Raw genomic sequence first — 275,389 nt, forward strand, 5'->3', positions numbered from 1 at the left:
ATTCAAATACTGTCAACTACAAATCCATGTAGTGGTGATAAAGAAAACATTCTTGTTTTAAAAATTCTGCACCGAAAAATTTGTGATATGATTTAGCCAGAGGTTCGTACTAAGCTTCATGTTGGACTGGTTAGTTGTGCTTTCCACTTCCCCAAGTATACCTTCACATTTGATACTACCAACACAGTACACTGTGTGACAGACAGAAGCCCAACCTCCAACATGCAGAATATGTGTTTATTGCAACATGTTTAAAGTACTCTCTTTTCCAGGACTCTGCAGTATCTTTTCCCCCTTCACTCTTTGAACAAACTCCTCCCTGATGTTACCTATTCTCTATAGTCTTCTTCCAGCCTGGCCTGGATTCTGTACACATTTATGCTCAAAAGCTCATAGCTTTTGAGTCCTGTTTATCTCACTCAGATGACTACATCCTGCTTTGTCCAGAAACCCTTCATGGATCTCCTTGCCATTCAGTCAACACAAAGGATTTCCACAAAGCATTGACTTAGCAAATTCTAACCCATCCAGGGTTAAGTTACACAAAGATCAAGAAGAGTAAATTCAGAGAAGGGGAAGAAGGAGACAGAGGGAAGAAGAGAGAAGGAGGGAGAGAGAATTATAGCTACTGCCTTAGATCCAGCACAGATCCAGCTACCACAAGTCCAAGAACTGTAGGGCTGAAAACCACGTGGAGCCCGCTCCTCCCAGGCAGGGCTTTGGGTCTGCCAACCATTCTGGGGCTGGGTTAGGGGCTGCAGGGAATGTGCTGTGGAGCAGTGCTCTCGGGGTGTCAGTGACAGACAGCTGCACTAAAGGCTGTCAAGGAGGCGGGATATGGGGGGAGGGAGAGCACAATTCCACATTGGCAGGATCTGATCTGCCCCCTCCACCCACATACAGAGTTGTTTCAAGCCAGTAATAACTTTAACAACTTTTTTTTTTTTCAATCCCTCACATCACATCACAGCTTTAGAATGTCTCCTTTTTAAACAATCTTTCTGCTGCACCACGATCACTCTCAGCTAAAGCTATTCCTTCTGGCAAAAAGTCCCTCAGTCTACAGCTGGACTGATACAATCCCTCAAGCTGGACCTACAGAGTCTGTAATGCTACTGTGTACCGCACATCAGAAAGAATTTATGCACCTGAGAGACAAAAAGCTTTCAGAATAATTGTTTTTGGATCTATGGTCTTTTTTATGAAGTATTATATAGGAAAAGCAAAGGTAATAAACAGAAGGCACTGAACAGAAATATTTTGAGGATAAGTTCTGCTTCACTTGTACGCAGCCTCCTTCTTCCTCAGTTTCCTACTGGCCTAACCTGTCAACTTCCCAGAATCTGGATGGAATTCTATTTCAAAGAAGTTGCTAAGACTTTAAAAGTCTGTGTTACTAGGGATTAGAAGGGTGATAGTTAAAATTATTAACTGCACACATTTTTTTGTATCACTACTATCAGATAGAGCCCTTTATTTTGCCCTCTCTACAAGCACAGAATAAAAACCCACAGTGTTTTCACCAATATTCTTGCAATCTAAACATCGCAAGAGACAAGAAATGGGATACTACAAGAAAACAAAGAAAAAAAGATAGTGTGATATGAAGATTTCAACGATAATAGCCTAACTGTTGTCAACGCATGTAGAAACAAAACAAAGGAATTTTAAGGAGGAATGCTTTGGGAATAGTAGAAGTCTCCTGAGCTTCTAAAAAAGCATGAGGAAAAGTTTAAAAAGAAAGGCTGAAAAATTAGCAAGTCAGCAATGAAAACTGGAGTTTAATGAGGATATGAGTAGTTCCTGGGATGAGAGTTGGTACGGAAAATATGTATAGATGAGGAGACAGAAGAAAAAAACCCTTGGAAGCAGCAAGATGCTTTTGTGAGGTATTAAGTATTTGTGCTACGATTTTTTCTGGTCTACTATGGATGCAGATAAGAACTGCAAAGTTTTATGGATTTACATTTTATAGAAGATTGAGTATGTGAACTCATACAGTACATTATGTTATTTCTAGCTTGACTTTGCAAAAAAAGCCCAAACTGGTTTATAGTATGAATATTTATCACTATCATCTACTTTACATAATATATACATAGGTTTATATATAAATTGGAATTCATAATATTGAGTCAATTATATGGAATTTTACTGACTAGAATGCATAGGATCAACTCACAAAATATTTCCTGGAAAGCATTAGTGAATGTAAATTCATTTGAGATTTCGATCAGATATTCTGACTACTGTCATTCCACTGGCATATATCTTTCAATGGGGAAACAGATAAATTTGGAATTAAAAATATTATCAGTAACTCTCTTTCCACTCTCAATATCGGTTTATGTTGGTTAACTTTATTCTTTGTCAACCAACTTAAACAATTACTCAAAAGGGAGGCATCTTGTCATATGTATCTATTATTCCTTCTATAATGTAATTCCCACTGGTTTTCATGCAAATTATGCATATGAAAGGATTGCATTACTAGGCTAGATTAAGAGAATACATTTGAAAATACTTAACATACCACTTCAGAACCTCATATTTATAATGGCACTTGAACCTGGAACAATATAAACAAAAGCACAAAATACAACTCCTAGAAATATACTATGGACGGATTTTTCTAAACTTTTTGTTAGAGATATCACTAACAATTGCACTGAGTTAAAACTATTTTGCTGGCTTTTTCATATATGAACAAATAAAGAAATATGACTGAGAACATTCAAAAAAACTTGCAATGTTCCTATACCGGAGAAGTTACATGCCAGTAAGAGGACAGTGAAAGGGTTACATTTCAAATATATGAACTAGATGTCTCTTTAACCATGCAAAGGTCCTAAAATTTTCCTTGGTAGCCACTATGTCTTTTTTAAAACATTATATTAATCCCGATCCCCTGGAAACATTGCCAGTCATCTTTAACTCTTCAGACACATTTTTTATTTTGACTTCAGAAGTGTTGTTCTCCTCCCATGCCATGACAACTCAAGGATGGTATGAACTGCCTTCCTCTGACACAGGAAAGATATTGGGCCCTTCCTTTCTCAGAACTAAAAACTAATGGACCTCCACTTTAACAGATTAGGTAGACACCAATTGGCTCTTTCCTAGATCCATAGCTCAGAAGCAGAGTCAATCTTCTAGGCTAGTTAGAATGGGCTAATTTTCTAAAATTTATTTTGTAATCTAAAACATACTGCTGCACAGTATGATGGCTCACATTCAGACATTAATCAGGTTAGTCACAGGTACTTACCGTGAGAGATAAGGCTATTGGAAACAATATCCATGAAGACTCCCGCTAGGAGCATAAAGCTTTTAATTAAAAACCTATTTAAACACATGTTGCATCTTTTCAAACTGTACTAGAATGTATCCTGGGTTAACAGACGTCATTGCACTCACAATGTGCACATCATATTGTTAAGGAAACATCATATTTTCTTAAGGAAACAAGATTTTCTAACAAAGTGAGAAACCACCTTTCATAAAGTGAACATACAGAAATTATATGGCAGTTGGAATATCACACCTAAGTCCAGAGCACTGCATTTCAAGAAAGTAGAAAGGCCAGGGGACAGCAAAAAGAATTAATGAAGTACAAGAAATTTTTTTTCTATAAAGCAGAAAATAACAAACAGGGATTGTTTAAGAGAGGAACACGGTGAAAACATGACTAAGAATCTCAAATACATAAGAGTGTGGTGCAAAGAAGAAAATAAAATCCATGTACCACCAACTAACTAGCAAAACCTAATAGGTTCAAGTAATTTGCTTGTAGCAAGCTAAGTTTAAGAGCAGAAAGCACAAAAAACTAATGGGAAGACTAGTGAAATGCTGGAATAGATAACTTAGGTAAGTAATCATAACAAATCTTTAGGCAGATAGTCAAGTGCTCATTTAAAAAGGCAGCTTCGATTCATCCTGGCTCAGAAGGAAGAGTGAGAGAGTGGGTATGACACCTTTTTGGAGTAATTTTTAAGTGTATGATTCTATGCTGAAGTGATCAAAGAAATGTAGCTATGTAGTGATACCACATTACAGTACCATTTGCTGTGGGATCTTGACTTGGAAAGAAAGTCTGGAAAAGACCCAACCAATTTTTTCATGTACAAAACCACTTGGATTCTTATACAATCTATGGATCACTTAGCTACATTGATCCAATCTGCAGCTTCTTTATTCAACAGTTTAATGCTAGTTACTTCCAGGGCTGGACTATACATAACCAATGTCTAATCTAGCCACAGGATATAGCATTTTGCTTCCTGAGAGGAATTACTTAGTAACTTGTCCCATGGCCTTGAGGCCAGACAACACTAGCAACAGCTACTAATAACACCGAATTCCAGATGTAGAGTCTGGTGGAAATTTTTAAAGGAATTAGCTTTACAATACTTTGCTTTAAAAATCTAGATGTACTCCAAATTTTTGATCCCCTGTCTCTAGCTTACTATTAAGTTGGGATCATTAGTTTCTTTGGTTGTTTCTTTTTTTTGGGGGGGGGGTTGCTTGTTTGTTTTTAATTTAAGCCTAAAACTTTTTATTGGCAGATCGACTTTAATTATTAGAATCAAAATCCTGTAAAAATGGCACAAGCCTTTGGAGAGTTAACACAAAGTAAGTAAAGGACCTTCTCTAGTCAACTATTTTGTTTCCAGTAAAAGTATATATGATTGCTATAATGTAAGAACACAGGACAAATGTACAGCTGACAGCCTAATTAGCAACTAAGTATGGGAAAATTAATATTTTCCAACTTCATTTCAATATTCTTGCTTTTTATTCTATATTAAGTAGCATATAGAAGTAGGAAAGTTACATAGCCATGCATATTTCCTACATATAAATCACTTAACACCAGGTAAATGATCCAAGGAAAGTAGAACAAACCTGCATCATGATTCACCTTTTGGATAGTGAGAACTAAACTATTAGGAAAAGAAACGTTTTCAAAATGTATAAAGACCATGACACTTGAAATAGGTACAACAGCAACATAGCGAGTATCAGGTGTTCTCAAAGTTTCTGCAGATAACAAAGTAGTTCCCACTCAAAGCATCGTAATTTGACAAAATTACAAACATCTGTGCTTCAAATAAAATCCTTTGAAATACATCTCACCTATACGTGATTGCTCTCTGATAATGTGTACATATTGCCCTTTTCACAAGCTTTACAAAGAGGCACAAAACGCAACACCACCTCCACCCTCAAATCAGTAAAGGTGCCAAAAAACCACGGTCCCAAAGTGAAATGAGCCTCCGGTTTGCCCCTTGGGGTGTCTGCAGCGTACTCACCATGGCGGGCTAGTTTTGAAGACTTTCTTCCCCTCCCCCTGCACCTATGCACAACGAGGGAAAATGGAGAGCAGTTTCAGCATTAAATTTGAACTTCCCTGCTTTTGTTAGCATGAGTCACCACCTTAACATTATCTCAGCTGTAGACTTTTATCTGTGAATATCTAAACCCTGTCTTGTGGAAAACTAATTACTGAGCCACTGAGAGGCTTCATAATGTCCTGCATTTAAGTCCTGAACATCATACATAATGCATAGGAAGCAGTCTCTGCACTCTGATTACAGAACACTGTCATTAAGAGAGCAAATTAAAGATGTGAATAATTCACTGGCTGAGCTTATTGTCAGTGCTGCATTGTGAAATTAGAATTTCTAATAAGTACTGCAATTTTTTTAACCCAATTAACACAGAGAACATCTTGAGTCTGATTAGTACAATAAAAATTATTACCTTATTCTTTTGCTTCACAACAGCCAAATTAAATACTGTACTTAATTATGCAGCATTCATCGCTTCTGTGCTAGAAATAATAATAATAAAAAAAATTCTCACTATCGCTTTAATAAGACTTCCGATATTTAGAGTGCCACCAAAAAATAGAGCACATGAATCTCCTGCACAATTTCTTATCACAAAGTTACTGGCTTTTTTTTTCCCAAAGACTTTGAAAATCGGTTTTAATATCGGCAGTCAACCATGATGTCACTGCTGAAGTCTTCTCTGAAACAAAAACGTATTCAGAAAAAAACACCACAAAATGACCCTTCCGAGCAGGCTCTGAATATATATTGTGAATTAACTTTCTCTGGGTTGATGTGAAGGTAGGAAAAAAAAAAGCATTACCACTCACTGCCTTGAAACCAAATACACAAATATACAAACATATATACACACACACACACACACACATATAGGCTGTTTCAGAGAAGATGCTTAGGAAATATACTATGAAAAAACAGGAGCTGGATCAGCTCTCTTACCTCAGTTCCCTCTTGGCATGGGATAGATAACATCCTTTCATCCCAGGAAGGAGAAAAGTCCAATTCAACATTCAGCGTGTTGATTTTTTCCCACACGATGCCTGCTGCCATGTTAAATAAAGAAAATGATCACTGAGGATGCAGCTTTTGTCTCCAAATATTTGAATACTGCCTTTTAGTGACAAGGACCCCAGGAACCTTCGCACATCTGGCAGCACACACCACTGGCTGCAGCTGCTGCAATGGGATTTTTCCTCAACCCTGTTTCATTTCCAGCTCCTTTTCTTCCCCATCCTGAGGAAGTTTAATCACCGAGCATGGCTGGGGAAGAAAAAAAAAAAAGAAAAGAAAGAAAAAAAGGAAAGGTGGCATTGCAATCCCAAGCTTTCTTGGTTCTTTCCTAGAGACAGGGACTGCAGCAACCACCTTGCATCTTTGTCTAGTTATTTTAGCATGTGCATGCAAGAGGGGAGGAAAAAAAAAGAGTGAAAATTATTCAGGCATAATGCAATAGACATAAAGAGAGACAAAAAGACAGGGAGAGAAAGAGAGGGGAAGAGAAAGAGGGAGAGAGAGGGAGAGAGAGGAAACAGAAAGACTAAGAGAGGGAGAGGGGGCTGTCAGTGCAGATAAATCTGCATATGGAAATCAGGGTTATCCTGGGTACAGTTTTATTTAACCATGATGTACTGTTTTTTTAATTAGAGAGGAATTTAAAGAAGGAAATGAGAGATTCTTACAGACGCAGGAGCAAACGAAGCATTTTGAATCATACCAGAGTTTTCACAGCAAGATGTAGCAGCAACAACAAAACTTTTTATAGCAACTTTCTTACTAGAAGCAAGTTCCGTGCACTGCTGCTAGCTTGCACCCGAAAGCTAGGCAAAAGTGGAAAAGCATTCATTTTGAAATGAAATCAAACCACAGCAATCCGAAATAATACAATATTTTTTAAAAAGACCAGAAGCCACTGGGTGTATAGTATGCGTTTTAAGCTACGTTATGCTAGGCACAGGTTTTAGGACTTTCACCCTAGACCTATTTGGTCACCCTAATCTGTGGTGACTGACATACCCAATGAAGGTGCTTTAGTAAATAAGAGGAGTGTTACCCAGCCTGAATTTCAAATACACTAAACAGTACTTGATGAGAATTTCTTGTGATTGGAGTTGTTGAGCATTACCTGGCAGACAAGGGAAGGTTGGATCTGGATCTATAGGACATCAGAAAAGACCAGCGGGACCTTTTGCCCATCTCTGTGAGGGAGAATGGAGATGAGTGAACTGAGAAGGCCTAAGAGAAGAAGGAAAATGAAGTTATGAAAAGGCTGGACAAGAAAGAAACCAGAGAAAGGTAGTGAACAATTGGAGTACAAGGGAACTTATATGAAATATGAGGCAAGACTACTTACAAGAGCATGTAGTGCCAGGCCAAGGGGGAATGGGTTCAAATTGAAAGAGAGTAAATTTAAATTAGATATTACGAAAAAAAATTCTTTATTGTAAGGGTGGTGGGACACTGGAACAGGTTGCCTAAGGAACTTGTGGATGCCCCATCCCTGGAGGTGTTCAAGGCCAGGCTGGATGGGGCTCTGAGCAATCTGATCTAGTGGAAGGTGTCCCTGCCCATGGCAGGGGGGTTGGAACTAGATTATATGTAAGGTCTCTTCCAACCCAAACCATCTTGATTCCATGATTCTGCGAGTACAAAGGAAGCTACATCTGATGTGGGCACTAAGTAGCTGTGGTAAGATGGTGGTGTTCAGGTGAGAGGTGGCCAGACACCACTTGTGGTGGTTGGCCGGGCAAGGGACGGCCACGGAAGCAGGGAGACCGAGGCGGCTGGGTGACACTGGGAGGAGCAGCCGGCGCCGCACGCGGCGATTCGCCCTGGGGTGGGCGGAGCAGAGCACGCGACGTGAAACGGGTAGAGGAAGAGATCGCGCGGGAGGGAGTAGGAGTAGGAGGAGCAGGAGCAGGAGCAGGAGCAGGAGGAGGAGGAGGAGAAGCAGGAGAAGGAGCAGGAGGAGGAGCAGCAGGAGCGGCCGCCGCGGGAGGAGGAGCGGCCGGCGGCCAATCGGCGCCGCGGCGCGTGCGCAGTGCCCCCGTGACGGTGGCGCGCGGGACGCACGGACGGGCGGCGGGCGCGGAAGGGGCGCGGAAGGGTCTCGGCGGCCCCGCAGCCCCGCAGCGCAGGTACGGCCGCGGCGCCGCCCGGAGCCCCCCGCGCCGCCCGGGAGCGGCAGCGGCGCTGGGTCGCGGGCGCCACGCGAGCGGGTCGTGTTCGTGGCCGCTGCCCGCGGTCTGTGCTGCCCGCCGGCGGCTCCCTGGGCGGCCGGGATGCTCCTCTTGGCGGCCGGGATGCTCCTCTTGGCGGCTCCCTCGCCGGTTTGCAGCTTCTGCCCGCGCATTGCAGCCCCCTGAGAAGTTTCTCCTGCATGGGTGGCCAAGAAAGTTGCGGTGCTTAAAGTCATTTGGTTCCGCGGGATCAGGGGTGGGATAGACAAGTACAGAGCTGATGGGAGCTGCGGCCGGGAAGAGCTGCCCTTTTTGTACCTTTTCTCCCAGTGTTTTCTGTCGTCTGGGGCGGTTTCGTTACCCCAAATTGAACAGGCTTTCTTTAGAAATTCACGTGGTTGAGGGCATTCCCTTCAGCTGCCTCGCCAGCTGTGCCAACACATAGGGGGCATAGGGGCCTGCTGTACATAGGGGCCTGCTGTAAACTGGAGCACTGAAGTCGTTCTTTCCCTTCTTGCTGCTCTGCAGAAATGTGAATGGATGGGAGAAAGTAGAACAGAAACTGTTTTCTTTTTTTTTTTTTCCCTTGAGCTTATTTTTCAGTCAAGCCTGTACTACCCACTTCTAGCCATGGTGTAAACTAGTTTCTGCAAGAACCGTAACAAAATCTGCCAGCAATGAAATTGAAAACTTAGTTTAGGGTCTTAGTTATATTGTTTGCATATTTTTGTGGAACTCTGTGACACTTGTTGCCTGGTTTGGCTCTTTTGATATGTTGTATATGAATACACTAACTAACTATACAGTGAACTTCTTCTGGACATGATAATCCTTCTTTGGTTTTGTTTCTCTTTTTTCAGATTCCTAGGTAATTAGACTTTTTTTTAATAAGAATTTCTAACTATGTGAGAATCAGCTGTACAGTAATTTTTTGAGCTTTAAAACTTTAGCATTTCAGGGTTCTGTAATTGTCATATGGGGTGTATTTACTGCTTCCTAGAAGGAGCTTAAGCTGTAATGTTGCCTTAAAGTTATGGGCAACTGGGAACCTGTAATGCATGATGTATTTTCATAGCATAGCTACTCTGGTCATAAAATGAAGTGTTGCTGAAAGTAGCTCACCCATGCCTTGTAATGCATTCCTGCATTTTTTGCCCCATATTTTGCCCTACTGCTAGTCTAACCTTGTGGCTAGTTAATTTAGATAGCTAAAGCAGAAGGAAATGAATCTGCTCAGGGTTTTTTTTAGTTACTGATTTGAGTTCTTTAACAGTTTGTGACAGAGGAAGATGAAGTTGCACAAAGCGGCGGAATTTTGAGGCACGGCATGAAACCGTGATTGCCTGCCTTGGTGCTCTCACCTTTTAGTTTTATGTTACAATTAATCGGATCTGTGTCCTCACTTGAGCTGAAGGATTATGTAGAGTTGTAACAATGAGAAATTTATTTGAAGAAACACTATGGGTATTTTAACATCTGTTTATTTTCTGGGTCAGGTGGAAACAATGGAGGACGAATTTGAGGCTTTGTCCACACCCTCATTTCTTACTGAGAGCTTGGATATGGCAATGGAAGTGGAGAATGAGAAGCCACCTTGTTTTTCTTGTGCTTTTGACAACCAAAATGGAGGGAGAAGCTTCTCTGCGGAGTCTTATTTAGCAAATGGGTCTCTTAAGAGGTATGAGACTTTTTTGAATTACAAATATAAGAACCCTTTAAGATGTTCTTTCCACTCATGTTTGGTGCCTCTGAACGCTGACAAGTTTCCAGATCAGTTTGTTCTTCAGCTCTTATGGTCCTGAGATCAACTTGGTGGTATACCAAAGTGGGAAGGGCAGTTGTGTTGATAAACAGCTTTGAACAGTGTTCTAGGTCCAATTCCTAGCTTTGTGAACTTGCTTTTAAGATATTGAAAAAGATATGTTTACAAGCCTGTTAGGACACTTCAAAACTGGCCTGTTGGACAACAGCATCTGAGATCACTTAAATCTCTAAAGGGGCTTCAGCACTGCTTTTCCCAGTCATATGCTCTATTAAATGCTGGCCCTTTCTCTCTTTTCCACACTATAGAAACAAACCTGCTCTGCCCAGCTGCCCCAGATTGCTGGGACTGTCCTTTGTAGCTTTAAGACCATCTTTCTCAAAGCTTTACCATTGCATGCATTCTTGATTTAAGGTTCAGAATTTGCATGCTCGGCAGGTAAGTATTTTCTGTGGTATTTTAAAATGTTACTTTGGTTTAGTTATTATCTGCTTTACTGTCTGTGATCCAGCTTAGTTTTCTGTGCCATTTGCTCATCATACAGGGGTTGTCTTGTTTTTCCCGCAAAAGCCTAATCTTTCTGTCTGCCTTCCTGCCAAGTCTCATATTTTGTGTTATTTTGTTTATAACCTTCACTTCCACAGCCTTTTCTGTAAAGCCTTAGAGGGGGTTCCACTGCACCTCCCCCATTTCCTGCCTTATTTATGATATATTTTAGTTGGATCGTAGTGCATTCATTCAAATCGATGTCAAGTAGAGTGCTGAGGGAGCCTGTGTCTGCATGAACATATCAGTAGTGGATTCCACAGTGACAAAGAAACATTTCACTGAAATAGTTTCTGTCATTAAAATTCGCTCAGGAGCTTGTATGTAGGCAGGTTTCCCAATAACTAGTTGTGATGATATTGTTCTCCTGTTGTGTATTTACATTGTCTACCTGGATTGTAAAGTCTTGGAAAAGCCTATATGTGAGGGACTCTTTTGTCTTCATTACTTAGAACAGGAATAGCTGCATTTAATTGCTAAAGACTTCAAAACAGTCCAGTGTTTAAGAAGTTACCAAGTGAACTAAGGTGTTATGGGAGATTAAGCCAATTATTTAGCAGATACTCTTTCTGCTTCTGAGAGCTAAATTGGTAATAGTACATAGTTCAAGCAGAATATTAATTTGGTGTGTAATGTAATAAAAACTAAGTGCTTGGCTAGTATGTATTTTTTTAGTTTTTAGAATAGAAATATTTCTTGCATATTGGTGAATTGAGCTTCATCTCTATGGTAGTATTTTATGAAGGGCCATGGGAAAATTCTGAAATATTTTACTTTGATATTGTTATTATACAGCTTGCTGTGATTTTTTTTTTTAAAGGACATTAATGAAATATTTTTCTATTTGCGCAATTAGTAATGTTTTAACAATACAGGTGTCTGATTTTCTACACTTTAAATAATATCAGAATTACCATTTTACTCAATTTTTTCTTTTTAAGCCAGAGTGAAGGATATTTATGGCCTAATGGGCCTAATGTTATTTAAGTTATAATGATGAGGTAATATTTTGACCCTCATCTGTTCACTTGCCTAAAGGTGTGTTTTTATTGGTTTTCTGTATAAATATTATTAAATGTGTATAAAGGAACTAACGTATGTTCTGGCATTAGTTATTAGGCAGGTAGTGTGCATTGAGACAGATTGCAAACATACACTTATGGTGGAGTGTGTTATCTTACGTAGCAGCCCTCTCTTGTAAGGACTGACGTGTGCATGTTATGTCTTGGCCCCTCTGTAAGGATGAAGATGCTTCAAGGTGGTAGCTTGTTAATTTTTATTTGTTTCAAAATATGTTGTGACCTGTGACTGTATCCTGTTTTCATGCTCTTGAAGCTAGGTGTTGTCATATGCTATGTATCATATTGCTGTAAAATGTAAACTGTCTTTTGAGACATATATAGGATACATGTTGCTGATATATTCAGGAAGTATTGGTGGTACATAAGCCAGCTGTAGGTTTTGTATTCCATAGGTTTATTATTGAGGAATGTATGAATATTGTTGGCTCTATTTTACAGGGTTTTGCTGAGACTTGATCCTTCTCCAAATGACTATGAAGAAGATGTAGTGGAAATGTTTGGCTTTCAGTGGGTTACTGAAATGGCGTTAGTTGAATCCTGTGGATTTCTCTTTGGATTACTTAGGTATGACAACGTTGTATTTTATAATTAATCCGTTTCTGTAGTTATACCCACCTTAAAGATGTAACAAACTTTTCAGGTTTTTGATAGTAATAACATAAAAGACTGTGGGCTATGCAATGCATCTAAAAAAGATTATGCTGTCTGTTTAATGCTCCAGTAAGTGATGGATACGCAGGTGGTGGCGGTAGATGACCCATGATTCAGATCCATATAAGAGAGTAGACAACACTATGGCTTTGTAAACACTGATCTTGGTGCTTTTCTTCAAGTGTTTATTACGCCATACTCTTTTATGGAGTTTTCCAAAAGCACTATATGCCTTTGCTAATCTGTTGTCTATCTCTCCGTCAATCTTACCGTCTGAGGAGATGAGGCTACCGAGGTAATTAAACTGTTGGACTGATTTGAGCTCTGATTGACCAATGGTGATGTGGGGATGATGGGGGACATCCTGAGGTGCAGGCTGATGGAGGACCTCTGTCTTCTTTAAGCTGACTTCCAGCCCAAAGAGCTCAGCAGCATCTGCAAAGCAGGATGTTAAACGCTGCAGAGCTGCTTCTGTGTGGGCAACAAGGGCGGCATCATCAGCATAAAGCAGCTCCCGGACAAGATGGTTTAAGGTCTTAGTGTGGGCCTTCAGTCGCCTTAGATTGAATAGACTTCCATCAGTATGGTATCGAATGTAGATACCGTCCTGATCATTGAGGTCTGCTGTGGCCCTTTGGAGCATCATGCTAAAGAAGACGGTGAATAGGGTAGGAGCGAGAACGCAGCCTTGTTTCACACCATTCTTAATTAAAAAGGGCTCAGAAAGTGTGTTCATCCACTGGTCAGACTATGTCACCAACACATCTGTTCTAGAGCAAGCAGCTATCACAAGTATTGAGGCCATGCTGATGAGAACACAGCTGCGTTGGGCAGGTCATGTCTCCAGGATGAAGGACCACCGCCTCCCTAAGATCTTGCTTTACGGTGAACTTGCCACTGGCTGCCGCATGAGAGGAGCCCCGAAGAAAAGATACAAGGACTCCCTGAAACAACATCTCAGCCTTGGCCATATTGATCACCATAACTGGTCTACTCTGGCCTCAAATCGGGAGGCCTGGAGACACACCATCTATAACGCAGCTGTCTCCTTTGAGAAAGCACGCAGGATCACCCTCGAGGAAAAAAGGCAACGCAGAAAGAACCGTGTATTGCAGAATACACCATCTAAGGAGTCTTTCTGCTGTGCCTTTTGCAATCGGATATGTCTGTCACGGATTGGCCTCATAAGCCACCAGCGCGCCTGTAGCAAATGTGGATAGAGCCTTCCCAAATCTTCGTTCGCGAAGCCCAGCCATGAAGTGATGGATAAGGCAGAGATGGGATTGCAGGAAGAAGTACATTGTGTCACTGATTTTTAATATTATGTGACTTAATAATAAGTTTCTCAGTAGTGTGATACATATCTTAGCCATCACTAGATAAAGAATTGGTAACTGTAGTTATTACAAGAGAGTGTTGGGGTTAATTTAGAAGGCTCTGGCTTCAGAATATATGAACAAACTATGTAAGATTTCCTTGAATGAGGTTGTGCTACCCATATAATTGAAGTTGTTTTTTGAAGATTTTTAGTCCCTTTTTGTGCATAAAGGAAAGTGGAGGTTAAAAATCAAATACTATAAATGCTGGATGCAGCACTTTCTTCAATTGTTTGGATTAGGATAGCTTCAGCAATCTCTTCAGATACAGTTACTCAGTGTTTGACTAATTCAATGTAGATGCTTAATCTGGTCAATGCAAATACACAGATCACTGATAATCCTCTTTGCTACTGATAATCCTCAGAATGTACAGCACATACAGAGAGCGGATGGGAGAGAAGCTTTTGTATGATTCCACAAATATATGTGATGTATTCCATCATTCCTTTCATTGTAGTGGATTCTTCCATGCCTTTAAGGTTTGACCAAGGGCATGATGTGAAACATGATTAATAGGGTCTGGCTTATTGAAGCATGATGGCATAGATGGCAGGAAGTGTATTAAAACCAGTGTTATTTAGTTTTGCTTGATGCAAGCTTTGACTTTAAGATATTTTAAAAAAACTAAAAACCCACAACCTGAAAACAAACTGATAATGAAGATTAAACTTTAACTTAGTTAAAAATTTCAGCATTTAGTCTAATTTTTTGACTATTCATTAACTTAAAATCACTGGGCAGTGACACAGCAATGCAGTTGGTCTGTTGAATTAAAACAATTTTTTTTTTCTCTAGTGTAAACTGTTCTGTAATTGTACTAGAGATGAACATAAGACATAATGTTTGTCATTTCTAAGTTATTCAAGTCGTACATGTTTTACAACCTACTGAACTGGTAGGAATAATGGATTTCAGCTAACTCTCAGCTATTGAAAGTTTGGTTGCTGAGCTGTCTTTTGGTGTGACAAGTCCTTCTGGAAAGATATTCTCTCAGTTCATTTGTTTAGTCATAAAATGGAACACTTTCATTTATAGACCAGTTGACAACTGAAATTAGGATAACTCCTTTTTTCTCCTGTAGAAATTGTATGTGTTAGCTATAAGTTACGATAGTTCTTGAGGATAAGCTGGCTGTAAATAGTTCCATTTATGAAGTACAGTTAATATCTTTGTTTAAATACATGCTTACAGAAACCTAGTCTTTTTTAATGTCTAAGTATAATATTAAAGATTGTAATTTAATGTTTTTAATATTGTAATAAATAATAATAGTATATTGCAGAACTGCAAGTTAAAGCAGTAATCGCATACTAATAATACATGTGATTACATGATCACATAATTTTCATAGAAGTGTGAGTCAAAGTGAATGAGAGCTATGTAACCATTTAAGTGAGTATATTAAAACAATATATCTTTGATTAATAAACAGATGTACCAGTTTATCTCTCAGAATATTTATTTGCGAATCAAATTATTTAATGATTAACAACTGTGAGAATCAATCTTTCAGGTACAAATGCAAATTGAAATTAAAATTATTTATTTAAATGATGGTACTTACATTATGCTTCTCATGCCCGGTTTGTGCTTTTATTTTATTAGCCCACGGCATTTTGTCTTTTGTTAATTCACTGGGGAGTCTTTTTTTCTTTTATTTGTGCGTGTATGTCTCCTTTTTGTCACTTTCCTTCTCTAACCTTCAGTCTCAACAGCTGTGTTTCATAAAGTCCTCCTATTTCAGACTTCCTCCTTTTTACATGGTTGAAATACTTGAAAATCCAAGCAGAAATTCAACTTTGATTTCAAAACAGACCAAAAAGCTCCACAACCCGTTTAAAGGGCTGAAGATAATCTAATCTTGGCTAGCTGACGTGATTTTATCCAATGAAGAAAGAACTAAGGGAGATAGTTTTAATGTTTGCCCTTTAATATGCAGGTTGCAATTTGGATTTTTGGATCTGTTAGGTGCCTCCTAGTTTTCAGGGTTTTTTCTGTAAGAACATTTGATCTATGTTGGATCCAAGTATCCTGTTTTAGAATCCTTCAGTAGTTGTTGCTTTGACTGTGTAAGAAATGAGGCAGAGAGCCCACTCCTCAATTTATGCAGCATTTTCTTTCAAAAATCTGTCTGACCCAGTTGTGCTTTTCATATAGTCAGTTTAGTGCTGCATTATCTCTGTGGAGACTGTACTTGAAGACCACTTGCAAATAACAGTTGTTGCAGAATATGGCCAAGTATTTACCTATGTTACACCTTTTTTAAAATTTTCATTTGCAGTGGCAGTTAGCTTCTTTAAAAATATTGTCTTTCCTCTCCAAAACTGAACTGAGCTTTAACTTTTCTAGAGACACTTTCTCTATTTACTCTACTGTATTTATTGCTGTTTATCTCTTGTGCTGGAGTTCAGCAGCTTACCACCCTAAGTGGGAAAAGCTGGAGCACATTCACGAGTGAATTAATTTACTGTATACTGAGTGTATGCCATAAGGACTAACTTTCAGGCTTATTCCATAGTCAGATGTAAAGTTGTTATGCTTGTGGAAAGATCACTTGCAGGGAATGGCTTTTGGGGTTTTATGGTGTGTATGGCTGGTTTTTCCCTCCCCCAGTATTTGGCCAGTTATTGGAGTATTTGGTTGTTACTGTGATCGGTGTTTTAAAAACAAGCAAAAATTCTATCAGTGTCATCCCTTCACACTTGGATGTGTCTTTTGCCTACCACTAACAGTCTTTCCCAAGTTACATTTCTGATGCTTTTTCAGAACTACAAAGCAGGAAACACCTCTCACCTTTCTCGGTTCTATTTAGACCTAACTAAAGTGTAGTTAAAGAACTTTTACTTATATAAATGCTATAAACCGTTGTATTCCTTTAATTAGGCAACAGATATACAGACTGGAAAACCTAGTACAAATGAGTTCCTCTGATTTTGGTAAGTTTTACACATTTAATTTGACTAGGATATGTATCTGACAACGTTTTAATTACAGAAGTATATTCTCACAGATCACACTTGTGCTTTGACTCTTGACTGAGGACTTTTGGAGTGTTCTGCAGAACAGCAGATAACCAGCATAAATATGCAGTAAGGGTAGAAATATAGGCAACCAAGTGAGATACAGTAGTATCAAAATAGGTAGTGGAAATGTTGGGAGTCAGTTTGTAACCAGATCTGCCTGTATGGTATATCACAGGGCAATCCTTACTGACCTTTGTGGGAATGTTGCATTAATGTGACTTGAGCTAAGGTGTCACCCCTAAGGTAGAATTTTGCAAAACTGGTAACTCATTTAATTAAGAATGGAAAGTTGCATCAAAAATCCCAATAGCTATTTTAGTTACAAAGGTAGTGGTTTGGGATTTTTTTCAGTGTTCCCTTGGCTTACATTTAAACTAGTTATATTTGTTTAGAGTTATTTACAAACTTAATTTATCTTTGCAGCAAGATCAATAAAATGGGATCACTACAACATTCTTTGTTTCAATTAAATACTGAAGCATGAGAAGCAGTATGTTTCTGAAGGATTATTGCAGCCTTGGGCTTATTGTAAATTTGACGGCTGAATTACTTAGCAAGTTGAGAAGTTCAGTAATTACTCAGAAATAAAATGTTTGTAGTATCTTCTCATTACAGATGAAGTACTAGTGTTCTATGAATGAATATTTTTACACGTTATTTTGTTTTGATATTGCAATTTTCTGCCATTTAAATAATTTTTGTGAAATTATCAAGCTTCTTTCATATGCTGTTGTTGATTGTATCTTAAAAGTCTAATTATGTTGACATTTAATACATGGCCTCATGAGTCACCAACGTGCCTGTAACAAATGTGGATAGAGCCTTCCCAAATCTTCGTTCGTGAAGCCCAGCCATGATGATAATACATATGTGGAAATAGCCTGTTTTAAATTACATTTGAACTTTTATATGATAGCTGGACACCAAAGAACTGTTCTATAGTTCTTTTTTCCCTTGAATTTAAGCATCTTCTCAGTTCACTACTTTGTATCCTATTCCAGTAAAGCTAGTAGTTATTTGGTATTTAAATTACTATATTTGCTTTGTTATGACCTAAATTTCATCTTTCTCTAATAAAAGCCGAAAGCTACAAGGCAAGGTGTGGGAATAAATAAGGAATGATTCTCACACCAGTGCATTGGCTTCTAGTAAATCACAGAATCACAGAATATGCTGAGTTGGAAGGGACCCATAAGGACCGAGTCCAACCCTTAGCCTTGCACAGGACCAGTCCCAAGAGTCACACCATGTGCCTGAGAGTATTGTCCAAACACTTCTTGAACTCTGTCAGTCGTGGTGCTGTGACTGCTTCCCTGGGGATCCTGTTCCAGTGCCCAGCCACTCTCTGGGTGAAGAACCTTTTTCTATCTAACCCAAACCTTCCCTGACTCTGCTGTAATGATGGTGTTTGAGCTTGCAGGTGCAAGGTGAGGATGGTAACGCCATGAGAGCGACAGCTTCAGAGAGCACAGGAAAAGGAGACACATAGCTGCAAAAACTGTGTGAAAAGATGCAGAGCTGCAAGTGAAAGGCAGGATTGTGAATGGATGGCTCTTAGTATTACACACATGAAGGCACTGTGCAACAATATGATGTTTCCTAGGAAGAGAAGCTGCAAAGCATATTTCCAAATAAATCTTCCTATTTAAGTCCCCCAAGAGAAAAAGGTGCTGATAAATTATTTTATATATCTTCACTGAAGGTGTCTTGGAAGCAGTCAGGGAGCAGAGTAGTAGGGCTAAATTATTTTTTTCTAGCATTGAGTGCTTACATCTGTCCTCTTTCCTGAGGGCTACCTTTTCTCTCTGTATCTGGATATGTGCCTGAGATGGTAAGATAAAGAATGAAACTTCTGGTAAGATGACATTTAGAAGTGGGTGTTTGCCACCAGCCACCTCACAAGTTGTCCTCAGAAAAGAGAGTGGCTTTCAAGTGGCCTGGTTTAATTACTATGGAGAATGCAAATGTTAGACAAGCCATGGGTTGGTCACATCTGTTTTAAACTATTGGTCTCTTTTACTTCAGGTCAAGCTGCAAACTTGCACTCTGAAGCAGAGAGCATCAGGCATCAGTGTATTAAGTTTTTGCATTATGTGAAAGTTTTCATCTTCAGGTGAGATTTGCACACAATTTACTAACTTTGTGTAGCTTTGTACCAAGCTTTGTCTAGCTGCTTCTTACCTGTTTTCTGATTGTGTGTATTTTTATGTATATTGAGGTATCTGGAACCCCCTAAAGTGGAAAATGATGGAATGCTGCATCCGTATGAAGAGCTAGAAGCGCAGTTACCGTCAGTATTGGTGGAAGAGCTTCATGCTTTGACTATGCACATTGGTCACCTTTGTGAACTCCCTAGTAGTGTCCTGGCAGCATTTACTATTCAACATCAGGCAAAGGTTGATGTCTTCTATAATTTTAATCTTTTTATGTGACATTATGTATTCAACTTGCTAAGTTTTGGTTTAATTTAAGTATCTTTGTTTTGGGTTTTTTCTCCTCTATTAATTGCCATCCTGCATTTGGCATACTCAACTAATGAATTCTGTTTTTTTTTCTGTCATTGTCTTTATTTATCTATGTATTTTTATGTTCTGTAGCTTCAGAATTCTTCCTACACTATACAAATGATAATACCAATTAGAGGTAGATAAGTAGGCTTGAATTAGTGTAGCATGTTTAAAAAATTCCTTGGTGTTTGTCCCTACTGATGCTTACAGTTTCTGAGCTTCCAAGTAGGAGGGGCATTTCTTTAAAAATACATTCTGAAATCTTGCTCAGAATAAGAAAAGATCTTGTATATAAAGAAAACTCCAGATGTGGAAGGAGGCACTGTAGCATTAAACACTAGTGAAGTATACACCATTAGGATTTGTGCATATATATGATAGCTAATGCTTTCAGATCTTTTAGAAAGAAAAAAAGGAATTTCGATCTTGGGTTGTATAAACTAGTATCTGAAAAGGAATGATCCACTGAGAAGCAGTATTTTGAATCTTTCTGTTTGTTCAGCTTGTCAGTAGAGCCACTGTTGAGCTGATGAAACAGTAATTTCAAGTCAACTTTAAGGAAGAGAATATTGAAATTTTGGAATTGTTTTAAAAGCTCACTGTAGCAGCTTGTGTGCTACCTAATACTTTTCTGTTAACAGAAGAATAACTAAGGGTGTTGTAATTTGTCAAGCTTGAATCAAGACTTCATAAACATCCTCTACAGACAGAATTAATTGTCATGAAAGTTTTTTATTTTTTTTCCCTTTACCTGAATGGCATGTTTGTATGTTGCATTGTATTTGATCACAGATCTCCGTAATGTTCACTGCAGGCCATCTTAGAGTTGTTAAGGATCATGGAATCGTTAAGGTTGGAGAAGTCAAGTCCAAATGTTACTATAGCAGCTCCATGTTCTCCACTAAACCATGAACCCAAATTTTTGAATGCTTCCAGGGATGGTGATTCCACTGCTGACCTGGGCAGTTTGTTCCAAAGCTTGACCACCCTGTCTTAGTATAGTATCCAGAATTCACTAAAAAACTGTTTAAGTAAATGTGTGTAATTTCTAATCACAGGTCTTTCCCCCATCATGGCATTTACTACATCTCCACTTGGATATTAATTGGCTAATACTGGAAGTTCTTCATGTACTAGGTGAAAAAATGATGAGTAAGTACGCAGATTTTTTTCCTTGAACTTACTCTTTACATATGACTTACCTAGTTTTCTCATCTAGTTTGTTCAGAATCATGTGCTAGTTTTGGTGGTTTTTAAGCATAGCTGTATTTAATGAAGTAAACTCAAATATGATAAAGACAGGTTCTTTGTGAATCTTCATGTGGTTCAAATTAAATGAAATTGTATTAGGAATTTGTTCTGTCAAAACTTGACCAAGATGACAGTTGGTTCTCAATTGATAAAAAATACTAAATGTTTAGTGACCATGCACTTCTTGACATCTCAAATAAAAATGCATTTGCAGATATCCAGAATGCATGGCAGTGAATGGTAATTTGATGAAAACAATGGGAAAGTGCCCAGGGATGGACTGGAACAAGAATTCTCAGAGCAGAGAATTTGTATTATTAACCATGTGCAGCACTAAGAAAATATCGGGCAACAGAAGAAGCATCAATCAGAGTCGCTTGTAAAAGTACAGCAAGAAAAAGGCAAGGCAGTATCTTTTTAAATTTTTTTAAAAAGGCTTCAAAAGGGCAAGAAGTAAATTGATAAAAGTAAGCGGCTCATATAAGTTAGATAAAAAAGGTCATAGAATGCAATTGAAAAACCCAGCTTCAAAGTAGTTCAGTTTGCTGAAGAATTGCTAAAATACAGAAGAGAACTTTTGTTGGTTTTTTGAGGTTTATGTCTATTTTCCATGTCCATTCTACCGAAATAAATCACCAAAATGTATTTTGTTTTATAAACTTTGTGTCACTACAACCAAACCTTCCCCTCCCTGACCCCGGTCTTATTATAAATTATCAATATAAGTTCCATATAGGAATTGCAACAGTTGAAGTAATGTTGAGGTCTAGAAAGAATGCACTGTATGTTTAGTCCAGGTAACTGGTACTAAATCTGAACTCTTGGATTAGCTTTTGCCAGCTCTGAGTGCTGTCAAAACGCAGCCTTGCTCGGATTAACACATTGTCTCTGTTCCTGCATGTCTGTGTTACTGGATGGTGTGTGTGGGTTGGCTGTTTGTTTTGTAATTCTAAGTTTCTTTTATGATCTCTCGCAAGATAACCTGTTTTCCTTTTTTAGGGCATTTTAGAGAAAGGATAACAAAAGTGTTGGAGGCAATTTATTGTCCAGAATTCAGTATATATTTCTAGATAATGTTCTGAGTAATAATGCAGTAACCTATCCTTGTAAGAGAAAGCTTGTGCTTTTTAACAATAAAATTTACTAGTAAAGACAGTAATATCTCTGCTTATATCATCTTATCTTGTATTCTTATGTGCCTTTTAGAATTTTTTAGGTTCTTATCTCATCCTGTAAAGTATGCTGGGTTGAAACTTTACACTGCTGAGACCAGTGGCAGGATAGTGGGTTCAGGGCTTCACCTTGCATTTCCAAGAATAAAATACAGACTCATTCTACATATCATCTGCTCCACTGATGTCAAGGGAGTCGTATTGTTGAAAAGCCTGTGGGATAAGATCTTATAGCCTCTTAACTTTACCATTTTATCTGTGTTAATGTCTACAAATGCTCAAGTTGGAACATGATCATGCCAGCTTTTTACATCAACACATCCAAAGGAAAGTGTTAGACCTCTCCAGAATTGTTTGTCATCAACTTGCATATCTGCAAAACATGTCATGATTCCAGAACATGCGCACTGGCATGTGACAAAGAGGAACTTGAAGATAAATAAATCTTTATTCCACCACAAAAACTGTGCCAATAAAAGGCTGTAAAGTGCCAAACTGTTTTACTGTCAACCTGAATAATACCAGATTTCTGTGCAATAATAAAGGGATTAGCTTGAATTTAGAAAGGATCAACTTTCTCATGTGAATTTGTAAATTAAAATTGCATACAGGTCAACAAGCCAATTTTAAAATACGTATATATATGTGTATATATATATATAAGAAAAAAAAATCCTCTCTGTCTTACATTCCTACAGCAAAACCTGGAACTAAATAGGTCTGATTTTCTTTTGTGTTTTAGGACAAGTCGTATATGCTAACCATTTCATAAATCTGACCGGAGAGAATTTAACCAGTGTCAGTTTATTTGAAAAACACTGTGGAAATCTCATATCTGATTTAATAAGTTTGTCCATCAACAAGTATACAAAGGTAACTCCTTTTCTTTATATAACACACAGGCAGTTAGTTGCTTGTATTGGGAACCATATGAATTAGATATTGCACCAAGGCATAGATGACTCCTTATTGCTAAGTTTTAAATGTTAGGTATGGCTTTGTATCTCCATGTTTTAAAGAGTGTTATTTGTTAGAAGCTCAAATTGTGTTATATTTATTCATGACCATCTGGCAGTTGAATGAGAGAGTAATATTGAAATGCACTGTGTACAGAGCAGAAGTGAGTGCCACATTTCCTAAGTTCAGTGTTCCAGGTTTAATGCCAAACATGGCACAGTCTAAAAGGTTTAGACAGATGAAAAAAAAAAAGTCTTTTCAAACTCTCTCAAGAGGAACAAAAAGAGAATAACACTAATCCTGGCAGTAAGCTAACTGGACACTTAGAAAATGTCATATTACAGTTTATTGTTGACCTGTGCCTATTTCCACAACCTCATCTTTCTGTTACTGTGCTTTTACACTTGTCAAGCGAAAACTTGTCCTTCTCTTCTTTTCTTTTTCATTCCTTCTATAGCTGCAGTATTTTTCTCCCTATTTTTGAGCACTCCAAAGCTAGAAAGTCACAATAGCTCCACAGAGCAGCCAGAAAAAGAGCTGTGTAATCTTCTTTGTGTTATTGTGAAACCGGCTTTAGATGGGCATGTGTGATCCATGAATGCAGGACTGAACTCTGAGCAGTGACCACTTTATAATTTATATTTTCGTAGTACAAAAACATGAGAAATGGAATCTCCCTTCTTTCATGTTACTTTTGAGGGTGAGGGGGAATGGCTGTACTAGCATTTGATAACTGTTCTTTTAAACTACCTTCCTGTAGAGCTGTTACCTTTTAAAATCAGTTTCGATCAACGAAATTATCAGATAATACTGCAACCTCCTTTCCTGTCAAAAGGTAAATAGATGAGTAATTTTTTAAAAAGAAGATTCAAATAGTATCTGTTGAACATTGTGCTTGATGATAGGCTTTGAAATGTCAGATGATAAAATGACAGATTTGATCCTTCCACAGAGCCACATTACAAAGAGAGAAGATTGTTTTACCACTGCTTTTTCTTCAGCTCTCCCTAGGCTTGGGGCACAGCTTGAACTAGTTCTATTTGAGACTAATTTCTGGAGTGAAGCTTGCACTTGAGCTGGATAACATCTCTTCAGCTGGTGGCTCCTATAGTATGCAATCATTGCTGTCATACAGTAATGGAAATAACATCCCTCAAAATTGTTGAAAATGCAACTGGTACCCAGAGTAGATGACACCATCAGCTCATCACTAAAACACGTCATTAGAGTTTTGGCTGAGAACATTCAGGACTGCAGCTTTTAACATTTGTGGGTATCCTTGGAAGGAGGGACATAAAATCTAGTCCTCCAGATACATATTTTCAGATCTATTTCTTGGGTAGCTCTGATATTAAGATGCTTGACTTGGTTGATGTGCTGAGCTCAGTGTGCTGTGAGACACATTTGGCAAAGAAATATATATCCTTGGATATCTTCAATTTTCAGCAGCCACATCGCTGACACCAGAGCTCTATTGTCCCAACAGCACCACAATTTGAGGTTTTAAACATGCTTGCCAAGGCACTGAACTCAGTATGTTGTGAGAGGAAATCCAGAATATCTCTGAAGAAAACAATATCTTGGTTATCCTTAGTCTAACCAATATCCACATGCTGTTCTTGCTTTGATACTACTGGCCAAACTCTATTCTGAATGGATACTGCACATCTGCAGAAGAGATCCTGAAATCTTGTAGAGCAGCACAGTAGTAGATGCAAGCAGTAGATGAAGAAACCTAGTTCCTGCAACAACTGATAGTCCATGTAGAAAGCATGAAACTCTCATTTGTAAGATAGTTTGTATACCTAATACTTTCATAAAAACTTGCACTGTTATAGTGCATCTGTAATACGTAGACTGCTCATTTCTGATAGATCTGTTTTGCTCTTAGGTAGTGAGTTATTTTTGAGTCACTTCAGTTTTGGGAAGTTAGTATTTAAATAATGAATATTAAAACAATAGACTTTAGTGGTTACACCGATGTTTATTCTCAAGATTATTTTGGCATAAAATTAATTCAGGACGTTGAGAGATTCCCCTAACAGATCTTTAACTAAAAGCATGAGGAGAGACAAAGGCATGTGAAATACTCTGAACAGTATATGTGGAATGTGTGTAAAGAATTATTTAAAGAATTATTTAAAATATTTCAGTCTTGACCTCATAATGCTCTTAAATTGATTGTCAGGGTCTACCCTGACAATTTCATAGGATAAACAGGATCCTTTAACGAGATAAAAACAAATTATATGTCACATTTATAAATACATATAATTCATATGTGTTCAGTATTTAAACTTCATTTGGAGCTGTATGAAACAGTAGTTATAAACATATTATTCTGTGATAAATAAAAAGTTTTCATTCTAGTAGAATATTACAGAGATTTGGAACTGTGGTGATATACTTGTTCTCATTGTGAAAGTGTGGGTTTTTAGTCATTCACTCCCACTTTTGTAATGTCTCTTTCACACAGCAACTGCTGTCACTAGCATTGCATATTTTGATAAAATTTTTAATTTATACCATTAGGTTTCCAAATTCAGAAATTACTTTAAATGCCAGTGTGAATTGAGAATAGCTGTGCATGAATGGATAAGGAAGGGCATGAGGATATAAAAATTCAGGATCCATCTTATTAGACATAGATGTCTAAGAGTTGGCTAAACTAGTCACCTGAGGCTCTTTTCATTGTCAGGGAAGGATAGCAACAGTTCTTTCTTCTGCAGTGAGTGAGATGAATTAATCTCTCTAGGTGCCTATTCCCCTCTTTGTTTTAGAGGGGTGTAGGTTGGTTATTCAGACTTGAACTACTCATTGTTTAGGGATAAAGTGAGTATGAGCTGCTTTGTCTTCCCTCCTTTCTTTATACATTTCTGCCATTGTGTCCTTGATGAAGGTAAAAGGTGCTGAATTACACTATTTAAGCAAAGGTTTTCTCACAGTTTTTACCACCTCTGAATACGGTTCAGTGGATTCATAGGTCCTAGGATAGAGGAAGTAAAGTTTTGTCTATACTATGATTATTTCAAATACAGTTCTGGTAGATCTTAAAAGCATTAAAGCATACAGAGATTTTTTTTTAATGTATTTAGCACTTCCTTTTGCTGTTTTACTTACTTCATTTCACAATTCAGGGAATATAAAATTGAAAGATGAATCACAAGAAGACTGTTTTGCATCTGAAATGCATCAGTCTGAGTGAATTTTGTTAAATATGGAATAGTAATCCAGTAACGTACATGACTTGAAATATGCTGTTTTCTGCATATTAAAAGAATGCCTTGCAGTAAATTTACCGAAAAGCAGATTTTGTGAAATGTTGTGGGAACATTAACATCCTCATGCCAACAAAAACATATTCTATTAGCATTATGCCTAGTCATTAAGGATTTTTCAGTTAAAAATAACAACAATAGCTTTTAAATCATTTCAAATATTTTTCTTCCTGAGAACATCAAGAAAATCTAATCAATCATTTTTTCTTTTCTATCAGACAATGAATCAGTTTTTATTGTAATTCCTTTTCGTTTAGGACTTAGAATGCTGGTTTTATTTGATTAAATAATGTTTGAAAGTAGATCAGAAGAGACTAAGAAATAGCACAACCTGTAACTTATGTAGAATTGGAAAAGACTCTGTTGCATAATAGAGATATTTTAGATGTTAATGAAATAATGCACGTTTAAATGTGTACTTGTAACTATATTATTTAACTGCAAAAAAACCCCAAAACCTCAAACTAAACAGCCAAGACAAGAAGAAATACTGGTGTATAAAATGCAATTTCAAAAATAACACTTCTCTGAATAATTTTATTCTATATTTTTTCAGGTGCGACCTTCTGAGGCTCTTACTAGTCACCATTATCCCTGTACCTGCATTAAAGAACTCTGGATTCTACTTATTCAGCTGCTAGACCACAGAAGTAAAGGATCTCATACGGAGGTAATGGAAGAATACTGTTATATATGCTTGCATGTTATAGATACAATACAGTCACCAAATGTTCCCATGTTGCCATGAATGTTCACGGACCTGATGGTAGAACTGAACTTCATATTTGCTTTAGGAGGACTGCATGCTAACTGTGATGCTTCAGGGCACTGTCTTGAATGTGCGTGAAGTCCTGACTCTAGTTTTGCAGTGTACTGCTTGTTATGACCTAGGGCACTGATAAGGAGTGCTCCTTGTGCTGAAGAAAGCAAAGTCATATATAAGAACAAAAAAAAAATCCATCTTTACTAATTTTTGAAAAAAAAATTATTTGCAATTTGCGTGATATGTCGTGCAATGATTCATCTCCAGGCATTAGAAACGTGGGTACGGTCAGAACAATGATCCATCTAGCCCATATTTCTGTCTTTGATAACCATCTATACAGGAACGACCTGGATTTTGTTTTTGAATCTTGTAGTTGCTGACTTCTTTAGATGCCCCCTTATACTTCTATTGGAAGAGCAAATCAGCAAATCACTACTCGTTCTCCTTCTTTATACTAATACAATTTTATATACCTCTTCAGTTTGCTTTTTTTCTTTAATCTCCTACCTTCTGCCTTCTACATCTTATTTTGAATGACAGAGTGCCAGAATTGCATGCAGTATTCCAAGTATGGGTTGGGGGGGCATATGATTTTATACATTGCATAATGATGTTTTCTATTTTGTTCTTTTCCTTTGCTAATAATTTCTAGTGTTTTAATTTTTCTTGACTGCTGGTTAGAATTGAGCTGAGGTTTCTCTGAATGAATATTAAGAAGTGTTAAAATCCTTTGAAAGTTTTCTAAAATAATCTTTATAAGAACCAAAGTGACCATCTGCACAATGAGTATGGTTCACTTAGTACAGAATGAAGTACTTCACTGTAGAGTGTTCGTACTGATAGCTATTTACTTGTTATTGACTACAGATGTAAAGGTGGGCAGCACAAGTGAAAACTTTCTTGCTGTTAAGCATTTGCACTGGCAAGCATAAGTTAGGATTAGGACCCAGCTAAGGTGGGTGAAATACAGGTGCAAAGTCCCAGAGAGCTTCTCTAAAACTAGGGAAGATAGGCACAGGCTGTAAAAAGAAGTGATATTGTGATATAGACAGGAGTCTGAGCCAAAAAGAGTTAATCAGTTTGTCATTGCTGGAACAGACTGTAACAAAACAGTTTGCTGTCTTTCAGACTGATTCTCTACCATCTAATATATTCCTGTTGGTTAGGTTAGTCTGGCACTAGAAGGTTTTGGAAAATATGTTCCAAAAAGTCCACATTAAAGAGCTCTAATACCTATCTCTCTTGTGAGTGTTGGTGCACTGTCCTGTCTGCACATCATCGATCCATCAGCTTGTAATTTTGCCTGTGAAGTATTGCACCGCGTTCTTCCTCATGACCCATCCTTGTCCTTTCACATTGCTTTCCAGTGACATTTGAGAGAAGACTTTCTAAAGTACCTCTGGGTTTTCTGTGCTAATACTGACCACTACTTTTTCTTATTTTCTTTAAATGACTTGTTCTCTGTAAAAGCAAATTAATCAGTAGGACAGTATTTTAGAGAAAATTGTTAACACAGGCTTTTATTGAACAGAGTTCAAATTAACTTTTGTATTTTCTACAGTGTTTCTGGAGCTTGGTGAACAAAACTCTAAAGAATATCTTTGAAAGGCCAAGTAGTTCAGAAGGGATGTCCGGTTTTGAAGCAATTCAATGTAAAGACCCATTGAGTTTTAGCTGGTGGATTGTTAGTCATCTGGCATCACTCTATCAGTTTGACCGTAATGGAAATGTAGATGAAAAGGTGGGTATACTTTTTTCGAAATACCAAAGAGTTATTATAATTGATTTTGATCTCTTTGGTTATTTTTATTGATAGAAAACAAATACTGTTGTAATACGGGAATATTCGTACTCCTTAAAAGAAATCCTTTAAGGTTGGTGGTGTTAAGATGTGGTTTGTACAAGTCAGTAAACATTCTAGGAGCCTCTGACATATTTACATTATATACCAGATATTCAGTAGATTACTGTATTAAGGAAACTTGAATATCCCAACTACTTAGTGGCACATACACTTAATGATGTAGCATATGTTTTAAAACTGTCTGCCTGCAGCATAAATGCTTGACTGGGTTTGTTATTTTAGGAACTGAACACATTAGTTTGTGCTGCATGAAGTATAAATCTCAAACATTGACTGTGTAATTATTAATGTCCCTTTTTTTCTTTAGAGCGATAGCCCTGCTCTGGATAAATTTCAGTCTGTCTAATTGCATGCCCTTTTCATCACAGCAATGGCACAATAAGATGCTGTCACGTGAAATGGGGAGATTTCCTTGACCCTGAGTGTTTGATTTGTCTGTTGGTGCTCCCAGGAAAGCCGAGACCCTTGTGCCTGACCTGTGTGTCAGCATCCTGTTATGGGGTGCCTTCACCAAACAGTCCTACTGGATTGGAGAGCAATTCCCCTGACTTATTCAGGGAAATACACCAACAGGTCTTCCCACTTTATGACCCCTCAGCAGATCTTCCACTTTATTCAAGTGTGTTACCCACTGCCAGCAGCTGCCAACACCCATGAGGGACTCACAGTAACAGTTTATGGAAAAACACTCTTATTAATAGAAAATTGTGACAGGTTAAGATTCAAAGATTGCCAATGATAGTATCTGACTGCAAAAAACATATTCAAAGCAATACACAGACAAACTCTAGTCCCAATAAAAGTATTCAGTGTGCACAGAGTGGCTCTTACCCCATAGGCATCCCTGTGGTGGGAGAAGACGGGTTCAACCTGTTGACTGATCCTAGCAGTTATGATGGAGCCTTCCCTAACTTTTTCTCCATTCTCAACTTACTTCTATACTATTTCTTTATGTTTATGTGGAGCTTAAGTGACTTTAGTCATAAATACCTTTGTTACTTCTTTGTGTAAGGTTCCCTGCTTCACTTTAGATACAGTCAAAAAATACAGAGTGCATGCCCAGTAGGGGGTAGTCATACCTTGGAGACAGGTGACTTTGGGATGGAGGTGTGCACTAGTATTACAGTTAGGCTTTAATGAACCAAGTTCATCTGAGGAGAGAGATTTTGCCACAGTTGTTGGCTCAGCAGCAGGACATCTCCTACCTCCCTTGGTTGACAGGTGCTGTGCCGTTTGTCAGTTGCAAAGTACCATGTAGTTCCCCTCCCTGGAAGGATTTCCACAGAGCCTGGTTGTGATGTCTTCACTTCATCCTCCGTTCCACCCCTCTTAGCAGGTGCTTATTGTTGTATGGGGAATCACTGTGGAGCTGCCAACTGCATTTCATCTAAGGACTAGCAGCTGTATTTTACCCTGTAATTTCCGTACCATTATAACTTCTCAGTTTCCTCTAATTTTATCCCCAGTCGTCTTTCCATAGATGCATATATATTTGTGTATACAGCTTAGTTTTTATGTTGGTGTGCTACCAATAGACACTGTCTAATAATTGTTGAATTTAAGCTTCAGTTTAGGAAATTCTGGCAATAAGTTGCAAGAAAGCCTACAGGCTAGAGCAGGCTAATCCCTGATTAATCAGTTCTTGTGTGTGGGCCTCATTGTGAGAGATTTGACATTACCATGCATTCTATAAGGGGCCTAGATGAGACCTGCACATCCTATTCCTACACCTGCAAGATGTATGCATACTTGGTACTGATGCATCAAATTCCTTCATGAACCTCACTGCAGTTTTCTACAGTTCAGAGGTCATGTAAACCCTGACCCCTCTTTCAGCCTCTTACTCTGAGATTCATCCTGCCTAGTTTTAAATTTCTAATAATTAATTGGGAAGGAAATAGGCACTTACTGAGGCAATTAATCCATTTTTAGAGGTATGAAAGTTGCCAATTTTTCTTTATTGACTACAGAGGAAGCTTATTAGAAGGCAGATAGCTGAAGACTCAGAAAATGAGGAGTTTTGGGGTGGTTTTGACATGGTGTGTTTTCTGGTTTTTTGGTTTCTTTCCTCACTGATCATGTATTTTGCTTAGGGAGAATCCAGTCATGCCGTCTTCTGTCATCTGTCCTTCTGTTCTTTTATCTTCTGCCTTATTGTCGTTGTGCTTGTTTCTCTTGGTGGTGGTGGGTTTTTTTTGTTTGTGTGATGGATTTTTTAACATTTCAGCTGCATTGCTTATATTTCCTAATTTGCCAAGCATAAGCTCTGTATGGCTTCTTCCACAAACGGGGCCCAATTGACCTTTCTTGTGAACCGTCTTTTATTATTTGTAATTTATTAGTGTGTATTAAAATGGGAAAGGTCTTATCCTCTTTCTCTTAAAATCTGTACCATGATTTCCATTCCTGACTTAGGATGTGTTTGTGAACAGCAGATGTGTAAAAAGGGAAGAGTGATCACATAGGTTGAGTGATTTGTTTTGATAACTTAAAATCCCCTCCTTTGTCTTTAGGTCTTCAAAAGCATTAGTATATAGAGAAGTAAAGAAAAATGTTGAATTTCTGTTAGTGCTTACAATCCTGAGTAAAATGAGTTTCTACTAAAAGTAAGAGTTACTTGTTACTTTTAATCTGCAAATTTGTAAATAACAAAAAAAATATAGGGGAGGTGTGGTACTTGAGTGCTTGAATACTTAGTTGGAAAAACTCATGACCATTTCTGGTCACTGGAGAACTTGATGCCTCTGGGATCCTTATGCTTCTGCTGCTTCCCAGTTGACAGGTTCTTTAGGATCATATGGCAAAATGTAGCAACTTCTTACAAATTCATACAGTGTAAAGTTGCAGACCAGGTCTGATTCTTACACTGAAGGTTGTCTCAAGCCCTGCTTTTGCCTTGCTACTGTGTGGATGGGAGAGAACCACAGTCCACAGTGTGCTTCAGAGGAGCACTGGAAGATAGCTTTTCTACACTCCCTGCTTATTAAGAAACTTAGATGGAGAGAAAAGGTTATTCCCAGGCTGAATACAGAAATCAGTGTGAAACAGGCGCTTATATTGGGTTTTTTTATATTTAATGCCTTAATCCAAATGCAGTGATACTGTTTACTTTGATCATTGGATTTTTTTTTCCTGTATCTCATACTGATAGATTATATATTTAGCCTTGTGAGAGATTTTTTTTTTTTCTCCAGGCACTGTATTATTTACATAAACCAAAAAAGAATGGAAAAAAGGATTCCTGTTGTTCTTATTTTAAAGTAGGAATCTGAGACACAGTGTCAGGAAGTGACTTGCACAAGATGCAATAATATTTTTTTCCTTAGAGCCCACCTTGGAGAAGAGAATTTCCAAGTTTTGATTTGTAAATCATGACACCATCCTGTGCGCACTCCCTTGATGTTTCTGGCTTTGCATTTCTGAGTGTGACTGCGAGTTTGTCCAAGGATTTCTCTTGTACAAAAAAAAATCTCTCTGTAACATCAGTGCATTTTCACTCAGTAATGTAATCTGTCATAGATAGTTGATGGTAACCATTTACTTAGGTCCTGTCCCCCTCCCTGAATTGCAACGTCAACTATTCTTCGAACATTTTAAGGTAAAATAGTGATATAAATTTGTGAAGTCAATGGAATTACATCAGTGCTCAATGTAGTCCTGTTTTGTTGGTTAAACACCTGATGCAATAGCTTCGTGACACATGCTTTCTTTTAATTAACTGTGATCAGAGGTGGGAGGGTGATGTGTCATAATGATGGTTATTCGTATGCTCTGTAGCAAAAATTGCCTCTAAGGCTATGTCATCTGTGGAAGATTTTCAATTTTTTAATGTGGGCTGCATGGCCTTGAGGTTGTTATAAAAGCTTTTAAAATTCTAAGTAGGTTTCAGACTTGCTTCTTTTTATTTTTTCCCCTTTAGCTCATATAACGCAATTTCAAATATGCAATGATTCATATATATTGAATGTATATTTCACACACATGAAACTACTTCCTTCTACTAGAAAATTTTGGCCAGGTTTCTTAGAGACTCTGTTCTGAGGGATGTACAGTACGTGTCTCTTTCCGTATCTCCCCATTCAGGTCCCACTTCACTCTTCTGAAAAGCATTTAAAACCCAAATGGGACCTGATGAGAAAAATTGCTACTTCTGAACATTGCAGGGGTCAATTTCAATATCCTGTGGGCTAGGGTAATATAGGCAGAGTTACTTGGGGCTAAGAATTCTTGCCTTTGAATAGAATAATCTGAAATGACTAAATGGCAAGATAAGCAAACATGGAACTTCCAGCTGAGAAGCCTAATATGGCTTTTCCAGGTAGTCAGCTTAGTTAATGCTTTCAAAAGTTTCTTCCTGCATACCCTGGGGGTCTCAGCTCAAGTTTTTGGTTTTAGCAGCACTTTCATGGATCCTAAGGTCTCCAGGTTGTGTTGACTTTTAGGACTCTCTGGGGTTGGAGGGAGAAAGTTTTAAACCACCAGGTTTGGAGTAGGAGATGTAGATTCTACTTATTTTTTGACAAGAATGGATTGTAAACAGTTGTCGTGCCATATTGCTAGTGCAGTTGGGAATACTGTTAGGATGTAAATTTTTTGGGATTTGAATGAAACAAGTCTGTTAAAATATAGAGACAATTGTGGGTAAAAAAGATTGCAGCAGGTGGTTGCTGGTGTTCTTTCCTGAGTTTGGGCTGAACCTGGGTGCACTCTTGTAATCGATTCCAGTTGGTGTCAGGAGTTTGCCCAGATTACTCCTGGATCTTGTCAAGTGATCTGCGTACTGCAGATGAGCTGGAACTTTGGCAATAAACACCTGTTGTATAACACATGTGTCCTTGGACTATGATACTGCTAAAAACATTCTGAGCAGGTCAATCTAGACATTCAGCGGTCTCATAGACATTTAGCATAACTAATATCTACTCATTACTGATAAAACTAGTCAACTGCTAAAAGGCCAGATTTACTTGGAGGCTGCAGTAGGACCATGCCAGTGTGTAGGTAGTCACATAACACTGGGCTCTAAAATGCAGCAGTCAAAGGTCTGATGTAAATACTAGCCAGAACTGTCTGGGAATCCTGGATTATATTCACTATTGAAGTGCCGCCTTTACTCCTTGGCTGTTTGTTAATGTAATGGCCTCTCCTGACAGGATGCTAGCTCTGGTGCAAAGCCTTGAAATCAATAACAGCTTAAGTCCTGCTCACTGCCTGTATTGGGTCTCACTGAGCTGGAGTTCATTTCCCCATACTAGCCCTCACAGGGCTGGGCTTGGCATTGATAGCTAGAAGGGTGTTGATAACACACCGGTGTTTTGGCTACTGCTGAGCACAGCATCAGCACTGTAACATTCCTTCCTCAGTTGAGGGCAAGATCATGGGAGGAGACCCAAGTAGGTCAGCTGACCCAAACTGACCAAGGGGATATTCCAGACCATGTGACGTCAGCTCAGACATAAAAGCTAAGTGAAGGAGCAGGAAGGCAGGCATTCATTGTCTCCAATGACTGGCTGCTGAGGAACTGTCACACACGCTGAAGCCCTGCTTCTCGGGAGTGGCCAACCATCGCTGCTCATGGGAAGCAGAGAATAAACCTGGTTATCTTTCGGTTCACTTTTGCACATGCAAGCTTGTGCTTTGCTTCTGCTTTACTAAACTACCTTATCCCAACCTGTGGGTTGTTTTCCACCTTACTCTCTCTCCTGTCTGGCTGGGGAGTGATAGACTGGCTGGATGGACACCTGGCATCCAGCCAAGGTCAACCCACCACACTGCCCTAGGCATGATGTGCCCTCTGCTGTTCTGGCACAATTATTTATGACCTATTACCTAGGTCAGACCCTCCTCCCTTTCAGTCTTTCTTTCTCTTCTAAAGCTCTGAGTCGATTCACTGCTCTGGTTCACACTGCATCCCACAAAGAGAAGTACCAGAAAAACTGAGCCAAGTACATTCTACAGTTGTGAGGGCAGAAAGAGCAACTGGCAGGATGAGGAAGAAGCAGTGGGAGCTTCTTAATTGATATGGCTCAAGTTGCTGAATCGTGAAATCACAGCTTTAGTGTAACTTTCTGTAGATCTGTCTTTTCATTTGTATTTGTTTCATGAACAGTCTACGGACTAAGGCTTTCTACCATTACCTGTTTTTCAGAATCTTCTTTTTCTTTTCAAGCAAAAATGCAAAGCCACCAAGGAGTCAAACTGTGTTACACAAGTATTAGTGCATCTTTTTTAAAAGTTCATCTTTAAAATCATCTTGGTACTCTCTGAAGTTCTGCCTGGAACTGTCACCAAGTCACAGCATTAATTAGTCTAGTCAGACAAGGATGGAGCACGATGGTGTTGATGCTGGAAAGTAGTTATATTTCAATTATCAAAGCATAAAATACTCTTTCTTGTAAGTTCTATACTGGCATTTAAGGGACAGCTATCTGAAGAATAATCTACAAGGCTTAATACTTATGATAGTGCAGGGAACAAGTAAGGCAGGATAATGATGAAAGTACTATGTTCACACATCTACTTATCTACACAGGCTATATACATAGCTGAATCTAAGATATGATTGTTGGACCTCCTGAAGTTATAAGTATGTTGGCCTGGTTGCTTTATTTTTTTTTCCTTTCCTCCCCCTCCTTCCCTCTGAGAAAATGGCCTTAGTTGCAAAGCCTTCTACCCTTTTCTTTCCCACTTCGCATAAATAGATGTGGGGGTTTTTTTTCTCTTTTTAATATACTTTGCCATGCAAATCTTTTTACTTCACTGGCATGGCCTGTTTGATTCAAATGGATAATCATCTGTCTTTGCAAGCTCAAGAATATGAATTATAGACCATATTTGAACTACCCTTACTGAATTGGCCAAATCAATCATTCATGTTTGTCCTGGAAAAAATGAGTTAGAAGTGTTTTTTATATTGGAAAAAAAAACCAAGCAAATGTGAGGTTGTACTTTTTCTTCCTTCTTTTCCCTTGTATCTTCCTTTTTACAGAACGTTAAAGGAAGAAATTGTAAGACCTATTGCTTGGACTAATAAAAAATGCCTGAATGTTTTGCTTCTCTATTAAAGGTGAAGGTTGGGATTGCAGATGAGTCACTTAAAGTGGTTCAAATTGCATACTCTTTATTTTTGGCTCTTTATTTAGTTTTTGAGGGCTAATTTTTAGGACAGATATCAATTACATTCATATAACAAAAAAGCTGTTTTCAGTGATGACTACAATATGCTGCCATGAAACTAAATATTTCTGGAAATATTTTGCCTTCTTATTTTCACATTATTACATAATGTTTCCTTTCAGGGATGCAAATGCTCTTTCAATTGTTTTTCAGAAACAGAAGGAATCCAATTGGAAATTTGTGGAAGAACTCCTGAAAAAATCCACTGATGCTCAAGTAAGTGTGTAAAGGAAGGAATAATGGACAAGGAAAGTGTCAGGGATGGTTTCAGGAAAAGACAGGGCATGAAACAAAGTCCAACTAACAAGTGCATTTTTGGAATTTAGTGTTTTTATCACTGGTAAATGAACATCCTTGACATAGCTGAACTATGACAGTATACAGTCCCCTCCTTGTTAGCAGTTACACTTGCTTTAAAGTGGTTGTGCTTGATGCTAAATTGTCAGATAACAAAAAAAGATAATTAGCCTGGAAGGATAGGTATATGGCTACTCAGACAAGATGTATTCAGAATAAGAACTGGAATCTTAGAAAAGGTAAACCTGATACTGAATGTAAGGATATCAAGTTGAGGAGACATGATGAAGGAGATAGTCAGTTGCATTGAAAATTCAGCTATATCCTCATCACAGCAGGAAGGTGACTTGCCTTGCTGAGCAATTTGTCTTACAGGCTTGAATCAAACTCTTACTGATAAGGTTCTAGTTTCTGAGCACTCATTTCATACCTTATCATTTTTCTTTCTGCACAACTGTTAATGCAATGCTTCATGGCCCAGAGGTCAAAATTGACCTCCTTTTAAAATTCTTTTAAATATGCTGTTCATCATGTTTTAAAATATGTTACGTTATAGTTCTGTAAATTTGTTGTAAAGTTGCATGGTACAAATCGCAAATGTTGTATCGGCAACACCTATAAAATAATTTCTTTATTTGTGTATGTTTAAGACAAGAATAAACATGTTTATTTTTTTTATTTGGTCTCATGAAATTAAGAAAAATCCCACAAAGTTCTGATATTGAAAGCAAAAGAGGAATCAGTTCTTTTGGTTTTTTAAATTATTTTTACTGCCTTTCTTGTGCAGTAGCAGCAACTGTAGTTGAAGCTGGAATACGGAACAATACTTGTTTCAACTACATTTTTTACAAGAAAATATTGGTGGTTGTTGGGATAGTTGAAATGATTGCATGATTTTTCAGCTTTTTAATACTCTATACTTTTACACCTGGTTATGTCTTCTTTTAGCTTAAAAGATTAACTCTTTCTGAATGATTATACAGTACATAACTGAAAATACAAACTGTGCACATACATTAAAACCACAGTAATGACATTACTTATTGGATGCTTACCATTCTATGAGAGAAACTGGAGAGATTTAAATTAGATAAGATGCATAAAAACTGAGTAGCTTATTAGCCACCTTCCTCTGTTGCATCCTCTGCACATCAGCAACCTGAGAAACAGTAAGAGGACATTTGTAGTTAAGGTTTTTTCTTCAAAATATTCCTCTTTGCTTGTGAATGTTTATTATTTTGAATAAAGATTACTTTGAAGTTGAATATACCTGGAATACACAGTTTTTGATGCTTCTGTTAAACAATTATTGAACTGTAGACAGTTTAGAAAGGCAGCTAGGTGACCAAGTTCAAAAGCAAACATCTGTTTTAATTTCCAAAGGCAACTACTGTAGGAATTAAACCTTTATTTGCCAAGGACATGATTGTAACTATTACCAGCCATTGAAGGAGCCATCTAGTTTATTTCCTTTTTTTATTTGTTCATTATCTTTTTCTTGCATTATGGAATTAGCTGCCTGTGGGAAGTGCTCCTTGGGGCACATTAGTTCCTATATGTGCATGCACAAGTGAATGTAACACTTTATGAAGAAATGCATTCTGCTCCCTATCCCTGCACAGCAGCCTTCTTGACAGTGTCAAGGAAGGAGATTTTCTTTTGCCAGCATACATGTCCGTCTCCTCTGTTGACCTGTCAGCTTCAAGTAGCCACTCCTAGAGTTTATCTTATCCTTTTGCACCTCTTGAGTATTTTTGAGTCCAGAAAACGTAGGAATGAGAAGCACAATGAGATATCAAGAAGTCAGTAATGAAATGGAATATGGAGAAGCAGAAAAAAGCAAAAGGGAGAATAGTGCTCTTTGAATGAACAGCAGGACAAAATCGATGATACTGCTTATTAACAGATGGCTTGAGTTTGTTCTTTAATCCTATCTGAGCCATCCTTTTCAGCATATACCCTCTGTTATCTATACTACAGATACACAGCAATAGCTGTGCAATATAAATTAGAAGAAATAATAGTGCTGAATCACTCATTTGCTAGAGAGAGCAGGAATTGGTGGTTAGCAACTTCATATGGGAGCTTAAAAATTAATCATGTTTAGTACTATGTCCATCAACTTCATAATCCACTGTGCTTGTTGCTCCCTATCTTCAAAAGCTTGTAGACTATACATATTCAGAAAAAGAATGGGAATTTACAAAGAAGGAGGGGAAACAAAGATGACATCAACTATGCATAGTTTTGTGTGTTCCAAAGTATCTGAAAAAGGTACTGAACATATATTTTTAATGTAAGTTGATAATCTCCTACCAGTTAACTATTCTCTTCACGTGAGCTTCAAATTCTGTGTTGTGAAAAGATAATTTAATAGGCACTGTTGCAGCCATTGAGGGTAAGGGAGCATCATGAAAGTAGAGAAAAGAATGGTCACCTCTGATGATGAATCAGCAGAAGCTGGAGTTGCCTTTAACATCCTTAGGGCGACTAAGTGTTGGGACACAAAAATGACTAACCAGTGTTAAACCTGCAGCGTTTTGGTAGTTTCAGTAATCCTATTGTGTTTAGTGGTCACATGCAGACAGGAGAGAGCCTGAGCCACCTTCATCCAGAATATGCTGGATTTTGGGTGTGATAAAGACCTCCTGAAGAAGGTGTGCATGTACAGGTGAAGGTGGTAGAGGGGTGCTGCAATGCCCTGTCACCAGATAGAAACTCCTTTATAAGGTTACACTCAGCCTGCTGCTGAGCAAGGAGAAGATGTGAAGGTGCTGTTCAGGTTAGAGGATCAATAGGGATGGGAAATAAAAATACTTTATTTGTGAGAAGATATGAGGAATCATGGGTATGTGGGCAAGTGTAGTGTGCTGCTTCCTTGGATATATCCTTTCATCTTCAAATGGTTGACCAAAAGGTGAATTCTTCAGCCAGAAATTACTCTCTTTTTTAATTCTTAATGGATAAGAGTTGAAAACAATTGCTCTTGTGAAAAATCTCCCATCTGTATCACAAAAAATGGGCATTTTTGGGGAGACTAGTTATATGAAGTGTTTCCTCCTGTTGTAATTTGGAATTCTCTTACTTGACTATAAAAATAGTAAAGCTGGTTTACAATTATATTTGTACTACAAAATGAAAATTGTTGAATGTTTGCGTAGCTGTTTTTGTCTATGAGGCAACATCAAACTGACTAAATTTGTGGAATGTCAGTATAAGATGAATTTGTGTTTATGAAGTTTATTGTGAGAATCAAAAGCTTTTTAGTTCTTAAGCACTAATAGCAGTCTCTATTAGACTTCTCATTTTAGAATATAAGTGCTTCTCGTTGTTTCATTGCTGCCTCAATTTTGTTATATCTCTACTGTATTTTTGTTTAATTCTACTTTAAAAAAGATATAGAAGTATTTGTTGGATTTCTAGAAAACCAATTTTGTTACTACAGTAGGAGGTCATAAGAGAAAAATGTTGTGTTTCAATAGTACTATCATTTTGATAGAATCTGGTGTTTCTCCCTTCTGTGATAAATTAAAAGCTGAGTACCTCAAGAGTTCTGATAGTATTTCCAGCAGTGCAAGAGACCATTTTAAGCAAAAGAGCAATGAGAGAATCCATTAATCCCAGGGATATTTGAAGTCTGGAGAACTTTTTCATATTAAATTTGAGATAAAGCCTTCATTACAATCTTGGTTTTAGAAACTGTTCTAAAACTATCGTTGGACAGATAAATAATGATTCAAATTGAAGCTGCTCACAATGTCATGTTTATTGTTGAATTAATTCAACTGAAACAGTCATTGTTTGTTGAATTAGATTCTAAACATAATCCTAGACACAACATAATAGCTTTAAGACTAAAGGGAGTGTGTTTTGGTGTCTGTGGGGGGGTTACATCTTTTGTAACTGGGTAGATCCCTCTAGAGAAATAGATATGCTCAGCTGCAGTTTTTTGTTTTATATCAAGGCTCCTACTTTTATTAATTAAAAAATACCAGCTGTTCTGTCCCTTCTTTTTTTGGTGCAAGATTGTGATTTTTGGGAAGTCTACTGATTTAATAGTTAGTTATGTCATATCTGAAAAAATACTTGAGTATCTTTTCATTTGTAGGCATTTTTATTGTATTTGAATTATTATTCTGTATATTTTTAATGAGTCTCTACTGGAGAGTCACTTTTCTATTTCAGTGGGTTTTATATGTTATACATAGTGTCTTGAATATATAATTTTCTATGACAACTGAGAATGCCTTTTGAATTTGCAGGTTGTTTTAGAAATGTACCACTTTAGAAGCCATATGTGCCTGAGAAGAGAAGGCAGGCATGGTTAGAAGTTATTGTAGGTGATTGTATAATTGTTTACAGAATTTTGATAAAGTGTAGCAAATGATGTTTTCCACATGAATGTGTAGCCAGGTAGAGACAGTGAGTGAGATTCGTATGTGTGGCATTTATTCCTATGAAAACAGGAATAAAAGCAGCTCTAAAACATAGTAAGCCATAAGAAGTAGTATTGTGGGTAAGACCAGAAGTCACAGAATCATAGGATGGTTTGGTTTGGAAGGGACCTTAAAGATCATCTAGTTCCAGCCCCTTCCATTAGACCAGGTTGCTCAAAGACCCATCCAACCTGGTCTTGAACACTTCCATGGATAGGGCATCCACAGCTTTTCTGAGCAACTGTTTCCAGTGTCTCACCACCCTCACAGTAAAGAATTTTTTCTTACTATCTAATCTAACTCTACCCTCTTCCAGTTTAAAGCCATTCCCCCTTGTCCTATCACAACAAGCCCTTGTAAAAAGTCCCACTCTTCCACTAACAGGTATTTATCGAATGACTTTTTCAAACAAGAACAAAAATAACCAAGCAACCCCCTAAAAAGAACCAACACAGCAAAACCCAATACAACCTAATGTCATCTTTTTCCATCACCTGGCATTAGTGATTTATTTAAGAATTTTCTGAGTTGGATGAGCTTGGGATATAACTGAGGACCTAGCACTGTAATTGAAACTGAAGGAGATAACTCCCCAATATTTATCTGAGGCATAGTTGTTTTCATTCCCCTTCCTAGGGCTATGATTTTGAGTAATAAATTAATCCTGTATATTTTTTTAATATTTCTTACTCCTTTTATTCTTCCTTAGCTTATTTTATGCTGTTACAAATTCCAGGCCTGTATAATATCTAGATTTATTTGAAAGCTAGAAGTAGGTCAGAGTTTCTCTTGTCACAGAACAAGTTGCTACTATGCCAGAGATGTTAGACTTATATGTGTAAAAGTCTACCCTTAACTACACATAAGTTGTCCACTAAACCACTTTTATAGTCAATGGAGACAGTAAAGCCCTTACAGGACTACTAAAGTAGATGTCTAAAATAAACTGGATTAAACACATGATTTCAGTTGGAGTATGAAGCTCCTAGTATCCTACCTCTGATGCAAGTCCAGTTTTGTTGTCGTCAAAAGCTGAATGAGAAGAATACCACTCTCAATATCCCAGAATTACAAGCTGAGTGCTTCACTGTCTTTAAATTGTTTGGTACTTCCTGTTTTCTTTCCTAGAAACCTTCTTCCTTTCAAATGCAAAATTTGGAACACAAAAAATGTTGTGTGGGAAGTCTTTTGTACTTTTTGTTTCCCCAGTGTTCAGAGGCTTATTTTGCCCTTGACTTAGAATTGTCTGGAATATTAGCAACATAGCCATATTGCAGAGATTTGAGAAGGAACATGATTCAGAAACAAAAGATTTTCCTCTTTGGAATATTATAAAGAGAAATATGAGTTCTTAGACGGTTGCACCTTCCCTCTGTGTCCGTGGTGAATGAGCTTTCCTTGGGACATACGTGACAGAAGGGTTTAAGTGTTCAGCTGACTCATGCATTCAGTATGGCTACTGCCCCATTTACTGTTTTGTGAGGTTCTGTACCATGCAGTCATGTTTCAAGTTAGGCTCACAATGTTGAGCTGGCTGTTACCCTAATGTGTCTACAGATCTGGAGAAAAGGAGGCTCAGGGGAGACCTCATCACTCTTTACAACTGTCTGAAAGGAGGTTGCAGCCAGGTGGGGGTCAGCCTCTTCTCCCAGGCAACTAGTGACAGGACAAGAGGACACAGTCTTAAGCTGCACTAGAGGAGGTTCAGGCTGGACATCAGAAGGAATTTCTTCGTAGAAAGGGTTGTTTGACATTGGAATGGACTGCTCAGGGAGGTGGTGGAATCGCCATCCGTGGAGGTGTTAAAGAAACAACTGGATGTGGCACTTAGTGCTGTGGTTTAGTTGACCTGGTGATGGTCAGTCAAAGGTTGGACTGTATGATCTGAGAGATCTTTTTCAACCTAAATGAGTCTGTGATTCTGTGACACAGTATTACATTGGCTGGATTACAGGATACAATTGTCAGCTTTTATCTTCTAGTTTGTTGCTTGTATTAGCAGATGCATTTACTCAACAGTATATAATTAAAAATAATTTTTGTATTAGGAAATTACTTTGAATAGTCTGTTAGTATTGGGTTTATGTGTAGATAAGGTAATGCTCCCCTCCTAAAATTAATTTCTTACTTCCTTTTCAAGACTGGTGTGTTAGAGGAACACTTAAGAATGCATCTTCAGTGCTGTTTGACTTTGTGTAGTTTCTGGGATTTGAACCTATCTGTTGTCACCATACTCTGGGATTATTACAGCAAGAATCTGGTAAGTAGATGAATATATGAAAATACAGAATTGCATTTGGGCAGTCCTTGAATTTTACTCATTAATTTTGATTTTCCTGTAGCCAAGCTTGATTGCAAATACTTCTGTAAAACTACCTAGTCAATGGCAGTATCCCTAAACTTGCTATTTATTTAATGAAATCATGTTTAAATTTATGCTTTGATCCATTACGTTATGTGTCAATAGAATAAGTTATAATTTTAGTCTTACTTTTCATCAGGACTACTGATTTTAAGATCTTGTAAAAACACTTTGTACATAGTTACAATAAATTTTTATTTTCTAGTTGTGGTAGGAATATATCCTTTTGTTTGTGTGAAGGATTGCATCTTATTGCATTTGGAATATTAGCATTTACTGTTATTTATAATCTTTCTGTTTTCATTTATTCTTTTAGAACAGTGGCTTTACTGTTCCTTGGCTTGGTCTGAAGGATCTGGCAAATGTTAGTAAGACTTCTTTGTCAATGCTTGAGTTGGTGAAATGTTGCTGCTGCGAACAGCAGATCCCTTCTCTGTACAAGTCCCGCAACAGTTACTTCATTTTTCTCTGCATTTTGGCACGGATGATTAAAGAAGAAAACAGTGGCATGCATCCTTGGAAACAAATTAAAGGACGGTATGGCTACTATTTAGTTTCTCTCCTGTTGTAAGAAGTGTAGTGAATCAGTGGCCCTTCCAGCCACATGCAAGACGGGCGGATACTGTGCCCATGAGAAAGTAAGGTGGATGAGGGATCCAAGGTTGCCAACTGTTGCCAGCTGAGGCTGTAACAGGGTCCAGGAGCTGGGTCCAAGAATCACCTTGGCTTGTGATGATTTACTTCATCTTGCTGGCCAGGCATTGGGTACACTGGCAACCTGTGCAGTGGTACAACCCAGTTGCCAGACAGGTAATGTAATAAAAGCACAGAAATTGTGTTTGAATTGCATATAAGCCATGTGTTGTCCAAGAACATGCAGACTAACACTTGGTAGGCCTGCAATTTCATTTATATTTAGTTTCTTTTTAATGACTTCCAAAATTTCTCACAATATTTTTTGTGAGGGTTTTAATTTTTCACTTAATTTTGAAACATACTAATTAAGAAGTACAGTCAGTCATTATATTAAAAAAACCATAAAATATATATGCTTTAAATCAAACTCTTGATATTTTATATGCTTACTGAATGAATCCGTGAGACTTTTATTATAGTAATGAGATTGTAGTAATTATTACAAGGGCTACCTTTTAAATTTTTTTCATTAGATATAGAAGACTTAGAATTAGTTTTGGTTTACAGTTTTGATTTTTTTTAAAAAGATCTTATTAAGTATTAATAAAATTAATTAAAATTTTAGTAAATATTAGTAAGATATTCGTGTACACAAGTCATAAATACATAAGAAACTGCCCATGTGTACAGCACACCTCACCAAGTTATGTGGTGCTTTTTCCAAGAAAGCAGGGTTGTCTTGGCTATCAGAAAAGTATACCTGTCAAAAATATAATGTCTATGTACACTTCACAAGTTGTTATAGTCAGTAAAGTTTGGGTTTTAAAATCACTACAACTTCATAGAAACAAATATGTTGTTGGATTTAGTATCAGTGTCTTGCTTTATTTTGTGATTTTAATTACCCTGCTCTGTTCTTACTGAAAGCAAATTATACTTACCTTTTTGTGCTATTATAGCTTGTTGCTTTCCCTAATTTAAGAGTGGGAATAGTAATACACAACACTCAGTGCATCGGTCTGCTCAACCAGTATTCGTAATTTCTACCTTGAAAAAATCAATTACACAAGTAGCAAAATTTAACAGCCTACAGCCATGATTTTGGGATGAACTCTGTTTTCAGCGGCTAACCAAGCATTAATTGATGCATGAAAAATGTAAATGCCTGTCAGCAGTAATTTACTACTAAACAACATTAATTGGATTTGCTGTAATTTTGGTGGCTAGATTTGATAACTTCAGCACCATTTCCAACTATTTTTCCAGGTGACAGAGTAGGAAACCAGCATTTATGGATGTTTAACTACTGTATGTGGAACTTACTTTAAATTAAAGGCAAAGGATATACCCAAGGTTTTAAACCTACAAATCAAAAAGTTAAGCAAGCCATTTTCATCTTACTCCTCTGTTGTAGGAATGGTGACATTTATTTAAAAGTCCAGATCCAAGCAAAGGTCACAGAAAAGATGTCATTGTAAAAGCTTTCCGGTTTTGTCAACCACTTTAAAGTTGCAAAGTAGCAGTGCTTGTCACCATCAGCTACTTATGACTTGAGCTCTGTCCCATAAGCAGTACAGGTAAAGTTTACCATCTTCCTGCTGGAGAGAAGTTTCTCTTCCAAACGCCTCAGTTTCCCTGTTTTCTTCCAAACTTGGAGTCTACAGTTCCTTTCATAGTTATGCAATACAGGTTGATACAGACTTTGGAGAAACACTGTGGAGAAAAGGATTTTCTTTTAGAAATCTTCCTCTCCCTTTTACTGCAGTGATGGTTTGGTAGGTGAGACTTTGATCACAGCAACTGTAGCAGTATGCCATAACAGAAATCAGTAGCTGATTTCCACATGGAAATAAGGGAGTTTCTAGGGAAGAGGTTGTGATACAGGAATGATTTGCTGTTGCAAAGAGCTGTCATTTGGCAGCTTCCTTTCCTAGCAGCCCTCATGGGCTAGACTTGATTGATATGAAGGCATGGTATGGAGGACACCCATCACAAGTAGAAAAGGTTTAGATGTTTACATTGTGCTTAACTGTGTACTAGAGGTTGGATAGGGAAGAAGGGTTAGGCTGCACCTCGTATTGGAAACACTTAACATGTAGCTTAAAATAGGAGCAGAACATGAAGAAGCGCATTTGTTCCAGTAGCCAAAACAATAGGAGAGAGAAAAAAAGGGTATTTAAGATGTAAATGTTATTGGAAGAGGATAACTGTAAACTAAAAGCATGAAAATACAATTTTAATCTCTCAAGCAGATAGAAAAGTTAAGAAACTTACTCTTTCCTGTTTGTTTATTTGTTTGTTTGCTTTTTTTAATGTAGAATTTATTCCAAGTTCCATCGGAAAAGAATGCAGGAGCTGACAGAAGTGGGGCTGCACAACTTTTTTAGCTTATTCCTCATGCTAGCAATTGTTGTGGAGACAGAAGATATAGTGAGTCGAGTGTTGGATCTTTTGGATTTCCTGGCTCCATCCTCCATCACCGTGTCTCAGAGAACTCTCATCTGGAGAGGTCATTTTGCTTTCCTTTTGATTTATGTTGAGAAGAACATGGACGTTAGCGCCCTAGCTGAGAAAATCTCAAGTGCTTTCCGTGAGAAGGCAAAGGAGTTTTTAGTAAACAAAAATGACTACACGCAGAGACACAATCTCTGGACTCTACTTTCGACCTACGTTGATGGTGTCCAGGAAGTGTTTGAGACTAGCTGCTACTTGAGCCTTTCTGAGGAAAAGTTGCTAAATGATGGCTTTACAATGCTGCTGCCTGCTTGTCGAGGAGCTGAGCTGAGTATGGTCCTGAATTTTCTTCAGGTTGTACTAGCCAGACTTCGGTAAGTTATTTAGTTAAATTGTGCATATAGACTGGCATGTTGTTTTTGTTTTTAGGGTTAAAGTGTAGTTCGTATTAATTTTTTTAATGAAATAGAGCAAAAGGAAAGAGAAATCTCTGGAGGGATGTAAATGATATGTTAAATTTCAAAATCCACCAATACTTCAGTGCATTTTGAAACTCAGAAATGTTTCCTTACTGTTTCAGGAGATTAGGTTTGACATCCCGAGATTTTATTATAAATTAGTGGCTCTTTAGAAAGTCATCCAGTTGCTACTATTTCAGACAATATCATCTTTCCTTTGGGACAGGGAACTTCAAAATTATTTTCTGTACTAATTACTTAAGTTGGGGGAGTTGTTTTTTTGGTTTTGTTTCTTGACTGAATGTATTCTGTTTTTCAGACTCGTCATTCTGTTTTTTCTCTTTCACCAAGGTTGCATTCAAATACCACAGTTATGGAGATTTAAATACTTGTCTGGGGTTCAATAAGAAAGAAGGAAATCATATTTTACCACTTCAAGCAGTTTTGCTTTGATGTACTAGTTCATTTTTCAACACCCACAGTGCCCTTCAATAAGCATATTTTTTGTCTACTGATGCCTTTGAGAAGCAGTCCTCCAGTTTGAAGCCCAAACTGCCTTTTTTTTATAAGATATTAAGAGGCAGCTATTGATCTGCCATTACTTGAAATGTGCAAGACTGAAATATGTGTAAAGAGCTGTGGAAGAGTACATAATAGGAATACTGAGGCCCATATGCAAGATCTCTCTTTAACTAGGTCCTTTGTTATTGTCTAGTAGTTTGACTGCAGCTGTCAATAGCTTATAGATCCAAAGACAACTGTTTTTCAGGCAGTCTTTTGAAAAAAGATGAAGCACAGAACTAAGTTTAGTTGATTTATTATTTATTATTTCAGTTCAACTGAATGTATTTCCTGGAATAAATTGGAGACTTCAAAAATACTTTGACATTTTCTCCATTAGCTAATGCACAGCATTTGTTTTGTTGTTTTTAAAGATGAAATAGGGAGAAATTTGAGACTAGTGAAGAAGTTGCCTATTTTGTAACTTGGCATTATTTCAAAAGCTTTCCAAGATTGGGGGTTATGTGGCCCTCTTGTAGAACGGAGAGGAGGGCATAGAAGTTCATTCCAGACTTCTCAGCTCACCACAAACAAGGTACAGGACAGTATTCGTACCTTTTCTTAAAAAAACCAGTTCTGCTGAAATATTTTAATTATCAACATGCTTAAACAATGATTGCTTTTAACAGTTCTTTATTGCAGCTTCTGTATTTGTACATTTGGTTACTGTTACCAGCCTATTTATCCCATCTACAGAGAAACTGAATTCCTTAACATTTAGCTCAACTCTGCACTGGTGCAACTTCACCTTGAATATTGTGTGCAGTTTTGGACACTACAATATAAGAAAGATATTAAGCTATTGGAGGGTGTCCAAAGAAGAGCAACGAAAATGAAGGGCCTTGAGGGGAAGCCATATGAGGAGTATGTGAGGTCACTTGGTCTGTTCAGCCTGGAGAAAAGGAGACGGATGGGAGACCTCATTGCAGTCACAACTTTCTTCTGAGGGGAACAGGAGGGGCAGGCACTGATCTCTTCTCTGTGGTGACCAGTGACAGGACCTGAGGGAATGGCCTGAAGTTATGTCAAGAAAGGTTTAGGTTGGATATTAGAAAAAGGTTCTTCACCCAGAGTGGTTGGGCACTGAAATAGGTTCTCCAGGGAAGTGGTCACAGCACCAAGCCTGTCTGAGTTCAGGAAGTGATTGGACAATACTCTTGGGCATGTGGTATGACTCTTGGGAATGGTCCTGTGCAGAGCCAGGAGTTGAACTTGAGGATCCTTGTGGCTTCTTTCTAACTTAGCATATTCTGTGATAAAACACTTTGATCTTCAGGTTGTATTGAACACAAAAATATTACTGATTCTCTCTCCCACTTGGACAGACTCACTGAAAATAGTCCTCTGTTGCCATGCAAGTAAAACAACACTAAAATCACTTTCTTGGTTCAAAAGGTGTGGATGACTTTGTGCTAACCATATATTCAACTATTGTTGGCTTGACCAGACTGATTAGGCCTGGTCTGTCTGCAGACTCAAAAAAGGATTAAATGGTTCAGTGCCTGTTTTTAAAATCCAGGCTGATATAAGCTACTAGGCCTTTCATAACTGTAATTTCTCTGTACACCACAGTCTAATAATTTTATAATTGTATGACAGAGAATTTACAGGTAGGAAGGAAGTGAGATTACTGATTAAAGAGAGAAGCAGCTCCCTCTAGGCTGTTAGGAAATAATAACTTCATGTGCCACTTTCTGCTAACCCCAGATGATGGCTCACAGGAGCATTCTTTATTGCTGATTAAGTAGCATTATGAAAATACTGACTTGGTTACATTAACTAAATGCCTCAGTATTTAAAGCTTAAAATAGCAAATAGTTTTAGCAATCCCCTTTAACATATCTTGTTGGATTGCTGGAATCTCACTCCAGGTTTCCCAGTTGCTTTTCTTTGAGGATACTGTAAAAATTCCAGTCTTTCATTTTCAGATTGAGGTGTAGCCAAAAGCTCTTCTTTAATTATAGCTATTCATGCTGCTATAGTTAAGGGTCTGTCAGCATTTCCATTATAAACCTTTATTTTCAAGGGTTCGTAACACAGCAGCGAAAACTTGCTCTGGGCTAAAACTTGGCATACAAGGGTTTGAAAGTGCGCTTGTTTTCTTTCTTTTTTTTAAAAGGCATCTGAAAAGAAACCCCCACCTTCACTGTTGTTACATTACTGTGCTTTAAAATAACCCTTTCCAGATTTTTCTTGTATTTTACTTGTCTGCTAGAAAAGTGCTAGTAGCTTTTGACTGTTGTATTTACCTATGCTTAGACTGTTTAAAATAAGCTTTCTTAATCCACTTTTTTTATTGATTGTTACTATTATGATTATTTTGGTGTTTATATATTTAAATAGAACTATGACTTGGCTGGAGAATTCGTTTTTATCAGTTTTTGATACATGGTGACTGGATAAGTGGAATCAAGATGCTACTTGCTGGCACTTGCAAGTATTTGATCTTCATAGTGAGATTCAGTATGAAGTGTAAGGTTGTATTTTAATACAGTCTCCTTTTTAAAAACATGTAAAATAAACCATAAACAATCAAGAAACTCCCAAAAATAAAAATGTGAAGTGCTTGCTTCCTATGTTTGCTTGAAGGATTCAGCTTCTAGCTCAGACATAAGTTTTTTCTTTTATTTTTTTTCACGTGTTTAAGCAGTGTTTTAGAATCCTGCCTTTTTTTTTTTTTTTTTTTTTTTACTGAAAGGTGAATGCAGGATGTTTGCCCATGTGTGCTTTCATTTGTTCCAGATCTCTAGCGCTAACTGTCATCTGAGCGTCTGATGGCAGAAAAAGAAACCCTAGGTTAATAAAAATATGTAATTAAATGGATTTGACAGAACTTGCTGTAAAAATGGACACAAGATCGGAGAAATCTGCTGTAGGTTCTGACACTTCAATGTGTTAGTCTTAAAAGAAGCGTTTGAAATACACTAAAATGTCTTTTATTGCAATCGGGTATTGCTCTGACATGAGCATTCTCTTATTTTCATCATCCTGGCATTTAGGTTTTGTGGTGTGTTAGCACAAAGTTACAGGACTATAAAATGTGAGTACATGCCCAGGTGTAAAATCACTGCTGTGCTCCAAACATCTTTGCCTAGTTTCAGGGAGACCTACTACTAATTCTCATAGCAGAAATGAGAAGTACCACAAATCTAATACTGTAATAAGCAGTAATTTTATTTTGAAAACAATTCTTATATATTTATGCCTATTTTTTGCCAATTTTTAAAAATATTGCTGTGTTAATTTCATAAGCTCTTACAGGAATACTGACTAGGTAAACCTGTCTCTAGTTAAAAGTTGCATTAATAATTGGGCCATGGATAACAACAGAACTGAATGTTTCCATCTGTAGAGTGTGTTTAGCCTTGAGGTTGTAAGAGAAATCACGATAGGAATGCATTATCCAGTATATCTTTGCTATGGAAATGTATAGTCATTTGTAATTTTTTTTTGCGTTGTACTTGCCATCAAAACAGCCTGTGGGAAGCTTTTTCGAGACCAACAGAGGCCTCTCTCCCCCTCTCTGTTACCGTGTAAGTCAGCAGATAAGCTCAGGAGGAGAATAGAAAGGTCCTCCCTCCTTTTTTTCTTGCCCCTCAGGGGTTTTAGTGTTAGTCTTTGCAAAATCTCTTTTCTGATGTTGAGCTTCTGAAAACTATATTCAGAAGAGTTTGGAAGAGCATAAGTCTTCTCTTACCCATCCCATCCTGTGAAGATATTTAAAGCTACCAGCTGTGATGTTCTGATAAGCACAGAAGGCAATTCTGTGACTAAGCCACTGAACTGAGAGTCAGATGATGTTAGTTTGGCTCTAAGATCTCCCAGGCTTAATGAATGACCATTAGAAAGTCATTAAAAGTTGCTATGAATTTTGTTTACCTGTGTGAAAAACATGAAATAAATCCTTCCTTTTTTGCTTCACAACATACATCTTATGCTTGGGAAGCAAGCGTGCCTTGCTGTGCTAACTTGACCTATGGCTTAAAGTATTTTTAGTGGGGGGTTTTTTGAAATTCAGGTATTCCAGTAATAAAGCTGATGTTTGAACGACTGCAGTAAACATCTAGTCTCTAAATGCTTTAATGCATGGGAAGCAATCACTGCTGTAGAATATAGCAGCATTTTGAGAGGTTTCTTTTGTCTAAATCCTTAAAAATATAATCTGTTACTGTCTTCTGAGGGAATACTGTGTGTGTTCTTAGCTACAGTTGTTGCCTTAAGGTGTGGCTCTTATAATTAAAACTGAATTTTCTGCCTACTTTATGTGGGATTTGAGATTTTTTTTTCCCAGGTTTTTATTGAGGTTCTTAAATAACATTTTACACCTTTGTCCCTTTTATTCTGATATTCAAAGATGACTAGATAAAACTGATGTGTGTTTGGATTGTTTCCTTTGAGAATATTACTGTGCTAAGGAGTGAAATGAGATAGAGTGTGCACTGCAGCCATGTACCTGATACTTTGCTTATAGAAAGTTCCTGTGCATATATAGCATTGGTCCAGGTTTGCAAGAATATGCACTTCCACTTTTCACTGTCCATTTCCTTGAATGTGTAGGTAGCCACATTAAAGCTGAATGATTGATTAAAATCACTTTTATATTGATGTTTAAGATGTAATAGACAGCCTCTGAAGGAGGAGCTGGGGACAGGGCTGGAAAGGCATATCCTATGAGGAGCGTCTGAGGACTTTGAATTTGTCTGGTTTGGAGAAAAGGAGGCTGAGGGATGACCTCATTGCTCTCTACAGCTTACTGAAGAGGGGAAATGGAGAAGGAGGTGCTAGACTCATTTCCCTGGGCTCCAGTAATAGGACACGTGAGAGTAGTTCAAAGCTGAACCAAGGAAGGTTTAGACTGGACATTAGGAAGCATTTCTTCACTGCTTGGGTGGTCAGGCACTGGAACAAGCTTCCTAAAGATGTGGTCAATGCCCTAAGCCTGTCAATGTTTAAGAGGCAATTGGACAATGCCCTTAATAATTTGCTTCAGCTTTTGATCAGCTCTGATTTGCTTAGATAGTTGGACTAGATGATTGTTATAGACCCATTCCAGCTGCAATATTCTATTCTACTCTGTTCTATTCTAGAATCACTTTAAGAACAGACTGAAACAACAAAAGCTGTCAAAAAAGCTTCTAATTGTTGATGCCCAAAAAAGTCTGTCTTGGTAGACACCCAAAGCTAAAGAAACTGAAGTCTAGTATTCAACCATCAATCATGAAGATACACAGTTCTGTCCCCTGTGGTACAGATGGAAACACTTTTCTGTGTTTCATCCATTGTACCCATTTTATGTACCAAAAAATAATCCACATAAGCTTTCTGTAGCCTACCTGACAGCAGTACAAGACTTACTGTTGTGAAAGAGTAAATCCATGAAAAAAAGAGTGAAATCATATCCAGGTGTACTGAGAACCTGCTGCTTGGGACCCTGCAGTTGTTTAGAGAAATATGTGCTCCTTGAAGGACATAAAGTACAGATTTGTTTTCTGATGGAAGTGTCTTACTTCTGAAACTATTTTCCCCAAATTAACTCTCCTCTCAGTTTTGCTTCTGTTCTTCACATGAGGTGAGAGAATGGCTTTTCATATGGAGTATTTTATTTTTTTTTTTGTGGATGTTAAACAAAAGAAATATTTTTGCCAATAAAACCATTATATGCAAGTAGCCTTCTAATCTCTTAATTTTGATTGTTTCTTCGTTACCTTACAAGATATATATTTCTTCTCTCTTTAGGATATCTCTTGTCAGATTTAAGGCTTATTTAAAATGAACAGAAAGCTGAAGCAATTTTCTTTATTCCATTTCAGTCTCCTAAGGCCTATTTCCCCCTGGTGAGCTCATAGCAACAGGGGGGTTTAAGGGAATTCAGCTTTCTGCAAATTAATGTCTCACATCATGAAAATTCAGGACCTTTTTTTTTCTATGTCTTGAAAAAGTAATACAGTGAGTGCGAGTATTATTTCTTGCCAGCGGGTGGAAGATGAATGATTTTGTCACAGTTTTACTGCTTGATGAGCAGTGTCCTGAGGGTCAGGCTTAAGTCTGTGTCACTATGCTGCTCATTACTCTTGAGCTAAATAAGGGCTGATTGGATCTAAATTGCCTAGCACATGGGCCACAGATGAGCTCAGTGAGTAGGGGATGACCTGCTATTCAGGCTGGGAGTAACCCCGGTGTGCAAATGCTGCATTAGAACACCGTGGGAGAATGAGAGGCTACCGACCGCTGCCAGCAAAAGAAATCGAAATGTAAAAACTCTTTGATGCTGCAGTGTTAGAATTTGAAATGTAGGAAGTGACAGGTTGATGGTACTTATCAGCTTTGGCTGGATTAGAGAACAGTGTCATCTTGCTTATATAATGACAGAAGAATAAAGCCAGCTCCCAACTACTTGGTGGTGTGGAGCTGCTGCTGTCAGAGTCAATGCTGCCTCCTACTGACAGTCTGTGCAGAAGGATGGAGAAAGCGAATGGTGAGCTGGCTCCAGACAGCTACTCAGCTTCTCTGGGACCAGAGTGCAGTCTGTGCCCCTGCCCACCTGTGCCCATATGTTTCTGGTCCCTTAGCAGAGAATTGGAAACCTGACTGATAAAATAGCAAGTGTACATTCTAGGACAAGAGCAAGCCACTGTCTTGGCTATGTCAAGAATGGTTGGACGAGTCAATTATGTGCACTGAACTAAACATATCTGTCTCTGCTTCACCCAAAATATTTCTCCTTGTACTCGTCTCTATTGCTAGCCCCTGTGAAAGGAGTTAGTCTCAGGAGAAGAGAATTAATTTGTACCTATGTGTTTTAAAGAAAGTTGACCTTTAAAGAGAAGAAAAAAAATGTGAACCAACTCCAAGGAGAATCCTTGTGCTAACTGAACACGTGAATATACTTGTCTTAATGGAGGAAAATGAAAAGCAAGCAAAGCACCTGCAGGTGCTGGACACAACACAGACTGTAGTACTCTGTGAAGTTCTGAAAGATTCAGTTCAGTAGAACAAGCTTTCGGGTTTTGTTTCCACCCACCATTACTCATTTTTTTGAAAACTAATAGCTACAGTGATGAATAGCCACTTGCTTAATTTTTTCCAAATTTGTTTCTGCTTCTGTTACTGACAGCTGTAACTTACTAGTGTCAGCTTCTCTTACTGCTCACTTCTGGGACTACCTCATCAGCAAAAACAATTTGTTGTGCTCTCTTGAAAGCAGTGCCTAAATGAAGGGAAGGGATGAGTCTAAATACATTATGTGTTTTCTGTTTACTCTTTTCTGGTTTTCTCTTTTCTGGGTATATATTATTTAATTCTTCTTCCCCCGGGATGTTTTTGCTTAAGATGAAATTTCTTCTTGGACATAAAACAACTTCTACTGTACTTGTTTCTGGGTATCGTAACCAAAAAAAAAAAAAAAAAAAAAAGAGAAAAAAAACCAGCAGCCTTAAAAGTACAAACAGTTTTTCTGTAAGCTGGTGTGAGTCTATGGGAATGAGAGAGACAATTTTCATAGAAAATATCAATAGTGTAATGCTTCAGCATTACTTGTATTATCTTAGTGTTATTAGTGTTTAATGGCATCACTTCAGTCACTGAAAATGAGGAACAGTTTAGCACAACTAGTTGTAGTAAATGAAAATGAGTTACAGAGTTTGTCTCAGTTTGCACATAGCCAAAAATTAGAGGATATTTCTCTATGTTTGTATAGAAAAGAAAACCAGAATTGAAAATTATTTCTATATTTTGAAAGAAATTATCATCAACAAGAGGAAATAGTGAAGGCCAAGTACTGAAATCAGGAAGGAGAAATGCAAACACAACATATGGAATGCTTTGCATGGCAGCTGTACTGTCCACGTGTGGGGAGGTAGTATGCACCATTGGTGAGATAAATGGGAGATCTCCACATCTGGGGTTGGTTGAAGTGAGGTAGCTGCCACAGCTGTTACCTCATCTCTCTGTTCTACCCTTGCTTGTAGACTGCTACCTGCTCAGCACAGATGGCTTCAAGATCCAGTATTGTCCCTGCACTAGCAAGTTTCTGCCTGGTGTAGGGGGGAATACCAAAATTGTTTGTGAATGGTAGTTCAGGTGGATTCCCTTGTATCTTAAAAGGAGTGGGAGGTGAGCGTGGTACTTAAGTTTTCACTGCTGTTTACATGGATATTTATTTATGTGAGTTTGTAAGACCATAGTGGCTGCAAGAAAATCTGAAATTTGGCTGCATCTGATGGCTAACTTTTAACAGTGACTTTCTCATGTACACAGCCGGTACAATATGAGGAAGCAGGACCTAATGTGACTTGAATATCATTGTGGGATGTGTTAATAAAACTCCTGCAGGTAAGAGGAGCTGCTTATTCTGTCTTTAGCCAGAGTATTCTGTATGCAGTTCTGGACATGTCAGTTTACAAAACATTTATGAATAAATTGAAAATTGGAAAGAGTCACAGAAGTGATAAGAGTAGGAAGTTTGTATAAGTTTGATGGAACTGATTTCAGCTAGGAAAAGTTGAGGAGAGACATGCTAGAAGTTACCTAGTATATAAAAGGATGTTGCGGGTTTTCTGTTGTTCTTCGTGCCAGTGAAGATGGAATTGGCTTGATTTGAGGCAGAAGTTTAGTGTGGTTACTTATAGTAGGCTGAAAACTGAACACTCTTGCAGGCTTCGAGACTTGTGGAACTGAATGTTTTTTGGTTTTGGTGGTTTTTTTAGACAATGAATTAGACAAACATTTGCCAGAAAGTAGTTTATATGAGCTTACTAGACTGGTGAGATGAACTCCCTGAATCACTGTCAAGGGGCTACCAAGTCCTTCACTTATGTTTCTGTGGTTTGATATTAAGGAGTGCTCAATGCAGCTGGTGGTCAAATAGTACGGATGCATCCTAAACAGTATTCTGTGCTTTTCCTTACAGAACAAAAGTACAGCGAAATTAGAAGATAATGAAAAATAGTACCAGAAACTGTAATCTGCCATGAAATTTAACTTTGGAAACCTGTCATTCATTTTGACTCTTTTTAATTTCTCTGTTCTACTGGGGGGAAAGAACTGAACCTGTGTAGTGCTCCTGTGTCCTACTTGTTCGTGGAATTTCTGGAGTGGGAAAGTGAAGATGGCTTCTAGTGTATACACAGAACAGTGGCCCTGCTGAACAGGGTGATGAGTTTTCAGTGGTAATGTGTTTGAATCTTGAAATTTTCTAGAAAATTACTTTGAAAATGCTTTTTTGGACATTTTCGAAGGAAAGCTAATTGATAAATGGCATGGTAGGTGTACATTGTCCTGTTTTATTTGGCTTGGAACAAGTCTAAGTGTCACTAATTGCCAATGGCTAAATGCTCCAGTTTTCTTTACAGATGTACTAAAACAGGGATGGTGAAAATGTGCCTCATGGCAAATGAGTCCGAAATAGTAGGCCACCATATCCTCCCCAAAAATAAACTGGAAAGAGCAGAAGATACTATGCAATGTTTACCTCTGCATCATCTCAGGGTCTTATGGGGGTCCTTTCCTGACATTTTTACTGGATAGAGAAAGGTAAAAGCAGTTTGTAGTTTACTTAGTTGACTGATAAGCTGAAAGTGCTGTCTATTCTCCCCTCTTTTTTCACAACCAGAAGGCCCTGTTTATCTCTAATCAGGGTTAATTAAAGCCTTAGGGCCATACAGAGTCCCTGCCAATGGCTGTAAGGTACAGTCATAAACAAGGCTGCAGCTCCTCACTGTAGGGAGCTGAGAGGTAACTGTGCGCCTGTCGCAGGCTCTGATAATAGAGCTGTGCTAATGCTTTCTGAAAATACATGAGGGAACTTCTTTGGTCAAATAGTTCTGTTCATTTATTAATTTCTTGGCTGTTATCGAAGAGTTGTATGAAGTGTTTGGTTTTACGTGCATGCTTGGATATCCCTGTTAAGAGGCAGAAAGCTCCTGGTTCTCTCCATGGTAATGCAGGGACTGCACAGGCAGCCACGGCAGCCATTATGCACGCAGCAGGAGCGCTCACTGCAGCCGGGCATGTGTCATCTTTTATTGAGGGGCAGGAGTAGCGAAGAACAGTCAAGTACAGATGTGCCTGCCAGGACAATGAGGTTTCCTTCTACTGCTTTTTTGCAGTCTTGTTTTCCTTTCAAAAAGTCAACCACAAGAACGAAAAATGAACGTTTTCATTGGCATTCTTTTGTTTTCCTGGACAGGAATATATTGATTAGCTATTGGCGGTGTGCATTTGAAAATACTTCAATAAGTATTCCAGGTATCTTGCTAAAATATTTTAAAGCTGCTAAAGATTTGCTCCCAGGGAATTCCTTGAATTCACACCACACCTATATATTCAAGGGTATTCTAAAACAGCTTGATTTGGTGATGAAAAGCTGTGCATGTATTTGTTCAGTGTGTTACATTTATATGGAATTTTGTATTAGGTGTAAAGATGACATCAGAAAGTAATGCCCCTGTGATCATCTCTTAAATAATAATTAACTATAACATAACCATGATTATCCAAACATCATAGGGAGAGTGAATATATTCAGGCAATCAGGGGATTTTACAATGTGATTATTAGGCATTGGGGAGATGTGACCCTGTTTAGGGTAACAGGGAGCTGTGGTTAATTGATGTTAGGATAATCAAATTTTTATTGTTTTATTGCTCTGGGACCCTAGGCTTTGCAAGAGTATGTGTGTGTGCACTTAGAAGAAAAAGAAACCCCAAGCATATTGAATTATAAGCCTAAAAGTGAATCTTGAGGTTATGGTTACATTATCTTGATGTACTGAATTACTGCTATGATTATAAGTGTTGAGAAATCATTTATATTGTCTGTAAATCATCCCCATTTAACATCACAGTGAAAATTCAATACATCTTGATTCTGAGTATTTTGTAAAGGTATCTTATTTTCCTAAGACATGAAAACTGACTAGCTTTTTCCAAGTCAAACTGAAAAATTGAAGGTTTTTTTTTTTTCCTGCAGCCAAGAAATTTTTATTGTTTTCTTTCTTGAAGGAAAACCTTTGTGAGGTGTACAGTCTGAATGTTATGACAGAAAATACAGTGGATGCAGTCCCCCTTCAGCTTCATTGTCTTCAAGTTTAGAATGTGAGACAAGATGAAATGGTATCAAGTTGTACCAGGGAAGGTTTTGATTGGATATTGGGAAAAATTTCTTCATGGAAAGGGTTGTCAAGCATTGGAACAGGCTGCCCAGGGAAATGGTGGTGTCACCATCCCTGGAGGTATTTAAAAAACATGAATGTGGCACTTGGGCACATGATTTAGTGGTGAGGTTGGCAGTGCTGGGCTAATGATTAGACTCAATGATCTTAAAGGTCCTTTCCAACCTAAACGATTCAATGAGATTGTAAACCAGAATTTCATTTCATTGGAGTTCATTTTGAAAGGGTTTCCACTGCACTGCTGTGGCACTGAATCTCTGGAATTTCTAATAGCTCAAACTGCCCTCTGGAAGACTTAACGATTAAGACGATTGCTACTGTCTAACTGAAAGTTTTTTCTCGCTCTTTTTTTTTTCTGTTCTCTCTTTTTTTTTTCCCCTCTCTTCCTTGAAACAGAGTAATTTGTGAAAACTCTTCAGCAATCCTATCTCCATGTAAATTAATACTGTAAATTGTGCTGCTAGTGAGGGTGGAGGGAGTAGTAAGAGTGGGTGGGGGGAGAGAAGAATTAAAATCATTCCAATAAATGGTTTAATTTATGCCTCAGCAGTTAAGCATGCTCCTGGTTAACAGAAATACCCTTCAGCTACACAGGATTTGGGAGGGTTGGAGGGCACTCATTTGCACATAAATAGCCATTAACTGATAAATTCCCAGAGGTCTCCTGTTGCATGCTAGTGGTTCTGACCTACTTAGCTAGCTTAAATTTGTTTTACAGAATTATTATAATTCCATCCTTGGTACTTAAACTTTGTGATTAATGCATGCCTCACAATACAATTAAAGTATAATTACACAGTTTTACAGTTTGCTATCATGGTGTTATTATTATTACAAAGAGCTGGATTTTGCAAATATTAGAAGAATTAGGGTTCTGATACCCATCACTTTGCTGTTATTAAGTGATTATGTTAAATGGGACCCCTTTATGTCTGAAGAATGAAGTGGAGAGAGGGGAATCATTAACTAACACATCAGATGGTTTCTAAGTGATTGAGGAAGAGATGTGTGGTGAGTTTTTTACACATCTGTAGTTGACAGGTGCAAATACCTTTTGTTCGTCTTTGCCAGCTGCCTATGACATACTCTAGCACATCTGTGCTTCAGTGCTTAAAAAAAGTTTCATACGAAACATCTCATCTCTGTAATCTTAAAAAATCATTTACATGTGTTAAACACCTGATTTTATTATACTTCATTGAAACTTTTTATTATATGAACGGGTTTTTTTATACTCTTATTAAAAGCATGAGCGGCCAGGTACAGAAGTTCAGTAGATCTGTGTAGTGTAGGTTAGGGTATGCGTGCAAAGATGATACAGAACTTTCTCTTGTGCTCTGTAAACTCACAGCAGTTCTCTGAGAGGGATCTTCCTAACTTATCAGTTTGCATGCATGAATGTATCCTATATTTATACTGGCTGGAAATAACAGTAAGTCACAAACACTGCTGTTTTAACCTTAACTGTAAGGGTTACCTGGCCTTCCCTATTTTTGGGACCAAACTTAGTTCTCTGGCTACTATTCATTCTTGAAGAAGACATCCTCGAACTAATGTTACTTGTACATGACCCAAAAAAAAAATCGCCGCTGTACTGCATAATTCTTATTACATCCTTTTTCTTTTCTAATGCAGCTGTATCAGAAGACTTAGGTCTTTACATTAATGATTAATACAATTAGCAAATAATGCTATTTCCCCTATTCCAATGCAAGTTACAAATATGATTTTATTTTGTTTATGTGTGAATTTGTGTTATATTGCACATTTCACTGGTGGGAAATGGGTCAATTGATGCATTTTTGAGTTACACATTCTGTTCTTCTAAAGCTCTAGGGTTATACTATAACATTTTTTTATCTATAATTACACAGTGTAAACTCCATATGTGGTACAGAAATTGAATGTTGCACCCTCAAGTCTTATTTGATCCAGTGTCTTGGTTTTCATTTTTCCTTAGTTTAAAAAAACTTGTTGCTTTTGTGGTTTTCTGGTTTCCCTAAGTTGTGCTATTCATTTCTTTAACAATGAAAATATTTCTTCTTTTTAATTCCAGAGAACCAAGGAGTAGAAGGCAAATAGAAATCTTTTCCTTAAAATTACTCCTTTCACATTTGTAATTTTTGTCTGTATTTATGCTGCTACAATGATATAATGTCTGCTTTTGCTGTTATCATTTGCTGTCATTGAGCTCAGAAAACATTGGTCATTATTACTGATGCATGGAAGCGTGCAAACAGGTAGGCGGTAATTATACTTGGAAGAATGTACTATATTTCAGGGCTTCCTACTTGAATATTCCTGAATTGGTTTTATTTCTAGTCTTTAAAAAAAATACTGCATTGAAGTGATTTAAATCATTTTCATGTGGCACTGCAAAAATGCAAAGGCACATTACCAGAAAGAAATGGTCAGCAATAAGAGCTGTTTTGCAAAGTTGGCTTGCAACAACTACCACACTATGTGGAGAAAACAGTTATCCTGTAATAATAAGACTAATGAATTCAGAAATCCATTGATTGAACTGGCTCTGGGTAGATTATGTGCAGGCTTGCTTCGAGGAGAGGAATTTATGAAATGTTTGCCGCATCCAGCAAGCATTACTGCTATAATACAGCTGCCTCCTCAGTGGTTTGCTTTGATCCTGTGGAATGAAAGGACAGGAGGATCAGCTCAGGTCTAAATGAGATTACAGCTAGTTCGGCAGCTTATCTGGTCTAATGCCAACTAGTGTGGCTTTGCACGTCCTAAGGGGTTTACAACAGAAACTGTTTATTGAGTATCATCGGTTTACTCAACACAAGCAGGCTAATCCTTCCCAGCCTCAGCATGTTGTAGGATTGTGTATGAGCCAAACCAAAAGCTGGTGCAGCCAGGGCCTCCAGAGCCCTTTGTCTCGCTTCATATTGATTTTTTTTACCTGTGTTAAAGACAGTAAAAAATAAAACCAATAACCAGCCCTATTGTGAGCAAAAGGTTAATCTGACCTAAAAATCTTACAAAAGCGTCTTTTAACCCTAGAAGGGATGGTAGTCTTTCTCTGACTTTTCACTCAAGGGATTTTCTAGTTTAGGGTTTTGAAGAGCAAAAATAGGAAAAACAGCTTCAACAATTAACTTTGTGTGTATTGAAAGGTCTCTGAATTCTTTCAGCAGCTGCATAGAAAACTTGTTGTTTGTGACATTATTAATGTCATCTGTGGTAGGTGATGCTGCATGGCAAGAACATGGCATGCTGAACATAGACAGAGTAGTAGGAGCTGGCAGGTGTCCCAAGGCATGTGCTGCTTTTTCATGACAGTGGTCTCTATATGCCTTTATCAGCTATTTTCTCAATGAAAAAACCCCAAATATTACAAACTAGGCAAGTGCATCTTAAGAAATTAGGAAAAGTAACAAACAAGCCCATCGAAGCAGAATGTTTTAAAAAATTATGTGCTGCAAGTTTTTAAACAGCATCCCTTTCTGTTCTGATATAAAATACAATGGAATATTGGATACGACAGTATTTTATTGAGCATGTGACCTGTCTGAGGTGAGTCTTTTTTGGAAAACGTTACAGCATGGGTCAGATGATTATAAATCAAATATTTTTGTAGTATAGAGAAATAATAGATTAAACTCCAGGAAGCCTTGCAGAGTAGTAGCAATACATTTGCACTGAAAAGAAATGCAGTACGTTACCAAGTCTGCATTGTTGGGATTATTATTAAATACATGTATTTGTACACTGTACATATTATTGGGGGTAATTAAATTAGTTTTGCCATGATGCAGGAAGAAAATTTGTTGGCATACATATCTGTCATCAACTGTATGTGGCAGACTTAAACTGGAAATTGTTTTGAAGACTATTGATTACTATCTCAAAGAAAAGATGACAGTAACTCTGAGGAATTATGAAAGGCTGTTTTCTATTTACTTCATCTAATTGGAATAAATGTCTATTTTAACCTATATGTAAGCAAAGAGGTTACAATGGATACCATGGAGGTATTATGAGTGTTCTGTGGGGAAATTGCTAAAAATGATGTGTAAGATAAAATGTGAACCTTGCTAATACTTAAGCCTAATGGACAAGAAGTGTACAAGTTTAAAATGTAATAGTAATCCATTTATTTGTATTTTATCAAATCTGGTTTTAAAGCAATAGGTTGTTCTCGTGTAGTATTACAGTTTAGCATGTTTGGAGATAAAAATTATTGTTAGTGATTGCTTAAAGTCTCTTTGTTCAATCATCTGAACAGTACAAATCCAAGCATTTTGTCAGACTGTGAGAAGTTTTGCCTGGGTAATGCTGCCCACACATGCAGTTCACCAGATAAATTATGTGCACGGTTTCACAGCATAGCTGGTGCTGGGAGTTAAATGGATGCCCAGTAGTAGAACTTGTAAAACATTTTCCTGTTAACACTACCAGGCAGAATTGACATTGTTGATGGTACCTTTAATCTAATATACTATCAGTTCTAACAGTGATTTTTACTGTGTTTCAGAGAGGGTGATGATATAAGTTTTTAGCACACCTGCCATTCTTCCTGTATGGCAGAAAATTAGCTCTACTGTCTGTATTACCCAATGTTGGGAACAAAGTAGGGGATGTTTTGTACCCGAAGTAATCTCCTCCACTGAAAAGATATATTATGTGAAAAACATCCTTTCACACAACAAATGCTCCATAAAGAACAAAATCGATTTTTCAGGAAGGAAATAAAATGCTTTGTTTTGGAATTTGGAAACAAGTTAGTTCATTATCTTGGGTACAAGTTTGCCTGCCTTCCAAAATCTCTTTTCTCTCTTGGAGAGAAAGATTTTCCCAAACCACTTGCAGTATATGACTCCCAGCAGGTTGCTAGAGAGTACTCATATGCATATAGATTTTGATTTTCTGCAAAGACAGCTAGAGAAGCTGGAGCAAGACTGTTTCATTTAAGAAACCTCACACTTTATTTTAACTACAGCTCCTCTCTCTGTTACAGTCTTGTTTTAAGTTAAGAGCATTTTTAAAGTATTTTCTCAGGCTTCCTACCTGAAAAATAGGAATGGCATGATAATAACAGTGCTACAGGTGTAATAATAAGGCAGGTGTGTTACTGGAAATTATATTCAGAATCCCTAAAGACATAACTGTGGGTAGTAGTACTTCTAGTTTTTGTTTTCAGTATTTGGGGTTTAATATTTTGATACCGTTCCTTTTCTTCTCCTCAGGACTTTGTGTAGTTTTCCTCAGAGTCCACTTCACGTCTCCTGATCCCATCAGAAAATATTAATTGAGGTGGCACCCACTCAGCATTTGAATTTTTGTAACCAAAATGGCTATTTTACCAGTTTGTCAAGTACCAGCTTGGTACTTGAGCCTGGGTGAGGACATACTGAATGAGAGAAACTACAGGTCTAAAACAGGACTAGATAACGGAAGGCACTTGAGACGTGGTGAAATTGACCTCAGTAAACTTGTTTCAAGCAATTTGCCAAACTGATGATTTTTATTTATTTTTTTTGCATAGCTAAGAAGAATTTTTATGATCCTTACATGACCACAAATTTACCATCACATTTCTCAAATTTTAAGCTCTTCCAAAATATCTGTATTGTTTCGATATATTTGAATGAAACACTGTGAGCTTAAATAGAGATCCACTATAGTACAGTGTGGGGAGTCCATCAGCATTGGAGCCCATTTAACTACGGGGATCTGAATTGTAACAAGTCATAAGCTTAAGGTCAACCTGTTAAGCTTTAGTTTTTATTTTAGCTATCTGTACTGTGTGAAAAATGACTCTTTTAAAAAGTGTAAACAATAGCTTACAGAAGAGATGAACCTGTCGCATCATTATAATTCTCTGTCAACTGCTATTATCCTGATCTCAGAGACCCACGGAAGAGCTAGAGGCTGGATTTTGGAAATTATTATATCTAAAAATGGATTTCAGTGCTGGCCTTCAGAACCATTGCTTGGAATTCCAGTCACACTACATGATTATAGTTTCTCATGATTTTTTTGCGAACAAAAGACAATAAGGAATTGGTAAAAATTCAGAAAATTTGTTATATCTAAGTCTGGGCTATTGTGTAGCTATAGACAGCTATATTTCATTGCCCTCCTGGTGCTCTACAAGAATATGTCTCAAGTAAATTATGTTGTATAAGTAAGCAGCATATTGGATTCCCAGTAAAAGAAAAACATTGAAATACTGATTTAAGTTCAGCAGAGAACCACAAGGATGATTAGGGGTCAGCAGCAAATGCCCTGTGAGGGGAGACAGAGAAAACTGAGTTTTTCATTCTTAGGAAAAGAGCGTTTGGATGGGAGGTGGTGGGTGGAAGGCATTTTGATTTGTAAAGCAATCTAATGGGGGGGGTATAGATAAGGTGGAATTAAACTCATCACAAAGGTGTATAGTAGTAGAAATCAGTGGACTGAGATTGTGGGGAAGGAAGTTTTTATTAGATATAAGAATAAAATTTTCACAACATTGGAACAAATTTCTAAGATAGGTTGTAAAATTTCTCTCCTTGATATTATTGAAGGTTAGCATTGCTTTGAGCCAGGGGTTGGACCAGGTGACCTCTAGAAGTCCCTTTGAATTTAGATTTTTTGTATGACTGTAATTTTTTATTAAAAATGCACAAAACAAAACAAACACTCCCCCCGAAAGCAAACAAATCCAGCAAGAAAAACAAATGGAAATCACGTTTAACACAGAATGTCTAGAAGTTCTACTTGAACAGAAGAGTTTTCTGAAAGATACCTATTTGCAGTCTGCAGTTTGTCTGTATAATTAGTAACATGACTTGTTTTTCACTTCACCATTTCTTCTTTATTTCAGTTTGTCAGATAAAGTGGCATTCTAATTGTCACTATTCCTGTATGATCCATTTTATAATGATGTGAAAGGTTTCTGTAAAACTTCATGAGTGATTTCAGCCAGAAATGTGCCCTTGCCACAAAGAATCCTGATGGCATCCTGTGCTGTAGTAGGCAGAGCATTAGCAGCTGGTAGAGGGAGGGGATCCTTCCCTTCTGCTTATCAGTGGTGAGGCCGCAGCCCACAGCTGGAGTGCTGTGTCCAATTCTGGGCTACCCAGTCCAAAAGAGATACACACATGTTGGAAAGAGTCCAGTGAAAGACTACAAAGATGATTTTGGGACTGGAGCGTCTCTTCTATGAGGGAAGGCTGAAAGAGCTGGGACTGTTCAGCCCAGAATGGAGAAGGCTCAGGGGGATCTTCTCAACGTATAAAACTATCTGAAGGGGGAGGGCGCAAAGAGGACAGAGCCAGGCTTTTATCAATGATGCCCAATGACAGGACCAGAAGCAATGGACACAAGAGGGTCCCTCTGAACATCAGCAAAAGCTATTATTTTTTTGGGGAGGGGGGGTGGGTGGGCTTGTTTTTTTTTAGTTTGTTTGGTTTTGGTTTGTAGTTTAGGAGGTTTTTTTCTGTGAAGATGACTGAGCACTGGTACAGGTTGTCCAGGGACACTGTGGAGTCTCCATACTTGGACTTATTCAAAAACCATCTGGACATGGTGCTGGGCAATCAGCTTTAGGTGGCTCTGCTTGAGCGGGGGGTTGGCCCTGCTTGAGCAGGGGCTTGGACCAGATGGTCTCCAAAGGTTGCTTCCAGCTTCAACTGTTATATGATTCTCTGATTTCTCAGCAAGAATGGAGAACATGGTTCTTGTACTCAACAAGTACGCATTCAAGGCAGGACTGTTGCATGTAGTACTGGGATATTGTTTGATGTGTGGCATCTTTTTAGAACTTTGCAAGCAAAGAGCTCACTCAGAAGGTCTTGATGGGGTTAAGTGGATCTTTCCTTTGAATGTTTTGAAGAAAGATAGTCTTTAAGAGGGGGCAAATGGTGCTAAACTTATTTGCTGTGACCCTTGAATCTCTGATTGTAACTGTCCTGCTCTGATGGCAAAAAGCAAGAGTTATGGAAGGTTGTTAAAACTGATCTTGTGTACCAGCAGAGATGTGCTGTTTTCATCTAAATACCTAGCAGCTAATACTGTCTGTTCCCTATGTGGCAGGTATTAGCATTTATATTTCTAATAAGCTCTGAACTTGAATAAAGATAATATGAAGTGATCTGGACTCCCTGTTCTTTCAAATATAAAATTGTTTGGAAACCAAATTAAGTTTCCTATTAAAAAAAAAAGAAATTATGTCCCTTATAACTTAAAGTTACAGAAACGTAATTACAATTTCTCAGTATTTCTCTAAGAAATCTTTTATATAAAGATGTCCAGTGCATAAAACCAACAACTTAACAAAACCCACAAAATGAAGGGCCGAAGTATCTCATGGTCAGGGCTGATCACAGAACTTCCAGTGACTCCCCCTTCCCATCAATGTGTGTGAGTGTGTTTAGTGTTTTCCTTTTAAACTCTAATTATGTGAGGTGACATGCCTGCAGTGCAGCAGAGGCTGAGGCACATTTACTGTTCTGACGTTTTACATGTGAGACAGGGAATTTATTGGGGAATTTTTTCTTAATTTGATCAAAACTAATTGTAATGTCAGCTGCAAATATTTCTATTCAAAATAAGGCTCTTAAGAATTGAAATGCAGCTATTTTAAGTTCTGTGAAAAGGCAATGATTTATAAATATTAAATTTGTTATAGGTGAGGATTTTTGCATGTATGTGAACTAAAAAAGGAGACTTCCAACAGCTTAGGATAGTATCAATTTCAGTGCAGCCTGTTCAATTTTTTTCTTTATTTTTCTCTATTTGTTCTTTCAGGCGATTAAAAAATTCTGAATCTGACCTATACTGAAAGTCTGCTTAGGGAAAGTAAATATCTTTTTAACTGTTTGCATTTTCTGTATTGTTCCTTTGAAAAGACTGAGCAGGGACCTGTTCAAAGCAACAAGATGACTCCCAGTGCCTTGAACAGAGCAGAATTTAACAGAGACTGCTTGGCTGAGATCTGTGTGTAAGGCTAAGCCCTGCTGCTGGAATGAGTACCTGGACTCGCTCTCCTGGGAACTTGCGATTTTGGGACAGCAAAGGGTCACTTTGTGTGTTATGTCTTCCAGTTTGTATTTTGCATTACAGACACAAAGGAAACTGCAATCTTAGCATATGCCTGTGTAGTACAGGGGAGAAGCTAACTTGGCTGAATACCAGTGAAGGTAATAAAGGAAAATTGCGGTTGGGCTCAAATCAGCTGTCTGTTTCTCCCAACAGTATTCCACAAACTGAAATGTGAACAAGTTGCATTGAATTAACGCAGGTTGTGTTGTCTTTGCTTCTCTTGCAACCTTATCTTTGCTAAATGTGATTAGGAAAAGAAAACAGCTCTCTAACACAAATTTGTTAGGGTGGCTGAGGCAGATGTAATATTCCCCCCCAGCAGACCTAGACAAAGCAAGCTAGAGCTTTGTGCTTGCATTTAAATTACGGTCATAACAACTTGTCTTTTCAGTGATGCAGTTAAACCCACTGAGAAGGGTTAAGGAGAAAGTGCTAAGTAATATTCTGCAGCTTTGAATGTTTGGCTTTTCTGTACCTTTGTGTTTTAGGATTGTATGTCTGTTCCTGTTAATATCTTTACTTTGTCTTTGAGAATAGTAAAGATGTTGGGGATTTCTTGTTCTCCCTGTGTATTTCAGAAGTATTACTGAGTGCACACAACATGCTGTCACAGTGAACACAGGGTTCTCTATTACTGTGCTTAGCTATAGAGAGGATTATATTAAACTCTGTAACCTTGCTGGAGCCCCTTTGTACATTGCTGCTGTATTGATAATCCTCACATGATTCAGCTGCAGTTGAAAACCTTTTATTCACAGCATTAACACTTTCCATCCCAGTGAAGATTAGAATCTTTGATATCAGGAGATGAGCCCTTTGAGGTGCAGATAATTTTTCTATATATTTATTTATTAGTGTGGTCTTGCAACTGTTGCTTTGGATACTACTTCACCTGGGCATATACAGAGAATACTCATGAAGCCTAACCATTCAAAAATGAGTAAAATGATTTACTGATGAATGAATTAGTGATTAATTAAGAGGCTATATGCTGTTTGATTGCTTACAAAGTAGTGAATGCTTTTTTGAAAAATATTTGTGTTCTAAAAGAAACACACAATAACATTTTGGAGTAATTAGGGAAGACATTTCCTAGTGTTCCTCATCCGCAAATGAAGATACAGTATTATCTATGAATTGGTTGCAATGTAAGATGTGTTGACATTTTCTGTTACTAATGCAGACCTGGTAATGAACAGGTTTCCTCTGAAATCTGAAGTTAAATGCATAGAAAAATAATTGGAACTTATTGCCCCATCTTCAGTATTTCACATTGTAGAATCACAATTTTGGTGACGCTTGTTTTGCATTTCTTTTAAAGTAAAGGGAATCCAGCCAGTAGAAAAGAATTCCACGCTTGATTTCCTTTCCTTTGTCCACGATTCTGGTATATGCTAGTTCTTTTCCGAATACTTGCTGTTTCTTGTAATGTAGTAGGAACTGTTTCAGGTAGACTGCTGAGCTGTTTTCCATATATTTAAGATCTTAATCAAGCAACCAGTGAAAAGTTCTTGCAAGTGTTTATATGACACTATTCACTTGCATGTCATGATTATGGCATCTTATTGGCCTGGATCGTTGCAAGCCTCGCAGAATTCGCATTCAGCTGAGAGTCAGAAGGACAGGACAGGCTGATCATAGCACATTCTAGGTCTCTCTTCTGCTGTATAGTGCATGGGGTAATGGTCACTGCAGGAAGAATGTGATGAAAGAAGTGGTATAACATAGGAGGGAGAACTGGCTGTGCTTGGAGGCCACTTCATTTGTGGGTTTTATTTTTTTCTTTCTTAGTTAAATTCTACAGCAGTTGCTGTGCGTCTGCTTTCCTTTTTGAAGGATATCCACACTTCTTCCTGCAATTTCATGAGTTTTAAAATACCCCTTTTTTTTTATTCTCTTGTCTCTGCCAAGGGTGTAGATGATATCCTGAGAACTTTTATTGCTCTCCAGTGAAGGGCAAGAATGTTTAGGCTGGTACTGCTTTGGCCTTTGTGCAACTTCTGCCATCTGGTAGAAAAAAAGGTGAAGGAGCATGTATGAATTACACCTAGATTTTGAGTCTTCTTTGTCACACTTATGTGCTACTTCCTTTTGAAAGTCCAGAAGGTGAATTCCCAAAGCATCAATATATTTAACATTTCAAGAGATGGCTATGTTCAGAAATGCTGCAGATTGACAAACTAACATCCATTACTCTGAATGTTAGTTTGAAAATTTCGAAGTGGATTAGGTCATGCTTGCTTTTGCCAGTTTTAGTGATTCCTAGATTTGGAAAATTGTTAAAGCAATGAGAGATAACTTTGGTGATGATATATCATAATGCATTATTGTTTCCATATTGCTGTGGAAAAGATGACTGTCTTAAAAGCCTGAGACTTTCAGTTCACTTTTTCCTGTGGTACATACTTTTTTCTCTGTTACATTTAAATTTAAAGAATTAGTCAAGAACATAAATCTACTAAATTTCTCTGTATTAGTTTCAGACAATTTCTTGAATTGCATTTCTCTGAAGAAGACACAGCCAAGCTACTTTTTGTGTGAAAGCATTCCTTGTGTGAAAAAAAAACCAGTTTTAAATATTTAGGAACTTTGACTTTAAAATTTGAATAGTGTGTGTCTGGTGTTTTTGCTTATTCTGGTATCAGTTGCAATGGTTATGTTTTGGGAGTTTTTCTTTGTTTGTTTTATTTTAATATAACCTTAAACTTGGAAAACTATAACAGAGAGTGGTAGTCTTGACTAACTTTTATGTCAAAATGTAATGTAATGTAATCAAATGCTTTTAATCGTGCAGTTTATAGATTGACTTGTAGAAGATAACGTGAAACAAACAAAAAACTTCAAATGGAAATAGTAAAAAAAATTTTCTTATGAGAATCTTAAAAAAATCATAAGTACTAGGTTCCCTATCTATTGATAGCATAATTATTTAATTACAGACATCTTGCATCATCTGTTCAAACACAGTCTGCGGTAATGTGAGAAAATATTGCTGTGATACTTGTGTTATAACATTTAAAAGGATCTGACACATTTTCCCCTGTTTTTCCTATGTTTTAGTGAATATTTCAAGTAATACCTGGGAAATGAAATAGGCTTCAAACCACTAGAAGGGAAAAAGTAGTTGTTTACAGCTGTTAGCTGTTCTTAAAGTGTTTATATCTTCAAAGATCTTTATGTAATTTCCTGAATAGGTTTAGTTATAAATAAAGATCATTTAGTTTAGGGCATTTTCTGTTATTTAACTTGGGAAGGTGACCCTGAGCTAAATTGCAATGTGTAATTTGAATGCCCATGGGCTGCCCTTCATTGGTTTGATTGGGAGAGATTATCTGGATTTCTAATATACTTTAATTATTCTGCTTATATAAGTTGTCACATTAGAAGCTTCTTAACTGTTGAGTCTGTTCTGTCAATGATTGACTAACAATAGGAATATACTAGGCTCTTCCACTGAGATTTGAAGATTTATACCATCAATGAAAGAACTGGAATGGCTCTGTTTAAACCTACTGTATCTTCAATAGTAAAGAGTATGTGCTGTGCTTCTACTCAGGCAGCGATTGATGTGTGATAAATTGAAAGGATCTGTAGCCTTTTTTATTTTCTTAAAAGGTGTTTTTTCAATTAAGGGAACATAATGCAAAATATGTTTTAAGATGTTTGGGGGCGATGTGTTCCTGATGTGCATGTGGAAAAAAAAAACCAAAAACAAACCAAACAGTATGAGTAGGATTTTTGGGTGGATGAAGATAGAGTATCTTTTAGCAATGGATAGCTAAGGTTTTACAGAGAAGCTATTGTAATTGAAATCACAAAATGGGTAAGATTGGGAAGGGACCACAATGAGTCATCTGGTCCAACCTCCCTGATCAAGCAGGGTCATCCTAGAACACGTTGCATGGAATTGTGTCCAGATGGTTCTTGACTATCTCTAGTGAGGGAGACTCCACAACCTCTCTGGGTGATCTGTTCTAGTGTGCCATCCCTTGCACAGTAAAGAAGTTATTCCTCGTGTTTAGGTGGAGCTTCCGGTGCATCAGTGCCAATTGCCTCTTGTCTTACTGCTTGTCACCACTGAGAAGAGCCTGGCTCCATCGTCTTGACAGTCGCCCTTCAGATACTTATAGGCATTGATGAGGTCCCCACTCAGTCGTCTTTTCTTGAGACTGAACAGGCCCAACTCTCCCAGCCTATCCTTGTAAGAGAGAAATATTGCCCTAATGTCTGCGTGCATCTCTTACAGATCTCTCTCTCCCTATATCTATATAGATATCTATACACATTTATAAACAAGTCCTTTAAATTGTGATCTAAAGCACCTCAGTCCTAGAGTGCCTTAGGTCTAGAGGCCTCTTTTGACCTTTTACTCCCAGGCACCTGCCTGTCTGACAACTCTGTTCAGATGAACTAGGAGGTTATCAGCACTTGAAATACTCCTACTCTCAAATGGTGTAGGGGTCTTCCAAGGTAAAGTGGTCTGATAGCCTAGTAACAGGTCCAGCTGACCAGCAACTCGTTTGACACATGCAGTCTGGTACAACAAACTGCTCTTGCCTCCTCTGTGGGATTTTGTCTCCTGCTAGCCTACAGAAAATGTGAAGTGAAGGATTGAATCCTGTGTGTATCTGGTAGGCCCAGAGACATCTGATTCAGTGTCACGAAGAACAGAAATCTGTGTGCTTGCAACCACTTGTAGAGTACCACGACTGGAGATGTGCACTTGGGAATCTTGAGTTTCCTTTTTTTTGTTTTGTTGTTTGTTTGTCATTTAAATCACAGACTACAGTCAGAATGATTAAATATCTGTTACCTAGTGGTTAGAATGTAATATGGGAGATGTTGCCTAAAAGACCACAAAGAAAAAACTCCAGGCCAATTTAGTATAGGAGATAGGTAAAGAGAGCAGGAGTTTTAAGGAGTCCTTAGGTCTAGAGGAATACATACCGCACGCCTGTCTAGACACTGGTTCTATGATTTTATGATAATATCCATCCAATCCCAATTTGTCCACTCCCTGGTTCTGTCCCCTGGCACACCCCTTCAGGAACTGAGTCTGGGGGCATTTGGGACCCCTTTTTCCTCATCTTCATCTTCCTCGAAGCATGTACAGTCCTTGGAGTTCCTCCAAAGTTCTGGGCTTGAAGGTCACTGTGTCTGTGTGATATCTCCTGGTCCAGGCCTTAAGGTGTTTTTCTACAACTCTACCTTGAAAAGAAGACGAAACAGCTAACAGAATTTTGAGGGATTGATGTAAGATGGGGCAGTAGGGTTTGGTATATGTTAACATTATGCTACAGGGTAAGGGATATAACACAGCTACATTAAAATCTACATTAAAATCTATAAAAATTAAAAAATAAAAAAAGCTCTGAGACATCAGTGAGAAGAGTGTCATGGGCTCCATTCCTTATTCTGGGATTTCACACTTTTACCCAGTAACTCACTTAATGCAATACTCACAATCAAGAGCAGAGCCTGAGCCCCAAAACAGTATCAAAACTGGACTCCCCCTTAGGCTGTGATTCATTAGTTGTTACATTAAAAAAATGTGTATTCTGTTTTTGAAAATGAACATGGCTACTGCTGTATGGTATGCAGCCTTCTTGTTTTCTGGTGTGGGTTAGTCATGATCAGATTTCTGGGCCCCAGTGACAGAGACTGTGAGTTAGGTACAAAGCTCAAGGCTCTTGTGTAGCTGAATTTCAGGCACCTAGGGAACTTCCCGGTCAAAAGAGGGTGATCTAAGTGAGCAGTTTGGGATGTATTATTCAGGAGTCTGAGATCTGTTTATGCCCTGCTTTTTAACCATTACACCCTTGTATCCCTTTGGATCTCATCCAACATCTAAGATGTGTCACTTTGTGTATGCTTCGTATTGTTGTGTCTAATGAAGGTGTATTGTGAAACTGATATTTATGTTGTGCAAGTCTATGCTGTAAAGGACTTAAGCACCATGGATGAATTTAAGCATTTGATAAAAATCCTGCATGTTAGAGTTCTGAGAAGCATCCCTTTTTCCTTTTTAGCCTTCCCTACCTTATGGCACTGGTCATTGATCATTATACACAATTCATAACCAGGCATATTATTCAGACATCCTTTTTTTTCAGTAAACGTTTAAACATGTGGTTTATCGAAGCAAATTAAAATGAAGGAAGAACACTGAAACATCATTTAATAAATACTGAGGTGATCGGGACATGTTAACGTTTGATAATATGGCATCATGATTTTTCCAGTTCTGCTTGTACAGTCAGCAGTACAGCTCTCTAGTGGTGATGCTGTTATTATGGCTTATGCAGTGCTGACGCATTTTAAACTCTGGGATCTTTTTTCAAATGTTTCTTTTGATGGATGGGAAAATTTATTTTTTGTCTTAAATTTCTCATCTTGCTTAGCTTTTTGAAATCTGGTTTTTAATTCCACAAAGGTAGGTGAAAATTCTATGCTCTTTTTAGGGTTTTTTGAATTATCAAAGAGTGAACAGGCTGTTGCTCAAATATGAAGAAACTTTATAGATACTTTGTATGTATATTGCAGATCTGGGAGCAATATAGATTGAGAGATTCTGATTTGAGGTGGATTGCTTCTTCTGTCTGGTTCCTATGGCAGTCGTACCAGTCTCAATATACTGGCTGCTATATAAAGGGATATAAAAAAGAAATTACATCTCAAAAGCTTAGAAAACAGATTTAAAAGAGGACTTGGATGTTTGAATCAGACTTGGGCAGAATTTAGTCACCTTCCTTCATGCATGTTTCACTGAAACAGGCTGAATGTGAAAGTATCTGAAAGTGTATAGGTGACTCAGGTTTAAGCACTGAAGTTCCCTAGGTACCAAAACATGTGTGCTCAGAGGCATGAAGGCTATTTTCACGGGCCTTACCTGTTTAGCATCCAGCTTAAGCACTTTGAGGCCATAAAGCAGATGTTTTAACACTTAAAATTCTTGTAAGCATGCTGTCAGTGCCCTGACTGAACACACTGATAACCAAGAGTTCAGTGCGGAGCTCTGCCACCCAGCACACCTGCATTTATAACTATGGCCAAGGCAAAGGAGGTTCACCATTTTGTACATTAGGTCAAGTGGTCACAATCATTCACCAGTGATCAGGAAGCCAAAAGCCTTTACTACGAATTGCCTAAACCCCACATCTATGACTTGCCCCCAGTCTCTAAGAATGGTTAGACTGGGGCACTTTCTTCTTGGGCCATTGTAGAACCCCTGTGCAGCTAGTGTGGTACTTCTGTGAATCCAGATGCATTTCTTTTGCATGAATAGGCATGTATAAGAGAGGTAGGATCATACAGTTTCTTACTTGGCACAGTGCTATGATACTTCATTGAAAGCAGACTTGAACTTAGATGCAACCATTTTGATTTTGCCTTTGTGAATGCCAGTATTATGGTCCATACTGAAACTAATTTTCCTTTATTAATGTTTTAAAAGATTATGTATAAAAGCACTGAACTCACTCTAAAGTGTGTTTTCCTTCACATTTTGCATTATATTTTATGGTAGTGTAAATGGTTATGATTTCAGAAATGTTACATGTATTTAGTGTCAACTGCATATTTGAAGCACAGATAAAAAATAAGTAAATGTCTATGAACAAATTACTAGGTAGAAGCTGAACAGTGAGTTTGTCAACATGAAAGTTGGTATCCATAGGGATCAATGAGTAAGTGCTATAGTTGCAATTTTCTATAACTAGCATGTAATTAAATGGCATAATAGTCAACTAGTTGAATACTCATACTGGATTATTTTCAAAGGCATATGGAGGGCACACAAGGATCCTTTTAAGCTTAATCTTGGATAGGACTAGTTACTGGAAATGTGTGTGGCTTCTGCTGAAACCTCACTTCCAATTCTGGTCACCATAAGAAACAGTTCTGGTAGAATGACAGGAAGACATCAGTAGAGGTATTAAAAACATATTGATGTTTTATGACATTTGAAGGAAGTGAAATTAGATGAGTAATTTTAAACTAAATTCTGAAATGGTGTATTAAATGTTTTTTGGTCACAGAAAGCTGAGTGTACTGCTGTCTAGCAGAGATCTGAGTTTTGCGCCTGTAGCAGTAGCACAAATTTTGAGTTTAAATCTCATTGCAGTAAGATTTATACAACCACAGAAAACATGACTAGATAGATTTCTACAGGAAAGCCCAGTCTTCTGTCATTCAATAGTGCTATATAATTTCTTTGTATTGGCAAATAAGAAGGGGGGAGGGAAGGAAAAACACCTTTCTATCTGAAGTATCAACACTGGCACTTCTATTTTGGATATTATTTTAATGCCATGTTTATTGTGTAGCTTGTTGCTAATCTTTTTAGCAGAAACACACATACTTTTCATTGTATTAATGAGACTTTTTATTTTTAGAGGATTTTCAGCTGATAACTTTGTTGTACACATTTCGAAGTAGCTGACATCACCCATGTCCAGGATTTGTTGAGAGAATCTCAAGTTCTTCTGTCTTATGACATCAAAATTCTCACTTTATTGTTCTCTGCATCAGCTAATCTCCATATCTTTTTGGTTCTGTATGCTGAAATCTTCATAGCTACCCCAGAACTGAAGAAGCCTCCACTTTCCTCAGTCAATTCTATTCCTGTTACTACATCTGTGGTTACATTAAAGTAGAACCAATGCACAATGCATTTGCTGCCAAAATATCAAAATCAGAAACTGCCCAGAAAGCCAGCCATATCCTGGGGTGCATCAAAAAGAAGAATGGCCAGCAGGTCGAGGGAGGTGATTCTGCCCACCCGGAGGATGCTGGGCACCTGGGCACAGGAAAGATATGACCTGGTGAAGTAAGTCTAGAGGAGGGCCATGAAGTTGATGAGAGGACTGGCGTACTTTCCCCTACAAAGACAGGCTGAGAAAGTTGGGGCTGTTCAGCCTGGCAAAGAGAAGTTAGCATGGAGACCTCATAGCAACCTTCCAGTATCTGAAGGGGGCCTACAGGGAAGGTGGAGAGGGACCCCTTGTGATAGGACAAGGAGTAATGGTATTAACTGAGAGGCAATTTAGGTTAGATATAAGGAAGAAATTCTTTACTGTGGGGGTGATAAAGCACTGCACCAGGTTGCCCAGAGAAGTGTGGATGCCCCATCCCTAGAAGTGTTCAAGGCCAGGTTGGACGGGGCTTTGAGCAACCTGGGATAGTAGAAGGTGTCCCTGCCCAAGGCAGGGGCGTTGGAACTATGTGATCTTTAATGTTCCTTGTGTTGATAATATCAGTGATGTAAAAAGAGGGAGAATGTTGGGAAGAGAAATCTCCAAATTTAAGTATTGTTCCAGTTCCATTTATCTGCATAGGGCACAAAGCACCTGTTACCTCTCTTTGAATCTGAGTGTGATGGTGCTTTGCTTCATTTCACTTTGCCTGAGTTTTTCTTGAAGTAACTGGTGTTTGTAGTTGAAATTCTAAGCATCAAAACCATTTATCATTTTAGAAATACTCATATATCTCTTCCCAATTCGCTAGTTTTATCCAAGGATGTTGGTCCTTCAGGTGGTGTTTTTTTAAATATTTATTTGTTTCAACATCAAAAGGTCATTCAGGTCCTTTAAAAAGAGTTTTATGAGCTTAATCTTGGCTGTACTGGGCAGCTGAGTTTTGTAGATGCTGTGGATGGCCTGGCTTGGACTGGGAGCTGAGGAGCTTGGGGGGAAACTGGTATCTATTCATAGCCTGTGAGAGTCCTTGATGGTAGTAGCCCTTGGAGACGCTGATAGGAAAGAGGTCTTCTATCATGATGGGAAGTTCTGAATCCTTGTAGATCAAATTAAATGACATTGCATTAAGTCTGAAGGTCAATATGTGTGCAGTACAGATTATGGACCAGTAGTGATTTGAGAGTTTCCATCATCTAGGCAGGCTGCTGAATTTTGTGTTTTACTCTTCTAGCTTGACCTAAAGTTTGGCTCCATTTTAGTAATGCAGGCTTGCAAGGTCATGTTTTATGATTACAATATCTACATCCAGAGAAATAAATGGCTGCAATTCCTTACCCAGGTGTAGGATATAGAAAATAATCCCATATGCTACTACTGTACCTATACATCCAGCACAGTCCTCATTGAGGTGGCACAAACATTCCCGTCTTTAATAAACCCAGAGTTTATTTGATCTTATGGCAAAATGCAAAAAACCCCACACCTCTTTTTACGGAAGTAGGAAATTTGTGATTTAAAACAGGTAAAAATCACGTATTACAAGTTACTATTGTGATGGGGCAACTGGTGGTTCCATAGCTCTTAACGCAATGGAAAGCTAAATGTATAAAGTTTTAGAAATGGAGTGATGTTTGATGGTATGCTTGTCTAGTGTTAGAAAAATATAGAAGCCTGAATAAAAAGTAAAATTGCATTTATTCGTATTTTTGTAGAGTTAAAAAATGTGCTTGTTGGTAGAAGTAGCTGGCTACATCAACTACAGCATATATTGATGCCTCATCGATTCTAAGCATTTACCTTATTGCAAGCATTTGTGCAGGTTACTATGAATAAACATAAATACTGATCTGTACGTGTTGCCCTTCCACTGACATAGAGATATATTACCTTACTTTGGAAGTCTGTACACCCTTCTACTTTGCATAGATGGCTAAAGGAGATGCAAGGCACCCGTCTTTGGAGAGGCAATTTAGAGGAGAGAAAAAGGTCTTTGTGCAATTTTACAGCATAGTCTGGATGTCAGTAGGGCAGATTTTGGTCCCAAAAGTTTTATTCTCTGCATTATGAGGCATCATACATTCCTTTCTTAAAATAAAACAGAAAAGCCCTTCGTTTTTACTGTTAAACTTTTTTTTGTAATTGGCAAAAATAATTTTTTTAACTCATTTCTTTAGCCTTGCTTTTACTTTTTCATCATTTATCCTCTAGACCTCACTATATCTTCACCCTTTTCTTTGTCCTTTTTTTAATAAGGGGATGCTCCCAAAAAAGTGTTGCTTGGCTTTTTATGCTAATCTTGCTTCTATTTCAATTCACGTTGACTTGGAGAATATACCTTGTAAATAGGAATACCACCTGACATACTGAATACAATCCTCAGTTTCTAAACATTGATTGTTTTCACAGCATCCTTAAAGGGTAAGCTGTCTTACTGTCCAAATATCATGGCTGGGAAACTGAGGCTAACAAAGGCTGTATGATTTATGTGAAGCCACAGTGGGAATAAGTGTTGGGTTTAGAATTCCTGGCTTTTGTTCTTGTGTTTGGATTCATGCAGTCTCTCAAAGAAATACTGATTCCTCCTAATACTGCATACCTTTCCTTGTCTGCTAAATGTAGCCATTCAAAAAGTAGCTGATACTCAATTCTCTGTCTGTCCTGTTGAAACTAATGAATGCCTGCTGGCAGGCATAAGGTATCGTTACCTTTGGCAACCAGTATGTTTTATGTTTTAAATTATGTGTTTCGCAGAATTTTTGGATACTAATTTGATATAATGAGATGCGCTTCTAATATCAACCCTAGTATAGGAAGGCCTTGCAGCCAGCCTACTCTTTATTTAAAATTATTCCATTTCAGATGTCCTAATGAGTGCTGTGAGTTGTGTAATTCTTTCATAATTTTCCCATGTTCCCAGAAGGGAACTAGGAGCTGGAGTTCTTTCTATTTTTGTTTTGGTTTATTTCAAATTAGAGTAAGCATAGAATAAAGATCTAGGGGAAGATTTTTGTGAAACAGTTGCTATTGTGGGAATGGCAGTTAAGAAAAAATATTATAGTCTACAAATGTTAGTGTTTAGGCAAGTCTCAATGCCTCTGCTGTTTACTGTTATCTTATAAATATCTTGACTCTGACTTTACAATGCTGTTTATAGAATTTAATAAAGCAAATGTAATAATGCTGCCTGTGCTTTAATGCACAATCTCAATTGAGTTGACCAGAAGATAAATAGGAACAGGAATGATAGTGCGTTCCTACAGATTGTTTTTAATAAGCATGTTATTTAGTTGATCAGCCCGGTACTGTAATGCCTCCTATCCTCCACTACCAGACAAATTTATTAATGTCCCCCCCCCATTTCTCTGAGAACATTGATTCCCTGCAGACATATCTCTATTAAACCTCTAGAAAGTCACAACTTCCAAATTAGATTAAGTAGCAGGAATGGTACTAGAAGAATCAAAGAAAATTGAGTGCCTTATTGAATTCATGCCACATTGTCTGCGGAAGAGATGGGAGTTATGTGTAGTGGTAACTTTTGTCTTTACTGTACTAACAAAGCTGTGGGCATTGCTGTCAAACCTAATTGTCTGCAGCGCATCAGGATAAAATGAATCTTTTATCTAAACTCTTACCTATTGAGGTTTTACAGATGAGAAGTAGATTTCAGAAGGAAGCTTTACAATTGATCAAAATCATTTGCCATTATTTGCTGTACACAACCCTGTCCTAAAAATTCTAGTGAAAAAAATTTTAAAGAAGCACCTGGCTTTGGATTGGAAGCAGGCTTGCTTGTCATGCTAGTTGCAAAATGCAGATATTCATTTTAAAGCTGCCAATTTCTCATTTTGATCTGACATATTAAAAAGCATATAATTAATGGTTGACATTAGTAATTAACATTAACTTTATAGTGCTTAATATGCCATCATTCATCCATCAAATAACCGGTATGCATAATGTCTTTGCATAAAGGTTTTAATTGCACAAAATGATCCTTCAGTTCCCAGGCTCTACAGTTTAAAGTAGTTGTAAATGCGTTTTAAAAAGATGTGAATTTTTCATTTATTGAACGTAAACATTGTTTTTGTTTCTCCCTAGGAGTGTGCACGAACGTGTAAGCCAGGGACTTCAACTAGGGAACACAGCCCCAGACGCACAGCTTCCATTAGTGGCTAAAGAGCACCACCTTGCTGTCGCCAGTGCTCTCTGGAGAAATTTCTTTCCGTACTTGAAGAGCCAGAGAATGTCACAGATGCCGCCTTCCCCTCAGCTTGCTGATACAGCTGCAGGTTAGCCCTGACCCCCTTGGTGCTATTTTCTGGGTCACAAACTTTGAAGGATTTTGTGTTTTGAGATAATTAACTATTCATAAATGCAAAAAGTAGATTCTATGCTAAATAGTTTGACACAAAGAAATATTATAGTGTTGAATTCCTTAATAGGATACAGACAGATTGAGAACACCAAAGGGGTTTGAAGATGTACAAGCCTGACTTCTTTTTCACTGCTAGTCACAGGTTATTATCAACATTGCAAATGTTATACAATATAAGTAAGAATTATGTTTTTCACTATATCCAGAATTTACATACTTTTGTAGAAGTTTATTATAATTTTGTGTTGAACTATTCATTGTGGTTGAAATACAAACTAAATATTTTAAAATAATATTTTTCATTTGAAGACAATTTTTAAAAGGTTGCATATATGACTGCTGTTTTTTGCCAAACTGTTATGGTCATGGTCATAAAAATATTTCATAATTAATTGTAGTTATTTATCATGCTTTACACTGGAGGTGTTTAATCTTGAAGTACAACATTCCATATGTGTGTGAACTCCACGTGCAACAAGTCAGCTTGGCAGTGAATAGAAAGATATCCAGTTTGATCTTTAACATCAGAAGCTAGCATTGTATTCTGCAGTTACAATGAAATCTTGTATCCATTTAACTAAAATTCAGAGGAGTGCAATATAAAATATTTTTCCCATCATGATATGAATTAGATAAAGTTACAAGCTCAGGGGTACTGAGTTGGTAATAGAAAAGCTAAAAGATGCTTCATTTGAAGCAGCTCTGTGGTAGTTAAGAGGTAACATTAATGAAAGAGGCAGTGTGCAACAGTAGTAGTCTCACACAGCTGAAGAGTATGTGAGAAACAGCAATGCAAATCAAAGGAAGAGGTTGTTAATGTCAAAACTTCATTCATTTCCTACACACATACAGTGTCATATCTTTTTTTTTATTTTATCTTAGCACAGTGAAATAGCAAGAGCAGCAACCTATTATAAACTCCTCTGAGAAGCAGGGGAGTGCAGTTGTGACCTGCTTTATAGAGATGTGTTAGGTAGCACTACAGAGGAAGGCAAACCTTTCCCACACTGTATAAGCTTCTTGCCTTAGAGGTTGCAGCCCAGAGGACAGAGCAGCTGTCACAGCTCTCCTGCTCCCCCTGCCAGGCAAATAGCCTGGGACTCATATTACCATTCCTGTCTCCCATTTCTCCCCAAACTATGTTATGGCTGATGTTGCAGAAGTCTCTGGAAAAAGGCTGCCACAAAATGTTTCCTTACCTAAGGCAGAGTGGGGACTCTGTATGACTTTGTTTTTTCCAAGGCACATAAGGAAATGTGAACTCCTTCATGGCTTAAGGTAGTCTGCCCCTATACCATTCATTAAAATAATTTCATTGTTGTTTCTGAAAACTAGCCTTTTCCATCTAATTCATCTTTTCAATGTATGCAGGTTTATAATTATTTTAATATTAATTTATAATTAACTTGAATTGGAGAATTAGGGAACTAGTGAGCCCCTTTTTCATCGCCCTCTAAATTCAGTTTTCCTGACTTGTTTGATGCCTCTCATTTCCTATAGCCTAATAATCACTCAGCATTTCAGATTGCATTTTCTTTCTGAGTTTTAATATATGTGTCATTTGCAATATAAGGAATGCACTGTATTTTTTATTCTAGTAGTGTTAGTTATAGACTGTTCAGTAGACATAACAGAAACAGCAAAAGATTATGCTTCATTAACAAAATTCTGCACAAAATACTGCCCCAGTTTCTAGATCTGCAACTGTTACATGAAGATCCTTTTCAAGAGTAAATTTGTCTACAGTGCTTTATTTGTATGGTAAATTTGATACATGTATGTCTATTCCAAAAATACAAAGGTACCAGCTTTTACTGAGTGAATTCTTTACAGATACAGTTCTTCACTCTGAGAAACGTGTAAAAAAACTGAAAGAAATAATAAAACTCAACCCTGTAAAGCACAGTAATACTTACGTGTACAAGGGAAGATGTAGTGGTAAGAAAGGGAGGTCAAGACAAAAAAACAGGTTTTAAGACACAGTTTTTACTGCATTGGTGGTAAAGTTGTGGCTTCAGGATTTATAATGTGTGGGTTTGTGAAAATTGCATATGTTTGGATCCATTTTCCCTCTTTTGCAGCCAGTGTGTCTTGATGACTTAGAAACTGCTTGGGATAGAGACTACATTTTTAGTGTGGGTGCACTCTCTGTTAGAGCAGTTGCCCTAGCTGCACATTATTAATTGTAATTAATTTTCAGTGCTTTTTAGTGGAACAGGAATGTACCAAGAAACTATTAAGATGTTTTTTCTCTCTTTGAAAACAGGTTTTACTCTCTTAGCTTTGGATATACCCAGCAAAGCCCTATCAGATCTCCAGCCACAGCCTGTTCTATCAATGATGCAACTGTTTGGATGGGATGACATGGTGTGGCCTCAGCTGGTGTCAAGATATCTAAGTCATCTAATTCAAAACAGGTGAAAAATTGTGACTGCTTGTTCTTCCAGTACCTTCTCATCCTTCATTAGATGTGTGGAAAATGTTGCTTCAGATGGTAATGTTTCATTAAGGTGGTCCACGTTCTTTGCAGCTTTTCAAGCATCAGGACAATCCAGTCAGATTTTTATATATATGAGAAATTTTATTTTCTCTAAGTAAGCCTCTGTGGACCTAAGATAGATGGGTGATGGTGGTTTTTGTGGCATGCCTTTTTCCCTGCCTTGCCCATTTCTGAATCAGGTTTTGGAAGCAGGGGAGGTGAGAAATGAGAGAGAAAGAGGGAATATTTCTGTGTTGGACTGTATTTGAAAGTGAAAAATGTTGCACATTTTTAGGGTACATTTTAGGAGCATAACTGTAAGTCAGGATATGGTAAAGATTATTTAAGTGTGATTGACAAAGATGAGGCTGTGGCCTTCTTGCAGGGAGGTGTTAAAAAAAGTTGCATTTAGTTCCTTGTGTGTCAGTGTGGAACTTGGGAGTGTTCAGTCCTCTGATTTGCCATATTTCTCTCTTATGATCTTTATAGGGTGAGTTTCATTCAAGGTTACAGATACCTAGCACATGCTGAACGCAATAAGAGGCACATAAATTCCCTTTTATAATTTGAATTTTATAGTTTGAATCTTCTTGTTCTTCAGGCAAGATCAAGAAAAACATTTTGATGCCTAAACTGAAATTTTGGTATTATTTAGGTTCTTAAGATTAATTTCCAGTTCCCCCAGTAAACATTCAAGTGATTGAAAGCAATTACTTAAGTATTCCTTAGCAGTATTCATTAAGCACCCAACCTATTGTTAAAAATGTATACACAGATACATTTTTATGCTAGCTGAGGTAATGTTTATGGTATATGGAACCATGGCCAAAATATTCCTTTTTCAGGTGTTTGGAAGCACGATTGCATTAGCAAGTGCAGAGCGCAGACACATATCAAGTTTCTCATACAGCCCTGCTGCCAAAATTTCTTCTAAAAATGCAGTTATCTGGCATACATTATCTGAGAGGTTAGAGCACTTGTGCAGCAATTTGGAAAACCCATGTCAGGTGGGTCTTGCACTCTGATGGAATTCAAACCTTTGTTTCCAAGTACTGCCTTAGAAAGGAATGAGAGGGACTTGACCTCCTCTGGCAGACTGTGCTGTGGACTAACTGACAATGTCAGGTTCATGGATCCATACTGAGAGAATTAGCAGGAGAAGGCATGGTTCCATAATTAGGTGATAATGGACATTTGTCTTTTGTTTATTTGTGTGTATGCTCTCACACTGGTTCTCTCTTGTGCTCTCACTCTCTCACTCTCTGCTTTCCTGAATCTCCTTCATGAATCTGGAAGCATGGGACAGAATGCACTCATGCAGAGGCAGGTAATTTTACCCCTAAACTGTTGGGTTTTCCATTGCCCAGGCTCAAGGAGAATTGTTACCCTTAACAATTTCCTGAAGCCAACAAGTTAAAAACTTAAGTATCTGAGAATAGGCAAAGGTATGTCCCCACCTTACTAACAGAGCTGTAGGGTGCTCAGATTCCTGGTGAAAGAGCAATGAGTACCTAAGGTAAGATATTTTTGGTAGAATATAGAGGTATCATGCTCTAAACACTGTCATCTTGAAAGCAATTTTTTGTAGCATGATTCATGTACTGAGGCACTTGTAGAGCCAAAGTTATCAAAGTATCTAAGTGATATCTTTAGACTTCATGATTTCTGCACTGATAATTTTCACATCAAACATTGTCAGTTAAAAAGTAAAAAGATTCTTTTGTTTCCAGTACATACTCTGCAAGCTCTGGGAACATACACACAAGCTTTGGCATTTCTTTTGCAGTAGTGCCTAAAAGTTTCTTACCACAACCACGTTGTGTGGTGCATGATAGTATTATAACCTGTTTAAACTAATTTTGAGTATGTGAATAAGATCACTGTTTTAAAAGGGCCATTTGCCATGCTTCTAGCAGGTAGTTATTGTTCTTTCCTTTCTAAGGATTAGGAGCATATTCTTCTCCAGTTTTAGGAAGATGCCAAAGTCGCCTACCTACCAGCAAGCAAGAGAAATAAGAGTGAGACTACAACAGAAAGTGGTTTTTTTGAGCCTTTGTGGCCGAGTAGACTAGCTGTGTACATGAAGATTACATGAGAATGAAATTGTTTACACATTACTGCAAAGAGCATTAAGTCCATAGGCATCCTGTTTTTTCTTTTTTGGTACTGGAATACAAATTAATACATTTGGTCTCCTTACTTTGTCAGTAGTACTTCGTCAGGGATCTTCAGACAAAATATAGAGTTGTCACTGGTTTGAAGTAAATGAAGCAGAAAAAAACCCCAACTTTATTAATTTAGGGAGAAGCAGAATCCAGTTTGGTTTCCATCTGGAAGTCTTGACTATCTGTTGCAAGCATGAGTGAAAATCAGTAGAAAATAAGTAGAATTACATGTTCATATATCAAGAAAAGAGTACAAACATTTTTCATTAAAGCTGAAGTACCTACAACTGACTAGGAGGGAAATCTCTCAAATAAAAGGTGTAACTATTTTCAAGAAATTTCACTGACCTGAAGCACATGTGGAGCTCATCTGATAGGAACTGGAAACAGAATGCAGAACAGACCTGCTGTCCTTTAGCAAGGAGTTTCTAAAGAATTAATGATGCGAGGCTGATATGCTTGGGAAAGAGTGACTGTAGCAGCTACTCATTGTAGTAAGGCAAGTAAAAGTTTATAATTACGGAACAGTAGAGTTCTGAGTGACTTTGGTCTGACACTTCAATGGTAAAATGATAGTGAGTGTTTGATTGAAAGTATATACAGCAAGTTTGTGTGATCTTTATACTTGTGTGTATATACATGCATAAATGCATACGTCTGTAATGTACTGCCAAGTATAGTGGTTTCTTTCCTCATCTCCAAGGTGCCTTTTTATAGTTCCCTTTTCATGTGTTTTCAACATAATGTATCTTTATTTGCTAAAGCAGACCTTCTCCATCTTTACTGTAGTTAGAACGAAGCAGATTTCAGAGTAGCGTGGGGCACCTGGGCTAGCTTTATATGAAAGGCTGGAGTAGCTTAAGCAGTGTCAATATGGAGTTCCAGGCTGCTTCAGATATACTATCTCCAGCATTGTACACTGTCAGCTTAGATAATAATGTCAAATTACCCATTATTAGAGTAAGACATTTCCCACTCTGTGAATTTCCTTCCACCCTGTTTTATGTAACCAAAACATATGTACATGTGTATATATGCCTTTACATTACCATGGGTGGCATTACCAAATTTATCATGTTCTCTCTGTTTAGGCATCAGGATATTGTGAGCAAAGTCTGTAGAGTATGCAAAAGCAATGCCAATTGACCTTTCTGTTGCTTTAATTGTTTCCATGCACTGTTTCCGTATGTCTACCAAATGAGACACTCTGCTACCCTTTTTGCCTACTTTTATTAGATCACCCTACCTTTTTCTTCCTCTTCTACCTATGCAGTTCACTGTGTGAAGCTTTTTCTAGTATGGGATATACATCCTATGAAGCTCTGACAGTACGTTCTTGGTTTCGATGCATTTTGCAAATGTTCATAGATCAACCAAGTGGTGTTCTGGCCAAGACAGATGCTGAGCGAACAGTTGGTAAGTGTTCACATTTCCCTAATGTTTGCAGTAACGATTCTATATTGCAAAGCTGGCAAACATTTTCAGCTAATTACAAAATGTATTTTTGTTTGTATTCCTTTACTTTTACCTAATTACAAAATGTGTTTCTTTACACTGCTTGTGCTATTTTTTGATAGTTTGCCTGCTCTGCATATGACAAATTTATCACAAACAAAGATAAAAGAGCTTGTTTCCTTGGAAGCAAAGAATAAAAACTTGCTCCCAAGGAGACAAGCTATTTTTCCCCCATGGAGAAACTGCTCTAAAAAAAGTGAATCTGAAGTAAATAGTTAGAAATCATGCTGTGAATAGCCGAAAAGAAAAGAAAAGGGAAAAAAAATCTAGTTGTAATTAATTCTGGCCTTTTTTGTGTTGGATATTTTGCTTTCTTAGAGAAATACTTCAGCACTTCTAAAAACACTGCAGTTCTAATTATCTTTAGAACACATCTTCTAGTGACTATCTCTCATACACATTTTGTAGATTTTGAAAAAAAAAAAAACACCAGTACCATGAAAGACTTGGTTATCCATACTTAATACTCTTCATTCTCTTATAACTGTATTAGAAAAATAACTACTTTGGACATGTGGTCTTTGCCTGGAGAGATACAGTTAGATGCAGAACCCTTGTGTTTTGGACATTTTAAAATAATGTTTCACTTTATCATTTTGGGACTAAAGTAAATCTAAAAGGATAACTGTTTACTGTATTTACTGCTGTGCTCTCTTGTCATCATCAGGGAAAGCCTATATGGAGCAGCTGACTGAAATGACAAGACTGATTTTTAAACTCTCAGAAGTAGAAAACATTCTTTCAAAGGCTCATGTTGAAGAATCAGTTTTCAAGCAAGACCCAAAATATGCTCTTGTCCAGTTCATTAAGGTACTGTACACCTATCCCTGTGGCAGTTTCATAGGACAATTTTAGTGAAAAGGAACTATATATCAGACTGGGAGTTGAAAAAGAAATTACTCACAAAAATCTCATGAGAGACTTAGTAAGTTTATTTATATTTCTTTCAATGTTTTTGTTTTCTCAGGCTGTTGGTAGAACTTACAGTGGCCTTCAGACACTCCCTGAGAAATCTGCCATGGTAGCAAAGACTCTAGAGTATTTAGGTGATGTATTAAAGTATGTAAAACCTTACCTGAAGGCAAAAGGACCTCCAGAAGGTCTGCAGCTTACATATTGGATCATAGGTAATTATTTTGCAACCTCTTTTTTTTTTTTAGGAAATAGTTTTAAGGCATCAATAAAATAAATTATTAATACTTTTTTTCCTCTATACTATCCATATATCTATATTTCCTCTATAGTATTTAATGGTTTAAAAAAGAAACTCACCAAGATGTTACAATTACATATTTAATTATTTTCTGCAGATTTGCTTTGATCTTGATGTCTGACCTCCTTGTGGTTTTTGTTTGTGGGGTTCGTTATTACACCTACAAATCAGTATTTTCAAGAGTAAGATGTTTTCATGTCTTTCAGTACTGAAAACTAAATGTTTAACCTAAACAAACTCAGAAACAAGACAAGAGTCGGTTTTTGACTATTTAGCTGTAGTTAAAATTGTTATAAGTCATAGCAGTTCCTGAAGTTACAGCAATTCATGCCCACAGTGGATCTGCTCTTCCCATAGGGGGTTGTGAGACCTTTTCATATGTGGTCTTTTGTTGTCTCCTTCCTCTTCCCACTCATATTTTAAATGAAAGTGATGAGTTCTGAATTTTTCCTACAGAGCATGAAAGTAGATGTAAAATCTTCTTAAAGAATTCCAAGTTTTGAACCATGTGGATTGAGGCAACATGCACTTGGTGTTAGGTATCCAAGCTATTGGGAATAGCCTGGCTCACCAGTGAAATCACCCACCAGAGGACCACTTATTTAAATTAATTTTTCAATTGCTGTGTAGTGTAAAGGTAGAAATGGAAGTGCAGCCAATGAGTCATAGAATTCAGCAAACTGTAGCTAGATTTGGTTAGGGCCAATGTGGAGGGGTAAGGTAGAGCTTAAAACTGTTTTTTCAGGGAGTTTAGGTTAGATATTAGGAAAAGATCCTTCACCCAGAGGGTGGTTGGACACTGGAACAGTCTTCCCAGGGAAGTGGTCATGGCACCAAGCCTGCCAGAGTTCAAGGAGCATTTGGACAATGCTCATAGGCACATGATGTGATTCTTGGGGTGGTCCTGTGCAGGGCCAGGAGTTGGACTTTGATGATCCTTGTGGGTCCCTTGCAACTCAGGATACTCTATGATTCTATGATCAGCAGTGTTATGACAGGCTGCATCGTATTTACTGAATTTTTGTTAGTGGTCAAGTTGGCTTAGGAATGTAATTTGCTTTCTTTGGAACTGCTTCTCTTACATACACTCTGTACTTTACTAAAACTCAATTCTAACATTTGTTCATTAAATGTGTGGTAGTGAAAAAAAGTGTTTTCCCCCCTGGAGTTAAAAGAATGGTAACCCCCGAGAGGGTGGTGTCACTTGATGTTGACCCAATCAGCGCCCCTGCAAAATTTAAACATATCACACCAGACCAGAAAAGAAGGATGATGATGTAGTTGAAGAAGTAGTGGCCACGTTGTGAGACCACGAGGAGAGAGAGAGGGGCCCGGAGCCCCACTGGGGGGCCAAGGCCCCCTATCCCCCAGCTGAACTTGCAGAAACTCAGAAACAGTGTTAAACTGGACCAAGTTCTATGACTGAATAGCTGGGGGAGTCTTTCTTCACTGTGAGTGGGCAGCAGGAGCAGCGGCAGAGACAGCACTGAACGGAGAACTGTGGCAAAAAGCCAAGAAGATAAGAAATAAGCAGCAAAGACGGCATGCAGCTAAGCAGAGAGACACAGAGATGTCTGATGGAGAGAGAGAGAGGACTAAGCTCAACAAAGACAGTTTTGGGGTAAGAACTGAATCAGATCCCCCCGAAACCCCTTTGAGACCCCTCCTAGGAGGAGGGGGTGGACTCCTAGTTGAGGGGAGTCTTGGAATGCAGCAGCACCGGAGAGAGGAGCTGAGAAGCTCAAGACGTCCTGGAAGCTGGACCGGGACGGCCAGACAGAATGCAGGGGAAGTGGCCTTGTTCTCCCCTGCTGCTGCTGCCAGGCTGGCAGTTTTGAAACAGAGCAAAGGAGCTCTGATAGAACACTTAGGGCAAGGACTGAACTGAAAGCTGCCCTAAACTTTCTGACTCGGGGTAAATCCCCTGAGGAAGGGACTTTCAAAAAGATGTCCTGGACTTCGTGATATGACATGCTGAAGCGAGCATTGTCACTGCTTCGCAGTCCACAGGATAGAGACCTTCACTTGGAGCTGAAGGGCTGAGAGGGGTGAGAGGAGACCCCCTTGTGTGTAATGGAAAAAGATCCAGCTACAACAATCCAGCTACAACTGCTGCATTGAGGAGGAGAGACTGCTGCCCTAAACGTGGAAAGGATCTTTCCTTCGTCCCTTCTGGACTTTTATTGGAGAGAGAAGAGATTTGATCCAATGTAAATACTGCTTTATCATAGGAGAGATAGTTAGGATTGTGTATATAATGTATTAGAATATTTATTTGTGTAATAATTGTAATATAATTCCCTTCCCCCCATATTGTCTTGTGTTTTGTCTGGAAAACCCCTCTCACACTGGGATGAGTTGTGGGAGGGAGGCTTGGACTCAGAAATTGGGTTTTCGGAGATTTCAAACCATGACAGTGTGAAACCACTGATAGGATGGAAAAAGCAGAGTGCTGTGTATTATCAATGAATTGTGCCAGTCTGACCCACTTACTTTTAAAAATAGAGTAAACCTTGTGTATCTCAAAGACAGAGATAATAATTTGCATGCACATGCAGTTTAAATCATGATTATAAGGAGCATAGCGAAAGCATGACCAAGATCAAAAGGTGCATCAAATGTAGTGGAATTAGGGTTTTGTAAAATACTTTACTTTTCTATTGCAAGATCGGCATATTTTGATACACAAGACGTATATCAAATTAAATGTTTTCAGATATCCAGATGTGGGTTGGAGCCTTGGAAAGTAATTTTAGATTGGTATTTTCCTTTTTAGATTGGTATTGTCTTTTCTGTTCTTTGCAGTAGGAAGCGATTAATCTTCAGTCATGCTGTTGTGTGCAAGAAATTGTCCTTTTCTTTTTAGTTAAGAAAACATAGAAAAGGTTTAAAAGAAAAAATATTTAAGTGAATTTCAATCACTGCTTCACATTCTGTGGGCTTGTTAAATTATAAGGACAAAGCAAGAAACTTAACAAATCTAAACACCTCCCATCTGTGGTCAGATTGTGTCTTGTACTGTCCCATACATCACAGGAGCGATAATAGAAAGAGTACTTTAGCTGGAATGACCATGTTTCTTTCAAAGCAGGAAGCTTAGACAACATTATTAGAAGTATTGTTAGGTGATCGTTCTCTTTCTCTATGATTGATCATTGTGTTTTCTTTCACTCCAGAAGATTAATGTTGTTTTGCGTTGTTTTTAGAGATGGTAATGAATGACTTTTATAGATTAATAATATCTTGTAACAGCCTAATTTTGATTTTTCATTATTTTCAAAGTCTTAAACATGTTTGCTTGGAATATTCCTGTATTTTCAACCCAGGAAACCTTTTCTTGCCTCTAATTAAATGTAAAGTTAAGAATGTCTGTGGGAACCACTACGTAGAAATTTTATTTAGTGTGTGTTTTGAGTATCAACACTCTGGAGTATAGTTATTTTCTCAAGAAAAATTACACCTCACCTGCAATAAAGAAGTTTCTCAAAGTTAGGGTTATACACATCAACACCTTTTTACTTTTTTTTTTAAAAGATCTTAAAACTGGCTCAGAGCTGTGCAAGTGATACGTTAATGTGTTGAAAACAAGAAATATGTTCTCTGAGGCTCTCAGTTAGTGAACTGAGGGCCCGCAAAGATCTGGTGAGACCATGCTGGTTTAATGTAGTTGGCTGCCCCTTATTCTTTTTAATCTGCTGAAATTAAATACAATTGGAAGGATATTTAATGTTTTCCTAACATTCAGTTCCCACGTGAGTAGTTGCTGATGTGGCCACAGCAGTGTTAGATAAATGTGAAGGGAAGGCAAAGGCAGCATATCTCTCTAAAATGGGATGAATGCACACAGCAAGGTAAATGTTTAAGTGTGTGTGTGCTGATTGCAATGGTGTTATGGATCAAGTGTAGTTAAGTTGTCCTTTCTTTAGCATTGCTGTACTTTTCCTAAAGCAGCTTCACTGGCTTAAAAACTTCTAATTGTGTTGTATTGAGTCAATTTAGCACTTTTTTTGGATAAACTCTAAATGGATTTGGGATTTGTTTTAATTTTATTTAAGGGATGCCATGGAATGAGTACATGGGAGCGAGACATGTCAGTTGCTGTTGCTATTCTCAGATTATCTAATTTAGCATAATTGTCTCTTTAGGCTTTTTTTTTTTTTCTTAACTGTAAATTGCTTTGACATTTCTTTTTTTTTTTTTTTTGCCAAACAGGATGTCTGGTAAAGTTCTGGGCACCAATACTGGCTACTTCCAAGGCACAGCAACTCTTGTTTCGCATTGTGGATTGCTTATTGCTGCCGCACTCTGTGCTTCAGCAGGACAAAGAACTGCCTGTGGCTTTGCTGTCTGCCATTCAGGAAAGCCTGCCTCTTTATCTTCAGGTAAATATCTGAACTCTATTATCAGCAGACAAACATATCTTCAGGAAAAGATTCATATTGCAGAGGATGTTTTCCTTTACCCTAATCAAAACAAGCGTTGACTGAATTTAAAAAAGCAGCAAGAGGAGTTTTTATTTCTTAGAGAAGTGGAAAGAAAATTGCCACCCCCTTGGCTTTCCTCTCATGGCATGCAGCTATGCTGTAGTACACTCCAGAGCTTCTAGTCTCATCACTGTATATGGAAAGCTTTTAGACAACCTACTGGTTACACTGGTCTCTGATGTGAGAGATTTCTGAAACACTGGATCAAGTAATAATAATATGTAGCGAGACACTTTTTAGGTCATCTTTGACTTGGGTAACTGTACATAATTATAGATGAGATAGTCTTTTTTTGTTGGTCTTAGGAACAAAAAAAAATCTTCTGCATATTATGGCACTGGTTTGTCTTTATGCTTTGAGAATATGTTTTACTGAATCAAGCTTCTGCTGCTTACTCTTATATGGCTAAAGCCCTCTTGCCCATTATTCCTCCTATTCTTCCCTCAGCTTCCCTATCACTCTTGAAACCATGCAAGGCTTGCTGGTGTTGTAGAAAGATACTAATTCCTGCTGATGAGGAAGAGAAAAGAGTGTATTTTTTAAATAAATAAGTTGACATGTTTTCCTTGTAGATCCTTGGGTCTTTTTTGCTTACCATTTTCCCTTCCCTCTTAGTCTTCATTTTGATTGCAGTCTTAACTGACTTCTTCACAAGACTGTATTATGAAACAATGCAGTGGTGACATTGTAAACATCCCTCGGATTTATTCCTTTTGAAAGTAGTTGCCTTGTGATCGATGATATGTCATATGGAAGTGAATATGATTATATAATGATGTGCAGAATATGACTTGCTTTGCTGCTCTGTAGGTATTTTCAGAAGCTATATACATGTAGGACCATCTGGACAATGATATTACCACAGAGTGTTGCTGTCTGTTTGCTAATTTAGTATTTTAGTCAGAGAGCCAGTTCCTCTGGAGTCTGCACAGACGGATGTAGTCTTAAGGTGAAACCACTTGAGTTGGTTGAAGTCTAAGTGTTGTGGACCCTTGTTTCCTGTTTTCTTTCCCAGTTTCTGACTTCCTGACCTCACTTTTGTATTCTTCAGCAGTCTGCTGCATAGTCCACATGCTTTCTGGCTATGCTAGATGATCTTACTTGACCAAATAGTTTATTTTAGACAAATGCTGCTTCTAGAAAATGAGTAAACCTTCAATTTGACGAACACTTGGTAAGAGAAGACAAAGAGGAGAATTCTTGACTAATTTTTCCTGTTTCAATGTGGGACTTCTGCATTTTATTAAGTGTTTGTATTTACAAAGTTCCAACATTTATAAGTACTTCGAAAGGCTTCATTCATTCAAGAATATTTCCTTCCCTTTTATTTGGAAAAGTGGAAAAATTCTGATTTAGAATCAACTCAAAATGAAAATATTTTAAGTTCAGTTTGGAAACAAAATATAACTTCTCTGAGATCCTTTGAGATTGAATGGATTCTAGGCACTCTCTGACATCTCAGGTTATTATTTTACAATTGGCTTAAGACTAAATTCATTCCCTTTCACCACCACCATGTGCATTCCAATTTAATTTGCTTTAATGATTCTGTGAATATCAATTTATGAGCTGAATCAAATAGTAACTAGCCCCCACAAAAAAAAAAAAAAAAACAAAACCCAAAAACCCAAATGGGCGTGTCAAAAAAAAGTGATAGAACAGTGTATGTGGGAGGAAAAGCATGTAAATATGGTGGGAGGAAAGATGGAGAAACAGTTCTTGGGAAATAACCTTACCTTGACTGAGTTAAACTGGAGGTGAAATGTGTGATCAGAGCCTCCTTGGGTGGCTGCCCTGTGCCTGATGCTCATTCATGGGGGCGGAGCACTGGCATTTTAGTGTAGGAGCCTTAATTCACCCTAATGTTAGACTAGCATTGTTCTATAGATCTGTCCTTCTTAATACTCCAGCTTACAATTTAATCTTGTGGCAGTTACATGAAAATAAAGAAACAGGAGTCTGGAGACCATGCAAAATATCTTACACATGCAAATTCTTTATTCATAGTCAAAGTATAAAAGCCCTTGAGTAGAATTTCTACTCAGCAGTCTTTTCAATTTTTATTTATTTACTGGAAAGTTCCAGGCTCCATCTCTTTTTCTTTTCCTTCAATTCCTTAGTATGAGCTGCTCCTCCTTTGTCAGAAAAAACTAGAGATCTCAGAAGACTTCTTAGTTTTGCTAGCAATGATTTGCCAAAAAGTCCCTCTTTCCAAAGCTTTTAACAACGACTCTTAATGTGGTTTACTTGATCCAGGTTTTAAAGGGATTTGAAATCAGTCTTAGTAGCGGGTAATTAATTTCATACATCCATTGATGCAGCAATCTTATGACATCCTATAGAATTCTTGGATTTTTCCATCTTTTAGGACAACATACAAAGGTCCTTCTCTTCCCACACCATAGTTTATTACTACTTTCACAATTCATCAAAACTGATGACTGCATCTCATCATCCTTCTTTACCCCAAACATATAGGTTTATTTTTAATAGATCAAAATTAAAGACTTTTTTCAGTTCTACACTGGCACACATAATTGTCAAATGCACTAATTAGGACTGGACATTGCATTTCTCTCTTCTTGCTTCAGACCGTCTGTATTTACTTATGTTTGTGTTTATATAGAAATTTGGGCTTTACGTTTGTGCCTTTTGACAGCTATTGGGCAGTTGGTCTGTTCTCCACTGTACATGGAGCTTATCTAGAAGTTTTTTTCAAACTCAAGTCTGATGCTGCCTTATCAAAATAGCTTAGTTCTAGCAGCTTTTAAATGGTTTTGTTTTTTTTTTCTAGCCTAAAGGGTTACTGTCTGGATACTATTTCTATCACTGTGCATCATCTGTTTTGATAATATTTGATGACCTAAGATTCTATTGAGATATAAAGTAAAAATTGCCCCTCAGAGTTGTTTGAACAACTGACTTCGGAAAGTAAAGCATGAAGAACATGAATGAAAAGCCATTTTACAATTTTACGGGACTGTTCCTAATTATGAGATTGTAAGGCATGTAAAATTTAACCCTAGGTATTTCACAACTGTAAAAAGCAGTTCAGTTGATTTGTATGATAGTGGATTGCTGAAGCCTATCATAGGAAGTTTCAGATTGAAATGGCTCTTGGTAGATTTCTTGGAGAATGATTTGGAGAAATTTTAGTACACATTACCAGTAATATGGGAAAGAACTGAAGTGGTGTATGAAACTTGTTTTGGAGAAGAAATATTAGATTAGAGATGTCTTGCAGAATACAGTGTGGATCCATGGAATAAGCATTTTATACATAGTGATAGGAAAGGTAAGATACCCTGCTTGATTTATCAGTGTGAATCCTGTCCGATACAGAAGACTGTTGACTTCTATGTAAATACAGAGAGTGGTAAGAGAGCTTCATTCTAAATAGTGCTTGGCACATACATTTTCCAGTGATTTTAATGGGTCTGTGCAGGCTCAGCATTTGTCAGAGATCAGACCTTAGAAGCCCTCCCATGAGCCACATCTGTGGTCTGATATTTGAGCAAGCTTATTAATACATTTTGTGAATTATAGTATGTATTTAATAGGAATCGTACAACATTAATTGGTGAGCAGCAGATTTATTCCAACAGCAGGACTTATAATATAAGTCATCATTAGGTAGCTTGGCATTTCTGCAATGAATAGTTCCAGTAATCCATACTAATCGGTTCTTTGCTCTCCACAGGTGATTTACAGATACATAGATAAATCAGAAGAGGCAGCTCTGGCCACAAAAGGTTCCTGCAGTGAACACGCACAGGATTCAGTTGCCTTTCTGCTAAAATGAGGAGCAGATGATGTCATGCCTCTCTGCTCCTCTTAAAATGTCTTTGTTTTTTTTTTAACCTCAGAAGATGGCTAAAGAACATAGTTAAGAAAAAGGAAGCTGCGCTATCAGCCCTTTAGAGTCCATCTGCTTTGTAGGGATTGTCCTGGGGTCTGATGAGATTGATTTCAAATCCCTGGTCCGGAACTGCAGTCCAATAGCATGCGTTTCTTTTTTCTCTCATATGAACAGTATTACTGGTTAATTACTGGTGGGATTTAAAAGAAGAAATTTCTGTGTGATTACTTTGTTGTTTTGCCATTGTACCTGGAGATTTGCAGCTATTGTGCGATGTTGGTAATTTATCCCTTGTGCCACTTGGGATATGGTGTTGTCAGACTTTGTTCAGGTCTGTTGCTCTCTGCACTTTGTAAGGAAAAGGAGTAGTCCACAATAAAGAACACGGTGTTGAGCTGAATTCAGTGGGCCTTTGTGCCCAAAAGATAAATCTAAGTTTTTTTCTAGTTTTTTGGGATGCAGTTTCCAGAATCAATTTACTTCAACTCAAAAAACAAAAATGCTTTTATGAAGGATCAGGCTAGGTTTGTTGGTTCATTTTCAAATGAAATTACTAGGTCTGCAAAAATTAGTCAGCATTCTTTCAGATATCTAAATGCTAATATTCTTTTCTTTTTATTGCTATTAAATATCTCTAGGATCATTTCTTAAAAACTCTTACTAGTTAATAACAACCAATTTCTGCTTTTCTTGATACTGTGTAGCATTTGTTGATCTTCAGTTTGAAGAAGTCTCATTTTAGTAACTATTGTTAGTTTTTCACAGCTCTTCACAGGTGCTCTGTTCATGTATTCCTGCAGGTATCCTCTGGAAGATTGTGATATTCTTTGTGTCTCTTTCATCAGATAAATTAATACACTTCGTCACAGATGTTTGAGGATTTTTAGTGTTAAAAGTCTAGAGTCTTAGAAATGCCAGTTCCGATATTTGGATTATGGAATACATTGTCTTTCTGTATGAGCTGTACTACAGAAACACAGGCAACTCTTCTTTATGCCTGATGCAATATCGGATTGAAAACATCAAACACTCAAGCTTACACACTAAATAGTCTGTCATCTGTAACAGTCTCTCTGCGTCTGCTACTTGCCAAGAAGTAGCAGACTTCTTGTTTTTAAGAATTCTGATATAGCAGCAGCTGCTTTTTCCTACAAAATTTTGCGCTATGTACGCAAAAGGAGGAGAGAATCTGAACTTTCAGTCAAAGCCTTGGTTGAGGAAGTGTGTTTTTTTATCACTGAGACTTGCTAAAATTACCAAGGAGCCCTAGAAGTGTGTGAAGTTAAATCTTTAATGCAACAAATCTGCGTTCAAGAGAGCCACCTACAGCAAGTCTTCAGGCAGGTAGTGAAGTGCCTCATTTCTTGAAATCTCATGTTTCCTGTATTTGTTTACTGTGGAACCAAAAGTGGGAACTCCCCATTTCAAGACCCTGAGCTATGTCTCAGCCTGCATTTTCCTGAAACAATTGTTCTGTCACATTCACACAGACAGGTATAGATGAAAATGTTTTTGGGGAGGGACTTCTATTCAAAAAGCTACAGAAATACTCTTTGTCAGTATCTGGGGAAAAAAACAGTTTAACTTGAACTGTTCATTCCTGTATTAGGGGGTATTAATTTACCTTAGCAACCATAAATATTCAGGCAGATACTCCTACCAAAACTGGAGTCCAATAGAAGTTTGAAGTACTGTTGTGCTTGACCTTGCTTTACATCATTATTCTTGTTGGACAAAACTATTCTCAAGAGGCTTCTGTTTGTGCTGCTGACTGTGACCCTTGAGATGGAAGATCAGGGGAGTTTATTTTTTTCTTAGTGATTTGTTCTTCTTTCTCTCAGGAATCAGGGGGAAGGAAACAAGTTCTTAACTTCCTCTTATGGCAACCCATACTAGTAAGAGTACTACTCTTTTTTTCAGGGATAGATCATGTATATGTTGTGTAACTACAGGTAGTGTTCAGATAAGCACTTTCTGGGCAAGTACTTTCATTATAGATTTTTCTCTGGATCAATATAGCTTATATTGGATGAATAACAACAGTTTTAACCTTATCTTAAACAGAGTTTAATACCCACTCTAAATCCCTTATAAATGGTGCCTAATTTACCCTAATTTTTTCAGACTACGAGCAAATTTCTTATTGTTGGAGCTCAATTCTAAGTGGTCATTTTTCTGCTATATCATTCATACAAGAATTTCACACTGTCCTTTACAAACAAGTGAGGTATTTATTCTTTCTCTCCCTTCTTAAATCTTACCTGACTAATATACTTCATTAGACCACATACAGGACTGAATAAGAAATAAGGAGCTTTCGGGCACAGAAACATTCTCAGATCTGAAATGCCAAAGTTCTGTTTTAAATTTGAAAGGGAGCTTGCGTGTCCCAAAGCTTATCTTCCAATATATTAATTAGTCTAGTAAAAGATTTTTCTCTCTTTTGCAAGCCTTGCCTGCCTCTGTCTTCGTTTGCAGACCGTCATATCTGCACCAAATTACTGATGCTTATTTAACAGGCAGTAGTTACTCTGTGTGCAGCAGTTTATGCAGCGTGCAGTGTGTATTTAGCCTACAGTTGCTAAAGATTTATTCAAAAGTATTGTTAAAAATTTATTCAATTTCTCACTTTCTATAATTTTCTTCTACAGGGCCTGTCCTTCATATGCTGTCAGTCTCAAACACAGGGTGCCTATTTAAATCAACTCCTTGGGAGCATTATTCGACACTATTTTGGACGATTTCTCCCTTCTTCTCCGACTGTGCCTGGTACTGGACAGCATCCTATGCTGACTGCTTTATGCAGTTCCATTACAGCCCCACAGATGCTCCGTCTACGGAAGACCACTTTGCATGTCATAAGGTAAGGACTAGTGAAGTAAAAAACATCACTTATTCAGATTTCAGAAATAGCTAATTAGAGAGGGAATGCCTCTGTTTTCTTCACAGTTAACTGATAGTGTGGCTGTAGGAAGAGCCTGTGAGTTGCTGGGCAGGGAGCAAAGGAAGGACAGCATGTATACATCACGAGAGTAAAATTGGAAAGACTTGTGAGACAGTAATTAAGGATAAAGGTTCTAGGCCATAAGAAAAACCTATTGCATGAGGTCACATGAAAAGGAAGTAATTTTCTAGAAGAATTACATTCCAATATGCATCATCATACATTTGTGTCTCAGACTGTATTTAGGGTCACAGAGGTGTAGTGCTTATAGCTGCCACAGTTACCTGTGCATGGGGGGGCCTCATTGCTCTGTATCAGGGTATACACAGGTGTGCCAGCTACCCAGGGGAAATGGAAAACTGAGGCTGTGGGAAGAGGAAGACATAGAGGCAGGGAGACGGTATTTGTTCACTGTGCTGTCACTGCTCACACAATGTCAACAGCAGCTATAAATCTGTGTCCCTGCTGCTGAAAGGTTGAAGCTTTGTTTTATATACTGCAGAACAGTGAACAATTCATACTTTTTGTCTGTGTTGGGAAAGAAATTAAACCCCATCGAATGCAAGGTGATTGCTTATATCCAAGGTAATTGGATTTTTATTTGTTAAAGAGTGTGTATACCTGTTGATTAAAAAAATAATTTCAGAGTTGATCTTGAGTAAATATAATAGGCAATCCTGTAAGTAAAGTCTGTATTGTCACATATTAGAAGAGTGAATTAAGATTTCACAATCTTAGTTCTGACATGTTTTTAACTTATGTATACTCAAACTTTGTCACCTTAATTAAGTTAGTTTTGAATGTGTGCATGCATGTGTGAACATTGAGATTGATAGTGGAAAGAAAGTTCCAAAGCTGTAATGGCACTTGGTGATTTTTAAGATGCGAAACATTCCTTAGGGATCTGGGAAGAATGTGGAAGAAGTGAGCAACACTGATGTGCAAACTGTTGGGTGGTCAGGAGGCAGTCGCTGGGTGTGTAAACAAATAGGTACAGAGTTTTCTGGCCACTTTGCCATATGGAAGCTAGTCAATATATTGCTGCCACACAGAGGAAATGGAACCACACCTTCAGGAGTATATTATGTCAGAGCTACAATAAAAGAGCTAAAATAAAGCACCTCACTTTTAGTGTAAGGGCACCCCAAAAAAAATGTGGGAAATTTTCAGAGTAATTAATGGGATAAAAGATTTTAGAGTTGCTAATATTAAAGTAAGACCACATAATGTAAGAAATAAAGAAGTAAAGTTGTTATAGCTTTCATTTGCCTAGTCACACACATAGCTTCAGTGCTCTGAAGCTGTCCAATGCAGTACCCAGAGCTCTGAAACTCAGGTTCCATTTGAAAGGTGTAAGAGCACCCCTTACTGAGTTTTAACAATGATGCTGGTTTTTTAATTGATGCATTGCTCAGTAAACATGCATGCCTTGTTTGAGTAGATAACAGTAACTAATATTTAATATCTAAAAAGCTTTTTTTGAAGGTTTTTGGAGTGTTCTTGCTGACTAATGAACCAATCTTGTGTTCTTTTCACCTGCACTCTTCTGTCTGGAATGCTTCAATTTAAACATATTGTCTTCAGATTTCATTAATTGATGTCAAACCAACAGTAGTTTGTATTCTTGTATTCTTTTGTGGAAAAACAACAAATCAAGGTGTTTAAATTGGAACACTCCCTGTGTGCGATGTTAAAATTTGCTCCTATTGCAGATCAACCTTTTATCTTTATGCCAGATTTTATACTGGAGATGATTGTGTTAATTCTGTCAGAGCAAAAGCAGTCATTGGTGTCCCGTTACAACATACTGTTGTCAAAAATAAAATAACAGTACCAGTATAACAGCAGAGCTGTTACCACAAGTTGGACTGTGAATTTACAAAAGCACAAAAGCTCAATAACATAGTTGAATAACAGCTGCATTATGGATGTTGGTTTAGGATCTTAGAATCTCAACTCCTTCATTTATTCAACTCTGATGCTGCCTTTGTATTTGAACTTTTATAGTCACACTTGGCTTTTTAACTGTAATTATGATAGCTCTTATTTCTCACTTCCCTCTCAACAGAAGTCAGAAGGCATCACTGTCCTCTGACAAACTGGGAGTCATTGCTAAGACTAAGACAAATAGAAGCCATTATTTGAGCCCAGATAAAGATAGAAATCTATGTAATAGGCCTCCTGCTGAAATATTACAGTTATTTTAAGGTATATGGTGCTTGCATTGAATGGAAAAAACACCAAATTATAGACTTTGTTCTGGTTTGCTTTGTCTTCTCAGTGAAAACTACATGCAGTTCAAAGGCAATGCTCCACCTCCTCGCTTGGCCTCCGTTCTTGCTTTCATTCTTGAAGTACTTCAGAGAACCCAGAGCACTGAACTATGTGACATTGAATTAGTTCTCCCATCTGTATTGAAATGCATGGTATTGGTTAATGAGCTACAAGGTGAGCTGTTTGTTTGCTTTAAGTACATCTCTCCACACCTGTAGGATGTTTTTTTACTGCTGAGCATCTTTCATCCCAGTATTTAAGACTCTGAGATGAGGTGAATAAGATCATCTGGCCAGCTAAACTAGACAAGTTTTTTTGGGGTTTTTTTTTCATTGACTGGTCTGGGACTTTTGTCTTTGAGGCAGAGAAGTCCTGCTGTGTTTTGCTCTCTGATGAACCAATCAACTTCTCAGGAATCTGAAGAGCATTTCCTTTCTCCCTGTCCTTCCCATCTAGACTTGGCAACTGTGGAAGTTTTCTTCGACCTAAAACTTTGATACCAAATAAGACTGGCATGTGTTCTCCCCATAGATGTATTATAAATGGATTAAAAGTAGCATGTTGCTCTCCAAAGGCATCTTTGAGTCTTCTTTCTTCTTTTAGCATGCTTTGTTTCATAGCAAGAACTTCTTTATTTTTAGCTTCTTAAAAAATGAAGCACTCTGTTCACCTTATCATTATATAATGAATGTGCATAAGCTGCTAGTAGAGGCATTAAGCAAAATTGGGATTCACTTCTGACTTCTCCTGGGAATTTTCTCTAATAAAGTACTTTTTGATTCTGGTCTATAACAGTTTCAAGGACAAGATGTGCTTAGGAAATTAGCTGAATCATCACACAACTTTCTTCCCTCTTTGCCATTACGGCCATACCTGCTGGAAGCTGAGAGGACTCATGGGCTGGGGATTAGAATGGGCTGGAAGTGTTGTGCTGCTGTAGCCACCAGCTCACTGCCTGCCTGGACAGGCCTCTGCTATACCCTTCTAGAAAAGTCCTTGCAGCCCAGTTCCACCTTTATAAAGGAAGAGCTGTATCTTGCAACTTGAGTATTTATTTAAAAACAATTATTAATAAAATAATGAAGGGTTGTTTGTTTGCTTGTTTGTTTCCCCTAAAAAACAAGTTAGGGTGGATTTCAGAACAATATTCACCATTGAAAGTACTAGATCTACGTAACTTAGGGCAGGATATAATGCTATGACTACCTTTCTTTTAAATAAATAGGAATGATTAAAGAATATAAACAGAAATTACATTTAAATAAAATCTCTATTTCCAATAAGTGTGTATCTCTTTACTTTTACTTAAAAAGACCATTGTGTACTTAAAAATCTGCATGTTTAAAGGATAATAGTGGTGAAAATAAGACTTTTGCATAAATCTGTGACTCATTCTGTTCTTTATAGCCAATCTAACTGCTTTCACAGTAATTTCACTTGCATCAAAGTAAAATGAAACCTTTTCTTCTCATTTAAAAATTTTAGTCATCATGAAAGACATTCTCCAGATGGTCAGTTCAAGAGCTCTGTGTGAATCTTGTGATTTTTTCTTTTACAGTTAAAAAAATATCTACAGACATTGTACAGAACGTGGTAGAAGGCTGCCAAGCAGGGTCAGGAGGAGAACATGCCACCCAGCTGACTTCTGTATTTAGGTAACCAGAAAATATGCCAATTGGCAGCAAAGCTATTGCAAGCCAATTGACAGCAAACATGTTTTTTTAAAATAGCTAACTATCCTTAACATACTGCATTGTTGCTTGTTTATGGTATTTAAGTAATGGTACTTTTGGCACTAGTTTTGAACACAGCTTGGCCAAAAAGCCAGAGGAAAAAAATAGAAGAGGGAAACATACCTACTTTCTTATGGATGAGGTACTGTTTTCAAAGATATATAGTAGGGAGGTATGTTGCTGCTGCAACGGGAAAAAACTCCTCAGAAATGGTGATGGTCAGTGTTAGGTGCTGTGAAAGATGTGGGTGCCTAATTTGAAGTGCATATAATGGAGATGGAATCTTCATATAGCAAGCTTAGCTTTTTTATTTGCTTTTACGACAATGATAGATTATTGTAATGTGAATTATGCTTATTCCATACTTATGCAAAATGAATCCTGTTTCTAACATGGATACAGTAGAAGAGCTGCATGACCTGACACCTGAAGACATTCTGCAATCCTTAAGCACTGCTGCTGTATTAGGTCAGGTCTAGATGAAAGCTTCAAAATAAGAATGGATGTTTGTGGGCATGCCAGTCTGTACCTGATTCGTCACCTCCATGGGATGTGTCATCCCTAGGGTGTTACTTACTTCTGATTTGAATGTAATCTGTGATCTTGTAAGACCTCAAACCCTCAGGAAAGCAAATGAGTGTGCTTCCATCCTGCTGTCTACCCTGCTGAAGGTCCAGTGGAGCCTTACAAGAAATGCCAATGTTATTTCTGCAGATTTGAATCTAGAACTCTTGTTCATCTTTTTTCCTTACAAATATTATTTATTAAATAATAAATACATGTTTTAGTTTTGCATTCAGACACATTACGAAGTGCAGTGGTTCGGAACAAGTCATCCCTGGTGTAACAGCAGCAGAATCTGCCAATTTGCTTAAAAATAAAACGTGTGGGATTTTTAGCATTAGGCTTCAAAAGCATGTCTTCGTTTAAACAAAGTATCCCAAGTAGTGTATTCCAGTGTAACAATATGAAAATTTTCATGCAGCTAGACTGCTTGTTCTGATTAGACTCTTCAGTTGTTCTTGGCATGTTCTCTGCATCTAGTTTTGACCCTGCATTAAATGCCTCTGTGTCCCCCTCAGGCAGTTTATCCAGGATTATACCGCTGTCTATGATCACCGGGTTTTCAGCATACTAGAAACAGTGGCAGTCTTGGATCAGATGTTAGTTACCAGCCTGATTCCCACAATCACACAGTCTCTGAAGGATTTGGAGTACAAACAAGGTCTTGGAAGAAATGCTGCACAGAGGTTTGATTTTTATTAATTTTGTTTTTTGACAATGAGCAGTAGAGGTTTATTCTCTTGAAAAAAAGCAGTTTTACGACAGCAGCACAGATAATGAGTCTTTTTTAAGGGTGTTCAGCCAGAAATCTGCCTTAACTCAAGCCTTTTGTGGTTTTAAGCCATCTATATTTGCTAAATATTTCCAGAGATGTTTTGATACTAGGGTCTGCACACCCCAGCAGAATTTATGTGAAGCACATTGCCTCTGCTCGCTCCACTGTATGTGGCAAAATAGAAGAAAGAATTCCTGCCCCAAATAATTTTCCTATCAGTCCCTGTTTTAGAGGACTTTATGGGTTATATGTAAAATTATGGTATATTCAAGTATGGCCATCTATAACACAGCTGTCTCCTTTGAGCCATCTATAACGCAGCTGTCTCCTTTGAGAACACACGCAGGATCACTCTCGAGGAGAAAAGGCAACGCAGAAAGAACCGTGTCTTGCAGAATATACCATCTAAGGAGTCTTTCTGCTGTGCCTTTTGCAACTGGACTTGTCTATCTCATTTTGGCCTTTTTAGTCACCAGCGTGCTTGTAGCAAATGTGGATAGAGCCTTCCCAAATCTTCGTTCATGAAGCCTAGCCATGAATGTATTTCATAGCCAATTTTTTTTTTGTTGTTAAATTCTGTTATTATGGTAAAATTCATCCCACAATCTATAAAATACTGAAGGAATGCAGGTTGCTTGAGCTTCCTGAAATATATGCTTGGAGATTACTGATTACAATTTTTTTAGCCTCATCCCTTAAAACTGTGTATTATCTAATCTGTTGTCGATGTTTTGTATTAATAATTCGTATTTATAATATGCTCCATGACACAGCAGTCTGAGGTGATCCATGAGCATTTTATTGTAAGAACACTAATAACTGATTTTCTCTCTTCAGTCCTGGCCACTAAATAACATTATATTAATATATTCTGTGCAATTACTGTAGACATGGAAGTGCAACCCCGGGTATATATAAAAGAAGCGAAGTTCAGAAGTTACATTATAGTGGTGATGTCCAGTGTTGTTATTGCAGGGAACTAGTATGAAAACTTCAGTTTTGTTTGCTCAAGTTGATATTTCATGACAAGAATACGTAATTAGAAAATACCTAAATGTCAGAGACAGTACCTTAACAATAATTATATTGTCTAGGTTGGAGAGTATTAGAATGAACTTAAGGTGAAAAGTCTCATCAACACATGTGCACTCTTCTGGAAAATCCACTTGAGTGACAGTTCCCTTCTGAATTCCAGGTTTATTTTAAAACAGTCGTTGTCCTTGGTTGAGGATGTTGGTCTAAATCTGTGTTAGTGCCAGCCGGCACCTTAGTGCCAGTGGCTCACATCACTGTGCTGTGGTGTGAGTCAGAAATTTCTTAGGCAGAAATGAGAGAGCAAACATGATGAAGTCTGATTGCTAATCTCATCTAAGCCTTTTAAAATGAAGAATTTCTATTTCACAGCAGTTTACTAAACACGTAGACTTCTAGGCATCTTCACTACACTTCTAGTCATGAGCAATGCAATTCTTATCCTTCTTCCACTCTGTCCATAGTAAAAAATTCACAGCAAACAAAACAGTTGAATAGGTGGGGGGTAGCTCCCATGTTTTAATATCCCGATATGTAAACAATGATTTTGGGAATTATGTGCTTTTACTCCTAGGATGTGTGAGATTCTTTAAGTAATGTGTTACATTTTTTTGGTTTGTTTTGTTGGTTTTTTTTCTCAACAGAGAAGCATATAAAAGACTCTTATCTTACCTCGCAGAGGCTGGACAAAATGAGATACAAAAACTGGAAAATGAGACAGATGAGTAGTGTGATGGTGATTAATTCTTTCCTCTTGGATGTTGTGACACTGTCAATATCTAAAACTATACTCTACGACACAGTAGACAAGTTCTTTATCTTACAATGGAAATACATTTATCAATTTTGTGGTTGTTTTTTTCCCCCAATTTATGTATTAATTTTAAAAATTTCTGTGGTATTTAATATTGTCATGCATCTGAAGATTAACTCAATATACTGATGGATGGTGACTGAAAGATACAGTTAATTTATTACATATTTAAATGTCTGTATGAACAGAGCCTCTATTGCAACATACAAGACAGGATTTCAAAAAATTAATTTCACAACTCAGTTCACATTGAGACCTGTCCCTCTTAAAGGTGTACTTTCAAAAATCTTATTCAGTCTGTCCATAAGAAAATCTTAACTTTGTACTTCCTAATTTATTATTTTAGCAGAATAAGAAAAACCTGTGCTCTCTAGTACTGAACTTGTTGAATGCAGTGTATTCACTGGGAGTTCTGCCAGTATGATGATGTTGATGTTGTGCCAGTATAGTGTTGTTAAGAGAGAGCTTGTGCTTACGTTGCGCAGAATGTATATAGTTGTCTTAACCTTCCACCTGTATTAAAACATTTAAGTCTTTCAGATTCCAGTGTAAAATCTCTCTGTTGTCTTTGTGGGTAATATAAGAAAAGGTAGGTTCAGATTTCCCATTCTCTCCCTTTTCAATACTATGTTCTTAAAAGTAATCCATAATTTCCAGACATCCTATGATCTTTTCATTAGCCATGACACTGTTAATTATCCACTTAACTTAGACTAAGTGTGAGGGAAAAAGAAGAGAGGATAAACTTCTAATGGAAATTATCATCATTTGATCATAGGCTAGTCATTATTCCTGTTTGCCTGAAAAGTTGGATTTTCAACTATTTTGCTGTGTTATTGATCTTTCCGGGATGGATCTAGCTATGTAACTTTTTCTACATTTTTCTTCTCTAAAGTTCTCAGGGAACTTTTATAAATGGCTGTGGTATCCACATTTTTCACTTCCCTAGATAATCAGTATTTCTGAAACTACTTACTGGACTTTGAGAGTGGTAAATCTGCCCTTCATGGCAACACTGGTGAACAGGCTCTTACTTTTAAAGTTACTCACATTTTAACTTTACAGTGTTAATGGGAAGGAAAGATTATTTTTGTGTCTAATAGCTCCACAAAAATCCCTGAAATCTTGTTCAGAACTGCTCCTCTTTCGTTACAGTAATCTTATCAAGTTGAACTAGATAATCTTCTTGCCTAAATCGGCTATCGGTACTTCAGATAATGCAGTAACTAAAAGCCTCTTTAGGCTACTTAATAGTGCAGAACATAGAGGTTCTTTTCATTATGAAAGTGACTTACTGAATTTGCATTGTAGCTTCTTGTAAGCTTCTGTACCTGGGAGGAGCTTTATTCATCTCAGGAGGACTGGGCTGCTAAAATGCTTTTCCCTTTAAAAAAAAAATACACTCCCCCCCAAAGAGAGATCGAGATATCTTTGAGATTTGAGTCCTACCACCCAGTAGATTACAGAACAAATGTCTTATTGTAGTATTACTTCCTGAAAGTAAAAACTGTGACTTTTAAAGGATGGAGCAGATATTATAACAAAGCATTTAATGATGTGTTTAGTAGGTTGTTAAAGACATATTTAATACTATCTCTAGTGGTTGGAAGTTTCTGAAAAAGCAACAGGACTTTATGTAAATGCACAGCAGCTCCTGGTGCATGAGAAACTAATTTAAACAGTTTGGAAATTATCATTCTTCTCTGTCACAAAGTTAATGTGAGCAGAAATACTGCATTTTGCATCATATTCATCAACCACTGCCAAATGGGCAATCTGGTTTGGTCTACTTATTTGGTATGGACATTTGCAGATGTGACTGATAGTTCTGATAATATTAATGATAGGAAGGCTTGCAGAGTGCTAGACTAGACTGACTTACCAAGCATATGCCAAAACAACAATCCAAAACCAATTAGGAGGAAAGAAGAAAATCCCGATTTTAAGTACAATATAGAAAAAAAACCCCTGAAAATGAAATTATATATTATGTCTTGTTAGATGCTGTCTGTATAAAAGCTGCTTAAGACAATGAACATTATTTAAATTAAACCTTTCTGTAATATTTTACATATGAACAGTTTGGTTAAAAAACTAAAAGCGAGTAGATTCAGACTGGTTTTAAGGAAAAAATTTTTTATGATGAGGGTAGTGAAACACTGGAACAGATTTCCCAGAGAGATAGTAGATGCCCCATCCCTGGAAACATTGAAGGTCAGGTTGCATGAGACTCTAAGCAGCCTGATCCAGTTGAAGATGCCCCTGTTTATTGCAGGGGGTTTGGACTAGATGACCTTTAAAGGACCCTTCCAAGACAAACCATTCTATGATTTACAGACTTTGTTCATGTATTTGCTTAAATATTCAAACATTACCCATCTTACTACATTTGGACAGATGGACACTGCTGCAATTCTTCTTTTACCCAGCTCATTCAGGCTTCTGTGTCCTCTCACAGGCTTAGAGCAACACCATTCCTAACAACCCTACCGGGGTCCTGCCTTCATTCTCTTCTTTCCAGCCAGGGCCTGCCCACATATGCTGCTGCAGAAGGTAGTGCTGATCATCAACCTGCTGTCTCACAGAAGCATTCAGTATTAGCAAAGGGCTGAAAGGCAAAGCACTGTTGGGTGCAAGACAATGCGTTAGAGACTGCTTTGGTCTGAGTTAAAGTCATATCTGATGTGCCAAAGCCGCACGCTGCAGGTGAGCAGGCTGACTGTACTAAGAGGTCACCAATCCAGACAGCTTTATATTGCCACAATTTTGATCCTGAAGTGTCACCATGAAGTGGCAGCCTGATTTCTGCTTTTACAGGCTCTTCCTTTGGCCTGCATTTTTGTAGCACTAGGGCAGCATTTTACTTTTCGGAAGGAAAGGGTCTCTCACAGTATGTTGTCTAAAAGTAACACTGCTTGCAAGGACAGACATTTACTGCAGTTGTAAATTCTGCAACTGATGGAGAAGAGATGCTGAAAATAAAGTTGTAGCCAGAGTACCTAGTTCAGAGAAATTTCAGCATTCAAACTCTTCCATATAATGAAAAGCTAGTGGCATTAAACCATTTTGAATGTTGTCATGGTTTAAGCCCAGCCAGCAGCCAAGCACCATGCAGTCACTCACTCACTCCCCCACCAGTGGGACTAGGGAGAGAATTGAGAGTGTGAAAGGTAGAAAACTCACGGGTTGAGATAAAAGTGTTTAATAGGAAAAGCTGAAGCTGTGCACACAAGCAGAGCAAAACAAGAAATTAATTCAGTCCTTCCCATGGGCAGGCAGGTGTTCAGCCATCTCCAGGAGAGCAGGGCCCCATCACATGTAACAGTTACTTGGGAAGATAAATGCCATCACTCCAAATGTCCCCCTCTTCTTCCCCCTACTCTATATACTGAGCGTGATGTCATATGGTATGGAATATCCCTTTGGTCAGTGGGGGTCATCTGTCCCAGCTGTGTCTGCTCCCAACCTCCCAAGCATTCCCAGTTTCCTCACCAGCATGGCAGTATGAGAAGCAGAAAAGGCCTTAGCTCTGTGTAAGCCCTGCTCAACAGTAACAAAAACATCTCTATATTATCAACCCTGTGTTCAGCACAAATCCAAAACACAGGCCCATACCAGCCACTGTGAAAAAAATTAACTCTACCCCAGCCAAAATTAGCAGAAATCTTAATCAGTTACTTGTAACTATGGGATTGCTGTTTGTCAGTGGAGTTTTAACAAAATATTTAATTTCAGTAAGCTTTTTTTCCCCAAGCCTGGTGCATGGTCTGTGACCAGTGTCTCCCTGCTGACAGGAGACCTCTCTGAAGGACAGGGGACATGAGCCATGTGAGCATTTTCTTTGTTGATCTCATTGGCCAGAGCACTGTTCCAGGATAAAAGAGGACTACTATACCCTTTTCTTTCTGCAGTATATAGAACTGAGATCTGAATAGACAGTATTTCATTTTTATATTTTTCCTATTCCAGAATTCAGGATACCAATCACCTCTGACCCATTATCATCCTTGTGCTATGAAAGAGATGTCCAGCATATTATGAACAATGGCAGACAGAGAGAAGTCTGGCTTATCTTCCCTTTAGTAACCTTAAAATGATAACATAAAAAAAGACACCTTCTGTTCAGAATTCACATGCAACTTCCATTAGTCCCACAAAGTTGTACCTCTATTTTATAAGAATTCCTCATGTGTTATTGTTATTAAAGAGCAGAAACACGGTAATTTAAGTTACTCCTTGCTTTCATTTTCAATGACAAAAAAAATAGAGATGGAGAAGGCACTTGTTTCAATAAAATAGCTTCTGAAATAGAAAAATTCACACCTTTTATGCTGGAATAAGAGCAGCAGGCCTATAGAAAGAATAAGGTTCTGCATATCTGTTGTAATTGCACAGAAGAGGAGCTGCCAATAGCATGCACTGCTTGGCCATTTAAGGAACTCTGATAACTGTCCACTTAAATGCAACGTATTTCCCTCGGGAAACAGAAAAGAGGTTTTATTGTGCTCTGGTTTTCCTTCTTTCAGTAGCTTTTGGAAATTATGTATGCAATGGGTATTTTCAGTTTAATCATATTTTAGAATTTCTAACTATTATTTAAAACTCAAATTCAGTGTAATCAGCCCATCTGTTAGCAATGGTTATAAAATTATGTTGAAGATTAAAAATCTGATGCAGTGTCAATATGTCCTAGCATAATTAAGCTTGTTTTATGATGAATGACTAGGATATGGCTTTTGCCTATTTGAGCAGCTTTAAAATGGTAAATCTTTTGCAGGCTTAATATATAAAGTGTGAAGGTATGTATAGAACAACAAAAAAAATTGTAAAAACTCAGACCCTGTATTCATAGATGTGGTATCTTTACTGGCCTTTGGAAATGTCAGCAGAGTAATTCCATGTCACAAACAACTTCACTGCATCTTCCTGTCCATCAAACACCATCTTGAATCTACCCTCCTCCTTGTAGAATGACACCAAAACAGGCATTAAAAATGCAAGCTTAAATTTCTTATTTGTTTTAGAAAGGCCCAGCATGACCTGCATAGGCACTGGTGGAAAAATTAGCACAGCATTCACTTACACGAATTGAGGGTATTGCTAAAAATACTTACTCTGTTCTTCAGTACTTGAAGCATTGCAACATTAACATTTTAAGCATTTTAATTCTGGCATTACTGTGAAACAGCTATTTATAATCATCTCTATTGGAAAACTGTTCTTTATGTGGACACTTTATCCCTCTGTAACATGTCCTTGGGGGGGTAAGGGAAATCCATTTTGCAAAAATAAAACTACACAAGCCCTTTATATGGTCTATGTGCTAAACTTCCTGCAAAGTTTTCCTCCCCTACAAACTCTGCCTGCAGATGAAGTGTTTTAACCTTGCCCTCTTAATTTATTCTACATTCTAATTTTCAATAAACAGATGCCGCCTCTTTTCGCGCTTGTTTCCACATTGTTCCACATTCTGCCTGTGTTGTTTCTGCATGTGTGAATATTCAATTATCTCTTTCTCCCTGATTCTGCAACTGATGTACTGAGTGTCTCTACAGGTCTGGGGGAGGGTAACTGGGGAAGGCAAAACTTAAAGGAAAAAGAGTTAGAGAAGTTTCAGCTATTCTGAGAGTCAGGTACTTTGCCCAAAAAGCTGCTAAATTAAGAAGAAAGTCATAAGCTACAATTAGAAATGCAAGGTTTACAAAACCATTAGTGCACAGAGACGGAATTGTTGCACACTGACTCATAACATGTGAGTCTGTCTTTTGTCAGCACTTGGGTGTGAAATGCTCAAGAGACACTAAAGGGGCAGAAGACGCTGTTGGTGCTGCTGTTTTCATCTATTTTTTAGATGAAAAGCACAAAGCAGCTGATGTCTTTGTGGTTATTTATAGCTAAGAAGAGCTGTTAACACATTTTAGGACTCCAAGGCTAAGTATGCTATATAAAGGATTGAATATTATTAATTATGGGAGTGGCCCAAAAGAGGAGATCAGGGAACAGCTCTTTAGTACAGCTCTCAGGACCTTGTGGCCCAAAAGTGTTAGCTGCAAATTTAACTAGCTGTAATGTGTAAATCTAAGGATTTTGGGGCATGGAATTACACTGTCTTCCAAACTCGGCAGTCAGTAACTGCTGCTACATTACTGACTTGTAAGGACACCTTCCCTGAAGCACTGTGAGTTCCCCCTGGTTGCAAACTGCCCCATTACCTTGCACACTCCCAGCTGGATGAAAGACTTGTGTTAGCATCAGCTCTCACACTGTGCTGATCAGACTCTCTGGTAACAGAACTAGCAAGCATGGAAATATTCTGGACAGCTTTAAGGCTTTGTGGAAAAACTGAGCTAAACTGCATGTCAGAGGTATGTACCAAAACACTAGGCTGGGTAGGGACAAAGGTTGGGTTCAGAGTTGTATGTTTGCCAAAAATGGCACAAAATTTAGAGGCAGATTTGGAGCTCACACACAGGAACCTGCAACTGTGGCAGTTTCAGAAGCCTGAGACACTCAGTGGAAAGACGGCAAAATGAGGACATGGTGATTGAGAACCTTCAGCTCACTGGGCAGCCTTTGCCACCTGGAGTCCTGCACAGTGGCAGGTGGCAGGTGAAGCCATCCTTGTTCTACCACCCCAGCTCCTCCCCAGCTGAGACCCCTCAGCCACAGCAGGATGGTCTCTGTTTGCTCTTGCATCCACACCGTCCTTTTCTTACCTGGCAATAACTAACCAGGTTTTGCTCAACTGCCAAGGGCTATGTGGCATTTTCTGATTTAAGATGCAGTAAAGCATCCCCCTCTTTCCTGTAGGTCCTGCAACAAAAGCAAAAGGACACAGATAGGAAAGTGTGGCACAAAAACTTAGAGGCTAAGAGGGACTTGTCAGTAATCAGTGGAGCCGGATGATTAAGAGCCAGAGCAGAATCCTGACACTAATAAGAGCATATGTGTTGTCCTGAGGCTCTGTGGCAGAGGTACCCCTGACTAATATAATGCGATTGCACAGCTGTTTAAAACTGCTATTCACAGTACAGACAATTGGTGATAACAAGTGGAGCAGTAAAAGCGTCTAAAGGGCGGAACAAACATGATAAATAACTTTCTTGCCTTTCAGACCTCGAACCAAGAGGCACATGCTGCTTTGCATAAGGAAGCTGCCCCCCCCCCCCCGCTTCTCAAATGCGAGTCACTGTTGCTGCTTTCTGTCACCACTCAGTTGGCCAGATCCATCGTAATCCCTCCCCTTGTTCTCCAGGAGCAGCAGTTTAGAAATTATTCCATAGCTGGAGCTGTGGTAAGCTATGAGGCCTAGAAATAAAGGCCTCCAAACTAAGTTGAGGCATACAAATTCATACTTTGCACTATTGCCAGAAGTGCACTGGGCTTTACAAAGGCTGAGAAATTAATCCTCCCACCACCTACAAAATGGGAAGTATATGTCAGTTCTGCCCCCAGAGCAAAAGCTGATCACCTACCTGGTGAGATACCTCCAGGATGAGGCTCAAAGCCCCTGCACACAAGTTTTGATTATTTTAGCCACCCTTCTCTTGAGAATGAGACGTAATATGTTTGTTTCCCTGAAAACTACACTTAAGTCAAAGTTCGAATACTGGCAGGCTTTGGGCCCTGCAGCCCACACAGGAAAACAATTTCTGAGTTGTAAATGGCCTGTTAGGAGAGCTGTCCCTTGCATGCAGATTTTCAGGAGATCAAACAAATTAAACCAAGAAACTAAAATCTATCTTGATGTACAGCCTATAAAGCTTTCATGCAGTATAGAGAAAAGTACTGCCTGGATGTAGGCTTGCTTGGTGCACAGAGGGAGACAATGTTAGCAACTCAAGTCAGTGCAACAGGCAAAGACAGTGCAGCTGCACCTCTTCTCTAGGCAATGAGAGTGAGAAAGCTTAGCAAAAAAAGAAACATAAAACATTCTAACCTGATAAGTACTGGAAAAGGAAAGGTGATGTTCCATGAGTACACTGCCCAGCAGGAGACAGAAATGGTGATAAAGTTACTTCCCTGTAACCAGACCCTCAGAAGTGAAAAGATGCATTTGATTTCAAAACACTGCTCCCTGGACAAAGTCAAACCTCTTCCTGTCCAGCACACGTGGGCTACTGCCACAGCATATTCTGCAGGTGGCATTTGCAGGAGCATCAGTAGGAATTTGACAGGTCTGCTTAGACCGCAGTGGCAGGGAGCTGATCAGTAGGTAAAGCAGAGAAGTGCAGACTACCCATAAATCAGAAATAGAGGAAGATTTAATAACATGCTTGGTTAATATTTACAAACATTGAAAATTTTGTTAGCTATGTAAATAAAACACAGAAATAAGAGACGGGGCTGCAATAGCCGAGCAAAGCCAAAATATACCAGGTTAGAGTATTTGTTGTGAGCTGGCATATGCCTGGAGAATGGAATGGAGACACACTATATAAATGGAAAGAATAAATAAATAAATATTGACATTATTCTACACCTGTTTAGCCTCTGGAGACCAGTGATTTGTGGGACCATATGTTGGACAAAATGAGACTGTTCATTGATAATTGTAAATGTGGTGACCCCTTGCAAACTGGATATTAAAAATATTAAGTAAATGGCACATTTTAATTATACAGTAAAGAGGCTGATCTCCACCATTAAAAGACTGCAGCTGTCAGGAAGAATTGATCATATGACAGAAGGTAACATTTATTTGATAGCAGACCTTGGTAAATGACATCCCAAACAATATTTAGATTCTCAGACAAACAAATTCAGTTCAGACTTGAGTTTAACCGCGAGGCACCAGTTTCTTTCTCTTTCAGCTGAGACAATTTTTATCTGTTCCCCATATCCTATAGGGCTTGTTTGCTTTTTTGCTTTGTTTTAATCAGTTTCGAAGTATTTAAATTTAAAATGAAGTATTATTACATGAGAAATTGTAAACGACAGAATTCGGAATTGGAAGTCTACACATTTGTTATTCTTTTTGCCAAAGGTATCGAGTAAGTTGCATAATTGCCAGAGTATGATATCATCTTTATCAACATAAACAGAGCTTTCTATCATCTTTGAAAGTGCCGTTGGTGAACAACTGAACATAAAGACCCCAAAAAAGAGCATCCCAGAAGGAGCTGAGAGCATCCACAATGCCTTACAAAGTTGCATAAGGAAATGAAGTAGACACATAGCAAGTAGTCATCAGCAAAAATGCCAAAAACACTCTCATATATGTGCTTCTACATCTGAGGCAGAGGAGAGAAACTGCAGACAGTTTTTGTAGCGTCCTTCCTGCTTGTTGTGATCTGACCTTAAGACAAATGTGTGATGGTAAAGCAGCAGTCCGTGTAGATTGATTCTTCTCATTGACCCAGAGAAACCCTTCTATACACAGGGTTTGATGCTTTCCCCCTCCACTTCTGATTTTGTGAAGCGCAAGGAGTGTCTCACATTGTGCCAATCCTATGGTGAGGCACTTGCAAAGTCTGAAGGTTGGGGCATGTGAAATATGGAGCTGGAAGAAAGCATGCAGCTATTCCATTGGAAGCGAAGGGGAGTGTAGGCCCATAGAATACCTCTTCCTTCCCCTCCTTGCTAACATCCAGCACCTGCAGGTCAAAGCATGCAAAATATTTTCAGGATCACAAAAGAAGGCTGAAACAAATGTGCTGGCACACATCACATGTATGCACTATTAATCCCAACAGAAAGGTAGTTTCAGATAAGTTTTAGATTGTATTGGTGCTCTAGTGATCCACTGGCTGTCTTTATCAACCAAACCAAAACCTGAGTGCTCAGGCACTCAGCAGCAAACAGTGACACTGGATCCTGCTTTCTGGCAGCAGAATGTGCAGCCATGCAAGTGGATTACTCTGCACAGAAGGGCTCCTGCTGGCACAGACCAGAAATGATTTGTCAGCTTTGGTGCTATATAAGGACTGCAGTTCTATAGAAGATAGAAATGCCAAATAAATTACTGACTTAAAGAAAGTAAAGGTATATGGGAAAAGCGGATTTTTTTTCTTCCAAAGGAGAAAACAACCTCAGTTTTCCTCAATTTGAACATAAAAGGGCTAGTTATGCTGGTTAAAGCCAGGCACTCTGCCAGCAGCTGAGAAGGGGCAGCACACACAGCTCTGCCAAATCACTCATTATACGGCTTTTCCCTTTGATGTGGGAATTGTCAGGCAGGCTGCCAGTTCACAACTAGTTTGGGGATGTGGACAAATGTCCGTTTAAGACAGCAAGATCCCAGGATCATTTTTACTTGTCACTAAGCCGCATTTAAACCCAGGTGCAATGCTGTAAAGTACCTGTTGATTATAAATGAGCCCGTAGGTGGAGTACAGCCACCACCTCTGTACTGCACTATTACTCCACCTAAAGCACTGTACGTCAGCTAGTGTTAGCAAAGCCAGTCTGAATGACTTTTTCCAACAAATTGTTAGGTATAGTATCCAAAAACTTAGTAAAACACAATTATACTACGACCAGAACATGTTTTTAACTGTTTATCTTGCATGATCTACCCTTTACGAACTCATTAGAAGACCAGCAGCTCGGCATCCTAAAGTATTCCTTTCTTATGCTAAGCCTTACTTGTAGTCTTATGGGGACAGTTTGGAGGGGAAATCCTAAACCCCCAAAAGTTGGAAGCTAATGAAAATGTTCTTTATCAGCAAAAGGGCAGAAACTGAGATGTAAAACAAGAGTTTCTGTCTGTAACTGCCCAGCTGGTCACAAAGCGATGGCTGTGATGCAGAACTGCTTCACTCAGGAACATGCAGAAAGATAAGAATTCCTAACTTCTGTACAGGAATACCAGAAAGTCATGGATCTGTAGGTGAGCTGCTCTTATACAAGATGAGAGAGCAGAAGAGTTTGTTGGACAACCTGTTGCCTACAGCAGGGATCAAAAACCTTCCACTGAAGCTTTAAAGCAGTCAGTCCTAGGGCAGGCTGCAGGCTGACTGAACGTGGTCAATGAACAACTCGTTAACTCTGGCTGCCCTTCAGAAACATGACTTGGAAAGAAAAAAATATAAATCACAAGATGGGCTGAAAAATTCTCAGCCCATGCCCTGTCATCCATTTCTGCAACCCTTTTTCTTTTGAACCTGATTGTGTAAGCTGTGACTACATACACATTATTTTATCCAAACCTTGCCAAAGGAAAGACAACTCAACCCTGGTTTACTGGAATATCTCAGAGGAATTGCATCTTTGGCTCATCTGGAAGTATTTTTAATATCCACAGTATTTCCTCTCCATGTTTATGTAGGTTCAGTGGCTGCATAAGAAATATCCTTAATCTCTCCACTTCACATATATTTTCCTTTTTTAATAACCTCTGTGCAAAACTTATCCTTGTGACATTATTGGAAAAGACTTTAAAAAGAAGCATAAATCACTCACCTGGATACATGCCAAAGGCTCATTTGTCCAAATCGAATAGCCACCAACTAAATATATTCTACCATTGTGGACAGCAACTCCAGATTCATTTTGACCTAAAGCAAGGAAGGAAATAGAAACCACTTTCAGTGTTTAATTAACCCTTTGAACACCAAATGTTGGAGTTCTGTAGTAGGATGCAAATGCACCTGGCAGTAACTTGACTGTTTCAGAATTCACATCATGTTGGAGCGAAGGTGAAGCGTGAGGGCTGTTCCTTGCACTACACAGGAGCCCCGTACAGTGCTGCCCAGAGATGTCCCAGATGAGCAATAATGTGGCAGTGCAGGGACCATCTACTCCTTTCTCAATGGCACTGGTTTGCATACACGTGCTTCACGGCCTCTACCTGCCTCGCAGTTACCATCAGACATGAACATCCAAACAGACACAGAGGCTGAGAGTGACGAAGGCCCCTCATGTGCTGCCCACACCTGTTCACCCTCACCGTTCCTCCAGGTACAAGTGAAAATGGCAGAAGCTGCTGCTCAAGTTCATCCCCATAGCAACGGTCTCCTGAACAAGTTTGGGAGTTCTGACGGATAAATACAGCCTAAGAAAAATCTGCACTACACAGCGCAACAGGCACATTTACTGCCAGTTGCACAGACAGAAAGAAAGGCTTAGATGCCTTCTCAAGGTGCAGGTTGTGGAAACAACCTTGCAGGCTAAGGAGAGGCAGCTATCTGTAGCAGGACAGGGGTCAGCTCCAGAATGAGGGTACCTGTGGTGCCAGGGTTTTGCACTTGCAAATCAGATGACATCCTTCTCAAAGGCTGTCAGTTCCTCCAGATAATAAAATAATTAACTAGTGAGCAAAAGAGAGATGAAAAACTGGTTCTATTTGACAGTGTGTAACTCCTTTTTAATCTGTGCCTCTCAGTGTTCATCAAGAACTCTATAATGGCCTGACTTGGAAACCAAGCAACCCTTTTTCAGATCTCAGAAATTAAGAAACCCTGTGCAATATCTTAAAAGAACAAAGTTGCCACTAGAGCAGTTTTAAACCCACCAGGCAGAAAATGGCTTAAGGTGACTGCTTTATTTGTCAGACATTCATCTCTCTGACACAGCGTTTCTAGTTACCTTGAGCTTCTAAGTTAGGCTCCTACAGCCTTTGTATCCTTTTCAGTGGTAGATCTCAGAAATTATCGCAATGCCAAATAAAAAAGGTTGAAAAGTGAGGTAGGCTCAGTTGTAGGACTCCTATAGCAGTCTGAGCTGAAACTTTTTGGCAGCCAGTAGTTCCTAATTGAGCTTCAAGTTTGCTGCACAAGAGAATGGCCACAACATTAATGCTGTGCTATCCTGGAAATCCAACCTTTTGTGCAAAGCTGCTGTTGGTGCTACTCTAAGAATGTGTCACGTGCCTGTCTTGTAGCCTGGCCAGCAGGTCGAGGGAGGTGATTCTGCCCCTTTACTCCACTCTGGTGAGACTCCACCTGGAGTGCTGCATCCAGCTCTGAAGACCTCAGCACAGGAAGGACAACTCACTGTTGGAGTGAGTCCGGAGATGGCCATAAAGATGATCAGAGGGATGGAACACCTCTCCTACAAGGTAAGGCTGCTCAGCCTGGAAAAGAGAAGGCTTCAGGGTGACCTATTTGTGGCCTTCCAGTGCCTGAAGGGAGCCTACAAGAAAGCTGGAGAGGGCTTTTTACAAGGGCATATAGTGACAGAACAAGAGGAATAGATTCAAACTGAAAGAGAGTAGGTTGATGCCCCATCCCTGGCAGTGTTCAAGGCCAGGTTGGATGGGGTCTGAGCAACTTGGTCTAGTGGGTGGTGTCCCTGCCCATGGCAGGAGAGTTGGAAATAAACGATCTTTAAGGTCCCTTCCAACCCAAACCATTTTATGATTCTATGAATGAATTGTATGACTTTATGAATCCCCAGGGATTCAAGGGGGTAGTACATCTGGGAATTGTATCAGGTGGAGATGAACTCTGGTGGACTGGATGGCATGAACAGTGAGTTGCAGTGCTTTGCAAGTTCTGACTGTAACAGTTCTTCCTAGTGAAAGTCAAGAGGAACTTTGCAGATACTCCAGCTAACTAACTCATTCCTGACGACAGAATTCAAACAAGGACACCTCCTTTTGGGTATTTGATTAAGAAGATACTGTTTAGAAGAAAGTGAGGGTTAATGAATTTGAGTGAAATCTTTGCCCTATAATTCCAGCAGAAAGTACTACAAAATTATGTTATTATGGTAGAGATGCATCAGTCTCTTGTACATTCAGGGAGCTAAATCTATGACTGCAGGCAAGCTTCTGGAGAATGAAAAAACAGTAGTGGTAATATTATGACAAATTATTTTTTACTGCTTCATTAAATTAAATTTATGTGCACTTTCTTAAAAATTTAGTGTACAATGTGCTAACACAAAGGTTTTGTAGACCACTCAGTGCCAGAACTGTAATCCAAAATGTCTTGTTGGCTGACGATGGTCCATAAATCAGAAGCAATGGTAGCAAAGTCATGTAGTTCCAAATTCTAAAGGTGTCTAAAGAGAAAAGAACTGATGTTTCTCTTCAACAGCAGCAAGTTCCCCTTTTGGTGTGCAATACTCACCTGTCAACATGTTGAAGTTGCAACGCGTCCACTGGTCAGCATCTATGCTGTAGGAGTCTATGTGCCGGACCAGGATCCGATCATTGTTGTAGTCAAGATCATTCCCACCTAACACATAAAGTTTCCTTTGGACAGCTGCCATGGAGTGATACACTCTCCTCTGCAACATTGGGCTACGGCTTAACCACTTATTCTGGAAAGAGAAAGAGAGAACTTGTCTCAGCACTGCTCAGACACCTGTATTAGTAGTATAATAAACAGTAGCACATTACTGATGTTCTTCTTACCCTTGGTCAGGAATCACAAATGCATATATTTGTGTTGTTCACATTAGACATGTGTGTTGGTTATAACACTGACTAGATGTACTGGACTTTCAACATGTGGTTTACAGTTCTCACATTTAAATTCATTAATTTAATAGTATTTCTTGCTCTGTATTATTTCTGTCTAGATCATCAGGTTTCAAAAGTATTTTTTTTCCTTTATAACTCAGTAGCAAATGCTACTTAAGCCAGACTATTAGATGCCTGCTTTGTATACAGCGCTACAATTATCTGTACCAATGAGCTCTGTTATGAGACGAGAGATTCTTCTACGTTTCTTTATTCAGAAGCTTATTTGATCTTATCCTTGGAGAATGAAGCAACAAGGAAAAATAATTTCCTAAGAATCTTCTCAAATGATTAATGTATTTGGTTTAATGTTAACCCTTTATTTCTGGAAACTTACAAAGTAACATCCTTTTGCATATTCTTCTTACTCATTAACAATATTCAAGAATTCTACCTGTTATGGGGAGAGGTGAGAAGACATGGAAGATAAGGGATTAAAGCACAGTATTTAAACCTAAGAAAAAAATTGCTCCTGCTACGCTTACCAAATCCAACAACCTGGCAACAGATGAGATTAATTTAAGTGGAGGAAGTTAAAATCTGTGAGGAAATTCTTTGTGATACATGTGCTACCACTTGTGGTAACTCAAGAGCCTCTAAAACTTCTGCCTTTTAACCTCCACAATATATAGCTACACATTTCAATGTGTACTAGTAGTTGAATATTAGGCATTAATGATTGCATTAGTAGTCCAGTCTCTTAACACCAGACTATAGACACCATCTGCTTTGGAAAGCCTGCCTGCATCCCCTGATTATATCTTTAGCTTCCTCCACTGCAGTGCCTGCCAGGTGAGCCGCAAAGCACTGCAAAGGCAAAGAAACAGAGGGGCCTGGTGGGGTCATTTCTAATAAGCCGATGTGTGAATACTAATCAGTGGTGGGGAAGCAGAGGTCACCCCAGCCGGCTTGTTGGCAGGTAGCTGTGTGCTCTGTGGCAGATGGCAGGCATTATCGACTCGCCACAAAGGCCTCGCGCAGAAGCAAACGCTGGTGCTGAATGATAGAGTTATTGAGATTCTGTGCGAGATGCAAGCAGATGTGATGGTTTCCAGTACCCACCGTAAACAATATGCCAGCTGAATTTTTAAAAAGAGCTTGTGTGTACAAACATGAAGCGGACCTCATTTGAAGAATGCAGGCACACAATTCCTCTGTAACTCTTTACATGCCAGGCCGGTTTTCTCACTGTCAACACTGTCAACACAGCACGCTGAAGTAGCCCTGCCACCGGTATTTTGGGGTGCAACTTTCACATCAGCAAGTAAAGAATCTAAGTGTCAGATACACAATAGGGACACAGTATATAAGTATGTGTCCCCCCTCATAAGCAAAATAAGATTGCTGCCTGTAATTACTACTTGGATTTGGGACAATCAGCATTTGTACAATCAATGCATAAAACTGCACCTCGAAAAGAAAGAGGCACGTGTGCCATCGCCTGCTTTCTGCTTCAGGCTATGCTTTAAAAAGTCATGCTATGCTTTAAAAAGTCAGTGGGAACCACATAGAAGCATCTCCTGGCACAATTTGGTTCCAAATACAGCAATCAAAGCCCCTATCCTACAATCAGCAAAGTCAAAATCTTCCACATGGGTGTAAATCAGGCTACGCAACTCTGATTGCAAGCTTAGGACTTTTAATTCCTAATACAAGCAAGAGGGCATAACCATGCCCTAACCCTCTGAAATGGTTACTGAGCCATGCTAACCTAATCAAAACACATACATAATGTATGAAATAATCCCTAAAAGATATTTTAGGTGCTTGGGTAATGAAATGATAGGCACCCTTGCAGGCAGTAGAGTAAGTCACAGCCAGGTAGTACAGTTCTCAAAATATACAGGAAACAAAAAGGCTCATATATGCAATTCAAAGCAGAAATGCCAATGACACGTAGCAGTTTTGGGACACTGACTTTGAGTATATGTCGCCCATGGCTGCTGGATTACAAAAAAAAACGAACAAGCAAAATAAATAGTGACAAATACAGGGGATTTAAAGCACATTTCTGTGTTTAATCTAAGATGGTTCTAATGCCTACAGGCTTAAAAAACATAATAAGTCATCAGGGTCTCCATTACTCTGTTAAATTCACACATCAGTACCCAGTGAATTTAAATACCACTAATTCAAATGGTCAGCGCTTTTAGCCTTACAAATCATTGTACGTATTTGCCAGGAGACCTGTTTAAAGCAAAACATTTGAGAAAAAACATACAACACAGATACCCACCTGCTTAGGATCATAGACCATGAGCCTGTTTTGATACTGTGCAGTGTTTGTTACTCCTCCTACGAAAGAGTTTATACAAGTTATATTTTTTCATATAAGCAAAACCAGGACCGAGATCAGATACAGCAAAACAACCAATTCTAGAGTTCATTTGCTGACATAATTACATTAAGTACCACAACTTCTGCTTACATTCCACTGCACTTTTTAATCTGGTTACAAGGTAATAAGTGGCCCTATTTGTCAAACATACAGAAACACAGAATAGCAACAATTAACACCCTACACACACTTCCTTTGTAAAGCTAATTCTATGGGCTAAAAACGAGATAAAAACTGATCTGTTTTTAAATGACTGTGCATTCAGCCTTAGTCAAGACACTAAGATAAAACCCATCCCTGTTCCAAGGAGTGTGCAGAGTGTGACAGTTTAAAAAGGAGGAGGAGGTGGGCTTGCATCAAAGAGAAGAAAGAGGTCAGAGAGAAGCTCTGCCTAACCAGGAGCATGATGTGGGATACCAATGCCAGCTGGACAGCATGGAGGAAATGTGTGCAGCTGAGCTCACCTACATATTTGAAAGAAATCCTATATTTAGTTTGTAGATAGAGTATCTCCTGGTTTAGTTGTAGACTTAGTGACAGAAACTGTCACTCCATAGTGACAGAAACTGGTCTACCACTTACTTTCCCATAACAGTCAGAAAGCAAAGTAAAAAGCACCTCAGAAAAGTTCAGAATAGAGTCTGACCCAAGTAGATGCTGCAAACCATTTACCTCAACACAGTAAACAGATGTTTAATGCCCAATCATCCTGTTCTCCATTATTTTTAACAGGCAAATCTCATTGAGTAAACATGGAAAACTTCAGTGTCAAGTCCGTAATCTTACCTGTGCAAACATGTTCTTGAGTATGCTCAAACCTCCTGGGAAAACTGTCACTGCAGCACTGCCACAGGTCCCAGTCCCCCTCTCTCACCACCCTGGGCCCATGGGAAGGTGGGACCAGACGTAACACCTGCAAGTTGCACCTCACCTTCATCCTACCAAGAGGTCTGGGCAGAACTAGGGCATGCCACTGGCCACACACCAGTGCGACTCATACTGACAAACGTTTTATATTAGAGTTTTAATGGCACATGTCAATAGTGGACAAAATCCACAGTAATGAGAAGAACGAATTTCATCTGTCATTGCATTTGTTGATGCTTCTCTTCTGTTTCAGCCAGGTCAGCAGCACAGTGATTTTCATTCCTGCTGGCTGAGCTATGGCCAAACTGATGCCTCAAAAGATCCCAGAGGAAAAAATTCCAGGTCAATTTAGTATATAAGATAAGACAAGCAGGTCCTTTAATTAGGCTCTTAGGCCCAGGGAAATACACACGATGCACCTCGTGTCCAGGGAGTTCCACAATTTAAGGTATTATCCCAACCAATCCCAGATTTATCTGCTCCCCAGTTCCTCCCAGTTCTGCCCTCGGCACGCCTCTTCGGCAATTGAGTTAGGGGGTTCTGGGACCCCCTCTTCCTTATCTTCCTCTTCATCACAGCACATCCAGTCCTTGGAGCTCCTCCAAAACTCTGGGTTTTGAAGGATGCTTTGACTATGATGTATCTTCTTGTTCAAGCCAGGGTGCAGATGTTCTTAAACAGAAAGAAGGCCTACCTTGAGGGAAGTCTAAACAAGCTACAGGAATTTAGATAGTTAGAAATGAAATGGGGGAATAGGGATGGGTAAATGTGTAAACTACTGTGCTAAAGGGTGAACTAACTACAGCTACTTCTAAAATCTACAAAAAGCTAAAAATAAAAGAAGTCCATAGACATCAGTCCCCCTTTTAGAGGTATGACAAGAACTCCATCTTGTCTAACCTTTACCACCTATACTTAACATTATACCAGTAAGATGACTGACACCTACAACACTAATCATACAATAAGCTATTATGCAGCTACTAATTCCTACTACTCATTCCTGCTGGATGAGCTATAGCTACTCCCACTAAGGCTGCTGGGTTTTTTTTTTTCTTTTATCTCCAAGCTCCATGCTGGGGAATCCTCATTTTGCCAGTGTCCAGCTGCAGCTAGGGCAGCATTTTGGTTCAGAGCCATATCGTGATTTTGAAGCAACTTCCCCACCTCTCACATGTTCTTTTAGGCTGTATGTTCAGACGGGTGTGCATTGAAGTTAAACCAGAAGCTCTGTTCCAGATTTGCACCAGCTGTGCTTCACTTCTTAATGGTGGCATAAGAGTGTGAAATAATAACTGGTCTTTTGAATAGCTTTGTTCCATCTTAGTACTGGCATTTGGGCCAAAGGACCAGAACAAAGCTAGTCCAAAGCAAAAGATGTGAACATCTACATGGAATAAATATAAAGAACTCGGAACCAAAGTTTAGTGCTGAGCTGCTCCTACTGGGTTGAGCTACTTGCTAACATAGAAGGACCCTCTGATTACTCCAAATAATTTTAGTGAGGCTGAGAATTTGATCAATGGATAGCAGAAACTATGGATGTATCTATTTTAGAGTCCTCTTCAGCTGCAGTAGCAGGGAGAAATAACACTGTTACTTGGGTGCATCTCAGCAAGCACCAACCTGTGCTGGGCCTGACATGGACAATGGCACAAACTCCCAGCTCAGAGACACTTACAGGTTCAGAGAGAGCTAGGATGAGATGCAGCCTTTGCAAACCATTTCCATCACACTGTGCTGCACCCTGCTCAACACAGAACCTGTGATGTGCACACACGAGAACAGGCATTGGAAACCAATGACTGCTCCTGTGTCTAATCTCACAATCTGTTATTTGTCTCTACACTGTTGTGCAGCCTCCACAGTCCTAGTGGCCATCAGCCACACGCACAAACCCATCTTTTCTAATATCTGTTTTGTAATTTGATTTTCTTTTATATACAGTTATTTTCACTCCCAGCACAATGTTTAAAATGAGATGTCAGATTAGCATTTTGAAAAATAAAAATCATAGTTATTTGGATGATTACCTCCAGAACGTTAAACTACAGGAGACACATCAGAAACACAATGCTGGGTCATGTATTTCCATTCCAAAAGGACAGCTTCATTTGGGGCGAAAGATGTGAAGGAAGAAGAGAAAGAAGGGTGTTGCTTCCTCGTAAAATAATAAAATAATCAAATAAGCAAAATTATTTGCTTCTCTTCACAAAGAGCCCCTCACATCAAGTACACAGCTTACATCTTTTCCCCTGCAATATTGCTCCTCTCTGGTGTTTTGTCATTACATTCCCTTCACATATCGCTCTTCACTTTTAGATTAATCTGCCAAAATGAGATGCTAAGGATTTGCATACAGATTTGACTACACAAAAATAGATCTGGAATTAATAACAGTCTCTATATGTTTTAATTTCTTCTAGACTGGAGTACCCTTGCCTCCAGCAGTATTCTTGGCTTTGAAAGTCATCAAGCTGATTTGTCTGCTCTTAGGTTATGATGCCACATGCTGCTACACTGTCCCCTGCAATCAAAGTGCTCACAGAGATAGATTCCATGCCTTCCCCTAACAAGTATATTTTATAGATTGGCAGTTTTGATCTCCCCTCCTCAGGGGGATAATCTGCATCTTAACAGGTTTCTATAGATACATCTGTCATTAAATATGCCATCTTATATCTGCATCAATTTTCAAACTCTAGTTCCTCATAACTTTGAAGTGCTATAGCGAAAGTTTAAAATTTTCTGCCAAAATTCAGATTTAACAAGTCTGCAATGCCCTCTTGAACTATTTTTTTAAAAATACTCCAGGCAGCTGGGAAAGGGCAAAAGAACAGCAATATATGTCTCAAAACATAGGCAAAGGAGGGGAGAAAAAAAAGTTTAAATGATACTAAAAATAATACATACTTTCTCAGGAAAAAAATTGTGTAATTCTGAGATAATTCCTTAAACTTCCCTGCTGTTTTTTCTATGAGAAAAGGAGAGGATAGAAAGAGAGACATCATAACAACACGAAGTATTTAAAAATACAAACCATGCTACTAAATTTGATGTCAAGCAATAGTAGCTAATGTAGTAGTAACCCAAAAGTTAACAAAAGAGAAGAAAAAGTCTGGCTGAGTAAATGACAGAAAATTTACAATTTGGTCAGTGCTTGCTGGATTTTATAAATAGAGCGATGGTTACACCACTTTGACATGAACAGCTGGCTTTGAGGACTCCAGTTCCTGGGAGGCCTGAAGCACCCTCAGGACAAATCTGTGTCTTGCTCTTACAGACATAAGCACACCCTCACGGAAAACCCATCATCCAACCTGTGGGCTTGCAATGTTTTTACACTGCCACAGTCACTGTTGCTCACTCCCTTGCAGGCTGTAAATGTTTTTAAGCCCTTCAGGACCTCTAACTTCCCAGCTCATGCAACAGTGTCCGTCTATATGAGGAATTTGCTGCAGGATTCCAAGACACACCTTGTCCAGCCCTTTTCCACACACGGGAAACATTTTGGGTTGTTACAGCCCACCCAATCTGTCCACAAACTCCACTGAAAAACACCTTCAAGACACACACTTCCAAAAAGAGAGAAGGGTGGGAGGTAGTAGATTCAACACCATTTTCCCAAATGACAATTTATAATCCATCTTTATAACATGTCCTAGCAAGACCCCCATATGACTTGAGAAATCTAATCCAATCCAAATCCCCCAGAAAATCTCACAACTCTCTCTCTGAAGTCCCCAGTTGCTGCATGAATCTGAGTTCACTGGGAGATGTGTAAAACTACATATTGGCAAAGAGCCCCCATGTGTATTCCTTCCAGCAAATCCAGGGAATATATAGAAATTGACATGACATAACACCCCAAGGTGCTCTTCTATTTTAGAATAGAAATCTCTCCTCTCTTAGGTGTCTGTGTGTTAAACACAAGATAATCCTTCCTCAACATGCAAACCCATTGCCTCTTACTTCAGCCAGCCCAGGTGCATTGAGGGCAGCTGAGCTGGAGCATATTCTCCCACCCTAAGAAGTCCCCTGGAAGATGCCAACAGCAGCTCTAATTAATGCTGTGCCACTCCAGATGTAATCCAGCTGCAAGCAAGAGGGGCACAAGCCCTACATTTGTTAGCAGACTGCTTTTTTCTTTTTTTTTAAATCATTAAAACTGGATGTTTACATTCAATCTAAGAAGAATCAGTGGCATCAAACTTATCATGTCCATGACTGAAAGGTATGAGATTCATTATTTTTATTCAAATACAGTAATAATGAGGTCTGTACATGTTCCATATACAGACTAAGACTGGGCCACTGAAGCAATTTTTATGTACTTGTTAACCTCCTGCTCCTGGTAAATCCTGTGCCAGCCACATTGTAAAACCTGATTTTGTTAGATTCTGTATATTCTTATTATTCCAGATCTATTTTTTCACAAAAGAATTTTCTAGGCATTACTGAGAAAATATTTTTCTCTTCACAACAGCATACTGACAGTAAGGTAATACTTTTCATTCCGAATCATTTGCAAACTCAGAATAATTCTCCAAGATATGTTATCACCATCATTTCCTCGGTCAAAATCACCAGCATTAGGGAGAAAATAACAGTTAAACCCCAAAAAGAATATTGAATTTTGAAGATAAATATTTATACCTTATACTAAATACAAAGCAACTGTACAGAGTTGGCTTGTTTACCCCTTCCCCCAAGTTGAGTTTTTATGTGTATGTCAAGATGTGATTTTAGCTGACGCATTTAGGGTCAGACAACTCGGGCCTCTGCAAAACAACAGCATAACACTTTGCTTTAAACAAGACTTTTCATGTGCTAATCTCTTGAGCACCTGAGGCAGGGGAAGCATCATTATCCCAAGATGCAGGCACAGGAATGGCCCAGAGCTGGAGTGCCTGGCAGAGGTTCCCTGCCCCTCGCTGTCCCCAGGGGTACTACACCTATACGGGTGGAGGAAGGTTAACGTGTCTGGAAAAGCAGATCTCCAGATTTGCATGTGCACGCCATGGAGGATGCAGGGAGACGGGCATAGTTCAAGTTCTCGCTCTTATGGAAAATACTTCCCCGCTTTTATAGTTAATGATTGTTAGTAATGTTGAACTCCAAAGTGTTTGGTGAATTTTGTTTCTCTTTCACTGAAATACTTCACTTTCACTGAAATACTTCACTTTTCAAGCACATGGCATGCAATTCATTTGTGAAATTGGTCATGGCATCAGATGTTAACTTGGGCCTGTAAGATTCATCCTTCTACAAAAGTTCCAAACCATCTGCCTGATGCTGCAATGTTAGTACAGAGAACTTATCTTTTGTGGTTTAACCCCAGTAAGTGACTCAGCTGCTCATTCACTCCCCCGGGGTGGGGTGGGGAGAGAATTGGAAGAGTAAAAGTGATAAAACTCGTGATAAAGACAGTTTACAGGTAAAGCAAAAGCCACACAGAAACACAAGCAAGCAAAACAAGGAATTAATTCAGCCATCCTCAAGAAAGCATGGATCTGTCAAGCGTAATGGTGACTTGGGAAGACAAAAGCCATTCACTGCAAATGTCCTCCCACTTTCTTCTTCTTCCTCCAGCTTCATATGCTGAGCATGATGCCATATGGTATGGAATGTGCCTTTGGTCAGTGGGGGTCCCAGCTATGTCCCCTCCCAACCTCTTGCCCACCCCAGCATCCTTCCTGGTGTGATGGGGTGAGAAGCCTTGACTGTGCAAGCACTGCTCAGCAGTAACAAAAACATCCCTGTATATCATCATGACTGTTTCCAGCACAAATACAAACACAGCCCATATTGGCTGCTATGAGGAAAATTAACTCTATCGAAGTTAAACCAAGCACATTATTTTGACGAATTCCCATGTATTTTTTTTAATAAGAAAATAAAACTAGGGTTGTGAAAAAAAAATAACTAAAAAACTCCAAACAAACGAAAAAAAACCCCAAAACCCAAAACACCCAAGAAAAAGTAATTATATAACAATATAGAGCCCAGAAAACTCAAGAGCTGAATCCACTTGTGCTGACCAGAGGGTCTGACTAGTTCTAGAGTGCAAAAGGCTCCAAGGCTCCCTCTTTTAACATGCTTCTGTCAGGTTAAAAACCCCAAAGAGGTGGTAGCAGCCTAGAAGCCCCTCTGTCACCTGAAACACTAGCCACCCATTTCCTATATATGCTTCCACTTGTATAGCATTTTGTTTAGCTCACTTCCCTTCCCTGCTGCCTTTGTCATGATTTTATCCTCGTTATTTTTGAATCCTTATCATATTTGTCCCAAAGGAGCAGCAAAGTAAAGCTGAAAATGACTCCCAATAATAGCAGAAACCCCTTAAGTCTAGTCAGCTTTTGACCAGCAAAGCCTTTAAGAGGGCAAGCAGCTGTAGCAGAGGCACTAAGTAAATGGTCATCGTGCAGGTCATGCTTTGATGACTCTCTCCACAAATACAAGGGCTAGAAACTTACATTATGACTGTTTAATTTATTCACTCACTAAAAAACTGGGCACATTTTCAGGGTTCCCTTGCCAGCTGGTAGTAGCAGACTGACTTTGAGAGCTCTTTGCTGATGACCCATATTTCCCAGAAAAGGCAGCAGGGATACAGCTCAGAAACATCTCTAACTCAGACTAATTTTTTAATTACTTAATTTTAGGCCACATACTTCAAAATTAGGTTCCCTCCTGCATTACTGATTACTTTTATGCTAACATCTTATATTCAATGACGAACAGTGAACATTTTCAGCAGTGACTATGATACAATAAAACATCTCTCTGTACTATTCCCCCAGCCCTGAATGTACCACAAGCTACATTTTAGTCCTAAGCAATTAATTAATAATAGAAAGCTAGCTACAGTTATTATATCTCCTTCTCCCTTTCATTTTAAAATAACTCTATTCAATACATAGAAACCAGTTTTCAATCTGTGAGTACATAATTCAGATCAATACACTACTGAACTGTAGCATGGTATGCTCTCGTACTTCATAATAACCTGTCGGAATCTAGCAACTCAAAACTTCTAAGCATTTTCTCAAAAACTACCCAAATACAACTGAAAAGCACTATCTATCTTATTACATTGCCAAAACATTGTTCTTGACTGTGGTTTTACAACAGAAGTTATGTTCATGGCATTTACAAATACAAATGGAACAATACTGACAAAATATTTTTTGTTGTTTTGCCCAGTTTTAAAGAGCTGATATAACAGGCTTCCACTTACCTCTTCCCCTGATTCTAAGCTCTGTTAGAGGCATATCCTTGAACACAATATCACACTGCATCATTATATAAATGCAGGTAGTATTTAAAACAAACAGGCAGGCATGCATTTCACCTACATAACTAAGCACATGAATTAATCCTCAGCATAATTTCCCCTTTCCTAGCATATCTGGAAAGATTAAATTTAATCTTCAATCAGTCCCACATTTGACTTAAAAATCCTATCAAATGCTATCTTGTGCTTTGGATATTTTAGAGTTTTTGGGTTGGTTTGTTTTTTGTTGGTTTGTTTGTTTTCAGGGTTTTTTTCAATTAAACTAAGACAAAAATTATTACTTTTTTCATTTACTGGAGGAAAGACCACACTGATGGATTTCTAGTGCACATTCAATGATTTTATATGAATATGCTTACCACAGTTCCCTGAAAAGCCCTGTTCTTCATAAATGGAGACTGACAAATGTAAACCATAAGATGGGAAAAAAACCAGTAAGCAAGATACAACAGTAGTAACCTCCATGCATTTGAAGTGCCCACCACAGAGATACATCCTTCTTCACTAATAAAATAGGAAAGGTAGTCAATAAAGAGGATAATGCACTGAACACACCCAGCTAGTACCCTAAAACAGAAACCCTGTTCCTGTACTGTACCTGGATCTCACTTCAGGATTAATTCACAGCACAAACTCTACAAGATTCCTTAAATGATGGTTACTGAAGGAAGAGATGCAAATACCTGCCAGGGATCTCATTCATTTTCTGGGTTTTGTCCTGCTGTTAATTCCAAAGTCATCGTTCATGAGTTTAGTGTATATTAGTAAAACCAGATACCTGCTAAGTCCCCTGCCAATGCTTAGGAATCCATTCCCATGAGGCACTTAATCCATACGGACAAAAAGGTACATCTGTTAACCTAAACAACATACTTTGAGAAGCACGGTGAAGGCCTAAGTAGCTAACTTAATCTTCCCTTCATACACCATCTTTTCACCAGAGGCTTTCCAGACCATATTAAAATCCCCAGAGGGGATACCACAGGGTATCTACAGTGAAGATGCCAATCACTGAACGTTTACCTCAAAGGCTGGCCCCATTTACTTGTTAGCTTTCTTAATAAATATTGTAACTATATAATCTTCCATGGAACACTTCTTAGTAAAAGGGGAATATTTTTCTAAGAAATTTTCTGTAGACACTATCGACCGTATTCCAAAATAACTAATCCCAGAAGTCATTACAAAGACTGAGTAAACGATGTCCTCAACCCCCATCAATGTAAGATAATAATGTAACACATAACATAAAAACTACATCAGAGTCAGTTGTAAATGATACATTAGCTTAGGATTATAAGGCCTATACATTCATCTATCTGTGCCATAAAGCTAAGATTACATCCAGACAGTTCTGTGCACTCATTATAGACAGCGCCATGGATGATTTCTAACAAAGGTCATTTTGGCCTGTTACAGTATACTGATGAGCAACTGGGTGCAATTCATACATCTGCCTTCAAGCCCTGGAACAGTACAAGCCAACAAGCACCTAATTTTCCATTTCAATATCAGGACTAAATGAATCAAAGAATCATAGAATATTCTGAGTTGGAAGGAAACCATAAGGATTATGGAAATCCAAGTCCTGGACCTGCACAGCCCTGGACCGGCTCAAAAATCACACCATGTCCCTGAGAGAGTTGTCCAAACTCTTCCTGAACTCTGTCAGGCTTGGTGCTGTGACCACTTCCCTGGGGAGCCTGTTCCAGTGCCCAATCAGCCTCTGGGTGAAGAACCTTTTCCTAATATCTAACCTAAACCTCCCCTGACACAACTTCAGGCAATTCCCTCGGGACCTGTCACTGTCAGAAGTACCAGATCATACTACAGAAACTGTCTTTTGGTTGGTTGTTTTTAGGAAGCACACAGAATTTATCATCTGAAATTTGTCCAAAAGTGCATTATCGTTTCAATTCACTGTGATTTATGAATGGCAGCCATGAGATAGCACGTATGACATGTAGCTTTGAAACACAGAGATATACTTAGGAGAAATAAAATATTGTATAGGTACATTATGCTCCTATACTTCTAATCAGGCTTCAATTCTTTGAAATAGTCATCTCCTAAGACAAAAGTTATCATGACATATAAACCATAGAAGATTTATTAGTTTAATTCAAGACAGTATTTTGGTATTTTGTTAGTACCTCAAACTGTGTGAAACGTTTTCTACCTGATATCCAAAGAAGACCATCCACCACATATCCCGCATGGCATGAGAGCGATCGATCAAAGGACTGAACAAAGGTCCACTTGTTCTTCTTGGGGCAATAGCGTTCCACTGTAGGTAACACTTGACGCAATTCATTTCTGCCCCCTACGGCGTACAGGTACTCATCCACGGCTCCCAGCACAAAGTGTTCCCGACAGTTCTTCATCGGAGCTATCTCAGCCCAAGAGTTAGTGCGAGGGTCATATCGACAGACTGTTCTCACCGCACACGTGCGCCCTGTGGAGTGCTCCGCCTCTCCACCAGCTACAAAAAGAAAGTCTCCCATGACAGCAACACAGTGGTGGCTTCTCCCTACAGGCATAGGCGCCAGCTCACTCCAGTTAGCAATCCCTGCGATATGAACGTTCTCCTGATCTACTGGATTGAAGTATCGCAATTCCTTCACTTTACAGACTTCACGTTTTTTCCCACCAATAATGTAGAGGGTGTCTGACTGGAAGCGGGGTTTTGTCCTTGCGGTTTGCCAAACTGGCTGTGCATAGACGCTCTGGTGGTAAGCCAAGGCCTCGTTAATGAGTGCTGTCGCAGTTTCACTTGCTTGGACAAGAGGATGAGTAAGAGCTACAGTATGCAATGTATCCACATCCATAAGGCCAAAGCGGACGTACTGGAGAAGTTCATCCAGGTACTGGTAGCGGCAGTTGTGTTCCAACCACCTTACAGCCAGCTAAAAGTGCGGGGAAGGAAAGGAAAAACAAAACCCCAATTATTTGTGTACAATTCTGTAAAAATTTGGTCTTTTGAAAACTGCTTGCATTGCAAGAGCAGCTATGTATTTGCCTATGTAGTGGTATCTATTAATCTAAAAAGCAGTTATGAAAGCCTATTGGTCAACACAAAAAGATACCTACTAAAAAGCTACCTATAGTAGTATATACAGTGTATAAACAAAAGCATTTTATTGCACCAGCCCCCCTAAAGAATTTCCACAGCATTATCAGCTGGCACTGCTGCTATGCAAAACTCTCATCATGCAATCTGTGATGCTGTAGGAGACCATACTATCCCCGAATCAAGCTGCTGGAGTGATAATATAAACATAGGGACTATGAGATCACTGGATACCATAGGTGCACCAGAAATAAGTAAGACTAATATTAGAGGATTAGAAAGAAAAACCTTTTCTCCCCTCCATCTTTCAGTCTATTTATGACAAAATACTAAAGGAATATAACACAATACGTGCTGAATCCTCAAATATTTTTTTCTTCTTCATTTATTTTATTCATAAAGTAGAGAAAGGTGTAAGGGGACCAAAAATTAAACCAGAGAAGAGAGAAACACAGAAGAGGCTCTGCTAGTTTGTGGCTGACAGAAAGCAGCAGGGAAAACTCTAAAACATCTCAGGAATTGCAGCTGGTATCAACAGCCAAAATTAGACATACCCTTTAAATCATATAAAGTGTATTGAATCCAAATGGGCCTAGAAAGAGACTAGGAAAGCCCTAAAACATTTCAAGAATTGTTGTATAAGTTATTCTGCAAAACCTCCAGTAATGAAGATAGCTAAACTTCCTCAGGAAAACCATTCCCATGCTCTAATATCCTCTCAGACAGATTTTCCTCTTACCTCTGCAGGAGCTCTAAACCCTTCAACCAATTGCCCCCATTTTCCACATTTGGGTTCATATTCCAGAGCTCTGGAATCCCTAGAGCAACTCTTGAAATTGATTCATTCATACAGGATGAAAAACAGTTTGCTACCTTCATTTTCTCCTCCACCTCAGATGCATTTTAGTATGTATGTTGCAGTTTCCTCTTCACTGTTGCTTGGCTCACAGTTCTCTGTTATTGAAAGGAAACAGCCCTCTTTCTTAATGCTTGCTGTTGAAAACTGGACATAATCTTCCTCTTAAGGCCATAGTAGTAGTGAAGAGGTTGGAAGAATCTCTTTGATTATAACAATCTATGCCATTCTTGCTTGTACATCATGATGCAAGATTGTTGGTGCACTATGATATTGCTGATTCATGTTAAAGCTTATGACTCAGTACTATTCTTTTTTTTTTCTCTTTTTTTTCTGCAGAACTTCCACTAACTGTCATGCTTTCTTTGTCGTAACTGAACTCTCTACTATTTACTTCAAGCCACTGCTCCAGTTTGTCAAGATCATTCTCAATCCTAATTGCATTTTCAAAAGTGCTTGAAGACCATTCCACCTTCTCATTTTCTGAAAACATAAACCCCATATTATTCTTTGATCCAAGTCATTATCAAAGACATCGATTAGTTCTGTGTAAGGACAGACTCCTCTACTTGATACTTCAAATCATTATGACACAGAACTTGTGTGGCAGGTGTTTCTAACTAGCTGTGTGATAAAAAAAGTTTTGGCTAAAACTTACTGCTCTGTACTGATCATGGGAATGTCACATTAAGGAGCTGAAAATAAATGTTTCAGTTACTCATGGCTTTCATATATGATGTATTAAATTACTGCTTCTGTATTCTGGAAGAGAGGGAAGATGACAAAACAAAACCACTTGTAGTAGAAATAGCCACTGATGGGCTGTAACACAGTTCTAAATTTCCTTCAGTGCAAAGGAGCCAAATATACCTCTCATCAACATATGGCAGAGACAGAAACTTCCATGTACGATACCAGCAAACATCTGTATATTTATCAACACAATTTATAACACCTTTACTCAGGTTTTGTTTAATCCAGGCTTAGAAACCTGGTGCCTACACAGAAACTCCAAAATTCACCATGTCTATACACTAATTATAGTGCCTATGTTTTAGCTGCACTGGCAGTAACAATTAGCAACTATAATCAGTATTGGCAAAATAAAGTCAAAGCCATTATAGACTTTATGATGCTGTAAGGAAAGACGTTCCAGCTTCTCTATGGAGATACCAATAGCACTTGAAATTACAGCTGTGTTTAACATGCTAACAAGTAAGCAAGCAAAAAAAAAAAAAAAAAGAAAAAAAAGAGATCATCCACAATTTTGAGCTTTAAAATATTTGTATCACTGCTAAATAATTTACAAAAACAAGGAAAGGCTCCTACTCCTTCTGCCATATAGGCAAATTCTGTTTAAACTGCTAGAAGCTTCTTTTCTATTAATTTTAATGTAAGAATGTGTGAGAAAAGGAAGCTACAGCCTAGTGCCTATATCAACTTTAATAAATAATATATTTTGCCATATTCATCTTCTAAACTAAGTAAATGACAAATGTAGACCCTCAGAAGGACAGGATTTTCAAACCAGATTAATTCTCTTATTCTAATGCCTTAACCCACAGGATTCTTCTTTTTCAAGGTTACATTACACGATTTAGCAATAGAGTGCATCCTCAAAACAGCAGAAAAGAGATGGAAAAATATGCTGTGGCACAGTTGGAGCGTACATAGAAGTATACTTGCATGTCAGATAGTGATTCATTGCTCTTCCAACACCTGCTTCCGCTTCCAGTCCAAGTCACACAGCCTCAGAGCTCAGTCCTTCCCTCCCGACTGTTAATGGTGTACATACCACACACATCCCACAGCCAGAGAGGGCACAGAGGCAGTGGAGGTTAAAGCTGAATAAGGAATTTCACTGCTGTTGAAAATAACCCTGCAGGAAGTAGTTACCTAGTCTTTTGGGCTACCAGTTATCCCAGAAAGCAAGAGAGCCCATCACGCCTCTGCCTTGCCCGCTCAGCATCCCCCTGCAATCCTTCTCCCGTCACTCTGCTAGGGAACGTGCCAGACCTTCACTTGACATCACAGCAAGTTTTCTAATCAGAAAAGCCAAGCTACTTTATGAGTGCAAAAAACTTGACATACTCATACTTATTAGGCTCAGGTTCACCTGGAAAGTGACACTTTAAGTCACAAAGTCAGTGTCAGGGAAAGTTGCTGTTCACAGAGCTCCAAGAAGTTTTCTAAGAGCTCCAAGAGTTTTCTAAGTCTGGGCTCTGACAGGAGCCACAGGAACTCTATTAAAGTCATCTTGGTCTGCTCTTTAGCTGATGTATTCATATTGTAGCCCAATGGACTGCAAAGGAAATGTAGTACTTTATATCATCTAAGGTGTCTAATAACTGAAATGAAGCCAAAAAGTGACAGTAGTGGAAAAAATGAGGACGTTGGAGTGTTGTCTTTTTGGGAGTTGGTTTGTTTGGTTTTTTTAGCAACAACAAATACAAGGAAACAAATTTTCTAAAGTTTTAAAACAATGAATTCACATTGTCTCATTAAAACAAATGGAAATCTTAATTATAACAACTTCGTGAACATTCCCATTTTAGGAGAAAAGAAAATTTTAAATATGGAAACAAAAGTGGAGAGATGTATTTTCCTGGACTGAGATCAGATATATGCGACACAAATTATCTGATTTGTATGTGACAATCTGTTGATGATATACCGCGAAGAACCACAAATCTCTTCTTTCAAAACAAATCTCACCTGTTTCTTAAAATAAGCAAAACATTTTGGCCAGAAAAAAAAGTCAATATCTTTGTATCCTTAGCATATTGGACAGCACTATAAATCTGATCCTATTGACTGATAAGCCAAAAAGAGTCATGAAAGCAACACAGTTATTACAGCAATCACCTTAAAGCACCACCAAGGGAACTTCAAAAAATAAAACTTGGACTTCACTAGTTAGGTCTTTGAAAACCCTGGAAATATATATTTTAGCTCTAAACTCACACATAATTTTGCTTATTTTTGGATTTTATCTAACTCAGCAAGCCTCAGGTGTTCCAGACTGGAATCTCCTGTCTCATAATCACATCTCTATTGACAACGAACAGGGATTTCCAAAGGGTCTAAATCTGGACCTCTAAAAGGGTCCTAAGTCCTCTTCTCTCTCTAGAGACTACAAAGGACAAGACCCTTAGGAAATTCATTTAAGCATTTTATTTAAGTAAGGTGAATGAAATTGGTCTGTATCACCCATTTAAGAAGAAAAACGTAAGAAGTGCTGACGAAAAAAACCCCACGACACAACAAAACACATACACACAATTTTTCAAAGCCTTGAGTTACACATGAATATTTTTAGAAGGTAGTAACCACACAGCACACAGCCTTCAGACTCTGCAATTTTATCAATCAGGTACTATCTTTCAGTGGGCAGCATGGAAAATGAATGTCTCAAGCCTAGACGCAGGAAAGCCTTAAAGATAAAAATCTTTTTCTTCTTTTTATTTTGAATTTAAAATGTGCATAAAAATAAGACTGTAATGAGCTGCATGTGGAACAATCAAAATTATGAGGTATTTGCATTTCTTGTGCACCTTGAGCCAAACAACTACAAAATTATGCATATGATTCTCTCAATCTGAACACAGTAAATATTAATAATCTCTGAATCAGCAGTGAAATGCCTTTTGCCCCGAACCCTGAAGAGACTTTCCAACTCAAAAAGTTGTAGTACAGTGACTGAGACCACATTTACAAGGCACTGAGCTGAGGCATGTGCGTGTAGCCTGTGAAAACAAAGCTGTGCCATCCCCCACCCTCTTTACACAGAGACATTTTAAAATTACCTGTTTGTCAGTTTTACAAATGTGTGTCTACGTAAGCAGCCCCCAGTGCGGCACTGCATTAGCAAGTAGGCGTGCTTCCATTTGCTCATTCTGATTTTACAATTAGAATTAAAACATTTGCTCTGTTCAGGGTAAGCTGATAAACAGGGATTTTAAAATTTCCTTTTTTTTTTTTTTAATGTGAAAAATGAAAGAAAAACGTTCCTCTAGATGTATTATGCCTTTGGGCTTCATGTGAGGGAAGGGAAAAAAGACAGAGAAAGCTACTGTGAAGGTCACAGAGTGAAAGAACTTCCTCAGGGCACAGAATAAATTAAATCCCAAGGAAAAAATAAAATGTGATTTCCAGAGTGTGAGGCACAAACTCAAAATGACAATGATTGACAGCCAAACTATATCCGTGCAATATCGAAGACTGCACGTTCTCATTTACCTCAGTGTAGCCAGCAAGCGCCCATTAAACATCCGTCTGATGCCCAAATTAACCTTCTTGGCAAACTGAAAGAGGCACAAACTATCATAATCAACCTTTCATTATCACAGCAGCCTCTAGTTAAAGGGTCAGAATAATTGTGCCATCAGAGCCCTGATTGTTTTCAATCAACAGACGACTGGAGTGACAGCTCAGTGATGGAGTAGTTTGATGAAACCGCACCAGGCCTAATCAGAGCAGATGAAAGGAAGGCATGATTGGTGCAAATGAACAGTCGTGCCTCTCTTTTTCATTTACAATCTGAAATTACTCTTAAATTTACAGGGTTTTTTCTCCCTTATGAGTACCTCTGAAAGAATGTTTGACTTATTATGGGTTCTGACAGTGCAGAGTTATAAAACACAGGTATGGTTTTCAGCCCAGGCTTTAAGTGGGTATTCAGCATAATTTTAACAAATTCACTCTTGAAAAGCACAAAATGACTAAAGACTTCCAGTGACCTAACCTTTCAGTGCTGTTTGATTAGCAGAACAATTTATCACAGCTCACATTCTTCATGATAAGAGAAGATTAAAAAAAATGGGCAAAGATGTCTTGCAAATGTTTTCTCTTAGCTGATATATTTATTGCATTATTGCTCTCCTGTTCTCTCTCTCACACACACAAAAGAAAAAAAATTAAAGAACACTGCATTAATAACACTTTTCCTCTTTGAATGAATAATAGAATCCAAGCAAAGGTTTGTTTGGAGATGAAAGCAGAGACCAATTAACATGCCACTGACAGCATCAATATTTAGTTTTCTGGTGGGTTGGGTTGTTCATTCCCACATTCAAAAGGATGGAAAATTAATCAATCCCACCAGGTGTTTCTTACCTTACTATCAGCACAGATTCAGTGTCTCACAAATGAACGGGGTAAAAAAAAAAGGGGAAAAAATTTAGGGGCTGGTTAGGCAAAATTTGGAAAGAATGAAAGATTCAAGTTTCCTGCACCTCCTCAGCTAGTTCATTTCCTCTCCCAGACTCGCACTGCTCCAGCCACATGGCTTCCCATCCTCACAATTCTGCTGTAATGAAAGTGAGGTCAAAAAGAATCAGACTGAATAGTACCTCTCAAAGAAGCAAGTATTTCAAGTGGTGAGTGGTAAATCTTTTGTTCTGTGATCCTGGTCATCATCAGATGTTCTCTAGTTTGTCAAGCATCACAAAATGCTTGCCAATGTTCAGGTCAGCCCACTAAAACAAAAAAGCAGCTTAGAAGCCAAGATTAAGATTTGCCTGAAGGGGGAGTGGATAGAGAAGTTTGATCCAAACACTAATGGCTCTTAAGAAATTTTATGTCGTATACCTCTTCTCATATGACAGAATGCAAGTTTTAGTTCGTTAAAAGTTTGGGGCCATAAGCAGAACATTCATCTAAGTGGAAGACACACAAGTGCCCTCAGTGGAAGAAGCTGTGAGCAGACTTGCACATCCTTGCTGACACAGAGCATTTAGAATTTAGAATTAGCATTTAGAATTATTGAAGTCTATTGTTAATGTAAGTAAATTGAAAGGCTTTCTGGTCCTTATTATTTGTATAGTTAGAGAAGTCTTGCTACCCTCAGAGAGCATGAAGGCTTCAAGCCAGCCCAATTAAGATTTATTAGCTCCAAGTCCTAGGTAAAAGAAGCACAACCAAAGTTGCCCAGTCTTCCAGTGATTTGGCAAGTACTTCCCCCTCAGTGCTTCCACTTGGCTGACAGCTGAGTTTCACTTTCCTTCCATTTCAAATATTAAATATTTTCCAAATATAAAGACACTGTTTATGAAATATATATATATCTATGTATATATCTATATATTTAGTGAACTCTTGGGAATGAACCCAAAACATTCCTAACACACCAGTGAGGAAGGGAAGTAACAGTTTGGGAAGCTGCCAACACATGCTTTCTTGGATGCAGCAGAAAGAAGACTCAGAAGCAAACATGTTTCTTTACATAAATAGCAATGTCTCACATTCAGATTTCCCCATCACAAGGGATCACAGCACATATTCAAAGATCCCGTTATTCTGCTATTTGTCCCCAACTCCTACCCAGCCAATCCCACACTAGTTCTAGATCCTTATTCAGCAGTGGTACTGGCATTGTGTACAGGAAGGCCCCTAAAGTGTCTTCCCAAACTGAAGACTGAGATCCCAGCTGGAAGGAAAGACAAAATATGCATCCTTCCAGACTCAAACATAATCACTGCCATGCAGTCAGACTCTTAGCTTCACAGATGGACAGGGTTTGGAGGACCGAGGGATTGGCTCAGGCAATAAGGAGGGAAGCCAAATATAAATGAGTTATGACTTCAGGAAATATATGGCCCCAAAGGAAGATTAGAGAAGACCAAGGTTCATTATATCTGGAGGGTGAAAGCACTTTTTAGTGTATGTCCTCCTGACCTGTGATCAGCCTCTGCAAAAGCTGCAGTGGATTTGTCCAGAATACTACTTAGGGAAGCTCTTGGTCTGCTAAATAAGAATTACTATATCTCTTGGTTGGAGTTTGCTGGTTTGAGATCTGTGTGATGCCAAGACAACCTGCAACTTTCAGAACATGAGCTCTGCTGTCTGTAAGCCACTCTGCAAGAGGCAGAAATTTGATTTCGATCTTTTGGCTGAAAAACACTGCACCAAGCAGAGTTATTGGCTGAACTGTCTAGATTTATTTCATGATATTATACTGTGATTAAAGGAGAGGTACATAATGCAGCTGTATTAATAAAAAAAAATTATAAAAATAAATGGCATTAAAGTGAATCACAATGTATTTAAAATACTTCTCAATTTTTCTCAAGTGCTGACAAGATCCATCTTTTTAAAGCATTTAAGCTGAAAAGCAATCATCACCAGTTGCCCGATTTCCTCACAAGGCTGCCAGACAAAAATATTGTCCTGTACAGTCTTTCAATTGGTGCAAGGAGGGTACACAACCTACACATTTTTGGTAGATTTCTTAGTCATAATTAAACAGATCCACTGGTAACAATTTTAATACCTGTACTTCCATCTCAGAAACTTTCATAAAATATTTATGCACAACATCCTTGTGAGGAAGAGAGGAATTCTTCATCCAAAGACAAAATCTCCACCAACCAAGTAGAGTCCCTTGCATTCTCGGTCCAGTGATTTACTGCAAGTTTCCTTCTTCCCTGGTGCTATATAATTATAATGGCCTTCTCAAAAGGGAAATTATTTTATCAAAAAGGTTTGTGAGAGAGACAGTGTTAGTTCAATTTTTTAAGTATGTGTTTCTTATGAAACACATAGAAAAAAACTGCCAGTTTAATAATAACAGTTAAGAATAGAATGTATGCTTTTCAAAATTGTATTCACTTCTTTTCACATTTTCTCTATTTCTTACATTTACTGGCAATGAGATTAGGAAGAAGTCCACCTGAAGATACTGACTAAACTCAATAAAGATATTTCCACTTTTTAAACTTACAATAAAACAACCATGGTCAAAAAATCAGCTTTACAAAAGGCTAGCCAAACTACATTAGTATATAAAATGATATACGGTAAGGAAGAGTTGCTATAAAAGAAAAACTGAACTTCTCATCTACTGGAGCTCAAAGTGAAGTAAGGTACAGACAGAAGGTAAACTCTCAGCTGTTGTAAATTATCACAGCTCATGGAAGCTTGCCATTTTACACCTTCTGGGGAATCTGAACTTCAAAATTATATAGCATTTTCCTTCCAAGTATCTCAAAGCAATTTATAAGCAGTAAAACTCAAGCTTCTCTGAGAGAAGTGTACATTTCAACCACTTTCACAAAGCGGGAACTAAGAGAGAGAAAAATTAAGTGGCTTAATCAAAATCTTCTGTCCCCTCAAGATGTCCAACTGAGTCTCTTTACTCCACTACAAAAATCCTGTGGAGATTTTGGTGCTCCATGCCACAGAGCAAAGTCTGGTGAGATGCAGGTATCGGAAACTGAGGATAAAACAGTTCCCTAAATATCATCTGTCAAAAGTACTTGTGGCATTTTTTCAGCTCTAAAGTACATCTCCATACAAGCAATAAAACTGCATTTTTTTCTTAACTTTGGAGCAGCAAAGACAAAACTATCCCATAGTGTGCTTCAAGTCCACTCTTACTCTTGTGCAACCAGGTCCTCAAACCACAAAGGAGTTTCCTCTCGAGTCATTTGGAGCTTCTCTACAAAGGCAGACCTACAAATGCGCTTCTTGCACCTAACTTGTTGTTTCACTATGATAGAAGGAGCAAGCAAGGCCCAGTGTAACTCCTAGCAATGACACTCCATACTTAGAGATGTGTGGTTAATGTATGAGCTTGTGTGTAGCTCCTATTGCAACAGAATTTACAGCTACCCCACTACTCACAACCACTCTATTTTCCTGTGCATTGCAATGACTGTCACAGCTGGGAGCGTACAAAAATAAAATGAGCGAGCTGGGATTGATCACACTGGAAAGGCTCGACTTACTCCTGCAATCAAGGTAAATTTTGTTTTAACAGGATCATCAAAAAAGGAATTTGTGGAGGATGACAAAGCAAAGCAAATAAAACAAGAGCAAAGCAAAGCAATAAAACCAAATTCAAAATATGGCCTCCAGAAACAGGATCTTGCTTTTTCCAGAGACACAATCTCACTTTTTCCTTTGAAACAAGTCCAGCCATAGATAGTTAGAAACTAAAAGGAAGTCTCCCCATCATAAACATTCCTAAAATGTAGATTCATAGGTCCCTAAAACCTGACTCTCCTTTAATAATTGGATCAAATGGCAAGAAGCTCTGAGGTAAAAACTTCTTGCCATCCATTTTCTAATTCATCAGAAAATGCACAAGTTTGGACCCTCCATCATTTGTTATGATGGTAGAACCAACATTGCTAGGTGCTTTATATACGGTAAGTTTTTCTTAAGCTGCAAAGAACAGAAGCTTATCTCTTCATAAACACATCTGTCTAACTAGGGCTCTTAACTGTGATTTTATTTCAGTTTAATGAGATCAGGGTTTATGATAGCTTTTATCTTTTCTGGAACAGGGTAAGGACAGAGCACATGGGAGGTGGAAAAGGATCTTCCTCCCAGGAGCCATCATTTCAAAATCTAGACTCACTCTTTTTTATTTTTAGAGGAAACATTCAGGCTGACATCAAATGCATTGAAACTTTACATAGCCACATTTAGCATTAAAATAAGTTGCTGGTACATAATTATAAGTGGAAATGACAATTTTTCACCATCTGATACACATTGTTTTTATTGCTATTCCTCTCTTGTTACTTTTACCTCTGAAATGTATTTTAGAAGTGTAGTGGCTCACTATGGAGACAGGAACCGACAAGCTTTCATCAGTAAAAGTTGTTAGAAAATGAAATAGGGACAAAATCAACAAAATTCTATAAAAATGCAATTCAGCTCTGTGAAAATTAGTCTAAATAGTTCTTGAATGCAAAAAGATTCCTATTCCTTTCTTCCCTATTGTTAGGGTATAATTTTCTAGGGATTTAATAGACAAATCCAACAAATCACATAAAAATGTATCATTTTCTATAATAATCTTTACAACAGCTATACAGGACTTGTATGTCATTAATATCTTTGGTCACACACAAAAACGTACTCCAAAGTATATGCTCTTCTTAGTTGGTTTATAAATATGCAGGCTCTCAACACACTGTTACTACAAAACCACCGAGGTCAAATTTTCCAACTGAAATCACAGAATGGTTTGGGTTCAAAGGGACCTCAAAAGTCATTAGTTCCGACCCCCCCGGTGTGGGCAGAGTCCATTACACCAGCTTGCTCAAAGCCTCATCCAATCTGGCCTTGAACACTTCAAGGGATGGGGCATCCACAGTTTCTCTGGGCAACCTGTTCCAGTGCTTCACCACTCTCACAGTAAAGAATTTTTTCCAAATATCTAATCCAAACCCACTCTCTTTCAGTTTAAAACCATAGCCTCCTGTCCTATCACTATGTGCCCCTGTAAAAAGTCCCTCTCTAGCTCTCTTGTAGGCCCCCTTTAGGTACTGAAAGGCTGCCACAAGGTCTTTCTGAAGCCTTCTCTTCTCCAGCCTGAACAAACCCCACTCTCTCCATCAATTTATTGACTATCATTTAATCCCCACATGACGGGCTTCAGATTAATGCAGGTATCATTTTTAAGCGATGAGTTTAATTTTTCAAAATCAACTTATCTTTCTCATAAAAGCTATTTCTTTTAAAAAATAAGTCACACACTTAGAACTACATTTGTAAATGATTTAAGACTCCAAATGTATCTAATGAATTAGGAACATCAGAGCTTCCCCGCTACAAGATTAACACAAACATAAATTTATTATTTAAACTGACTAAATAATATCTGAAGCAAACAAACACCTGCAACTGCCAAAAGCTGAACCTCATAAAATGCACACCTCTACTGTTTCACATAAACATTAAAATAGGCTCCACCCTAAAAGAGCACTTTGAAAGCTTTTCAGCATAGATTTTCACTTCAGAGACTGTGATCTTTAGATCTGTCATTACTATCCCACATAGACCTATAGCTTGGAAGCCACTTCACAGTAAGGCTTCTTAAGATCTTTTTGACAAATGCATTTGTTGTAATTTCTTCCATTTCTCCCTGACACGAGGGAGTCCAAGGTGATCAAAGGAGTATAAGGAACCCTTTGTCCTAAGGCAATGAAACCCCCAGCCATGCAGATCACTTGCACATCTGGAAGCTGCCAAGGGTGGCACAGTTGGTGTAAGCAAAGATGTGCAGGAGTGTCACTGCTTTTCTATCTCCTTGCCTCCTCAACCTCCTGGAGCCACTAGTGTCCTGGTCCTGGAGCAGAAGTGATAGCACAGGACAACAGCTAATCAGATCTCAGCAGTCATGCTGAACTAATCCACTTATTAGCAGGTCTAGACATATGAGTGCAACTTTACTACATCTGCCTTGGCACAATTATTTTAGGTGCTCAACCCCAAAACTAGATTCTAAATATCTTAATATATTGATGACAATTTGTATGATTTCAGAAAACCTAGAATTCAACTTTCTTTCTTTCTTTTCTCTTCTTTGGCTTTGTAGTTACAAATAGAAGTAATGCTTCTACCAGCTCCCAAAGGAAAACTTGTTGAAATATGGAGCTTGGAATTCTCACAAGAGCTTCTAATTTTCTCTCATTTTCCACAAGCTTAAGTTGACTGGTAACAGTGTTAAACAGCTTTACTGGGAGTTTGAAAGAGTAGAGATTACTAACATTTATATCTCTGGATGGAAGACATTAATTAAGGCAGAAACAACAGACTGCCTCATTTGATCATCTGCGGTATCTGTGGGTTGTAGACTTCATGTTATTTTCTTTAACTTAAAAATTAAAGTAATTTATATTTCCAATCACACCTGGCTTTCATAATAGCCTCAGCAACCTTTTTTTATATAACCATATACGTGTATACTAATACAATTATACTCCAGCTAATCTCCAATAGATTAGAGCCACAAAGAGCATAGCAGTCAACACAAACCCCACCATAACAGACAAATTCAAACACAGAATGTAATAACACGAAGTCTTGCTGCATGTACACCTTGGTGTTCTTCTTTGGCTTTCTAAATAAAAATGCACATCCATTGCTTAGCTGAAGAAGTGACCTAAATTCAAGAGCTATGGGCACAGTAGCCTTTCTAAATACTGGTGTGATATTCTGTGCATTTCTGAAGGTAATCTGGGATAAATAAGGTGAGGCGATATTACTGTAGGACAGTGAAACAAAAGTAATGCTCTTCAGTAATTCTCTACTGCTCACAGCAATAGCAGCAAAATAATCAAGTTTTCTGATTGGAATCAACATGCATCAAAAAGAAAATTAGAAGAACATGCAATTGTTCCTAACATAAACCCAGTTTTAATAGAGAAAATCCCTTTCTATACTGCTATACTTGATAAATAACAATAACAATATTAGCTAACACTGGAAAAATAGGAGGCAGAAACTTTTAAAAGTTCAGAACAAAAGCATATGTAAAGTTTACAAAACTTTACTGTCAAGGACAAGATTAAGAGCCCATTAGAATTAAGCTAAGGCAGACAAAGGGGTAAGGTGCTTCATAAAATAAGGGGACAGCGCCAACAGGGGCAGCATTTATTTTCCCTGTAAGCCAAAATGCCATTTTGGCATATTACAAATGATGCAGAAATTGTATCAGGAAAATAGTGCATGCCCTGAGCACATCAGCAGGACAATGTGAGGTTCCGCTGCTTGATCCGCATATCCTGCATGAACCCTGTTTAGTCCACAGTTCCAGTGGACACTGACCTCCTGGAAGCCCTTAGGTCACAACTACCAGCTTGGCCTATATATAATAGATGTCCTACCAAAAATATTGCATATGCAACATTAATCCTACACAGTCTGGAGATACTGTAAGGAATCAGGGAAGATACCTATGTTTATGAGGATTAGCCTTAGGAAAAGGAAATATACATCCTCTCATAGGTTATGTTTTCCCACTACTTTGAGGGTAACTATGTGATCTTGCTTGCAGCTAGTCATGATACACACAGTGCAACAGTGGATACTGGGATTCACAGGTGGCCCTCTGGTGCTTTTACATAGACTACTCATGAAAAGGGTACAAAAAAGGAGGTGAAAGCACTGCAAAACATGCATGGGCAATATGTTAATTTTCCCATGTAGCCTCACCAATTCACCTCAGTCTTGATATGCATCAAACTCCTTTTTTCTCTCCTACGTCTCACTTGATGAGAGGCTGACACCTACATTTTAGTGTGGTGGTTTTCTGCTTAGGGTAAATACTCACTAGGAACGAGCATTAGACCAGACATTATTTCACTTATTGCCCAAGAGAGCACTTAAGCTTATTTCTTGCACAGTGAAAGGCTAATATACTGCTTAAACATAACATTGACTACTGAGATGCTTTCCTTCACTTACTATTTTATGTGATTACTTGTTTTGCACTAAAATTTTAGTTCACATTTAGCAAGGCAATTAGGCCACATTTCATCAAAACATACATATATCCCTGAGAAAAATTATTTTTGCTCTCTCCATATTAAAAATTGCTCTGCAATACCAAAAGATTGACAGAAAAAAAATCAAGTACTGTACTGAAGTATTGGCAAGCTTTTACTGGAACATGACAACCCACTTTAGAAACTGCTGTTCTGCATAGGTAAATGTGTGCATCACTGGGGATGAATAGAAGATGTCTTTGGGCCTTTCTGCCACAATGTGTACACCGCAAAATATCCTACAGCAGGATTTCTGCTGAATACTTTTGGCCCTCCACAAATGTCATGAGGAAATTCAAAATGGAGCTCAAGTATAAAAAAAGGCAGCTGAAAATAGGGCACTTTACTCTCCATTAGAAGAGGATAAACATGACTGTAATAAGAAAACTGGATTTGTACATTTTTTTATTTTTATAAAAGAGATGTTAACAACTCATATTGACCTATAACACTGTAGCCTTCCTGTCATTTATTTTTCTATTTATTTAAGCAAAGACAATTCTCTAATATAGAGACCAAACACCGGTTTTGGACATCACATCTGAAGGAACAAAAAGAATAACTAGTGCTACACTTTCATATGTGGAACATGTACTTCATGAACTCAAGTTCAGAATTTACATGCAAAGAAGTTAACAGGGCTAGAATGTCTTAGGAGACTAGCCCTGGAAAAGACACAACAAAGTTGCATGTTTTCTAGCTGAATAAACCACTCATGTAGTTTTATTTACCAGTTTTTCCTAGATTCCTTGCTTATCAGTTGATTACCAAGAAACCAAGATGCATGGCAAAGTAAAAAAAAAAAAAAAAAAAAAAAAACAAAACCAAGAAAAAACTTCTAACCTTGGCTTCAAAAGCACTGAAAAATATTAAAATTGGTCTGCTTTTAATGTTAGCTGTTAAAAAAACATATATCCTTTAACCACCTACTTAAACAGTAGCAGAGATGGAAGAAACTAATCTATACTGATCTCACATTAAGACTTATTTCCAAATGTGATTTGGGAGTTGACCTTGGATGAAAGGCAGTATTTAATACCTGACCAATGTGCTGTGGGGAGACAGAATGATCCAGTAGATATTTCTATATGTAACTATTAGTATGATCTTTGAAATACGAATATTTAAGCCTTGTGACACTGAATTTGTCACAAGGCATAACTGTATTACAACTAAGGCTGACATTAGTTTTTTTCATAAATCTTGGGCTTGCTTTCTATTCGCTAAGGTTCCAAGAACAAGCCCTCTACTGCTACATTTCTCCAACACGTTCCATCTTACAGGGTTGGTTACTTTTTCAATTATCAAGAGAAAGAATTCACCTGCTTCCTTAAAGTAGAGCCAATGAGCCTATCTTATAATGGCTAATTATGAAAAGACTCACTTTTCACTTCAAGATAAACTACACATTTATGTCCTTGTCAGGACTGCTTCCTGTGGAAAAAATTAGTGCTGCACAGATCATGATGAAGAAGAAAAATACTAAAAATTAGTTTCTTTTCCTCCAACTTCTTCAGGATTCTTCCTTGGTCTCTTTCATCTTTTTTTTATTTAATCCTTTCTTACATGTCACTGTTTTAAGTTTACACATTTTAATGCAGCTGACAAACAATAAATTTCCTATATACAAAATAATATTTCATAATCTCACATGCTAGTAAAAATGTAAAAACTCAATATGAAACCAAATCTTATGTCAACTAATAATCATTATTACTAGCTTAGCCTACCTAAAAAACCCCTAATGATGGAGGCTAGTAAATTTCTCCAATTTCACAGCCTACATAGGCTTTCTGGTGGGCTTTGTGTTGTTTATTTGTTTAAGAAATACATCATTATAGTCCTTGTCTATTGTCTCCACTTAAAATAAGACACTTACATGAAGCCAAAGAGTCTGAAAAATCAACAGGGATTACTGTAGCACACTGCCATTACTATTACTGTTTAGCTTTCTCAAACTTGATCTGTTCACAGCTGTATTTCACCATATTCACTAAAATCGTCCAATTGTAAACTGGTAGTCTAACAAAAACCCAAAATGTGACAGATAAGAACTGCAGTCACTTCAGTTTAAATCACATTCAAGCATCATTCTGTGTACACATTTTGATACATTGAAATAACTGCCTTAATCTTTATGTGCATTAGGATCAAATCACCCAGTGGACATTGGGAATTCCAACTAGTGTAAATAACTGTGCTCTGCAGACAGTGGCACCCTTTTCAAAGGTTCTCTGAGGGAAACTTTAATTTGTGCCTAGGGCTCCGTGGCAGCCTACTAGCAAAGGTGCCTTGGGGACATGCTGAATTAATATCACCATAACGTGCAGGCATGTGTGTGCAGGAGGCCACACTAGTCACAGGTAAGACAAATCAAATGGTAGCATCCCCCCATCGGCTTTTCTATTATCTCCCCCACTTTGTGCCAATTTCCTCCAGCTTCCCCAACACCTCTTGCTTTGCTGTTCTTCCTTAAGACATGGGATGGGGATTTGTCAAAGTCAATGAGCACTTTATTACAGTGAGAGTGCTCAGTAATGAACAATTCAGCAATTTAATGAGATTCTGTAGATCTGTCTCCAGCCTGTCCATCAAGTTTCACTTCTATAAAGCACCCTGACACTAATCCTCTGGCATGCCCAATCTTTACCCTGGGCTGAATATTAGATTCTTCCATGGTATATTGCATTACCACTATAACCTTAGCAAAAATGATGAACTTAACTACACTTGAGGCAATATAGCTGGTCTGATTTGATTTTCTTCTATTGGGTTGACTATGAGGGAATTACTTATTTACTAAGATAAAGCAAAAAACCAGTTTATTATTTCCTTCTGAATGCCCAAATTGGTAAATATTTATATGTGTCTTTTAATTTATTCTGCAGACCTGGAATATTTATAAATATATATTTTTTTCCTGGTTGCACAGACTGAATTAAAGACACCCATGCACGTTTTGCCTGCAGCGGAAAACTAGTTTAAAAAAATTCTTCAGAACAGCATTAGTAACCTTTAGAGAGGCAATTACGATAACACTTAAATGGACAGTGTGGAGTTTGTTGTCACTCAGAAAGCAGCATATTACCTATAAGTATCTCTCCCCAGTATGACCCTGCAACAGAAACAGAGCGTTTGTCATATTTGCCTCGCGAAGTGCTCATTGACTGGAGTGCACACAATTAAGAAAATTATTTCTGAGTCTTTCTGCAGGACAGGACAGTGACACAAGATTTAAAAACTCCTGATGCCTAAAATGGAAGAAAAAAACATCGCTGCCACTTCCCAAATATCATTACAGCAGGTTACAGACAGCATATTACTCTGGATGCGGTTGCTCACTACTGAGCTAGCATGAAGTTGACTTGCATGGCTTTCTGCAGCAACTTTTCCAGCAAAAGTATACCCAAGCATGTAGCTGGGGGATTTCACTGACCCTGCAGAGAAATGATGATGAAACCCTATCAGCCAATCAGACATCTCCATGAATAAGGGAATGTTGGCTAGGACTGCAGAGTACTGTACTGTGCCTAAAAAACCTCAACCAATCCCAACCCATCATCATGTGTAGTGTGCTGCAGGTTCTGTTGTACAGGTATCCTCCAAGGATTAAGATAGGAAAAAGTCTAACTTCATATTAGTATTTGCAGAAAATATCATCTTTGTAAATACTACATAATCTAAAGGCTCAAAGTTTTGGAAACAAATATGCCAGTTATTAGTCTGAAGAGTTAAGTTACATCTACATACTGGTTTTGTGGTTTGAAGAGCTTAACTTGAAAATTTTATTCTTTTAAGAATAAATAGTTTGTTCCTGTGTGACATTATTAATCCACAGAACATGAACTGACCCACAGATAAAAACACATTTTACACTTAGAGAAAATGATGGCATACAAATGTAATTATTTCCTCAGAATAATCCAAAATATAAGTAGATAAATAATAGGCATTGAAATATAAATCAGTTTTCTGACTCACAGTCTTCTCTGTTGGATCGATATAACCTGTTTCCTAAAAAGAATGCACAGGTTTCTTTCAAGCAAGTTATATTCTGCCTTGAAATACAAAGGAATACTTTCCCCTATAAAACATGACAATAAAAAGGAAACAGAGAGAAGTCTTTGGGTAGCCAATATTATAGAGATTGCCTTCCACTATATCATGAATCACAATTTTTAAAGACATATGATAGGAATGTTTCCAAGGATAGATTTTGGTTTAGTTTTTGTTTTTCTCTGAAGAGGTGTTTTTTTTCTATTAGGTTTCCTCCCAAGACACACACTTAGGGTCACAACATAAGGCTTTTATCTTATTAATACTCTATGGGTAGCAATCTGGCTATTTTCTAGATCCAGCTTTTTTAAAGGAAGTGATTGCCACCTCCAGCTTTTTGCCACAAACCTTTCACTGAAGCTTCCACTCATCTCTTAGCAGAGCTGCCTGTGTGATGATTCTCTAATTTGCTTCAGGCAAAGTCAGCTGTGGTGGCCCAAACAATTTAAATGACTACTGAAGTTACACAGCTAAATGTGACTGATGTGAATGGGACAGACTGCAGAAGCAGGTTTGCCACCAGACTTGTAGCACTAGCCTCATCAGAGGCAATGATAATTGAGTTGCATGCATCAGCCATGTCTTCCCACCAACGAAATCCGATCTGGAAGGAAATCTCGGGCTATATTTAAGTAGCACAAGTTAAGCAGTATGACAAATTTCTCTTTCAAACAAAGTAATTGCATTAACACAACACAACATTTTTGGAACTTCATTTAGAAATTTCCCTCAGTTGTTATTCACAGTTTTTGCTCAAGTGCTTATTCTCCCTCGAGATTGCTCCAGGGTTTCAAAACAACAGATTACTGCTATGGTTTATAGAGTATCACACATTCTGGTTGTTCACCAATCTCCTTACCTGCCAGATCTGTTCTTCACTGAGTGAAGTGAGTCTATCGCTTTTAAAAACCTCTCGAAGAAGACAGTATGGGAGTGCCAGAACTTCTTCAGGATGACTCTTCAGTAGCTCAGAGAGATGTTTTACTAGGAAGCCAATGACTGCATTCTCCAACAAAGTCAGGTTGAAGAGGTCCGCAAGCTTATACAGGTCCAAGTAATTAAAACTATTTAATTCCTAAATGGACGAAGCAAACAAAACACATCTCAGAAAAACAAACAAACAAACAAACACAAAACAGAGAATAAAAACCCCCACAGGTCTCAGATAATGATAAAAGGTCATTCTTTTGGAGCTGTGGAGAAAGAAGGCAATATAACCTGAAATTAATTAACACAGCCTCATTCAAAATGTATGTGTAAATGCTACCAGTGCATATGCTTATACATATGCACTTGTAGCATACATGTACATATGATAGTACTAATTTATATTGCAACTTCTAAGGTTATATGTGCATAAAGCATCTATAAGAAATATGGATTAGCACATACTATAATAAATCAGCATGATTTACACTGTATGACAAGAGCTCACAGGACCTAACAAGTGCATTTAAAAAATATATTTGTTAACTACTATGATTTGTTACAAAGCAGTTGTTTGTTCATTATTTATTGTTTTGATTGAGCTAGAGCACCTGTGTAGTACAACTTCTAGTTCCATGAAACCTCACAAAATACAAGATGCTTAGCTACATCTTATTATGTATGAATTTTTCTTCAGTGAAAAAATTAACCCTTTTTTTTTCCTCCAACCACTGACATCAACCTGTAGTACATGTTGGCCTCCTGCTTTTTTTCCCCCTCCTTCTAGCAGCTGAAAATTTGAAGACACAAAAGCTACAGTAACTCAAGGCAGTAAGCTTTTTCCATCCTGCTAGCAGATGACCTATATTTACGGGCTAACACTTTTAACTTGGCATCCCTCATAAACTGGACATAAATCTGGACAACTAACTACTGCTGTTCTAGACCATACTGCTCTCTTCAGGAGAGAGGCCAAGAAGTCACTTGTATCATACAAAAGTATCCAGTGCATCTGGGAAATAAGCATGTTTACTCATTTTCTCTGTTCTTGCTGTACGCTCACACCTCTCTTCCTCTCTCCTCCACAGTCCTGGTTTTCATCTTTCAATTTCCTGCATTGCTCCCTATCAGCTGCCTTCTCTTTGACCAGCCCCATGTGTGAAAATGACAAGAAGTCTCGTCAGTTTCACTTTGCTGGTTAGTTAACATAGGGACTAGAGCAAGGAAGAGAAACAGACTAAATTAAGTCAATTTCACTTTCACTGCTCTGCTGGATGGAATGGCAGCACCAAATGAAACTGACAAGAAATCTTGTAAATGTCAAATGAGCTGCACGGCTGGCAGATAGAGCAGAGCAACAGGGAAGATGGGAAAGTGCGAAGAGGGGTTTTTTGGAATGTTTTACGGACTACATCTTGAACGTGTGAATTGGGTGCCTGTCCCAATGACTGTGGAGCTGTTTATGCATATGCAATGGAGAGTGGAGAAAGAATTTTTTTTACCTGGTTAGAGGAGTCTGTACTGGAGGGAATGAAATCAAATTCCTGTGCAGGTTCCTGCTTGTTACATAACCTCCCAGTCTGAACAGTGCACTTCTCTAGCAGAGTCCTACACTAAAGATAAATCCTGTTCATTATCTACTTAAACAGCTGCATAGGAGTTTCACACTGCTTTCTTGGAAGAACAAAGAAAAGTTCTTTACGTTGTCAGAACAAGCACTAACAGCCATCATCCCAAAAGCCACAGATATTCTAGTGTCGGCTCCTCTTCACACTAACAGAGGAAGTAGGGATAAATCTGCAGTTGCAGAAAGAAAGAGAAAGGAATGAATTTTACATGAGAAGTATCTGGTCTGTATGCTTGCTCGGTGACTTAATATCCTCAGATCACAGATGGTACCTCACAACACCACTTCTGTTAAGGCTATGCAGTGGTGGCAACAACACATAAGAGTCTAATCAAAGTAAACATCACAGTATTTGACAAGCAACAACCATAGTTCATTGTCCCGGGTTTGGAAAACTTTCTTTTCAAAGAACTCACTGATTGAATTAATGCCAAATGTCAGAAAGAAATTTAGAAGAGCTCAGTGTGTATTTATTGAGCTTTTTTGTAGTCAATGGCTGTATCTGGGGAGCATAAGAATAAATAAATAAATAGATGAATAAATAAATGAATGAATGAATGAATAATCAAGCACGGTGACCTGAGGATCAACAGCCCAACTAAAACAAATGCCTGATCAAACCCCAAAAAGTGTCAGTGGAGAAGGAGAGGTGGCTTTTAGAGGGCTTCAGAAGAGGATAATACTGTGGATAACATAATAAGATCTTTCCTCATTAGACAGAAACAGCAATGAGACACACAAATGCAGTCTTCCCCTGAAAAGCCTTCACATTTTCAGTGAAATCTGAATGACACTGGTAAGCCTTCATTTTTGGTTTGGCTATTTTTCATGGTCATCCAAACTCCCCTATGCCCTCAGATCAACACCAGCTGAAGTTGTTTTTATGAAGGCTGCCTTAGAGTTGAAGATACTTATGGATGGATAAATATAATCTCACCAGTTATTTATTTACTATACTATATAACTTATTTCAGATGCTTGTTTATGTATGTGTGTTTATTTATTTATTATGGAGGTTATCTGTTTACTTATTTTTATTGTGAAGTTTGAGATGATTTTTGATGCTTCACTTAACATAATACACTAGTGACCTGCTGGACTTACAGTTTACTGCTTGATGAATACTGTAAGTATGTTTTGTTAAAACTGGTCTTGGCCTGGAATCAGAAACATTTCATTTTTGGTTTTGTAAGGTTAGAGTTGATCTACAGGTTTGTATTTCACAGACAAAGAGTCAAATAGTGCTTTAGCTTTTACAAATGATAATTATCAGATTGTCATAACAATATTCAAATCAAGATTATACAGTACTGTACATTACTGTCTCTGTGATGATACTAGAGGGCAAAAATGTCACACTGAGATTGCTCGGTGTACAACCCAGATCAGATAACTTTGCCCTTTATAAGTACTAAGACTTTCAGAAATAGGCGAAAATGCAGTAGGTAAGTTAGTTGCAAGAAAAATGCACCTTACTTTCTAGCTTTAATAAAATCCCACAGGAAGGATCAAAGCAATTATTGCCAGCTGAGTCTGATTTGAATAGACTTTTCACATTAAACACTTAATTGAATTAAAAACTTTGATAAATGACTAAATAAGTTACTAAACAGGAAATTTAGGTGTGGTCATGGGTAAGAGTACTGGCAGTCTCTGTTTTCCACAGATTTTATTATATTGTGTTAAAAGAGCAACCTTAAAATTTTAAAGTAGTGTGTAGCTTTCTTCCGGTACTGTATTACAGTATGTTCTTTAAAAACATGCTATACAAAACAGGCTTATATCAATTCTTGAACCTCTTAATCTCTCTTTTTATAAACTTTTAAGTATATGCCCCTTATCTTTCCTGAGCCGAAGGACGAAATATGAACACAAGCAGAACTGTCACTAAGAGCTGAAGAGAATTAGGGAAAGGTAGCGATCCTATCTCTTCTAATATGATGTACGTTACACTGCTGAAACACACTCAGACTAAGAAAATATGTATAAAATTATATACAGCACTTACAACTGAAGATGAAATTGTTCTGAAATATCACAGTAAACTCAAACAAATTTAGTAAATTGGCCAAATTATTTATCAGTGTGTACTGCTAAAATAAGAACTACCTTTGATCCTATGCATCCTACTTAGTGCACATCCCTCCACTGAAGTAAGGGAATCCACTGTTCCACACTACTGGTCTTCTGATTCAGTATTATTAACCTTTAGACGCCAAACCAATTTAACAATGAGCTGACATTTAAAACCCTCATAAAAGAAAATCTATTTTCCAAACAAACATAATCTGAAAGATGACAATATTAAATATTCAAAATAAATTATGTGACATTGTCCATATTTTAATGCAGAGGTGTATTTTAATATAGAGATATGATAAACTGCCAAACAGGAAAAATAGATATAAACATTATGTTTAAATTACTTCCAAATCCATCTTTATTCATTTGTATTTTAAAGAATAATTGCCTTGCACAAGCCAAAGAAAAGGATGTAACAGATTGATAAATTAGAGTTAATCATAACCAAGTACACAGCAGACTACAATATACCTCTATTCCTCTGCTCCGTGTTATAAATAGCAGAAAAAGCACAAGGAGAACTAAGGGGAAAGAATGCATTTCTTTATGACCTTATTTGAAAGATAAACTCCTTGGGGAAATACAATTTATTCAGATTATCAAGACCCTGCTGTGCAAATCTACAGTCTGGGAGCACACTATGGAGATCAAACAATATTTACTTTATTCTGTTGGGTATAAAAGCTTTTAATGAATGCATAATTAAGACAGAAAAAGTATATACAGCTTTAGAATTCCACTGCCAAGCCAAGCCATTAATATCCAAAGTATCGTACCCAGTTGTAACTCCACCTGCTTCCTATTTAGATTACAACACTGTTATAAATCAAGGTATTAAATGACTAGCCCGGCTGCTGTAGCAGAGAAGAGTTGCATGGCGACACTACTTCCCCTTTTCCTAAAAGGAGTTCAGCCTCCTTAAAGCAAAAAGACCCCAAATGTGAGGTCTATGGGGCAGGGACGTGGTTATTTAAAATCCTTAAGCAGCACCTAGCACAACAGGTCTTGACCCTACGCCCTCCAGGTTCTCTGCTACATTAAATACTGTGAACCAGCTCCACCATTCAGAATAGAACCTTGACAAAAATCATAGCAAAGATGGACTCTAAATAGATAAGGCATAGTAACAAAATGAAAAATTGTAGTGACAAAAATACACTTGCCTGACAACAAAAGCAATCAACACAATTTTAAGAGAAAAGAAACACCGTTCTGTTGGTTCTAGCTCTCCCTTTCTATGTAAAAGCTTTTAATTTGCAAAACCTCCCACACTGATCAAAGAACTAACAGAACATGAACACACTCAACAGCACAGCAATGGACAGGCATGTTTTTTGAGCAGAAGCACAAAAAGTGTATTTTAGATCTTATTTGAAATTTCCCTCTATCAAACACTAAAGCCATCCAGTTGAGCCATGAAGGGCATTTTGCTGAAGCCTGGTCACAGTGGAACAGCTGGGTCAGAATTTTTCAATGTATAAAACTGATTACATTTATTATAAGTGCAGACTGCAGATGTTTTTATAGGCACTGGAAAGGACGACTTTCTAACTGATTCATTTTATAAAATAATTTTTCTGGTAATTACACTTTCTGTAATTATTTGTTTTCTTCTTTAAGCATGAAAAATTTATTTGCATCCTTGCTGCTATTACAAAGTAGGTCTAGAGGTAAGTAAAAGACCAACAATATCAAAATATGTCAGCCCTATTATTTTCCCTCTTCTCTATGAGAACTCATTTCCCTTCTCACTTAGTGTTTCTCTATGTCTGCTTGGTTTTCTGGTTCAACCCTGCTGGCTGATGCTAGTGAGAATCCTCTTTGAAGGCACAAAGGAGGCCTGTGAGCTTCACACGAACAGCAGAAAGACATGACATTCTCAGATTGCTCATGTGATGACAGAAATGTGTGGTCTTCAAAAAAGAAAGTGAAACATGCCATATGCAGATCCTCTAAAGTAAAACCAAAAAAGCAAACATTTTCTAGAATCTCAGCCAGATTAATCTACATTATTAAATAGTACAAATATTTTCAATTGGCAATCCAGTCAAATATTTTAAGTGACTCTGGTTATACATACCTCTTACATACTGCACACACAATTATGTGTATCTTGGAAAGAAATATAATAATGAAACATTACGACTACACAGTTAAAGTTTCATGGGACCAGTGGAACAACCACAGGTAAGGTTCTGCAGAGGTTTCAATAGCTGCTTTCCCCTGGCTAACGATGTTGCTGTAGGAACTTTTAGAATTTTCTTAGCTGTACCTGGCACAGAAACTCCCCAAATGAAAAGCTTCACATCTCACCAGGTACTCCTGGCCAGATAACTGTAGCACTCAATACTATTTAACAAATAAAAAACACAGGGATAAAGTCGAAACTGAGGATCTTCTAACCCTTCACGTGTCCCTTTTATACTATTTCAGAGAGTAGAAACTGAAAAGGAAGATTTGATAAGATTTATCAGTGTTTACTGGTTTTGCCAATTATGGGAGCTTTCCTTGTCTTCAAATATGTTGTGAGGAATGCCATATTCCATACATATTCCTATACTCTTTACTCCAGTAGAAATCACAAAATATTGGTACATAGTCTTTACAGATGTTGTATTATTTTATATTTTTGCTAGCTCTTCAGAGTTAGTGTATCTATCAACAATCATCAATTTTTTATGGTAAACATTATCTTTTTTTTGTTTTTGTTGCTAATACTGACAAATCCAGAAAGAGCAAGTGTTGTCCTTTAGAAACCCAAAGCTCATAGGAGTAGCAACTAAAATAAATAATTACAAATAAAAAAAAATAAAAATAGGACTGTAGTGTTACTTCCTTTATGTATATATATTTTACAGGATCTAATAGCAGTTTGAGGCCTTTACTTATTTTAAGCCTATTCCTCTACCATACCGTACAAGCTCATCAAAGCATCTTCAGCATAAATTAAGAAAGATCCATACTGTTCTCAACTAGTATTACAAGAAGGCTCACCTGATTTTGAGACTCTATCTCCTAATTTCCATCTTAATTTACTTAGGCAGTTTATATGCATTTGCTTCTGTGCCAACATTATCTTTTAGATTTAACAGCACTATGTCTCTCTCCCTGCTCCCTCTTCCCCCAGTATTTACTCCCTTGATATATTTACAGAAAGCAATCATATTCCTCCTCAGCCCTCATTTTGCTAGACTAAGCAAGCCAAGCTCTTCTGATCTCCTCACATAAAACAGGCCTTCCTGATCATCTTAGCTGCCCTTTTTTTTATCTCTCACAGTAAGATTTCATTTATTCTTCTGCATGGGCAAACTCTTCACAGTGTTCACGATTTTTCAGCAGTACCTTGTAAACTAGCATTAATACTTCTTTAGCTTTATAAATTACTTTGCATGAAATGGACTCAAACTGCCTTTTTTTTGATGGTATCACTCCAGTAGCTCAAAGCCATCATATGATTTAATACATGAAAATTCTCTACAAACTTGGTCCTGAAGTGAGACACAGTAACAGCCCTTCCATCTGTTAGGCAGGACAGAAATAATATGATATGTTAAAAATTAAATATGATGCAATAGATTCTACTGAGGATGCTCGGAAACTATTTTCCAATTACTTATTTAATTTCTTTCTATATTTGAGTAACAAATCTTGTAATTGTCCTGCTCCATACCAGTTACTCACTAGGGGGAAAAATTATTTCAATAATTTTCTTAAGATTTGTTTCAAATTAGACCTGGACAGGCTGGATCAATGGGCCAAGGCCAACAGTATGAGGTTTAATAAGGTAAAATGCCGGGTCCTGCACTTGGTCACAACAACCCCATGCAGCGCTAGAGACTGGGGGTGGAGTGGCTGGAAAGCAGCCCAGTGGGAAAAGACTTGGGGTGCTGATTGACAGTCAGCTGAATATGAGCCAGCAGTGTGCCCAGGTGGCCAAGAAGACCAATGGTATCCTGGCTCGTATCAAAAGTAGCGTGGCCAGCAAGACCAGGGAAGTGATTGTCCCTCTGTACATGGCCCTGGTGAGGCCACACCTAGAGTCCTGTGTCCAGTTCTGGGCTCCTCACTACAAGAAGGACATGGAGGTGCTGGAGCGTATCCAGAGAAGGCCAACAGAGCTGGTGAAGGGTCCGGAGCACATGTCCTGTGAGGAGCAGCTGAGGGAGAGCTGATATATACATGTGCCCTGTAATAAGCCCAGAAAGTGCCACTTTTCTTGAAGACCTCTCTCAGGCAACAGCCTGTTACCAAAAGCTTAAGGCTAACAAAGCTAATAAACAGCTAAAAATTGAGAACTGGAAAAGAGTAACTGTAGTAAGCTGACCATCTAACAACATCAGAGAATGAAACAAATTGTCTACAATATGTGGAATGATGAGTTAATACAGACAAATTCAAATCTCAGAAATATTTGCTATACAACCCAAAACAACAAAACTTTGTTAGAATTTTAAAGGAGTATGTGATACTCTATCCACAGAAAGGCTGAATCCGGTGTAGGATAACTCAACAATGAGGATAACTTTGATAGACAAAGCAGAATCAGTCACCTATCAAAAATCAGTAGTTCCTAATGCAGTATAAAATTACATCACTTGAGCTATATACTAACATTTGACTTACATGACAGGAGTAAGGCATCAGAAGAGGAACATATTTTTTTGAAACTTCGGAAGAGCTCAGTTTTCCAAGTTTACAAGAAATACTGGCAGCATAAAATGGGACAAATTTAACACATGGAGAATTAGGCAAAGCTGTGTGCTATAATATTTCATAAATTTCATACAGCACATACTTACAGTAGGATGCATGTTAGATGGATCAAAAAATTGTTCAATGACAATCTTGAATTTATTAATGGTAACTTATAAAGCAGTGCAACTTCTTTCAGTAAGGCCCTCAAGGAAACAATTCTTGATCCAATACTGCTAACAGTTTAATTGAAGTAGAGAATGGTAAGTTTTGTCCACAGGGTCTGCAGAAGATTCTGCGAGAGCAGTTGGGTAAGAAATTATGAAATTATGAGAATGACAGGATGAGTATGGTCAGGCTTTCCTTTTAAAGTAATCACATTAAGAAAAAAAAAAAAAAGCGTGTGTATATCTATATCTGTCTGAGAACCAGTAAAACAGCTACACAGATATAGAAAATATACCAGGCTCTATTTGGCACAATACTGACAAGCCATCAGGAGGCATCGAAAAGCAGACATAAATAGCAACATCAGTTCTTAGAACAGTGCTGTGGCAAAAAAAAAAAAAAAAGCTTGTCATAAAATGCACACCAAGTACTGTCCAATAAAAGAAACAAACCCTCTTGCTGCTTCCACATTGCAATTTTTAGCTATTTTTCAATTATTGGTCCCAGTTCTGAAGTCCACATTTTAAGGATATGGAAATACTATAGGCTGGAAAAACAACCTTACAAGATTTAAGGTGCTCAGCTTAGATTTTTAAAGAAAGACTGCTGGAGGATTTGATCTTGAGCAAAGATATTTATAAAATGCAGAGAATATACGAAAGCAAAAAAAGCCTTAACTGAATTTTCAGAAAATAGTTTCTAGCGCATGAATGTAGGATCAGAGTTACTCTGGCCCAAGAACTAGGAAGTATAGGTCTATCTGCGTTGTTATCATGGGATTATGAACTTTTTGCAGCTCTGCATTAAAAAAAATGACTGCAATAAAAAAAGGTTTTTGGCAACTGTACAGGTAAAGAAGGAAATATTTGCGCAATTTGACCTCTGAGGTTATAACGGTTTCTCATTTCTCTCAAAAGCAAGACTCGTTGCCGCTGCAGGAAGATATGAATGTACTCAGCAGTTAAAAAAACCTGATTATAAGTATGTGAATGATAAAAAGGCAACATTTCCATTTTATTTGGAAAACTGTTATTTGTTCAGGTATCTCTATGCTCCTGCAATATCTGACCTCAACTCAAAAATCACTAAGAATTTTTTTTTTTTTAGCTCACGGCACGAAAATCAAGGCAAATTCTCATTTTAGAGAAGAAAAAAGGAGGAGCAGAGGAATAACTTAGAAGATTTCCCATGATGCAGAATATACAAAGAACAGAACCTCAAATGCCTGGAACCCACTCCAGTGCTCTAGTAGTTAGATAATTCCTGTCTTCACCAACTTTAACAGATTTTAAAGTTATGGGTACAACTCAATATATCAGCAAAATCTCTGCAACATGTTTTGTATAGGCATTTTTCCCAGTAAAATACTGTACAACACCCTGTTCCTAAATTTTTGCAGTGAAAAGAACGTCTCTCTTTCCCATAACTAGGAACTGTGTGATTAGTAGGCTTACAATGTAATAATCAGAACTGATTTCAGGAGGTAAACAGCATAAAAAGGGATAGTAGTAGGCCATAAATGGGTAGAAAAGTAAAAGAACGAAAAAAAATCTGGAAGAACAACCGAATTAAAAAAAGAAAAAAATCGGTATATGTCAGGATCATGGGGAGCTGGGTCATATTTTAAGCATTATTGACTAGGGATTCATTCCCTTGGTCAGAAATTATTATAAATCTGACTTTCAACATCCGAAAACCTAGAAAAGGCAAAGGCCAAACATAAAAAATGGGCCTCGTCTCAATGTCCAGTTTGACATTTCCTATATCTGATCTTCAGTAGTGCCAAAAAAGTCACAAGTCCTCCCAAAACTAATATATGTGGATGTTCACACTGCTGAAGATGACAAGCACCAGCAGTGCATGAGCCTTCAAAGATCATGATGAATTTTGTTCATTTAGTTTCTAGCAGCTCTTACCAAGAATAAAAAATAATTCAACCTCCCACTCCCAAATCCCAAACAGCTAACCATCAGAATTCCTTGCTTTACCCCCAAGCCTTTTTTTTTCCCACAGAAATAGGAGAGAAAAATATGTAATAAATGCACCATATATTTAAGACATTTCTCACTGACTTCAAGATTTCACCTTGAAGACATCACCTTTAAATGCAGAAGAGATCATTGTAGGCCCAGTTTCTAAGTGTTCACAACTACAGATACTTGCCAGGTTCTCAAAATCCTGAAGGGTTTGAAGGGCCTCTCTCCTTTATTCCCCTTTAAAAACAACAGAATCAAGCGAAGTGACACTCTGAGGAGAAGTACCTGGGGTTCCTGGTGGACAACAACATGTCCATGAGCCAGCAATGTGCCCTTTTGGCCAAGAAGGCCAATGGTATCCCAGGGTGCATTAAGAAAAGCATTGCCAGCAGGTCAAGGGAAGTGATCCTGCCCCTCTACTCAGCCCTGGTGAGGCCACATCTGGAGTGCTGTGTCCAGTTGTAGGCTTCTCAGTACAAGAGATGTGGAGCTATGGGAGCAAGTCCAGTGCAGGGCTACAAAGGTGATTAGAGGACCTGAGCATCTCTCTTAGGAGAACAGACTGAGAGAGTTGGGCCTGTTCAGCCTCAAGAAGAGATGACTGAGAGGGCTCCTCAACATTGTACCTAAAGATGGATGGAGCCAGGCTCTTCTAAGTGGTCACAAGCAATAAGACAAGAGACACTGGGTAGAAACTGATGCACAGGAAGTTCCACCTGAATATGAGGAAGAGCTTTACTGTGCAGGTGACTGTGCACTGGAAGAGGTTGCCCAGAGAGGTTGTGGAGTCTCCCTCACTGCAGATATTCAAGAACTGTCTGGATGCAATCCCGTGCCATGTGCTCTAGGATGACTCTGCTTGAGCAAGGACATTACACCACATGGCCCACTGTGGTCCCTTCCAGCCTGACCCATTTTGGGATTCTGTGACACTCTAACAGTTGAAGGGCATTTAAAGATGGGACATAGCTCAGTTACTTCAAAATACTGTATTTCTGCAGTTAATCTATCAAGAGTGTCTGCTTTTAAAAATTAACTACAGCTTACTGAAGAAGTTTTTAGTCAATGATTATTCCATGCAATATTAGAAAAATCAGTCCTTTTCAAATACAGATTTTAATAAGAAACATTGCTAAAACATTCAAATTTCAAAGATTTCAACCACATCTAAAAGCAAAACCCTATCAACAGCTTATGAAAGGTTACACATACCTAATGTTGTTTGGTTTCCCCCACCCCAAGATATTACACACACACACACACACACACTCTGATCATTTTTGCTACTCGTTCTACTCCTTCTCAAGAAGTTACTTTCTCTGTTCAAGTTTTGGTCCAGGGCTGAATGGTGCTATATGAGTTCAGAATTTGATTAGGACTTTCTACCAATGGTGTATAATACACATGCAAGTTAAGAGTCACAACCGTATCTAGGCTATCAAATAATTTCAAGTATTTAGTTACAGTAAACCTTCAATATCAGTTTCTGGGGGCCCTTGACATCACCATTGCATACAAATACTCCCTGCATACTTCAGTCCTCCATGAAGATGGTAATGCTGCAAGTATGAGTAAAAATATTGAGAGGCAGGCAAAACCAAAACACAAGCACATAAGAACACTGATTTGGGGCCTGGCATACATTAGGCCTGTCCCCCTAGCTTTCTGTATGTCCACAACGTGCCATCTCAAGTCAGCGGGAATTCCAATCTCAATGAGTGTTGGGGACTGAACATACCTGAGGTTACTACAATACTTTCCCCATGATAAACAGGTGTGCTGAGATGCTATGTAAATTCAAGGCCCTTTACATATATAATTAGAACAGATGTGGCTTACTGTAAACAAGGAGAAAACACTTAAATGGAATTTAGAAAAAAATTCCACTGTATAGCTTTCACAACAAAGGTCAAAGTGTTTACAAGTCCAGTCAATATGTTACTACCCCTCTAATCCAGAGGATACAATAGCTCCCATAAAAATTACCTTAGAGACAATACCACATGTTACCAGCTCAGTTCCCACTGAACCACAAATAAATTTCCTGATTTAAGTCACTTAGGATCCAGTGCTATACCTATGCAGCTAGACACACTCTATGGTAGAAATCACAGACTCTGTAAAACTCTGTTTAACAGATGGCAAATTTAGCAACAACTTCCTCCAAATTAATAAACAGATGTTTAGACTAGATTACACAGTAACACAGGTGAATGAAGGTACAGACATTTCTCAGTTTGAAATAACACACTTGCAGGAGAACTGATGGTTAAAAAGTTGTTGATACCACTAATCTTTAGGTTTGGATCTTTAATTTTTAGAATTAGTGAGATGAATGAGGACAATTTATAACCTTCAAAGCTCTGATGACATATTGCCTGAAGATTCAGTAAGTCATTACAGCATGTATATGTTTATATTCATTCTAGATTCAAGGCCTATTCAATACCCTGGACAAAAATGGAGTTTTTGTTCTAAATAGAGTTAGTCTACGTCACCATTCTGATGCAAAATGCTGGTTTCCTGGCAAATTCTACTCATGCAGTCATGCAAGCAACACACCATAAATGATGGAATGTGCTAGAATGCTTTTTGATTTACTGCTGCTAAGAGATCTACTGGAAAACATCAACAACCTGACACAGAACTTGTTTCCTTTGTTGCGCTGCCCTACAAACTTAAATGGTTCATTGAAAAATGCTTCTCTATTAAGTACCGAAATAATACTTAACAGTAGCTAAAAGTGTTAAATTTGGGTTTAAAATAATTTGGGCTTAGGTAATTTTCATGACTACCATAATACTAGCTGAATATGTTGTGAGCAGTTCACATAGATGGATCAAACAGTAATGACTAAGCCATCAGAAAAATATAACACATAGTGGGTGGGCAAGGAATCAACTGCCAAATACACAGGTTCACATCAAGTCCAGACTTCTTTTGCCTTTAATTAGAGATGGTCTACAAAAAAGACTAAAATGCAAATACTGTGTAACTGGAGAATGTATCAACTTGGATCCTTATGACTTCAATCCATCTTCACTATTAAAAAACAAAGTTTTGAAATTGAATTATTAAATTGACTGTAAAATGAAAATAAAATTTACAAGATCTTTTTAAAGTCTTTTAAAGATGGAGTAGACTGAGTCATTCACTATTTTCCTTAGTTTAATACTTCAGGGGCTAAGTTGCCTCTGAGATTTCATCAAATAATACATTTTCTTACTCATTTTCTTAAGAAAGATTCTGCTCCTGCATTTCAAACTTGAAATTTACCTTTGAGAACATAATAGTAGTGTACCTAAAAATACAAAGTAGAGAGGAGTTAAAATAGACTTACTTCATAATTATGAATGAAAATAAACCCAAAACAGTTCTATTTTGGCTAAGCCAGTACAGAGGAAAGAAAAGACAATTAACTCTCTACCACAGTGACACTTCTGAGATAAAATCAAACTGTAACTCACTTCAAGCCCAGTGTTCTCTTCATGTTCATAGGTTACACATGATTTATAGTCACCATTTTGTACTTAGCATTCTGGCTTTTCCCATATTGGTAAATACTTTATAACCAAAGCATGTTCATGTTTCAGAAATACCTTTGCTAAAACAGCTAAACATAACTCAAAGTGCTTTAGATCAAAGCAAATTCAAATAAAATGTCCCTCTGCCTCTTTACAGGAGGTAAGGAGAAAAAAAAAAAACAACAAAAAACTGTATATCTGGTGCCTGTATTTCTGTTCTTTCACATTAGAGCTGTTAAGTCTCCTCTTTCAGGTCACGTCTTCCACATAAAAGTGCTAAACTAATGCCGCTTAATGACAAATTAATGTCCATGAATAAAAAATACACCTCTAATAGCATAGAGTAATTTGCCATTACAATATCATCATTGGACATGCCCCTGGTTTAATACGATGTATTTAATTCATAACTTAATGAGTGATATATAAAAAGAGAGAGATGAACCCTGCAATTACATTTATGTGAGTCTGTCACCTTATTTGTAAAACCTTAGAGTCATTTACATTCAAATTAGAACAAATGAGTGATTTCACAAAGTGCAGTGATAAATGACCATTGCTGCACAAGACAGAACTGTATTTCCTGTGGAAACATTAACAGTTTCCTATTATTTGTTAAAAATTACAATGCATATTGCCCAGTGTTGTGTGAATAATGACTTTTTTACTGATTAGGTCAGAAGACTAATATGGAGTAAAAATAAATAATTTTTCTTTTCATTTTTTTCTGATTTTAGCTTGAATTTATCTGCTCAAACTGTTATGGACTCACACTGCCACCTGCTGTCCAGTCCCGGGGAGGGGGCCCTGACTGTCTCATTTCAAGTCAGTTCAGCCATTCTGTCTTCTGGGTGCCGTCTCTTGCAATCAACAAAATTTTCCTCCCAGACTGCTAACTGGGCATGTCACCGAGAATAGCAGCAGATAAGGGTAGCTGCACTACCCATTTACAAATACTTCCATTTTTGGGGTTCATGCATCTGAACTGCCTCAATTAATTAGGAGAATTTAAAGCTAAAGACATTGGAGACCAGGAGGCACAAGGAGAACATAAAACATTAGTATCGATCAGATGGCAATAAAACCAAAGAAGAATTTTGTACACTAAGCATTCTGGGATTCATCAGCCTCTGTTTACAGCTATATAAAAATACTGGAAAGATTCCAGAAGCAGAAGCCTTTCAGGGGCTGTTGGACAGAAGGGTCAGGTAGGGAGGCCACACTGGCTAGAAAGACAACATGAGAAGGGCAGGGAGGGAAACTATGAAGCCAAACAGTTTCTGTGTTCCTATTTAAAATACACACCAAAGCTGCTCTCCCTTCCTGATGGAATCTGCAAAGAGAAGGCAGATATAGCAGTAACAGCCTCTTCTCAACTTGTGACCCCTCCTGCAAGTTTGCTGCAGAGGACTGGCAATGTGTATCCATACAACTCGCCAGCCAGTTCAGGAGCTTTAATCTTGCCAGCAATAGTTAACCTAGACATTCCAGCATAATTTTTTTACACATCCATCAGCAGCTTCAATTCACATTGTAGCTAAATAGCAGCAAGTGGGTTACAGTAAGAACAGGATTCAAAGTGACTAGGTATAGTCACTTTGGTATATTTTTACTTTCCTCACTGACACCAACTGAAAAATGGAGAAAACCACTGCCATTTTTTTATTCAGTCCCATTCGAAGCTGGAATCTTAGTGCATTCAAATTTCATACATCTGTATCTCTGTAATGTAACAGTATGTTAAAGAGAGTGCAGAGAAAAATTACCGAAGTTATTTTTGAGCTTTTCACAAGAACTTTCCTAATGACTGTCAATAGCTCAATGACAACAGCTGACAAAACATGCTCCTTCAAAAAACAGCAGGCTAGCATAGCAACAAATGGTTGCACAGCACTTAAAACCAGCAAAATGCAAGGCAATGTTATTTCTGTCTACTTTGTATTCTTAGCACTGGAAGGTCACTCCACCATAGGATAAAGTTGGTAGACTCAAGCTTAATGGTAGTGACTAATTCTGGGGGATTGTCGGGTGTGCAGAGTGTGCATGCATGTACTTAGATTAAAAACTCTATATTAAGTTAAAAAAAGGCAAGCCTGGTTGCTAGATGACCTTTAGATTTTTTTTTCCAGCAGTTTAATTTGCTCTATATGAAAAACCCAGAAGCTAAAATCCCAGCTGAGCTGGGGTTTCTAGCAATACAAAGGTGATGCTCTCAATCTCTGGTGTACAAATTAATTAATCTCCAAAGGAGTGTATCTTAGTGAAAGTTGGGATTGTGTCATTGGCACTGTTCCAAATGGAGAAATTGTGTTTAAGAAAAATAAGTAACTTTGAAGCTCTGGCCTCACCACGCATATAAACCATGCGCACTCCTCCTTTTAATTCCACAGGCAGATTCATTTGTAGCTTCTTCCTTGTAAAAACAGTAACATATTTCACTCTACAACACATTCAAATAGTTTAAAATTAGAAGAAGAAAAGATCCAGATCATTAGGCACTCCATACAACATGAAAAAAAATTGTTTTATAATACCAAATTGACCATTACAGTACTAGGTTAAAAATCAAATGCCCCTACCCAAGACAATTTGCCTACTTCAAATATTACCAGGAATTACTCCAGGAGGCCTTATTCTATCATTTGTGTGTTGATTAATCTAAGTTTTGCATTCCAGGCCTGATCCTGTCCACTGTCTGCTTTTGTATGGAAGAATCCAGAGCAGTACAATACAGACCCAAGAAAATACCAGTTGACTGCTGTTGTCCAGTGCTGTGTTTCTTCAGGATCATTGTAATCACTCACCTAAAGAGCTAAAATGCTCTTTTCAGCTTAAATTAGCTCTCTTTAAAGATGCTGTGACTGACATCAGTAGCAAGCAAGCAGATATACCTATAGCGGAGTTCTGTCTACTATAATGAAGTTTCTAAAAGGTAACCAACACCATTTACCATTTAGCAGGGAACATTAATGCACTTAAAACTAATGGGAACACTGGCATCAAACTTTCAAGTTCACTTGACACAAAAACATTTATGATCCCAATAACAATTCTTACCAGTCAAAGTAGCTCTAGTAGTAATCAGGATCACAGCTCATGTCTACTATACCCAGTGCTCCTAGCTATTGTGGGAATAGGAAATCCTTTCCAACACTGAGTACAAGGACAGTCAGCTAATGCCACATCTAATAAGGTGTTATTGAAACTATGCAACGGTCCAACCAATAAACTCAAAATAAATGATACCTCAGATTCTGTCCAGTACATAAATTTAACTTGTTCTTCACAAACGGTGCCTGATCTCGCAGCAGAAAGTTAATGGGATAAATGCCAACTAACATCATGCCATGTGCCACCTCTCAGAAATGAGTATTTTGCTTAGGATAGTTCTGCAACTTCTTAACCCCTCACAACCATCCTCTTATTACCTTGAATGTAACTCAGGAAGTACCTCGAACTCCACTGAAAAAATAATGCTGGACTTTGGAAAATACAGAAAAATCACTTAGCTTTAAGATTTCAAATATGGACAGTCCAATGTCCCAGATCCCTGAATACTAGTGGTAATCAAACTCTAGTTTAAAAACCAATTACTTCCTGCACAATACTGAGTTGATGTTGATCAGTAGAAGGAAATTCCATTAAAAACTTGTATTCTCAATAGCATTCCCTCTTTATTAATACTCTTTGCTTGTTGAAATAACTTGCAGTTTGTGGCTCTCTTTGGTACTGAATACACAAAACAGTTGAGGAAAAAGACAAAACTTCTTAGATCTACAATCAGTTATATAACTCAGACTTATTTATGAAACAAACACTTCTATGTTCTGAATAAATGATTTAACATGTTTATTCTCTTGTATAAGAATAAAGTTGTCATATATCCTTCAGAAAAACATTTACAAACTCTAAAGTGCAAAATAGGTCATCAACAACACACCACCTAATATCGTGTTCTCCACAGCTCCATTTAAGAAGTCCACTCTCAGATGTACCACATATTCAATGCCTTCAGCTAAGCTTTCTCTTGCCTTCTCCAACATTATAGGACAAATACAGTCCACTGGAACTCGACAGACTAAAACTTTCAAAAGGTAAAGAAGATATTCAGATAACCTGTTCCCATTAAATTTCCAAGTCTGGCTGTTGGCTGCACCATTCTGCGTTAGCCTCCTTTGAAAGATCTCAGACAAAACTGACAATCAACCTGAGCTGGAGGAGGAACTCAGAAAATAAGAATCTTGGAGAGCTGGATGTGCTCTCTGCAAGCAAATGCTGTGTGCTTGATCACAGACCTTAGTGCAATTCAAGGTACACAAAGTTCAAGTCTTTAGCTTAAGCTTTCACACACCTACATAACACCAACACAGCTCAGAAAAATCACATTGCCTTACCGTTTGTTCAGCTTGAAACAGATGTGTGAGCTTACAAGCCTTGTTTCAATGTTTAATGTACCTGAGAATTATGCAGATGACATAAGATTCATGAATATGCATGTGTCTCAAATAAAATACATCAGCATGCTTTGAAAGAGTCCCTCTCTACAAATGAAACTAAAAACAAAACCCCCAAACAGCAGAGGTTGTGGAGTAATCATAATTCAAGATATGACTGAGGTGGGGGGAGAAGTCTGCACAACACAAAGCTGGAATTAAGACCTCAAGTAGGGAATATTTGGACATTTTTCTTGTTTGCAAATACAGAAAATATGAACAATAGCTATTTTAAAATAAAAATTAGTAAATTATCAATCCAAAATGAGCATGAGTTTCAAATGAGAATATCAAATCAACATTAGATGCTACAGAACATTTGATAATGAGAAGTTTATAGATGATAAAATGCATTTAATAAACTATAAGTGTTGTCAGAAATCTCCACCGCATCACGCTATCATAAATGTCTTAGACATTGATATTATCTAATTGAGGGTGGGGAGAAAGAATGTTCCTTTCCTTTTTTCTGTTGTTCCTTTGATTGAGAATTCTTAAAAAAATTGCCATAAATGCAACTCAAGCAATTTGTAACAGAAACCTTTTTGGGATTCATCAACAAATTAAAGTCTTCTAAGCCGTTTGGTCTATGACAAAGAGGATCTCTCTTATAGTCAAAATAACATCTTGTTTATTTTGAGACAACCGAGAGGAAATTCCTTAAAGACCAGTGAATATGCAGCGTTGGCTGCAAAATTAATGTGTGCCCAGTGCACTACAAATAATTTTTGACAATTAGACACTTTGACAATCATCTTAGATAAATCAGATCAGATGTGTATGGGTGATGCCAATTGCATTTGTAGCAAAAAAATCCTCCTTATTGAAATCCATGGAACCATTACAGGCCCCAGATAAAAGTATCAAGAAAAGATGAAACTGTTCAAGACAGTTCCAATAAAATGACAAGCTGGAACATCTACAGAGAGAGGAGAGCTGGAACGAGTGTTAACAATAAAAGCAGCACTCATATGGGAAAAGCCTGGTCTAATCCAAACATTTAAAGACAATCCTAACAAGTTAAAACTCTGTGTCATCGTTACACAACATTAAATGACAGCTAGATCCCACATACTGTATTTCCTGAATTTATGCTAAACTAAGCTAAGTTCAGGATATCTGAACAACTCCAAACAGCAAGAAAGAAAATCACTAGCATTGGAAATAAAGAACTCTAGCACACTCAAATTCATCAGAAAGAAGAGAAAGGGCAAGCACTAATCTCTTTCCAGCATCTGTATCACAGCATGTGGGGTGACAAGCACCCCAGTTATCAACTGCAGCAAGGGTAAGTGGCTTTAAAGAAGACTTCCTTAACTACTTTGATTTTATTTTCAGATAGTACTAAAATAAAGCAAGAAACATTTTTTAAAGTCACTCAATAACATGTAGAAAAAACAGGTACTTGATATAATTAGTTTGGACCCTGAAAGATATCACAGTCTTAATGTGCAGTACCTTCTTGGCCTCTGTTAAAAAGGCTTACACAATCACTCAGGGCTGATTACTTGTATGGACTGCAACACTACAGAACAAAAAAGACAGGTAAATTCAAACTATGATCTAATCAGACTGGAAATCTGTCTACGTATATGCCTTGTTGAGGTGAACCAGGTTAAAAAATACCAGAAAAAGAGTAAAATACAGCCTAGAATCCAATATGATATAAGCTATAGCCATCCCACAGATGTTCATGCAGTTTCAAAACCTTACAACGAGATCCTGATTAAAAAATAGTCTAAAGAAATAGCACTGCTCTCTGTCTTCCAACACACATACTCCTCCTTTTTCCCTGCCTCTCATCCCCTACCTTATTCCCTACCTCCATTACTAAAAATCCAGACACTGAGCCCCACTTCCTCCTAATTTTTACACCAGTGTAGCTCCAGTTATTCTACCCTGGCGTACTACTGAGAGTACAACAGTGCTATTTCACATCTTTTACACATCTTACAGCAACTGCAGACGACAGAGTTGTGGTTTCTATGACTCATGAAGGACATGGTTCTCTTCTAAATTATAGAAGGAGAAAAAACATGCAAATAAATACGCATGAGACAAACTGCATCTAAAGACATAAGAGAAACAGAAAAAGTATTAGCAGGAGAGGAATTAAAACACTTCTGCTTCTTTTGCAAGTTATCATTTTATGGTTGGACTTGATCTTAAAGGTCTTTTTCAACATACAGGATTCTACGATTGTCATCTCCAGAGAATTTTTCCGGATCTGTTAATTATAGAATAATTTAGAAGCAATGTTTATTCACTCCAGAGTGGTTTTCTTGTGGAGGTAGTGTAATTTTGGGATTGATTTGTTTTGTTTTGTTTTGGGAGATTTTTAATTCATTATGAATCTCTTCCTAAGTAGCTGACTATGGCTTGCACATCAAGGATGAGACCCAAAGCACTGCTAATCGTACAGTTGTCCGCCTTTCCCCTGCAGTGGCCTCAGGATTAAAAGTATTAAGATGGTGCTGAGGGAAGAGCTACAAATATCAGAAACTTTGTAGTTAGCACAAGGATTTATGCTAAGCATATACCTGCTCTTCTCCTACAGTTCTCTCATGTCCCCATCTCACCAGCACAATACCCAGCTTCTTCCCTACTTTTCAATATTTTCCCTAGATTCTTTGCTGCAATATTCTCTTTGGTTCAATTTCTGACAAACACAGAACCACATTAGCAGCAGAGGCATACTGCCACTGACTGATTTGTTAGGGGGCCATTAAATACAGGGTATAATGTTAGATTTGTATCTTCTTTTTCATTACAGTAACTCCTTCCTGTGCCTGCCTGACAACTGGTAGGTTTTGTGGCTTACTTAGCATCTCACAGTTCTTATTTCTCCAACCAACCACCTTTCCCATTACAATTTGTGTCTATTTTCTCAGAAAAATTAAATCCCTCCTTACATTCCTGAAAAAAAAAATGAATTGCATAAGTCTACCAGCTCCTCTAACATTCTAATCAATTTATAATGTACAAATTAATACTGTCTTATTATCTGAACACACATTTTGAAGGGTTTTGTAAGGCTAACACTTCTCCATAAGACACAGAGCCTTCAAGTACATCCTGAAGTTCTTACCATGAGATCCTGCCTGCCCCCAGTACTCAGTAGCTCAGCGTGCTGCCAAACACACTCAGACTGTTCAAAGGCAGTTACGCTGTTGGAAGGCAAGTTCATACTAAGAGGACTGTGCTGATGTGCATTTCCATGCCCACCTGTTGCCCAGAAGCAGCTAACACAACCTATTTCAGAAACCATACTGAAAAATTACCAAGAAAAGTAAACAGTTCTGTAGAATTGCTATTGCTATTTTATTTTTATAAGGTTTTTCATAGTTACACATCAAAGTTGTGTTCTTGCTATAAGCCATCACAGAAAATTAGTTTACTGCACTCAAATTTTTTGTTTGATAAAGATATCAGCATTATGGGCATGAGGCCAGTTGAGAATAAGGGGCCATTATAATAAGCCTTATCCCTTCAGAGGTAGTAGTGCCCTGGGATACATATCAAAATCTGTTGTGAACACTTATGCATCTGAATTCTTCATAATATTCATGATCCCCAAAGGGAAATACCTAGCATTTGGTAAACTGAGGCAGAAGAAAGCATTCTTGCTTTCAGGAATGAAATGGACAAAATGTATGGAAGGAGAAAGCATCTCCCACAAACTGAAACCCAAATTACACTCAAAAATCCTGAAATCCAGTTTTTGCCATTTAGGTTACACCAGGCATTGTACTAATACTCTCTTAACGAAATTAGACTTTTAACAAAAGTGTACCAAACAGAAATGGCTGTTTAGGATGAGAAGCCTCACCTCAATGAGATAGTGAGAACATAAACTGAGAAGCTCCAGCAGCTGCAAATGACTCCCAGCTGCCAGGACGTCCTGTATCACCCCTGGTTCCAAGAGGATCTGTAAAGAAGAAAATGGAAGGTTTGTCATCTGGAACTCAGAGTACTTGTAGAAAACAGTAAGGGCTTTTGTTATTTCAGACATTTGAGTCAACACAAAGAACAGAAAGAGTACAATTAAGCATATAGAGAAGTCTTTGCAGGATGGGGACAGTGTCTAAAGTTCATCTGAATTGCCCAAAGGATTTCTAAGCTTTTTTTTTTTTTCCCTGTGACAGTCCATAAGCCACATTACCCTCTAAATATTTTGAAACTAAATGCATGCTGTTTATTTAAGAGGGAGACTTTTCAAAATAACAGAACCTCCTTTTGTTATCTACATACTTGGATGCATCCATATATACTGATGAATCAGGCCAACAGAACTGACTCAGAAGTCCCCACTATTAATATTATTCATGCGTATTAAAAATATACAGACTAGGAACACCCTTCCTATTCTGCATGGTACCACATTATAATTTTCCTAACCACTGTCTTCATTTTACAGAGCAGGGCTCTGAAAGCACAGTGAGCATGCTGCTGGGGAAGTGCCGGAAAGGCCTTAGAAACCAAGACTGATTATTCAGTCAGTTGCTCACATGAATCTCCTACTCATTTCAATTAAAATCATGTAGAGGCAGCAGTAAGGATAACTGGACCACAGCTGCTAGACTGCTGTCTTGGGGTCAGCTTGTTAGAGCATCCCTTTTGGGAAACAAAAAAGTCTTTGGGAATAAAGACACTGGTCAACTTCTTATTAGCAATCACACTATAAACTACATAAACTAAAATTATTTAAGTAGTGCAATATCCAACAAAAATCAGAAATCCATAAGAAAAATTAATTTTTCAAAGATGCTCGCTTTATTCAGTTTTATCCTTGTATTTCCTCTGGCAACTTTGGTTTCACACCACATGAGGTCAGTGTCTCACTGCTCCACAGGGAAGTAAAGCTTTTTTTCAGATCCTTTTTCTTCTGCCCACATGATTCAGTTTTATCTCACAGCATCAACTGTATACCTCAAATACAGCAGAATAAGGAAGAAGGCAAACAAAAGGAAAGACACTCATCTGCATCTTTTGTAGTTTAACTATTTTTGAGGGAAAATGAAAAATGTGTATGCATTTCTTCAAGCAAAACCACAAAATATCTCCAATACAATGGATATATAAGGAGAGAAGGGGCCTGATCCTTGTTTATACCGAAAAATCCTTGTTTATAGCAAGAACTCATGTATACTGAGTTCTGGGAGTATATGACATGCTTAAAGCTTGTGCAAATCATCATATATATATTAATACTAGGTTTTAATTGAACATTATATGTCATTTACATACTATACAAAAGTTCTTCATCAAGCCAGAAAGACATGTAAGGATCTTAATGTAAATGAGAATCAGCCCCAGCACCATCCAGGTTTTTGGTTGGTGCTACTGAGGTTGCTTAGCATGATGAGAAAAATATGGAAAAATAGAACAGATTTCAGTCACAAAAATATCTCCAACAGGTATGGATATTGAAAAAAAAAAAAGAAGCAGCACTGTCAAGTATGTTCAAGTGAGAACTCAAGGTCAGACTGACAAAACAAGCTGGTACAGATCTTGCAGTGTATGTTATTCAGACATGAGCTACACTGAGAAAGTTGCCATCTGATGGTGCATTACTTACTAAGTGCCAGCCACCAGTTTTGCATTGTTAAAGACACAATATGAAGAGAATCAGAACCCCAAGCACATTAGTACCTTGTAGGTGTAGACAAACTATATTTAACTCTGATAGTGTTAATGTATTTTAAAGCTACAGCAATCCGTTTATAAATAATACTGGTAGCACTTTGAGATGAGAAGTAGGACAAGAGACAAGGAGGGTGTCTGGCTACTGTCTAGAGGTGATTTGCACAAACTCAGTAACAAAAGTGTATTTCAAGATGGCAGACATATTTCTTACATGCTCTTCCATTTCTTACAGCTTTCCTATACCATGCAAGATTTATTGTGCTGAGAAAACATATTCATCTTTGAGTTTCCCAAGGTAATTGAGGAAAGTCTAGTTTATCTCTTCAAAAAACTTTGCCATAAATGGAACTACCTCAACTTCTATTCAACACTCACTTGGGGATATGCAAAAATACTAGTTCATCTATGCTAAACATTCACCAGAAGCAAACTGCATGCTGGGGAAATCCACAAGAAACAGAAAACAATAAAAAGGAAGAAAATATTGCAAACCTTCCTTCTACTGAAACTGGGGTGATTCAAAATTATTCTACACCTCCCAGCTTCTATACACTAATAAAATGACTTGATTTTTATTAATTACCAGCATAGTTGTTTATATGTTATTCGGGCCATCCATATTAACATAAATGAATATTAACATAAATGCAGTTAAATACCACCACATGCACACCACAAGTACATACAGTAAGGAAATATGTAATTTCATGTCAGAAAATTCTAGGAAGTAAATGATATGGAATTTAACATAGAAAACAAGAAAAAATATCTAAGATTCCTGCCCCTTTGATGAAAAGAAAATTCCTTCTTGACTTCACTTGCAGTGATCAGCATTTAAAACGAGACAGGTATCTAACAAAAGTATCACTTGTTTTTGCCTGATGGAGATCTTTCTGTGTGCTTGAGAGCAATCAAACCCCTTAACTTTTCTTTTAAAGTAATTTAGACTGCATTTCACTCTCAACCAGACAGCACTTTTGCCTGTCTCCCTGTTCATTCATGCTTCAGTTGAATTCTAAGCTCCTTGCACATTGACAAATTCTGCTTCAAAAAAGTGAGTTGGGAAAGAATGTTCTAGTTCCCTGCAGGCAACAGTCCAAAGCCCTGGTATGTAATGTTTGGTAGCACTCGTTACAAAATCCAGATGTCTCATTAGCCAATACCAGAAGGAATCACAACCAGCATCCTCTGATATATGTTATAATATTTTTCCAGAAAACTAAATGAAAATTTGTGTTAAATGCACACCATATACATCGTAAAATCATAGAATATTTCAAGTTGGAAGATCATCTAGTCCTATGCCTCTGCTCCATGTTTCTCCTAAACCACATGACTAAGAGTGGCACTCCTTGTACTCTGACAAGCTTGGGGCCATGACCACTTCCCTGGGGAGCCTGTTCCAGTGATCTACCACCCTTTCAGTGAAGAACCTTTTCCTAATGTCCAGCCTGATCTTTCCCTGACATAGCTTCATACCACTATGAAGTAAATACCACTATTAGAAGTAAACAGGATTTGAATAAGCAAGACTCCAAGCAAATTCACTATTTTTTGGCGAAGGTGTTTCATTACTTTAATCACTTTCAGCTCTAGAAAGGCTGTCTTGTCCCTAGCTTAATTTCTGTCCACAGCAAATAACATGGAACATTTAACTTTCTGTAAAATAAACTTCATAAAGTGAGTTAATTAAGCTTTGTATTATTCTAAGCCTTCTGGGCAATCTGTAGCTGAACTGTGACCCTAACGCCTAGCAGCTATAACCTAGTGCTATGCACAGAAACGAGATTATCCTCCTGATATAAGTGAAAAAGGAAACGCCCCTATCTAAGTATCAAATTTTTACCTTTGGCTTTGAAATTGCACTGAAAAAGGATGTTAAGTATTTACAGTAAGACAGAGACCTGTTGTATTCAGGTATCCACGACTTTGGCATTCTGTCCCCAGTAGTAAAGAAGGATAGTTGAAGTCACTTTTGCGAGGGACAGAAGGTGGTTTAACTGATTCATTTCACTCAAAAGGCAGCCAGTGGAACTGCTAAGCACAGGATACTGAAGGCCACTTACCCAAGAAAATCAACCATCACAATACACCTTTGCAACACACCTCCATCCACAAGAGAGATAGAGAGGATTAACACAATAAGAGGTGCTAAGATATTGAGAGCTATTTTCCCCGATCTTAACTAAAAATGGTAGGTGAAATACTTGTTGATCACTAGAAAAACTGTCAATATCAAATGAAGGGAGGAATTGATGAGAAATGAAAGCCAAGATTTTATAAAGGAATCAAAGCAATTATCAGGAGAAATTGTTGTACTTGAAAACATTTATTTGTACTATTTGTTTACCATGTGAGAAGATCTTTCATTCTTTCATGTTTTGGTCTTTTTGGTTTTTTTTGTTAAAGAAATAACTAATGAAAGTACAATTTCACAAAGAAGCTGTAAGCTTTGACAATTCAGAATAATTTTATAACTTTATGACAACAATTTAATTTCTATTAATACAGAAACAAAATATCATAGTTTAGGAAAAAAAACCCAAAACAATCAAAAAGAAAAGAGACCAGCCAGTTAGGAAAAGAGCAAAACTTGGCATTACGCCCTAATAAAGCTACTGGTTTGCTGTGCTGTCTTTGGAAAGTAATTTTCTCCCAAAATAATTTCCTGTTTATGATGCAGCAAAGTAAGGACAGTGATTACTTGCTTTTATAACGTGTTTTGAGGTCCTTAAATAAAATTCCATCTAAATGCAAAATATTTCCATTACCATAGATTAAAGACATATGATAAAACATAGTTACCAAGAAGAAAGATCCAAGTCTGGAGCATTTCAGTATGCATAGGACTCCAACTGTGCGTTTGTATTTTTGTTGAATTAGGATCATCCACTGTAAATTAAAGCCAGTGCTCTTGTGACTTGCCAGCCAACTGCACTGGCCTATTTGGGGGCTATCCCATTCCTCCAAATAAGATTGTGTCTCTTGCTAACAGAAGGGTTAAAATAAAAAAAAAAATAGTCAAAAAGAAAAGAACAATGCCCATGACTCTCTAACACAGTGGTTAAGACTCTTAGTTGGACAGAAAGAATTGTGAGCTCCAAACTGCACCAAGAACTGCTTCTCTATATTAATAATCTAAAATATATAGTTCCTATATTGGATTGTACTTCATGTATCTCCCTTCCAATGCAAATCTAACACTTGGAAAAGGCAGGGCAAGTAATCTACTCACTGAGGCTCTGGCCTGGTCTTATTGCTGCCAGCTGTGAAGCAGAAGAGGGAATGACCTTAAAGCCCTTTTATGAAGAAAGGATATGGCAACTACAACAGGAAAGTTGTAGCCTATCAATCAATTTTGATTATGGAATTATATGGTAAAATGCCTATGGTCAAGATGAAACATATTTAAGACTTTTTTTTACCAAAGATTTCATTATTAGAGGATTACTGAGAACCTATATGCATAAAACAAAATAGAATTCTGCTGCCATTCCTTTCATTAGTTTTACTTATTTGAACACCAGATTTCTTTCTTTGTGATGATTAAGGACCATAGTAATGGATTAACTCAGTTGGAATTATGGTATTATTTGTATTTGAGTTTTAAAACTCTTTTCTTCTGAACGATCAGGTTTCCCTTACAAACAAAATATTTCCAACAGTAATTATGATAAGGCACTGTCTGCCTAAGTAGACAGGAAGACCAAGTTTTTATTTTAAGTCCACAGGCATATTTAGAATTAACAAATTAGAGGCAAGGATGACAGAGTTTAATTTCAGATTTTAGTGTTATCCTAAAAATTAAATTTCTTAATTTTGATAACTTTCAAAAACTGCAGGCCATTGTGCAATATTAAATATTTCCACCAGATGTCTCCAATATATTATTTTTCACAGAAAGCTGCATTCAATTTGATGTGTAGCATCTCAAACGTAAGTTCAGCATATTAAAGAAATAAAGAGAAGAAAGCTGCAACTAATTACTTATCTTCTTAGACATAGACACTTAAGGAATTCCACAGCGTTACCTAGAGAAACATCCATTTTTTTTGACCAACATTTTGGCCAAATAAAAAAAAGAAATTAAATAGAGTTCATGGGTTTCACTTTTAAGAGGTATTTCAGATCATGTCTTGATACCTACATTTTCAGAGCAATATAAGATTGTATTTGGCATGAGTGAGTTTTGGGTTACTAACCAATATTTTATTTTTTAAATCAGAAATAGTTTGCAAACCAAACCAATGATGAGTGTCTTCAAAACTCTCTCTCTGATGTAAGCATCCAGTAATCCAGTTTATTAATAGCCTTTGTGGATTACTCCCACTCACTACCTTGAAATGCTCACCCAGATTTTGTCAGCCTGAGTCAGTACATAAGCAATGCTCAAGACATAGAAACCCAGTGCCAGAAGAGAATTTCAAGGCCTAAAGCAAAAAAGCAATACTGCTAATTCTCAGACCCACATTATCACTTGAGTTATGCTTCAAAGGCACCTTTATAAGAAAACTCCTGCAGAATACTTCTCTTTTCTCTATTCATCAAAGTAGCGCTTGGTGTACCTGAGAGACAGGACAGAGCAAACTTCACCTTGTAATCAATTATCTGTATGAGCAACTGCACATACATGCACATCTATATTTAACTTAAGAACCCCATTCATTTATTCAAAGTAGATTATGCCTGAAAATGAAAGACTCAAAAGACTCTAAAAGAACCAAGGACAGAAGGCGCATATTATTTGCTAGGGAGCTGGGAATATTATCCTGGCAGCAATGTGCGGTTGCTTGTTGGGTTACATAAAAGCCATATCCATTCTTTCAAAGGTTCTCGGTGTATTTTACACAGGTTTATTAGACTATGAGTTTTGCTGAAAGATGGCGAATATATCTAATCCCAACAGACAGGATGGGTCAGACAGAAATCAAATACAACCCATCCTCTCAAAAGATACTTCTAACAAGAGTTCTCCCTTCAGAATAATCAACCTATAATTTAAAGTTACTAAAAAGGTGATGCAGGTGCCTACCATTCCAATTTTTATCAAAACTTTCAACTGAAACAACGAAAAACATACCAATGACAAGTCATGTACTGAGATCTTCAGCTAATTCACTAATATAGTATGGCATCTCTATCTATCACTTATATAAAAGAAACCTTTCAATAAGTTCTGTTTTCCATAACAGCAGAAACACAGAAATTCAAGAGCTAAACTATAACTGTTGTGTGGGCTAGTGACAAAAATAGATCCTTTAAAACAGGTAGGTTTTTTTTTCCTTATTCCTATTTAGTTTCTTTGTAAAAAAAACCAAACCAAAACAAAAAAAACCCTAACCAACCAATCAAACAAACAAACAAAAAAAACAAAACAAAAACCCCAAAACCAAACAATGAAAAGACCCATATAAGGCCATATACTCAATCCACAGTATAGAAGCAGATGCCTTAAATTTATATAACTCAACAGCTCTTCCAGAATAACGCAATACGGATTTAAGCTTTCAGTTCTGAAATTAACTAATAAAGATCACTAATACATCAGTGGACTCAACTGATGTATTGTACCAATATTCCAAAAATATTGTACCAATATTGTACCAATATTCCAAAAATAGTTTGATTATCTGGAGTTTTAGAATCCAAAAGAGCACATAGCAAGGTGTTCTGAGCTCACTACCCATGAACTCTGAATTGAGATGAAGTCACACAGCAATGCTCTCAAACCATGCAGTGCAGAGACATGGCAAGGGGCAAAGGGAAAAGGAGCATCACTCTGCATGTTCTGAAGTGATATAATGTGATATCGAACCTGTGCTCATAGTGTCACAACGAAAATGTATAGTACCTATAAGCATTTACAAAGATACTTGAACTGCATCTGTCCAGAGAGTAAGAGACTATTTTTCTCCTCAATTATATAATTTTTCAAACACAGCAGAGTTTATAAATATTTTTTACTAGGGAAACACCTTTCTTAAAATATAATTTAGCATGCAGAATCAACTCATATTAAGATTTTATGAACAGTCAGGCAATCACAAAAAGGGAATACAAATCCTACATGGTTCACTACCTGGCAATGATGCACATAAGTGGTGTTTTTATTAAACAATCCTTCTAAAGAAAAAAATCCATCACAATATACAAACATTAAGATCTGTTGAATCAAAATACCTTGTACTGGGTAGTGCAGAAGAAAAATAATTTCTAGTACTTCTGAAAAGGACATACTCAGTTTTTATTGCAGTTGCTTTCAACTGTGTTTCTTACTTTGAAGAACTGTACAATACCTGTCCAGTATACGCAAAGTCCAGGGCTTGTTTTAAACCAAGGCTTGTGACACCATGTAAATTCACCTCATCGGCTTCACTTTCAACCATGCAGAGACTAAACATTGCCTATTGAAAAAAGAGAAACGTTATTAACCAATTTTGGATAAGAAATCTAAACAGCAACACACCTGAGAGCTAGAATGAGATCTATACCAAGGTTTCAATATTAACCTTACAGCAATCAATCCTTCAACTGAGTCCTTTTATCAATAAAGAAATACAAAAACTTATTCTGGAAAAACTGAAACAAATCCCTTTGGTCCATGTATATGTACTTCTTAACTAAATAATTCTGGTGAAATCAATGGGAACAGTCACACAATAAGGTATAATTCAATAAAAAAGATAACTGGACTCTGGGAAAAAATAATCTACACAAGCACCACTAGAAATAATATTTATGTATAATATCATTATATATAAGAAGGAGCAATAAACCATACACAATTACTTGTTAGAGAAAAAGGGGTAGTTAACATACTATCTTTTATAAACAATCCTTTCCAAATAAGCATCTCACACCAGAATCTGAACAATATAATACTCTAGCTATTGAATGAAGAGGAAGGCTGGAGATGCAGTCACCTAAACTTACAACCTCCCCTTACTAGCTATTGCCCCAGTTTCATAAAACCTAAAGTGAAGATAGGCAAGGTGCTATGGAGCATCCCTGAAAATAACACTGAGGAGAGCAACTGTCATTTTATCAAGACTCATTTTCCAGATGATTTGTCTTCAGTGCCTCCCTGGACTGAAGCAACCCTAATCAGCCTCTGAATCCTTGTGAGAATCTTTTTCTTCTCATCTCTGTTAAACTTCTTTGCCCGTCACTCTTTCCTCCTGGCCTGCACTCCCGCTACAGTAGCCCTACTTACCACTTCTGCCCTCCTTATCGGTCCCATTCTCCATTCTTTGTCACTCCCCCATACTTTTTTAACAAAATACACCACTCCGAATCTTTAAACAGTAAACTGCGAACAAGTAAACTGAATAGTTCTACCATCTGTCATTGCTAAAGAAAGTCTAAATTTATCCCCAATAGGTTTTGTGCCAAACTTAATGTCTCTACTGTGGCTGCCAAACTTCACATTGGAGAACTTGAGCTACAAAGCACTTCTCATGAACATAACCTTCTCTCTGTACTCTGGCTGATACCTGCAGAAGCTGAGACAGTCAACAAGCACTGCTGAATTTAAAGGAAAAAAAATAAGCTCTACCCCCTCTAACTCTTTAGCACATATGAATGACTACATGACCTATAAAGGTCCCTTCCAACCCAAATTATTCCATGATTCACCTACACTCAGGTGGCTTCACGAACCAAATGCTTCCTACAATACTTCCATCATTAAAACACCATAATTTGGCATAAATCTGTTGCCTGGAAATCATCCAGTATAAGCAAGAGTGATACTTATCACACACTCACTCAACAGAAAAAAAGTGACAAATAGTTTAAAAGGTTTATCAAACAAATGTAGAAGACACAATGTAGACAGAAAAAAAAATCTAGTGAGTTCAGACACTTTTCTAATCCATTAAAAATGTCATCATAGTTAGATATTTTGTTGTCATTTAGATGTATCAAATGAGCTCTAATAGGTACTGTGAGGCTTCAGAGCTTGCCAGGAGCTGCGAAGTACCCATCAGTCACCTATTCCTTGCAAAAGCAGACTTGCAGCTGGTGTCTTGAAGAGATAAGCTTCTCTTAGAAATTCACTACTAAACAAACTTTTTGGATAATATTGGTTTCTGAATTTCTGAATAATGAGCATAAAATATCAAAGCAACACCTGTCTTCACAGGGGTAGATTTGCACACATTCTGTACACTCAATTCCATCACAGACTGCCTGCAGAAACACTGGACATGCTCAGTGATACAAGATGCTCTGCATTATCCAACTATGCTACAGTAATAGTAGCACTATCAACTTGTACATAGGAACCATGAAAAGACAGTGTGGTTACTAATACAGGTTTTATTCTGATCAAGAGATGATGTTCCACACTATGAGTTAAGTTTAACAGAGAAACAGAGAAACACTTAACTGAATCTCATCTGTAGATCAGGCATCATTTCTATATGACCTCTTCTGTGTAGACTTACTAACTTTATGTTTAGGAGATTATTTTAACACAGGTTCCAACACTGTCTTTACACAAGCTTTATTACTACACCTAACACTAAATTCAGCAGGATCAGGCCACTAGCTCAGTCACTGTTCATAATCATCCAGAGTGTTTAACAAACACAGCCTCCAGAAGAGCTCTGATCCTTGCCAACTAGCATTCTCCCAGGCAATGCCCAGATTATGGTCCTGGGGATAACTCAAGCCATAGCTGTTCCAAACAGGCAGCCTAGATAAAGCCAGCCCGTTTGCAGATGTTTAGCCATATTGTCACAAGTCATGCTATGCCAGTCCCTTTCAGGGCCAGAAAACAAGCCCTCATTCACCTTATTTTCCACTACAGACATAGGGTGCAACGGGCTATCAGAACTGCAGCTGCCAGTAAGCAACAAGACTACGGCTTTGCACAGAATTATAGAATGGTATGGTGTATTAGGGAGGGTTCAAAACCATACTGAAACTTGAAACCAAGACACCGTTAAAAGCTTAACAAAAACCAATATTTATTACCAAGAGGTGGCCAACAAAACAAACAAACCCAAAAGGGAGGGAGGAGGAGAGAAATAAGCCCCCAGCACGACCTCCCCAGTTACCCAGCTGTTGCCCATAAAGTTATCTTACCGACCTAGCATGCCTGTAATTACCCATGGCAGAAGCTGCATCCTTGGAGAGTCAGTAAGTTCACAAACTGGCAGGCATCCCTGCCAAAAGGCAACGTTGTCCTTGGCGTGAAGTTAGCTCTCCTGCAAGAAAGCGCTATCTGCTTTTTAGACAATTAATTGAGTGGCCACAGCCTCCCAGGTGTGGCCAGCACCACCCAGCCCGAGGCCCTCAGTCCCACCTCCCGGTTATGTAAGTGCATCTCTTCTGCGCACGCGTGGCTTTCCCTGTGCCTGCGTACTGCACTCAGGGGGGTCTTTTCCAAATGAGTCTGGGGGTGTCCTTCATCCTCCTCCTCCTCCTCCTCAATCTCTCCTTCAAGCGACCTTGGAGGACAACTAGCCAATCACAGAATACCAATTAAAACAGTTTATACAAGAAGCTCTCTTCAAGGACAACTTTCCCGTTTATCAGTGCTTGTTTTCCCATAACTTGGCAGGGAAAGAGCAAAGCTTTCACAGGTGGCAGGGCCAAACACAGACCAAAAGTATCAGCATAAATTCACCCTGGTACATATGGGTTGAAAGGGATCGTAAAGATCACTTAGTTTCAACTCCCTGCTGTGGGCAGAGACACCTTCCACTAGACTAGCTGAAAGCCCCATCCAACCTGGCCTTAAACACTTCTCTGAGCAACCTGTTCCAGTGCCTCACTACCCTCACAGTAAAGAATTTCTTCTCAATGTCTAACCTAAACCTACCCTCTTTCAGTTAAACTGAAAGCCTTCCCTCTTGTTCTATCACTACATGACCTTGTCAAAAGTCCCTCTCCAGCTTTCTTGTAGGCTCTGTCTACATAACGGAAGGCCACAATTAGGTCACCCCAAAGCCTTTTATTTGTAGGCTGAGCAAACCCAATTCTCTCAGCCTTTCTTCATAGGAGAGGTGCTCCATCCCTCTGATCAACCTGGTGGTCCTCTTCTGGACTCGCTCCAACAGGTCAGTGTCCTTCCCATGCTGGGGAGCCCAGAGCTAGATGCAGGACTATAGGTGGGGTCTCACCAGAGCAGAGTAGAGGGGCAGAATCACCTCCCTTATCCTGCTGGCCACACTGCCTTTGATGCAGACTAGGACACAATGGCCTTTATGGGCTGCAAGTGCACATTGCTGGCTCATGTCCAGCTGCTCTTCCACCTCAGCAGGGCTGCTCTATATCTGTTCATCTCCCATCCTGTATTGAAACCAGGGCTTGAAACCAGGTGCATCATCTTGCACTTGCTCTAGTTAAACCTCATGAGATGCCCCTGGGCCCACTCCTCAAGATTGTCCAGGCCCCTCTGGATGGCATCCTATCACTCAGGTGTGTCAACTGCAGTACTCAGCTTGGTGTCATCTGCAAATTTCCCAAGGGTGCACTCGATCCCTCTATCTGTGTCACTGATGAAGATATTAAATAACACTGGTCTCCATATGGACCCCCAAGAGGCACTACTTGTCACTGATGTCCATCAGGACTCTGAGCCATTGACTCACTGTCTTATCCATCCAGCAGTCCACTCACTGAATCCATCTCCTTCTACTTTAGAGAGAAGGATGTTGTGGGGGACCATGTCAAAGGCTTTACAGAAGTTCAGATAGATGACATCTGTAGCCCTTCCCTTGTCCACTGAGGTAGTCATTCCATCGTAGATGTGATGCCATCTGCTATTCAGACTTCATTTTCTCAAATAATACCCTCAAGTATTCTGTGAAGGTTTTTGATACTAAATATGAACTACATCTATTTTCAGGAGGCAAGGCCAAAGAATCCGATTGAAAGATAAGGTCTGCAATGGTCCTCAGACAGTTCACATTCAGCTGAACTGGATTAGCCTTCAGGAAAGTAGTCCGCCACTTAGATGAACTTAGTACTGCTCAGTGATCCATACTGCCTTCACCAGCAGGCAAATTTCCTTCTCAGCCTTGTAGTTTTAAGGTTTAATCCAGCATGAAAAAAATCTGTTCTAACATAGGCAGAAATTGAATTCAAACCCAGTTTTTAATTTGCTCTACGGTACTTGAATATTGTAGTTTTAACTGCAAAAAAATGTGAATCATTAAATCATAGTTTGAGACTTCACCAATACCTGGAGAATGAGTTATGGTTGGGCTGTCAAACTCTAATTTAAGATGCATCTCTGAAAACACTCTGAGGTTTTGTGAGCTTAAATAGATCCATCAGTCATGCTTTTAATGCAAGGCTAGTAGCCTACTTTATTTTTCCCCTGGGTATGTTAAAAACAAGGCAATAAGATAAATGTCTCAGGTGGATGCAGAAGTGACAAGACAGGAAAAACAAAGTAAATACAAAATATTTGGACAAGTGCATAATTATAAGTCAAATTTACCAGAAAAGTTACCAAATTTGGTTAAGCATGAAATGTTAATCATGTTAGTTATTGACTTCATTCGACAATGCTATTATACTTTATTTTAAAACATTTCCACTTGGACAAAATAAAATCTCTTTGAAAATGGCTCATTTCCCCTTCAAGACCTTCATGAGAGCGGGCAGTACAAATTGCCAATGTTAACCAAAGATTCCTTTTATAATAAAACCCAGTGATGTAACGACTTATCTTTTCTTCCAGTTCCTTTAAACATCCAGATCTTGTTCTGCCATCCAATCATATAATTAGCCAACGTTGTGGTAAATAAATTGATTCTTTCAATTCAGCTATTTCAGTTAAGATTTTACATAAGTAAAGCAAATCCCTCAATGAAAAGTAAATACAATCCGCTTGCTATTCTGTGGCAGCTGTTCCAAAATTCAAGTCTCAACATGCTGTCACAAATGGATGTATTGCATTTGTAGAATTCCACCTGAGGTCACCCTTGTTTCAGATGCTACAAATTTGGATGGCCTTAGTTTTGTGGTGCTCAATGACAGTTTATTAGCTCCTCTTTTTGGAGGAAGGGAGGAATCAACCCTCCATTCTTCTTCTAATCTTAGGCTGAATCAGAAACAAAGCTACAGAACTATACCCAAAGGAAAAAGAAAACAAAACCCACAATTCTTGGATAAAAATATTCAAACAAAAAAAAATTCTCAGACTCCTGAAAACTTGACTTTAAAGTAATGTGGCAAGTTGGTGGGCATTTAATACAGAGCGCACTTGTAGTTTCACAACTTTGCCCTCAGCAGCGAAAGGTACCTTTATAAAATGTTTTCTTCTTCAGACATAGAACACAAAAGACAAGAGCTCAGAACTGAGTGGCACAAAACCACAGGGTGTAGAGGCCCAGATGTGATGACATCTGATGTAACCAGGCAGAAGAGCCCAAGTAAAAGATGCTTAGCACAGTCTTTGTGTCTAACTTCCCATGCTCAGCATGGCAACATGCTGTTGCTTAGCTTTCAAAAGCAAAATGCAAGACAGTTGTAAAATACTATCAAATTAGAATAATGTATTACTGTTCAAATGTCTGGATACATTGATTTTATCAGTCAGGCAGCACTGCAGCAATATATAGACTCCTTCACAACATATAACTGGAAGAACAGGCACCAGGGTAACAGACACATAAGATGATATTCAAAATCCCCAAAATACAAATTGCTCACTGTTACAATGGTGAGATCCAGAACTGATCCTTGCCTTTGAGTTATTTTCTTACTTACTCAGATGTTCCATACCCATGAGAGTAATGAGCTTTTCCTCATTTGAACATATCAGTCTTACAGCCATGTCAGTCACAGCAAACAGTAAATCACAAAACAACTTAAACCAAGTTGTAAGATAGTTTACACAAGCAAACTGTCAGTGAATTCCACCCAGCCTAGTGGCCTTTTAAAGGCAAGAAACAGAACCAAAACATACACAGTGTCAGGAGACAGGAAAATGGATATAAAAAGAACAAATGATTATGCTGTCAAAAAAATGCGGCGACTGAAATCCTAAGTAACTTACTGCTATGAGCTGGAATTCTTATTATTGAACTTCTATAAGTTTTCTGCTGAAAGTTTTGAAAAAAATTAATATTTGAACACTGAGGTAACCACTGGATTCTAATTTAAATCTGCATAAAACCTGTTTAACGCTTAAGAGATGTTTAAGGGAATTATTAAAATCATTAAATGACCAATAATATGATACACTGGGTAAGTACCAAGTAGAAGAAAGAAGAAAATGAAAGGAAATTGTCATCAGGGTCTGCAATAACAGTATCTGAAGTTAGGTAGCCGTATAACAAAAGTAAGTAGAAGTGTTTTATATCACTAGATAGACAGATCAATAGATAGAAATAGGCATGTTTAGACTCCAAGATAGAGACATTAGTGGGATAAGGTATTCTTTTTTACTCTGACTGCAAAAGAAGCCTAAACACTTAGCTTAGCCTAGATGCTTAAAACAGGTGAAAACTTTAATCTTAAGAGTAAAGGGTTGAGCAAACTGAGGAATTAAAGTTGAAGAGATGTGTGAACTGTGTCTTTTGTGTGTATTCATTTTACAAGAACAGAAGAACTTCCTGAAGATGTTGAATGAAAGCTACAATGACAGCAATAATAATCTTAGAAATGTTTGCACCTGTAAATGGTTCTTCCACATAGTAATTTGTCACAGGAAGCAAAGTTTTCTTTTACTTTTCTCAACTCACATTAAGTCATTTCTAGATTAAAAATCCTTAGGTGAGTGGTTCTTTAAAGAAAAAAATTATAGATTGCAAATGATGAGAGGCTGAATCCACAGAAAATGCCTTCAGTTTGCCTATCTTGATCCTCTTATGCTCATCCATTACTTCAACTACATCAGCCACTAGTCAGCTTTTCTGATATGTTCCAAATGGGAGATGAGCAAATAAATGACCATTTAAATTACTGCCTTCAAGAAATACCCTGACTCTTCTAGGAGTAAAGTACATGGTTCCAGCACGTAGCAATAACCTCTAAAATATCTCAAAGTTCCCTCAGCAAGACTGTGAACAGATATTCATCCTTATCCATTTTTGTTTGATTCAATTTTAAATGCAACTTTCAAAAGGAATCTAAACTTTCAAAAACCAGCAAGTAAGCTGAGCTTACTACAGCAATAGAGTAACCCAAACAGCATCATTTCCAAATTTCCTCCCTCTGTTTTCTCAAACATTACTTTAGTAATTACCAACAGCCCTAGATCCAAGTCCACCACAACACAAAATGAACATTTGGAACTCCCCAACAATGCATAGCTTTAACCTTCATAAACTCTTGTTCAACCTCAGACTTAACAGCAGGCAGCGAGCACAATATTAAAGGTCTGGGATACTTTAGAATCACCTCCATTAAAAGCTGCATTCACATGATGTTCATAGAGTTTCAGCAAGGCCAAGCTTGTTTTACAAAATACAATGCAAATACTTCAACTCAGTCCATCTCGCCCCTTGGCTTAGCCTGTCATCTTTCATCCTCAACTGACTGGCAGTGGAAAGCTTTTGCAACTGATGTGCAAGAGCCTGCCTTTACCTTCAGCTGTTGTTCTTGGGTGGCTGTCCAGGAATATAACACATTCTCTACTGTAAAGTGCACAAGCATTTTCTGCACTTCCTCACAATCACTACCAGATAAGGAGAGTGGAAAGTTGGCACAGGGTGAACCAGCATTCTTGTAGTTCCTTTCATTGCACCACAGGCAAAGAGACAAACACCCAGGAAGTCAAGATGAACTAAGAGCAAGTTAACTTCAGTGCACGTGAGCTTTCTCACCTCTAAGTCACTACAGAGCTCTGTATTAAAAACTCACTCCTACTTTTCCTTCTTATTATCAACTATATTGTAAGCACTCTGGTCAAATGTTATGGAGAGAAAAAATTTTTACCATAAATTAAACTAGATTATTTTATTTTTTAAAATGAAGATTTTTTTTATTTCATGTGTAATTTTCAGCCTGTGAGAAATATTACTGGCATCAATGGAAGAGCTCAGTCATGCACTCTTTCTGATTTGGGACCTAAACTTATCTGTATACAGGTTACTCAAACTTCTTAGTATCCAGTCCTGAGATTATCTATTTGGACTATAAACCTTTTCATGACAAAACATTATACTTTGCAGTTTGTATTAAAAATAGCAATTCCCTGTTTGTGTAACAGTAGTATTAAATAAATAAAACATAATCTATTTAATCTACTTTGTTGCATTACTCCTGAATTAACCTTTAGGTTTTCTTAACTTCATGTTAAGAAAATATAATCCTTCACTGTGTAAGCAATATAATTTTTTCTTTCTTCTTTTCACCTATTGCAACAAAAAAGAAAATATTCAGAATGTATGAATAGGAGTCAAAATACTGCTTAGACAGATAACAATGTCCACATTAAATATCAACTGTGTTCTAGATGTGCAATGTATACTTATCCAAATAACCAATTTAATATGTGAATGTTTCTTTACAGCATGTAAAAATGTGCTTTGTTCTTCTCATAACTAGCTTTGTTTCCCTCCCAATTAAAGCCTATCTATCCTAAATCAATCATCAGCCACGTCCTCTGGAGTCTCTTGCACACTGAAAAACATATCCATCAATACCAATTGCGTGAAGCATGATTAAGAGGCTCATTACATGATTCTTCTGAAAAAGTTCTATATAAATTCCCAGAGAAAATGTCACATAACATCAGTCACTGATAACTGAGCCTGCAGTAACTCATCTGCCCAATGAAATCTACCTAAATATTGGTTTTAAGCATATGCCAAGCAACTAAAACGAATCCATAAAATGAAAAGGTCAGCTATCATTCACAGTTTAAGAGAATATATAGTTAAAGCAAAAACTGTGCAGCAAATTATACAATTTTATTCCCAGTACTTAAGTGTCACATATTACTGTTAGCAAAGCAAATTTCACTGAACCTTTGGTGTTTCTTTTAGTATGTCAATGTCAGACAGTGATACATAATTACACAGCCCTGAATAAGGAATGAAAATTGAAATAAAAACTATGTTACACTTTAGAGAACCTAAGGATGTAATATTTTTTCCTGATTGTATAGTGGGTATTCCACCAAAAACAAAGTAATTTTCTTTATTGTAACAAGGCACAGGGTCTTCATTTCAAGTCAAAATAAAAACTTAAAAGTAAATTTTTTAAAAAAAGCATTTGTTGCTAATAAGTTAAATCCTTGTTTAAACCTTCATTAAATGTAATTCATGTTTTCACAGTCACTTTAATAGTGTAATGTGTCTTCCCCAAATCTCTGCTTAGATGCATGAACATAATTTAAGACACGTGGAAAAAGGAAGACTGTATCATGCTACTGCTAATGAGTTGCTGAGTCACCACTAAAAAGACCTATATTCAAAATTTGTTCAAGTAGTATTAGAGAAACAAAATAATTCTACAATTTCCATGTGCAAACCTGTATCAGAATAAAAAAAAATTAACTGTGAACTACTACAGCTACAGTAACCTTATTAATTCCAATATTTTAAAATTAATAGGTGGATATTTAGGTGGTCCTAAATATCAAATTACTTTTTATTTTATGGCAGAAGCAAGAAAACTGAATTGTAAGAACAGTGCCATGCAAAGCACTGCATAAAACTCCAGTAATGTACAGTCTGTCCTAACAACAGTCACTCGTAAGCAGGCCTGCCTTTTGGAAAATAAAGGAAGCAGCATAACTAAAACTAGATTTTTTTTTCCAGCATTTCCAGTCAAGCACAGAAAAGGATGAGTCACATTTGCAAATTCTGGCTTAAATTGCTTTAATGCTTCCCAATGAATGCATAAGCCTATTGTTCATGTCCTTTGATGATTTTAGCAAGTGATATCAAAAGCAAGCCCAAAATAAAATTGGAATAAAAGTCACTTAGCTCTTGAACTAGCATTTTAACTATCACAATACATTTCACTCACAGAGACAAAGCTTCCTGCAATTTTTTTTTCCCCTAGGAAAAACCATGATCAAAGCTTGGACACCTGTAAGGGACTTATTTTTAAAAACATTCTTCATACAATACCATCGAGACAAGTTCCAGGTCAGTTCATATGAACTCTAACCAAATAGTTGTACAGCAAGGCTTAATCTACCAGAACTTGAGTAACAATCTTAGTCGTTATTATAATTAGCTTCCTAAGAAGCCATTTATAATGTGATGTGAATGTCATTAGACACTGACATCCAAATGTTCCAAGCAATAATAAACTGTGGCAATTACTTCCATTCTGCATCATAACTAGAAAGCATACTTATTATGTGAGGAATCTGATGCTGAAATTTTAAATAGTTCATTTTATGAAGGTTTGCACTAGATACCTTTCATATCTGGCCAATTTTATGAGAGTTTGAAGTATACAACCTTCGCATCCTTTAAAACAATCCTATTTTCCATTATAATTATAAATCTTGCTTTCCATTAAGAATACAGCACAATTTTGCTGAAGCATGGCCCTTAATTCCCATCCCCATATTTATTAAACTGTTTTATACAAAGGCAAAGTAATAAAACCAGCTATTTTTCTTTGGTTTGTTCATATCCTCTACTGATAAAAACCTAAAAAAGTAAACAAGCACTAACAATTTGCGAAATAAAAGAATGACTTGACTAACCAAGCTTGTGTTAATGTTGCAGTCATCTGTCACAGTAGTTTTCAGCAGCAGCTGTGCTCTACCCTCCATCAGCTATCTCCTCTGGAACAAATGCCTCTATAAAACCATCTCTTCATTTTATTTTTAGTAGTCTGCATTTGACCATGCTCATTTATCCTTTGCCTTTTCCTTCAGCTCTAACAAACAAAACCCTTCCAAACTAACAGACCACGATGATATTCATTTAATTATTCCCTCAAATTCCATAGACCTACTCCTTGGTTGAAATCTAACCCTGACAAGGTACATGATTAAGTGCCAGGTATGAGAGCTTCTGAAAATGCAGATGGACATTTTGAAAGGTGTCCTAATATTCTGTAATTTTTATATAAAATGGACTTCGTGTACATTTGTTGCCTATTCACATAGCTGGTACCCCGTGGCCCTAGGACGCCAAGTTATTTCATCAGTAGCTGAGAATGTTGCACATGTCCAAGGAGAGGCTAATTTCTAATTTGGTTTTGGCATACACACACACAAAAACATAATTGTTTTTATACATATTAAAGGAATAGATGCAACCTAATGGTGAAGAGTAAGCTTTTGACAGAGGCCTTTAAATGCCTGGAAGGCAAACTAAGCAGGAGAGAAAAGAGGAGAGATCTTTGCCTGAATAAGTGACTGAATACATAAAATGGTGAGCAAGAAGAGACCGGGACAGTTTTCACAGGGAGTCATGATCCCAGTGGAGCACCTCAGTGTGGACTCTTTAACATACTAGAGAAGAACTGGAAAAGGGCAAGAGCAGTGCAGCTAGAAAGTCCATTGAGGCAAAGCCTCAATGGTAGTAAAGGCCTGGGCAGAGAGTGATAAACTGTGATAAACCAAGGATTGTATTAGATAAGCAGTTGGCTTCTAAAATGGTGGCTATAAAAATTAGCATATGAGTTTAACAAAAAATCATCCCTGCGCTTAGCAATAGTAACAAAAAAAAAAAAAAAAAAGAAGGTAATCGAAACTTAGAAATTCTTAGGCAAGAGAGAACAAAACAGAAATCAATCCTATGCCCATGCAGAAATCTACGTTTTGCCTACTGCATAAAAGTCTTTTACCCTCACCTCACAAAACATATACTAGACCTGGAAAAGCTTCAGAGGAGAGCAACGAGCTTTATCAAGCATCCTGCACAGCTTCCATTTGACAGCTGTATCAGGGATGTTGATACTTTTGGTCTGTGTTTGGCCCAGCCACCTGTGAGAGTGTATCCTTTCCCCACCAAGCACTGATAAAATGGGAACTTTTTCCTTGGAGGGAGAATCTCGTATAAATATATTTAATTGGTGTTCTACGATTGGCTAATCGCCTTTCAAGGTTACTTGAAGGAGAGATTGAGGAGGATGAAGAAAACCCACCGACTCAATTAAGAAAGACCCCTGAGGCATACTGGGCATGCGGGTGGGGAATTCCAAAGTACCCACACATGTGCAGAAGTAATGCCACTTGCATAACCAGGGGGTGGGACTGAGAGCCTCTAGCTGGGCGGTGCTGGCCACACCTGTCTACGTAGACATAATCAGTTAATTGTATAAAAAGCAGATAGCTCATTTTTGGAGGGAGCTTGCTTCACACGAAGGACCACGTTGTCTTTAGCGGGGACACCTGCTATGTGTGAGCCTACCAACCCTCTGAAAAACAGAGCTGCTGCAGAGGATTTTTATGGCGTTTGGAGTTGGTAAGATAACCTCATAAATGACACCTGAGTGAGTAGGGTGTCGTATTCCCTCATGGTTTTCTCTTTCTCTTGGGTTCCCGTTTAGTTTGGCCACTTCTTTGTAATAAATATTGGGTTTTGTTAAGCTTTCAACGGTGTTTGGTTTCAAACTTGGCATCCTTCAAACTCTGTCTATTACGCTAGTATCTGATTAAGTTAAAAACTTCCAGCCTGGAAAAGAGGTGATTCAAAGCCATGAGAAGAATACCGAGGAACCAATGGTTACCTTTTCCAATAGAAGAACTAGAAGGGATCAAGTAAACTGCTCGAAATCAGACTGAGAATAAACAAAAGCAGATCTTGACACAAAAGGCAGTCAGCCATGCTGTACAGAGGATGAGAAATCTTACAGAGGCTCTAGGGGAAAGAAGATAAAAGCTTAGAAGAGAGACCTATTTAGGACTGCTGAATAGACAGATATCACACCCTGCTCAGGAAATGCCCCTGAGCTGAAAACAGCTGGGGAATTCTCAAGGACATGCCACATACACTTAGCCTGGATTTACTCTTTTTCACCAGACATGACAAAAAGCTGCTGCTAAAGCCAATGATCCAACGCAGTGTGGCCGTTCTTATGTTCTCACCCAAAGATGTTAAGGGTGTCTCCCTCTTTTGAGGCATTACCTATCAGGAAGTAGATTGAGAGGCAGTTTCGCTCATTCATCAGTCACACATTAGGTCAAACAGTAAGAGTGGATTGAGACTTAGAGAGGTTTTTATGTCTAATATTTCAAAACTGGCTGAATCAGGCAGATTAATTCCTCACAAAGAGAGGCAACCAGCAGCATTTACAAAGCTTTTCAGCACAGTCAAATGCAGAGGTTCCACTGCTTAAATCCCACCCTTTACCAGATGAAGGCCTACAGTGACATGAATTCAACTTGCCAAAAGTATATTTCAGTCTACTAAAATGAAGCTGTTAACAAGGTGTAAAAAAATAGCACTGTTGACAACGAAAGAACTGAAGAATTTACTTAAAGAAAGCTATCTCCTCTAAACTTCAAAAGAGCATGATGTACTACACAAAAGAAAAAGGTATGTGCATTGTGATAGGCTTCTTATACAAACAAAGGAGAATGGAATACTCCCTGAGGGAGTATTGAGGAAGCGCTACTTGCCACTGTAGGGAGAAAATCTGTGCAGCCAAAGTTCAACCGGAGTTGAGGCTGCCAGAAATCTTGGGGATAATGAAGAGTTTTTTCGAATACACTAATGCCAACAGGCAGTGTAGAAGTATCTTCAGCCTGTTACAGGATGAGGATGGTCACCTCACAAACAAGCACAGATACAAGGAAGAGGTGTTTAACACTTTCTTTGCCTCTGTTTTCAACACGGATGATGGACCAGGAGGGTCTCAGTGCCCTGAGCTGGAGGACCATAACAGCAAGAACAATCACTCACAGTCAACCCTGAAACTGTGTCAGATCTGCTGCTCCAGTTGGATACCTACAATTCTGTGGGACCTGATGGGATTAGCTGAAGAATCTTCAAAGAGCTGGCTGGTGTCATCATGAAAACAATTTCAATGATTTTTGAGTGGTCTTGGGAATCTGGAGAGGTCACAGCTGACTGGAAGCTGGCAAATGTTGCCCTGATTTTCAAGAAGGGCAAGAAGGAGGACCCCAGAAACCACAGGCCTGTCAGTCTCACTTCAGGACCCGGTAAAGTAATGAAGAAAATTATTCTGGGAAGTATTGAAAAACATCTGAAAGACAACACTGTCATCAGTCACAGCCAGCACAGCTTCATGAGAGAGAAGTCCTGCTTATCAAACCTGATTTCCTTTTATGACAAGATAACCCACCTAGTTGATCAAGGGAAGCCAGTTGATGCCATCTTTTTGGAGTTCAGTAAAGCTTTTGATACTGTCTCCAACAGGATCCTTCTGGACAAAATGTCCAGCACACAGTTGGATAAACACATCATGGGGTGGGTAAACAATTGGCTCACGGGTCAAGAACAGAGGGTAATAGTGAATGGGGTAACATCAGACCGGTGACCTGTCACTAGTGGGGTTCCACAGGGCTCCATCTCGGACCCTGTGCTCTTCAACATCTTCATAAATTACTTGGATGCAGGACTGGAAGGGATACTAAGCAAGTTTGCAGATAACACAAAACTGGGAGGAGCTGTTGACTTCCTTGAAGGAAGGGAGGCTCTGCAGAGAGACCTCAACAAATTAGAGGACAGGGCAATCACCAATGACGAAGTTCAACAAGGGAAAGTGCCGGACTCTGCACTGGAATGGCACAACCCTGGATGTACATCCAGACTGGGGAATGAGATGCTGGAAAGCAGTGCCATGGAAAGGGACCTGGGGGTCCTGGTTGATGGCAAGTTGAAGATGAGTCAGCAGTGCCCTGGCAGCCAGGAGGGCCAACCATGTCCTGGAGGGCATCAGGCAAAGCATCAACAGCCAGTCGAGGAGGGGATTGTCCCGCTCTGCTCTGCACTGCTGTGGCCTCACCTGGAATATTGTGTGCAGTTTTGGGCACCACAACATAAGAAAGATATTAAGCTATTAGAGTGTCCACAGGAGGGCAATGAAAATGATGAAGGGCCTTGAGGGGAAGCCCTATGAGGAGCGGCTGAGGTCACTTGGTCTGTTCAGTCTGCAGAAGACTATGGGAAGACCTCACTGCAGTTACAACTTCCTCACGAGGGGAAGAAGAGGGACAGACACTGATCCCTTCTCTGTGGTGACCAGTGACAGAACTTGAGGGAATGGCCTGAAATTGTGTCAGGGGAGGTTTAGGTTGGATATTAGAAATGGTTCTTCACCCAGAGGGTGGTTGGGTGCTGGAACAGGCTCCCCAGGGAGATGGTCACAGCTTCAAGCTGACAGAGTTGAAGAAGCGCTTGGATGATACTCTCAGGCACAGGGTGTGACTCTTGGGGATATTCCTGTGCAGGGCTAAGGATTGGACTTGATGATCCTCTGTGATTCTGACCGTACAACTGAAGAGATGATAGATGATATTTTAAGAGCGTTAAAACTTCCTAACACCAACTATATGTACAGTGAAACCAGTGGATTGTGGTTTTAGCTCTTCACCACTCATCTCTTTTGTGGGATACTTCTCGTGTTATTAAAATGGTATGTGGGTCCTAGTCACTGAAGCTAAAAGTGATATGCTGCCCAAGTAATTCCCTTGGGTGTTTTTAGCTTCACTACACCCACACAATAATTTTAAATTTTCCTGAGGCTGTGTAGGAAGATAGTGTCAGACACTACAAGAGATAGAAGAGTGTCTATTTTGTCCAACAATGTTCTGAAACATCAGACCTCTTCAACAGACTATAGGGACTGCGAAGAAAACAGGTATGAAACACTTCTCTGCCACAGGCCTGCCCCAATAAACTGGCTTTCCATTGGCAAACACTTAGCAACACAGAAACTACAGCTGAGCCCAGCCCAACTTCAGAACACCTGAATGTGCTGCTATGGCAGCACTGCAAAATTAAACTGAGGTACCCTGGAGTGAGCAAAGAAGATTGTAAAGAAAATCGGCAACTACGACAACATAGCTGCAATGATTCCTTTCTGTCTCAGTATTAAACTGAGAAAATGCATCAACTGAACAGTAGCCAAACACCACATGTTGTTATCACACTAGTCTAATTTGAGACAGTGAGCCACAGTCTCCAATGGCCTATTTCATTAACTGCAGAATTGATTCTGCCATACTTAACCACAATGCACTTAATTACCATACAGGCACTTCAAAAAATGAAAAGGAAAAAAAAAAAATCAAGATGATATGACACCACATTGTCTACCACCCAACACTGGCAGAATTGCAATGAATTCATTTATGAACTATAAGAACTGCAACAGAAACATATTTACAAGGACAGCATAACAACTTTTGGGAATTCGAACACAGAATTCAGAAAAGAGAAGATCCTTCTAAATGCTTTTGATAACACCCACACTCCTGAGCTCTGGGAATTCTGCCTGCAGCAAACAAAAACTGCTTAAGAGCCTCACAGAATAAAAACCCATTAATTGCAAAGATAAGGATGAACAAAGTAAAATTAACCAGATCCTCTTCCTTACTTTGTTCATTTTGAAAGAATATTATTTATTTTAAAATCTTTAATACATTTGCAAACCATTTTTGCATATACTCCAGAAGTAAAAAACAGTTTGTTCAGATAAATATGACACAAGACACTTCACATCTGCCCATGCTATATTACTTCCAAGGCTTTGATTAAATTTAGTCAAAGTACTGAAGTGCTTATATCAAACAATAGTTTAAGAAGTAAAGAAATGTGCAGCTTTCTTCACACTCAACTGTAACTAGGTTATTGAATAATAAGTAGAAAAACTCTAATTTGTATTTAAACATTTATGTTATGCTAGTAGTATAACTTATATTTTTTTTCCCCAGGCCTCCTCTTAATTTAAGCAAGTTTCTTTTTTTTTCTGATGGGAAGCAAACAGCATGGAGTTCTCATTCTCAATAGGTGGTGTATAAGTAACATGTTCACAGCACTAGACACCACTGTGAATCTTCAAATACCTTGTGCATTGTTGGCATCACTCAGATCCATGTGTTGGCACATTTGGCTAGACAGCATGCCAAAATAGCCCTCAGATTTCTTACAGCATCACTGTATAGTAGTGAACATTATAAACTCAATAATCTCAAGCCTGAAACCACTACTAAGACTATATTCCTTCCCAAGTTTGCAGTTAGCATTTTTACATAGGAAGAATGCATTAACAAACAAACAAAAAACACAAGAGAGATTAAACAGAGAATTAAGAAGGAGGAAATTTTTATCTTACTAAGCATATTTAATAGAGACATCTTTATCAAAGTTCTTATACAAGAAAACTGCTGGTGTGACAGTAAATTAGAATATTCTACAAATACAATACTCTGAAGTTTTGTAGAGCAATTGGAAATTGCTTCTGAATTAAGGGCTTTGACAATGGAGAATGGCATAGGACAATATGAAATTAATTGGTTAAAAGTCTTAAGGCTTCTCACGTTGTGGGCAAGAATGTTAAGAGTAAGAAGATGGCAAGGGTGTATAAGTAAATGAGAGATGCCACATAGCTGGGATATTACTAGTTTTGCATAAATCATGATGGTAGCAGAAAGGGAGCTTGGTATTTCATGGAAAATGTTTCAATTGTCATATAAGTTATCAGTGAGAGCAAAAGATGTAAGGAATCATAGCAGGGTGCATGGTTTGCCAACTCTGGAATGTTCATCTGACATCTCTACAATTGTACTGTCATATTTCCAAACAACTAGTTTGGGAAAAACCTGTGTACTGCTTGTAAGGATTCAAGCAAGAGGGCCAAGGAAAAGTAAGCCTATTGGTGAGCCTGACTCTTAGTACAAAAATTCTTCTTCTAGTGCTCAAGCTAGAAAGTTAGTCTGTTGGTTACAGAATCACAGAATCCTTAGGGTTGGAAGGGACCTCTGGAGATCATCTAGTCCAATCCCCCTGCCAAGACAGGGTCACCTAGAGTAGGTAACACAGGAAGAGAATGTGTATAGGTGGGTTTTCAATGACACCAGAGACGGAAACCCCACAACTTCCCTGGGTAATGTGTTCCAGTGCTCTGCCACCCTCAATGTAAAGAAGTTCTTCCTCATACTGAGGTGGAACTTCTTGTGTTTTAGTTTATGGCCATTGCTCCTTGTCTTGTTGTTCAGGAAGTTTAGAAACAGCCGTACCTATCCATATGTGGCTCGGGTGTAGGGAAGGTCCGCAGGTAGAACTAGTGTTTGTTTAGAAGAGTAGAGCTCATTTGGTCCTATGGGAAGAGCTAAGATTTCTAAAGGTTATCTGGACAGACAACTTCTAAGTAGCATCACTTTCAGGGTACAATAGTATGGAAAATATTGTTTGTTTAGTAGATATGCATCAATGATAAAATACTGAAAGACAAAATCACATTATACTGCAAAAGCAGCAGCTAATTCTGATTTCTCAACTAGGTCTTTAGATCTATCCCTAAGATATATTAGGGAGAGCCTTTTCCTCTTTATGAATATAACAAGATTTGAAAGCCATTTGCATCATACAGTCTTTCACACCTCAGGCATTTGTTCATAAAAATTAATTCTCTAACGTTATCAAGAAACAATGCAATATACTGTAAAATATGAACAATCAGCAATGTTGTGTGCAAGGGAGGAAACTATCTGTCAACAGGCAGGAAAGGTAATACAGAAAACCCTGGAAAAGAAACTGTTTAAGAATCAACTGAGACAGTCAGTAGTACAAAGTCTGTATGCAAAATTATAATCTACTAGTTCATTTCAGATAAGAAAAATTCTTCTAAGAATTGAGCATGCTTATTGTGGAAAAAAATCAGAATATTATTGACACTTTAAAATCTATTCCAGATAGTTGATATAATTTTGTTCATCCATATTAGATGGAAAATCTGAATCTTTTTGAGAAAGATCAAAGTCCTGCAACTATAAACCTACTCAGATGAAAAGTAACGAAGAAAGGAGTTGTTCTGACTGAAAAAACAATCCATTTTGTACAAGAAAATCTTGAGGTTATATAATCACCTGCCAACACTGTAAAATCCTACCAATGAAGTCATGAAATAATACTTCATTTTGGTCCCAGAGGGGAAAAAAGCAGAAGAATGTTTTAATTGGAAATGACTTGGCTTGCTAGAGTTATCACAATGCACTCATACTAACTCAACTGCCTTGTCTCAGTGCAATAGATTGAGACAAATGGCAAATTAGAGTATGTCAATACAGAAAAGTTTACCTAGAATGCTGTTTGTTGCTTAAAAAAGAACCCATAAAAATACATATGTTACTATTCTTTATCGTATTCTCTTAGGGTGTGGAGATAACTACTATATTCCTTAGCACATTCAGAAAGAAGAGGTCACGTAGGAGCAGAAGACAAATTAAAACACCCAATTTTCAAGTGTCTAATCTTGCAATTTAACTCTGTATTTTCAATGTGGTCTTTGTATCCAATTTCCTAAGGTTTTGTTTGTTTTTTTTTTAAAGAAAAAACCCACAACATTTTGTTGTACAAATGTGGCAAATTCCCAAACCAGGAGATATGCTTAGAATTTAAACTCCAGTGTTTCTTTACAGCTGGAACTACAAGACAACTGGAAGAATGGATGGCAGGCTGGCCCTTAAGTATTTTGCTGAAGCTCAGGACTCCAGCTTGTTTCAGAAAAGCAAAAGATTTTACTCCAGACTATAACCTCAAAGAAAATTTGATAAGGGAACCCCTGTTTAACCTTCTCCATCCACTTTTCCCCACACAATGGCTCCAGTTCCCTCAGTCTGTAACATGGTACACATTTAGTTATCCTTCTAAAGCATTAACAAACTTTTCTTTGCAATAAAAGAAGCGGCAATTTGAAAAAAATACGTTGCTTCAGAGAACACAACAATTTAAGAAGTAGCTCCATCTAAATCAAGGTAGACACAGAACAAAACTGCAGAAAACTGTAAAAGTACTCCATAGAAAGCAAATGTCCAGTCTCTTGTAGAAGCTGCTTTACAATAGCAGCAAAAAAGAGAAAACAAATTATTCATTCTGACAGAGACATGTAGAATTGAACGTATATCTGGAGACCCAGAAAAGACTGTAGTAGGTTGACCGTGGTTGGATACCAGGCACCCACCAAAGCTGCTCTATTCAGTCCCCTCCACAGGTGGACAGGGGAGAGAAAATACAGTGAAAGGTTCATGAGTTAAGGACTCGGCAAGATCACTCACCAAATACCGTCACAGGAAAAACAAACTCAAATTGGGGATATTAACTGAATTTTATTACTAACAAAATCAGAGCAGGATAATGAGAAATAAAATAAAATAAATACTAAAAAACATCTTCCCCCAGCCCCCCATTCAGTTCTGAGTTCTCCCTCCTTCCCCTGAGCAGTGCAGGGAGATGGGAGTGGGGGTCAGTTCATCACAGGTTGTTTCTACCGCTGCTCATGGAGAGGAGTCCTTCCCCTGCTCCAAGGTGGGGTCCTTCCCACAGAAGACAGTTCTCCACAAACTTCTCCAATGCGAGTCCACCCCACAGGCAACATTCTTCACTAACTGCTGCAACATGGGTCACTCTTCCATGAGGTGCAGTCCTTCAGGCACAGCCTGCTCCACACTGGGTCCCCCAGAGGGCCACAAGTCCTACTAGGAAAACATGCTCCAGCGTGGGCTCCTCTCCACAGGTTTGCAGGTCCCTGCCAGGATTGATCCTCCCAGCATGGATTTCCCATGGATTCATAGCCCTCTTTCAGGCATTCACCTGCTCCAGCATGGATCTCCTCTAGAGGCTGCAGGTGAATCTCTACACCCCCACTGACCTCCATGGTCTACAAGGGCACAGCTGCTTCACCATGGTCTTCATCACAGGCTGCAGGGGAACCTCAGTTCTGGAGTCTGGAGCACTCCTCCCCCTCCTTCTCCATTGACCTTGGTGTCTGCAGAGTTGTTCCTCTCACATATTCTCACTCTGCTCTTCTCTGGCTGCAATTGCATCTGTGCGGTAACTTTTTTTCCTTCTTAAATATGTTATCCCAGATACCTGCTCTGATTGGTTCAGCCTTGGCCTGTGGCAGATCCATCCTGGAACTACCTGACATTGGCACTGCCAGACATGGGGGAAGCTTCTGGCAGCTTCTCACAGGAGCCACCCATGCTACCAAAACCCAGCCACCCAAACCCAATACACCTGTGAAATCATAAGAATCAGACGAGAGCCTCTCCAGATAGAGCTGAAAGTAGGCTGGGAAATCAATCAAATCTATGAGCTGTAGAAACCAGAAGCTATGGTAGGGAAGTTCTTTGTGTCAGATTGATATATAGTTGTGTCATCTCAGTTTTATTCAAGGCAACACCAACATCTGATGTTCCCAGAATCCCATTCACTGCAGTTCTGTGCTTATATCTCAATAAAAAGTAAGTTTCACATGGCAATGAGATTTTAATAAATGACTTCAGTGTTAGAAAAACTGCAAGTTTCACCCAAGAATTCCTCCAGGAAAATCCAGGAAAAATTTAGGTTAAAATAATGTAATATTAAGAGCTAATTTTGAAGCATGTGAGTCTAGTCTTTATGACCATTTGAGAGAGATCTGGCACTTTCAGATGGTCATTAATTTCATTCTAAATAAATCTTCTATCCTCTTTTATCATACTCTGGAAACACCCATTTCTTTTCACTGACTCTGAATGAAGTTTGGTATCATTCTCCTAAATCTTAAATTAATACCTGAGTAGCTCAAAATCCTCCTAGATATGAAAAGATCAATAATCTCAGGTTAAATACAAAACATTATTACTTTTTAATCAACTCTTGTGTTTTCCAAATTATTAGACTCAGGAACACAGTGTATAGTAAATTTTTTGCCATCTTCCTACAGAACATAGGACTCATTTCACAATTTTCTAACAAAGATTTTTGTCCATTAATAATAAAAACTGTTTGCCTGCTTTCAGAAAGCACAGGTTCCATATTTAGAGCTGATACATAAAGTGTAAAGAATACATCCTACCAAACCGTAACACTTTAGAAGCAGACCAAATTACTAAATGCTGCATAGATCATTCTCTCAAGGTTTTTTGAATAGAAAATATTTATGTAGCAATTAAGGGCATTAAGATTTTAATTTGTAGTAACTGTCCAGCCAATACCAAGTAACTCAACTGGAAATAACACAGTAAGTCACAGTGCCCCAAATCTCAATGTCAATCAATAAGTGACCAAAGTAGAAGCTGTTTGTACCTCACTGCTGGAATGCTGGGCACAGATGCCCATTCTATGATGTTTCTATGCACACTGTACACTGAGCTCTGGAAAGAATGTCACGTGTGGAGTAATAATATGGCACCCTTATTAAAATATTTCAGTCAAACAAGAACAACAGCATGGTAGTATATCTATCACTGACAAGTATATATAGCACCTGCTAGAGCTGGAGAGCTCCAGGATCCCTCTCTGTGCACTGGGGTAAAAGGAAAAAAGTACAAAGCAATCTCTGTAACAGCAGGGCCCAGGCACCATTATGAAGTAACTATGGCAGTACAAAGTATGCTGTAGCAGAAACCATAAGCATGCAGATAAGCTCAAAAATTGAGCAATCAATTGTCTTAACACCATCACAGAAAAAGTAACATCAAGGTTAATAATATTTCTTAAATACACAGAATAAGTTAAATCTAAATTCTAACCAAAAGTGAGAGACAGTTGACAGGAAGATAAAAATTCTGCTCAGGTAATTAAGGATATAGAACTGTTGTCATACACTGTATTACTATTGCAATAAAACAAAAAGGTCACCATGAAGAAGTTCATAATGCTACAATTACAGTGTAGACAAAATATTAAATAAAATTTTGTCAGAGAAAATAGACCTTCAAATTAATTTCAGCTTTAGTCGCTGATTAACAACAGGATGACTCACACTCAAAAACACCAGTCAACTACAGAGCTATAGACAGTCCAACATTTCGAGCAGGTACATTATAATGAAGGTTAGAAGAATTGCTTCATATGTAGAATACTGTTTCTTATTAGCAAACTCAATTTTTCAGTTACTCCAATTTTAGCACCTGGGTTCAATTTTCCATGCTGAGTATCTGAATTAGATTTCCCAGGGAGTATTTTAATCTTTACATTTTGGAAACACTTGTTTCTGAAAATAAGTCTTACCACATTTAAAAAATTACTATAGCCTCCTCTTTGAGAGTAACCATTTACATCCTACAAAAATCCACTCTCAAGCTGAATTAAATTGCATTTATCATAGAATCACAGAATGACTTGGGTTGGAAGGGACCTTAAAGATCACCTAGTTCCATTCCCCCTGCCATGGGCACCTTTCACTAGACCAGGTTGCTCAAAGCCCCATCCAACTTGGCCTTGAACACTTCCAGGGGCAGCCCCAACTTCTCTGGGCAACCTGTTTCAGAGCCTTACCACCCTCACAGTAATGATTAAATTTACATTCCCTCTCCCCATGCTTCCATGCTCTACTCATAGAATATGCTGAGTTGGAAGGGACCCATCAGGATCATCAAGTCCAATTCCTGGTCCTACACAGGACAGCCACAAGAATCACAGCACGTGCCTGAGACTATTGTCCAAAGGCTTCTTGAACTCTGTCAGGCTTTGTGGTGTGAACACTTCCCTGGGGAGCCTGTTCCAGTGCCCAACCACCCTCTGGATGAAAAATTTTTTCCTGATATCCAACCTAAATCTCCCCTGACTCATCTTCATGCCATTTCCTTAAGTGCTGTCACTGGTCACAAGAATAAAGAGATCAGTAGTTGCCCCCTGCTTCCCCTCATGAGGATGTTGAAGACTGTGATAAGGTCTCCCCTCAGTTTCCTCTTCACAATCCTCTGATCACAACTGCTTCAAACATTCTACAAATATTTCTTCATTCCACTAAAAAGTCTTCCACTTTCTGACTTTACTGGGGCATAAAATTCATAGAAATTGCCTACCTCTGTTGGGGGTGAAGAGGGGTGGAAGACTTACCGTAAATAATGATTAAAAAAAAAAATGTTTTAACATTTCTTTCCTATGACATGTGTGCAGATATTTAAAGTTATATACTCTACTAAATTGTAATAATCCTGAATTTTCTAAAGGCTCAAATTTAAAGCTTGTTCAATATGACATCTATAACCATTCCTGTCCCCCACAATAATAATTTTTAATATTATTATACGAAGAAAAAGTCTTTGTACTTACTCGGAAGTAGTCACTGCAGGCTGCCAGGACTGCTTTATGTGCATGAAATTTCTGCTCTTCAGCAATAAGGGTAATATCACAAAGTATGCCATCACTTCTTTGTTGGTTCAGGGCTGCCAGGACAGCATCATTATGGGAGCTGGACTGACAAAGCCTCTGACCTGTCAGCATTTCCTGAACACTGAGAGGGGAAAGGGAAAAGATTCTGTCAAAAAAATGTAGGAAACAAGCATATTCTGTCAAAAATACAGAACAACTTTTTCTAAGGCAAGATTGTTTGATAATTCTTGGAAACAAAAAAAAGTCATGACCCCTGTCAGGCAAAAAATCTTAATATAGCATAGACATCACAAGAAGAGCTCAGTATAACAAAGTATTATGAAACCTGATTACATACTCATATTTAAAAACCTCAGTGATTCTGATTTTCATTTGCTGTACTGGAAGTCAGTTGAACTCACATGATTAATTCAGAATCATTTCAGAATCAAATGAGAATAATAAAGGTCCTAGGTTAAGGGACTGCAGAAAACTTTAAGTGGTTCCAACTGATGCATCAGTGGAAAGGAGGATGGATGTATGTATGCAATCAGTTCTACTAAAAAGAACGAAGGATCATGGTCTCAGGTGGCCTGTTTTAAGACTAATACTGTGCCACTGAATGTTTTCAGACCATTTCAAGTTATTCATATTTATGAAGTGTTGTGGGAGTTTTTTGATTGCCTGGTTTGTGTTGGGGGTAGGGGAAAGACGTCTGCTTGTTTTAAAATGCTAAGGTTTTCTCCACCTCTGAATATCTCCATGTATGAATAAAAGATTTGCACATAATCCAGTCTAAGACTGTCTGATGGCAGCTTCCTTTTCTGCAGCAGCAGAAGAGACAATGTAACTGTTGATGTAAATAGAACCAAATCAAACATATTGGCAAATCCTCTTTGGCACCAAACAATGCAATTGATTTGAAATCTGTGAGACTACCAGTTTATATTGCCAGAGAATTTATGTGTTTACAGAAGGTGCATTTACAAAGAGTCATTTTGTTGTATATCAAAGTGAAGATATAAATTATTTTTTTTTATTAAGGGGTGAGTAACCTATCAACTTTCCACTACAGTCATGTAATTCACTGCACACATATGCTATGCAGCAGCTGTGTGACTGCTATATTCTCCTTTGTTATCCATACACACTCTGCCCATCCCACTCCTGCACCTTGGGCATCTCTAAACTACTGCAGCCCTGCCTTGCAGACTGTTTGCTCTAATCCAACCTACTTTTTAAAAAAGACGACAACTAAGACATTACTTCCAGAAGAAGGCTGGCCAAAGTGGAATAGCCTGTACCTGAACTTCAGCCCCTCTTTGATAGTTTAGGTTTCATGTATGGACATGTCCTAAATACATTTAAAAATTACTCATTCAAATTATTCTTTTTTGTTCAGCTGTTCTGTTTGTTGAACCCAATTCATATTCTAAATGACAGTTATCAAGAAATCTAACTTGCTAAAATACAATGGAATTATTTCTAACAGTTATTTCTCTTGTCATTTCTATAGCAAAGTGACTAAATCAAACCAGTGCAAGTATAATATGCTAATTATACCCAGAGATGGCTTCTTTTTATTTCTGTTTTTATTAGCCTCTCTCCCAAGTGCTGTGAAGCAAGACCTTTGTTCCTCTCGCTTTTTTCACCATCATCAAGAGGACTATTTCACTCAACGGAAAACACCTGTGGTTTTAAACTGAGCTCTATCATAATCCATTTTTCAATTCAATGCCAAAATGAAAAATCAATTGCCTGTAATCCTTGTGTTAAAAACATATGAAACATATGCATGCAAGGCAATTTAATGGAATTTATGAATGAAAATACACAGAATCATTAAACACAACATGACGACTTTGTAGTGATATTATCAGTTGACAGATTCAACAGCTATAAATGCAAGCAAGTCCTGTTTCTCTTCAACTGCAGAAGCATGGCATGGAAAAGAGGAATAAAACTGAAATGATATGGTGTTCCAGTAGTATCAGGTAGTTCTCTGAGGTCCCAGATCAGTGTTAGCTACTCTGTAAAACAGAACCACTAGCATATCACACTACTACAAAGTTCTGCAGAAAAACAATTAAGTTAATAAGTTCTGCAGAGTGTTCTGCCTGAAAGTGTTTCCAGAAAGTAATTAAATTATAAATAACAAATACTCTGTTGTGACAATGGGCAATACAAATGAGAACAGCTACACTGGGAAAGCGACAGAAGGGAAGGCAGAAAGATAAGTTTGGAGAGAATGCTTTGAAGATATTTTAAACAACTGGAAGAGTAATATACATCCTGAACAGTGGAACACTACACACCCCCAAAATTGTCACCAGCCACCAATTCGGATGCATAAATATAAAATGCAAGTTGATTCCACAATCAAAAACTCCAAGTATAAACTAAGGCATAAACAACATAACATATGAAGAGGCCGTGGGTCCCCAGTCAATCCCAGGCACACCTCTCTTTACTAGAGGTAAGTGGCAACAAGAGAGTAATATTTTGCAGATATAACATGGATATGTATTTAATAAAGTGAATTCCTATCTAATGAACAAAAGTATTAGTTTCACTTTTTTTCTACTTTCTTAACTGATGCTTTAGCAAACATCATCCTAAATGTTAATACTTCCTACACACTACCAAGTACTATACCTCAGGCACCTCTCAGATGGCATCTTTCAGTTTGGTCTTCTGAATATCAAAGCTTATAACCCTGTAGGGAAAGCAGCAAACATTCCAGCTAGAAAGAGAGAACAGAGAGGAAAGTTAAAATTCGAAGCATACACAGCCTCAGCCTTAAAGATCAATACTTTTAGGATATGTAATTCAAAAGCAACTTTCAGACTGTATTCAACTCTGGCCAATGAAAGTGGCCTTTCCTCTAGTCTTCTCTAGAAATTCACACCCTACCATCTGAATGTCCTGCACCTACTGCCCTTGAGGTATGCTTTCTACAAACACAGGAACACATATAATTTCAAAAAACTGAAGAGAGGTGAGGAGGGAAATAACTGTCCCAAAAATCCCTCCATGAAGAGTAGGCCAAAAGTATGTATTAGTGTTTGCTTACTTCCCTGAATAACATCCAGCTATAAAAATCTTACATCTCTCACAGGCAAGGGTCTAAGAGGTTTGCAATACACCTAAGTTCATGCTTTCATTACGTTATCTTTTCCTAAAGACAAAATCTGGTAGGGGAGGGGGGATAGGTTTACTGTATCCCAAAGTCGAAGTTTCACTTTCCTCAGAGCAAAATACTTGACTGATTAATCAGTGTTATGACCAACGCCACTGTCAACCTGGATGAAGGACAATGAAACTGGTGAAGGGTCTGCAGCACAAGTCTTATGAGGAGCAGCTGAGGCTGTGGTCATTCCGCCTGGAGAAAAAAAGGCTCAGGGGAGAACTTAACCTGAAAGGAGTTTGTAGCCACGTGGGTCAGCCTCTTCTCCCAAGTAACAAAACATAGGATAGGAGGAAGTGGTCTCAAGCTGCACCAGGGGAGGTTTATTTCAGGTATTAGGAAAAATTTCTTCACTGCAACGGTTGTCAAGCATTGGAACAAGCTGTCCAGGGAAGTGGTTGAGTTGTACATTTGGCACTTAGGGATATGGTTTAATGGTGGACTGGACAGTGCTGGGTTAATGCGTCAGTGATCTTAAGGGTCTTCTCCAACCTAAATGATTCCATGATGCTATAAACATTCTGGAAAATACAAACAGTGCAGTGCAATGAGATTTATAAACTCCATAGCTTTTTTAAAAAGGCAAAATATTAAAATGACCATATAAATAAACCCCAAACAGCTGAAGTGTCCAAAGACCTAAGCTGTTGAAAACAGGGTTATACAGAAAATTTTTAACTGGTGTAGCAGTCATCATAGCTGAAAAGACATTTCAGCTTATTATGTCAAGTCTAAAAGAAAAATATATTTTAATAGAATAGTCAAAAAAGAAAAGTACACTACTTTGGCTGCTTATTTAAACCATATGTGGATCATTTAATGTAACTCAGTGACAATGCAATATTACCATTCAGCAAAATTTGAAGAATGGAAACATTTCTGTATTTTTCTCCCTTTTCCAAAAAGGCTATAATTCTGAGCAAAGGGGGTGAAGTCATAGAGAACTTACACTGATGACTCAGCTGGATATTCAGCAAATTGATATGCAGTGCTTCCCAATGATGGTTTCAGAACATTTCACCCTCACCATCAACTCAGTTTCTAGTTATATTATAACTCACCCTATCCTTCAAGAGACAATAAAACACAGCATATTAAGTAAGTGGTCCAGGTGCTGTCAACTAATGAAGCAAACACATTTCTGATAAAGGTACCTACTATTTTATACACCCATATGTCACTCACATGACGTTTCAGTGGTCATAGAAGGCTTTTAAGTTCAACCTTCGCATTCACCAGTAGCAAAAGGAGAGACTCAACAGCTGACTCGACTGATATACAGAGAAGTTTTAACTAGGTCCTTAAATGGCCTAAGTCCTTCACCAGAACTAATACAGAACTAATATCTGTAAGTATTACTCCACTACAACATCTTTATAAATGCCAGCACTGCCCATACCAGCACAAAGAATTCTCAAGTAAAAATTCCTTACTCCATCACAGGTGTGAATATGGACATCAAAATCGAAGGTTTGATCTCTGCTGATTGGAGAGACAGTAGCCAGAAGCAACTCACCTCAAGTCTATGCAGATATACTATATGTTTCTGATGAAACATACAATACATAAAATACCGAGTATTATATATATTAAAACACCTGCATAGGAATAAATAATATAGCTTACTGGTTTTCTAGCCACTGTCCAAGTTTAAAGCAATCCACCTTGATGTCACATCTGAAAAAGTAATTTCTTCCAGTCTCAGGGGATCAGAATCTTGGACTTCCTGAAGAATGAAGGAAAAAATGCCATTCTTCTCCTACGAACTCAAGTTTCAGAATATCTCTCAGATGCCTTCAAACAGCTTGACAGCATTTTCAAGGGGGCTTTCATCAAGGTTTGCAAGAGAGATCTAAGATATACTGCCTATCCCACTCCTGCACCTTGGGCATCTCTAAACTTCCTAAACTGAGGCTGTTTCCCTTGTCAGTAACCATACAAAATGGGTGATTTGTAAAACTTGGCATTAAATGTGATTTTTTTTTGCTTCTATGAGTACAGATAACATATCTTTCCAGCTAGCAATATTTCATTTAGATATATTTCTTAATATTCTTAATTATGGCTCTCAAGTTATGTTGGAAAATGGTGAATCAACATTACGTTTGCTGTGTGCCAAATTAGCTTAGGTAGAAATTGATGAAAATTCATGTACTCAAAAACTGCTTAAAATTACTACAAATATTGAATATATAAATAATTTTGATGAGATTTTTGCATTTTCAAGTAGTTATCTTTAATTAGTTATCTTTTTTCCCTCAAGTCACTCCTTTTCTAAATGTGTGTTTTAAGTATTGAAAAACACTTCCACTTAAACCCACACCACTTCAAATTAGATGTATATGCAAACTGAAGGGATCATAAGATCTTCCCCATAAAAAAGCAAAATTTGGACCAACTGGTTAAGCCATGAAGATAAAGCATTTGTACACAGTGAAATGGTATTTTCCCTTTGACAGCTTCAAATATCTGTTTTAAATTTTGTCTTTTTTAAAAAAAAGAAAATGCAACATTTAAAAACTATGAGAAGTACACATTAACTTCATTTCAGAATTATATCATAGCACATCCTGATGGAGGCTGTCATGGATACGGAATAAAACCATTAAGATTTACCCATGGTAATTTTCTATTCCAGTTTAGAGCCTTATTCATAGGAGCTTCTGGTTTTGTCTGTGGTTTTAGTAAGTCAGAATAACCCATCATTTCAAGCTGTACTTCACCTTCTCTCAAAGTAAGAGTCTCTTCAGAAACAAAATTATGAGCTTACTATTCACAGAAAAAAAAAGGACAGCATTATCTTCTATCTTTTTAATCACAGCTCTGCCAAATTAATTTGTCAAAGGGAAGACAGTTGGAAACAGCTTTGAAAAAGATTCATTGCAAACCTGTTCTTCTGAGTATATTAACACACTTCTCCCCCATGATAGGGAGACATCACATTATCCCTTTTTCATTCAGATCTTTGAGTGTTGAAATATTTTTCTCTTTCCATAAAAAATGTTCAAGAATATCACAATTGTGAGGAAAAATCTGCCATTGCCCACTGTGGTCAGTGAAACCATAGTTCAGCTCAATCAAAAGTTGCTCATCTAATGTAGTCCCTCAATATAGTGACTTTCAAGAGAAAGCATTCACAGTACTGAAAAAAGCCCTTAGATTTAATGACAATTACAACAGTAAGGGAATAAAAAAATTGAAAACCTGGATTTGTTTGGGAAAATAGGGTTTGATCAAGGTCATTTGGAAAGGTCATTATTATCTTCAGGCCATCAGCTACAGACATTTAGAATAATGAAGTTTATTTTCTATTACTACCAAATTACTATCTGACTTCATAGAATCATTAAGATCTTAAACCACAGAAATATAAAATGAAGCCACAGGCTGTACAAGTAAAAACACACTTTATCTCTTTACATCCTCTTTGTGGCTTTATATCTTCTACATATCTCAATATATCAGCATTCTGAATATTTTTTTCTGAAGAGGCATTCAGATAAAATAAAATCCAGGTCCATGGTCAACTGTATAACTTAAGGCATATTTTACCTCAGCTACCACCTGAGCAAGAAGTTGTTGCATTCTAGTGATAAAACCACATATAATCGTGTAACTCAACTGGAAACCACACAGTTGGAGTTTGATGACTTTCAAGAACACATTTGCTTCCAGGATGTGTGTATACTGTTTCCCGTTTTTCCTTTGAAAAAAGGAAGTTTTATGCAACTGTAATAGCATACCATTGTGCACCAGCAGCTTAGCTTTTCAGAACCACCCACTGTTGCTACCACTTAAGCTATGATACTAATTACCTGCTGAAAGGTGCAGGCCATTACTTACAGCTGACCCATTTATCATTCTTAGGGAATGGCTGGGAGAACAATATTGCAAACGGATCCTGATCTGGCCTCATGGATCCCACCTCATGGCAGAGGACTGGACTAGATGACCTTCAAATGTCTCTTCCAACCCAAACCATTCTATTGTTCTGTGAACTTATTTTCTCATCTTTCTCAAAGCTAGGCAATAAATATGCAAAGAACTCTCAAAGTATAGTATCTAATCCATAGATTGAGTTCACAGCCATTATAAGGGACAGAATGAAAGTTCTTGGGCATTTTAGTTTTTAAGGCATTGGGCAGCTGGCATGAACCAAAATCTTCAGTTACTTTGCCAGAGTATGCTTTCAAGATTTTTTCCTAGACCTCAACAAAAAGAAAATAAAAGACTATCTGACAATCAATAGTGTACAGCCTTGCGTAACTGAGGTGACCAGTTATACGTCTAAATACTACATGGCATTTCCAGTGAACAAGTATTTATATATTTCAGTAAAAACATAAGAGAGTTTATACATCTCAATGGGACCTACAAGGCCCTCAACTTTCTCCATGAAACAGCATTCATGAAGTTAAAAGTAAAAGGCTGTGACTGCCAGCAGCCAAGAAAACACGTACCTTCTAAAAATGGCTTTCAGCAGCCACAGGGTGGCAGAACTAAACTTCAAGATAATCTACACCTCCAGGACAGTGACCAGAATATTTCAAGAAGTCTTTTCCCCTCCACCACCACTCCCCAGCATAATTACAATAATATAAAATACTTGCACGTCCAGCGGGTGCTTTCAATACCAGGAATTAGAAAAGAAAAAAAAAGAAAAAAGAAAATAGTCTGTATATAACAGTACAACCACACAGCACTTCTCTAAACATCAGAGCATTGCAACAGGTTACTGACATCCATGTCTCTATTTTGAAAAAATATTCAAGTCATAAAGTAACTGTTCACTAAAATCACCATCAATTTTACCCCATACAGACTCCTTGAATGGCTTGGGTTGGAAGGGATCTTAAAGATCATCTAGTTCCAAACTCACTCCCTTGAGCAGAGTCAAGGGCAGAACAGAGCATTCTTTATCACAGAGTTTCTGGGTTCTCAGGTTTTTTGAACAGAAAAAATCAAATCATTTAAGTCAAAACTAAAGTATAGAATTTTACTCTGAAGGAACAGGAGCTGCCTTTTAATCCGTTCTGACATAATTGGCTAATTGACTATTCATCCACTCTTCAGTATAAGACAACAAAGATTTTTGCAAACATCTTTCTGTGAAGAAAAATGAGCATCAAAAGATTTCTGGCAGCTTTAAGCAAATTGGGCAGTATCTTTCATTTTGATGATGAAACAAATTTGGATGAGGCCAAGAAGAACATGACAAGTGAGAAAGAAGTCAGAAGAGGAAACAAAAATTACATGGAAGAAGCTGGTGATGAAGACCAGGTGAGACAGCTGCAGTTGTTTCTTGGTTTTCTTCTTTTGCAAAAGGGAAACAGTGGAATAGTACACAATACTAAAATTAAATAAGTATCTGGGCAAAATAGATGAGAAGGAATGGACTTTTCTACAGCACAATCACAGGAAGAGATGTCAGAGGTCAGCTGGGAATAATTCTGATTGCTGGACAAGAAGACTGAATGCTCAGGAGTGAAGACTGGGAAGGCACAGAAAGAAGAAAGACAAAGAGCCAAGGGCAGGGAAAATCCTGGCTAAAACCTGCGTGTGACAAAACCATCAGATTTAGAAGAAACCAACTAAAAGAATCAATGTCTGTTAGAGGCCATTCTGTCTAGATTTTAGAATAGAAATCAAGATCACAAAGTTCCACATCTTTTTTGTGGAGAAACATCTGTAGAACATTTGCCTTCACTTTCTGCTGACTGTGCTGGATTATAGCAAATAATCCCTGACAGTTTTCTTGAGCAGCAGATCTTAGTGCTAGTGGTTGCAATTATGCTGCTGTTCCATGCAGTCAGTATAGCTCTTCCAGATTTTTTCTTTAGTTTACCTTTTAAAAAGTGTTAAGAGGCTACACATCCGTGAAGCTAAGAATGCTAGAAAAGGTAAAAAGCTAAGTGCTCCAATGCCAAAACTGATATTCCCTTCAGTCATCTTACTACAATAAAAGGCACAGGTTCCTAATTCCATTACTTCCTGATGAACATCTGAATTTTCAAAAAAAGCAGCAAAGTGAAATTCTTCTCATATGACTTATGTTCGTGTTGAAGTCAATGAGGTATAACAACATTAGGGAGACATACACACTCCCTTAGGACCTTTTTTCCACACTTAAATTATGTCAAAACTTCTATAAGCCTGGTTAATACCACTCTAGCATAAACTCTTGAATTAGAGTGATGCCTGTATTTATTGTTTGGCTGAAAGCTGCTTTAAGTATAAAAGGAATTTTCATATGCAGCCTTAAACTTAGAAGTTTAAGTAAGAGTGACGGAAGCTAAAGTTAGCTAGAGCTCTGAAGTAGATCCATCTAATCTAAACCTTTTCCTCACAACAAACTCAGAGTGATTAAAACACTTCTATACTGAAACAATAGATTTGATTTAAACATTAAAGAAATCTACTTTGAAAGGCAAAATTAAAACTAATTAGATGACCAGAATAAATAAGACCTACAGGCAAGTGTATTTCTGGCCATTGTTTGTGGGCAAGAAGTAGGGGGAGAAAATGGAGAGGGTTGCCCATCTTCAAATTCTATTACACATTGCAATCACAAAACCCATAAGCAGTGAAGTCTGCATAGTCATCTGCTTCCAGGCCTTCACCCTGTTTTGCATTGCCTTCTGCAGATCAAAAAAAAACCACCTGTTGTTTGGGAAAAAATAGAATTTCAAGCACGTACAGTCTTTTATTACTGTAAGATCGCTATTTCTTACATTTACACGCCTGCAACATGTTTACACAGTCACTGCTACCTCTGTAACCTTAAGTAAGCTAGTTAATAAAAAACACAAATAAGCTTGATCTGGGATGAGGAAAGTGGCACTGAAGAAGTCAGAGAAATTTTTTGCACCCCTGTTGTGCTCTGGATTAAGCTATAAACTGCCCAGAGTGGTTGCATTTTTCATTTAAGACCTTTTAAAAACCTTCTGGTTCGTTATAACCTCTAGTTAGCATCCAGAGAAAGAGTCACACACTCTCCTCTAAGAGAAATTCTTTTTAATTTAGTGAGAAAAAATAAGATATTTTGGCAAAAGGTTTTTACAGGAGTAAAATATAACCGGGAAAAAAGCATTTCACTAAAACATTCAGCACAAAGACCCATTCCACAGGAAACACCCACTAAAAACAATCCATATACCAGTTTCAGTAAAACACAACTCATTGGTTTTAAGTTACCCACAAGAGTAGGAAAAGAGTAAAAGAAAGCAACAGATTAAAAGGGATAAAGAAAGAGCGAAGAAAGAAAGAAGGAGAGAGAGAAAGGAGAGGCGAACAGTTACCAACAAGATTCGATGATTCACATGGTGCTGGCTGGAGAAGGAGAGGAGGACAAAAAATGGTTACCGACTCACATGGTTCAAGCTGCAGGAGGGAAGGAGAGAGGGAGAGAGAGAGAGAGAGAGTGTACAAACGGGTCAAGGAAGAAAACTCTTACCATATGAACAGAAGGAGAAATGCTCTCACCTCAAGACAGGTATCAAGGGGCAGATTTACTAGGGAAACTGTGGCTTTCTCCCTCCTCTCTGTGAGTATAACCTGCTAGACTGTGAGTTTTTGAAGCATTAAGACAGTTGGGAACAGTACAGTTCCCATCCCCTGATGGAAGAAGCTGTGGTTCACATATCTGCTGGGAACACAAAGGAAAACATCAGGACACCTGACCTCTTACATAGGAAAGTTGCTGAATGCCATGTCCAAGCTGATGGAGAGTTAATGGATTCTTTTTCTCCAGGGATTCATCCAGAGCTTTTATTTAGGCTTTGCACAAGACTTCTAGACTTTATACTAGCATATTTTACTGAAACAGGAGATCTCTTTTTTTTTCTCTCATCCTTTGCTCAACATATGTTCCATTCCTAACCCAGACTTTATTTGATGTTCCAGACCAGCGACCTAGAAAATGTTCTGATATTGACCACTGTCATTAATACCCAGTGTCAATCCAGCAAATAAAAATTCCTCTCAGAGCAGAAGGAACATATCAGGTAGGGAGAGGAGGTGTCAAGACATACAGTCTAAAAAAACTCATTGTGAAGATGCGTACGATGCATTTCACAGTGTGAGTCGTGACTTTGACAACACTTCTTAAGAAACTCACATTAAGGTAATACCTTGTACTAAAGTAAAATATCACTCTAATTAAGCACTATCAAATAGGTTACTAGAGAGACATTTGAGTTCTTGTTTGCCAACATCAGCTTTGAATGTGCTCTATATTTTTTCAGAGACAATCCAAGAATATTTTAAATCCTTTGGGTACATACAGATTTAACGATAGACTCAGATCCATTTTTAGGCAAATGTTGCATCAATGCTTCTTAGATTATTTAAACAAACAAACAGACCCCAGAATAACAAAAACAAACAAACCCCCAAATAACAAAAACGAACAAACAAAACAAATCAGGAGAAGGTAAATTTCAAAAGAAAAGTAAAACACATTATTTTCTTGTGTGAAACAACTTGCTGCTTAAATTCCCAAGGGCACTATGAATGTAGGCACCTATGAAAGACTTCGTAAGAGTACAGTTAAGTGCTTGCTTACAGAAGAGTGAGGGATTTTGTAGCCAGGAGAATGCTGAAACTGAAACCAGTACACCGTTGAAAGCTCAACAAAACAATATTTATTACAAAGAAGTGGCCAACAAGACGAGAACCCAACAGAGAGGAAAGAGGAGGGATATAAGCCCTCAGTATAAATCCCTCACTTACTCAGGTGTTACTTAGGAGGTTGTCTTACCAACCCCAGAATGCTTAGACTTCCCCATAGCAGAAGCTGCATCCCCAGAGCATCAGTAGGCTCACAAGATAGCAGGCGTCCCTGCAAAAGGCAACGTTGTCCTCCATGTGAAGCTTGAGTTCACTCCCAGCATGAGCTATCTGCTTTTTTATACAATTAGCCTGTGACTTCTACCTGGGCAGGTGTGGCCAGTACCACCTAGCTAGAGGCCTTTGGTCTCTCCCCCCGTTATGTAAGTGGTATCTCTTCTGCACATGCGTGTGTACATTGGAATTTCCTCGCACTTGCGTGCTACACCTCAGGGGTCTTTCCTAAATGAGTCTGGGGGCTTACTTCATCCTCCTCCTCTTCACTTTCTCCTTCAAATGCCCTTGGAGGGCTGTCGGCCAATAGTTAGTCACCAATTAATTTCAGTTCATACAAGATGCTTCCTTCAAGGACGAAGTTCTTGTTTATCAGTGCTCGTTTTCTCATAACTTGGCAGGAAAAGAATAGACACTCACAGGTGGCTGGGCCAAACAGAGACCAAAAGTAGCAGTGTCTAATTAAGCACAAATACAGATTTTAAACCTGTGTACTTTTGATTTTTCTATCAGTGAAATCGTTCTTCTCTTCATATACATGAAAACGACTTGCAGGTTGTTGAGAATCTTTGTTCTTAAGCATCTATCACTACCAAGACATTAAACCATTAATGTCATCAAGTATTTAGGGTTTGTGAATACTGCTCCTAGAATCAAACATCAGACAATTTGTGGAGACAGTCCTAAATGCCTAACTGAAATTTATGAATTGCATGCCAATCACTAAAATGCCACTAGATTAGACGAGCAAGGGGTGGTGTGCCAAAGCTTGAAGAAATGAGCACTCATGGGATCCATCAATCTGTCTCACAAGGTGTTGGCTACAATGTACCACACCCGAAATGTTTCTATACCAATGCAGGCAGCACCTGGAACAAACAAGAGGATCTTGAAGCTTTGGCCCAGTCCCAGAGATTTGACACCACTGGCATAAGCAAAACCTGGTGGGATGTGTCCTGTGAGTGGAGTTCCCTGTTGGATAGTTATAGGTTCTTCAGGAAGGACAGGTAGGGCAGAAAAAGTGAAGAGGTAGCACTGTACGTTATAGAAGGGTTAGAACAAACGGAGCTCACAGTCAGCAATGGCACAGTTGAGAGCCTCTGGGTCAGAATCAAGGGGTAAACAAATAATGCAGATGTCGTCATGGGAGTCTACTATAGACTTCCCAGCAAAGAGAATGATGCTGACGAATTTTCTTTGAAGAACTAAGGGACACTTCCAAGTCAACTGTCCTTATGGGGGACTTTAGCATGCCAGAAATTAACTAGGAGCATCACGCAGCTGGTGCAACTCGAGCCAGAAGATTCCTAAAAAACAGGGATGACAACTTTATGGAACAGGTCCTAAGGAAGCTAACTCAGAAAGATGCTCTCCTTGATCTCCTGCTTGTTGACGAGCAGATCTTGTGGGCGAAGTGGAGACTGGTGGCTGTCTTGGCCACAGCGACCATGAGGTGATCGAGTTTAAAATCTGTTGAAAGGAGAAGCACCAGCAAAACCTCACCTCTGGACATGAGGAGAGCAGACTTCAGGCTGCCCAGGGAATTAGTAATTAAGGTCCCCTGGAAAAATGTTTTTGCAGGTGCTGGGGTCCATCGGTGCTGGTCACTTTTTAAATATCATCTCCTAAGGACCCAGGAGCTGGCAATTCCCAAATGTCAGAAATCAAGCAAGTGAAGCAGAAGGCTGGCTTGGTTGAGCAGGGATCTTCTCTTGGAAATAAGGCAAAAAAGGAAGGTGTATGCCCAGTGGAAGAAAGGTCAAGTGATGGGAAGAACACAGAGATGCTGCTTGCCACTGTAGGGAGAAAATCTGTGCAGCCAAAGCTCACCTGGAGTTGAGGCTGCCAGAAACGTGGGGACAATGAAAAGAGTTTTTTCAAATATATAATGCCAATAGGCAGTACAGAAATATCATAAGCCTGTTACAGGATGAGGGTGGTCACCTCACAAACAAGCACAGACACAAGGCAGAGGTGTTTAACGCTTTCTTTGCCTCTGTCTTCAACATGGATGATGGACCAAGGGTGTCTCAGTGCCCTGAGCTGGAGGACCATAATGGTGAGAATGATCAACTTCCAGCCAACCCAGACATTGTGTTGGATCTGCTGCTTCAGCTGGATCCCTACAATGCTATGGGACCTCATAGGATTCATTGAAGTATCCTCAAAGCTGATGTCATCACAAAACTTCTATTGATGATTTTTGAGCAGTCTTGGCAATCCAGAGAGGTCCCAACTGACCGGAAGCTGGCAAATGTTGCCCCGATTTTTAAGAAGGGCAAGAAGGAGGACCCCAGAAACTACAGGCCTGTCAGTCTCACTTCAGGACCCGGTAAAGTAATGAAGAAAATTATTCTGGGAAGTATTGAAAAACATCTGAAAGACAACACTGTCATCAGTCACAGCCAGCACAGCTTCATGAGAGGGAAGTCCTGCTTATCCAACCTGATTTCCTTCTATGACAAGATAACCCACCTAGTTGATCAAGGGAAGCCAGTTGATGTCATCTTTTTGGAGTTCAGTAAAGCTTTTGATACTGCCTCCAACAGGATCCTTCTGGACAAAATGTCCAGCACACAGTTGGATAAACACACCATGGGGTGGGTGAACAATTGGCTCAAGCACAGAGGGTAATAGTGAATCAGACTGGTGACCTGTTACTAGTGGGGTTCCACAGGGCTCCATTTTGGGGCCCGTGCTCTTCAACATCTTCATAAATTACTTGGATGCAGGACTGGAAGGGATACTAAGCAAGTTTGCAGATAACACAAAACTGGGAGGAGCTGTTGACTACCTTGAAGGAAGGGAGGCCCTGCAGAGAGACCTCAACAAATTAGCGGACTGGCCAATCACCAACCATATGAAGTTCAACAGGGGGAAGTGCCAGATTCTGCACTGGAATGCATGGGGCAACCCTGGATGTACATCCAGACTGGGGAATGAGATGCTGGAAAGCAGTGCCATGGAAAGGGACCTGGGGGTCCTGGTTGATGGCAAGTTGAAGATGAGTCAGCAGTGCCCTGGCAGCCAGGAGGGCCAACCATGTCCTGGAGGGCATCAGGCAAAGCATCAACAGCCAGTCGAGGAGTGGATTGTCCCGCTCTGCTCTGCACTGCTGTGGCCTCACCTGGAATATTGTGTGCAGTTTTGGGCACCACAATATAAGAAAGATATTAAGCTGTTAGAAAGCATCCAAAGGAGGGCAACAAAGATGGTGAAGGGCCTTGAGGGGAAGCCCTATGAGGAGTGGCTGAGGTCACTTGGTCTGTTCAGTCTGCAGAAGAGGAGACTGAGGGAAGACCTCATTGCAGTTTTCAACTTCCTCACGAGGGGAAGAGGAGGGATAGGCACTGATCTCTTCTCTGTGGTGACCAGTGACAGGACCTAAGGGAATGGCCTGAAATTGTGTCAGGGGAGGTTTAAATTGAATATTAGAAAAAGGTTCTTCATCCAGGCACTGGTACACGCTCTCCAGAGAAGTGGTCATAGCACCAATCTGCCAGAGTTCAAGAAGGGTTTGGACAACACTCTCAGGTACATGGTGTGACTCTTGGGGATGTTCCTGTGCAGGGCTAATGGTTGGAGTTGATGATCCTTATGAGTTTCTTCCAACTCAGCATATCCTTTGATTTTGTGATTTGAGAAAGCTAAATGGTGCAAAGCAGAAAAAAAAAAAAAGGCTGTAGGAGAACTTCTTTGTTTCTAAAACAACTTTTATATTTTTTAAAATTATAAGGGCAATAATTACCTTGTTAAAAGTCACTAAATGCTACAAATAGCTACTTATAATTCAAGTTAAAAAATTGCTTCTTCTATAACTTAATGGGCACAAATTAACACAAGTGAAATTCCTGCTAAACACCAGAAAATACTTTTTACTCTGACAATGGTTAAACATCAGAACAGACTGCCCAGAGAGGTTGTGGAGTCTTACTTCTTAGCGATATTCAGAACACCTCTGGACACTTTCCTGGACAACCTGCTCTATGCTGAGTCTGCTTAAATAGGGAGGTTTGACTTAATTATCTCAAGAGGTCCTTTCCAACCTAGACAATTCTGTGTTTTGTGTGATTCTCTGTGGTACAGCTGAGAAGACTATGAATGTACTATATGCATGCAAGAGCATATTAGTCCCACATGTCCTATTTATTCTACATTCCAATCTTCTTGAAGATATTTTATCTTATAAAAGGAAACAGAAGGGGAAAAAAAGGAAAAATTCTATCAAAACCAGAGCAAATGCACATGCTCCACATCTCTCTTAGGTGTCCCACTAGGGCATATTTATAAGTTTCAGTCTTTCCATTTATTGGAACCACCTAAGAATCCTTTTAACTCCTGTCTAGAATTATACCAATCCAAAGCAAATGTACTGCAGCACTAAACACTTATTTCATCATAAACAAATAGTCTTTCTTTTTTTTTTTTAAGAGTAGGAAAACTCAGTAGCAATTCTGGTGCAACTACCATTTATATGAAGTTTGATGATTATTTCACTTCATAAACAAAAGTAATACTTTGTAAGCTATATATGCATGTACTGATTTTTATTTTTCCAATTAAACTCAATTAAGACTTAAATTCAAATGATAATATACAGAAATTTAGTGTCATTTCGGACCCACTACAGTATCTGAGACATCTTCCTGGGGAGATGAGAAAGATGACATGGAACACACAGGACATTCAGTCTCTTCCGGATCAGTATCTCAAATTGCACTAGACATCCATGTTCCAGTGAGTAAGTTGAGCCATGAATGACTCCCGATAAAGAGCAAAAATATTTTATGTAACTAAGTTTCAGTGAGGATATTGTCAAAAATTTTCTCACAGTATTCTACTATTTATTTGAGGTCAAACCTTGCTATTTTCAAATTCATCAAGGTCTTCAATGAGAATTAGACTAAATTCATAGTTTAACAGCCTACATTTCTGTGTATCTTTTTGTCGCAGCTTGCTAGTAGAAACGCCTCTGCATGTTCAAAAGGAAAAATTAGGGACATATTATTGCTAGATCATTTCTACAGATGCAGCTAGGCAAATTAAGAGATGCCTAGCTATTGGCAAGCAGTTCTCCAAGGGTACACAACTGTACAGCAGTCCCAGTAGTGAAGAAAGAAGAAATTAAATCTTTAAAACAAACCACTCGTATTTTAATGATCTTCTTGGAATAAAAGGAAAGGAGCTACTTACACAACGGGAGGTAACTTATCAAACTTTGCCCAGACACCTAGGATTCTGGTACAGGGCTTTGAGTTTGGATGGGAAGAGCTGTAAAAGGCACTCAAGCAACAAACAAGTCATAGCTAAGCAAACTGGGGATAGGTGCTATCCCTGGAAGAGAAGCACTTCACTCAGCACCAAATCAATGGTGACGAATGTAAAGCCAACTAGGACAGCAACTGCACCTCCCAATGGGCATGTTTTCAGACAGGATTCCTAGAGGCCGTGGTAGACATCATCAAAACTACAGTGCCAGGTAGAGAAGGAAATCAAAACCAAAGTAAACCATGAATTACCAAAGGGACAATAGTGGCCTATTACTATTACTACCATTTCCCAGAAAACAATGAAGATTTTCCTGGGTATGGTAACAACAAAACTCTACAAGAGAGCCCTGAAGAGATTTTTTTCTCCAAAATCTTTTCTTCATGGACACACGTAAGGTCAAAATAGTACCTTCATTCCTAAAAGTGTTATTGAAGTACTTGGAGAAGTCAAAGCTCTAACTAAAATTGAAAGATCCACAATCTTTTTAGCAGTTCAAAGCACAGAGTAAGAAGACTTGTATTACACAGGGGTTTTTTTCTTTCATTTAGATGTTGGCTGGTTTGGGATTTTTTGATAGTGGAAAAGAGTTTACATCAAATAAGTCATTTGACTAGATCTTATGCTGTTAATTGCCTTAACTGTGCACTTTGCCTACAAGATCTCACATTAGCATTTTTAATTATTTAAAGCACATTAAATATTGCTGGTACCAGCACGATCTGAGATTAACTTCTTAATAATCACTCTTGTTTGAGGGTAAAAGCATTTGATTCCAGCTGCTATGACCTTTCAAACAAGCAAAAGCAACATTTGCTGACATAAAAGGGACAATCCACTTAGTAAAGGAATGATGATCAAATTAAGCTGTGTATCCCCAACAAAACAATACTATTTTATACTAGACACTTCATAACATTTAATAAAGTTAATTTGCTTAGGTAAAGTCTGAATTGCTGTATTTTACTATATTAGTCTGATTTCACATTTTCCTTTACTCCAGTTATTTTTTTCATTAGTTTAGATTCCTAGCTTCTAACCCACATGGAACTACCTGGGTTGCTTCTATATTTGGACCACAGCAAATAATACGATCTAAAAATATCCCTGTTAATACATGTCTAGAAGAATCAATGGGACAACATCGCCACTAAAATCAACCAACCTTCTAAATCAAAATTTGACACAGATTGATTTAGGAAGGAAAATGCTAATTCAGTCTCTAACAGGGAATAGTTTTGTTGCAATCACAGGTAAGCAGTGATCAAAAAATGAACACATTTTAAGGTACAAAAAAGCCAAAATAAAGCAGTCATGGTGGTTTCCTTCTCTGTCACCAAATGTATCTCCTGGAATCAAACTGTACCTGAAGCTCTCACTTCACAAAAAAAAAAAAAAAAAAAAAAAGGAATAAAGTTTAGAGGTCTGAAGTTTACCAGGAGAAGATTGAAAACATAATCTAACACCACGCTTTTGACTTCTAATGGAAAGTGTCTGAATTTATGTGATTACCGATGTCTGGGAATTGACTTTCAGGGTTTGAATGCTTGAGACTGACAATGCTAAAATTAAAAGCCACTCAGTGGTATAAAAACTCATCAATGTATTGAGCTGGGAACAGAGACACAGTGACCCAAAGAATGCTAACCAGCAAAAAGATGGCCTGAAGCACCCATCCATCTCCCTTCAGTGACCAAGTGTAAGAATACTGCAGATAGATCCAAGGACTAAGAGGATAATTAAATTGTGTTTGCTTTCTCTTTACCAAATGGCACATACAAGAAGTTGAATTTGAGTCAGAGAATTTGCAAGGGACAGACTGCTCCTCACCTTGCCAATAAATCAAGCAGTTGTATTGTACATGATCCATCACCCTAAGCACAGACTCATTGATTCTTTTCCATCTTTGGACAGTAACATACCTAATGCAGCCAAGAAGTGCAGGACCACATCCAGATGACCTGAGTCACTGTAACCAAACAAAGAGTTGACTTCTTGCTTTGGCCAGGTTTATTCATTTACACTACAGTCATCTCTACCTAATCAGGAGACAACTGTTCTCCAACAAATAAATAAATAATGCAAGAATAGGTCTGAAAGATCTTTCCCATCTTGCAGCGCTTCAAGTCATAGATCTCACAGCATTATCAGCCAGCGAGCAGAGGGAAGCTGCTACATCATCACTAGGACTTGGTTTCGCAGCTTGCTCTCAGGCAACTCTTGACTATATTTGAAAAACAAATGTAAGTTTTTACCTCTGCATTTATACCAATTCCAAGATAATCAAATAAAGGCTCTTCCCACCCACTTCCAGAAGAGAAAGAGCACAAACTGCAGACTAACTAGAACTAAAAGGTATTTATGAAATTCCTTCAGCAAGTGCCACTGGCAATACAAACTTTCTCACAGATGACTTGAAATCCTATGCAGCAATAATATTAGGACTCCATTATTTCCCCAATTTACTATTATGTAAACGTGGTCTTCAAAGTCTATTTCTCAGAGAGAGAATAAAATTCCTGAATCTGGATTTGAATTTATCAATTGGCAATTCCTAAAAGATCACCACCGGGCCTGCATTCAACACAGCCCAATGCAGAGACTTGCAGACATACAAGTAGTTTCTCAACATGTTATTCACACAAAATTTTACATTAACAATACTGCTTCTACGTCATTTGCTACTTTGTTCAGAGCTAAGTGGGTACCTCTACACAGTCAGTCAACTTGTACGACCTAATGATATGTTTATATGGAAGGTTTCATCCCTTCTGTAAAATATTATATTTCTTCTTCCTACCATCACAGTCACAAAAACATTTGAGCTACTAATACTATCTTCTAGCCTACTTGGTTCCAGTGGAACCGTGTAACCAAGAGATTCTCCATGAAGACCCTAAGAGTGCTGAAGAGAGGTTTCCGCTCTACGCAGGAAATAACGAAGAAAAAGGTTCAGCTTTAGCCATGATTTTTATTACCACCTTATCAGCTCCATTTCTAGGCTGAGTCTACCTTTATCTTTTAAGGCTAGAGCCTTTCTTTGGGACACTGCTGTGGTTGCATTAAAACCACAAAAAAGTTGCAAAGAAGTCAGTATGAGTTATCAGCTACTCAGCTACTCAGACATTGCTCAATCACAAAAACTATACGTCAGTATAAAGTAAAAATAGAACATCGATTTGGGGATTTGGTGCCATTTAACAATAACTACTTAAAAAAAAAAAAACAAAATTCATCCTTCAGCTGCACAACTGGAAATGCTCTGCTTATCTGAGTATTGCCTGCCTATCACTTTATACAGTAATGCTAGACTGAACAAATGCTAAGAACACAAAGTAACATGGAAAATTACTTCCATGTAGTAGGTAACACTCTCATTAAGTACTAAAAGAAGAGCCTTCCTTGTAGAAAAAGTTTTGTTAAAGAATTTTTGAAAGGATTCTTTCCTTTAGCTAAATACAACATACAATACGCTCAGAAATATGTAGAAAATGTTCTTGGAAATATCTTGGGGAGATACAAAAGACTCACAGCAGCACTGAATGCAGTAGTTGGTTTTCACCCTTGTCTGAGGCTGGATTTGGTTAAAATCATTGCCTTTCTTTTCCTGAGATCTTCTAAAGACTGAAAAGAGGAAAACATGAAATGCTACTGAAATTTATCCCAGGTTCACAAACAATGTTTTTCAGTATTTGAAAATTACTTGCTTCTTTGGTTCACAGTCTCTTCTGCCTTTGTAAACCATGAATAGCAGCCCATCTTTTATTTGTTTTCAGTTTCTCACAGAACCAGTTTGTTATGACTGCTCTCTCCTACACAAAAGCTGATCAGGGTTTCCAAACACCCTTCTGTTTATTTACGGCAAGCTGCAGTGTAAACATTTGCTTACTACATTTTAGTGCAAGAATTTGGTAAATAAAACCACTGATTTAACACCTTTTACCCCCTATTATATGAAAAAAAAAGTAAGTACTTATAGTCAACGTGCCTTTCTCTAGTCTACATATATTTGCTACAGGGCAAAGCAACTTCCTCTTCTTTGAAGACAGAATGTGTACAAGTTCAGCAGCAGTGCTGGTTTCTACACTTCCTTCTCTTGCCTGACCTGGTTTAAGGGTATAAGAGAGAATTCTGTGGGGTGTCTTTTCAATTTTTAGCGGGCGTTGGTTTATTTTATGGGTTTGTGGTTTTTTTTCACTTAAAGCTTTAAGAGACATGCTGGTGATCCAATCCACAGTACACTTGCACAAACAGTGATGCCAGCAAAACACAAGAGCTATAAGCTGCAGAAGGAGGGCAGACGGATTATGAGTACCTAAAGCCATTATTGCTGCAGAACATCTTGTGTCAAAACATGATAGAAAGGTGAGGAGAGACTGATCCACAACTTGCACTTAGCTGAAAACTATCTATCTAGACAAAGTGCACAAGGTGCCATAAACCCATTAGACGAAACTTTCTGACAAAGTCTGTTTCTTCTGACAGTTTTCAAATGTATCAGAGATGAACAGGTGGAAAATAATTCTGAGAAGAGATAGAGGGGCGCTTTTGTCCCTTCAAATAGAAGATTCTGAATTTACAGCTCAAGATTTTCTTCAACCTTTCCCCATCCTCCTTAGTCTGAGACACAACTTTTATTTGGAAAAAAACTGCTGTTTCAAGGAAAAATGCCTAAAATTAAGACTTTAAATAATTTTTAATCTCTGACCTTTAATTAGGAGCAAAAACTGAATTAGAAAAGGAACAGATAAGTGTTTGGACTTCTGCATCTTCTTCAGGTCTAAGCAAAAGAAACATTTCTGTTTGGAAGTCTTGCACTTTCTTCTTCCTTCCCAGACTATACCATCTAGCTGAGAAAACAAAACAGAAAACCACCAACAAATGACAACCACCCCCAAACAAACAACGAAACCCCACCTTTCCCTCTTATATCTTTAGATCACCATAGCCATACTACCGCTTTTTTTTTCCTTCTCCCTTCAGGTGTTCAAAGCTTGCTCTGGGTTGCTATGATCTTGGCGATCTCCCTCACTACCCAGGGCAAAGAATAAATACGTCAGGAACTAAAGACACAGCATATGAAAATTCATTCCTTGGGTTTCCAACAACAAGTCTCAATATTCACAGTGCACAGGCCAGTGACAGGATAAAATGTAGAAACAATGTGTAATTCACTGAAGCAATCTATGCCATTGAAGAAGCTTCAAGTCCCCTTCCCCTGTATGCCCCATGCTCTGCCACAAATTATTGCCTCAGAGTACAAGTGACACTCATGTTACCACCATCCCATTGGCATGATGGTACAAACCTACACTGACATCCCATGACAGTGCCTACAATCACGTAAAATGCAGGCACTTGTTCTACTCCTCCAGCTCTGTTATAGGAGCAGAGGGAGGTATTTACAGCTTAAACTGCCACAAATCACAACTGACAAGGTTTAGTTACTGGAACCTCAATTCTCTTCACTTATCTTGCAACACCACTAAAAATCAATCCAAGTCCATAGTGCACAAATTAGTTCTAATTAGTTCATTAAATTCAAACAGCCTGTCTAGCAGCTTTCCCACCTTTAAGGTAAGAGTTGCACTATGCCAGATTTGGAATCCTGGGGAAATGTGAACAGCTGCAAGGAGTATAAACTACGCCAGTTTTGTGTATGACTTGTTCTCATCTGCTGCCATTTGGATCTGAAGAAGTGAAGCACGGAATCTGACTCCATTACACACAATGGACCTGATTAAAAGGTCTTAAAGAAAATGAACAGGCCTTAAAAGAAAAAAAAATTTAAAAAATGAAATTGCATGCTTCAAACTGAATATGTACTTCAGGGTCCAGTCACACTGGTCCAGGAGAGCTTCCTGTGTTACGTGGCCAGCCCTGGTTACAGAAACCTTTTGGAACTGACTTGCTCTCTAATGCTGACTTCCTATTTCTGTTCCACCTCAACTCATAATTATCTTCCCTAAGTAAGCAAGCAAAACACATCCAGTCCTCCTATTTACCTCTCAGCAAAACCTATGTTTTTGCACCTCTGCAATTCTGTTTGGAAGATGGAGCACATACATGAAAATAAACAGACAAGACTTCACAGTCGCATCACCGTCGTTCCATTTCCTATGCACTTTCTCAACAAGTAAATACAGCAGCTGCATTTGTATGCAATAGTCACCCCACAATCCAAGAGATCCCGAGTGTACTTTAATGTAACCTCACTGAGGATGGGAAGCTCAGCGCAGCAGGGGTATGGCACACTCTCCAATGCATTCTGCAGTGCTGATGCACTAAGACCCTGCCAGAAAGGAGTTCTGTTCCTTCCTGTTTGTTTGCCTCAGTTTTCTACCAAAAGAGAAAAAGGAAGAAAAGGAAGTTCAGCTAAGGAATACACCAAACCCACAAAACAGGTACTGTTATCCCCACTAAAGAAGTTAGTACTTCAGTTAAGCCTTTAGCTCCAGACATCTATTTTGATCTCCACAGTTCACTAAAGTCAAAGTCCCAGTTCTGTTCTGAAAAACATCACCTCAGTTCTTTCTTTTTTTGTTGTTTTATGCAACTAAAATATAGGCCACTGACTGAAAGGGGGCTTTCAAAACTAAATATAACAAAGAAGAGAGGAAAACCACAGATGTATCCCTTCAAGTGGAGAAACTTATGATAGTCTATTACTGCTTTAAAGACATAATTTAAAAATCTGTATTAGATCAGGAAAAATATTATTCAAGCCATGCTCTTCTTATAAATGTAGCTGTTGGAAAAAAATATTAATACCAATTTCAGAGAATTTAAAAAATAAACCTGGGAAGAATAAATTCCGCATAACCTGATGACATTTCTTCAACAACAGGTTTTTCTCTCTTCTGTCTTGATAAGCCAGGTAGAGGTACAGTTTAGCTTATAAAGGGCAGTAGCCCTTTTACTTTATTTAACCTGAAGTGAAACCTGATGGAAAATGTTTCAGACATAATAAGGCCATAAGCTTGCTCACATCCTCTTCAAAATTTCTTATTCATCTAAGCCATGCTGTTTTCACTTAAGCAATCATTTAAAAAACCCCCAAACATACAAGACAGAAATCAAGTCTTATCAACATTGCAGAAATGAACCTCAAATTACTTTTGGATATGACACCTTCAAAACAAAAGCCCCCTATCATCCAAACTAGTGATGCTAAGAATTTTTTTCAAGCAGTTTCTTACTGAAGGGTAGAATGAAAGGGTATTCTGGAGGCACAAGGGGTTGGAAAATTTGAAGATGTTAAAGTTCAGGCTATCGGGGAAAAATACATTATCTTAAGATGCATTCTATGTAGTCATAGCATTCAGGAAAAAACAACAATAAATTAGGCTGTAGCATTACAACATCTATACAGTCAAAACCCACCACTATACATATCATTCCTGTCAGGAAAAATAAAGACAGATGGTTGCAGCAAAAGCCAGTCTTCAGAACAACCATAACCTTCAAGTACTGATGAATCAAAATATTTACAATATTTATCCCCCTAAAAAGCTCATTCCCTATAATTACAGCTCTTCTAAACTGCTGCAGCATATTGCTACAGAAATTTTGGCAGAAAATATTCTCAATTTACATAACTGTTCAAAGTAGTCACCTAACTTAGGGAAAAATCATGCATTCCCACGTATTATTGACGTTCTGAAGACTCTGATTTATTTTACTCATAACTGTTTAAATATTTTATTGCTTTCTCATCACAGAGGAATCTCCAACTGCTGATATCAAAGTCAGTAGCTTCAAAGAGGCATCAGTGTGACTGGAATTTGCATGGCATTCACTGATGGAATTTCACTTTTTGAAATTACATCTTTCATTTCTCAAGACAAAGAAACGTATTTCAAAGGCTTAGAAATGTACGTAGGTGTATAGACCCCCTACTACTACCCCAGTTCCCACAAGGTATCTGCCCATTGAGTGACTTAGCTGCCACTGACAGCATGAACCACAAAACATATTCTAGTGCAGGTACCTTGTCTGTGCAAAACTTCTTCCCTAGAAAAGAAGTCAAACATTGCAGGTCCACAGCAAGCCTGGTAATGGACTTCAGAGTCAAATCTAAGCTATTTCCAAGTTTTTCCACAGTTAAAAGTGCAACTAAAACACAAGTCTGATAAAATCTTGACAAAACATTTTTGCAATCCCACTCGGCCAGGTTACTCAGTAGTCAATAGCCGAAAGATCAATAGCCCACGAAAGATGGAAATGGCAAAAGACATGGCCTAGAACCCAGACTAACACCTGCCAGAACCTGCTACAGCTCCTTTCTGGCGTACATTAGACATTTCCCTTTCTATAAAAATCAGGCAGATTCAGGATGGCTGGTCCACATCGGAGCAGCCAGAACCAGGAGTTTCAAAGATCTCCTGGTATCCCAGTTTAAGCTGCCAAACGCCAACATCATTGCTTCATTTTCTTCTCTTGAAACTACCTCCTAGAGTTGCCTCTTGTCCCTGGAATTTCTTCAGACTTAGTAGGAATGTCCCTCAAAAAATGCTCTCCTAAGTGTGTTTCTTCTAAAATTGAAGGTTCTAAGTGTTCAAAGCAAAAAACTCAGTCAGGGGTAAAACCCACACATGAGCCAAAATGTTTTAACAAAAATTTGTTAAAAAAATTGTGTACAAGATCCTGTGAAAAATTTCAACTTATTACTTATTTTTAGTAATCAGAATTTGACAATAAAATTTCAGAAATATCTTGGAAATAAAAGCATCCCATTTACAAGCACACACTACTGCAATACAGTATGCATACAGAATGACAGAAGAGCAGACCTCATTTTATCTCGTAAGTGGTCAAAAGGCCAATTAAGTCAGAACAGAAAGAAGTGAAGATTTAGAAATCACTACGTCAAGGATCCTATGTCTTTCACTATCAAGTATAAATGTCAGATAATTCAAGAAATTGAGGAGATATACCACCACTACCAGTTAGTAATTTTTTGTGGGGAACAGTTAAAAATTAAAAATCAGGTTTTTAAAAATTTACTAATTGCTCAGAAAAATCTCTGTAATTTTCAGCCTTTTGGCACTTCTTCCCTATCTCCAAAGAAGAAAGATACAAAAATTTGAACACAAGATTCCCCTACGCTCCCTGCAATCAATTCTTGAGTAATTGAAGTCCTCAGAGCACAGAATACACTGGCAAGTACCATATGAAAATCTTAGATGGATGAGAAATATGAAGGATAATTTCTTTACAATAAAAGAATTAAAATGAGACAACTATGCGGTTACAGTAGGAAAGCGTAATTACAGTGGATGATATTTTTGTTTGGCCAGTTTTTCCTGATAACTCTGTCAACTGTTCTCACCCAAGTGATTAAATTAATTTCATTTTTCATTTAATCCAATTCCCATTTCTAGTTCAATTTATAATCATCACTTCCCCATACTAGTGTGGCACTAAATTACTGTCATTCTTGGCCATTAAGTTAATCATATTCCAGTCAGCAGAGATGATCAAAAACACCACAGTAGTGCCATGAATTTCTTATTGAATACACTCCTTTTTGCTACATTGTAGAAGCTGATCATCAGTGTCAGAAGCTCCGTTACATCAATTTCTGACTTTTCAGGCAGAAGCAACACCTTCTGAATTAAAAATAGAGATAACAAAAAAGTCTTTTTTTTTTTTTTAAATGAACACAGCATTTTTTCTGGTCAAATCACGCTTACTTTACTATGTAAGTACCCACTGAAGAAATGACCCATACAAGCATAAATGTCCATCTGCTACTGATCTTCCAACCATACTTCTCCTTACTGTAAACTCAAAATGTACTGCTCCTCTGAATAAAAAGAGAGGAAAAAAATAAACCACTTTCCTTGATGTTACTCAAATTTCTTTTTATGTTCAAGCTCAAATGCTGAGTCAAATTCACTTGCATGTTTAGCAACACACAGACTTTTAACAGGTGTTTCCATCTCAATCACAGTTGTTCATGTCCTTCGTACAGAGAAGAAGAATGGAAGAAAGACTAAAATTCCACTATAAAATCCCAGGGAATCTCAAGTTTCCTGCCTGAGGCAATATTCTACGCCATTTATTCAGGGCCAATTTGAAGTTCAGTCACTTTCAAACTTGCTTTCATGAAAATATACCCAGAAATTTAATTTCTGCATAGTCATCTTTAGTTTTAGAATATTACATTGTTTTCTAACAGTAAAGACAGTGCTTAATCTCATATTCTATGTGGTTTGTACAACACGCTGAGCTACAAAGTGTGAAATCTCAGTTTCCATATTAAAATTCCCTTCCTTAAAAGCACTTGCTCTCGCTTGGAATTGAATGCAAGGTACACCTGCCAATCAAACTGGACCATTTCTGAAGAAATCCTGAGGCAACTTCTTACCCCCTTGAAATATTAGGAGTACAATTTTCCCCCATCTGCCAACTCATTAGCTGCCCAAATGTACATTTCTTCATGCGTGCTTATACAGTAAGTGACAAGGACTTTTGTTAAATAAAACACAATATATTTATAAACACTGTAGGCATCTAAAAAAAAATCTTATGCTTAAGAGGCATTAATTGGTATGACTGCATTATTTTTAGTGTCCTACTAAAGTGAGAGCTTATTATCCTCCAAGAGTTTCTCAGAATACCCATACGTAGCTTAGTATTTCATACATAATAACTGTAAAGTGCTTTACAGATGCTGTCAAATTATTCACAATCTGAACAGCAGACAAAAGATTAAAGGAGTTTTTTGGGAATACTTTCAAAATTCAGTAAAAATTTTTCTTTGATCATCTGTATACTTGAACAACACAAAGAGATGTGACTGAGTAGCTGTATATTGGTGGATTTTTATGCATCTGTACTTATTCAGCACATCACTGGATTTCTGTAGGATCTGCTTAAACAGAAAACACTGTTATTGGACAAAAACTCTAAACTATTGAATGCGCCTCAGTGGTCTTACCCCTGCCAACTCCTTCATGCAGGTAGATCCCGGAATCAACAGGAATTGGCAAGGCTACAGTAATGCTTTACCCTATGCGCTACAGTTAACAGGATTCTGGCCTCTGGGTCCGCTCCTGTGTTTTTCACGACTGAACAAATGCTGCCACGAACATTTACGCAAATAAGACTTACCTCAACTTGCTTCTGAAACATTTGTAAGATATTCTCCTAGTCATACAAAACTGGAAAAATTTAAAACAAGCTTTAAAAAATGTAGTCACGCTATTTTGCTGAGATCAACGTCTGCAGTTTATCTCACCGTACAAAGACCTAAACTCCAACTCCATTTCTTTCACATTTCATTGCAGTGCCTGATGCCAAGCACGCTGCTTCCCACTGTTTGGTGTTACAGTTATGGATCAGCTGTCAGTCCGACTCCGCCGGAGCCCGCACAGGCGAGCCGGGCTCGCTCCACGGGCTGAATCCACCCTCCACCGATGGCCTGGGAAACTGGCAGCAACGAGCCCTTTGCAACCTGCAGCATCGCAGGGACACGAGACTTTTCGGTAGAAATGCTCCATATTGACCAAACAGGGAATTTCGTGCCGAGAACCAAATCTTTCTCCACCCTATGCTACAACCACCTGAGCAGCACCTTTAAATTCCGAGAGCTGCAGATTTAACGTTCCAGCTATCAAGGGGACTAGATCATTCCCAGCTGGGAGCTCTCGCATATGTAAGCACCCGAGAGGAGCAAAGGCTTGTTTCTGTCGCTCGAGCGAGTAGCTTTAAGTCCGGATACACGAAGAGCGCAGCTCGCACCAAGTAACGAGACGCGTTCCAGCGCCCGTCTCGAGGCGGCAGAGCCATGTTTCATGGAGCCGTCACAACCCGAGCGCCCGGAGCACGTCCCCGCATAACCCCGCGGGAAGCGGGACTCACGGCGCCCCGGAGCCACCTCCGGGCTCCGGGTCATCCTCCCTCCCCCCGCACTCCCCGCCGCTTCCCACGCGGAGCCGAGGGCCGGCGGCAGCGCGGCCGGTACCCGGGGGCGCCCCGGCGGCCGGAGCTGCCGCTTGACCCGTCTCCCTGGCAACGGGGACACTCGCCCCCTCCCTTCCCCATCACAGCCCCCCTTCCCCACGGCAGCGGTGCTGAGCGACCAGGTCGGCGGGGCGCGACCGGCGGCCGCCCCCCGCCCTCGCCCCGGTCCTGGTTAGGTAACACGGGCGGCAAAGCGCCGCCTCGGGCCCGGCCGCTCGCTCACCTCGCGGCAGGTGCTGGGGCCGCGCACGGCAGTGGCGGCGCCGCCTCTCCACCCTGCTCCGCTCCGCTCCGCTCCGACGGCAGCGCCGGGACGAGCCTGGGGGAAGCAGCTCCCGCGCCGTAGACCTGCCGTCCCGGCTGTGCCGCTCCGGTGCCCGAGCAGGAGGAGCTTACCCGCCCCGCCCAGTGCGCAGCGGCGGCCCTGGAGGGCCGCACCTGCCGGAGGAGGAGGAGGAGGCGGGTTGGGCCGCGGGATCACGCTGTCGGCTGTCGGTCGCTCCCGAGGTGTTGGAGGTCCGCCACTGCAGCCCGCCGTGCCCGCGGGAGGAGAGGGCTGCCGAGCTTCCCAGCGCCGGGTTCGCGGCCCTGCGGAAGGGCTGGAAGGAGAAGGCCTGGTTGAGCCCTTAAAAAGAACCAAGTTTGAAGGTAGAGCACCTGGACAGTGCTGTAATATATAGGAGAAAATATCATTTTGAGAATTGAACGGAGCCGCTTTAGTTTTGAGCAGAGTCTGCCTCTCGCTACGAGATTTTCTTAGGAGTCAGTTCCTGTCTTCTGATCTGTGCAGTTAATCTAGAAAACAATAGATTCCAAAAATCTCTGCTTTCATCTCCACCATAGCTCCATGTTAAATTTTACATCAGAGGAGTTCAAGCCTCATATTGTCTCATATGACAATTCCCTAAGACATTTTTCAGTGTGTGGGCCTTCAGTTAAGCCTACTGACATGAGCTGCCCTGCTCTAAGGTGTCCATGGAAGGTATCTAGAAATAACGCAATTCCTCATCTGTAGAGCAGACAGCAACAACTGGAAAATTGGTTCAGAGTGTGTGGATGCCAGATGCAGTATATGGAGTGGTTTGGGTAGTAATGCAAACCTTCCCTAAGTGTCAAGCAGGCTGGTGCTGATGCAGTGCAATACCAGGCAGAGGCCCATTTCTGTTCCAAAACAGAGTCAGAAAGACAAGGCCAACGCTTCGTACCAGGGCCATTTAACTCACATGCAACACAAAATTGTTGTGGCTACAGTACCTTTCATTCCATGGCTATTTTGATCAGTGTTAGCTTAAACATATCCACACCTTGCTGCACTGCACAGTGTGTGGACATGACAAGCAGTGAATAGAGTCTCCCTAAGACACTTCTGAGCCACTGTAACTAGGAGCTTGGCAGGAGCTTGAGTGCAGAACTGCAGGATGCACAGTGCTGGTGGCTGAGGTGAGCAGAACGTGAGCAGAGGGCAGTTGGCTGGAGCTCGAGTGGCTGAAAAAGCATTATGGGGCCGTCAGTGCTTTGCCTCTTTCCCTGGCAGATTGGCCCCGAGACCCAGCATGTCTTACTTGCACTTCAGGCAAGTGGTTAGATGAAGAATGCAAAGGGCAAGAACATCCAGGTGGTGGTGTGGTGCAGGCCTTTTAATGCCTTGGGATTTAGAGCAAGTGCCTATTTTGTAGACTGTAGACTTTCAAGCAAGAAAACAAATTATAGAGTATGGAGGAGTCATGGACAACTGATATGTACAGGAGTGTAGTCATATTCTGGATAATGAAGTTATTATAGGTACAACTGTACAGTGATCATTTATGGCCAAACTGGTATTGGAAAGACCTTCACAATTTCAGGGAAGCCCCAATGAAGAACATACTTGGGAAGTAGATTTTCTTCCAGGTACACAGAATCAAAGAATCACAGAATTGTTAAGGTTAGAAGGGACCTCTGGAGGTCATCCAGTCCTCTCCCCCTGCCAAGGCAGGGTCACCTAGAGCAGGTTACACAGGAACATGTTTGACTGGGTTTTGAATGTCTCCGGAGAGGGAGACTCCATGACCTCTCCAGGCAGCCTATTCGAGTGCTCTGCCACCCTCAATGTAAAGAATTTCTTCCTCATGTTGAGGTGGAACTTCTTGTGTTTTAATTTATGGCTACTGCTCCTCATTCTGTCACTGGGCACCACTGAAAAGAGTCTTGCAATACATTGTATTGAATATTAGAAAAAGTCACAGATTGAAACTGATTTTTATTCTTCTTTGTATAATTTTCTCTTCTGAAAATATATAATGAAGAGCTTTTTGAACTTCTGAATCCTATTCCCAGCACTGCAGATGTTTTGATGATCCCATAAACAAGACCCATAAAGTGTAAATGGGAAAGGCTTAGAAGAAATAGCTGTACACAACAAAAATTAAGCCTACCAAATCTTGGAAAAAGATGCAGCAAAAAGAACTGCTGCAGTTCTTTTTCAGAATATGATTCAGAACATGAATCATATTCCAGTTGATCCTACTGTTTTCCATTACCATCCATATGAAAGTAACCTGGGCAGATGACCAAGAGCTTGTTAGAATTGGGAATATAAACTTGCAAGAAGTAAAAACACTACAGTTTGGGGCAGCTGATAAAAGAGCTTGTGAAGCTGGAAACACCAAGGAATATGTTCTGACCCATGAAAGAGTTATTACTCCTCCTGTGGAAGAAGACATGGAGAATCTTAATAGAATCCTTCAAGACTCTCTTGGAGAACAACAAAGAACATCAATAACAGCCACAGTTTGTCCCACGTCTATAAATCCTGAGGAAAAATTGAGCACAGTGGAGTATGCTTACAGAGCAAAGAACACAATGAAACCTGAAGTTAACCAGCAGCTGCCAAAGGGGCTATTATTAAGGAAGAGACTGAAGAGACTGAGCAGTTAAAAGGAGACCTCACTGCTGCACAAGAGTAAAATGGAACCTATATTGAAAATTCATGAAGCCCTTAAAGGAAAGCTGACATTTTGGGAAGAACGAGTCGCAGAATATATTGACATAATGAGCACCATGGAAAAAGAAGTGAAAACAATCACTAAACCATTCAGTTAATAAATGTAATGAAACAATGAAAACAGATCTGCAAATCAAGGAGAAATGACTGAAAAAAATCACGGACAAATCTGCAAGAAACCAAGATTCCTCTGGTTGAGAAAAAAATATGTGGTTTCAGTTTTGAATACACCAAAGAAAAACTTCATGGTGCAGCTAGCCATTTGGTCTGCTAATACAAATGATGTACCATGTAAAACTGTATCATAAGAAAACTGGTGATTGACACAATGCGATCATCCAAATACATTTGCAGGAGAAATTAATATTCTGGTCAATAAAATACACGATTCAGTTAGTGAGAACTGTCTGAAGCAGCAACAGTTGTTGACAACTTATGCATATTTTATAGATGGCCTCATATCTACCATTGTTCAGCAGATAATGTATTTGCATTAGTTGTACCAGGATCTTTTACCTCTGTTAAAAAATTGCTGATCACTGAACTTTCTTAACTGTCTGTTAACATATTACAAAATATGACTGTGCCATTTGCTAGTAAAGCTGAGCTGTTCAGGTTGACTGGGGAGCATATATATGGCTTAGGAGGAGCATTAAATATCTTGACCCCAATGGTAGGAATTTTCCTGGAACTAAAGTGTTCACTTCAGAATAACACAAGGAAATTTTCCGCTGTGGCTGATGAGATGAAGGACCATAAAAAGCAATTAATACCTTCTTAGGAGATCTCTAACTCACTCTGAAAAAATTACAGAAAGAAACACCCAGTGGTTTTTCTCAGCTGCAAAATACCATGAGGATTTAACAGAAGAAGTGGAAATGGCAAAGTGTGTATATACAAAGAATGCAATGAATTGGTGTCCTCAGTGCAAAGCCAGCTGAACCTGTTGGCACAGGAGATACAGAAGAACTTAGCTTGTATACTGTCAAAAAATGGACGTTTGAAGACTACCATCACTGCTGAGCAAGAAAATGTGTACCTGGAAACTATTGACCTAGACAATAGTAAAACTCCTGCTTCAAAACAAATTTATTGCATCTCTGGATAAGTTCTTTCAAGAGCTCAGGGACATAAATGGTGTTTTATGTCCATATGTTTTATGGACATAAAAGAAGATGCTGGTGGAATCCATAGTCTGTTCTCAGTAACTTCTTGGCAATCTAACAAACGTATCTCAGGATACTGGTGAATGGAGAGAATTTGAAACTGCTCAAGAGTCAGCTTTATGGATCAGAAGAAGTCCTTCTTCAGTGATGAGAAACAGCAGCTTCAGTGTTTATAATAGGAAACAGAAAGTTTGTGATTGAGATCCATATTTTGTATTGGATATCTTGTTCTGCATTAAATTGCAGTAGATGTGGTTTGGAACCACCTCATTGTAAGAATAGATCCTACAATGCACTTTATTATGTGCATATCAAGAATACAAATAGTTGTGTTCGAAGATCCTTGACATACTGCTGGTACTTAACCAAGCTAATTGCCAATTTTAAAAGCACTGGAACTCACCCATGAGAGCTACAGACCAAAAGGCTATATTGACCTTAAAAAAGGAAAGAGTACATCATGTTGCTGCCAGCCAAGTCCAGGGTCTCCAGAACCATGCTCTCATTTAGAGGCCTGACTGAATGACTCCTAAAAAAAAAGATCTTCTTATCTATTTTCAGTATGTGCTCACTAAAAGCCAGTCAATACGTAAGAACTTATTTAAAGAACAGAATTGTCCTATGGCTATTGAAAGCTGGGAGCTAGAGAGCAAGCAATTCTGTACAACAGGGAAATGCAATGGATTTATGTATTATATACAACTTCTCTCAAGAACAATAGTGAATTGTGGCTTGCAGCATTTACAAGGGGTGCGACTGTTAAAGAGACAGAATTACCTTAAATAAAGGCTTGTCAAGCTCTTTTACTCTCTCTCTCTATAAAAGCTTGTATTACCACAAATATACTCCCTTATATATTTTTTAGAAGACTGACTTTAGAGATTGGCATCAGTGTAATTTCTTTATCACAGCAACATATGGCAGTCTTCCCTGCTGCCAAAATATAGCCATGTTTCAGCTTCAGGGTACAGCTGGCTTGAACTTAAAACTGAGACTGCTTTCAAACATAAATACAGAATTTTATGTTACTCCTTCCGACACCATGAAGGAAAAGTAAATTCAAAATTCCTGTTACTGGAACCTCTATGAACACTACAGTGCTTCATGGTTCCAGCCACACTAGGAAGTATTTTTTCCTTCTAGTTTTTGGATAACATCTGAAGTGATTAACAGTCACTGTGTCAGGATCATGTATCATTCAGATACCCATACTAAAATTTTTTCAGTTCAGATTCCTGTATAGTTTTGCAAGATTTGATTTTATAGTGCTTTATGGTGAGTTTCCCACATAACCACAAGTTACAGCAATCTCTGATCATGTGCAATGAATGTTTCTGTTCTGTTTCTGTTCTAAACACCTTCTGTTTAGAGGCTCTTTACAACTCATCCATAATTAATCCAACATTTCCTCTTGCGGTGCTCTTCCTGATTTGCAAAGCTGAATGTAAACCTGCTGTACTGGTCCATGTTATCTCACCGTTCTGAAAATTAGCCAGATAAATACAGCCAATTCCTAGTTACATTTGAAATTATACCCAGCACCGCTATTTTGATTGAAAACATAAAAACATCAAACACTACACTATATTCTGAGCAGTTTGCTCAGCTGAGCATTTTCTAGGTTACATGTCAGTACCACAAATATATAAATGAAACAAACAGAATAAAGGTCCAACATTAAAAAAGGAAGAAAAATAATAGATGCAATCCCATCCTCTATTCTCATTGCAGCTGGAGCTAGAAGAAAACCCTTAAGTGCTTCCAGTTTTCTGCTTATTGATGGAGCTGACAAACACCAACTGCATGACAGCACCTGCTTAAAAGAAGCCCAATGGGCAAAAAAAAACCCAGTTAAAACAGGTAAGGGAGTAACTATTCCCTTCTCAGTAGAAGATATATAAATAGTAGTGTTAGCTGTAACATTGGAGTTGTCTAGGTTACTGCTTTGACCCGGTTCTTTCATTTGGAACAGATTTAGTCACATGAGCTGACATTTCCTACTGGAGGAAAGAAGTTTTCTGACAGGTAGGAGGGAGCATAAGGTCCTGCTTGAACCTTGCAATACTTCCTCTGCTATGTATTTTCTGAATAGAGCTCTAGATGCCTGGCTTAACATTTACAGAAAGGAAAAAAGGAAGTAGAGGTTAGACAAGAAACTAATAAAACCGTTCTCTAAGCAACCCATATAGTACTGTTGGTAAGTAAATTGCTGGCCACTGAAAATTAACAGTTTTCTGATTCCTCTACTTCCCTTTCCTGGATCCCCCCTACTCCAAAAGAACAGTTGAGTGTGGCTCAGCCTGAAGCTGCTTTAAACAAAATCATTCTCCACTTCTCAACCATTGAAATAAAATAGTCTGGCACGTTAGATGTGACAATCCACAGCTTTTATTTCTGTGAAGTAGGAGGTGTATTTCTAACATCAAGGAAACATATTTTACTGCCAGTACTCTGAAAATGCAGTTTCTCCATTTAGCATGTGGCTGCTGCGAGAGCATCAGACTGAAGGCTCTGATGTATGAAAACTTCCATCAACTCACAAAAGGGATCATGGCATGGCTGGCAAAAGAACAAGAGCAGAGCCTGAGGTCGGGGAGAGAAACCATGCAATCCTGCAGTGCTTTTTCCACTGTGATAGATGAGCTTATATATATATATATATATGTATATATATATATAATGCTTTATGGAGCCTGGAGCAAACCTTGGTACTGTCACTCCGCTAACAAAAGTGTAGGCCTTTGTTTAGAGCACTTTATATGCCTTTGTTTTCAAAACCATTGAGCTTAAAGTTCCATGGTGTCTTTAAATTACTCTTCAGATTTTTCTTACATTCAGTTCCTTTCTACAATGGAAAGTAGCACAGTAGTGAAGATCTGAATGATGGAATGTTTGCTGCACTTTTAATCCTGGGACAATTAGACAACCAGTCTTCCTCCTCATAAAAGGGAGGATGCAGGTGTTAGAAACCTGTAGAGAAAGGTAGAGCTCCTATAAGTAATTTAGCCTGTCTGCAGAACCAAAGGACTTTTTATCATCCCCTCCACAACTACAGCTGACAGAGCTGACCTCATTGTGCTAACTCTGCACACCAGCAATTCCTTCCTCACACAGTAAAAAATAAATTAACTGTTTAATCATAATACCTTGTAAGTTTCTAATCTCTGAAGATGAGCAGAATAAGAAGAGCTAGCAGGTACACATTAGAAACACAGCATGTGACAGAAATATGAGCATGTGTAGTCTTCTTCAACCTGGGATTATTAATTTTCCAGGTACCAATTTGAGAATAGTTGATTCCTTTTATGATTAAGGACTTCCAGTCTTTCCCCATGCAAAAGCACCTGCAGATATCAGTTATTGTAGGCTGCTACACCTAGCACTTACAGTTTGACGTTTACTACATTTTAAGTTGTTTCTGCAAATGCTACCAGCCTCTCATCTTTCTCAGTGTGTGTTCTAACAGTTCTGTGTGTTTCTCAGAGCATTACTGAAGGTCCTGACAACAGCTTCATGTTGTCAGAGCATGAATCCACAAAGAGTGCCAGGATGTAGATTTCCAAAATGATGATGTTCTGTAGATACCAGTGATACAAGGTTGTGGCTTACTCCAGCATCTCAGTGTTTGAACTGAGACCCCTGCACCTCACCAGCATTTGTGCACTGGAAACAGAAGATATTCTAGTCCACACACTCACTGAAGAGATAAATCCACTCACAGTAGTACTTATGCAATATGGAAACCTTAGTTTCCGACAGCCTGTTATTTTCATGTGCATGATTGGTGCTCTTAAATCAGTGGAGGGAGAACTCTCTTAGTCATACTGGTAGCTGAAGTGTAGCCGTACCAGTTCAGACCAAAGATTCACTCAACACAGTGTACTGAACCCTCACAGGTTGATTTCCCAATGCTTAACTCTGTAGTTAAGGGGCAGTTGAAATCTGGAATAGACAGTTTCCTAACAAAAATCTGTTTTTTCTAATAGGATAACATTTTTAATCAATCAACTAATTGAGGATAGAAGGTGAATGCAAGATCCACATGTATGCAAATTTGCTTATTTTGGATGTTGTGAAAATACCAGTAGGGATAAGGAACATGCTTGTTGTAATATATATCTTTTTGTCCATGTTTGCCAGAACATATGTTTTGGTTTTTTCCATTCTTGACATTAACTAGCCATGGGAGTATCTGAATAATGTAAAAGCCACTCTAACACATCTCTGCATAGTTGTCTAACAAATCAGAAATTCAGACACAGTTTTCTAAAAGATCCATGTTTGCTTCCTCAACAGTTTGTTGGACTGGTTAGGCTGCATGCATGGTGGTCTGTAGTATTATCACTAGGATCATGATGAAAGACAAGAAACAGTGCTTCATACACCAAATACTAGACAGACTGCTTACTCCATGCGGCACAAGACTGGCTGTGTCTTGAGAAGAGATCAAATTTAGGTAAACTGATTTTCACTCCATCTGGTAGGTATGGGAATAGTTATGTACATATGTATTTTTGTATGTATGTATTTCGAGCTGAATTTCTGTAGCTCAAGGATTTTTAACAGGTATGTTAGACCAGAACACAACATACCTCTTTTCATGACTACAAAAAAATCAACGATATGATGTAACAAAAAAAACCCCAAACACCAACAAATCAAACATTGAATGGAGTATCTGATGTATTCACAGACTGACAGTTAACATTTATCTAAAGTTTAAGTTAAATATGTTAAGCTCATTTTGTATAAAGAGCAAGAGGAAGATCCTCGGTGCATTGGCTGGAAGTCCTCTTCTTGTCATTGACAAATTAGTAGAAATAAAATCCCTACATTAGATACCCTAAGCTGCTTTCAGGATTATGATTGTACTTGAGGAAGATATATGTGCTATGCGTCTTACTCACCCTCTTAAACAAGGGGTATATGAAAAGAATGAAATATTAAGCAGCAGTTGAGTGGTGGCTTTCAGGATCACCATTTTGGACTTACCTACATTCCCCATAAGTCCCATTTAGGCCCCTAAATCCTCCGTTATAGATGGTTCTTGGACTTTCACAGCTGTGTCTGCATTTGACACCATGTAAAAAGTGTATAAAAGTACCCTTATACCTCTGGGTTCTGTAAAATTGAACACACAGAAACTGCAAGGACTGTACTAACAAAAGCCATCTAAGTGCCTAAGTGCCAAGAAACTGAAAGGCAGTATGGCTTTTGAATAACCCAAAGTGGGAAACATAGCTTGTACTCTTGTGATTCTGCTTTTTTAAGGTTCATCCCTTTATGTTATTAAAAAAAAAGAATTAAAAATGTGACCTGACTTAGATGCAGACAAGTTTGTCCTCATTTATATTTAAAATCTTTTTGCTAACATAGGTATCTTGGTTGGGATTACACAAAAAAACCCACCAATAACAAACATTTATCACAGCTGTTTTAAAATAAAAAAAAAGAAAGAAAGTACTGAAGTTGCAATTTTACCTGAGGCAAAAAGAAAGCTACTTTATCAGCACACTTTTGCTGAGTACTGCTAACAGGCAAGGATAGTATCACAGCATATACCTATGCTGTTCTGTTCTATCTTCAGGTTTTGGCCAGGTTAGCTATTCAAACTTGTAGTGAAACAGAGGAGTGCTTACACAAGTTACTAATATCATCTGAATGTGACTGCAGTAAGTATGAGCTGTGGTACAGTATGTGACACTACGGACAAAAAGGGGTAATAAAGATTTATACATATTGATGTGGACTTCATGTGGTAACTGACCCGAGGGCCAAAGACTGCTCCTTGACCTATTTTGTTGGGTAGTTTATTCAACCCATTTTTTTTTCAGATAGAAAACTTTGATTGAAAAAAAGAAAAGAAAGTGAATGGTTTTCTGCACAGGCAATAGGTTGAGCTGGCTTACCATGCCCTTCTTGCAAGGGGACTGAGAGGTGGCTATTAGTGGAAGGATTCTCCTTTAGAGACAATGCACTATTAGACTGCAGCCTTGAATTGCTCCTGGTAAGCACACAAAAAAGGTAATTGAAAGTAATTTCGGGATGATGGATTCCCCTCTGGGAACCAGGCACCTGCCGACTCAGATAGATAGCAAGTCGTAATGGTGCAGGAGACACTAAAAGGCAGACCACAACTAACTTTCAAGAGATATACCTCTGATTTATGGAAAACTCTAAATCCTATTTAAGGTTACTTCCATTACAGCTACAGTCAAATACCTTTCTCTTTTGTTTTAAATTTATTTTATTTTTTCCAAAACAACAGAATTTGCTGCTCAAATCATTTACCAGAATGACAGGCCTGGAGTGGAAACTGAATAATCTGGTCTGAAGCTAGGAGGGTTAGGAGTTGTCTGGGGGGGGGGGGGGGTGTCACTGTACAGCTGAGATGAAGAGACAAAAAGCTGCAGGAAGGGAGAGATTATGGAAGTTATTAAATGAAACATTTGGCTTATGACAGCAGGGGCTATAGATGGCAATAGACCCTCATGTCCATAAAAGCAACAAAAGCATACAACTGTGTGTCTGTGTACATGTATGTGTGAATGTTGTCTGGTGGGGGTCTGACACTGAGTGTGAAAACTATCTGCTGTTTCCTGCTGTGTCCAGAGGAAAAAAAAAGGAGCTTTTGTGTATAGTTTGAAAGGAACAAAACTCAAATGAGCAAGATGCCTTCAGAGGAGTCATTGAAGCCATCTTCTGTTTTGCCCAATGGAAACAAACTGGAAAATCAGACACACTGCCTAAAATTCTAACATAAAAATAAATATTGTTGCCATTTAACTCCCAGTCTACAGGGGAAATAAAGAAAATATATATGTGATACCCTCTGTCAAACACACATAATTCATTAATAAAATGCTAAGTTGTAAAAAGTATCAACATCTAAACCTTTCAGAGTTAGGAAACAGGAATACACTTCCATAGTTTTTCATATTTTTTTCATAATAGCTTTTACTTATACATTTGCTTACTATACTTTAGCCTTTTACCCTCTATTTTCAATTTATACACTGAACTACAAAAAAAAAGAAGCACCTTATTTATGCCTCAGAAAGACAAAACATCTGAAAAAAAATTAACTTTAGCAAAAAGTATAACTACTGTTTTAAAAATTGTAGTGTTACTTTCCACCCCATTTTCTAACCTATATTAGGAAATTATGGAAGAACCTGAAATACATGTGGATGAATAGAAAGAACAAAAGGCAACGGTCAACATCATGCATTCATGAAAAGGAGAAAAATGTATTTTGCCTTCTTACTGGTAGCTGCAACAGTCTGAACTGTAACGAGTTCATTTTATGAGAATATCCATGAAGAGTATGCTTGCAGTCTGCTAGAGGAGATCACTGGCATGTGCCTTTCAGTACTGGAAGAGAGATTCTGAGACAGATGTTATTTTGTCTCCACATATGCATCTATAGTTCTGCTTCTCTGCCCCATGCCCAAAGACAGAGTATGGTACATCCATAGGGGGGTCAGAAAAAAAGAAAACACCACATTGTTTTAGCAATTAACCATTACAAGATGACCCATATTTTACAAAGAGATCAAGGTATTAAACAACAAATAGGTTACCACATTCCCTCTGATGTCTGAACAAAGGGTGAAAGAATGCAGGAGCAGCTTGCAGAAATCTAAAAATCTCAGTTGTCACTGGGGTGAATTTCCCTATGCTGCAAAGAGAGATGCTCTGCAGGGGTCCTTTCTACAGTCTTACAAGATTTTACAGCAGGACAAAGCTGGCCCCTGTCACAAACCATTGAAGGGTCTGGCAGTACTTCTGGCAAGAGAAGCTTTGCTGCCATAATTCAGGCAGACCATCAAAAGACATTTCCTCTGGATTAACTCAGTGTATGGAGTTATTTAAAGTCTCCATCATCCACAGGCTGAGAGGCCTGCTACTTGTAGGTACAGCAGGGAACCTCATCTCAAGGCAGCTGTTAGATGCTGAGGCCTGGTCCCACAGAAAGGTGCTCAGAGGGATTTCTGTCAGCAACTTACTGGAAAAGGGTCTAGCAATTTTCTGCATGTGAAATTTATCATTTGTAACCACTCATCATTATAGCTTTCTGCGCAGAATTAAATTCCTTAATTCGTATTAGAAAAACATGAGTCATCCTGACAAAGTGTTTATCAACTAAAGAAAACTTGACCATTTTCAGCATTTTCTAGCCCCAAAAATATGCTAGTCCATATAGAGTTCCTGAACTAATGCTTGAGAATGCTCTTTTCGCATTACATTATGCATATATGAAAGTGTGGTAGTTTCATCATGATCCCAAAGACATCTTACATAAAGAAAGAACTCTGCCTTCAAGGAGTCTCAGTAAGTCTGAGTAATAACGCTGGAGCTTTGAAGCATAATTATGTCCTTATTATATAATCTAAAAATGAACTTTTAGTACATAGATGTAGCACTTCTTTAAATATTTGTGGACCACTTTAATAGTCTATTTTAGTAGCCCCCAGAGCAACCTGACAATTACATATTTAGCCACTGTATCTCTCTATATAATTAGTAAATGTAACTGTTCAAAATACATCTGTGTCCCACATGCTGCCCCCAGATTTTTTAATGCTGTGGAAAGAAGAGGCACACTAAAGGGCTCTCTAGCTTCAGTAATGATTTCCACTTGAACTCTAATACTGGTAGTTATGTGTTGGTATTGTTGAAACCTTTCTTGTTTCTCTATTGCATTCTCTACCAGCACAATTTGTATATGTAATCACTCGGGTATATGGTGACACATACAAATGAAAATGAAAATGCTCAGAAAACCTGTAGGAAGAATGTAATTAATTTTCTGTATTACTGTACATAAAGTATAGTATTTAGAAATAATGCAAAACTAACTAAAATAATACAGCATTATTTGTCTTATTTATGTCTTCCTCTGTGACATATATTTATAGGTACTTACTGCATTAAGTGTAGATCAAATCCTTCCCCTAACAGAAGCCTCTTCCAACTTTAGTGTAGATGCTGGAATCCGTGGCAATGGCTTGTGGAAGCAGCCAGGAAGTATGCTTCATGTGTGCCAGGTAGATTTTTAGCTACTGTATGTCTAGAAAAATACAGGTACAGGACAGGGATTCAAATGCTACTTACCCAGCATAACACTGATTAAGCCATTTAGCTATTAAACCGCACTGTAACTTCTCCAGCTTCTTCAGATCTAAATATAAGCCTTCTTTAAGACTGAGATATATATAAAATGGTTTTAGAAGTGTTTGCTGAGGTCATTTTGGCTTTTCCATTCTGTACAAAATTTGGCTTTTCATAGGTAAATAAAACATATTTCAAATTTTTATGTAAAGCACACCTGCAAAAACACAATTGGCAAATTGCAGAAGGATGCAATTAAAGTGTAAATGAAATAAATAAAACTGGTTCTGCAACTACTTATAGAAGCATGGAAATTAAATGCCTTGATACATCAAGTCACAGATAATAGAACTAAGTTATAAAGTTCTGTATACCAAATGCATCATACCTGTATAAATATTTATGCATCATCACAAATTAATAACCATATAGAGAAAATATAAATATCCTTTATGGAAAAATATTACATTATTTTAGAAGAAATATATTACATTATATGTACCAGCCCATATAGGTTATATATTTGTTACATATTTGTTACGTGCTATATTTAATGAAAGAAACTCCAGCAGATAGCTGATAAATGGATTCATAATATTAGCTATCTTCTGGACCATCAGATAGCTACTGCAGTGGCAGTGCAGTAAAATCATGGCTACTGTTAATGCTTCAAGTCAGTACAAAGGATGGTGTTTGTCTTGGGTGATGTTGGTGCACCAGCAAAGCCAGCCCAAGGTGAGCCAGCTGGTGAGCCAGCTACCATTCCATTCCACCCAGTTTCTTCTCACTATTGGTTCACCTCCTCCTCAGTGGAGCTGGTACAATCATTTCTGTCATTGCTGGAGTGAAATGGTCAGGGAGCAAAGTGCAAAGTCTCGCAAACCAACCAACCAATCAACCAACCTGGCAGCAATACAAGTTCAAGGTATTCATACTCCTCCTGCCATCTGCCTTTTGCTTTTCCTTCTGTGTTTCTGGCAGCTTTCTGTGGGACCAGTCAAACCATCAGTAATTGATACAGCTTAGAAAAGTTATGTGAGTTTTCTTTCTTTATTAAATCAGACTAGCTATGTGATGTTGTTTGCTCTGAACAATTCCTACGCTCCCATTCTGGCAACAGAGATGAACTGAAGCCAGGGTTACAAGAAATAATGAGGCTGTCAGTTGTCTCAAGTAGTATTGCCACTAAGAAGAGAACATGGGGAACTAAACCCTGTGAGTAAAAATGAAGGAAAAATGCATGCATAATTGCTAAAATTAATTTGTTCTAGTACCAGGCTGGTTCCCTCTCAAATATGCTGGCTCCTACTGTGCATTTCCAAGTCAAAGTAACCTGCTAATTGAGATAGAACAATCAGATAGGAAAAATATGGAAGATGATGTCAGATATATCAAGCCACAGACAACCAGGAGAGTTTAAAAGCAATATCTGAAATTAGTATTATCTGACAAGGACCTGTCTGGACTGGTATGTGACCCTGTAAGGCTGAGCTTGATCCATTCGCCATAAACCTCATCCACATAAGCACTTGACAAAAACTCCTTTAAATAAAGCACTGCAGCCACCTAGCCTTGAAAAGATGCAAGTGTTCAGGAACATTCTGATCACAAACTGGAATTAAGCAAAATCCTTCCATGTACTTGTAGATACTTCAGAAGCCAGTAAGAGGTGGATCTGTTGAAGCCAATAAGAGTAACAAACTGAATTAAGTAACAAAACAACCAGAAGTCACTAAAAGGCAACAGTGATCCATCAGTGAGTCCGTCTCTCAAGTTCATCTTTACAAAGCTGCAGGACAGTAATTTTTGCTTGGCTCATAATCAATGCTTGCTAATGCTATGTTCTCTGGTTCTGCCTAACACTGATGAGATAAGGAACAAAAGGATCAATGCTCTCATTGTGTTTACTGGGAAACCAGTAATCTTAGGACAGAGGACTCAATTCCCTGAATCCTAATTATACATGAATTTGCTCAAGTATCTATTTAGACTGCCATAAATTATGAACAAACAGCAACAAATAGACGAGAAGAGGAAAGTGTCAGTGGCAGAAAACGTGGACAGGATCAAATATAAACCTATGCTGCTGCTGTATAAGGGCACTTCTAATTTTCCTCTGCTGTCGACTGCTGTGTCATTTCCAGACCACAAATCACGTAGCAAAACCTCACCTGCCTCTTCTCAAAAATTCTCAAGTTGGGCACCCACTATGAAAAAAAGACTCTTATTTCAATGAGATTACCTGCCCATCTGGACTCAAACTTTGATTCCTGATCTTATGAACAGTAAAGACAGCAAAGAAACCTTAGAAGTACCACATAGCAAAACAAGATGATAATGACATTCCTGTTCTCTCTTCTCTAAAGGGAATTTTCAGTAGGTCAATCAGAATTTTGATGTTAGTTAACTACCAAAATTAATTTCTGATTTTCCATTTAGCTACAGAACTAGCTGAGAAAGAAAAAAGAACACAGCATATAATCAAAAACAGGATGAAAAATGGAAAAGATTCAAACAATGGTCACAAATGTACTTTTTATTTTCCAAGTGCACAATAGCTTTAAAAATTTCTCTTTTAAGAGGCGTGAAAGGATTGAAAGGAGATCTACCGTGGCAGCCTATGACACACGTATATTGTGCAAGTTACAGTATTTTTCTCTGATGTGTTTGGTGCTGTCCAGTGTTGAGAACAGGCTACTACTGTACATGAGCTCAGCTGGATAGTCTGTGTTCTTTTAATGGGCTGTTTTGTTAAAGAGCTACTTGACAACCAATGTATTTGTTATTTTTAAATTCCCTGAAAAAATTCAGACTCCTAGCTCATGAAAAACGCATCCCTTCTGAAACACTACCTAAACTGAATATATACACATTCATTTTTTAATAATCACACTTACAGATACTTTATATGGAAAAAGAATCCAAGTTTGTGATTACTGATATTTAATATCAGCAAGGTCACACTGGTAAAATACCAAATTAGCAAAAAAAAAAAGTTTTCCATCTCAGTTCTTCTGCTTGTTATGGTCTAAGAAAGACTCTTCAAAATAAAAATCTTGTACTTTTGATTCTTCTTTATACATGAAAAGAACAGCCTTGTGCCATCCTCAGTGATAGGAAGTGACAGGCAGAGCATGACATCACTCTTTGTTTTTAACTGACTGCCTTCTGGTGAATTTATTTTGCTGTCAGTAAATATTATGGCAGTGTTAATCACATTCAGGCTTTAAGGAGACAGAAGCCTTGTGCTGAGTTTGATCCCAGAAGTTGGCAGTTCTTAGCTTTTGAAGGGAGAATCTTTTTTTCCAAATTTGGCACAATGGCTTATCTGCAGACAGATCAATAGGAATGTCTCAGAGAAATGCTAAAGTACACATCAAAGGTCTACAACCTCCAAAGGCATCCATGTGGATTCCTCCACTGTAGCCACATCACACAGACTCAACACTTACAAAAGCATCAAACCCTGTAGTCAAAAACACAGGTTTATTCTGCAAGTAACTGATATTTAAGGACACTTGTCACCAGTCTGACTTCAGCAGCTTTTAACAGCTTCCATGTTCTTCTTATCACTATATTACTTGTCTTCTTAGTATCATTACACATGCGATGTCCAAAATAAGATAGGGTCAGTAAGTTTATTACCAGAGAACAAATACATATTTCTGTCCTCCTACAGACAGTGAGAGTCTTTAAAATGAAGAAGTGGAGAAACTGCACCTTCACGATGCCCAAAGCGAGCAGGGATCCAGCACAGACCATGCTCATACTACCTTGTCTCCACTGTCTTTCTAGATCTAGTTGGCTTTCCTCATCCACCAACTTGTCTTTTGGCTTCCCTTCAAGGAAAACACTGTCATTTATTAATCCAGTATTCAAGCATGCTGTAACTTTAATAAATATCACATCATAACTGTTATTACTAAGTAGTGCTACTAGTAGAAGACCAAAATCTGAAAACACAAGTTTTGCATGCCCACAATAATAAGAACAACTAGATAGATGCAAGGGCAGAAAATAGGTGATTTCCACCTAAAAAAAAAAAAAAGAGTATAGCGAGAAGTCTGGTCTCCTCTCTGTCCTTCACTAACACTCCCGCTTCAAATCACAGAATCATAGAATCATAGAATCAGCTGGGTTGGAAGGGACCTCCGAGATCATCAAGTCCAACCCTTGATTCACTACCGCTGCGGTTGCTAGACCATGGCACTGAGTGCCACATCCAGTCTTGTCTTAAAAAGCTCCGGGGATGGAGAATCCATCACTTCCCTGGGCAGCCCATTCCAATGGCTGATTACCCTCTCTGTAAAGAAATTCTTCCTAATATCTAACCTAAACCTCCCCTGGCACAGCTTAAGACCATGCCCTCTTGTCTTGCTGATAGTTGCCTGGGAAAAGAGACCAACTCTCACCTGGCTACAACCTCCTTTCAGGGAGTTGTAGAGAGTGATGACGTCTCCCCTGAGCCTCCTCTTCTCCAGGCTGAACAGCCCCAGCTCCCTCAGCCTCTTCTCATAGGACTTGTGCTTGAGTCCCTTCATCACTTCACTCAGGCAACTATTACCATGCCTTAAGTTTGCAAACAGCATATACACAACTTAAAGGAATTACTTGTTGACTAAATCACACAGCAGCTGGAATTAGTAAGACACTAATTTTGGTAAGAGACCCTGTGAGTCCTGGTTGAAAAAAGTGGTCAACCATCAGTCTCTACTGTTTCTTGCATCAGGATAAAAGTCCTTAGTGTTGCTCTTTCTGCTTTCCTTTCTCTGAGGATTCTGTATCTTTCCATGCTTTGCTTCTTGAATCTATAAACTGCTGATTCCATCTCAACAACTTTGATTCTGCCTACAATTTTACTTTTCTTATCTGGCATGGCTCAAGGGTTCTCAGTACTTCCTCTCAAGTCTTTCTCGCTATTTTTGCAGAAGTCAGAAGAAAGGTTAGTTGACTGGCCTGAAAAAGAGGGTCTGCACCCTGATGGCATTGTGTAGCCTACAAACTCTGAACAGTACGGGGGAAGTGTCCCGATTTCCATGTGGGGTAGGTCTTCTAGATGACATCTTCTTATAAAATTAATTTTATGTTACTGAATAGACCAGTGAGATGCTTATAAGGAAACGTTACACACGTTAACGAGAGTGTAAGGCAGAACATCCCTAAATATCTCCACGTTATCATTATCCAAGTAAAAACTTGAAAATACTCAAAAAGCGGGTGCGACATGTTACGTACACCGAGATGCCTCGGTGCGGTTACGAGCCGAGCCGCAGCACTGCGCTGCCCCACCGAGCGCACCTCCACCCATTAACAAAGGGCGACAGTCACGACACGACGTAGCCGACAGCTCCTGCGCCACCCGACAACTCCTGCGCCCGCCGCCGCGACTGAGAAGGAAACTGTGTGCCAGCCCGCGGCTTTGGGAGCATTCCCGACGGGACCCGCCCGACCCCGGCTCCCCGGGGGCTCCGGGCACACATGCCTTTAGAAAAGCCACGGCAGCACCAACGCGCCCCCCGGCTGGCGTCCGCCGGAGCGCCATGAAATAAAAAAGCGAATCGTCTTGTCCCTGGTTTTCGTTTGTCTCTTTGCCCGGGTAATCCGCTATTTTCTTCCGGTGCATTATTTTCTTCCGGTGCATTCGCCGCTGCAGGCGCGGCGCGGGCGGCGACGATGGGCGGGCGTGTGACCCGCGTTTTCCGGACCTTCAACGTGGAGAACCGGGCCCGCCGCGAGATCAGCAAGGAGAAGCCCACGCCCGCGCCGCGGCACCGCGTCGCCCGCACGGACGCCACGGCCGGTGCGTCCCGGCCTCGCCGGGCGGGGGGGGGGGCTGCCGGCGGGGGGCGGTGTCTGTGGGCCCGGCGCGGTGCCGTGGCGCGGGCGGAGGAGGGGAGAGCGGGTGCCGGGTGCGGGGGGTGCGGGCGAGTATCGGGCGGTGCGGGGCGGCGGCGTCGCGGCGGGGCCGGTGACATTGGGAGCGGAGAGCGCGCGGGGCATGCCGGGAGGCGCGGCGGCGGGTGCGGGGGGTGGCTCATGGGGCAGTCCATAGGGGGGCAGCTGATGGGAGCGGTTGATGGAGGTGGTTGCTGGGGGCAGTTGCTGAGGCCGGTGGATGGAGGTGGTTGCTGGGGCAGTTGCAGGGGGCAGTTGCTGGGGGCAGTTGCTGAGGCCGGTTGACTAGGGCCGTTGCTGGGGGCAGTTACATGGGGGTGGTTGCTGGGGCAGCTGCTGAGGCAGTTGATAAGGGCTGTTGCTAGGGGCAGTTGCTGGGGTGGTACTGCAGATCTGTACCCAGTGTGCCACAAGCTTCCCACAAGCGTTTGCTTCCCACAAGCGTGTGCTGCCCACAAGCGTGTGCTTCCCACTGTGCTGTGGCAGGTGACCGGGCGGCACTGCACTGTGAAGCAGCATTGTTAAAGCCAGAGCTGTGGGGAGAATGACAACTTGCCAAGAAGGCCTGTGCTTTTGGAGGAGCCGTGCCGTGCCTTCTGGGGAAGCAGTGAACTGGCAGAACTAACAAAAAGGAAACAATTTGACTCAAATCTGTATTTTCTCCTTTTTTAATCCCCCTTCCCTTCTTCTCCTCACTGCCTTTAGATCAACCAGAGATAAAAGAAGAAATTTTAAGAAAGGACGATAGGCTTCTCACATTGCTAAAAGATGTTTATGTCGAGTCCAGAGATCCGCCAGTACAGGTGAGTATGTCTCTTTGTAGGAGCCATACCAGCATCAGCTTTGGGGTCACCAGAGTCAGTGCAAATTTTGTGTCAAGCAAAAATGCTCTATCAATGCCTAAAAACTATCTTATTTTAGTGGATAAAAGTGGTGGTTTTATTACCCTTATATACATCAGTAGCACTGACTGGATCTGACCCTGTGTTTTGAACATGTGATGGACTGTGATTATACAAGTTTTTAAATGCTTACAGAGTCTTCCTTTTTAACATTATGTTGATCCTGCTTTGTTTTTTACTTAAATGCTCACTTGGGCAGTTGTCCAGCCTTTTGCAAAGACACAAGAATTTGCCAGAGATCGCTTGTGGTGTTGCAAGAAGAGATTAAGACTGCTGTGGCAGCAGTGATATGTGATAGAGGACAAAGATGTTAACATTTTAATGGAGTCTTTAACTACTGATGTTTATGTCATATAGCGGAGACTTTTTTTTTATCTGGCTGCTGAAGTGCCTTAGGTTTTTTCTGCTTAACCTTACGGCTTGTATGGTTATCAGTTTCTTTATTGCCAGGCTGCAATCTTTGACTTGGGAAGGCAAAACGTACTCCTTCTCATTCAGTAAAATGCAGACTGGGGTTCAGTCTCCTGTTTTCCATCATGTTATGTTATGGCTTGTGCATTTTACTTGTTGCATTATTGGACCACTTTATTCCAGCTACTTTATTCAATAATAAAATTTTTATAATAATTTTTAGAATCAGCAAAATTCCTAAGTCTCTCTAATTTGCCACTTACATGGTATTCAAGTCTAAAAATATTTAAAATGCAAAAAAATTTCTTCAGTCTCTCCCTGAAGTTTCCATTTAATCTCTATCCTTAATTTGCATCATAGAGGATAGTACTTTGATATTCAAGTGCTGAAGGTCTAATTTCAGTATCTTTCAATAAGCCTGTCAAGAGAGCTTTGAGAAAAAGCCAAAAGTGGAACAAATCTTCCCTTAATTCTGAGGTTGCTCCACATAAGACTTGCTCGTTTGTGTCTGCTTGTAGTTGTTAGGAAGAACATGATTGATGTGTAAGCACAGAGATCTATGGGCAAAACTTACTCCAAACGCTTCCTTCCGTTCCTGATGTCACACTGACAACTTTGTGCATTGTGTACATTATGTGTACCTACCTCTATGTATGTTTGGTGTGTCTGTCTGTGGTAGGTGGAAAAGCACCAGCTCTGGAGTCCTGAATAGGCAGATGCCCAGAGACAGATCATTTAATCAAGGCTTGAAAAATCATTCATTTTCCAGGCACAGTTTTAGCACAAAGTAGAAGGAATACATGGAGGACAGATCAGACATTCTCTGTAGTTTAGAAACAGACACACAGATGTAACATCTACATCAGTTTTCTCAGCATGTGAGTTAATACAGAGTGTTTGTGCGCCAGTCAGTGGCTGTGGACTCTGATTACTTTAAAAGTACTTTTTCTTAAATTTAAGAAAGATTTAATTGTGTCCTTTTGTGCGTGTGTGTGTCATTCACTAGTAAAATCTTAATAAAAGGCAATATGAGGAAACCAAAATTGGTTTGGAAATTACTTGAAAATATGAAGGGATCTTGGAGAAGAGACTTTGTGTGTCTTCATGCTTCAATAGTCATGGCAGTGAAACTCTATATGGTGCTGCAAAATAGTTTCTTTTTGTCCAAGAGAGCTTGTTCTCTAGACAGAGCAAAGGAAGGAATATTTTTAGTAGCAAAACTAAAATTTGAATATGAAAGGAAGGGGAGAGAGACTACATAAAAAAGTTTTCCAATAGTATCAGAAGGATACCAATTTGTTGTATGATTTTATTTTTTTTGTCCCTTGCAGTGAATCAGTACCAAGTATTAGGTTATCTGCGTTTACATTTGGCTACCAAAATCTGTAGTTTGCTTTGTATGAAGGGCTGCCAAGTCTGTACAACACATAGAGTGCAATGGATGGGATGCTTTTCAGCATTTGGTTGGGAGTTGACATGTAGGCAGTTGTATGTAGAATGGCTGTGAAAGAAATTACAAGAAGTGAGGCTGGAGGAAGCCTTACTGGAGAAGCTTACAGGAATTGCCATATTTAGGAAAACAGCTTTGCTACAATATGCATAGTTAACAGAACTGTTAAGTTCTTTTTGTTTTCCTTCCCACAATTAGGTAAAAGATGGAGGTGGAGAACATCTTCCGTGTAAACAGGAGGAAAAGAGACTTACAAAACTAGGCCATTTGGGAGCTCTAGATGTAAAGAAAGTTTCCAAAGGCAAAATTTCCATTGTGGAGGCTCTGACACTTCTTAATAATCATAAACTTCATCCTCAAATATGGACTGCAGAGAAAATAGCAGCAGAATACAGTCTGGAACTGAAGGATGTCAACTCTCTTCTGGAATTCTTCATTCCTTTCACCGTGCAGGAATTTCCTAAAGAAACCAAAAAAGCTATAAAGTCAACATAAAAATACTTGCCAAAACCTGGTGTGATCTCACTTGTGTCTTAATTTTACGCTTAAGTATATTCAGTGTCTGAAAGTTCAGAGTCGGTAACATGTTGTGCAACAATGCCGCTTCCTTATACCAATGAGATGTATTCAAGCAATTCCATTCTGTATTGGATGGCTTCAATGAAATGCAGCAATTACAGTTTGTAAACCAGAATATGACCAGTAAGTGGTATGAGAGTGTGTCACACAGTTCTGATTATCCCATTCAAACATTACAAGTTCAGTTAAAGCACTTTACCTTAACATTGAAAGATTGCCTTTCTTAGCAGAGACTTCCTGGCCTGCAGCTAAACAGGTGCTCTACAGGTGTTAGCTCTGTAGTTTCATGTTGCTGTGTTCTTTCAAGGATTTGTTGCCAAGGTGTGTGTATATGCAAACAGCTGTCTTTCTTTTGTATAGGAATGGAATAGTAGTTATACTTTGTAAAGAAGGTTAACCACAAGATTTGGGAAATTCAGCTGTGTCAACTATAAAATAAAAAGATGAATAGCAAGAAGGCCTCTTTCTGGTGCTGGAACAGTAATGGCTGATACATAGCTCCTTTTCTACTCTATTCTGATTTAGCTTAAATACCTGCACCTCCCTAGGTGCTGTCAGCCAGGGAATTTGTAAAGAGCGATGATCTTCTAGCACCTGCCATGGTCTCAGCAGTCCATGGCATCTGCTGTATGAGAAATAATGCTTCATGTTAATAGGTAGCTGTGCAATTCAACTGGATCTACTAATTGGACCCACTAGTAGGTCTTTTGTGAATATGTGCCCATCCTGTTACAACAACCCTTTTTTTTCCCGTGGAAGCATTGTCTAAGTGACCCGATGTGGGCTAGGTCAGGTCATGTCTACTCACAGCAAGCTACCCACATACTACCAGACTGAGGATGAACAGCATCCTTTCCAGTTGTTCATAAAGGATGACACAAACTGTGAGGTGGTAGCGGTGGATTGTAGTCTTCTTGATGCTATGACTGTTTAGGTCTGTGTCGGTAAGAAGTTTTGCACTTACTGTAGTGAAAAGTGGTTCATGTTTTCCAGATAAGCTGGGGCAGATAATCAGAACTGATATTTAAAAATGCATTATGGCTGCCTTCATTCAAAACCCCAAAACTTAATTTTATGTGGCACTAATATTTCTAGAGCCCATCACCAAAGAAGATGAATTTATTAAAAGGATGTAAGTCAGTACTAGGCCTACAACGTAACTTTCTTTTCAAGAACTTTTCTGCCTGGTCTTAGATTTAGAGTCTGGTAAATACTTTAGCAAGAAGATGATCAGCTTTATTATTTCGTGGCAAGATTCTTTCCACTTCTCTCTCGGAGTTGGAACATAATATTTACAGTACAGTTTGCCACAGTGTATTCAGGGTTTTGCTTGATTCACTTCTGAAGTACATAACACTGTACCATAGTGGAAGATGACACCAAGTGCATTGTATAAGAATTCAAAATTGTTAGTCTTTGGATGTGTGGGGATAGGGTTGTCATTTGTCCTGTAATATAAAATGGGGTACAGAGCTGCACTCTGAAACTAATGTACCTGGGTTATGTACAACACTAAGATTTCTTTGCTTTGCACTCTTATTTTATAGAATGTTTTAATACAAATACTTCATTGTTTGAATCCTGTTCATCCTAATGTAATATTTAAGTAATACTTGGAAAACAGCTACGGAATGCATTTGGTGCAGATATTGTTGCTGTTATTATTGGACATGCTGCGATTTCCTTCTTTAAAAATGAATCTTTTAATTATGGATTGGAGTCAATTAAAAACACACCAGAACTGGCACCAGACAGCAGTTTAACCATGCCCCCCTGACCACTGTGATATGTATTTTGGCTTCTTCTGTCTCCTTTGTGAAAAGTCTTGTAATGTGTCAGCACCATGACAGTGTCCTGTTTCATACTGAAAGTCCCCAGAAGCATTATACTACTGCACTGCTTACACCCTCAATAGGCACATGCTTTGGGACATTTGATGCTCATCATGTTCAGTGCTCCAGCCATACCTTCAGGACAAAATCCTGTCCACAAATGTGATGATTGCAAAGCTATTCCCCTGTTTCTCTGGAGCCAGGCTCTCTTCCTCAGAATGTATCATCCACAGTGGGAAGCAGAGGTCACAGCAGAGTTGGTCTAGGGATCCATCTCCCTGGAAGCAGATAAACTGGTAGCCCAGAAGGCTCCTCTGGAGCAGGGAACTTCTTTGGCAAAGGTTGCTCACTCCAGGAAAATTAGATGCAATGCAGTTTGTCAGCACACAGATTCTTCTGCTGGTCACCCGCCCCACCTGCTGGGCAGCGTCAAACCAGCACTTCAAAGGTATTGCTGATTGTACAGGATCATGTAAAATCTATACCATTATGTATCCAAATTATGTACAGTCTGAATGTTTAGCTTTCACTGTGTCTTCAGACATGGAGCATTTTAGTTGTCTGAAGCTTACAAGGAGAGCCAGAAGCATGGATCTTTACCCTGGTGGGAAAGCCTGTCCCTGATCAAGCACTCTCGCTGCTACCATCTTGTCCTGTGTCCGCTTATTGACCACAGCAGGTGTGTGTGCTTAACACACCAGCGTTCCAGTGAGTATGTGTTTGAAGATAATGCTGTCTTTAGAGTTGATGTCTGGGATAAGACTACTCTTACTGTTCCGTCTTTTCTAGAACTACTTAGTTCCTTTTTTCTGGTTTCAAGGGACTCTTTACCCATCAGTTCTCTTGCCTGCTTACTAGTTTCTAATTGGAAGAATAATGGTATTTTCTTTACCCTTCAGACTTGATTTTGTCTGTGTTCCTTTCTGTCTGTATCCCTTTCCTATAGCTGTTTGGCTGTCAGCTTAAGTAGAAGGTATTCTTCAAGCAACTGTTTTGAAGAGGCAATTATGAGGAATTTGTGGGAACTCACAATTCAGTTTTCTGGTACTCATATCTGAAGAATTTTTCATGTCTTGTTGCCATGCATGCAGTGCATTGAAATGTAGCTTAGGTCTTTTTGGCCACCATATAGGATCATTACATTTGGTAAGGAACAACCTGTCTCACTCAAACTGCTTTTTTCTTGTGGAATTAATGTAAAATGTATATTAAGTATGAGCTTTGTAAGCCTGTAAGGGATTTGTTTCATTTCTTGTGTAGATGGCACACGGTTGACGAACTTCTTATATGTGGCATTATTATACCAGTTCTCCAAATGTCACTGAATAAATTCCAGGCTGCCTTGGGCACTGATACAGAGTGAACACACAGGGGCAGGCTGAGCCTTATTGGAAAATGAGGGTTACATTCCTGGTGAGAAATAAAATTTATTTTCTTCAGGGGAGTTCCAGCAGGTATACTGGAATTCCTGGCTTGATTTTTTTTCTTTTTTAAAAAGATTCTTTAGGGAGAGTCTAGTAGCTCACTTACCCGTATTTTCTCGGACATAGTCCCATTTCTCCAGCTTTGTTCTATCACAAAGTCTATTCCTAGCCTTCTCCAGCCAGTTTTTTCTGCTATGAAAAGTTCATATAGTTGCACTCTTGCTCTGTACTAGCTCCCATGCAAATGTTGGTTGTATCCTGCCCTTTCAGTATCAACAACCTATTTTATTTCTGCAGAGCTCTCTTGCCTTCTAGGAGTAGCACACCTGCTGAGGTAAAGATGAGAGGATTGAGCACATGTTTTGCTCTGCAGAATTTATGAATAGGACAGGTTTTCAAAAGGAATGTAGCTTTTACATCTTCAAAAGCTGCTCTTTTGGGATATGTGAACCTAAGTCATCTTTTTCTGTCTCACTGTATATGTATTAGTTCTTGCAGTCTGATGGCAAGATAGCAAGATTGGAACTGTGAGGCAGGAAAGTGTTTTAACTCTGCTTTCCATGCAGGTTAGTCAGAGGGACCTTCAGTACAAAAAGTGATCTTTCTGTAGCCTTTCAGCACAGGAAACTTGTCTTTTAAGTTGCCTCTTTTTACTCAAGGAGAAAAGAAAATCATGTTTATATGTGAGAGGTGTGTATTGAACTTACAAAATGGAATTTCTTACTTCTGTATTGAAAAATGGAGTCAAAGCTCAAGTAGTCATAAAACAGGATCAAAATGCAAAAGATAAAAAAGGTGGCTGTCTCACTTTGTTCCATGTGAGCATCATGTTTGAGATTGCATAAAGCTTCATGTTTCACAGCTCTGTTCTGCAGCCCCTTTTTAAACAGGACTTTTCTGGTTCTTAATTAAGTCGTGCTGGTGTTGAGCTGACAGGAGAGGCCTGACCAGAGCAAGTGAGCTTCAGGTGCAAACAGGTTTTGGCATTTGAAACTGTGGCAGTTGTACACCAATATGGTATTAGCAATCAAAACAGCCTGCCAGTGCCGTTATTAAATCTGTTTCTAGCAATCTACAAGTCTAATGAATTCTGTAACCTTTCACGGTTTAGGTACTGGTGGGTTTTTATCAGAGCTAAGTGTTTTCTGCTGAAAAAGACTGATAAATCCCATGGATTTATTTAAATTATTTAAATTCTCTTGGAAACTTAACATTAGTTTTCTTGGTCTGAAACAGAGGCTGAGATTTACACAGCAGCAGTGTCCAGTAACAGTACTTTATCTCCTGTATCGTGCTGGAGGGACAGCACCGTGGTGCTCCTGTGGCTTTGCAGTGTGGAGTAGGGTTTGATGTGTCTACTGCCGGACAAAGAATTTAAAAAATAAGTCTACCAAGGTGGTTCTTCTGTGACAGTGGTGCATTGGAATGGAAAATGCATGGTGTCTTGTAGGAGTGAGGCCACTATTTTTAGTAAGCTGAGGGAAGTGATGGTGTGGCTGAATGAATTTCTACTTTTGAAATAGTCATTCAGCAGCACCCACACCTGCAAGCTGGGATCATGTAGGGACTGAGGGATCCCAGTGATGATGAGCTGCACATGGTGCTGGTGAAAGCTAGATTCAGTCCTGCCAAGGGCTGCTGTAACTGGAAACCTGAATGTAAAGTCACAGCTGGGAGCTCTGGTGAACACAGAGATTGGGGCTCTGAAGAAAGGACAAGACAGTGCTGGCAACCTGGGTGCAGCTGGGAGTGCAGAGCTGGTTATAATTGCCTGTGTTGGCAGCAGGAAAAAGAGATAAAGGTGGAGTCTTCAGAACATTTTCTCTGACTCTTTTGTTAATTGCACCGGGCTTTGTTCCCAGGCAAATCATCACAGCGTGGTTCATAACTCAAGGAGTTTTGACTCTGCCCATGCCATGCATTGGGTGCAAAGTAGAGGCAGAGCAATGAAGCAGGGGCAGAGCACAGTAGGCCTGGATGGTCAGCTCAGCTGGTGTACGTGTGGGAGTTGTGCATTGCAGACGTGTCACACTCCATTGCCATCTGTCCTGGTCTGTGGTGTTTGCAGCACAGCATTGTAGGCTAAAGGATGCTACAGGCTTGATGGTTAGGTGTCTCCTCTTAAAGTGGGGCTGTGGATTTGCATCCCCCTTAATGCGAAGCAGAAATTGAATTCTAGGTAGGAGTCTATCTTAACAGTATCCAGGCCCCCTAAAAGTTGTAAACTATTGATCTCATTTTAGTTCCATAATTCCTTTGCACCATAAATTTCCTTAATGAGCACCAAGAGTAGCAGGGCTCAAGTCCCTCTTGGTGGGGCTGAGGTGGGGAAATGGTAGGAGCTACAGCCCAGTGGGCACAGGAAGGGGGCTCACTGCTGCTCAGGGAGGGAAGCCTTGCTTGTTCCTTATCACCCTGTTCCCAGTGCTGCAGCCCACTACAGCCCACCTCCTCTCTTTATGCTAGCTAAGGCAATTTTCAGACCACTTTATGAACCACTTTAATTCATCAGCATGGCAGAAAACAAACCAAAACACGTATATTTAAAACTGAGAAGGAGAAACAGTCTTTACCATTGTCAGCATCAGTGGCTACCCTGTGGCTGCAGCCAGCACATATTCAGCTTACTTGTATTATCAGCCATGTCTACTGGGAGAAAGAAGTTATTAAAATTGGGTATGTTTTTCTTGTGCAAAATTTAGGGGCAAAAAGCTGAACATTCAGAGGTACCAAAATGCTTCTGTGAAATTTTTGAAATGCATCATCTCCAAGTTATTTGATTTGGGATTGGAAAAGCATATTGTAAAACCTTTTTTTTATTTGTAAAAACATATTTTGGTTTGGTGGTTTGAGATGACATTAATTTCTAAGAACAGTTCAAACTGCATGCAAAGTATTTTGTTCACCAAACAATACACCAAAGATACTCCTCGCTTTACCAAATAATGAAGATTTTTTTTTTTACTTTAGTCAATCTCAAAAGGAAATGCTAAGACTTTTGTTAAACAAGTTTGCCCCATACTAGTTATTACCATTCCCACCCTTACCTAAATCCAGTCCTCCCACTCCCCCTGCTACTTTGTTGACAATTATCATCTGTCAGGTTTCTAGTCCTGTTTCATAGATAGGCAATTAATTGTGTACAATGAGCAAGGCTGATTTACTGTCTACCAAAGCTACAGTGAAACTGGAATAAATAGAAAGCAAGTGCATTGAATAGCAATGAATCAATGTAAAAGAGGCTACTGAAGATGTCTTCAGGAAGAAATAATACCACACTCTTAGCCTTGCTTCTCCACAGAGGAAAGTGGGAATAAATTTCATACTGTGTTCTGCCTTTCTCAATTAGCTGTCACCAGTTAAAGATTTCCTTTGTGGGAATGAATTCACAGTTGTTGTCACTTAACAAAGATAAATTCTATCAGCTCACTTCTGCACATCCAATACTTCAATATTAAACCCTTTTTATATTCCAAAGTTTTCATTAATGTAGCAATTTGAGAAAGAGCCATTTTTCTTGTGACTCTCTTAATAGGTTGACATTTAATCATGGTTTCTTAACCCTTTTAAAATAAATGTACTGTTGTGTACATTTGGAATAAAAAATATTTGAATTTTACCATGGTCACATAGCTAAAATTAAAAACTGAGAAGCTGCTACTAAAACCAAATCTGTTCTTTCAACAAACAGCATAAATACCTGCTTGTGATGCATAGGGTACGGGACATACATAACTCTCTAGCCTTCAGAAAGCAATGAAACTGCAATGTTTTGGAGATACCCTAAGGAAAAACCATAGTTTTACTGACAGAGCACTATGGGAAACCCTTGTTAGATTTTTAGCCTCAAAATTTTGTGTTTTCTGTCATTCTGCTGCTGTGGAACTAGTTACAGAATTCACCCCTTGCTACAACATCACGCTGTAGCACAATATGTTTAATTTTGCCAAAAAAGGGTAATTAGTTCTTAGCTATGAAAAAAGGCTGAACTCACTGTAAACCATGCCTACTCAAATCCTCTTGAGTCTGCTGCAGCCTCAAACAATACTTTGAGAAATATGAACTGCTTCCTCTGCCTTAGCTGCTATACTTCTGGAAATGAAAGATGAAAATCTAAATGAAGTTAAAGTCAAAATGCTGAATATATTAATACAAGTTACATAGGGTTCTTGATGTGCTATTAATCCTTTCTGTCTTAAATTTAACCCGGACTCTGTGACAATTTCCCTTGGTTTTAGTTTTTAACAATATGAAATACCTTTGCTAAAATAATCCTTTATCCTTAATGAAATGATAGCACCTCCTTTGCCTTTCCCTGCACAGATCATCTCAGCTTCCTGAATGAGGGAGGAAATGGTAGATAAATAGATTCAAATGTCAGGCTGAAGAATGTGTCATGAAGGATTTTCAAATGCTATGTCCTTTCTACACTAGGCATTAGACATGGATACGTTGCATTTGTGGAGTCTTGATCAAAGGTTTCTTTCCAGTGGAAGACAACTTGAATCTGAACTAACTTCACACGCTGCTGGTTTTCAAGTTATTTTCACGATAAGGAAAAACGATTACTTAAGTGATAAAAATCCAGTGTGCATTTCAATTGGTCAAACTGTTTCTATGGTTGCAGAGAGGTTATCTAAAGATTCAGCTGAAAAAATGTGGCTTAAAGATGAGAAAACAGCTTATCTGTTGCATCCCTTCACTAGATACACTAGACAAAAATGGAGTTCCAGGCTGTGGAGGAGATACTGGCAGATGGTTTTGTTGCTGAATCCTTGCAAATAACCCCTCTCTGCAAAAACAGCTGTTCCCAAAAGCCCTGGCAATGCTGCAGGTGGCCCTATTTTTGTTTAATGTTGTTAATTAGCACAGCTTTTAACTGTCCCCAGAGATTGATAAGAATATCATTAAATTTATGCAGGGGACATCTCAAGGGACCTGTGTGCATCATTTGGGAAGGTGACTTACCAGGATGCACCTAAATGTAAACTATGAGAATAATATTTGCTTTGTCTGTGTTCTGCAAGGACACTTCACCTCATAGCTCTTAGATAAGTCATCATACAAAACATTACTTAATTTACTGCTATGTTTTTCTCTGGTTTGCCATTAGGAATAATATTATCTTATTTTTTTCCTGAGGTTTGCTAGCAGCAGAGTTGGAATAAAAAAATTATAGTTATGAGAAATTAATCTTGACTTTTCCTAGGCATGCTTTTTTCCATATGCATCTCTTGCCATGCTACAATAATATTTCTATTTCACCTTTAAATTTTACTTATGAAATTGCGGATTGTTAGCAGCATCTGTAATGTCTGCAATATTTTCAGAGCTTGTCCTTATTATCAAGGTTATACAAAGACAATCACATTGGAATGATGAGTACTGGAGTCTTACTGACCTGCAGGACATAAATGACAATTTTAACAATGGCTGGGCAGCCTCCAAGTCAACTGCAGTTAGCCATCTAGACATCTGGGATCTAATGGGACAAGGAATGATTTTGGAAGAAGAACTGAGCATTTCATTTGGGAAAGAGGAAGACCACTTGCTACCTCAAAACATTAAGCACAATGTTGTAAACATTTTTTAATTCATAGGACCAGAGAATAATTTAGATTGTAAGGGAATAACGTATCTTGTGTGGTCAAACTTTGAATACTTCCAAGGCTGGAGATTCCACAATGGGGGCAACCTGTTTCAGTGCTTAACTGTCTTCAAGGGAAAAGTAATTACTTTATGGCTAGGCAAAATTTCCTGTTGCAACTTCTGACTGTTGCCCATTGTTGTTCTGCTGGAAGAGTGACTCCATATTGCTTATGCCTTGCCAAACATCTCTCAGCATCACCAGAATATTCAAAATTATGGGGAAAGAAACCTGGTTCCATCCATCTGTTCTTTACTCCTTTGCTTGGAATTTTATTCTTCCAATTCCTGTTTCTACTAGGAACTAGCTCTACTGCCTCATCTATAAAATGTAAGTAGAGAGAAAAGGTACTGTAATATAGCTTAAAAGACAAAGAAATCATTCAACAGAATACAAATATACAATTTAAGGATTATTCCTGCAATAGTAACACCATCATTCTTCCTGCTGGTTTGCATGTTTTCTCTGTAAATACTTAGTACCAGGCAACACATTTGTCTCTGGAAAGCAGCAGCCAGGGCTGTGGGTGGGTGAACAAGGAAATAAGAGCAAAAATCCAAACAAAATTTATCCTTGTTTTTTCTCTGTGGTTTACCACTGGAAATAATATTGCCTTATTTTATTTAATGAACAGTAATGTAGAAGAATTATATGTAAGCTCACAACTGCTCCTCTTCCCTTAGCAACTCCTCTGTTGTAACATTTTCTGGTAATAAGGTTACAGGATCCACATTACAGTCTGAGCATTTTATGGAAGGAATTGTTTCCATTTATTGCATACTTTAAAGATCCACAGTTGTTACTCATTTTCTAAGGCACCAAACTCTATGAAATAGTTGGAAACAAGTCTATTATAGATTGTTATGATGCCTTGATTCTATGTTTTAATAGTATTGATACATTGATACAAGCAAGGTGACATTTTACTTTCAAGTTCTCTCACATTTACTCAATGATGCCACAAAAAATAATCCAGTTTCTTAATGCCTCAAGTCTACATCAGACATATGAAGAAATCTCTATTTTTTCGATCATTGCCTTAGGAGCATACACCAAATTGTTGTCATTATATCACTTAAATCACTCCAGGAAGACTCTCTGATAGTCCTGTGACATATGCACATTTTCTTTCTGGTAGATGTTCATCTTAAATTCAAATCAATGACAAAAGAAAGCCAAAAAATTCTGACCTGCCACAAGAGGACTGTGGGAGAACTGGTGAAGTCCAGCCTGTGTCAGTGCAGGGGTACACTGTTATCCACATCAAGTAAATGGAATGAGCTAGAGCTTCAAGTTCCTGATCTTGCAGCTTAGATATGTGAATACCTATTTACATAAATGGTCAGGTTTCCACCAACAGAAATGATGCATGTGATCAAAAATATCCACAATAAGATTAACTCTAAGGTGTCTATGGATTTCTCAGAAATAAGACTAGTTCAGTTAAGATTCTGGTGTTCAGGGATTTTTTTGGCTGACAGATAAAAATATTGAAATATACTCTTCTGTGAAAGTGTGAAGTGGCACCCTGTGAAGACTTCTGAGACGTAAAAGGCATGATAATGCTCAAATCATGTGCTATTGATCTGACGATGTGAGAACACAAAGTATAGATTATTTTAATAGTCAATTAGTCTCATACCCTAGAGCCTTCTTTTTAACACATAGCGATACAGCATTATGGTACATAATGAAATCTCTGACATCCTGAGTCAGTGAATGACACTGAAATTTAAAACAGAAAAAGGATAAGTTGCTTACAGACAAATATGATTTATTACTGCACAACGGAGAAAGACGTGTACACACAAACACACAGTATTATCATTCTCTTATTAGATTTTGAGAACAGTCTAAGCTTACTCAAGTGTGCTAAGCTACGTTTGGAAAGACAATCTTTTTTACTATCTCCCCAGAGAGAGATTGTAAAATCTCTGGATCATCAATTTGTGCTTTGTCAGATGCTGGCACTGTTACATGGGTTGGTTAGATCCCAGTAAGTATAAAGGTATTTCACCTGCCTGCACTGAGGAAAACATTTGTATGTGAAATGAGAAGGAAACGTGTTCAGCAGGTCAAGGAAGGAGATTCTGCCCCTCTACTTCAATCTGGTGAGACCCCACCTGGAGTACTGAATCCAGCTCTGGCGGGACAGGAAAGACATTGACCTTTTAGAGTGGGTCCAGAGAAGGGCCACAAAGATCAGAGTGCTGGAGCCTCATTACTTAATGAGAGAATTGAGTTGTTCAGCCTGGAGAAGAGAAGGCTCTAGGAAGACCTTATAGGTGCCTATCAATACAGTCAGAGGGCCTGTAAGAAAGAGGGGGACAGGTTTTTTTACACTGGCAGATGGTGATAAGACAAAAGGAAATGACTTTAAAGAGGTTTGATATAGACTAGATATAAGGAATAATTTTTGTATGGCAGGAGTGGTGAAACCCTGGAACAGGTTGCCCAGAGAGATGGCAGATGCCTCATCCCTGGAAACATTGAAGGTCAGCTTGGGTGGGGCTCTGAGCAACCCGATCCAGTTGAAGATGTCCCTGCTCATTGCAAAGGGGTTGGAAAAAATTACCTTTAAAGGTCCCTTCCAACCCAAACTATTCTATGATTCTGTGAAAGTTAGCCTATTTCACATGTACCATTAGCAACTAGAAAGTAGCAATACTTTATCTGTTTTCACTCATTATTATAAATAAACTGGATCTTCATCCAGATTTGCCACACAGGATAGATATCAAAGATTTGTATAATAATATTTAGTGTTTAGAAAATATTTTATCATCACTGTGGAGTACAATTTGCATTATTCCAATTTTTCATGCCAGCGTGATTTGTATGGCAGCCAATGTACGCTAATGAGAGAATTTCCCTAATTAATTTCTGTCAGTGCACTGCCCTAACATGACTTAAAATATACAGCTTATATTAAATGTATTAAAATTGCTTATACTTCCCATTCTATACCGGGGAGTAATCTGCTATTAACAGCAAGTGTTTACAAAAATCTTTAGATGCACATATTCTAATTAAAGTGAACATCCAACATGTTGGGCAAGGATGAGTCATACTTCACAACAGCTCTGCAGGGAAGGGGATCTTAGTTGTATATTCTAATAAAGCAATGACAAACAAGAACAAATTGTTTTCTTTTGTGTGAAATGTATTTTGGGCTGCTTACTGCATGCCTGAAGGATTAGTGAACATGAAAGCATGAAGCCTGGGCATACATACTGCATGGGACAAGCATGGCAGTTGCAATGGAGGGCTGGAGGGAGCTATTTGAAAACTCAGTTGATTAGGCCTTGTTACTAAGAACAAAACCTAGTCTATGTGCATTTTTATCACTCAGGAGCAAGGTACCAGCATGGTAACCCTACTTACCATGGTTTCCATTCAGGCAGAGCACCCTCTCGGAAAAGAAACAACTTTAGTTTTATATTCATTACCTATATCCCTTGGGTATCTTAAAACCAGAATTACAACTTGAACTATCTAAGGACAGATCATCATGATTTCGTTTTTGAACACAATACGTATTTTCCCAGACCTAAAAGCATCTCCTCTCACCCCAGCAAGGTTTGATACTAAACACATTCACAGGGAAACCTTTTGTCAAAGAGTGCTGAACCTTTTAAACATGGCAGGTTATGATGTACCCTGACAGAGAATGGATTGTACAATTCCATCCAGCACCACCACCACCATGGTACCGTCATGTCACTAGCAGGTGATGATGGGGATGAAGGCCTGGAAAAGGCTGCTGGGAACCTCCAGCAGCCACCACCAAAGCCACTGCCTCCTGCCACACCGCCAGAAGGCCATGCTGAAGAAAAAGTGTGAGGGCAGTGCCCTCTCAAAGAGAGTAGTTGCTTGTAGTCTCATAAAAGAATTAAGGTGTTTTGAAGACAGTGTTTATTGTGAAGGTGTCAGCTTCTGATCTTTGCACCTTTCAACAACTCCAGAAAGTGCAATGCACAGTGATCTGCCAAGGCACCTTGCTGTCTCTGGCTATATTTAAATTACACAACTTTCACTGTGATACTTCCCTAGGAGAAATTTAGTTTGGGTGATACTGCATACACACAAAGAAGCAAATTATGAAAGGGATTAATGCTATCAGAACAATGGCCAGTGTTCTCATTTTTTTCTGAATTTTCACCTTCTCCATGCAGCTGTGGTGTTCTCAGCATATGAGGAACAGAGACAGCAGAAGCTGGTCTTTAGGAAGCAAACTGCATATGAAATGGTATATGAAGTATGCTAAGACAGATGGGGTAATCTCATTTTTAAATGTGTCTGTAGATGAAAAAATTATTAGTACAAAAACTAATTTCATTAGGCTTTGGAGTCACATCACATTCAGTGAACAACCCTCTTTGTCATTTTATGACCCATCACCGTTTCCAACTTCTACATATCCTAAAATACTTGTGAAATGAGGGTCCAGTTACACTTGTTACTAGAAAACTGCAAGGAAAGACACTCCCTACACTAATTGTCTTTCTTTCTCCCACTTCTGTAGCTGATTAGAAATGTGGTAAATCTGTAGTAAATAACTACTGGAAAATGTTGACAAGTTAATTGGGCTCGTAACTGCGAAGGCAATGAGACATTTCTGCAACTGTTTAGATCAGCGTTGTCAGATGTAAGTCAGTTACAAAGGTGACACATTGAATTCTACAAAGAGCACATGGAGAATAAATCAACTTTCAGGCTTGAATTACAGTGCAGGATGGATAATTACTGTAGCAGAACATGTACTTGGAAACAAAAACCTTTTGTAGAGCACAAACACCTGGAACAGAATTACAGTGAAAATTAATGTTGAGTATCATAGAAAAAAAAAAAAGGAAAAGGAATATTGAATAAAACCGTTATGCCACTTTTAATTGTGCGAATTCTCAGTGGGGACAGAGAAGGGCAGCTTTGAACAGACTTCCAAAACTTACTGAGGTGATGCTAGTGGTTCACTAAGAATCCATTTGTTCCCCAAAGCCAATGCTGCTTGCATCTTATTTGTTCCACAGTCCCCATATGCCTCATAGGTGGACTCCATGGATGTGCAGTCTGGAAAGCCTGCTTCAGTTAGAAATGTATATAAATCATAGCCACTTATAATGGTTAAAACTCCTATAAAAAGCCTAAGGTGAGCTTTGAGATCTGGGTCAATAGAACTGAAGTCTTTTACATAACTGCCCTGCACCAAATTTTGCTAATTTTGCGTTCAGCCAAGTACAAATTGGCAATTTGTTCTTGTTACATATACTCTCAGATATTATAAACCTGTACCTGATTTAAAACCTACCAATAGTATATAGTGTGCTAATTAAAATGTGTATGACATTTCAACTCTATTTAGGTAAAAAAGACTCAGGCAGGTGATGTGATGAATTACTGAATTTTACAAAATTTCATCTGTTATAAAAGCTTGGTATCCTTGTTCAGCATACCACTGAATGTTCCTATGAATTGAGGGCACTTTGGGAAAAAGGACATACCTTTGAAAATAAATAACATCTTCACTTTGGAGTCACCTAATCTGTATGAGTTTGTTGGAATGCAGAGTGAGGCTAAAACAGAATCTAAGTTATATATCATTACAACAAATGGCTACAAAGAGGTCGGAATTACAATATTATCAGTCCCAAGCACAGAAAAGTCTTTTGTCCCAGTTGCCAAGAATCATATTACTGCCCTCAAGCATCAAGGAATTTTAAAAGAAGTATGGGGGTTTTAGGGTTTATTTGATTTACGATTACTGATCCTTTGATGCAGATTTATAATATTTTTTCTACAATCATAAGGTTTAGACATTTCCATTTATAAAAGACAGAAGTAAAACTTTGCATCTACTAGCAGGGCTGGAGGATTTAAAACTTCTTGAATAAAAAAAAAGGTAATATATTTTTTCTCTTTCAGAAAAAAAAAAAAGCTAGGTTAATGTAAAATCCATGCTATCTTAATCA

The 275,389-nt window shown here is 38.5% G+C and overlaps 3 protein-coding genes and 1 pseudogene across 12 annotated transcripts; 3 read left to right on the forward strand and 1 right to left on the reverse strand.

The window, feature by feature from the left end:
* Nucleotides 1–8,400: 8,400 nt before the first annotated feature.
* Nucleotides 8,401–111,747, forward strand: MMS22L (MMS22 like, DNA repair protein). 3 transcript variants are annotated; one of them, XM_064649916.1, is made up of 25 exons: nt 8,401–8,488; nt 10,027–10,208; nt 12,359–12,484; nt 16,834–16,886; nt 18,999–19,086; nt 19,192–19,369; nt 20,539–20,632; nt 22,646–22,776; nt 26,695–26,808; nt 28,466–28,645; nt 36,098–36,160; nt 42,818–42,937; nt 43,356–43,576; nt 45,994–46,503; nt 80,164–80,354; nt 82,707–82,857; nt 86,358–86,500; nt 87,267–87,409; nt 87,567–87,726; nt 92,025–92,194; nt 98,807–99,018; nt 101,381–101,547; nt 102,932–103,028; nt 104,189–104,356; nt 106,122–111,747. In XM_064649916.1, exons 2-25 carry the CDS (start codon nt 10,036–10,038, stop codon nt 106,204–106,206), a joined length of 3,738 nt encoding a protein of 1,245 aa, XP_064505986.1. In that variant the 5' UTR covers nt 8,401–8,488; nt 10,027–10,035; the 3' UTR covers nt 106,207–111,747. The 3 variants fall into 3 exon arrangements, with proteins under 3 accessions (XP_064505986.1, XP_064505984.1, XP_064505985.1); XM_064649914.1 differs by lacking the exon at nt 8,401–8,488 and adding an exon at nt 8,654–8,752; XM_064649915.1 differs by lacking the exons at nt 8,401–8,488; nt 36,098–36,160 and adding an exon at nt 8,654–8,752.
* A 2,790-nt stretch (nt 111,748–114,537) lies between these two features.
* Nucleotides 114,538–238,373, reverse strand: KLHL32 (kelch like family member 32). Of its 8 annotated transcripts, XM_064649924.1 has the most exons (12): nt 238,241–238,373; nt 211,407–211,494; nt 208,713–208,893; nt 183,897–184,004; nt 175,784–175,882; nt 154,895–155,005; nt 153,325–153,540; nt 133,383–134,109; nt 122,938–122,996; nt 120,307–120,499; nt 117,695–117,789; nt 114,538–115,887 (listed from the first exon to the last, which is right to left on the reverse strand). In XM_064649924.1, the coding sequence occupies exons 2-12, from the start codon at nt 211,427–211,429 to the stop codon at nt 115,726–115,728; spliced, it is 1,974 nt and encodes a 657-aa protein (XP_064505994.1). In that variant the 5' UTR covers nt 211,430–211,494; nt 238,241–238,373; the 3' UTR covers nt 114,538–115,725. The 8 variants fall into 8 exon arrangements, 7 of the variants coding, with proteins under 7 accessions (XP_064505994.1, XP_064505987.1, XP_064505988.1 ...); XM_064649917.1 differs by lacking the exon at nt 154,895–155,005; XM_064649918.1 differs by lacking the exons at nt 154,895–155,005; nt 238,241–238,373 and adding an exon at nt 237,166–237,244.
* Nucleotides 238,374–239,822: 1,449 nt separating this feature from the next.
* Nucleotides 239,823–242,972, forward strand: LOC135410684 (kinesin-like protein KIF11; annotated as a pseudogene).
* A 13,772-nt stretch (nt 242,973–256,744) lies between these two features.
* NDUFAF4 (NADH:ubiquinone oxidoreductase complex assembly factor 4) lies at nt 256,745–260,448 on the forward strand. The gene is made up of 3 exons (XM_064649931.1): nt 256,745–257,080; nt 257,881–257,978; nt 260,137–260,448. Exons 1-3 carry the CDS (start codon nt 256,954–256,956, stop codon nt 260,431–260,433), a joined length of 522 nt encoding a protein of 173 aa, XP_064506001.1. The 5' UTR covers nt 256,745–256,953; the 3' UTR covers nt 260,434–260,448.
* The last annotated feature ends 14,941 nt before the right edge of the window (nt 260,449–275,389 follow it).

The sequence above is a fragment of the Pseudopipra pipra genome, chromosome 3, assembly GCF_036250125.1.
Source record: "Pseudopipra pipra isolate bDixPip1 chromosome 3, bDixPip1.hap1, whole genome shotgun sequence".
Classification (NCBI taxonomy): Eukaryota; Metazoa; Chordata; class Aves; order Passeriformes; family Pipridae; genus Pseudopipra; species Pseudopipra pipra.

Coding starts and splice junctions, on each gene's coding strand:
- MMS22L (XM_064649916.1), top strand. CDS start 10,036: ATGGAGGACGAATTTGAGGCTTTGTCCACACCCTCATTTCTTACTGAG. Junction 22,777..26,694: donor CCATCAACAAGTATACAAAG/GTAACTCCTTTT, acceptor ATATTTTTTCAG/GTGCGACCTTCTGAGGCTCT. Junction 104,357..106,121: donor GGAAGAAATGCTGCACAGAG/GTTTGATTTTTA, acceptor TTTTCTCAACAG/AGAAGCATATAAAAGACTCT.
- KLHL32 (XM_064649924.1), bottom strand. CDS start 211,429: ATGCCATCTGAGAGGTGCCTGAG. Junction 120,500..122,937: donor TGGTCTATGATCCTAAGCAG/GTGGGTATCTGT, acceptor TTCTCTTTCCAG/AATAAGTGGTTAAGCCGTAG. Junction 117,790..120,306: donor CAACTTCAACATGTTGACAG/GTGAGTATTGCA, acceptor TCCTTGCTTTAG/GTCAAAATGAATCTGGAGTT.
- NDUFAF4 (XM_064649931.1), top strand. CDS start 256,954: ATGGGCGGGCGTGTGACCCGCGTTTTCCGGACCTTCAACGTGGAGAAC. Junction 257,081..257,880: donor CCGCACGGACGCCACGGCCG/GTGCGTCCCGGC, acceptor CACTGCCTTTAG/ATCAACCAGAGATAAAAGAA. Junction 257,979..260,136: donor CCAGAGATCCGCCAGTACAG/GTGAGTATGTCT, acceptor TCCCACAATTAG/GTAAAAGATGGAGGTGGAGA.